The 233,466-nt window shown below is 36.4% G+C and overlaps 4 protein-coding genes across 8 annotated transcripts; 2 read left to right on the top strand and 2 right to left on the bottom strand.

The window, feature by feature from the left end:
- Nucleotides 1–717: 717 nt before the first annotated feature.
- LOC131944363 (uncharacterized) lies at nt 718–6,278 on the bottom strand. The gene is made up of 7 exons (XM_059304925.1): nt 6,173–6,278; nt 4,690–4,975; nt 2,935–3,063; nt 2,358–2,531; nt 1,554–2,206; nt 1,355–1,472; nt 718–975 (listed from the first exon to the last, which is right to left on the bottom strand). The coding sequence occupies exons 2-7, from the start codon at nt 4,969–4,971 to the stop codon at nt 718–720; spliced, it is 1,614 nt and encodes a 537-aa protein (XP_059160908.1). The 5' UTR covers nt 4,972–4,975; nt 6,173–6,278.
- Nucleotides 6,279–9,891: 3,613 nt separating this feature from the next.
- Nucleotides 9,892–19,352, top strand: LOC131944475 (uncharacterized). 2 transcript variants are annotated; one of them, XM_059305119.1, is made up of 8 exons: nt 9,892–10,018; nt 11,760–11,988; nt 12,511–12,624; nt 13,740–13,968; nt 15,089–15,197; nt 16,058–16,169; nt 16,981–17,204; nt 18,076–19,352. In XM_059305119.1, the coding sequence occupies exons 1-8, from the start codon at nt 9,917–9,919 to the stop codon at nt 18,514–18,516; spliced, it is 1,560 nt and encodes a 519-aa protein (XP_059161102.1). In that variant the 5' UTR covers nt 9,892–9,916; the 3' UTR covers nt 18,517–19,352. The 2 variants fall into 2 exon arrangements, with proteins under 2 accessions (XP_059161102.1, XP_059161112.1); XM_059305129.1 differs by lacking the exon at nt 9,892–10,018 and having other exon boundaries at nt 11,887–11,988; nt 12,515–12,624.
- A 7,357-nt stretch (nt 19,353–26,709) lies between these two features.
- Nucleotides 26,710–194,850, top strand: LOC131944404 (uncharacterized). 3 transcript variants are annotated; one of them, XM_059304993.1, is made up of 27 exons: nt 26,710–26,827; nt 33,511–34,198; nt 156,296–156,367; nt 165,630–165,701; nt 166,615–166,686; nt 169,222–169,365; nt 171,628–171,699; nt 172,474–172,545; nt 172,864–172,932; nt 173,192–173,335; nt 173,891–174,031; nt 174,481–174,546; nt 175,196–175,339; nt 175,565–175,636; nt 176,962–177,145; nt 178,742–178,847; nt 179,360–179,413; nt 182,849–183,001; nt 183,841–184,068; nt 184,689–184,868; nt 185,636–185,761; nt 186,266–186,418; nt 186,694–186,776; nt 187,289–187,429; nt 187,923–188,069; nt 188,792–189,007; nt 190,271–194,850. In XM_059304993.1, the coding sequence occupies exons 2-27, from the start codon at nt 33,678–33,680 to the stop codon at nt 191,867–191,869; spliced, it is 5,031 nt and encodes a 1,676-aa protein (XP_059160976.1). In that variant the 5' UTR covers nt 26,710–26,827; nt 33,511–33,677; the 3' UTR covers nt 191,870–194,850. The 3 variants fall into 3 exon arrangements, with proteins under 3 accessions (XP_059160976.1, XP_059160992.1, XP_059160983.1); XM_059305009.1 differs by lacking the exon at nt 179,360–179,413; XM_059305000.1 differs by lacking the exons at nt 178,742–178,847; nt 179,360–179,413 and adding an exon at nt 178,127–178,241.
- Nucleotides 194,851–195,537: 687 nt separating this feature from the next.
- LOC131944378 (E3 ubiquitin-protein ligase TRIM33) lies at nt 195,538–210,039 on the bottom strand. 2 transcript variants are annotated; one of them, XM_059304956.1, is made up of 18 exons: nt 208,970–210,039; nt 206,774–207,024; nt 204,636–204,797; nt 203,847–204,029; nt 203,180–203,392; nt 202,533–202,760; nt 202,244–202,427; nt 201,990–202,072; nt 201,641–201,722; nt 201,389–201,527; nt 201,089–201,206; nt 200,945–200,962; nt 200,584–200,755; nt 200,023–200,236; nt 199,677–199,776; nt 199,415–199,489; nt 199,056–199,211; nt 195,538–198,923 (listed from the first exon to the last, which is right to left on the bottom strand). In XM_059304956.1, the coding sequence occupies exons 1-18, from the start codon at nt 209,544–209,546 to the stop codon at nt 198,714–198,716; spliced, it is 3,165 nt and encodes a 1,054-aa protein (XP_059160939.1). In that variant the 5' UTR covers nt 209,547–210,039; the 3' UTR covers nt 195,538–198,713. The 2 variants fall into 2 exon arrangements, with proteins under 2 accessions (XP_059160939.1, XP_059160931.1); XM_059304948.1 differs by having other exon boundaries at nt 200,945–200,965; nt 208,970–210,038.
- Nucleotides 210,040–233,466: the final 23,427 nt, after the last annotated feature.

Here is a 233,466-nt window from a genome sequence, read left to right as displayed (position 1 = left end):
TGCAACCTGCCAAACGAAACTAATTTTAAAAACCTAAAATCTAACCCAAAATTAGAATTTCCCAAAACTATAATCCCAAAACTAGAGGGTCGACAACTCTTCTTAACCATTTAAAAACCTAGTACAAAGAGCATGCATCACAACATGATGCTAAAAATATACCTCAATCTTCTCACGTGACTCTGGTGGTCTGCACATTTATTGTAAGGTTAAAACCTCATGTTAACCTGAGGAGACTTGTTTCAGGAAGGATTTGTAATACAACTACATTTGAAAAAATTGGATACAATTTTAAAAATTTGATATCCAAAAAAAAAAAATATTTACCTTTCATTAATTATCTAAACCGTAAAACTAACATTTTAATTAAATATTTGTAATTTTATACTTAAATCCCACTTCCTTATGTTTTTTTCTCTAGTTTTTGTAAATTTAAATCAAATTGCAAAATATAAAATATTTTGCATTTTTAAAGCAATATTCACATTGTATAGTTAAAAAAAAAAAACAACATGGAGCACAATCAACAATGTAAAGGAATAAAATATGGAATGTAAAGCAGTATAAAAATATATAAAATCTCTTGTAAAATGAAAGTTAAAAAACCTTTAGATAAATCTTAAGTAATTTCAGTATCACAGAAGAAAAAAAATACCAATACAGCTTACACAGAACCACGCAAGTTCTGTAGACTCCAACCCTGCAGTGTGTGCAGTTTCAAGTGAAACAAAGCCACCGGAGTCCCAAGTTGACAATGCGAGGCACTCCATCCACCATGGCTCTGTCGAACTCCATCGAGTGGAGCCGAGTATGCTTGGCCCCGTTCAAGCATTCGGTGTAGTCTGTGTCGTCGCCTCGCAAGTCTCCATAGGGCCCCAGGATGTCTCCTTTTAGTGTGAAGAAGACGATTCGGTGAACGGCAGAGTCAGAATCTGCGACGCTTGCACAGACTATGCAGTCATCACCAAGATCTACCTTTTAGAAGACATTAAATAGTATTAAATGTTGAATTAAAAAAAAAAAACTCGAGACAATTTGTATTTTAATACAAGGGACATAATTTTACATGAAAAATGACAGATAAAATTTTATACTCTGTGGCCAAAGTAAATTATACTACGCAACTGTTCTTTTATTAGTTATTTAATTAAAAAGTTGTACTAACTGCCATTCATCGATTAGACGACTGTTCTTGTTATACTACAGCGTAAAGAATCTTAACTCGCTAACGTTTACACAGCCTTAACTTACCTCCCGTTGACAAAAATGCTCCCTTACGTGTGTAGGCTAAGCCGGCTAAGCCCCCCCCCCCCACCCTTCTGTAATTATGAACAGTGAGATCCTAAATTCTCACCTTAATGGTGCCATCTGCTGTGTCTATTCCCTTGTTTACCTCCAACTCAACAGTTCCTTTATGAATGTCTTTGTAATAAGTCTTCAGTCCTCCAATAAATGACTTGTCCTTGTGCTGCCTAAAAAAATAATTACAAACCTCAATTTCTTAAAATCGTTAATTTTTTCATGATTTTATTTAACAGACAAATTCAACTTACTGGATTTTTATCTCAAAGCCACAGAGTTCCAGATCCTCATTGGCAGGATGCCGGCCAACAATGGACGGGTACCTGGCCGGTCCGTAGCACCGGACCGTCTCGTGGATCCTCCAGCGGGCCAGCACCCGTCTCCTGCTCCACGCGAACGGACACTTGGCAGTCAGGTCCGTCAGCTCGGCATCCTCCTTGGCCAGGTAAATCTTCCCAGCAAGGGTCATCCTCCTCTTGATCGCCTCCACCCGACGCACTTCCGGATAGGCTGAGAAAATGTTCCAGCAGTTGTCCACGCCAATGTCCAGCATGCGGACTGAGTCCAGCATCATCTCCACGACGTACGAGTGCTCCCTGTTTCTGGAATCTGACAGGTACTGAAGCACTGCCTCAAACACCGTCACTTCCCGGTCTCTGGTTGTCATGGGAACCCACGTATCCGGTTCCAGAACAACCAGGTCGTCAGAACCCAGCAGGTGGGAAAGCCTGCGAGGACTCAGGCAGCAGAAGGCGGCATTACTGTAGACCTCTCTCAAATGGTTGCAGAGGTAGCCCTCCGCGTATTTTTTCAGTACTGTGAAGCCGTAGTCGTTGGCAAACTCCAGAATTTGAAACAGGTTTTGATTTGTCAAATAGTAGCTGATGAAATTCTCGCAAAATTTCTGGGATGAAAAAAAAAGTTAAAAATTGATGTACATTTAATTATTAATGAGTTAATTTTCTATCACTCATTTATCATTGATTTTTTTAGCAGCAAAAATATTAAAGTTTTAAAACTAAGACATCTGTATAATTGAAATTACAACCTCTCACCTTGACCTGGATGAAGTTCAAGTACTCCGCCCCCACCCTCAGAGACAGGACATTGTCCGCGTTGAGAGTGAGCAGTCTTCTGGCCTCCAGGTTGATCAGCATGTGCATCAGGTCAGTGCTCAGGTGCACTGGTTGGAACCCTGGGATGCGAGCACCCAGGTATTTTTTATTCAACTGCCACGGTGGAATAGAACGATTTTTAAATGAAAGTCTTTGATTCTAAGAGATTGGTTCTAGTTCGCTAAACAATGCCCCACCCCACCCAAATAACCCCATCGCAGTGCGAATTCACAACAACCCCTCCACAATGCCCCTAAAAGAACCCCACCCACAATAACCCCTCTACTAACAGAGGCCCTATACACAATGCCTTACCCCTCAACAGAACCCCTCCACAACGCCACCCAACAGAACCCCAGCAACAAAAGTTAATTGCATCTAAGCCTATGTTAGAAGACTAGTACTATTGGCACGCTATCTTCCATAAGACAACACGGTTTTAAGAGTAATATTAAACAATTGGGTAAAATTAACACAAAACTATGTATAAACAGAACTGCCATACGGATATACACACATTCTGAAGCGTAGGCAAGTTGACTGGCAACTTGGCAAAGTCTACAGTGAACTTCCCTTCTGGGGCCATGTAGAAAGTCACAAACATGTTTCGTTTCCTAAAGCCTGACTCGTAGAGCTCGTCAGTCACCTATGGGAGGAATTCATGATCAGCTTAATATGAAAACCGATGGTCGGAAATCATTGAAGATTTGATGATCAGCTTAATATGAAAACCGATGGTCGGAAATCACTGAAGATTTGATGATCAGCTTAATATGAAAACCGATGGTCGGAAATAATTGAAGATTTTATCAGCTGAATATAAAAACCAAAGGTCGGAAATCATTGAAGATTTGATGATCAGCTTAATATGAAAACCGATGGTCGGAAATCATTGAAGATTTGATGATCAGCTTAATATGAAAACCGATGGTCGGAAATCATTGAAGATTTGATGATCAGCTTAATATGAAAACCGATGGTCGGAAATAATTGAAGATTTGATGATCAGCTTAATATGAAAACCGATGGTCGGAAATAATTGAAGATTTGATGATCAGCTTAATATGAAAACCGACGGTCGGAAATAATTGAGGATTTGATGATCAACTTAATATGAAAACCGATGGTCGGAAATCATTGAAGATTTGATGATCAGCTTAATATGAAAACCGATGGTCGGAAATCATTGAAGATTTAATGATCAGCTTAATATGAAAACCGAAAGTCGGAAATAATTTAAGATTTGATGATCAGCTTAATATGAAAACCGATGGTCGGAAATAATTGATGATTTGATGATTAGCTTAATATGAAAACCGATGGTCTGAAATAATTGAAGATTTGATGATCAGCTTAATATATTAACAGATGGTCGGAAAAAATTTGAGATTTGTCATTAAACCGAAGGTCTGGTCTGTTATATGAATCTCGAAGGTCTGATATTTATGCATTTTAAGATTCTTACGAGTTTTGAGAGTAACTGAATTATTTGTTTATATACATTCATGAATCTACATGGTGAGCAGTGATGTGAGCCTATAGGGCTGGTAAGTAGGTCGCCAACCAGTTCTATGGCTCATGCAGGTTTTATTGAGCCGTAGAACTGGTTGGTGACCTACTTACCAGCCCTATTGACCTACACGCATGTGGTCACGTCAATATTAATTTAAGCCTTTCGCCGAATTTAATGCAGTAGTTACTCCCCCTCAACTCAATTCCAAAACCACAATTAGTCCTGATTTCTAGTCTACAAAAGGAATTAAACTCCTAAAATTTGAAATATTACCCAGGGAGAGATATAGCCTACTTTAGAACTAACTTGATGTGAACATGATTCACATTGATAACCAAAACTGAAACATGGCGGCTATTGGTTTCTAGGCCTCCCATCAAATTTTTGAAACCAGAGTAGGCCCACCTAACAATTATAAGCAGTTTACGAATAGAATAAAATTAAGTACCGGTAAGCCTAGGTTAGTATAACTACGTTAAGGACACCTTGTTACGGATTCGAATAAATAAATTGTTCGCTTCTTTAAAAAAATCCATTTTACGTAGTCAAATTTGTCTTTAAACTAGCCTATATCTTGTCTACTTTTACCATTGCTTACGATTTTAACTCATCGCGGAAGTAACTTCTTTATTAATCTTTTAACAGATTTAATAAAAATATTCACATTCGGTTTGATAAATGCTATCTCTGCAAGTACGAAAACGAGACGTGTGTGACCTACTTACAAGCCCTATATCCGGACACAAACCTTGACCTTACCTGCACATTCATCTCTCTCCTGATTTCCTTCAACAGAACCTTATGAGCCAACGCCAGATGCACGTCTTTGATGGAAGCATCGACCTGTGTGTACTTGTTCCTCCAGAAATCCACAAACCGATGACTGAACGAGTCCACTGGCACCGGATCTTCCATGACCGCAGATTTCTCCTCGTTGAAACACATCTCCTCGAGTACCACGGTGCTCTTGAAAGACGTGATGATGGGCGCCACCTTCATGTTCGCCTCGGAGTAGTTGTAGGGCAGTCCACCAGAATCCATGAGACTGAAAGGGGTTAAAGTTATGTTAGATTTCCGTACCACCGGAATCCATGAGACTGAAATGGGTTAAAGTTTTAGGTTAGATTTCCGTACCACCGGAATCCATGAGACTGAAATGGGTTAAAGTTTTAGGTTAGATTTCCGTACTACCGGAATTCATGAGACTAAAATGGGTTTAAGTTATTTTAGATTTCCGTACCACCAGAGTAGATGAGTGAAACTAGTCAAAGGTTGGTGTCAAATTTTTGTACCACCAGAATTAATGAGAGTGAGAAATTTGTTAAAGTTTAGTTTGGATCAGAGTACCATAAGACTGGACTATTTTTGCATGGTGGACTTTATAAATGTGCAGTTATTACTATATAATATGGAACTAAGAGCAGTGCCACGTAAAACAATGCAGTAATCTGGAAGAATATGCTATGTTGCTATGTAGGTACTAATATCAGAGAGTGTCAAGTCTAGCTCTACCGTGCTACTCTGATACAACACTACATACATTAGTTAAAATTCGGACAAGTTTGGGTTTCTTTCTTTTTCTTCTTCTTCGTTCTTAATTATTAGTGTTGAAGGGGATCGAGAATTATCTGCCAGTGCGTTTGAACTCGAGACTTTGTTCAAATTTATTAACCATGAGCTTTTTGCCGACTCGACCACGCCTCCAACACAATTAAGCGTTACGTGTCAACTGGTTATGCGCCATTGAGGCCATTGACTCCGATTTCAGCCTGCTTTTCTTTTTGGATTTGCTTCCATAGCCTTTGTCCAACCAAGAACAAACTACAAGGCAGCAGTTGTTTAATTTTGGAGTTGTCTCTCCTAGAAGAGTGGCTGTCCCCAGCTAACGAGCCTCATCTGCCCGTGGGTTCGAACTCGAGACTTTTCGGTTTAGCAACCATGAGCTTTACCGACTCGACCACGCCGACCCCGAAAGTTTGGGTTAAAGGTTGAGGTAGACAAGGTACCCGCAGTTACTCAGTTTAAAAGAATAAAGTAGCTTCTTAGATTCCATTAAAAGAAACAAGCTACAAACATTACATTACAAGAATAAAACAGCTTCTCAGATTACATTTAAAGAAAACAAGCTACACATATTAAATTTAAAGGATAACATACGTAGGTTAAAATAAAGTAGCTACTCAGTTCAAATAAACTTAATAAAGTAGTAACTCGCAGATTAAATTAAATAAAAAATACTCACAGATTAAAAGTATACAGCTGCTAATCCAGCCTACTAATGCTGGCGCAATTTTTGTGTGTGTTGGTCTTGACCCGGGTGGGTCAACCCGGGTCTTTTATACCTGCTGTCATTTCTGGATCACATGTTGTGATTGTTGGATCACATGATGTGATTGTTGGATCTTTTTTTTCCCCTCAGCATGTACTGTGAGCTGTGTTAAGGGTACTCTGTGGGGGAGGACGGGGGGGGGGGGGGGGAGGACTATTCCCTCCCCTCCCATTCTGATACTTATAGAAGATAAAAAAAATAAAGTCAACATTTTAAAAACTTAATTGTTACAGTTCATCCTATTATTCCCCCACCCTCCTCTCCATTTAAAAAAAACGTCCGAACAAATAAATTTTGTTTATAAAAATACAGTGAAATATGTTCAACTTAACCACGAAGGCTTGTTTGCCCACACAACCCCGCCCCATACCCACACAGAAAATACGGCCCTGAACACATTTTTTATCCCTCAGCGTCGTGAAGGCCATTCCATTCAACCTTGAAAAATGGTTTCTTAAAACAATTTCATGTTTCCAGCTATAAACATTGCTTTTTTTTTAAAACCAATAGATGAAAACATCTCAACATGCTCAATTCACCTTGCCTTAGTAAAAAAAATGTAAAAAATAAATAAATAAGTTCACTGACAGTTTTTAAAAAGAGTTTCGCTAAAAAGAATGAAGGTAAAAAATAATATCTGAGACTGGAGGGCAGAAGTTTTCTATTACAATTCACGAGCCGGCCCGCGGCATAACATACGCCGCTATTTAGTTGTTTCTAATTTTCAATAATTCATAATTTGTGAATTCGACAGTACCAACGCTGACACTGAAAATATTTCTTTAAAACACTATAAGTAGCTCGTTAAGGACCATAACCCCCCCCCCCTTCCTCCCCCCCCCTCCCCCCCTACGTTTAAAATCGTTGGCTCTGCTTGTAAACATTTAGAGTGAACACAGCTCACTAAAACCATGTAGGGGTGGGGAGGTAGGGAGAGCGTTTGCAGCTTGTTTTCTAACGGCTCGAAGAGGAGAATTATATATATAGATTATTAATGTGCCTAGAACTAATTTTCTCAGTGTGTGTGTGTGTGTGGGGGGGGGGGGGGGGTTGGGTGGTCTCCAAAGAGAGACACATACACAAAATATAAAATATAGAGCGGGGGTAGGAGGATAATTGAACCACCATATTTAACTTTGAAACGAACCATCTATATGAGCTGACCCACGCCGCAAGCATACGCTGCTATTTAGTTGTTTTATTTGCTACTTTTCAGTCATTCATCATTTGTGAATTCGACAATACCCTCTCTTCCCCCCCCCCCATCCCCCCTTTCTCCCCCAGTATAGCTCGCTTCTTCGCAACAGTTAGGATTTTAAAATTTAAATCGCCAATTTTTATAAGTATCTATATTAAACACAAATAAACTAATATGTTAGCGATATAACGCTACATGGTCTTTGATAAGAAAACAATGCTGCACATGTAGGCATTGTCCTGAAACACTATAGCACTATTTCTTGAATAGACAAAGTAGAGTATGTGACAATTAGAGCACCTTCATGGCAATATCCTCACACACAATAATATACCCCATATATATATATATATATATATATATATATATATATATATATATATATATATATATATATATATATATATATATATATATATATATATATATATATATATATGTGTGTGTGTGTGTGTGTGTGTATGCGCCCTTTACACAAAGCATGGTAATTTATTTTAATCTATGAGCAAATAAAGAATCAAAATCAACATTTGGACTTGCACTCGCTTCGAGTGCACTTTTTAATGAAAAGAAAAATGTAATGTGCATATAGCATCGGGAATTCCCGATACACACCAAAGCGCACTAGTTGTGTTCACGTGCGTTTAGTGCGAGACATACAGGCGGGAAGAGCAGACTAGCCGTACTCATACATTTTTGCGGTAACATTTTTAAATATGTTTCATAAGAATTTTAAAAAAAAATGTCTTTGTTACTTTAGCTTATTAATAGTTTAGATATTTTTCCAGAAATCTGTATTTTTCCTTTTTAAGTAAGTAAGTCAAGTTCCCTTTAAAACCTGACGGTGTTTTGGGCAAGTGAAGTAGAGTTCACTTGTTTCTGTGACTCGGCATATGAAAGAATAGTGTGGTCAGCACTATTTCCAGCCGACTTTACTTTCCCTAACGTGAGTCAGGTACCCATCAGAGCTGGGTGGACTCAGGGACGGCAATAAGAACACTAATTCAATGTAACGGACATGTTTCTCTTCTCACACGGCATGATTAGGACTGTGTGGTTGAGGGGCAGAGCGCTCGACTGCTAGCCCGTACATCTCAGTTCGGATCTCGGTCTGGACTCGAGTCTGTAGACCATCCCTGAGTTCACTCAGGGCAAATGGGTACCTGGCTCTCGTCAGGGAAAGTTAAGATGGCACGGCATAGTTCTGACCACACTTTCCCTTCCCAAGTGGAAGTCAAGAAACACATACACTCTACTTCATCTGTGATATGGTTCTTTAGGTCTGAATAGGGGACTTAACTTTTTTAAAGGCACGCCATGGAGTCGGTACCAAACACACGAGTGTGTGGGTGTCTGGTGGAGCAGGGAAGTGCGATCTAATGGAAGGTGCCACCGCCCCAGTCGAGTTCCCCCCTCCAGGGGATGGGGAGGGATTGGACGTGCCCGATAAACAAGGGGACGCCGCCTGCGTGACCAAGCCCAGGGCCATATTCCGACGACGCCGGAAAAGTGGAGTCTTACCCAAGTAATTTGGTTTGAAAAATATTTTGTCTGATTTTAGTTGTTATCTGCTTTTATTTAGGCCGCAGTTTCTGTATTTTTTGTTTGTTTGTTTGTAGGTTTTTGAAAAATCTTGTAACTCAATTTTAACCTTTTTCTAATACACCCTTTTCCACAAACATTAATTTCCAATGTCAATATATATATATATATATATATATATATATATATATATATATATATATATATATATATATATATATATATATATATATATATATATAGTCTATTTACTCTACTTAATTATTAGGTTAGTCATAAATTACAAAATTCAATAATAAAAGGGGAGATAACAAAATTAAATACTAGCGGGCGCTAAATCAACCGACAACAGTGAACTATTTGTCACGGGTGGTTGATTTCTTGCCCGAGAATCGACCGATAATTGTCTTTAAAGGATTTTAAGCTACTGATAGGGTTTTAAAGCGAGTATTTTTACCCGTAGTCTACGTGGTGACTATTTAATTTAAAAAGTGAGAAGAAAAAACAAAACAAAAAGAAAATAAAAAACATAGGCCTAATAAAAGATTTTTAATAGCACTGAACATGAGAAAAGAAAACAAGCTTGACTTTTAAAATAGAAGCTTTGGTCACTAAAATATGTAGGAGATCTCTTGAGCGATCAAAGCTCTGATTGGTACCTGACTTATGTTGGGAAAAGTAAAGGCGGCTGGGCATAGTGCTGACCACACCTTACCTTCATAGGCCGAGGTAAAAAAACATATGAGCTTTTACTTTATATACCCAAATGGATCGCTAGGTCTAAAAAGGATTCTTTACTTTTTTTTTTTATTTGACCACCAAGCAATGAAATCACTGTTTCCTGTAATCGGAAATGTAAATTCTCCACCCCCTCCCCCACCCTCAGGCGTATAGTGGCGGCCCACAACCTTCTGTACATGCCACCCTGGAGACACTACCTTTTGGAGGCGAGCCGGGAATTTCAAACTGCCAACCTGTGGCTCAACCATTTTGAAAATATCGACTTTGCTGTTTTCGAGGTATCGTTTTGAACAATAATTAACACTAACTTTCTAGTTAACTCTAATCCTGCTCATGTGTAAAGTAACCTGAATTGTTTTGAACAAAATTGAAATATTGTCAAGAATAGGCTACTGTTCTAGTAAACAAATTATTGATGAACTCAATTTAATAAAACTGAATAGTGTCGCTAATATCGATACTAACCTTAAACTTAAGGCTATATAAAAATTAGCCTGACCTCTAGCCCAGGTCAAAAATTACGCCCACGAAGCGAGTTTTTCCAAATATTTTTTAACGATAAAGAGACATGAAAGAAATGAATCTGAATATTTTTTTTGTTTGATAACATATTCATTTTACAAAAAAATTTGAAACTCTGGACATCAGGACTTCTAAGGAGTCACAAACTAGTTTTAAAAAATGTAACATTTCTTCTGGAAGCCACTCAAGTGGGTTAAATCCCCTTTCTCTTAGAAAAAAAAAGAGAGTAGCTTCCCTTAGTTCAATACAATGTATCCGTCGTCTAGCGACCCGGGAACAGAATAACAGAGAGGTCAACTAAACCTTGTTCAGTGATTTATTTTTACAAAAGACTGCGTTAAAATGAGTAATAAATATTTATATTGCAAAATAAATTTCAAAATCTCGAAATGCGAATTCATTTTCTACGGTAATACGGGCTCAATGCTGAATAACCAGTACCCACAATTTAAATAGTCTACGAGCTTTTATTTATTTTATTCCTGGGTAAAAGGAATTCCAATTGATGATAAATATATTAGTTGTTTCTCAGTTGAACTCTTAGCGTTATTTTCCCTCGATAATTTTATTGAGTTCAAAATACATTTGTCTTTTTTCACCCACTAGTGAGAAAACCTATTTTAATTTCTGAACGTTTTTCGAAAGCTTTAACATTTTTCATTATGTTAAATCAGAACCCAAACATTGTATGTGTATAGATGGTTTTAAAATGTGAGAGATACTCATATGCGTTTCTAGAGCTGGCCTAAAAAATAATTGGGAAAATGTTTTGGGAAAGTTTAATAAGACGCCTATATATATATATATATATATATATATATATATATATATATATATATATATATATATATATATATATATATATATATATATATATATATATATACATATATATATATATTACCCCCACCCCACTCCCCTAATACGAATGAAGATATTCTGAAAAATTAGTGGTTTAATATTTTGAATGTTTCTTATTTTATATTCTCATCTGCATTAAAGAGACGGTTTCAAAAACGTATTATCTAAAAAAATGTTATTAGGTTCATATAACTTGCTAGCTACTTTTTGTTTGATATACATATTATTTTTTGCAACAGAAAACTTTACAATTTTAGGTTCTTAAACATTTAGCTTATTTTTTGTTAAATTGACAGGTTCGTGCCCAAGACACATGGGGCTGATGAAGTAGAGTTCATCTGTTTTAATGACCTCGGCATATGGTGGGATAGTGTGGTCAGCACTATGGCCAACCGCTTTTGATTCCCAAACGTGAGTCAGGTACCCATTAGAGCTGGGTGAACTCAGGGACGTCCTACACTCTCGAGCCCGAGATCCTAACTCGAGACTTTCGGGCAAGCAGTCTATCGCTCTACCGCTCGGCAACACCGTCCCTCCCCCCTTTTTTTGTTCTTTAAATAACGAGAATAAACATTTTTAAAAATTCTAGTCACGTGACATATTTTTAGAAACTTTTAAAATTTCTCCTCGACGAAGTTCGGCAAGCGAACCACCTATCTCCAGTCTCGTTTCTGCATCCTGACCATGACCTTGCTGTCCACGAGCTACATCTACTCGACCCTGTTCTCCCACCTGGCCGGCTGCACCCCCTTCTCCTCCTTCTGCTACATGCACGTCTGGCTCTACCTGCTGCTCATCTGCTTCCAGTTCTACGAGATTGTTGTTCTCATCTGTGTGTACTACGCCATTCCCACATGCATGCTTGGTGAGTGTTTGGTGTGTTAGAGGTTAGATGTGTTAGAGGCTTGGTGAGTTAGAGGTTTGGTGTGTTAGAGGCTTGGTGAGTTAGAGGTTTGGTGTGTTAGAGGCTTGGTGAGAAAGAGGCTTGGTGAGGTCAAGACTTGGTGTGTTAGAGATTTGGTGTGTTAGAGGCTTGGTGAGTTAGAGGCTTAATGTGTTCAAGATCTGGTGTGTTCAAGGTGTGTTGTATTGTTGGTGAGTCCAAGCTTTGGTGTGTTAGAGGCTTGATGTGTTAGAGGCTTGGTGTGTCAGACGTTTCGTGTGTCGAAGGCTTGGTGTAAGTGTGTGTGTGTGTGTGTGTGTCTATGTGGGTGTGGAAAAAAGGTGCATATTTATTAAAATCAACTTTGGGTGATTATATATGAATCTAAAAGTACTTGATTAGGTATAGCTTTAGAATTGTGTGTGTGTATATGTATATATACAGTACTTTAATCCATTAATCCCCAGCAAGGCTTCACATAAAACTTAATCCATTAATCCCCAGCAAGGCTTCACATAACCCCATGGTACTTTAAAATCACCTGGTTCAGCTACAATGTTCTGTCGGCCAACATCATGTCATGCAACGTCATGTACAGCGTCATTCTAACTGACATCGGTATGTACACAGTTCATTTTGACATCGGTATGTACACAGCTCATTCTAACTGATATAGGTATGTACACAGTTCATTCTCACTGACATTGGTATGTACATAGTTTATTCTAACTGACATCGGTATGTACACAGTTCATTCTAACTGACATCGGTATGTACACATTTCATTCTAACTGATATTGGTATGTACACAGTTCATTTGACATTGGTATGTTCACATTTCATTCTAACTGACATCGGTATGTACACAGTTCATTCTAGCTGACATCGGTATGTATACAGTTCATTCTGACATCGGTATGTTCACAGTTCATTCTGACATCGGTATGTATACAGTACATTATGACATTGACCTCTATCCACCTGTCGTGTTCACCATTGACCTCTATCTACCTGTCGTGTTCACCATTGACCTCTATCTACCTGTCGTGTTCACCTTTCACCTCTATCTACCTGTCGCCTTCACTTTTCACCTATGTTCACCTGTCGTGTTCACCATTGACCTCTATCTACCTGTCGTGTTCACCATTGACCTCTATCTACCTGTCGTGTTCACCTTTGACCTCTATCTACCTGTCGTGTTTACCTTTCACCTCTATCTACCTGTCGCCTTCACTTTTCACCTATGTTCACCTGTCGTGTTCACCATTGACCTCTATCTACCTGTCGTGTTCACCATTGACCTCTATCTACCTGTCGTGTTCACCATTGACCTCTATCTACCTGTCGTGTTCACCTTTCACCTCTATCTACCTGTCGCCTTCACTTTTCACCTATGTTCACCTGTCGTGTTCACCATTGACCTCTATCTACCTGTCGTGTTCACCATTGACCTCTATCTACCTGTCGTGTTCACCTTTGACCTCTATCTACCAGTCGTGTTTACATTTCACCTCTATCTACCTGTCGTGTTCACCTTTGACCTCTATCTACCTGTCGTGTTCACCTTTTACCTCTATCCACCTGTCGTGTTCACCATTGACCTCTATCTACCTGTCGTGTTCACCATTGACCTCTATCTACCTGTCGTATTCACCTTTCACCTCTATCTACCTATCACCTTCACCTTTCACCTCTATCCACCTGTCGCGTTCACCTTTGACCTTGCTCCATAGCCAGGTACATCGGCTACTTTAACATGATGTGCCAGATCCTCCTGACGGTGATGAGCGGTGCCAATACCTGCATGACGGCCATACCCAGCCGGCTCTACCACATGTACCAGCCCGTGGGGTTCACCTGCCTTTACCTGCTGTTTACCCTGGTGTACCCCATGTTTGGGCTGACCAACAGCGAGGGGCAGCACATGGTCTACAGGAGCTTAAACTGGGCAGAGCATCCGGGGTAGGTGGGAGCTTAAGGGGGACAGGAGATATGGGTAGGTGGGAGTTTAAGGGAGACAGGAGATATGGGTAGGCGGGAGCTTAAGGGAGACAGGAGATATGGGTAGGTGGGAGCTTAAGGGGGACAGGAGATATGGGTAGGTGGGAGCTTAATGGGCGGGAGATATGGGTAGGTGGGAGCTTAATGGGCGGGAGAAATGGGTAGTTGGGAGCTAACGGAGGACAGAAGATATGGGTAAGTGGGAGCTTAATGGGCGGGAGAAAAGGGTAGGTGGGAGCTTAAGGGGGACAGGAGATATGGGTAGGTGGGAGCTTAATGGGCGGGAGATATGGGTAGGTGGGAGCTTAATGGGCGGGAGAAATGGGTAGTTGGGAGCTAACGGAGGACAGAAGATATGGGTAAGTGGGAGCTTAGGGGGACAGTAAGTGGGAGCTTAGGGGGGGACAGGAGGTATGGGTAGGTGGGAGCTTAAAGGGGACAGGAGATATGGGTATGTGGGAGCCTAAGGGGAACAGGAGATATGGGTAGGTGGGAGCTTAGGGGGGGGAATTGGCAGAGCTTAAGGGTGATAGGAGATATGGGTAGGTGGGAGCTTAAGGGGGACAGGAGATATGGGTAGGTGGGAGCTAAATGGGGACAGAAGATATGGGTAGGTGGGAGCTTAAGGGGAACAGGAGATATGGGGTGGGAGCTTAATGGGGACAGGAGATTTGGCTAAGTGGGAACTTAAGGGGGGCAGGAGATATGGGTAGGTGGGAGCTTAAGGGGGGCAGTAGGCAGGAGCTTAGGGGGACAGGAGATATGGGTAGGTGGGAGCTTATACTGGGCAAAATATTTTGGTAAATGGGAGTTTAAACTAGGTTGATTGGTAAGTGAGAGCTTAAACGTGGACAGAAGATTTGGTTAGGTAGGAGCTTAAACCTTACTGAAGAAATTAGTAGATGAGAGATTAAACTGACTGAAACACATGCGTAATTATCAGCTTACCGTACACAATTAATTAACCTCATTTGAAATGAAACACTAAAGAAGCTTGTAATTACAAATAAATGATACTAAATGAAATGAAGTATTTTTGTTCGTGCATTTAACCTTTAATGTTTGACCTTGACATTGACAGGTACGCCATCTTGGTGTCCACCCTTTGGATAACTCTGACGATGGCCTCTCACATCATCTGTGTGCTGACCTGCTGGTCCAGGAGGGTTGTCTTCCGGGGACACAGAAAGGTAGCCTCTGGGTAGCTTCTGGGTAGTCTCTAGATAGCTTCTAGGTAGACTCTAGGTAGCCTCTGGGTAGCTTCTGGGTAGCTTCTGGGTAGCATCTAGGTAGGCTCTATGTAGTCTCTGAGTAGCTTCTGGCTAGTCTCTAGGTAGCCTTTGGGTAGTCTCTTGGTAGTCTCTAGATAGCCTCTTGGTAGCTTCTGGCTAGTCTCTAGGTAGCCTCTGACCATTCTAAACCCTCGGTGGACTCTGGGTAGCTTTGTGGTTGCCTCTAGTTAACCTCTAGGTAATTTCTGTGTTGTATGTAAGCATTCTATAGATATAGTGTAGTAGCATGTAGGTAGCCTGTAGGAAGCCCCTAGCTAGTTGATGACCTGTAGGTGACCCCTATGTAGCCTGCATGTAGCGTCTAGGTAGTCTGTAGCTAGTCTAGCCTATTAGCCTGTAGTTAGTCTCTCATTAGCATGTAGGTATTCGCATAGTTAAGTAGCCTGTATGTAGCCTATAGACAGACTACTTTGTCAGGAAACAACTCCATTTTCCATCATCCCTCGGCTGAGCTGGATTAAACAATATAATACTTCATAAGATTTAATCAACTAAGTTAGTTTTCAGCTGTGTATATAAACATTTAAAAAAATCGATGCTAATTTTCATTTAATAAATCCCTTTCGGGTAGGAGATGGGAGGATCATACAACTACTTTTACTTTTACCGCCTACAGCCACGGTCGTGTCACAGCTAGGTTCTGCCTGCTCTCATTTAATATTTAGCTCGTTTCAAAACTTCTCTAGGGCTAGTCGCCCCCTCATTCCCCACACCTCACCTAGTTACGCCCTATTTTATTGTTGGCATTACTTCAACAGCAGACACGGCCCGAGTATGGGATGGATGTCACTGAGTACAGCCCCCTGGAAGAAATAGAGATCCATTGTCCGCAGCATTGGAAGACTTCTAAGAGACCTTGCTGTTACAAAGGTAACTGGGTGGATTAAAATCATGACGTGACCGGCTGACTTAAGACTGAAAATATTTTGGAGATTTATGACTTAGAACTGAAAATATACTGACATAAAATGGTAGCCCAAGACTAAAAATGTAAAAGCTATTGCCAATAAAGGAAAATTAAGTATAGTACTGAATTAATGGGGAAGATATCTGGAAATAAGAAGTTGATGCTAGAAAAAAAAATTACAGATCCTATAGTCTTGAGAATGGTTCTCGGATCATTATCATCATCTTCGTCATCATCAGCTTCACTGCCTCTCACCCCTGATGGTGTATCAGCCACCATCCAAAGAGTCATCTGACCTGTGCCATTTTCTCAACCTGACTCCATGTGTAGCCCATCTTTGGGGTGACTTCCTCAAAGTCTCGTTGTTGGGTGTTCATCCCCTTCCAAGGTTGTTCCCCCTCAATGCCTGCCTTGTGCCTAAACCAACCACATCTTCTTTCTCTGTTCTGTACCATCTAAAGCCAAAATTGACCAGTTGCTACAGTGGATGGGAGGGGAATTACTGGGCACTGTCCTAGTCACACACTCCTTTCATACGTTACATAAACTCTTCTCCATCTGTCCTATTCACCACCAGTTCACGAGAACGCTCATTATCAACTTTACTACCACTAATAAAAAAAAAGTAAAAAAAAAAAAAAAAAAAAAAAAACAAACCCAAAAACAACCAAAAACCAAAAATCAATAAGCAAACAACAAAAAACAAAGAAACAAAACAAAAACAAAAAAACGCAAGTTCGGAAGAGGACTTAAATCAACAAATTTCTCCCTCAGGTTGCCTACACGAAGAAGGACCGCACCTGTACCCGTTCCACAACATCGGCTATGACCACCACATCTCCTACAGTCTAGCCAAGGGCCGGAGACCCAGGCTGTACGCAGTGGACCGATACGACCCGGCCAACCTGCCGTCCAGCTTCAACCAACGACTGGCACTGCTCAAGAACGTCCATCCGAGGACGGTCTTAACCAACGCCCATTTTGAAATCCCCGAGGAGGTTTGATAAACACGTTTACTAAGGCTTACATTGTTTTGTAATCATCTATATATATAATTCTCCTCTTCGAGCCGTTAGAAAACAAGCTGCAAACGCTCTCCCTACCTCCCCACCCCTACATGGTTTTAGTGAGCTGTGTTCACTCTAAATGTTTACAAGCAGAGCCAACGATTTTAAACGTAGGGGGAGGAGGGGGGGAGGAAGGGGGGGGGGTTATGGTCCTTAACGAGCTACTTATAGTGTTTTAAAGAAATATTTTCAGTGTCAGCGTTGGTACTGTCGAATTCACAAATTATGAATTATTGAAAATTAGAAACAACTAAATAGCGGCGTATGTTATGCCGCGGGCCGGCTCGTGTTAGATAAATTGGGCGTTATTCGATTCTTGAAAATTTAGCTTGAAATACTAAAGTATGGATCTTGAAGTTGTAGTGTAATGTGAAGCGAAAATTGTGATTGGATAGATAGGGGTTGTATTGGTGTTTGGGTTGTTGGTTCTCTCTTTAGTTTAATTCACATCCAACCCACTATGTAAGGGCACTGCGTAAACCTTCTGATTTGACACCTCGTACGCTCTGTAAAGGCATTGATTAAACGTTCTTTATTCCTACTTTTAATGCCAAAGCAGGTTAACTTTTGTTACAAAATATTTCTAACTTACAGTAAAGCCGGATCATTTTCTTATTGAGTTATTGACTAAAAGTTCCTTTTTCTAACCTGACGGTCCATGGAGCAAGTGAAGTAGAGTTCACCTTTTTCTGTGACCTCAGCAAATGAAGGGATTATGTCTTTAGCACTATGCCCAGCCGGCTTTACGTCAGTTATGTACCCGTCAATTATCACCAACATAACCAAATTCTCTATCTTCCAGGAAACAGACCTCCAAGACATATGCATCTCTTCATTAAGCGAAACCAACCTGCACGGCCAGACCAGCTGTCGCCCCAAAACCTTCTATCCCGGCATACAACAGCTCAAGTCCTGCTCTGTCCTCTCCTCCCCCAGCCGCTTCACACACGCCCAGTTCATCAAGAGCAAGTCCAAAGTCTTCACCAGGGTCTTCTCCAAACACGAAGCCAACCACCCGCAGTACATCCACCAGCCGTCGTCAAAGGGCGGAGCGTTTAGCGGCGATCACGTGACCCTCGAGAGGCTGAGATGCCTGGAGGAGAGGAGTATGATAGAGTATGAGGATGAGGTGGATAACTCCTCGGATGAGGAGAGTTTAGATGAGGATGTGGAGAGCGAGGACAATGATGATGAGCATGACGATGGCGATCAGACACCCAGTGAGAGTTATTTTATGATCTGAGTCAGGGAAGAGCTTGTGATCTTGTGATCTGAATTAGGGAAGATCTTGTGATCTTGTGATTGAATCCGGGAAGATCTTGTGATCTTAAGCAGGGAAGATCTTGTGATCTTGTGATCTTAAGCAGGGACAATATTGTAAGCTTGTGATCTTAAGCAGGGAAGATATTGTGCTCTTAGGCGGAGATCTTGTGATCTTAAGCGAGGAAAATCTTGTGATCTTAAGCGAGGAAGATCGGGTGATTTTAAGCAGGGTAGAACTTGTTGTCTGAATCGGGATAGATTTTATGTAGATTTTATGTAGACTTTACACATCTTTCTATGAACGCATGATGTGAAACAGGATATAGCTTGTGGAGACTTAACATCGTTTTATATGAATGCAAGAGACAAAATATATTTATGTGAACATTTTCAAAGTACTTGATGAACTTAAATTCATAACGAATTTATTTATATTTTAAATATCAACTTAACCAATAAAGTACATTGTTATATTTTTTACATGGACTTAAGGAATAAATTATATTTATGAAGAATATATGGATAATTATATTATAAACATTTTAGGTATGTCTAATTTTTGCTAATTTAACGGATTTGTTATTCTAGTATGGAAGGAAATGATAGAATCATTCAGTGGCGTCGTTAGGCCGGGTATCACCCGGGGCGGTCCGCACCCCGCTCCCGCCTCACGACGCCCCTGGAATAATTAAATTAGTAAAAAAAAACGCTAAATAATGTTCCAAGGATAAAAGATGTTCCTATAATTTGTCTAGGGTGAAACTGATATTCTTATTGTTGGCAGTATTAATACATAAAGCTTACACATCTGTGATCAACGGATTATCTACGTATTCCTTTACTTCTTTAGTTTGTCTGATTATCTAATTAAAGATTCGACCTTATTGATTATCAATCAAATACTCCCCAATATCACCATCATGTCCCAACAACCTGAAAAAACAATCAAGTTAGAGTAAGGTAGAGAAAAAACAACTCAAATTAAGTTTAAAACAAGTTAATTAAAAAGTCTAGTGACAATTTTAGCGCAATTTCCTTATGTTATCTAAAAATAGCTCTGTCGTAGCGTAAATCAAGAGCAGGGTTAGTAAAACCATTGGTTAGTTATTAAAACGTTTTTTATTAAATAAACCTAACTACTAACTAAACTAAGCACCTTGAAATCAAGAGCAGGGTTATTAAAACCATTGGTTAGTTGAACTTGATTATCAACATGATAATCATTAAGATGATAGATCTCTACTTCCGGCATGTATATACAACCACACCACACGCGTCATCACGTTCAATAGATGCGTCATCGCGTTCCATGGCTGCGCCATCACGTTCAGTAGGCGCGCAAGTTAATTAAAAAAGTCTAGTGACATTTATGCGCAATTTCCTTATGTTATCTAAAAATAGCTCTGACGTATAATGTTGGGGTGCGTTCAAGCTAGAAGAGCGATCGGTTTGTAGGTGTTTATGTAATTTTAAAATTTGTGACCGAACGAGAGGATATTTTTGAAAAGTTTCTTCGGCAATATTGTTCTAAATTATGGCAGGAATCGATTGGTACATGTTTCAAGTCGCTAAGTGGTCTGGTTGCCGAGATATGGGCCAAAAACTGCATTTTTTCGAGGTTTTTTGGCTTTTACGGGAAATACATGAAAGAAACCCGGAATTTTTATAGCCTATGCTCATTCTCGTAACTTGCTTAACATAATTGCTTTTGGAACTAGTCATCGATATTGCTTCGTTGAGGAGGAGATACGACTTAAAGCCCGGACACACATTCATCCATCCATCCATTCCCAGAAATGACGAGTTAATAAACGCAATTCTCCAGAATGGAAATTGCGCTAAAAATATGTTTATACGTGAAAAAGTTATTCAAACATTTGTTAAGTTTTAAAAAAAAACCCAATCAAAATGATTACGTTTCCTCAGCACAAACGCAAAAGGATGATGATAAAAACAATTTACTTATTTTAAAAATCAAAATTTTAAAATCTAAATTCTAAAATGATTTAAATTGTAGTAAAAAATTGATGATGATAAAAATGATTAAATTATTTAAAATCCAGTTAAAAAAAAAAAGATAAATCTATATAAACTCTGGTAAAAATATGATGATTAAAATGATTTAGTTATTTAAACTCCAGTTTAAAAAAATGATAACGCTATATTAACTGGTCAAAAAATTTGATGATGAAAATTATTTAGCTATTTAGACTTAAATTTTTTTTAAAAATCTAAAAGATAAAGTTATTTAAACTCTACTTACGTTATAAAAAATTCAAATTTAGTTCAACACTTAAATGCCACTTTCATAAAAAAAAACACATAAAAAGAAAGCAAATAACCCACGGGTAACAATAGGAAAACAAGAGCCCAATCAAACATCCTCAGCCTGATGATAAACAACATTTCGTTTCGGACAAACTTCTCCGTCAGTCAACAGGAAATGTCTTTTATTTTAATAAAGAAAGTTGACGTCACGACGTCTGCTGCTAAAGAAAAACTCCACTCCCCAGGGGCCGTTATCTCCTGGCCCGTTCAGTCCCACAATTCCAAGCAGACGGCGAATCGTCACGGCTATGGGTTTGATCAATTTTTTACGGAGTTGAAATAACTTGATTTTTAATATAATAAAAAAAAAATCCTAACGCGGCTTTGCAAATTTAAACGTTTATCCCCTCCGGATTTTATTTCCGGGTCGAGTTTTGCAGCAATAAAGCAAGGGAAATAAGCGAGTAGATTCTTGTGAAATAAATAGATGACATCTTGCGGTGTGTGAGAAATCGTTCCATTTATTGCTTAAGCTTAGCAAAAAAAATAAATAAATAAAAAAAATAAAAAATAAATGATAGATCTGAATTGAGATTCCTCCCCCCAACCCCCACCCCCAAAGCCTCTGTGGTAGATGGGAAAAGTTGCAATTTTCCCAGACATGAAACGGTCTCAGGTAATTTGTTCTAAGATTGCCTGGCGAGTTTGCCGGTGCTTGCAGCAATCAAGATCCGTGTTTTACGTTAGATTAGACGAGGGCCGCGGGCTGAGGTCAGCCGAGTCCTCTGTCAATGGCGGTTGTTGATCTCAGATGCTGGGCAACCTTGTGGCCTTGACCCCAGATGCTGGACCTCGTTGTGGACCAGGTCACAAGATGGCGGCGTCATGGCGTCAGATGTAGAGTCTGTCTTGGGGGTGTCTCAGGGTGGTGTTTCAGTGGTTCTGGTTTGGTGGTGTTGTGAAATGTTTGGCCTGAAATGATGTTGTTGCTGTAATTTTTTTTGTTGGTGTCGTGAAATTTTTAGCCTGAATTGATGATGTTTCAGTAGTTCTTGTTAGGTTGTGTCGTGAAATGTTTGGCCTGACTGTTTCCGTGGTTCTTGTTTGGTTGTGTTGTGAAATGTTTAGCCCTACTTGATGGTGTTTCAGTGGTTCTTGTTAGGTGGTGTCGTGAAATGTTTAGCCCTACTTGATGGTGTTTCAGTGATTCTTGTTTGGTGGTGTTGTGAAATGTTTAGCCCTACTTGATGGTGTTTCGGTCGTTCTTGTTAGGTGGTGTCGTGAAATGTTTAGCCCTACTTGATGGTGTTTCAGTGGTTCTTGTTTGGTGGTGTTGTGAAATGTTTCGCCTTACTTGATGGTGTTTCCGTAGTTCTTGTTTTGATGGTGTCGTGAAATGTTTCGCCTTACTTGATGGTGTTTCCGTAGTTCTTGTTTGGTAGTGTCGTGAAATGTTAAGCCCTACTTGATGGTGTTTCCGTGGTTCTTGTTTGGTGGTGTTGTGAAATGTTTCGCCTTACTTGATGGTGTTTCCGTAGTTCTTGTTTGGTGGTGTGAAATGTACAGCCTGTCTTTAAGGTGTCCTAGTGTTTTTTTTTTAACGGTGTTGAATTTATAGCCAATCTTTGAAGTGTTTATTTCAGTGTTTTTATTGCGAATATAGCAAATTTTGTAGCATTCGGCGGAATCAGTCATCACTCGTGTGTCCTATCTAGCCCCATTGTGTGTGTCCTATATAGCCCCATTGTGTGTGTCCTATTTAGCCCCATTGTGTGTGTCCTATCTAGCCCCATATGTGTCCTATCTAGCCCCATTGTGTGTGTCCTATATAGCCCCATTGTGTGTGTCCTATTTAGCCCCATTGTGTGTGTCTTATCTAGCCCCATTATGTGTCCTATTTGCCCCATTGTGTGTCCTATCTAGCCCCATTATGTGTCCTATACTAGCCCCATTATGTGTCCTATCTAGCCCCATTGTGTGTGTCCTATCTAGTCCCATTGTGTGTGTCCTATCTAGCCCCATTGTGTGTCCTATCTAGTCCCATTGTGTGTGTCCTATCTAGTCCCATTGTGTGTCCTATCTAGCCCCATGTGTGTCCTATCTAGCCCCATTATGTGTCCTATCTAGTCCCATTGTGTGTGTCCTATCTAACCCCATTGTGTGTGTCCTATCTAGCCCCATTATGTGTCCTATCTAGCCCCATTGTGTGTCCTATCTAACCCCATTGTGTGTCCTATCTAGCCCCATTATGTGTCCTATCTAGCCCCATTGTGTGTCCTATCTAGTCCCATTGTGTGTGTCCTATCTAGTCCCATTGTGTGTGTCCTATGTGTCCCATTGTGTGTGTCCTATCTAACCCCATTATGTGTTCTATTTGCCCCATTGTGTGTGTCCTATCCAGCCCATCTCTCGTGTGTCATATCCCTTCCACCCCTCGTGTGTCCTATCTAGCCCCTTCTCCCCCTTGTCTCCCACCCAATCCCATCTTATGTGTCCTATCCAGCCTCACCTCGTATATCCTATCCAAATTATTCCCACTGTCCCTCGACTAAATGCCATAAACACACTAGTTTAATCCACATACTCCCACCATTCTTTATACCAAATTTTTCCAAATGACCTGAGCAATTTTTTAACCCACCTGCCGTGGTCAACCAAAGAGCCTTTTAATTATTCCATCATTTTCTTATCTAAGAAAAAACAACTTCAACTTTTTTTTTAGCCTACAATTCCCCCCACACTCCCATTATTTGAACGCGCATAAAACAATTTGTCGTCCATTATCATTCACCAAGATTTTTTTTTATTTCGCGCACGCACGTGAGAAACTATTCCACTTGAGGATTTTATTTTTGGCTCATTACGATTGTCTGGGCAATTCAAGGATAAAAATATAACAAGGGAGACAAGTTAAAGGGAGGTAAAAAAATGCCTGATTAATGTCATAAAATATTTTTAAATAGTTTTTAAAAAGAAAAAAAAAGAAAAGAGCATTATTAATCGGTTAGATTTTTTTTTGCTTTACTAGATTAAATATGAATTAGAAAATTAAATAAAAACTTTATACCAGACAGACAATATTAAAATTTGTTCTAAGTGTAAGCTGAAACCTCGCATTAAAAATTAATCCAAAATTATAAAACACTATTATAGTTTAATTCAATCATAATATTCAACCAGGGGTCGGTGTTAGAAAGAATCGACGTCTGCCATAGAAATGCTGTTTTTTTTTCGATTAGACCACAGAAAGCCAATTTGTTTCCTCCACAACCAAAGAGCTCAACTTGTCATATTTAAGTTCCCTGAGCCCCTTTCTTTACCCGCTCTTAGTCGAGGCTCCAGTGTATACTGCGCTGATGTAGGAGCTATGCTATAGTAAAAGTTTCTCTTTAGAGCTAGATGAAGTATGTTTCTTGACATCGGCATATGAAGGGATAGTGTAGTCAGCACTATGCCCAGCCGCCTTTACTTTTCCTATCATCAGTCAGGTATTTATCAGAACTGGGTAGACTCATAGACGTTCTACATCCACACGGCTAAACTGAGATGCGAGCTCAAGACCTTTGGAGTAGCATCCAAACGCTCTACCATTCGACCACGCAGTCCCACACCTATGCTAGACAGATATGTACAAATGTGTTGCTTCAGATGGTTGGGTAGAATAACGCATGACTCCTAAATTTATGGATCCAAGTTCAATTCTTGATTAAGTGTTGAAGTGAAATAGCTACTAGCTACAAGTATGAGTCTGTTTTTAGGTGCTACTTATTAAAAAACACAACACCATAACGAGGAGTAATATTTTATACGAGCCGACCCGCGGCGTATCATACGCCGCTATTTAGTTATTTTCTACTTTTCAGTAATTCATAATTTGTGAATTCGACAGTACCAATGCTGCCACTGAATATATTTGCTTTAAAACACTATCAGTAGCTCGTTAAGGACGATACCCCCCCCCCTCCTTTCGCCAACCCCCTACCCCCCGTGAAAGCAGCCTCCTCTTAGTTACCTCCCCCAAGTTTAAAATCGTTTCAAAATAAATTATCTGCCCCTAATAGCCGTCACTAAACCCGGCTCTACGATTGTAAACATTTAGCGTGAACCATAGCTCACCAGACCATGTAGGGGTGGGGTGGTAGGGAGCGCGTTTACAGCTTGGTGTTTTCTAGGGTCTCCAAGAAGAGAATTATATATATATATATATATATATATATATATATATATATATATATATATATATATATATATATATATATATATATATATATATATATATATATAGATATAGATAGATAGATAGTGTATGTGCAGAGGTGGTTGTCCTCAGCTCAGGGGTGGGGGCTTTGGGGGTGGGGATTCAGTGCTTTGTTTAGAGAGCGTGGGGAGGGGTTAAATGATTATAAACTGGCACGCAACATAATTTTTATAAATAAAAATTATCATTAGCTTGTTGATAGTTGGTGTTTTGATTTTGAGGAAGAAGTGGGATTTTAAGAGTTTGTAGTGGTGGTGGTGGGGGGGGGGGGGGAAAGACGACATTGTTTTAAATCACATGGAGTCGTTTATGATCGACACCCAATGTGAAAAACAAAGATTAAAAAAACAAGAAGAAAACACCCAGGCATTAGGGCAAAAATAACATAATAAGCCCCACTCAAAAGCCCACACTGCAAGTCCACACGATAAACTATCAGCCCCCCCCCCCCCCCGCCCCCCCCCCACCAAAAAAAAACAACACAAAATCCCACACAACAGGCTCTACAAAATAAACACCACAAAACAAACCCACACAAAACAAGCCCCACATAGGAAGCCCGCACAACTACCCCACACCACAAACTTTATTGATCCTAGCGAGACATACGGTCTACTAGCGTGTTGAGCAGGAGTCAGGGTAATCGCTAAATCACGCGGGTCTAGCTAACAAGCACAACGTCACCGTCGCTCAGCGGAAACGGTCTGTAGCGACTCAGCTTTTTGTGGTACTCGGCACGAGTTGAGATGTAAGGGATGCTTGCAATAGGGTCACTATACACAAGCTGTGTTGTTTTTCGTATAAAGACACAACAATCCACATACGACTTTACATACAAACAGTTGTAATCATACAAACAAGAAAGTAAATACCAGTATTATATAACATATGTATGTATATATGGGTATATATACACATATGTAAGTATATGTAAATAAAGAAATGATAAAGAATATATATATATATATATATATATATATATATATATATATATATATATATATATATATATATATATCATTACAGATAAAACATTTCAACTATAAACTTTAGATTTGTACCAATATTGACTAACACTGACTTCACCCTTAGACAATGAAAGTTTTCAAATTTTGACTACGAAAATGAATTACTATTGACTAAAGGTGTGTTAATACTGACTGACTAAAAAGGTAACATAACTGACTAAAGCCATATTAATTCTGTTAAGGTTAAGCTATAGTTTACCAGGTAAAGTCGCGCCAACACGCTTTCCGCTCATTATAACTTGGCAACAAAAGCTCCCCAACAGAAAAACATGGCAGTGTTTAGTAAATACCAACAAGTCAAACCCAGATAAGGCGATGAGAATTAAATTGTTTGTGTTTGAATTTTGTCGAGGGCCCTAGAAAACAAAAGAGCCCTCTATGGAGTGCCCCTGTAATCTCGATTAGCCAGAAAATGGGGGCAGATAGGGGCACCGAAGAGGCGAAGAAATTTATGTCAAAACGCCATGCGCGATCGCGGAGCAAGTGCGCACACAGCCTGATAGGAGGAAAGTTGTGATTAGTTCGAGGGTATTTCGTCCCAACCAATGAGAGTGGTCGAGACGTTGGGAGTTATTGATGGAGGAATAAATCGAGCGGTTCCTTCCCTTGTTGAGGTCTAGCTGTGCTTGGATACCGCAAACAGGATAAGCAGTGTTTCATCTTCATTTGTTGGCAGTATAAAGTAAATCCTGTGAATTACTTTATTTAATTAAGAAACATGTTGCGAATTCGATAAAGTAAGTAATTTATATATGTGATTAGTTTTTATGTTTATTCCACTTTAAGTATATTATTATAATATCATATTTTCTCGTTTGTGCCCAAGACACATGGGACATATAGAGGCATATAAAGTCCATATATTTCAATTGGCTTAGCATACATAGGGATAGTGTGGTCAGCACTATGACCAGCTCCTTGTCTCCTTAACGTGAGTCAGGTACTCATAAGAGATGGGTGGACCCGGAGACGTTGTATAGACTCGAGCCTGGGATCCGAACTCGAGACTTTCCAGTTAGCAGTCGTAAGCTCTATCCACCGACCACGCCGTACCTCTACTATTATATCCTCTCAGTTTTGTAACCTGTGTATGTGTCTATCGACGTGACTGTCTCGTGACTGTCTCGTGTAGTATCTCAATCTCCCTCCTAATCGCCTGTTTTCTCCATTAGTGGGTAGATTTGTCTTCATTAAATACGTCTATCTGTTAGTCTCTCTCACTCTCTCTCTCCGCCTCCCATCTCGCTTATCTCTGTAGACTCCATCTTTCCTTTTCCTATATATATATATATATATATATATATATATATATATATATATATATATATATATATATATATATATATATATATATATATATTTATACATAGGCCTATATGTTATATATATATATATATATATATATATATATATATATATATATATATATATATATATATAAAATTGTATATATATGTATATAAATATATATATTTACATAAATATAAATATAAATATAAATATAAATATAAATATAAATATAAATATAAATATATATATATATATATATATATATATATATATATATCCAGCACAGAACTCATGGATTTCGAACTGCATATATACTTAACATTAAATAAGCACTACCATAAATGTAAATTTAACAATAGTTTTATATTTATTTCGTCCGAAAATATTGAGATCGTTTTGTTCCATCCTGTGCCACATGTCGTGTTAAAAATGCCCAAACGACACACAATTTTTAAATCCATCGCAGGAAGACCTTCACGAGAGAGCGAGAGAGAAATTGTAAAAGGGACGTTTAAATACAAGAGAAATTCGTAATGGAAATCGGACGGTTAGAATTATTTTCAATGGAGGGGGGAGGAATGGTGACTAATTGTCCTCCATTTCAAAAAATTTTCTTTCTGCTTCTTTCACGATTTAATTTAGAAATTTAAATTTTAAATTTCGAATTGCATACTCAGCTAGTGTTTAGAAAGGAAAAAAAAAAGTCTTGGAATTAAACATTTGTAATCGAATTTGTTGTATAGGTAGGCCTATTCCTAAAGGTGAGATGGCTTATAATATTTAGGCTACTTTGTATTGGTGAAAGTGGTTTATAATCTTTACTTTTGCATTGGTGAAAGTTGGTTATAATTTTTACTTTTGTTAGTGAAAGTGGCTTATAATCTTTACTTTTGCATTGGTAAAAGTCTACCGTTTTGGTTGTGACAGTGGGTTATAATCTTTACTCTTCGAACATACTTATGATTCAGCTAACACAGAAACTAATGCCAGTGGGTTTTAAACCAGAAGAGAAGATTTTTACATTAAAAGAAAAACATAGCATATAGAACGAAAATTGAAACATGCAAACAGCAACCTGCGGGGCTTAAAAATCTGGTTATACACTTTTAATGAACCGTCCTTATAGCAATTTGATATCAGACAAAAATTATGTTTTAATTATGTATGTAGAGATGTCAAATGCCACAGCATAAATGTGTATGTATCTTGTGGATATCTGCTATTTTTATCCGCCCCTGACTTTATCTATAAAATGTCTCTTTAGTCCACAAAGGTGACGGAGATTTAGGCTTGACGAGTGGTTCTCATATTATGGGACTGTGGCACTTGAAATGGGTACGTTTAAACAATGGTAGATGTAAAAATAGACGAGGGGTTCTCACATTATGGGACTGTGGCACTTGAAATGGGTACGTTTAAACAATGGTAGATGTAACGACACTTTGTTTCTTAGAGCGGGGTTCTCACGTTATGGGACGGTGGCACGTGAAATGGGTACGTTTAAACAATGTTAGATTAAAGACACTTATTTTCTTAGAGCGGTTCTCACAATATAGGACTGTGATACAAGAAATGGTTACGTTTAAACAATGGTAGATGTAAAGATAGACAAGTGGTTCTCACATTATGTGACGGTGAGTGACATATGAAGTGGGTACGTTTAAACGAAGTTGTATGTCGAGGACGCACGTCCTCAACCGCCCACATTCAGGACCCGCCCATATTCTTTTTAGCGCATGTCTAGACATGCGTCTAAAAATAGATTGGCTGGTCACCGTAAACTGGCCAGGTAATCATTAAATGCTTTCAAACATCAGAGACACCAAGGCTATTGTGTTTTATCACTTTACAGATGGGCCTTTATTTATTGCCGTCGTCAAAGGAACTGTTTGTAGCTTTTGTGTTGGGGACGTTTGACAAAGCTCACTGATAAAAGAAAGCAAAATGTCAAGTAGATGCTAGATGAAAGGTAGAAATTAAATGTCAGGAGAAGCTATGTCCTATAAAAATGATAGAAGTTAATTAAAAAAAAACTATAATCAGCAATTAAAATGTTTTTTTTTTACATCCAGTAAGTTATAGTAATGAGTACTGTTATGCGAGGATTAGGGTCTTGGACAGGGTCACTTACCGCTTGGTAACTACCCCCTTTGCAATTACCTATAGATGAATTACCACTTGTAAAGTACACTATTTAATATACCCCCCCCCCCCCCACTGCTCCAACCTCCAAAATCTGCATTAGGAGATTAATCTGAACTGATGGACCCTAAACTTAATAGGGTTATAGTAAAAGTTACCGTTATTGAACTCTTGTTTTACTCTGTATACTTGGAGTAAATTGGGTATATGTTAAAGTACTATGTAGCTAGGAAGTAAAAGAGACAGAGAAAAGAAAACATTGCTTATTGCAAAAAATGCATCAATACTTTAGCCATGAACTAGTAATTATCTTTTAACATCTTAAAAAAAAAAATGGCACAACGCCGGTAGAAATAATTACCTTTATTGCCTAACGATGCTGACTTGGTATGCAGGAACATTCATTTTGAATTATTGCTCATGTCACTGTGTTGTTTGTCGGTTGGCGGTTACATTAAAAACAACAACCTTTCCATCAGACTATGTACGAGAGAAATTAAACTTTTGACTGAATCAGAAAGTGGAGTGTTTTTTTTTAAATTCGATTTACAGTAAAAATATTTGTAAAAAGTAGCTTCTTTAAAAAAAAATATTCATTAACAAGTGTGAATAATTGAAGTGACATTTGAGATGAGTTTTTCGTCTTTTGAGATTTTGTTTTTAATTTTTTTTTCGCTCATCTTAATCAGTTGTAAGGACCAGAAGTTGAATCTGAGGTGGGGTTAAGGTTAAGGGTCTTGATGGTGTGTTGAGTTATCTGCTCCGGTGTTCCAGGCAGGGGCGTAGCTAGGGTAAATGATTTTGTGTTGTGGGAGGTATGGGGGGGTCCGTTGACTAAATTAGAGCGCATCTGAGATTTGTTGCAAGAATTTTTTACGAGAAATTGTTTCGATAATTTGTTGCGAGAGTTTGTTGGGAGAATTTGTTGCAAAATTTGTTGAGAGGATTTGTTGTGAGAATTTGTTGCGAGAATTTGTTGCATGGATTTGTTGCAAGGATTTGTTGCTTTTCTTGTATTTTAAACTAATTGTTCTACTTTCTGTTTAAATTGTGGAACTTAACACCAGAACTTATCGCCGTGCACATGTTCCTGTGCCTAAACTATAACCATCGAACAAAACTCCACAAACTGCGTCATTTCGTTTTTAAATAATTTCGCGCATCAAAGCCTTATTACAGACACCTAAATCGACCAGAACAGTAAATAAATAATCCGGACAACATTCTAAGCTGTACAGCCTCCAAAATGCCGTGTTCACTTAATTATGTAAACTCTACTTCATCTTCTCCATAGCCTCCGGTGGCGGGTACTCTCAGACACACACACACACACAAACATATACACACATATTCAAACACATACATACAGGCAAAAACACAGACATACTCAGACCTATAGAGAAACATACAAACATATAGACACACAAAAACCACAGATACAAAGACAGACATACACAGAGACACACCCAGATGGGAACAGGGCATTTCCCCCCCCCCCTCTCAATTACCCCCCGGATATTTCCCCCCCCCCCCCCGACATTACCCCCCCCCAGAGTAATTACCCCCCCCCTGTCAATTACCCCCTGTCAATTACCCCCCGCCCAGTAGGACATTACCCCCCCCCCGGACAGGGTTAGGGCTAGGTTTAGGTTTAGGGTTAGAGTTAGAGAGGGTTAGGGTTAGGGTTAGGTTTAGGGTTAGGGTTAGGGTTAGGGTTAGGGTTAGAGTTAGAGTTAGGGTTAGGGTTAGGTTTTAAGTTTTAGGTCTAGGGCTAGGGCTAGGGTTAGGGTTAGGGTTAGGGTTAGGATTAGGATTAGGATTAGGATTAGGATCAGGGCTAGGGTTAGGGCTAGGGTTAGGGCTAGGGTTAGGGTTAGGGTTAGGGTTATGTTTTAGGGCTAGGGTTAGGGTTATTGCTAGGGTTAGGGTTAGGGTTATGTTTTAGGGCTAGGGTTAGGGTTATTGCTAGGGTTAGGGTTAGGGTTAGGGTAAGGGTTAGAGCTAGTGTTAGGGTTAGGGTTGTGTCTAGCTTTGGTTTTGGTTTTGTGTGAAGTTTCAGGCTAAGGTGGATGCTTAGGTTTTGGTCTTTTTTTCTTAAGGTTTGGATTAAAGTAGTATATAGGTATAAAATTCTAGTTAGGATTTTAACTTGAGAGGTGGGGGGGGGGGGTAATTCCCCGGGGGGTAATTGACAGGGGGGTAATTGACAGGGGGGTAATTTCTCCGGGGGGTAAATACGGGGGGGGGGAAATGTCCGGGGGGGAAATATCCAGGGGGGTAATGTCCTGTAGCCCACCCAGATATACAGAGACAAATACAGAAACCCCGACAGACACACACACATACAAACAATTTGAATAATGTAATCTAATACATTGGTTTCAAAGCAATTTACTTTTCAATCAACTATATTTTCCTACACTAAATAATATTGTTGTTATATTTTGTTTTAAATCAAAGTTTGCATCACATTTTGATATGTTTAGTTTTAAATCAAAATGTGCATAACATTTTGTTATATTTTTATTCTAAATAAAAAATTTACATTAACGTTTTTTTTTCTAAATGCATTATCCGTGTTCACATCTGCAGTTCGGGTCCTAAATTAGCATGAAGTGCGATGTGTTTATCTAACCGATATCTCTTGCTCCCAGTAATGGCACAATAAATCTATATCTGCTCCGTCAGCAGACGGCAATAAAGAGATCCTCTTCTACGGTTTAATAATTGGACAAAAATCTCAGCACTTTTCTAATAATATCGCCCAAAATTTGTCCAAGACTGCTCTTAGAAGGTGGAGGAACACACCCCCCCCACCCCCACCCCCCGGATCGTTCATGTTTAACGTGTTGTGTGTCATGAGCCTATTTTTGTTATTGTTGAATTGCGTGAAACTTGTCAAAATGTGAGATTAACAAGTTCCGGATATGTGAGTGACGCACGCAATCGTTCTCATGTTATCACAGGGGAGGCTAGTCGGTTGATGACATAAGGGAGACAAGAGTTAGCGATCTTTGCCGCTAGGGTCTCGTATAGCTCCACACGTCTCATGTAAGTTGTCGTGGGGTGGTGGTGAAACTGTTGTTAGGATATGCCGAGGTAAAGTATACAGATATACTTGTTGTCTATGAGACCTATACTCAGTGGCGTAGCGAGGTCGGGTGTCACCCGGTGCGGCACTTAATGGTGTCACCCCCCCCCCCCCCCCCAGAGGCGTAACGACCCCTCCCGGGGACAAACTTTCAATTTTCGATTTGTACCTCCCCCTCAAACTTTCGATTTGCATCTCTTAAAAAACTATTTAACACTCGAATTAATCACTTAATTAAGTGGAATTATCATTTTTCTCTATATATTTTGCTATTTTTTTCCTTGGTGTCACCCCCCTAAATGGTGTCACCCGGTGCAGTCTGCACCCCACCCCCCCCTCGCTACGCCTCTGCTGATGTAAAATATACAGATGTACTTGTCGTCTGTAAGACCTATACCCACTATCTCACCCTTTGAACGGTTCTAGAACTAATAATGATAGGATCGTTGTTTCACATTTCAGATATCTTAGTTCCCAATTAATGGATCTGCATGAAAGGGCTACAACCCACTTTTTTTTTAAAAAAAGGGGAAATATGTAGGCTTATTAAACGTTAACACAGTTTTGTTTTGCTTATTTGTAACTTCGAATGATTTTTCTAAAAATTAAAAAATACCCCCTCCCTACCCCTGAAAAACCAGCAACCTCAAACTGAAAGGCTCGATTCGCCAATGACCTGCATTATCATTTTTCAATGAATCTAAAAAAGGATTTAAAAATTAATCTCTCATGTCCGTTCACAATCCGCCTCCCACTCTTTAACATCACGTTTCCATTGTAAAAAAAGCTTATAACCTTATCAATAACACGGTACGGTAATTCAATAACAAGATGCGTATCGTGTTTTAGTGTTTTTAAATGTTCAGGATTTAAAGTATGTTTTAAATTTTTTTTCAGGTTGCGTGAATCGTCTAGAATACTACAACATTTTAGACTTAGTAAAAAAAACCTGAAGGGTATAGCTAGGCATGGTGGCGCGAAGCTTTGCGTAGGAATTGAGTATTGTGTTTTGTAGAAGACTTCAGAAGAATGGTATTGATTTAAAATATTTAACATCATCTTGTATGACAATGACGAAGACAGAAATGTATCACGTCTATCGCATCTGGTTGGGATTAGCGTGCCTCGGCGGATTAACGTCTCTGAATAGCGTTGATCCAGACGATGTTGGGACTTCCGGTGCCAACGGCGAAAACCCCGGAAGTGACGTTCATCAAAATGGAATAACGGTTACGGAGAACGAGGACAGGTTAAACATGGGTACGAATCCCTGGGATGCAGACGGGAGCCCCTGGGTAAGCGAGGATGACCTCCCTTGGAGTGGGATAGGGCGACACGGGATCCCAAGCTCAGATTTGTTCAGTATTTACGAGCCCATCTCCAACAAGTTCGGCGGGGACGCCGGTTTAGACTTGATGGAGGGCGCCATTGGGAGCTTCAACGCCCTCTTCAGCGCGGGAGATCAGGACCGGAACCCGGTGGTCGTCTGCCACGAGAAATGCCTGTGTCACGACACGGAAGTGGATTGTTCCGCTCAGAACCTGACGTCAGTGCCCAAGGGAATTAGCCCAGACACGAAAAAACTGTGAGTACACCACTTTCATTTATAACCGTGGGGATGTTATGGGAAAACATAAACATACACACGTTGTAAAAACAGCAACATACACACGTTGTAAAAACAGCAACATACACAGCTTGTAAACAATAAAAAAAAACACTATACACGGTTCCAAACAGAATTTTTTAAACAAAATACTCTAATTAAAAAAAATGAATAAATTATATATATATATATATATATATATATATATATATATATATATATATATATATATATATATATATATGTATATATATATATATATATATGTATATATATATATGTATATATATATGTATATATATATATATATATATATATATATATATATATATATATATATATACTTAGATATATATATAGGTATACATACACACACACACACATATATATATATATACATATACTTAGATATATATATAGGTATACATACACACACACACACATATATATATATATACATATATATATATATATATATATATATATATAGATACAAATATACATAGATACATATATACATATATGAATATGAATTAGATACAAATATTATTTACTTTTTAATCATGGACATACATATAAGTGCACAATTCTATATATTTTGAAAACAATATTTTTTAGAAATATATCTATTTCAAAATATATCTATTTCAAAATCTGTACTAGATTTTACCCGTGTGGAATGTATCCCAGTGTATTATTGTGTATATCTATTTCCGAAAGCAAACATGGTTTATACCAGGACAGCACCTTTAACTTTGCTGAAACAGCAAGCGTCGCGCATTAATTATTAACTCCAAATTTCACAACACTTTTCTGCCATAGTTATTTTTAGCTGACGCGCTGTTTGTAGATCCCGGTAATACCGTGTTGTGTTTCTGTTGGGAGAGGACACCAAGACTAGATGAGTTGTGAATGATGTTATAAGAACACTAGATGATAGTTGTGATAACATCAGTAGATGATTGTTGTGATAATAAAAATAGATGATTGTTATGATAATAAAAATAGATGATTGTTATGGTAACAAAAATAGACGAGTGTTAGGATAATAAATATAGATGATTGTAGTGATGTTAAAAAATAGATGATTGTTTTTTTTGTTTGTAACACGAAATAGGAGAAAGTTGTATGGGGGGGGGGGGGGGAATCGAGCTAAAACTGCTCAGATTTCGGTTTCATATTTTACCCGCTAATCATTTTCAAACACAAACTGTTCTTACAAACAAACACAATGTAAAAATAAATTTGCTAACAAACACGAACTTATGACAAACACAAACCATTGTTATCAACCAACATGCCCCAATAACAAAAAAATATTTATTTTTATAAACTAACTTGATCCATTCTTACCAAAAAACAACCACAAACCATCTTTACAAGAAAACACTTATATAACAAACTAACCCACCACCCAAACAAAAAACACATTAGTCCCCCCCCCCATGTCTAACAACCAATTGATAACTTAATGACTTTGTTGACTAGACTTTTATCAAACAAGCGCATTTTTCCTTCAACTTTTAAACAACGCAAATTTTTTTGGAGTAAAGAAAACAACGCCAATCCTTAAGAAGACATTGTGTATAGAGAGTTATGACGTCAGAATAGCCTTGATAAAGCTTGATAAAACACAATTTTATATTTATTTAGTAAATAAAATAAATTAACATCTTCAGAACACATTGTGTATAGAGAGTTATGACGTCAGAATAGCCTTGATAAAGCTTGATAAAACACAATTTTATATTTATTTAGTAAATAAAATAAATTAACATCTTCAGAACACATTGTGTATAGAGAGTTATGACGTCAGAATAGCCTTGATAAAGCTTGATAAAACACAATTTTATATTTATTTAGTAAATAAAATAAATTAACATCTTCAGAACACATTGTGTATAGAGAGTTATGACGTCAGAATAGCCTTGATAAAGCTTGATAAAACACAATTTTATATTTATTTAGTAAATAAAATAAATTAACATCTTCAGAACACATTGTGTATAGAGAGTTATGACGTCAGAATAGCCTTGATAAAGCTTGATAAAACACAATTTTATATTTATTTAGTAAATAAAATAAATTAACCTCTTCAGAACACATTGTGTAGGCCTATAGAGAGTTATGACGTCACATTAGCCTAGATATTAAGATAACGCTTGATAAAACATAACATGTCGGTGCAATGAGGTTAATCCTGTAGACAGAATTAACCACCCGTGGTTTGTAAGAGATTAGTTCAATGGAAACTCCTTAGAAGGGAAATAACAATCTTGTTTTCCAATTTTAAAGAAGCGTATTTAATTTATTTAGCGATTAACTTTTTAAAATCCAACTTTTCATTACATTGTAGGCAGAATGTACAGCTAAAATATTTCTGTGCTCCTATGAACAAGAACTTTGTATAGACCTTGTTTGTTATACACTGGAGACATTTTACGCTGGTAGAAGACGTTTTGCCGCATTTGAATAGAATAAAAATGAGATTTGTAAACGTCATGGAACGAAATTTAGAAGAGGAAAGGTTGAGTAATTTGAAAAATCGGGAACGTAAACATTTCTATTTGATTTTGTTATTTCAGTTTTTAATGAAATGCCTCGCTGGGTTTATAAAACAAGCTTTCAACTCCTCCCTTTTAGAAATGTGACATATGACATCGAAATAAAAGAAATAAACCGGGAGTGATCTCCCCTAAACTTTCTCGAATATTATTATATAACACTACGTGGGATGGCAACTCGGAATATAGACATGATTTTTAATTACTTAAACTTTAAAAAAAGGAATAGAATCTCGTAGAAAAAAAGAATTGCGCTCCAAGCGAACGCCAAAATAAAATATGCATAATAGAGCGGAATATTATTAGTACTTTATAGATTTACATGCGTGTTTTGAGAAATCGGAAATAGCGTAAATCACTACTTCCAGTCAACGGAAATTACTCAAAAATTGATAGAAGGTAGAGAATTAGATCTTTTACTTACATGTGAAATTTCATTTATCTATCTGAAATAGTACTTAAGTTATAGGCTTTTGAAACATTCAAAGTAGAAAAAGTACCACTTCCGTTTATCGAAAATCGCTCAAAAGTTGATACGGAACTACCATTTTGATAAAATACTTATATATGACATTTCATCAACCTAGCTGTATAAGTACTCAAGTTATCGTGTTTACAAACACACACAGACACACACACAGACACACACACACATACACACAGACATAAGGACAAGATTGCCCAAATATGTTTTTCCGACCCAGGGAGGTGTAAAACGTCAAGATTTGTAAAAATCTCGATTTTGATTTGTTTTCGCACGATTACAAGACTTTCTCTATACTTTGTATATACGAGAAAGTAAAAATTTAATGGGATAAAAGGTAAAACAGCTGACTCCCAACCCTTCCATTGATCTTTGGCCACTTTAAACTTCCTCCTGTTCTGACCCAAACACTTAGTTGGCCATCATACTTAGCTATTTGGTTGGCCAACAGTTTGTTGAACTTTCACCCCCCCCTGACCTAACCACCACTGGTATACCCTACCTGACCCATCTACCTCACTCTCCGCCAATCCTAAGATGAGAAACGTGTTGGTCGGGAGATAGAGCCACTGTGTGTTCACCTATGAGTCGATCCAGCCATGACGGCTAGAGTCTTTAGGACCTCTCCAACCCACCGTCTCCAACGTGAACCTGACTTAAGTCATATCAAGTCAGCTTAGTATTAAACTGCGACACAACGACTTTTATTTTAATCACAAAAACTTTTAGATTCCTAAACATTTGCCTAATCCCAAGTCAACTGAACAATAAACTGCAACACAACTACTTTTATTTTAACAACAGAAAAATGTCAACTTCAATTCCCATTCACTTTCCTTATCCCGCCCTTAGAAATGTGCCCATCGACGCCGAGGTTTGAAGCAAATAATGTCTATACTGACTCAATACTCTCTTGAAATTTCGGAAACCTAAAAACCTCGACTACACAGTTAATTCTTTAGGCACGGAATCCTGGTACTTCTCGGGCAAACACTGGACAGTCTTCTCTGACGGAAATGATAAAACGTCCAAATCTCCCGGCCAAAACAGGGTTAACAACTACACACGCCGTAGCGAGCAAGGGGTTAATTTTCTGCCGGAGCGTTTTCGTGAACTAAACGAGCTCTTTTATTCTCTAACCAACTCACAGGTCTAAAAATATCCATTGACATTCACGCTGTCGGGGTTTACTTTTTTTTTAAAGTAAAAAAAAAATTCAGTCGCACCAAGATAAATCTATAAGTAATCCAATTCGTAGCTTGCCTGACGAAAAGCCCCCTCCCCCCCCCCCCAATGTCCAGTCATCGGACACGCAGTATCCAGTGGATGAACAGGTCCTTTCATACTCACGCTCGGACACCTAAAGCCAACATGGCGTCCACTGGAGTTGCTCCATAGCAACGCGCAAGTGTAAACAAAACCCGCTTCACTCCCTTGGATATCAAGGGATTTAATTCTTATTAAAGGGGGATAATTTCTTCTGTTTTTCATTATTTTTTCCGCTATAGTTTTATTAAGAGTAACATTTCTAAAGAGTTATCTGTTAATTGAAGTATTACATTTCTAACTATCCCATTCAAGGTGGTGTTTGATTTAAAATATTTTCCAAAAATAAAAAAAATGAAACTAGGTTAGCAAAAAATAGAACTTCCAACATTTTAAAAGGATAATTTCTCGACTTGCTCTCTGCGTACTGAAATCTTATTATTTTGCTGTCAAACTGAAGGCCGTTTCTTCGGCAAATGCTGTCGTCGGTTTGAAAGAAAATTAAAACAAATATCCCAAACATGACATTTGTGGATTATGTCAGTCTAAAAGAATCACAGGATTTGAGACACTTTTTCATGCCTGTCTCCTCTTAGATTGATAGGAGAAACTACAAATTACTCGACATGGCATAAATCAAGTCGAACTTTGCGCTTTCTTTTCAGTCATTTGTGTGTGTGTGTGTGCGTGTGTGTGTGTCTGTGTGTGATATTTTTAGACTCAATGGCTGCTTCATGTGCCAGGTAACGTAATTCATCTAAAAAATTATTGGTGAGTGTTTGCCTACAGGGTAGGTAAAGCAGAGTCCTAGTATGACGGCAGACTCACCCATCCAACTTGCTGTATGGTAGTGAGGTGGTAGGACTAACTACTACGATACCATTTTTCTGTTTACTTCCTGGTAAAAACGACAGACTCGCGAAGGCGATAGCATCCACTTTTTTACTCATTAAACTACGCTAATCTCGCGAGAAATGCCTCTATAGTAAACACCTAGGGCCACGCCAGGGCCGCACCAGGGCCGCGTAAGGGCCGCACAGCTTCATAAAGCTCCCCGCTGATGACAGCCCAGGGCGGCAGTCGCTCCCCCCCCCCCCCAAGAAAGAAATGAACGACTTATTATGTCGTCAGCTTGTTCATTTTATCGTCGCCAGAGTCGTTATCGATTGGTCCCCCGGAGTAACATGCGCACAAGGACACTTGCGCAACGTAATACAATTTCCGGTTGTCGTATAGGCAAACATACGTCCTCAACGGTCGTCATATAGGCAAACACGTCATCAACGGTCGTTGTATAGGCAAAAACACGTCATCAACGGTCGTCGTATAGGCAAACATACGTCCGCAACGGTCGTCGTATAGGCAAACATACGTCCTCAACGGTCGTCGTATAGGCAAACATACGTCATCAACGGTCGTCGTCGTATTGGCAATCATACGTCATCAATTATCGTTGTATAGGCAAACATACGTCATCGAAGGTCGTCGTATAGGCAAACATACGTCATCAACGGTCGTCGTCGTATTGGCAAACATACGTCCTCAACGGTCGTTGTATAGGCAAACATACGTCATCGAAGGTCGTTGTTTAGGCAACGAAAACAGCATAGTGTGTGTGGGGGGTGGGGTGGGTGAGGTCAGAATTACTGTTTTATACGACTGTGTGTGCTGTCAGCATATCGCAACAATGCTACCGCATACTTTCAGTGCATTTTGTTTGAACACCATAGTGAGATAAACACAGTAACTTTGTATATGAAGTTAACTTATTATGCCGTCATGGGCTTATTATGACATTTTTTTTTTTTTTTAATCAAACTTAGCCGTTGGTGCTAATTAGGCGTGGCGCCATTACTCACGTGGCCCTGAGTAAAACAAACCACCCATCCCTGTTTATTTATATCCTTGGACCCCCCGGGGGTAATAACCACGAGATCATTAAAATATAACAATGCTTTGGTGTCTTGTATTTTTAAGCTACATCTAGTACTATAGCACTGATTGTCTATGAGACTTTAAGATCACTAAAAGTGCGGCTACACTATAAAAGAATAATGAATGCTCTTTAAATCTTCAGTCTGTGCGGTATATCAAAAAACTGTTTAAAGTTTGTATTGTTAAACCTGAACATATTCAGTTGGATTCATGTTCATATCTTTAACTTGTTATTAGGCCAAACATTTCTTATATAATCATTCTTGTTCTTCTATGTAGTTCGATTTCATAATATGTATGTATATATGTAAGTATATCGATCACTCAGTCGCTGAAAGCACAAGTATCGATTTTAAAAATAAAAAACGATTCCATTTGTATACTTTGAATACTTAGATCCGTGAAATGGACCCGATACATAGTTATTCAGTCGTCTTTCGAAAATAAAATTAATACAAATTCTATACGAACGGACCAATTATTGGCTCTCTCGATGTGAATCCAGCCCTACTTAATGATGACAAAGTTCAATATTGTGAATACGTTTTGTCTCAGGAACTAGATTCAGCAAATAAACCCCTCCTCATGTTTTATTTATTAGAGACCCACACACAAACACACACTTACACACTTACACACACACACACGCACACACACACATATATATATATATATATATATATATATATATATATATATAATATACATATGAATATAACTCTATATAATTATTTATATTTATAAACGTGTGCGTGCGTGCTTAAGGATAGTGCTGTTTCTACATTTGTTTACATTTTTGTTTACATATTTGTTTATATATTTGTTTACATTTTTGTTTACATTTTTGTTTACATATTTGTTTACATTTTTGTTTACATTTTTGTTTACATATTTGTTTAAATTTTTGTTTACATATTTGTTTATATATTTGTTTACATTTTTGTTTACATATTTGTTTACATATTTGTTTACATATTTGTTTATATATTTGTTTACATATTTGTTTACATATTTGTTTACATATTTGTTTACATTTTTGTTTACATATTTGTTTACATTTTTGTTTACATCTAGGGATTTATCAATTAATTAGAACATAATCTGTGTAATTAAATGTAATATAAAAATCGGATTGATTCCACCGACTACTTAACAAAATGCCATGATCACAGGTGAACTTGTGAGGAGTTAAAGAAAGCCACAGCCACTTGTTGTTTCAATGGTGTTCTAAAGTTTCAAATTTTTTTTTCTAACTGAAGTTTTTAGAGATAGAAGGAAATAAGACACTGGTATCAACATAGCCTTTGTATTTAATAACTACAGAAAATGTAGAAAGAGTCCACATTTTTTCATTTTTGAAAATGAAATTTTAGTACATATTTTGAAACTAAAACGATATAATAATGATATTATTCAGATTGAATTGAAACTGAAACCATATTTAATGTAAACTCATTAAATATAAAACATGTGCAATTGATATTTCCTTCCATTTTTGTAAATGCCAATCACCTTCTCTAGTAGATTCAAATTTAACAACAATTTATTTTTTGTAATATTACCGACATTTTGAGCGCTGGAAATTGTTGGCTAGGTGACAGAGATTAAAAAAAAACTACACGGATTTAAAATTGAATCGAGATTATGATAAGAAATGTAAGCCGGATGTAGCGAAAGTTATTGCTAGCTCAATTACTGGTTCAATGAAATATATATATATATATATATATATATAAATATATATATATATATGTATATATATATGTATTTATATATATATATATATATATATATATATATATATATATATATATATATATATATAAATATACATATATATACACACACATATATATATATATATATATATATATATATAAATATATATATATATATGTATATATATATGTATTATATATATATATATATATATATATATATATATATATATATATATATATATATATATATATATATATATATATATATATATATATATATATATATATATATATATATATATATACATATAAATATACATATATATACACATGTATATACACATATATATAAACATATATATACAAATATATTAATATTATATATATATATATATATATATATATATATATATATATATATATATATATATATATATATATATAAGTTTTTATTTATAGTTCAATTATTAACATATTTTTATAAATTTACATCTTAAAATACTGACTTGTACTCTACTGAAATCAGCTGTCATGTATAAATAAAAAAAAAAAAACTTTAAAAAAGAAATTTGGTGTCGCAATAGATGTAATTAGACCTTAACATAATGAAGAAAGAGGGGCGGGTGGCGAATATACATCAAAAACTAAATATGTAATCCCACATTCCCCCTCTCTCTGCTAATTCCCCCCCCCCCCCTCCCCCATTTCGCCTCTTCACCACTAGATCTATAAAAAAGAACCTTAACATTTTTTTTCCTGCATGAGAAATCAATACGTATGCCGTTATTTTCTCCCATCAATGCCAGCATATTCCACCCCTCCCCTCCCCCCCCCCCACGAAGACGTTTACCATCTTTTTATTTGAACTCACTACCAGCAGACCCGATCGTAAAATGAAACCAGACGCTGCGATAAATAAAACATGCAAATATTTTGCACCTCGGCTATCTCTTGTACACCGCGCACATTTTTCACCTTTTATTATTCTAGGCTATTTTTAGATCGCTTTAAATAAAATAAAATAAAAATTGAAATCGAAGTGGAGAGGAATCGAACCGATCCCTCATGATGGTTTAATTTCCTTTCATTGCTGTAGCGGGCGGATTCGATTACCTGACAATATTTGAACCGAGGGGAGATGGATTAGTGAAATGTAGATCCGATTACGCCAGGGGCCTGGATGTTTGTGGAGGGGTGTAGATGGGTGACGGCGTAGAGAAACACGGCCAAATTGGCTCCATGTCACGTGATAATCCTGGATTTAAAGAAAATTAGATTCTTGTTTTTTTTTAAATTTATTTAGATAAAAGCAAACTTGAACACGTTTGAGCTCTGTTTGGAAGATTCCGAGTAAAGTTTTTGAATGTGGTCAGTAAATTTAACGACACGGTCATAAAGCTTCCCCATTTTGTTTTAGTTGGTTAAAACTGGGTCGATGGCTGTGGACAGCAACCCATGTAGGAGAGATATCTCTAAAACCTAACAACTGCAGCCTTGTACGTAGTTTACTCTAGGTTTGGCAAAGGTTATGGTAGCAACCCCCCCCCCAAAAAAAAAAAAATCCGTCTGAAATCATGTAATCAGTCTTCTTCTTCTTCGTTCTTAATTTTTAGTGTTGGAAGAGATCGAGCCTTATCTGCTTTAAGGTTTGAACTCGAGACTTTTTCGAATTTATCAGCCATGAGCTTTTTGCCGACTCGACCACGCCTCCATCACAATTAAGGATACGTGTCAACTGGTTATGCGCCATTGAGGCCATTGACTCCGATTTTAGCCTGCTTTTCTTTTTGGATTTGCTTCCATAGCCGTTGTCCAACCTAGAACAAACTACAAGGCAGCAGTTGTTTGATTTTGGAGTTGTCTCTCCTAGAAGAGTGGCTGTCCCCAGCTAACGAGCCTCATCTGCCCGAGGGTTCGAACTCGGGACTTTTCGGTTTAGCAACCATGAACTTTAGCGACTCGACCACGGCGACAAATCAGAATCGATGGCTTTTGTTGTAGGAAATACCGTCCAACATTAATTACAATTAAGAACTGAAGAAGATGATGAGGTCAAAGCTATCACTCTCACCTTAGATAAAAGTTACACCCACACTTTGTCACACTTCTCACAGTATCTCTTGCTTACAGTTGTCACAAAATGTCACAACCACGTACGTGTCAGAACAAATCTTCTCTTATCGTGTCACACTTCGTTACAGATGTCACACTTTACTTACATGTCGCCACAAAATGTCACTTCGTCGTCTCAAATGTCATCCTCTCTCAAACGGCAGCCCTCACAAATGTCATCCCCTCCCCCATTTGCGCTTCAACATCTACGTCGATATTCGTTAGCTTAAACAATTATTTAAAAAATAGCGTAACCAGTTAAGGAGTAAATAATCCTCTGTTATTACGGGGACACAACCACACTACTCTAGCAAATCACCGTAGACCATAGCAACCTAAAAAAAAAAAACTAGTCCTTTTTATAAAAAGCTCATAAATATTCTTTCATCTACCCATAATATCTTCACATAAACTTCGTACTTTAACATAAAATAATTTCCGAGAGACTCCGTCTTCGCCTCATCAAAACTGTGTGATCCCGATCCCCCCCCCCCCCTTCCCCACCCCACCCGACTTAATTGAACGGTTCTAGAATATAAATGAGGTCATCACTTCAATAGTGAGCAGTCCTCTCCCTTATAGGACCATGGTACTCCCTAAATGAAACAACAATATATTTTTTCACATCGATATTCAACAGTTAAATATCGAGCCATGCTTAACGCTAAAAATTTCAGACACGTTTTCTAAATTTTGTCGATATATTTTTTTTTCCTTGTGAAGTATCTGTTTTTTTTATCTCCACCATAATGGAAGAGACACTGTAAAGTGTGTCGGACAGACACTCTAGTGTATGTCGAGCAGACACTCCAAAGTGAGCCGAGACTTAAAGAGTAGCTGCCATTTTGCTCGAGGGCATCTTTCTTCTATCGTGAGAAAATTTTTTGGCTGAACAATCGAAGTCCTTCCTTGTGTGAAAGACGAACCGATCGGTCGAAATCGATCTTAGTAGATGTTAAAACAGTTGGGTTTATGTATACAAATGTATTAATATATATATATATATATATATATATATATATATATATATATATATATATATATATATATATATACAAATGAATATATATGTTTTATCTTATATAATGGGCCTTAATATATACCATACATAAATTTTATAAATACATATTTATATTTTTCGTATATATAAAGGCCTATAATATATAAAAAAATAATACATAGATCTTAAAGTATTTCTTAAACTATGCTACGCATAACCTTCGAAGAAGAAATGCCAGTCTTTGAGTTTAATTTTAAGACAAGGGAATACGTTTTAAACTCAAGATTCTCGCGAGATCACGTGGTACATATCCATGCGGCGCGTGATTCAGAGAGAGGCTCTCAGGATTACCTGCTCATATATCAGGCACTAAGGGGGATTGGAAATGGATCGGACTTAAAAATCTGGCCAACCGTGAGACTAATCCAGACAGCCAGGGCCTGGTGTTTGTAGGATTTTATTTCAGGAGCTTGGGTGGCATTTGCGAGGGGTCGTGCAAGATCATTGCACGAGGGTGAGGGAGATCATTGCACGAGGGTGAGGGAGGTTATTGCACGAGGGTGAGGGAGGTTATTGCACGAGGGTGAGGGAGGTTATTGCACGAGGGTGAGGGAGGTTATTGCACGAGGGTGAGGGAGATCATTGCAATGAACTTGGCTTGCAGCAGATCCTTGCGCTTGAATATATACATGTAGTCACTGTCTCTCACACACAAACACGCACACATTCGAACACACAAACTCTCACATACTTTTCTTTCTCTATATCTTTTTGCACACTCACACTCTCACACACAATGTATAAATACACCCCTCTACACACACACACACATACACACACATGTATTTATATATATATATATATATATATATATATATATATATATATATATATATATATATATATATATATATATATATATATATATATATATATATATATATATATATATATATATATATAAATATATATATATATATATAAATATATATATATATATATATATATATATATATATATATATATATATATATATATATATATATATATATATATATATATAAATATATATATATATATATATATATATATATATATATATATATATATATATATATATATATATATATATTCAGAAGTACATAGCTACATCATCTTTTCACGGTTCCTTCAAAAAGACATTTTTACCAACACCTGTTTCGTGCGTTGTGATTTGACGATTCCCATATTTACTGCTCATTTATCGAACTGGCTAAAGGAGTGTATTGAAAGTCACGTGACTACATGGACCCAACACAAGACACTGGTCACGTGGTGTTTGAATACCTCAGGGGTCACAACTCCACAGGTCCTAAATAACCAGCCGAAAAAAAAAATCGAAAAAAAAAAAGTTTTTTTCCCCCTCGCCTTAACATCCCGCCGTTTCATTTCCGGTTCTACTTTTTAAAAATAGTTTTGTTTTCATTTACTGACAATGTCACTGATTTCAGAAAGTCAAGGAATTTTTTTTTATTTTGTCCTAAATATTGAGCATTCGTCTTTTTTTCAAAACTCAAAATATTACTTTCAAATTTTTGTTTCATAAAGGTAATATAATAAAGGAATCAAACCCTTGTGTTAAAGATATACATTTCTTTTATTTGTTTTTTTAAATGTTATTGCATCTGCTATTTTTATATTTTTGTTATTTGTACATAACTGTTATTTGTATAAAACTGTACTTTGTGTGTGACTAATTTGTATATTAGTGCTATTTGTATGTTTCTCTTATTTATGTATAACTGTTATTTATATATTTCTTTTTTTTTTCAAATATGTATTTCCGTTATTCACCTACACACAGTCTTTATTGACTGACCCTTAGAATATCCTTACCTATCAACCTAACCCAGACCAAACTTGTTGCTTAATTTTATTTTACTAAACCTAAACTTATTATTTGAACATAATCGATACTTCATGAATTCTAATAATCGATACACTTAAATATATCGATATGAGCGATACTAATTTTCTGTTCCGTGGAAAGACTTACTGGTACCACGAAAAGGATAGAAGAAATAATTTATCTGTAGCTATTTTGTTATATAATCTGTTACAATCGAGCAGAACATTGTTGGCAAATATTGGCAATAGTGGTAGTGCGTTTGCTTGCTAACCACGTGAACCCAAGTTTAAATATGTAAGAGTATGTAGGTGAATTTAAAAATTGTTTTATTATCTGTTACAAATGAACAGCAGATTGCTTGTAATAGTGGAAGTGAGTGCCTATGACCTTTTGTACACGAATTCAAATATGTCTGAGCATATAGATGATGTTTAAAATTACACTTCATTTTATTCACACGTTGCAGATAAGAAAACGGATTAAAAAATAACTTTTGCTTTTTTTATCTTGGCCATCAACATTTAGAAAAAAGGCATTTGTAATATGTATTTTAAAAAATGGTTACTATCCCAACATTCCTGAGTTCGAACCCTTGGGTAGATGAGTCTCGATAGCTGGGAACAGCGACTAATTTAGGAGAGACAACTCCGAAATCAAACAGGAATTGGGCCTTTTAGGCGATTGGATTACCCACTCTGATCTCCCTTGGACATATTCTACAGCCGCTCTGGGTACCAAGCGTAATGCTTAGCATTCCTTTGGACTACAGTGACAAAGGTCAAGGATGGGATCACGCCAAAGGTCAAGGGTAAGGTCACGGTGATGGGAAACCACTTGATCTGAGAATTTTAATTTTCTCGGTACATCCATTGTTTCTATGTGCACAATAAGCCATATAAAAAAACCCTTTACCATTTAATTCTAAAGTCGAAACTTTCATTATTTTCAACGTAATTAGTTTTCCTTGATCACTTTTTAAAACTGGATCATAATGTTTAGACTAGCAAACTACTGGTTAAAAGTTATCGGGCATTAGATAATTGCTACTTAAAACTTGTTTTAGTATTAAATTTCAAGGACTGAAATGAAAATTTTTATATTTAGTCATCTGTATGTTATTTTTCTTGGAATTCGCTGAAATATAATACCTTTAAATGATTGAACGAAGATAAGCAACGTTGATCTAGTGTTGTCTAGATAAATTGGATCTTGTGTTGTTGTCGTTCGGTCGATGTGCTACATAATGTTGTGATATGGTGGGTGGGCCATATAATGATGTCGGTGGGCCAGCCACAAAATGTTGTCGTATGGTCGGTGGGCCACATAATGCCATCGTATGTTCGGTGGGCCACATAATACTTTCGTATGGTCGGTGGGCCACAAAATGTTGTCATATGGTCGGTGGGCCACATAATACTTTCGTATGGTCGGTGGGCCATATAATGATATGCTATAGTCGGTGGGCCACATAATGCTGTCGTATGGTCAGTGGGCCACATAATACTTTCGTATGGTCAGTGAGCCACATAATACTTTCGTATGGTCAGTGAGCCACATAATACTTTCGTATGGTCGGTGGGCCACATAATGCTGTCGTATGGTCGGTGGGCCACATAATGCTGTCGTATGGTCAGTGGGCCACATAATGCTGTCGTATTACTACCTGGCTTTAAATAAAGCGGCCATCTGTCTTAAGTTGGCCAGTTAAAGCCGCCCAGACGAAAACCTGATGGCCGTCTTGATGTGCAGATGGCCATCTCTGCTTCCCAGGCCACCAGTCATTGGTCATTGTTTTCAGGGCCATCGGTCGTAAATCTCATTCACCTATTCGCACAAGACTTTTAAATTTGTATTACTAGTAATTGCCCTGCTGAGTTAGTTAGGGACTGATCGTTAGCGTGTCGAAGACTTCCTTATTGTGATTTAATTAGTTGGCCTTGATGTCGCTGGCTGCTGAATATGCTTATGCTAATCACCTCTGGAACCGGATATGGTATACTGGAATTTTTGGAAGAACTCGAGTTACCCACAATAGGTTGTTTCATCATTTTAAGGCATGCGCGGAGGGGGGGGGGGGGGGCGTGAAAGGTCAAACTGAATAATTCATTTTGGGGGTTGAAAGGTCAAAGTGAATAATTCATTCTAAATATTACAGTAAATTTTAAACATAATTTCGCTTTATCCTGCATAATTTCTAAACTGCCGATCGATAAGTTCAGTGACAAAATATTGAAAGAATAAATCTATTATATTATCCCAATATAAAATGGGAGATAATTTAAGGGAGGTAAAACCATTGTTAGACAGTTTAGCTCTGTTTATTAACTCTGACAGTAATAATAGAACGTGGTTTGTGTGAAGGGAAATTTTGAGAAAATAATCTGAAATCAATCGTGTTCTTTCAACAAAAATTAGGCGTAAGTAGTTTTGAAGCATCACAAAAATGAAATAATTTTTTAAATTTTTTTTTTTTTTTAAATTCTAAAGCGTATCTATGCGTTCATTCGTCCTTCAATTGTCAAATATGTTACAGTGAAATTCGGCGTATTTTCAGAACTAAAATTTTAGATGAAATATAAAGTTAGATAATAAAACAAGTCGAGATTTCTTTTTAAAACTCCGATATATTCGATGTCAGTGTATTTTTCCCCAGACTGTTTAAGCACCAGAGGATTAAAAATAGAACAATCTCACAGTAGTGCGATCAGTCTCTTTTGTCTAGTTAAGTTAGGTAGAAAACACTAATTCAACATTTAAAAAAAAGTAACCCAGACGTATATACAATTTAACGTAAACAAAAAGGTCAAATAACAACTTAAGATTATTAAACTTTAATGGGAGGTCTTGAAATTACCACAAATATTAGATACATATTTTATAAAATGTATAGGCTGATGCAGATTTAAATGTCAACAAGATAAATAAATATATTGTTATTAAATACACAAAAACAAGATGTACAATCTCTTTAAGTACTATTAAAGACTGGTTTTTAACTAGTTAATTGCTTCTGGGCAATTACCATCAACTAGGTTCAAACGAAAGAAATGTCTTTAAAATCGCTTGGTATTTACTTACAGATTTTAAAAAATTTAAAAGTATTTTAAAGATTGGAAAGAACAGTTTGATTTTTATAATTGAAATTGCGCAACTTCAGATTGTAGAATATGGGGATACAATACATTTATTGAAAATTTTCCCAATGAATGTAAATCCTATGGAGAAGTATTGCAAAATGTAGCTATGTAATATACTTAAATATACATTACTTTATAGGCAACCACATACATACATACAAACACACGCACATCCGTATATATATATATATATATATATATATATATATATATATATATATATATATATATATATATATATATATATATATATATATACGTGTCAAAGAAAATAGATAGCACGTCTGCCCAACAAGAAGTGAACCAATATATTTTGGTCAGAAACCAATTACTAGATGGCAGCGTAGGTGTATGACGGCCAGACCAAACTAAATACATTTTCTCCTAATGCTCCCATTTCCCATTAGTCCGCGGCCGCCCCGGAGACATGGGAGCAAGGTTGTTCTATTTGTTTTACGACAACATGGGCACAATGGGCTGAAACACATTTGTTAAGTGTTTCAGCCGGATTGGTTAGAAGTTAGAAGCATCACAAATTGATTGGTCAGAATGTTTAAACGCTTCAATTTTATTGGTCAGAATTTTGTTATGATAGAACTTGATTGGTCAGGATATTTTTTAAAAAGTTAACTAAATCATGCTTTATATTACTTCTTTGTGTAATATACACTTTGATGGGCAGAGACTATAAAAAAAGAATGTAATTCATCTCTGTCACAATTTATCGACCCCCCCCCCCACACACACAAGAACTCACATACCCCTCCCTCCGCCCCCCTCCCAATCTAACGACTTATCTATCTCTTCATCAACTTGTGTCCCATTATTCACGAGCGCGCTATCTTTATCGCTGGGAATTCCCGAAACTTAATTTCATCTAATGTAAAAACAAGAGCCAATAAAGAAGATGGCGCATTTATTCTGTACAGCAATAGAGCTATTTTCTCATGTCGAGAGAGTACAATTATTTAAGGGACGCTAAGATCAAAGCAGTAATGTTTTACCTCTGAGTGCAAGAGCTATGATATAGTTAGGATGGGTGACTTTGGGGTGATATTAATTTTGTAAGTGCTGCCAATATTTCGAACTAGGACATTCTATTTGGTATATTCAATAAGATACAAAAGTGTACGGGCACAATTTAATTTGGCGGAGAGTTATAAAAAGTAGGGTAGAGGTGGTACATCGAGTTTTATCGTGTTAGATCTAAAAATTTTAAACTTAATTAAAATGTAGACTTTGTGGGTTGGGGATGAAACACATTGACCAGCGGGCCGAAGGGAATTCAGACATGATTATAAAGTTCTATGTCGGACGGAATGCGTTTGTGTTTAAGTCAACAGTACACTGTGTTTGCTGTCACGACAATGGTGTATCGGCAATATATTTTTGTCATATTTTTCTCATCACACTCATGTTTTTGTCATTTTTTTCTCGACTCACTTCTTTTCTTGTCATTTTTTCTCGTTCAGTTTCTGTGTTTGTCATTTTTTTCTCAACTCAATTGTGTTTTTGTCAATTTTTCTTGTTTCGATTCTGTTCTTGTCAATTCTTCTAATCCCGATTCTTGTTTTTTTTGTATCTCGCCCCTACCCTTCTTTTCTTCTCATTTTTTCCCAGCCCACTTTTGTTTTTGACACTCGGGGTCAATTTAACGATACTTCATATTTTCTGATCAAACGTGTAATGTACTTCACATGTACTCCACATTTTTATTTACTGATGTTATTTTTCGACCAAACAATAACGTTGCTACAACATTAGCTGAAGAAAAATAACAATATTATGCCGCGTAATTCAGGGGCTAGACAATCCAATTCTGTTACAAAACCCGTATTATCGTTCTTTTTTATTCCTTGCCGCCTGTAATCGATATTTTAGAAAATAAAATTCTTGTTAACTTTACATTAATCCACGCAACCCCCCCTCCCACCAACCCTCCAGCTTTATTATCATGTTATTCTATTAATGCAATGTCCAGAAATTTAATACTTTTAATCCCTTTTTACATCACAAAAGCGTAGACGTCACACGGACGATGCTAATTGTGTTGAATAATCTTATTACCACCACCTGATATCTTTCCTTCTGGTTTAGAAGCCCACACAACGTTATAACAATAATTATCCTAGACAGAACCGCCATAGAAAGCAGATCTTAAATAAAGAGCGAGTCTTTCATAGAAGCGCATCTTTTTCGTTAGAATAAAAAGTTTAAAAAAAAAACACCCGCACGAAATCCTTAATATAAACCCATTTCAATCAACAACACATGTTTGTGTCGTTGCGATAATCCCTTCTTTTAGTTTTATATAATTTAATGCATTTTTTTTCTATCATACAGATGTCATGGAATCTAAGACCTTGTATATACTAAATAAAAAATTATGAAAGCATTAATAAAAATACTTTCGTACATCGACTTGTCTTGAAATACATTTCTTAATTGTAAATTTTCTTTAGGGTTAGATCTAACATTACTGTATTGGTAACCTCATTAATGTTCCGAGTTTATTAAAGCGCTGACCACATTTTTGTTTGCGCTTTAATGTTTGCGTTTTTTTCTGGTTGCGCATTTTTCTGGTTGTGTATTTTTCTTTTTTACGCTTTATTCTGTGTGCGCTTTTTTTTTTCTGTTTGCGCTTTTTTTTCCGTTGCGCATCTTTCTGGGATTCACCCCACATATGCCTTGAACTTAACAAAGCCTTACCCCACATATGCCCTGACCTTATCAAAGCCTTACCCCACATATGTCCTGACCTTATCAAAGCCTTACCCCACATATGCCCTGACCTTATCAAAGCCCTACTCCACATATGCCCTGACCTTATCAAAGCCCTACCCCACATATGCCCTGACCTTATCAAAGCCTTACCCCACATATGCCCTGACCTTATCAAAGCCCTACCCCACATATGCCCTGACCTTATCAAAGCCCTACCCCACATATGCCCTGACCTTATCAAAGCCCTATTATGTCCTGAACTTATCAAAGCCATATCCCCATATTCGGATCTTAACAATGTCCTAACCTCAAGTCCTCTTTTCACAAATATCAATTTCCCATCCATTTCCCATCACTACCAATACTCTGGTCTCCAGCCTGAAAGCAATAAAATAAAACATTCCATTAATAACCAACACATCCCCCACATTACGCAATTTTCCCCAGCTTTTCACCAAGAAGACGAACTCCGCATTAAAAAAAGGGAAATAACTCTAAAAACCTTAATGTGATAATTGTCTCCCCTTTCACGAGTACCACCCGGCTCCATTACCGGAGAGCACCTTCAGGATGCTGGACATGAGTGTCGCTCTCTAGGGGTCAGAGGTCGTGTGTTCTTTCTGTGAGGCGGCATCGGGTGCAGTAATGGATTTTCAGAGCGTCGAGAAGTCGGCGAAATGGGAATATAATTCTGTGATAAAAAAATATGAATAAATCGAATTAACTGCGTGGCTGAGGACATTTTAAAATTAAACACTGGTGATGACTGAGTCTATTATCACGGTCTAGACACACAAAAAAGTAACTTTTTGTTGTAAAACTACGTGAGATGATGTTCGTAATTATATCGTGTCTGTTTTTGACGGATTTCTTTGAATTCATAGAAATCAAATTAAATAAATTGCATTTTTTTGTTCCCTTTCTATTTTTTCAAGCAAATTTTTTTTTTTTTTGGTTCTTGTTGAATGTAAGGTGGCCGTTACGGTTGACTAGTCTGATGAGGGGAAAGTTTTATGTAATCCTTAGTATTTTATTTATTTGATTAAGCAGAGATTACATAAAAAAATTATTAAAGCCTTTATTCGTTTTTACAAAAGAATCAATATCACTCACATAAACAAATACCACTTTATAGCAGCTATCCACGCATCCACCCACCCGCCAATCTATTTTTTATACGAAAAAACAAACTAAACAACATCCACCCAACAACCCACCCACCAACCAACACCCCCCATCCACACACCAACTCACACATCCACCTAACACCATCCACCTAATAACCACCCAACAACCCACCTATCCACCAACCAACTACCCCCCCCCCCTATTCACACACCAACCCATTCATCCACACACCAACCCACCCAACCCAACCACGTGATTTTAATCAACTCTAGAATGATGGAAAACAATTAACGATTTTTTAAAACATAGAAACAAATATAATGCACTATTTTATTATGATGCTAAAGCTACCGTATCTCCCACCAAAATTTAAAGCTCCCTACTACTGAACTGTCTCACACTGTCCCTAACAATGACTTCCCTTTTCCCCCGAGTACCTACCCCTAATGCTCAATGATGCAAATAAGCTACAGACCCGTGTCTATCGTCTCGGCCACATTTAACATAAAAATGCCTGATCTGTCGGTCAATAGCTGACTAGACTATGACATTTAAATCATGACACTCGCGATATGCGATCACGGGCGGTCATATCACTGACTAGGCTATATTCTACCAGTGGTTTACATTACAACCTGGCTCGACGGTCATATTCGCTGGTTTTTAATCACAGCTATAAATAGATAAGACACACAAAAAAAAAACCTGGTGCGTTAAGGTTCTACAGCAATGGTTCTTAACCTTTTTGTTTGTACCGTACCCCACCGTTTCATATGCAAATTCCCTGACATAATGTGATCGTGAATCATATGAGTCGAGTGTGTGTCTTGACCTTCACGAAATCCCTGAGGCTGATTCGCCGAACCACTGGGGTTCGATCGAACCCAAGTTGAGAACCACTGGGGTTCGATCGAACCCAGGTTGAGAACCGCTGGTCTCCAGTAATAAAGCTGACGCAAGGTTTCGGGTTTAACAAGTTAAAAAAATTAAAAGATAACTAATTGAATACATAAAAAAATACAGAGTCAGACTGTTCTTACTTTATTTATCGTTGAAATGTGTTTAGATGAAACACACCATTTTTTTTTAAACCCACCGAAGTAGCATGTTAAAAAAAAGATATATTATTATCTCTTACCGTTACTACACACAATTTCAATTTTAACAAGTGCTAAATTAAAAAAAAAAACGGCTCCCGGACAACAACCCCTTGGACATAGACCCCAAACATAACCCCCCCTCGACGTAAAAACCCCTGAACAATCCCCCCCCCCCCATTGAGATTTATATTCTGTAGCGAAAGTATCTTCTTAAACAGTGCCTGAAATTTATGAGATTAATTTCTTGATGACGCTATAATGAGGCTAAAAATTACCTCTTTAATTTCAAAACGAAACTTAATGATGATGGATGCATATTAAATAAACAAATGAAATATGTTTAAATTGGTATTTAAAAATACTTAGTTATTTAATTTTTTTGATCAAATTTCGCGGTTTTACTTAAAAATAAGCAATCATAGCTGAACAGACGTTAAAATCTTGGCCTATTAATTAGCAAGTTTAAAAAAAAATTGATACGAATTACATTTTAAAATTCTCCGCGTAATGTTTTTAACTTAATAATTTAATTATTTTATATTAAAACATTTTAATGAGCAACAGCCGTTTTATTTTTATTTGAGCAAATTGTGAAATTAAAGATTGATGCATGTTTTGTCTCATTAACGTCTGTCGTTCTTTTATAGTTCACATACCAGACACGATATTAATTAAATAATCATTAATAACGTTGTCAAAACAGGAATTGATGGGACAAGGGTTTCTTTCATAAATCTCTCCGGAAGGAGGAAGTGGGGGGGGGGGGGGTACTTGAAATGTTCGAATCTCTGGAAGAGGGTATTTGCGAATTTTAAGAGAGGGGGGATATATATTTTCAATACATTTTTTCTTAACAATTTCACACCCTTACCTTTTCCGGTAATAATGTCTGGGGGTAGTAAAAAAAAACAACAACACGGAAGCTGTGGGTTTTAAAACTAATGGGAAAAATATTTAGTTTTTACTTTCTCGTATAGAGAAAGTATTGTAATCGTGCAAAAAAAAAAAATCGAGATTTTTACAAATCTCGACGTTTTACACCTCACTGATACGGAAAAACATAATTTTGCAATCTTGTCCGTATGTCTGTGTGTCTGTCTGTGTGTCTGTGTGTAAACACGATAACTTGAGTACCGTTACAGCTAGGTTGATGAAATTTCATATATAAGTATTTTTAAAAATCGTAGATCCTGATCAACTTTTGAGCGATTTCCAATAACCGGAAGTGGTACTTTTTCTACTTTGAATTTTTTAAAAGCTTATAACTTGCGTACTATTTTAGATGAAATTTCACACGTAAGTAAACGATCTAATTCTCTACCTTCTGTCAAATTTTGAGTAATTTCCGTTGACCGGAAGTACTATTTTACGCTATTTCCGATTTCTCAAAAAAACGCATGAAATTTATAAAGTACTAATAATATCCCGCACTTTTAATGCACAATTTATTAGGCGTTCACTTGGTGTGGGACGGACTGGTCTAGCGGTAGAGAGCTGGACTGCTAACCCGTTAGTCTCGAGTTCGAAACCGGGTTCAAGTCAGTAGACCGTCCCTGAGTCCACCCAACTCTGATGGGTACCTAACTCCTGTTAGGGAAAGTAAAGGCGGCTGGGCATAGTGCTGACCACACTATCTCTTCATATGCCGAGGTCACAGAAACAAGTGAACTCTACTTCACTTGCCCCATAGACCGTCAGTTTTGAAAAAGAAACTTTTCACTTAGTGTGCAATTTTTTTTTACGAGATTCTATTCTATTATAAAAAGTTTAAGTAATTAAAAATGGATTACAAATATTGTCTATGTCCCGAGTTGCCATCCCTCGTAATTTTATATTAGAATATTCAAGAAAGTTTAGGGGAGATCACTCCCGGTTTATTTGTTTTGTTTTGATCGGCCCGTGTTAAACCAGCCCGTCTTTATATGGGGAAACCCCGATTGGACAGAGCTGATATCATCCGACTTGTGTTTCCGTGAAGGGAAAGAGAGACAATACAAATCTCTTCATCATCCCCCCCCCCCCACAATTCTCAGCAAACTTCCTGTCATGGCGTGACTTGTTTACCTACCGTCTGACAATGGCAATAGAAAGGTGGGTAAGTCATGAGATTAGGGTGGGGATTGGGAGATCACACACTGTGAGTGTACACACGGAGTAAAATCACCCCAGGCGGGAGATGGCTCTAAGTTTTGATCCCCGACCTTGGGGGTGGGTTAAAAACAAAAATAAGTTTTTTTCTGAATAAATTAAACAACAGTTGTTTTCGTCTCACGAGATTTTAAGTGGGACGAAGTGGTCGAATGGTAGACCGTTCGGCTGCCAGCCTGAGGTCTCAAGTTCGGATCCGGGTCTATATGATCCAGATCTGATGGGTACCTGACTCCGTTAGGGAAACTGCTGACCACACATGCCCAGGTCAAGAAACATAAGAACCCTACTGAATCTACCTGTAGATCTTTAGGTCTGAAAGAGGAACTTTACTTTTTGTTTGAATGTACTTTTTAACACGTCAAAAATTATGATTGCATCGCTAACGCAAAACGGATAAACTCGATATATTATCTATTTATAAAATTATCTTCATGGAGGGACCATGCCGGACACCACGTATACGAACGCCGCACTGGCCCCTCCCTCGCTCTCCGGGCATGCTCAACAGACCAAATCGCTACCACCCCCATCCCATCAGTGTGGTGAGCTGTTTACAATTGTAGAGCCGGGTCGAATTAGTGACGGCTATTAGGGACAGATAATTTAGTATTTAAAGGGATATTTATTGTAAGCAGGGGAAGCAACCACCGCGGCCAGCCATACTATGACGCAACTCTGAATAAATGTGTACTATAATGGCAGTCCAGCTCAGAAATAAATAAAAAATATTTTGTTATTTGCAAGAAATGATTACTGCGTATTTGTTTTTTAATGTTTAAATTTTCATTATTTTTGACGCTCTGGCATTTTTAAATTAAACACTTTATATAAACACAACTTTAAAAAGTTATTAATAGATTTTTTTTTTTTTGATGTCGCTGGAGGCTTACGTCTGTGATGTCGAAAAAAAACTAGTTTTTAAAATTTTTTCAACTGATTTAAACTCCTAAAATTAAACTTTCCCAAATCTTTAGACAGTCTTGGATCGCCCTGAATTACAAGAACAATGTGCACAGGGTATAGCTGAATCTCTGGATGCCCCAAACCGCTCCATCATCAGAAATGTGAAAGTTGAATCTGAAAGAGAGGCTAGAAGATCGCGATAGGACACAGATAACATGTGGTTAGATGATGCATTGCGGCTTATGTTCACAGTTTTTATTTTTAGAATGTCTCAAGAATAAAACATTCTTATTTGCACCAAAAAAATATTAAAATTGAAATTCTGTAATGAGTCCTCATAAGCCAATGATAAAAACTGTAATACTAAAGCGAACACGGCAAGATAAACCGACGCTGAAAACAACTTACCTGGGGAAAAAAATTTCTTTTAAATTCGAACAGCGAACTAATTTTTTCCAAAGCCTGCACTACCCGAGTCGGACTTTTTGAAATATGACATAAACACAATCTGTCTCGCGTAATGTTTAATTATTTCATTTTTCCCACCCAATCCTTCATTAGTAGAAAAAATCTTTTATACAACTATCTGCTTTAAATGAGCTCGCTGTGTAAAACTATGCTATACCGCCAGACCTATAGAGTAGCCATGACGACGGTACGTCACATGACCTTTGCTTCCTTGTTCACTGGCCACTCACACAAACACAAACATTTAGTCATAACATTGCACTGTATAGACTCCAGACTCCAACACCACAATACCTTAACACCTCCAACACCACAATACCACAACACTACATGACACCAGCAGCACAAAACTCCAACACCACAAGACCCCAACACCACAAGACCCCAACATCACAAAACACCAACATCACAAGACTTTGACAACTCCAACACCACAGAACTACGAGACCTCAACACCACAAGACCCTAACACCACAAGAGCCCAACACCTTAAAAGACCCCTAACATCACAAGAGCCTAACACCACAAGACCCCAACACCACAAGACCCCAACATCACAAAACACCAACATCACAAGACTTTGACAACTCCAACACCACAGAACTACGAGACCTCAACACCACAAGACCCTAACACCACAAGAGCCCAACACCTTAAAAGACCCCTAACATCACAAGAGCCTAACACCACAAGACCCCACCACCATAAGACCCCAACATCACAAAAGCCCAACACCACAATACCTAAACACCACGAGAACCCACACACCGCAATAACCCCAACACCACTAACTTCACAAAACCCTTACATCACAAAACCCCAACATCACAAAACCCCAACATCACAAAACCCCAACATCACAAAACCCCAACATCACAAAACCCCAACATCACAAAACCCCAACATCACAAAACCCCAACATCACAAAACCCCAACATCACAAAACCCCAACATCACAAGAACCTAACACCTAACACGTATTTTAATCCAACCTACTTAAACACCAATAAAAAACCTATGCCATTTAGATAAGTCCGGGTCGCTTTCTATTTCCCATCGCCTGTAATTGGACATTTCATATCGCTCAATTTATCATGTCGCCGTCCGTCGATCTCTTGTGCATTCCGTTATAAATAAGTAATATCCCCCACCCCCACCCCCTTCCCGGGACTTGGGGAAATTATTATTGATTGGGTGAAGTTTTGGAGATTTGATTGAGGCTGAATCGAGTGTCGTTTTCCTTTTAAGCGCAGTCCAGTGTCGAGTAAGTAGACACCAGGATCGATTCCAATAGGGGGTGGGGGTGGGGATGGGGGTGGGGATGGAGGTGGGGGTGGGGGTGGATGTGTTGTTATCCGTGGATTGTTGCTGAACCAATAAAAAAAAGCCTCCTATCAAGATATTTGAGAGGTCCAACTAACTTCCGGTCAGACTTGGCTTGGAATCGCAAACGGCACCGACTGGAGATCGTTTGGTCAAACTTAACCTGATTGGTTAAATCTAGCCACGTTATGGTAGTGAGAAATTCGATGAAAATCTGTTAGAGATACCATGATATTTATCCCGTTAACTTCACATTAAAAAAAAACGATAGAAATCTCCGTTGAAGGGGGAATACAGAAAGTTTTTTTTTTAAAAAGAACTTTTTTTTTTCTAGTATGTTTTTATTTTCTTTTTTTCTTGGTCGGTCATGTGTCGATCCCATGAAGAACTTCCTTGTCTAAGATGCTAAGATTGCAGTTAAAATTGACGCTGGTTAGCGTTCTTTGATCAGTAGCTTTTGATCAGTATATATATATATATATATATATATATATATATATATATATATATATATATATATATATATATATATATATATATATATATATATATATATATATATATATAATATATATATTTGTATTTATATATACATAACATATTATCTTGTATAAATATGTATATATTATCCAAGAAATATTGTGCATTTATATATAAACACATATACATACATATATATATATATATGTGTATGTATATATATATATATATATATATATATATATATATATATATATATATATATATATATATATATATATATATATATATATATATGTATAATACAAGCATATTATATATAGATCTATATAATGTATAAAATGTAGTTGCTGAGCAAGTAAGGCCAAAGTATAAACTTTAATCTAAAGTTATGTCATATTGTGCTTAAAAAAATACTATGCTTACAAAAATTCACAAACATTAAAATGCCCTGCATAGCTTGTTGACATTTCGGTACTTAGATAAACCGATTGAAGCACGCTCTCTCCCATATCTCATTTCCCACTTAAAAACCTGTTAGCCTGCGGTCAGAGAGATAACTCTCCAGTAGAGAAAACACAATTAAAGTACACACACATTTACGTAAACAAAGTGATCTCCCCTCATCAGTGACGTTTTTTATGTAGGCTGGGGTGCTTTAGGTTGGATCAATTCATCATCCTCTTTTCCCGTTGTGCCCAAGGCACATAGAGCAGGTGAAGTAGAGTTCATCTGTTTCATGACCTCGGCGTATGAAAGGATGGAATTGTCAGCACTATGCCTAACCGTCTTTGTTTCTCTAAAGTGCTTCAGGTACCCATCCGAGCAGGGTGAATTCAGAAACTTACTAGAGACTTGAGTCCGGAATTCGAACTCGAGCCTTTCGGGTAAGCAGTCGTGAGCTCTACCATCCCACCTCATCGTCCCATTTGGACTTCTTAAGGTATTAATCGTTGAAAGTAGGCTCGTAGAGTCTCGGATCTGATTGTCTAGTGGGCAGGTGAAGCAGAGTTCACCTAAATTACCAAGTTTCCGACGTGTGGTATTACGAGTTAAAATGTGGTTGAGCGATAGAGCACTTCAATGCTAACCCTTTTGTTTTCCACTGGACTGTTAGACACCTTGGAACGGCGTAGCCTAGCGCTAGAGAGCTAGACTGTAAGCCCGCGAGTTCGAATCCGGGTTCAAGTCAGTAGAATGTCCTTGAGTCCATCCAGCTCTGATGGGTACCTAACTCACGTTAAGGAAACAAAAGCGGCTGGGCAAAGTACTGACCACATTATCCCCTTGTATGCCGCGGTCAATGAAGCAGATGAACTCTGCTTCATCTGCCCCATGTGTCTTGGCACAAACGGGAAAAGATAATGATGATTAGACACTAGCTAATCGTAAACAGCAAAATTATTAACAATTAATCATAACCAATAGGCAGATGTAACATTAGAAAACCAAAACATAGATCAAGTGGACAGCTTTATATATCCCGGAAATGTGGTTACTATGTCGGAAGGCACAGACATAGACATCAAACGAAAAATAAACCTATCAAGACAGGCATTTGCCAATCTTAGAACTGTCTGGAAATCGTCAAACATCTCTAAAAACTAGAATAAGAATCTTCAACTCCAAGGTTATTAAAGTAGTCCAGATTTATCGATCGGAGTCATGAAAAACATCACAGGCAACAACAAAAAGAAAACAGACTATAAATAGGTGTTCTAAGAAGTTTATTAAAAATGAAATGGCAGGATATGATAGAAAACGTGAAACTATGGGAGAAATATGGACAAGAGATAATTGAAAGGCAAATCATGGAGAGGAAATAGCGGTGTATTGGGCACACGTTTAGGAAGTACCCTGGCAATAGAGCCAGACAGGCCTTGAATTGGACCTGTGAACCCCCAAGGCAAGAGACGCAGGGGTCGACCCAGGAAGACGGTGACGTAGCATGCCGGAGGAGGCTGAAAGAAAGGAATTGGGAACAGCTGGAAAGAGTGGCAGGGGCCCCATGCCACGCATGGAACGAAAATGAAAAGCGATGTTCTGATAGGTACCTGACTCAAAGCAAGGAATATCGGGCTGCTGGTTATAGTGACGCTGACCACATTATCTCTTCGTGAGCAGAGGTCAAAGAAACAGATGAACTCTACTTCATCTATTTTGTAATCCATCACTTTTAAGGGATAACTCTAAAACTGTTTTACTGAAAGATTTACTAAAGTCCTGAATTTTGTAAAGATTTTTAAACTCTCGTCTGTTATATTTTCAAGCATTTTCAACTAAACATTATATCTCATCCTTTCATTCCCCCCCTTATCATTATTTTTGCTAGATAAAAATTTCCTAAGGTCGAATTATGGTCTGACTTTTTGAAGCAGCCGGAAGATTTGTCAACAGTCCAGTGTAGTGTATAAACCCAAGCGCCAAAGCCTTCTTATTCAGCCCTTCAAGCCACAAAAGAAAACCCACGTCTGGTGGAGCAGACGACACGTGATCGTGACGTAGCCGGCAACCGGAATTTCACGGTCTAATCAGCCGATGTCCTCGACGTCGAGTCGACGAGTCGTCTTGGAGTGCACTCGACGCGGGCAGAGTTTTTGACTCTCGCGATGTTTCGGGGTCCGGTTGATAAAGCCTGGACGGATGAAAGAAAAGACCGGTTTGCCTCAAGTGCTGGTTTAAAAACTTGAAGGTAAAAAAAAACACACACAAAGAAAAATAATAGTTAATTGTAAAAACAAACAAGAAATGGTTTAAAATATGGAACAAAAAACACGATGATTAGCTGTAAAGAAGTAACATACAAACAAAAGTGTTTTTAAATATAAAAAAGTTTTAAATACCAATCAAAAGTTTTAATAAAGTAAGAAGATGCTGAACACTAAAAATATATCAAAAGCTACATAATTCAAATTTCAATTTATTATATTTATTAAACAAAATGGTGTTAAATTTCCACACAAAAAAATGAAAAATAAAAAATTACAGACTATTTTGTCAGTTCAATTAATATAAATAAATGTTTTCTCCGAAAAAAAATAATCACAGACACATAATTAAAATATGTCACTAATCCTTACATTGTAATGAAAGTTTTAGTAAAATGTTAATGTCGAGTCATACAATATGAAAATCCATCTTAATCTTCGCATACCTCCGCAACTCTTCCGATACAAATATTCTTGCAAACGTTACATGGATAGCATTACTTTTACGTGAACTATTTCAACTGATAACAGCGATGCTTCGAGTTGTTGTAATTGTGATAATTAAACAGTCTATGGGCTCCGGTTACAACTGTAGTTGGATCAAAGTTTCCCCAGTCTAATTGAGGTAACTGAATGTTTTAATTAGCAGTTATACTGGTTTTTCGTTTCGTTATTAGCTTGAATAGTTAATTAGGCTTGTCTACCAGACAAGATCAAAGTGTACGGTTTTTAGTGCAAACTAGACCACCCGTCATCCTTCGGCTAACTATGGGTTTAGAGGGTAATTCATAAATGATGTCACTCTTTTTTGTCACAGAAAAAGCAAGACTACTAAATCTAAACGTCACATCTAATCCTACAAGTTTTTCGATTGAAAACATCGATTTCATCGAGTTTATTGTATATTAATCAATTTCTATTACAATTTACGTCATAGATTTATACTGTACATGTATAAAACCAGCACGTCGCTCTAACCTCACGTTTAACAGTACCGGCATAAAAGAGATAAATTATGTTCGATGAGTTTTTAATTATATCTCTCAAACGACCCTGCCAATACATTCTGTTCAAGCCTGCACTTTGTAACATGATTTGAGTTCAACTTTAATGGAATTAGCTGTTTATTTTCCAGAATAGTCATTTGTTATCTTGTCTACGATAGAAAAGGTTGCTTGATATTCATCAGACGCTGACAGGAATCGCAAAGGAAGAACGTTTTGAAAAAATAAACGGTAAAAATGCATTAAAAATGACCTCTGTTTCATAAACGATTCGCGGCATGCAGACGCTTCTCAAATTATTCGACTAAATGGACTACATACATTTTTGTGACACTTAATTTTTAAAATTTTCCGATAAGGAAGACAATTTTAAACCTACAGTTTTACGGTGGTAAAAAAACTGCTTTCTATTTGTACACGTTATCTTTTTAAAAAAACACGGGAGTGATTTCCCTTAAACTTTCTCGAATATTGTTATATAACACTACGGGGGATGACAATATTTTGTATCCATTTTTAATTACTTGAACTTTTAAAAAATAGAATAGAATCTCGTCGAAAAAAAGAATTGCACACCAAGTGAAGGCCAAACAATCTATGTATAATAGTGTGGAATATTTTAGTACTTTAAAAATTCACATGCGTTTTTTTTAGAAATAGCGTGAATTACTACTTCCAGTCAACGGAAATTACTCAAATTTTGACAGATGACAGAGAATTTTTTCTTTTATTTACATGTATACATGTAAAATTTCATTTATCTATATGAAACAGAATTCAAGTTATAGGCTTTTGAAAAAATTTAAAGTAGAAAAAGTTCCAATTCCGGTTATCGGAAATTGCTGAAAAGTTGAAACACATCTACAAATTTAATATAATACTTACATATGAAATTTTATCAACCTAGCTGTAACGGTAATCAAGTTATCGTGTTTACACACACACACATATGCATACATACACACAGACATACTGACAAGATTGCAAAACTATGTTTTTTCGACTCAGGGATGTGTAGAACGTCGAGATTTGCAAAAATCTCGTTTTCTTTTGTACAATTACAATACTTTCTTTATACTTCGTATACGTGAAAGTAAAAAACAACTAAACGTGCAAACAATTTTTTTTGTTAGGTTAACTTATATCTGAAACTCTATTTTTTTTTTCTTTCTTTTTCTCTTTCGTATAACTCATTCAAGTCCTAACCGTTTCTCAACCCTTCTTCTATTCGCACCAATGTCATTTTGGATTGTAAAGTGAGCGATTATTTGCGGACGTGCAAGGAGATCAGTCTCGCTCAACAGAATTTTAAAAGACATTGGCCTCAAAATATCACATTACATAACATATTCAAAATTGTCACTGGATGCTGCCTCGCTTTGACACATCTTCAAAGTTATTAGCTTTCGCTGACATTTAGTGCTGAAAAATAATTTACAGACATGCCAAGAGGGAAAAATCATTTTCTAAATAAGAAATTTAAAAAACTGGTTTTCCAATATTCATCCTAGTTGATGTGAAATTTGTGAACGCACTTTTCCAAAACCAAGATTTTGTCATTTTATTTTGAACTTTTTTTTCTATTTTTGTAAATGACCCTACCTATTGAAAAAAACTGGTAAAAAATTTGTGAAATTATTTGTGGATTATTAATTCGTTTATATTTATATAAATATTCATATTTATTTATTTATGTATATAGTTTTATACATATAATTATTCGTTTACACTTGCATATATATATATATATATATATATATATATATATATATATATATATATATATATATATATATATATATATATATATATTTATTTATATATATGCGGATATAAACCCATGTATTACATTAGAGTTTACTGACAACAGCTAAGTGATGCAATGCTCATTTGCTTTTAGCGTCTGTCAGTTACTTGATCCCGTGTCTGTCAGTTATATAATCTCATGACTGTCACTTACTTAATCCCATGACTGTCAGTTACTTTATCCCACGACTGTCCGTTACTTAATCTCATGACTGTCAGTTACCTAATCCCATAACTGTCAGTTACTGAATCACATGACTGTCAGTTACTTAATCTCATGACGGTCAGTTACTTCATGCAGTTTCTGTCAGCTACTTAATCCCATGACTGTCAGTTACCTAATCCCCTGTACGGCAACTGTCATACAAACACATTTTAAATAAACCGGGAGTGATCTCCCCTAAACTTTCTCAAATATTCTAATATAACGCTACGTGGGATGGCAACTCGGTATATAGACATGATTCTTGTTTACTTAAACTTTTAAAAATAGAATAAAATCTAGTAGAAAAAAAGAATTCCCCACCAAGCGAACGCCAAAACAAAATGTGCATAATAGTGCGCAACATCATTAGTACTTTATAAATTTACATGCGTTTTTTGAGAAATCGCAAATAGCGTAAATTAGTACTTCAGGTCATCAGAAATTACTCAAAATTTGACAGAAGGTAGAAATTTAGATCTTTTACTCACAAGTGAAATTTCATTTATCTATCTGAAATAGTCATCAAGCTATAGGCTTTTGAAAAATTCAAAGTAGAAAAAGTACCACTTCCGTTTATCAGTAATCGCTCAAAAGTTGATCAGGATCTACGATTTTGATAAAATACTCACAGAGAGAGAGAGAGAGAGAGAGAGAGAGAGACACACACAGACACACATACATACGGACAAGATTGCAAAATTATGTTTTTCCGTATCAGTGAGGTGTAAAACGTCGAGATTTGTAAAAATCTCGATTTTTTTTGCACGATTACAAGACTTTCTCTATACTTCTAATATACGAGAAAGTAAAAAGAAACAAACAAGTATGCCTACTTATTATGAACGTCCAGTAATTAAAAATAGAATAATAGATTTACCTCCAAAAAATAAAATAAAAAAATAATCGTATTGAAATCTGCCACTAATCTTTTCATTGTAAAGACTGTTTAAGTGAAATGATTTTGTCTAGACGTCCACCGTATATAAATCCAAATTAATCTAAGCGTAATTTTCCATAATTTTAAGACACGCAATTCCTATCTCGTAAAAAATTAAATGTATTGTTTTAAATATAACACCAACTATCTCAACCTCTCCAGTAATTGTCAGGGTCGCTAAAATTGTGATAATTATCGCGTCTCTGTTCTCAGGGTTCCGCCGTCCCACCTTTCTAATTGGTATAAGAACGTATTACAAGCGCTACTCTACCAGGTGCAAAGCTAGCGAACTTACCGGATTCTTTTTGAATGGTTAATAACAGATGACAACAACTAAAGAGTATCAGACACAAAAAACTCAACGTGGACTCGTAAATAACTTCTGGGGGAAACGATGAACTCTTGTGACTAACAACAACTTTAATCCATCAATAACTTTTTAAAATGAGTACAGGTATAAAATGTGACTCTAGTTTTATACAAAATATTATAAATATACAGAATGAGCAAAAACCCCACTTACGAAGTGAAGAAAAAACACTAGGTAACAAATATCACAGATATGGCACTAGGAAATCAACACAGCTTATAGGAAATTAACTTAAAGCACTGAATGATAATAAATACACAAGTAATAGGGGCAAAATGCTGCTTTAAACTATAGACAACAATATGACATCACACATGGCAATCTCTCCCGGAATGTCTGGTAAACTGCTGCGGAGAGTTGTTGGTGTTTATAGTCCGCTTTCAATCGGAGAGATTGTTTGGCCTGTGCGAGCAATTCTTTTACTATTTGAAGGGTGTCTTCGTTTAACTTTCTTAGGTCTGCCAGCTCGGTGGCCATTTTTATTTATGAACATCTTGTACAATGCATACACTACTTTTTTGTAATACAAAATAAAGTACATTATTATAATATAAGCCGAATGTTAAAACAATGAAGATTGTACAAAACAATGTATATCGTACAGGAACAGGGGCGGAACTACAGTGCCGCCAATGCGGGGGGGGGGGGGGGGGCAGGCCATTTAGGGGCCCAAATGCAACCAGAATCAACTTTTTTATAGTTAAAAAAATAATTTTTTTTTGCAAAAAAAACAACAACAATACAAACAGATCTACTACAGTAGTGATGATCTACAGTAGCTAACACACGCTGTTTCATAAAGAAAAAACTTATAAGCTACATGAGTTGTGAAAGAAAGGCAAACGTTCAAACCATTTCCATGACTTATTTCCCTTTTTAAATAGTCAAATATGTGTGCTCTTAATTAAGACACTTTTTTTTGCACTAAACAAATTAAAAAGCAATTACTTCTCTTAATTAATTTTTTTTTAAAAAACACAATAAAGAATGACATAGTATAAAAGGAAATGTATTAAAAACTAATAATATAAATAAAAAATTACTAAAAAATAAACATAAGGCGAGAAACCATTACACATATAGGGCCTATATATATATATATATATATATATATATATATATATATATATATATATATATATATATATATATATATATATATATATTATATATTATATATTATATATATATATATATATATATATATTTGGGGCCCAACACATTTTTTTGCGGGGTGGCCTTTTTTTTTCTAGTTCCGCCACTGTACAGGAATGCACTATCTAGATAGCACATCGTAACAAAATAGTATTCCATTTATGTTGGATGTCTAATAAGGCGACACATTATGAAAATTCTGTAAGTAAAAGACAGCGAGAAAGTTCCTATCCAGGGCTGTGACTACTACCTAGTGGCCTATATTATAGATAAATAGTCCGTCTAACTGTTCTGTAGGATGTCTACCGTCAGAGTATCGACATACAGCATACGTGATGAATTTTAGTTCGAAGAATGTTTTCATCCGTTCCGCTCTTAGCGACAATGCCAACACGTCATTTTTGGAGCCTGTTATTTGGTCAACAAGTTCATGTTCAACTGTAACATGAATTTGTTATTTATTCGCCGTTAACATTTTCATAAACAATTTTATGTTTGTGACACAAAAATGTTGATGAAATTTTTCTGTCAAGCGCGATTTTTAAAGTTTCGGAGTCGGTGATTTAAAAAAATTATATTAAATTTGAAAGACGAACGCTATAAATAGCACAGAAATGACATGTCTTGTCAACAAAACATCACATCCAGCGGTGATTCTCAAACCTTTCAATCCCTACACAAACCATTATGCTTTTGGTGCTTGTCCCTCTTTTTAAACATAGCAAAGACATTTTTTATAAAACTATCGGCTCTACTTTCTTTCATGCATCTCAATTTTCCACAAGAATAAAATTAAAATACCACATGCAGAACGTCAAAGAATACCAGCATTTTAAATTATTTTTATTGTTGATTAAAATCCTTACGCCAAGTAATTTCAATTTAAAACTTAACTTTAGCGTATTACTCATTTAAGTTTTATTAAGTTTTTACAACGCAACAGCGGGCGACATAACCAATTTGTAAATATGAGCGATTCTTTTCTGACGAGCTGGGGAGAGTAACAGAACACCCTAGCTGTCGCAGCTCATGACAAATACATGACATTTTTAAATGCCACCAAACGTCTCATCACCGTGACAAATCTGCTAACAAATGTTTTTTTTATGTCAAGCGTTTAAGCCTAGTTCAACACAAACGATTGCTGAAAATCATTTTTAAACAACGAATTATGGAGGAAATGTGCATTTTTTAAACTTGGGGGAGATAAATCTTTGCATTAAACAGTTTCCATGAATACGTTTTTCAAGACTTTGGAGATGGTTCTTTTTTATTTTTTTACTTTTGGACACGAGGTCTGTTGGCATTAACGTGAGTCTTAGTCATGCAAATTATATTTAATAGCTTAACCTCCTTAGTCAATATTTGTAAAATTGACTAGTTTTTAAAAATAAAATATAAAATTAATATTAAAAGCACACTTTAATGATAATTTGAAAAAAATACATTAACTTAAAAACACAGTAAAATTACATCAATGAAATGATCAGCTGACGATAGGTTCTAAAAATACAAGAACAGACTCATTTATTACTATTTGTTGCTTTTCATCGCCGTTATCAATATAAGCAAACAAATAATCTTAAATAAAAATTACAATTTAATACATGGTTGACTTTTTCACTTATTTGTAAAGCCATATCGACCGAACAGTAGTTCTTTACAATACGATGCTTCACTGAAATTAAAATGGAAATTTCGTGTTTTACTTTCTCTCCTATACCCATCGTTCGGAAAAGATACAGGAACAGACCCACTGACAGAGAAAACGTTGTAACTATTATTTAGATGTAACTAATTTTTTTTTAAAGTGGATGTAGACAAATGTTTGTCTAGGATGCTAGGAATATATTGACAAGATACAAGAAGTAATAATTCAATGGCAAAAGATTCATTTGTTTCACGTCTTAAAGAACCCCGCCATGATTTTAAACGTTAAGAGCAAGGTGTTGTTTTTGTTCAATTTTCAGAGCCGTCGTCTTTAGCTGTGGTAAACTTTGACGAGCTAGAGGTGGATTTATAATGTCATCAGAATTATCAACAACATGCACGCACGCACGTACTCACACACGCACGCACGCAATCACGCCAACACGCACGCACGCACAAATCTAAACATGCACGCACGCACACACGCACGCACGCACACACAAGAAAAAGCCGCGTTTGATTGACAACTTTGACATTTTAAACGTTAATCCCCACCTTTTAATCCAGTGTCCTACAACTGTGAGAAAAGCAACGTAGAGATGTGGACATTTTGAGGAGGACATTTTTTCTCTCCATACAATCAATCTTTTCGTCACACTTTTTACACTAGGATTTACTTTCAAACTTTTACCTGTCTGAAATTCCAATATTATTTCTGCTCTATATAACAACTGTCTAATCAGACACGTAAAATTATGGTCTAATATTGTACGAATAGTAGAGAAAAATATTTTTTAATACTATTTTTTGTTTTTAATTAAAAAGGACATTTTACTTATGTTATATTGACTGCTTTACCTCAGTTTTTACAAGCTTATATTTGACATACTTTATTTCCTTACCTCCGGTTTTTTTTTAACAATAATGATGGAAGCCTATTTGTCAAACTCGCCTCTGTCCATTGTAATGTTGCTCGGGTTTTTCTACAACACTACCACGTGTCAACATGGTATCTGCCATATGGCCTGTTGACTCCGATTTCAGCCTGCTTTTCCTTTTGATGCTTTCATCCAAAAACAAACTGGAATGCTCGCCGTGTACGAGTCTGCTGCTTTGTAGTTTAATTTGGAGTTTCCTCTCTTGAACACAGCTATCGAGCCTAATCTGCCAAGGGTTCGAACTCGTTCCTTTTCATATATATATATATATATATATATATATATATATATATATATATATATATATATATATATATATATATATATATATATATATATATATATTGTGACGTGGCCTAGATGTTCATAACTAAAGCGTGTAGGCACGGAGAGATTGGGTGTGAGAGTCGCCTCCCCTGACAAGTGTGTGAACTGTAGTGTGTAGCCAGTGTGTGGTATCGTCAACTTAGGGTAGCATGTAGTCAGTGTTTTTCGTTTGAATGTTCACTGTTTCTCTGTAGAAGTTACAAGATTATATTTGACTGTTATAAATGAACTGTGGATTCTGTTTTTAATTTGTGTTGTGCCTGGTTCCAACAATAAAATCGTCAACTGAGCATAACAAGTGGGGGCTCGTCCGCGATTTGAACATAACAAGATTCGAGTTTTTACCCCTGGACAAAAAGGAAAATATCGAGTATCAACAGCAGCGTGACAACCGACTAGAAACTTTCTAGTATTAACGGCAGCGTTACAGCCGACTAGATAACATCTAGTATTAACGGCAGCGTTACAGCCGACTGGAAAGTGTCTAGTATCAACAGCAGCGTCACAACCGACTAGAAACTCTCTAGTATTAACGGCAGCGTTACAGCCGACTAGAAAACATCTAGTATTAACGGCATCGTTACAGCCGACTGGAAAGTGTCTAGTATCAACAGCAGCGTCACAACCGACTAGAAACTCTCTAGTATTAACGGCAGCGTTACAGCCGACTAGAAAACATCTAGTATTAACGGCAGCAGTCACAGCCGACCAGATAAGACTTAGTATCAACAGCCAAAAACTTTTGAACAGTGCTGCAGACATCATGGCCATAAACAATGAAATTAAAAATACAGTGATAAAGCTAGGAGAGAAGTTGAGGGAACTTGCTAGCTACAAAGTGGACTACATTAGCATAGCAAGTAAGATATCAAATTTTAGAGCTACAATATTATCATCTCAGTCCTTGATCACATCAGAAGCAAATCATTGCGTCGCCACCAACATGAAAGCTCTAGCTACTGTCCCACTTGCAGAAGACCAAGTCAACCAGACACGCCATCTAGGCAACAAGTCAGCAGAGTGGAGAACTAGGTCAAGGGCAGCTGAGCAGAAGGTAACTTTAATCCAGAATCAAGTTAATAGTCTTTTCAAAGATACTAATGAGACTTTAATCATAGTTAAAGACTGTGATGTCAAGATAGCAGGATCGAAACAAAAATGTTTTGACTCCATAGCCAGAGCTGAGCAGAAGAGCCAGAGCCAACGTCAGAGCCAGAGCCAGAGCCAGTGCCAGAGCAAGTGCCAGAGCCAGTGCCAGAGCCAGTGCCAGAGCCAAAACCAGAGCCAGAGCCAGAGCCCGTGCCAGAGCCAGTGCCAGAGCCAAAACCAGAGCCAGAGCCAAAACCAGAGCCAGAGCCGAAACCAGAGCCAGAGCCAAAGCCAAAGCCAAAGCCAGAGCCAAAGCCGGAGCCAAAACCAGAGCCAGAGCCAGAGCCAAAGCCAGAGCCAAAACCAGAGCCAGAGCCGAAACCAGAGCCAGAGCCAAAGCCAGAGCCAAAACCAAAGCCAAAGCCAGAGAGAAAACCAGAGTCAAAGCCAGAGCAAAAGAGAGATCCAGATCGACATCCAGAGCCAGAATACTGTACCAAAATTAGAGTGGTGTACGAACTTATATGAATAGCTTCTAGTTTTCATTCTTGTCATCATTGACTAGATTTATTTCAACATATCTCACTTCATAAAACGTAAGGAAAGTAACATTGTTCTGATGTCTTGTGATTCAATTCAAATGCTTTATTGACGACAAATGTTTTTTAAAGACCTTGTTGACATAGACTAGACGTATAAAGCTATAAGTAGTTAATACATGCTTACGTATTACCCGCCATGATTTATTTATAGGGAGATTTAAAGTATGTAAAAGGTCAGATAAATATTGTATTAAAATTGTTACTGTACAGGTTAAGTAGTTGTGCAGGATAGACCTTAGAATTGCTGTTTAATTTAAGGAAAAATAAGAAACCTCTTTTTTTAGGGGGGAGGTGTGACGTGGCCTAGATGTTCATAACGAAAGCGTGTAGGCACGGAGAGATTGGGTGTGAGAGTCGCCTCCCCTGACAAGTATCGTCAACTTAGGGTAGCATGTAGTCAGTGTTTTTCGTTTGAATGTTCACTGTTTCTCTGTAGAAGTTACAAGATTATATTTGACTGTTATAAATGAACTGTGGATTCTGTTTTTAATTTGTGTTGTGCCTGGTTCCAACAATGAAATCGTCAACTGAGCATAACAATATATATATATATATATATATATATATATATATATATATATATATATATATATATATATATATATATATATATATATATATATATTGTAACGTTTACCTATCTATCAGCCAGATAGATGGTGAACGTCCCCGGATTCTTTTTTCGGGGTTATATGCAAATGACTTACAGCCTAAATGAATGAACAGTAACTCAATAACACACTAGGGCTCGAATTCGACGTCTAGGGAAAACTAGTGATACTATTGAAGTTAAAACTCATCCAATCTGCATACAACCTTTAATAAGCGAACACAGTTGTGGCAGAACACAAGGTTAAACTAGATAAAATATTTAATTTATAAAATATCAAAACCCAACTTACAAAGCGCAAGAAAAAACACTATCACAGATTTCAACACTGTATAAAAAATAGCCACGTGTCACACAACACTGCTATAGCTTCATGAATCACTTGGCGACAAGTAATATTATACTAGAATACTAAAACAACTTAAGAAAGCATAACACACTCAGGACTTAAGTTCTCTCACGTTCAAATGGTCAGAATCTATTGCCGGACAAAATGGACGGCCTGGTCTTAATAGACCGTTTGATCAAAGTAGACTGCCACGTGTTGCGAGTGTGCGGTGCAGTTAAAGACTTATGCAACAGGGGAGGTTATCCTCAACTCATGTAGCCATTGGTTGGGATGGTCATCTGATCAGAATCAATCAATCAGATCTTAATGGAAAATTTCTGGGTCCTAGACACCCTTAATAAGACAGTGGAAAAACCCCGGTAGTTGCATCATCACTCCATATAAGGTATTATACAATGTCAAAATAAAAATGGAACCTGACTCGACCTAAGTAGGTCACATCCACTCCCTTTTTGGAAGTGACAGATAGGTTCCACAAAAACATACATAAGGAACCAATCTGGCAATGAAAATACAAAAAAAATGTTTTACAAATGTAGGCATGGAAATCTTAATACCAGATGAAAATATCCCTGAACATAAAAGGGAAGTAACTCAAACTTTTACAATTGGTGAAAGGGGAGTAACCCTTCAAAAAGTAATTATACATCAAAATCCCTCAAAAAAGGGTATTACAATATTTCCATGTGGATATTAAAAGTAGTAAACCCGCCAGGGTAAGACCTTTATTTCAATGACTAGCTACAATATCAACTGAGTCATATGAGACATATTATTATAAAAGATTACATATAATCAAAAACCACCTTTAATTAAGGTTCACCTGAAAATAAACAAAATTTGTAACAGGTTGACGTTTTGAAAAATTCAAACTCATACCACTCACCCTCATGTGAGTGTCACCCAAACACAACACTTGTGTATGGTCTTAATGAACCATAAAACATGTCACATGATCAATGTGTGCAATAAGATTTTACATCCTTGACAAACAATCAGCCACAACATTATCACTACCCTTAATGTGTGAAATTTCCAGATTAAAATTTTGGAAATATAAACACCATCTCAATATTCTTTGATTTGTCTGTCCTAACTTAGAGGTAAATTTCAGGGGATCATGGTCAGAAAACACTCTGACTGGATTGGTTGAAGAAGTGACATAGACTTCAAAATGTTGTAATGGCAAAACCAAAGCTAAAGCTTCTTTTTCAATAGTAGAGTAATTCTTTTGGTTCTCATTTAACTTCCTGGAAAAAAAGGCAATGGGATGGTCAATTCCCATGTTGTCTTCTTGAAATAGGACTGAACCAATGGCTAAGTTGCTAGCATCAATGGCAAGTTTAAAGGGCTTGCTGAAATCTGGTGCAGCCATAACAGGAGCATTAGATAAAAATGACTTAATGGTTAAAAAAGCTTCTTGACATTTATTTGACCATTCAAACTCAACACCCTTTTTCAATAATGCAGTAAGAGGTTCAGCAATAGCTGAAAAGTTTTGACAGAACCGCCTATAGTAACCAGCCATCCCAAGGAACTTTTTGATTTCTTTACAATTTTTGGGAGGAGGTAACCTTACAATAGCATCTACTTTAGCTTCAATGGGCCGAACTTGGTTCGTTCCCACTTGATAACCCAAATAGGTAATTGAAGCTTTACAGAAATCACTTTTATGCAAGTTTACAGTAAAATTCACTTCAGACAATTTTCTAAAAGGTTAGTCAACTGAACAATATGTTCTTCAAAAGTATTGGAAAATACAACTATATCATCTATGTAGGCCTCACATTGGTCTATGTCAGCAATGACAGAGTTAATGACCCTCTGGAAAGTTTGACCAGCATTTCGCATACCAAAGGGCATACGTTTGTATCTATAAAAACCATTAGGGGTTACAAAAGCAGATATTTCTTTTGCACGGTCAGATAAGGGGATTTGCCAGTATCCTGAAAGTAAATCAATTTTGGAAATTATCTTAGCTTGACCAACTTTATCAATAACGTCTTCTATCCGAGGTAATGGATAGGAATCAGCTTTGGTGAGCGCATTTACCTTCCTAAAGTCGGTCACAAACCTGAAAGATCCACCGTCTTTCGGGACTAGGAGACATGGGGAACTCCAGTTGCTGAAACTGGGCTCAATGATATCATTCTTGAGCATATAATCAATTTCATCTTTTATCAAAGCAGCTTTTTCCGGATTATTTCTATAGGGGTGTTGTTTAATGGGTTTTGCGTCACCTACGTCTACATCATGAGGTGGAACCTTCGCTTCTTTGGGGACATCCCCAAAAATAGAGGGAAATGTCTCGAATAACTGAGACAATCTATGGCTTTCCTCTGTGGACAAATGCATAAGGTGGTCATTCAAATTATCTAAAAAGGAAGAATTTACCAATTTTGGGGGTTTCAATTTATCATGTATCACATCATCAGAAACATTTGAACATACAGGTAAAGTAATTTTAGCTGTGGAATGAAAATTGTTACAATTATCATAATACTTTTTCAGTGAGTTAACATGATACACTGTCTGTTTCTTTCTTCTGTCGGGCGTATTGACAACATAGTTCAAATCACTTAATTTTGAATGCACAGTAAAGGGTCCACAATATCTCAAAGATAACGCATTGTTCAGATTAGGCACTAGCACAAGAACTTTGTCGCCTGGATTGAATGTTCGTTTACGAGAACTCTTATCATACAGTCCTTTCATTCTCACTTGGGCCTTTCTTAAGTTCTTGTGAGCCATTTCGCACACGGCTTTCAGTCAAACGTGAAAATCGTCAAAGTTTTCCACTGGATGATCACTGGTACCTGTCCAACGCTCGTGGATCAGCTTCAGGGGGCCACGGACAGAATGTCCAAACACAAGTTGAAAAGGAGAGTAGCCTAAAGAGTCCTGGACACAGTCCCTCGCGGCGAAAATAATCCAAGGAACAGTCTCATCCCATTGGGTGTTACTTTTAGCGAATGTTCTTAGCATGGTTTTGAGGGTTTGGTGGAACCTCTCAAGTACGCCTTGAGACTGAGGGTGGTAGGCTGAGCTGGTGATGTGGGTAACGCCTAGCTTGGCTAGTGCTTCCTGAAAATGGTGACTGGTGAAGTTGCTGCCTTGATCTGTTTGAACAATTCTAGGTAATCCAAAGGTAGTGAAGAACCGGGTCATGGCTCTGACTACAGTCTTTGCCTTAATGTTCCGTAAGGGAATCGCCTCGGGAAAACGGGTACTTGAACACATAAGGGTAAGTAGGTACTCGTTGCCCGCCTTGGTTTTAGGCAAGGGACCTACACAGTCCATGACGATTTTAGAAAAGGGTTCTTCTAATACAGGAATTGGACTCAAAGGGGCCTTAGGAATTTTCTGGTTTGGCTTTCCGGCCAACTGACAGTTCGTGCAACTTTTACAGTAACTCGACACATCATTTCTCATTTTGGGCCAAAAGAACAGTTCTTTGATCTTCGCCGTCGTTTTAGTGACTCCTGGGTGCGCTGACATTGGATGGTCATGTGCCAGCTTAAGTATTTCATGCCGATAAGGTGGAGGGACCCACAGCTGGTTTTTACCCAACCATGGTTCGGCTGGTGAGGCATTCACTGGTATAGCGCGACGAAAGAAGAGGCCGTTCTCGGAGAAATATTCCCCATCGTCAGATGATAGAGATTTTTTGACCAATGCCTTGAGTTCCGCGTCGACTTGTTGAGCTTTAATGATGTCTTCCTGAGATATCCTCAGGGGTAAACCCAAGCTTGTGTTTTCTGGAAGCATAGACTCCAGTTTGGGAGTCGAATTTCTTGACGATGATGGTAGGTGTGGTTCAGACGTTGTGTCAGCCAATTGTTTGGTCTGGCTTCTTGTCACCACACATGCAGGATACAGTTCATTATCATTATCTGGAACTGTTGAGAAAGGGTTTGGAACCGTACAGGGGTATACTTTGCTTCCCGCAAGGTCATTCCCTAAAAGTAGGTGTACTCCTGGGACAGGAATACTATCTATCACACCTAAAATGACTTCACCTTCGACGAGATGATGTTTCAGGACAAACTTGTGTAGAGGGACGACAGTAGATTTTGTCCCCACTCCCTGGATAATGGAAATATTTCCGGTGTTCGTCTCTGGTGTAATGTCCATTGAACTTTTCAAAAGAAGTGATTGTGACGCTCCTGTGTCTCTTAGGACGGTGATATTCCGCTGAGACAACGGATCACCTGGTTTGCTAATGATAGCTTCGGCAATGAAAGATGAAAAGTCAACTTTTCTCGATCCCTCGAGATCGGTAGACTCGGAAGAAACTGGATGGTGGCGTGAACAGTCAAAATGTGACTGCACATAATGTGTGGAGACTTGACTACCTTCTTGCGGACACTTAGGGTTAGAGTCCTTTAGAATTCTAGAGTTCATAGTTGAACTGGCTGCTTGAGGGGATAGAGCATAGTGCGCAGAAGTACGCACCACCTCTCTGTTATATTGACGACGTTTGTAACAGTCCTTGACAAGATGACCAGGTCTTTTGCAGAACTGGCATACTGCTCGACGATTGAGAGTTGATCTTGGTTTCTCTCTGGACTGGGATGCCTTCACGTGTTGGCCAACAGGAGGATTGCTGCCAAAAAGGGGAAGCACGGTGTTGAGGCGGTTTCCTGACACTGGTGGTTTCTTATGCACCAACATATATGTGTCAGCCGACTCAGCAGCCTTCTGGATGTCAGTTATCTTGTTATCCAGTATGTGAAGTCGTATGTCTTCAGGCAGGGAAGTTAGGAATTCTTCCCTTAGGATAAGTGACCTGAGTTTCTCAAACTCAGAAACTTCCTCAGAGTGTAGCCACCTTGAGAATATTTTCTCCTTTTCAAAGAGAAATTCCACATATGATTGAGTGGGTAACTTGCGGAGTGCTCGGAATTTCATCCGATAGGCCTCGGGCGTCAGTTCGTAGGCCTTCAAAATGGCAGTCTTGACCAAACTATAGTTATTTTGAACGTCGTGAGAGAGTGCCTGGTATGTTTTTGCAGCTTTCCCAGTAAGGACCGAGCTCAATAAAGCAGTAATGGAAGTTTCGGGCCATTCACATGTCTTCGCTAAACTCTCAAATGAGTTAAAGAAAACGACCAAATCTGTTTCATCAAATTTAGGCACTAATTTCCCAAATTTGGCAATCACTTGCCCCACCGACAACTTTTTTGGATCTACCAGAGAAGTGACCTCACTAACTTTACCAAATTCTGATTCCAACCTCCTCCTATCTAAAGCAATTTTAACCTCTAACTCCTGTTCTTTTAATGCCTTCTCTAAAGCAACTTTCTCCTCACGGAGTAACACACCAGCCAACAAACTTTCATCAAATACTCCTTCATTAATAAAATGAACAACAATTTTATCTCTCAACACCTCTGACTTCTGCGTAACAGAATAATCCAATTTCAATTCCTTAACAACACTAATCAAAACTTTTCTACTCAACTTTTCGACATCCTCAACAGTGGGATTAGCCAAAAAGGATTCCATTTCACTAACTTTCAAAAACACAACAAGCCTAGATTCACTAACTTAACACGGAGCGTTGGGCCGTGTACTTGACCTCTTATCGTGACACGTCTGGCTATTGACCTAGATACCTCTAGCCTTGCGCGCGTTTCAATAACACGGCTTCACTGGATAGAAACACAACTAAATCAAACTAAACTTAGTGTTTAACTGATATAACCAACAACTGGAACGACAGATTAAATCCCGGACGGGCCCCCACTTTGTAACGTTTACCTATCTATCAGCCAGATAGATGGTGAACGTCCCCGGATTCTTTTTTCGGGGTTATATGCAAATGACTTACAGCCTAAATGAATGAACACTAACTCAATAACACACTAGGGCTCGAATTCGACGTCTAGGGAAAACTAGTGATACTATTGAAGTTAAAACTCATCCAATCTGCATACAACCTTTAATAAGCGAACACAGTTGTGGCAGAACACAAGTTTAAACTAGATAAAATATTTAATTTATAAAATATCAAAACCCAACTTACAAAGCGCAAGAAAAAACACTATCACAGATTTCAACACTGTATAAAAAATAGCCACGGGTCACACAACACTGCTATAGCTTCATGAATCACTTGGCGACAAGTAATATTATACTAGAATACTAAAACAACTTAAGAAAGCATAACACACTCAGGACTTAAGTTCTCTCACGTTCAAATGGTCAGAATCTATTGCCGGACAAAATGGACGGCCTGGTCTTAATAGACCGTTTGATCAAAGTAGACTGCCACGTGTTGCGAGTGTGCGGTGCAGTTAAAGACTTATGCAACAGGGGAGGTTATCCTCAACTCATGTAGCCATTGGTTGGGATGGTCATCTGATCAGAATCAATCAATCAGATCTTAATGGAAAATTTCTGGGTCCTAGACACCCTTAATAAGACAGTGGAAAAACCCCGGTAGTTGCACCATCACTCCATATAAGGTATTATACAATGTCAAAATAAAAATGGAACCTGACTCGACCTAAGTAGGTCACAATATATATATATATATATATATATATATATATATATATATATATATATATATATATATATATATATATATATACCTACGCCTACACATACACCATGTATTGATTGAGGTGTGACTTAGAAGTTGTTACCAGGGTGTAATTTGCGTAACTGCATGAAAGTTGTTGAAATGCCGTTATATTTCTTTATGTTAATTTATATTAATTTCGGTGAATCTTTCATTAAGAAGTGCCCCTTACCATTAGCGTCATACCCGACCTAGTGATGCTACTTGAGCAAACTTCCATCTGAAAAAAGACATTTGCATTAGAAAATCAAAATATGGAATATAATTAAAATCCAAAAATAGCTAACCTACATACTGGTAAATTGGGCTTTGTCTCGAAATAGCCCAGATACTGGTCACGTGTACATTATTGACGTCACATGATTGTGATATTTGAAAAAAAAATTTTTTTATTGACAATGAAATGTTTGTTTCAAGAAATTCGGTTAGGTTACGTGGTAGAACAAAAAGGTTTCCTGTTAAAGAAAACAGGAAGTTAGGTTCACAATAACGTGCTCGTTGTTTTTTTTTCCAGCGAGAATAAACAGCGCTGAGTCTGAAATTTGAGCTGGGAAACGAATGTGAAAATCGAAACTGTTAACCTTAGATTACTAATTAGAAAACAAAATATTATCATGAGAAATAAAGGTCCATCTACTTTATTAATTAATTTTTTTTAAGGTTTTGTTTTACACATTTTACGTGATTTACTTATATATCACTGCTATACACGTTTTCCCATTTAAATGCGAAATGTCCTTACAGGCATGAATCGGTGCCAGAGATCGGATGTGTTTACCCGATCTCAGTAACCGAACTCGAAACCTAAAAATGGACAAATGTGTGCTCTAACACTCGACCACGCCGTCATATATATAACACAAACTGTTATTTTAGTTTTCATTCTTTTTCTTTTTCTTCTTCGTTTTTAAGTGCAATATTTCCTCCAACACGATTACGTATTACGTTGCAACTTATTAAGCATCACATGGCCCGTGGATTTATCCTGTTTTTTTTCTACATTTGCTTTCACAGCCTTTGTCCACCCAAAAAAAAACAGTCTGTAAGCTGTTTGATTTTGGAGTTCTCTCAACTGAGTTCTGTCCCAAGCTAGCGATTCTCTTCTGCTCGGGGACGTAACTCGGGACTTTGAAAGCGTACGTTCTCCTTCCCAACTACGCCCTCTCCGCATTTCATTCATTTCCGTAGTTGTTTTTTTTTTTGGGTCTACTACGAATTCCCGAAAGACACTAGCCCGAATGCCGTTTGCCCGAATGCGACAAATGCCCGAATGGACACTTGCCCGAATGGAACAAATACCCGAATGGACACTTGCCCGAATGCGACAAATGCCCGAATGGACACTTGCCCGAATGCGACAAATGCCCGAATTGACACTTGTTCGAATGCGACAAATGCCCGAATGGACACTTGCCCGAATGCGACAAATGCCCGAATGGACACTTGCCCGAATGCGACAAATGCCCGAATGGACACTTGCCCGAATGCGACAAATGCCCGAAAGCCATTTGCTCGAAGGCCGTTTGCCCAAAAAATGTTAATATTAGAAAATAAATAATAGTACCAAATAGACATTCTTAATCAATTCAAGTTTGAAATATTGATAATAAACACAATTCTAAGCATTAAAACAACGTTTTTCGGGCAAACGGCATTCGGGCAAGTGTCTTTCGGGAAAACGTCCGGCTCCCGTTTTTTTTTTTACCCTGTGGTCTTGTAGTTTGAGAAAGCTCAAAGTAATTAAAAAACTCTAATGAAGCAACAACTCGTGACCGTTTTTAATTCAAATGTCGTTCTGTAATGAGCGAGATATACGACATAATCAAAACTAATTCGCTTATTTTCTCCCTTAATTACTAGTTCTGGCATCTCTCCACTTTACATACGCTGGAAGCGGCTGCGTAATTGAAAGATAAATAGTAAAATATACCTCTGTGGGAAATGTATAAAAATTTACTTTGGAAGTGAGCTAATGAAATTAATTAAAGTGAACACAACATGGCAGTCAAGAGTGGTCTAAATGATCCAATAAACAAAGATTAATTGCTTCATTTGGAACTTCTACTTGTCTCCGAAAAGTTGATTTTAGAAAAAAAAGATAGAGGGTGATTGCTATGTTATGGACACCAGAGTTATAAAACTAGCATGAAAGTTAACATCTAGGGAAGTAGAATTAATTTAAAATTTGAACGACGTAATAATCCAGTATCAAAGAAGTAGAAATAATTTAAAATTTGAAAGACGTAGTGTTGTTATTGAAAGGGGATAATTAAAAATAACAAAAAGCAATCTGTTGGTTTAAAATAACGACTAACATTTAAAGTGAAACAATGTTGATTCATCTAAATATCGAGAACTAAATGTTGATTTAAAAAGTCATGGAAAATTTGTTTATTTAAAAAGTCGAGACAAGGTGTTGATTTGAAATGTTTCAGATGTCTTTTAAGACGTATTTACATTCGATTTTCAGTTGCCACTTATTAAATTTAAACATACAAATTAGCCAATACTTTCAGACGTATCGACGCTTGTGGATCCAGGAAAGTAATTTTCTCTCTTATAATTGATCGGTTCAATTCATGTTTTCTAGGCAGGGAAGCAGGATGGTTGCTCGAAAGACGTTTGCCCGAATGGACAAATACCCCAATTAGCATTTAACCGATTGTGACAAATGCCCGAAAACTACATGTTGTTGTCCGAAAAAAAAAGATTGTTATATATTATCATGTAGAAGTTTTTCCATATTATAGAAAAAATATTTCTAATATTTTTAAGATTTTGCCGTTTTCTTTGATTGATAAATTTCTGTAAAAAAGGAAAAAATATATATATATAAAACTTAACATTACTTCACCTAAAATTAAACATGAGTCAAATAAAAAAAAACTATTATATTACAAGAGTTTATGGATACGTCATTGCAGTAAAAAAAGCATTTTGATGTTTTTACAAAATGAAAACATTTGCTGTCATTAAAAAAATATTGTAATCTGAAGTTATAGGCTTGATTTTATATTAAACAACTTTTTAGAAATATCTCGAAGGTAGTCCGTTGTATATTAATTGGTGAGATCATTTCCAGTTGTTTCTTTTCGTTATTTATGTGCAATCGTAGCCTTTGTGCGTTTTGATTGTGTTTGCATTCAATGCGCCTTGTTTTTACAGTTTGTTTAAGCAAGAAGTGAAATTAAGTAATTGTCCTTTATTCAAAATCTGTGATAACATGGTATTTATTTTAGTATCATATATAGAAAAATATTTTTTATTACACATATATTATTACAATTTATTTTAAACGCAAAAATTAGGTATAGTTTTTTTTTAAAAATAATCTATAAAATATGTTTTCAATATATTAACATCGGAGTAAATGGTCCTAGATTGTAAACTACGCCTCTGTTGTAAAATTACGATATGAAATTAATGACACACTTTCAAATAAATGTCTAATTAAAACCACAAAAACAAATTAAATGTATATTTTAGATAGAAGGTTTAGCTTAATTATGTTTAATTATGTTTTAATCATATGCCATGTATATAAACGAAAAACAAATTTAACATGTCTATTTAAAAGGATATTAATTGCTAGTCATTACAGACATGAAAACCCCTGGAAACTGCGCACGAAATATTAGCTTCAATCGTCATCCCTGCCCGTCCCCCCTGCTGGGGTATGGGCCGCCTCCGAAAGATCTGCAGAGTCCTTTGTCCTGCTGGGGTATTGGTCGCCAACCAAAGATCTCCAGATTCCTCTGTCCTGCGCTATCTTCTCTACTTGACTCGAGACACAGCTAATCTTCGATGTGTCGCATCACCATGTGGTTTTTGGTCGTCCTCATCTGCGCTTTTCTTGCGGGTTCCACCTGCATGCCTGCCTGGTGATATTAATTAACATCTGCTCAGTGTCTGCCCTATCCAACTGTAATGGACAAGAAATCAATTGATAATATCGTAAGGTGGCAGATTCAAGATGAGCATCCCGAAAGTTGTCTCCGAGGTTTACTGATGGTGTCGGGCTATCGATTCTTGGGTATACTACAGCGGCAACCTTTTATCTAGATCTGGACGTTATCAATGGTGGTCTTTACCATCCTTCAATACTGTGCTCCACACAGCGCCACTGATTTAACATTGGAGTTAAACAGGCGCACCTTGGTGGCCATGGGCAGCTCTCTGGGAGCCTGTGTGTTCTTTTGATGTCAGAAGGCGGCTCTTAATTTGCCGATTCTTGCTTTGACATTAGAATAGAAATTAAGTTAAAAATACGCCAGCATTACATAGGTCAAACATGGACATACATTACAAAACACTGGAAATGATATATCAAAAACTGGACCTAAAATACCTAAAAGTGGAGATTCAAACCATAATCTTTATATATATATATATATATATATATATATATATATATATATATATATATATATATATATATATATATATATATATATATATATTGAGATTAGCAAATCTACAATTCGCGTAACAATGTAAAAGCATAAAGAGTAAAAACAGTATAAAAAATAAAAGGTGTGCGAGCTATTTACCCTCAAGGTTCAGGTGAAAATAACACTTACGCTAAAAGGCTCTTGCATTACTTTCAGAGTTTCTTCCAGGCATCTCTTTGCGAAAATTTTTCACCGCCCCCCCCCCCCCCGAACGAAATGAAATTTATATAGTTTATATAGAAAATATATACTTTTAACAGTGTCCGCACCCCCGAAGAAAGTCTACCGCCCCCCCCCCCCCAAAAAAAATTTCAAGTGCACCCCGGGAGAAAAAAAAGTCTGGAAGAAACACTGATTACTTTAATGCTTGCCTTACTACTTTAAACGAAATGTTAACAAATTCTATATTTTTTTATGTTTTAATTATCTTAACTAATGAAGAAAGGAAATTCCTTTCTCTCGTATCATTAGTTACTTTGTCGTTCCATTTCACTTTAACTTTCGTATTAATTGAAACATTTGCTTTAAATGTTAATTATTAACGTTTTAATGATAAAAAAATGTTTGAAATACAACGTATTGGGTGAAATGCAGAATAGGTTGGCTCGAACTTGGTTTTGAGATTGAGATTTTTTTAAAGGAGGGGAGTGAGAAAATTAGGAGCGTTTTTAAGAAATCGGAAATAACGTAAAGTACGGTCACCGGAAATTACTCCAAATCTGACAGAAAACTAAGAATTAAATCTTTTACTTATATATAAAATTCCATCTATCTTTCAGAAACAGTACTCAAGTTATAGGCTTTTGAAAAACCGAAAGTAGAATAAATTCCACTTCCGGTTACCGGAAATTGCTGAAAAGTTGATACAAAACTACAAATTTGATATAATACTTATATTTAAAATGTCTTTAGCTGTAACGATACTCAAGTTATCGTGTTCACAGAAGCATGGACAGAATTGCAATGCCCAGTTTTCCCAACTCGATTACGCGTAAAACGCCGAAATTTTGATAAAACTAGATTTGAAATTTTTGCCCGATAAATACTGAGGTGTAAAACGGTGAAAACTGTCAAAATGTCATGTGATTTTGTGCTCGATTTCAATACCTATTCTATACTCTGTATACGAGAAAGTAAAAAAAACCGTTAAAACTGTTCATCTTATTCTTTGTGTTTAATTAAACTCTGCTTTTTTTCGCATAACTTATTCCCAACCGTTCACAAAACCTAGCCCTAACCCGACACAGTTACTTAACCTAGTGTTTGACACAGCCACTTAACTCCGTGTCTGACAGTTACTTTACCTAGTGTCTGACAACTGCCATAGAAACACATCTAAAAACATGTTCATTTATTCGCCAAAGTACATTTTATTTTTTCCCTAATCATAGAATGTCATATATCTTTTCGTCTCAGTTTTTCAATGAGCTTGACATAAAGTTCCCTTTTATCTAATAACAACGCGGTTGTTTGATTTTGGCGTTTTCTCTCCTAGCTAATTTGCTGTCCCCAGATATCGAGCCTCATCTGCCAGGCTGCTCGAACTCTGGACTTTTCGCTTAAGCAACCATAAGCTATACTGACCCGAATACGTCGACCCACAATTAGTGCACACATTAATCCACCTATCAATTCAAGTGGAAAAAGCATTGTTTTCATAATAAATTACTACAAGTGGTATCACCGTTACCTCGGTTTTTGATGGACTCACTAGTTCACAAGTTTACGTCATGGTGTCATACGCCCCCCTCAACTACCTTTATCAGGATCGTCAATTTGGTTTGTCACTCCCCCCCCCCCCTTTTTTTGCGATGTCTCTGTCTAGGCCGGAAACTGGATGTCGCTAAATACACAAAACAGTTTCCGGTATTCATGCCATTAGTTTACCGTAATCTGTTATTTTAACGTTTATACAGCAACATAAATATAAATACGTTTGTAGACTCAACATAACACTGTCATTGGAAAATTATATTTGTTGTTTTAGCCATGTTTTCTTTTTTCTTGATTTGTGTCAAATTGGTTTATTTATTTGTCGAGAGTCTAACTTTTAAATAAACACTAGACTACCCGTTATCTAGCTAGATAACTGTGTGTTTCGGGGGTCATCCATAAATGACATCACGTCTGTCAGCACTTATCATCCCAAAATAACCAGACCCCACATTCAAAAAGACGTTTTTTATATTTTAAAAACTCTACTAAACTCTACTTCACCTGCCCAGTGTCCCGCCAAGCCTCAGACATGTTTGAGTTTTAAAAAAAAAAACGATTCCGGCCGAGCATGGCTCTGACCACACTATCACTTCATATGCTGAGAACATAGAAACAGGTCAACTCTACTTCACCTGCCCAGTGCCCCGCGAGGTTCTGATAGTCAACCTTTCATTCACATGTAGGCTTTAAGAAAAAAATAATTGAAAACATTGTTGTAAAAAGAAAAAAAATCTTTTTACTATTACTAAATTCATTGTTCTAAACTTTTATAATTAATGTGGTTAATCTACCTAAGAATATATCAATAAATTAATAAACGGCTTTAAATTAGTTTGTAATTAACAGTGTGTTTAAGAAGGAACAATATTTACCACCCAAAATTCTAGTTTACAGCTCTACACATAATGCAGATTCTCCCCAATAATAAATCAGAAAAACAAACAAACAAAAAAATGAGTTATCAAACGTCACTATTCAGTCAAAGTTAAGCCATTGTTCTAAAACTTTAATATTATTGTGGTTAATCTACCTATGAATAAATCAATAAATTAATTAACGTCTTTAAATAAATTTGTGATTAACAGTCTGTCTGAAAAAAAAAAAAATTCTCTACCTACATACTATTTTACAGCTCTCCACATAGAGTAGAACCATTTACAATTGTCAATCAGACAAATAAATATTCATGTAAACAAACTTGAGTTTTAGTAGTATACTAGACTACCCGTCATCCCTTGGATAACTGTGGGTTTCGGGGGGTCATCCATAAAAAAATATCACGTCTGTCACTTACCGTCACAAAAAACCAGACCCCAAATTCAAAAAGATGTTTTTTATCTTTTAAAAACACAGAAAACACCGATTTTGGACTATCCCTTCATATACTGACGTCACAGGTGACCTACTCAACACTACTTCACCTGCCCAGTGTCCCGCCAAGTCTCAGACAACATGTTTTTATCGTTTAAAAAAACTATTCCAGCCGAGCATGTTTCTGACCACACTATCCCTTCATATGCTTAGGACAAAGAAACAGATGAACTTCACCTGCCCTGTATCCCGCCAAGTTCAGATAGGCAACTTTATCATTCACATCTAAAAAATAATAAAAAATTGAAAAAAAAAATATTTAACATTGACGTGCCACCCGCATGAAAGCCGATTACACTAACAACTTAGCTATATAACTCGTGACGTCACTGATGTTTTTTTATACTATAGTTTAATACTTGGAGTCTCCTTATGCAACTTGATATACGCGCATAGATCTAGATCTAAGTCTAGTAGTAGTAACTTTCAAATTAAATTTTATCTTAAATTAGCCAAACAAAGATTTATACAAATTAATGAAGGTTTGAAATTATCTAGATCTAGATAGAATTATCTAGATCTAGATTCTACGACTCGTTTAGCATGTTTATATAACGTGAAAACCCGCCATTTTGCTCGTGGTAAACATAGCCTAAAAATAGTCGGAAGTCATGCGTCCGGTCCGGACGCCATTGTTGTTAGCAACCGACCACGCCTCCAATAAAGCGAGTAATTCTACTATATCTAGCTCTAGAACCTAGATAGATAAATCCGATGTATTCTCGAATCAGATGTTCATTAAAGCTAAACAAAGATTTATATAAAATAAGGCCTGAAATAGATTCTAGATGTAGAATTTGCATTAAGTCTAGATCTAGAATTTACGTAAAGTCTAGTGACCTAGATCTAGATCTAGATCTAAAATCTAGATTTCATAACAACATGTTTTTCCTTCTGTAGATCTAGAGAAATTTATCGTAAAACTAAATGAAAAAGACAGTTGAAAATTGATTTTAAGTATTGGAACGTAATTAAGGGGGAAGGCTCCGGTAAAAAAAACTTTTTTAATACTCGTTAGAAAACAGTTATTTCTATACAGCTTATTAAGATACATCCGCAAATGCATTTCCACTAAAAAAAATTGGTGAAAAAATCTTGGTAACTATGACAACGGCGGCCATCTTGAAAAATTAACCCCTTCGTAGGTTTTCCACCATTCATAAAATATTACATTTTAAGCCCAATAAACAATCAATTCATAATCTTCTTCCATATTTTGGGGTAATCAGCTAAAAATGTTAAGTGCATATCTTCAAACTAATTTTTTATGAATTTTCAAAATTTGTGTCCGTTCAAAACACTAGTTTTAATGCCCCAAAATTCCCCAAAGTTAAGTGTTTTGAACGGACACAAATTTTGAAAATTCATAAAAAATTAGTTTGAAGATATGCACTTAAAATTTTTAGCTGATTACCCCAAAATATGGAAGAAGATTATGAATTAATTGTTTATTGGGCTTAAAATGTAATATTTTATGAATGGTGGAAAACCTACGAAGGGGTTAATTTTTCAAGATGGCCGCCGTTGTCATAGTTGCCAAGATTTTTTCACCAATTTTTTTTAGTGGAAATGCATATGCGGATGTATCTTAATAAAGCTGTATAGAAATAACTGTTTTCTAACGAGTATTAAAAAAGTTTTTTTTTACCGGAGCCTTCCCCCTTAATACAGAAAACGGACGTATTGTTAAAGTTATAGCCGACAGAAAATTAGCTTTAGAACGCGTTAAACTTTGGAATGGGAACACAATCTTCTTCGATAGACGCCGCCATTTTATTGTACTAAAAAGTAAACAAAAAATGTGACGTCACTCTTCCGTCGAATCTAGTCGTTTTTCTAATCTTTTAAAATAAATGTGGTTAATCTACCTATGAATAAATCAATAAATTAATTAACGTCTTTAAATGAATTTGTGATTAACAGTCTGTCTGAAAACAAAAATTATTCTCTACCTACATACTATTTTACAGCTCTCCACATAGAGTAGAACCATTTACAATAGTCAATCAGACAAATAAATATTCATGTAAACAAACTTGAGTTTTAGTAGTATATAGATAGATAGATAGATAGATAGTGATTCGCGTCAGTGGCTTCGCTAGGTCGGGTGTCACCCGGTGCGGCAAGTAATGGTGTCACCCCCCCCCCCCCCGAATGAATTATATATACATATACAATATATATATATAAATATATATATATATATATATATATATATATATATATATATATATATATATATATATATGCCTATACATATATATATATATATATATATATATATATATATATATATATATATATATATATATATATATATATATATATATATATATATATATATATATATATATATATATATATATATATATATATATATATATATATATATATATATATATATATATATATATATATATATATATATATATATATATATATATATATATATATATATATATATATATATATATATATATATATATATATATATATATATATATATATATATATATATATATATATATATATATATATATATATATATATATATATATATATAGGTGACTAAGGAAATGTACATAGCGACCCAAGCCCTAATTGCTTATCTGTGATAAAATAATCGAGAAAATTAAAAAAAAATTATATATATATATATATATATATATGCCATATACACTTGTTTACTCATGTGTATATGAATTTAAATATATGTTTTTGAAGCTACGCATTTTGTGGGCTGAACTTCGAAACTGAAATGAGTAACATAGCGACCAAATACTTTTTTTTACAACGTTTGTATCCGCTTGAAGCTCTTTATTGGTATAAGTATACTAAAATTTGTCGCGCGGCGTCTTATATTAATCCACCTAGCAAAAGCATTGAGGTGCCTAATTCTAACAGTTATTAATTCAAAAATTATTGCTTTTGTAGAAAATTATTAGTCGATTGACATATCAGTTATTACAATTCTCAACAAGAGCTTTTTCGTTAGGCAAATACTACAACGTTTACTTGGTGTCACCCCCCCCCCCCCCTCCCCACCCGGTGAAAGCTTTAAACTGTGCACAGATAATACTAACGATGTTCATCTATAGTAGTTATTAATACGGGTGGATGTGGCATTGTTTTCTCTATCGTTAGCAGGTTTACGTCATGGTGTCACCTCCCCCCCCCCCCCCAACCCGCTCTTGTCCGGATTTGCTAACTTGGCTCTTAGAAGACTATTTAACTCTAATTAATCATTCATTTAACTTAAACGATCATTGTTTTTCTCTATATATTTTGCTATTTTTGCCTTGGTGTCACCCCCCTAAATGGTGTCACCCGGTGCGGTTCACGCCCCCCCCCCCCCCATCCCACACACACCTCGCGTCGCCTCTGATTCACGTACAATTAATTTAAGATGAAAATGGCTGCAAAAAAATTAGGAAGACAGCTGATTTAATTTGAATATCATTTTTATTTGGTTGTCGATTGGTAAATAACCAGACAATCACTGCAACCTAAGAAAACGTTTGTGAAAAGCACACATCTCCAGCTAAAGTTTTGAAGTGTAAAACGTGTTGTTGAACACCTCTTCTGTTCTTCTGTTTCTGCCTTCTTATATTCTACTTTACTGGAACTCATGGTGATAAATTCATCAGGAATATCCTACCTAAACGGAAAATTCCATTTTTGAACTGTCTTAAAGCAAAAAATTGAAATGCACCTTATGATAATTAGATTGCATTTAAGGTTAGCTGAACGACGCATGCGTCCATACATTAGAAAAATTTCTGTTTTAAAACAAAACGCGTTTCTTCTTTTTAAGACCTATTAGATGATCATAATGAAGGAATTTCCCTCGTTTATTTAAACCTCAAGACCACTCCTTACTCGTCTTTTTGTACCCACGGTGATGACCATTTTACCGTAACTCGTTTATTGAATGTCCAAAGAGAAGTTCTGAACATAAAAATAGAAGTGTAATAATGAAACCATTTTCATTCTTTATTAAAAGAGTCGGTTGTCGGGCCAAGTGATTAAAGGTGGGAAATAAACTGATTAGTTTTGATTAGCCTATGTCAAACCTCACGGTCATTAAGGTTAGAATGACCTATGGATTAAAAAACTGTCGCGACTTCATGTATTTTGTTTACTTTTGTAATTATCTAGATGGTTTTAAATCTTAATTATCCAGACGGTTGTCAATATAATTATCTAGATGGTTGCCAATCTTAATTAATTACCTGGAAGGTTACCAATTTTAATTGCCTGGATGGTTGTCAATGTAAACACTGGAATGATTGTCAATGTAAACACCTTAATGGTTGTCAATGTAAACAAGATAATGGTTGTCAATGTAAACAAGATAATGGTTGTCAATGTAAACAAGATAATGGTTGTCAATGTAAACAAGATAATGGTTGTCAATGTAAACAAGATAATGGTTGTCAATGTAAACAAGATAATGGTTGTCAATATAAACAAGATAATGGTTGTCAATGTAAACAAGATAATGGTTGTCAATGTAAACAAGATAATGGTTGTCAATGTAAACAAGATAATGGTTGTCAATGTAAACAAGATAATGGTTGTCAATGTAAAACAAGATAATGGTTGTCAATGTAAACAAGATTATGGTTGTCAATATAAACAAGATAATGGTTGTCAATGTAAACACCTTAATGGTTGTCAATATAAACAAGATAATGGTTGTCAATGTAAACACCTTAATGGTTGTCAATATAAACAAGATAATGGTTGTCAATGTAAACACCTTAATGGTTGTCAATATAAACAAGATAATGGTTGTCAATGTAAACACTGGAATGGTTGTCAATGTAAACAAGATAATGGTTGTCAATGTAAACAAGATAATGGTTGTCAATGTAAACAAGATAATGGTTGTCAATGTAAACAAGATAATGGTTGTCAATGTAAACAAGATAATGGTTGTCAATGTAAACAAGATAATGGTTGTCAATGTAAACAAGATAATGGTTGTCAATATAAACAAGATAATGGTTGTCAATGTAAACAAGATAATGGTTGTCAATGTAAACAAGATAATGGTTGTCAATGTAAACAAGATAATGGTTGTCAATGTAAACAAGATAATGGTTGTCAATGTAAAACAAGATAATGGTTGTCAATGTAAACAAGATTATGGTTGTCAATGTAAACAAGATAATGGTTGTCAATGTAAACAAGATAATGGTTGTCAATGTAAACAAGATAATGGTTGTCAATGTAAAACAAGATAATGGTTGTCAATATAAACAAGATAATGGTTGTCAATGTAAACACCTTAATGGTTGTCAATATAAACAAGATAATGGTTGTCAATGTAAACACCTTAATGGTTGTCAATATAAACAAGATAATGGTTGTCAATGTAAACACTGGAATGGTTGTCAATGTAAACAAGATAATGGTTGTCAATGTAAACACCTTAATGGTTGTCAATGTAAACAAGATAATGGTTGTCAATATAAACAAGATAATGGTTGTCAATGTAAACAAGATAATGGTTGTCAGTTTACCAAAGCCTCGTGGTACAAAGACTGGCAAAAGAAATGAAATGCAAAATAAAATAAAGAAAATGTAGGGCCTGTAATAATGATTGGGTGGTCGAGTGTTAGAGCACACGTTGCCCGCACGAAAGTTTGGAGTTCTCACTTTCGAGTTTGACGAGATCGAGAAACATTACCCCCCCCCCCCCCCCCCCCCACATTTGCTATACGTCAGATCTAAAAGAATACTTCAAATTTTTAATGTATAAAAATGTGTAGAGAGACAATGCAATAGACTTGAAAAATTTTTGTTGCCAGAAAGCATATTTGTCAACCAAAATTGAATATTTTATACAGAGTTTCTTCCAGGCATCTCTCCGGAGGGGCGAAGCCCCCCCCGAAATTTTTTTACCGCCCCCCCCCCCTCCGAACGAAATGAAATTTATATAATTTATATAGAAAATATATACTTTTAACAATGTCCGCCCCCCCCGAAGAAAGTCTACCGCCCCCCCCCCCCCCCGAAAATTTCAAGTGCCCCCCCCCCCCCCCCGGAGAAAAAAGTCTGGAAGAAACACTGATTTTATAACATTTGGGTAATAAGTATCAAAAGCACTTCCGGTTATATTAAGGCTAGAAATCTTCAAAGAAATAATTACTAGTAATATAATTGTAATTTGGCAAACACTTTTATTTTTAATTTGGATTAGTAGAGTCAGTGTGTTGTGGAGATTTGGAATGTTATATTATTTAATATAAATACAATACTACGCTATACACCATAGAACACTATTATGTATTTTTATCATAGAAAACAATTGTTCTGACTTTTATTGTTTTACTCTCCCTGGCCATTCCAGTTGACTTCAAGGAGAGGTTGAGGGCAGTTTTTGAAAATACTTGAATTGATAAAATAATTCTAAACGGCTTTTCAATGGCTTATATTCGATACAAATATATAAAACTGAGTGTAATCGATGGTTCCCAAAACGGCTTTAATTTTTCCAAATGTAACTATAATTTTATCGTTTGCCATATTTTAAAAAGATTTTTTTTCAAAAATTGTGTATGATTACATTGACTTTTCATGCCTATTTAAACACCCTCAATGTGGAATACTAAAATACAAAAAACAAGAAAACCATTGAATGACAACTTTTTTTTGTTATAATAATACCTTTTTATATTAATTAGCGATTCTTTGATAGCTCATGAACAACTGTCTCAATTTTCAGATTCCTTTTCATTCCTTTTGCTTCATCGTCATTCGCTCATACAAGATTCCTTTTGTTTATACATTTCATCGTGAGAAATATTCACTCAACACAGGGCGATAACTCTTGGCAATGAGGTCAAGATGGCCGCGCAGTTTTTTGTTAACGTAAACTCTGATTTTAATTCATTATAAAACAAATATAAAAAAACATTATTTAATTTAACTCTTTTGAAATTTCATTAAAATAATAATATTAATAGTAAATTTCTTTGATGGTTGATGGTGAAATTACAAACACAGGAGAGATTTAAGAAAAATAAATGTTATTAAACTAACTAAGGGTATGTTTTCATCTTTAACTATAACTAGAATACCCGTCATCCGTTGGATAACTGTGGGTTTCGGGGGTCATCCATCAAAAAACATCACGTCTGTCACTCAGAGGCATAGCGACCCTTCCCGGCGCCCGGGGACAAACTTTTCGATTTGAACCCCCCCCCCCCCCCGCAAGATTTCGATTTGCAACCCCCCCCCCCCCTCAAACTTTTGATGTGCACCCCCCCCCCCCCCCACTCAAACTTTCGATTTGCACCCACCTCAACCTTTCAATTTATTTTTCCAAACCATTTTGGCGCCCCAACATATGTCCCCCCCCCCGCCCCCCCCTTCCCCCCTCCACCTCCCCCCGCCTCCCCGCCTCCCCTCCCCCTCCCGCCCCCCCTCCTCGCTACGCTACAGACCCCACATTCAAAAATATGTTGTTTATCTTTTAAAAACACCGAAAACACCGATTTCGGACTATCCCTTCATATACTGACGTCACATGTGACCTACTCAACTCTACTTCACCTGCCCAGTGTCCCGCCAAGTCTCAGACAACATGTTTTTATCGTTTAAAAAACGATTCCAGCCGAGCATGTCTCTGACCACACTATCCTTTCATATGCTTAGGACAAAGAAACAGATGAACTCTACTTCACCTGCCCTGTATCCTGCCAAGTTTAGATAGGCAACTTTATCATTCACATCTAAAAAAAAATTGAAAAAAAAATATCATTGATATATTGGTCTAGAACCTGTGCCACCCGCATGAGAGCCGACTACGCTACCAACTTAGCTATTTACTCGTGACGTCACAAATGAATTTTTATACTATACTTTTGAGTCTCCGCGCATAGATCTAGATCTAAGTCTAGTAGTAGAATCTAGTAACTTTCAAATTAAATTTTATCTTAAATTAGCCAAACAAAGATTTATATAAAATAATTAAGGCCTGAAATAGATTCTAGATGTATTAAGGCCCGAAATAGATTCTAGATGTAGAATTTACATTAAGTCTAGATCTAGAATTTACATTGAGTCTAGTGACCTAGATCTAGGCTAGATCTAGATCTAGGCTAGATTCATAACTTTCCTTCGACAGCTGATCTTTAGATCTAGAGAAATTTATTGTAAAACTAAATGAAAAAAGACAGTTTAAAATTGATACAAGTGTTGGAACGTAATAAATACAGCAAACGGACGTATTGTTAAAGTTATGACCGACAGAAAATTAGATTAAGAACGCGTTAAACTTTTGAATGGGAACACAATTTTCTTCGATAGACGCCGCCATTTTATTGTACTAAAGAGTAAACAAAAACCTGTGACGTCACTATTCCCACAAAGTTTAGTCAATGTTTTAACATTTTTTTAAAAAATGGGTTACTCTACGTATGAATAAATCAATAAATTAATTAACGTCTTTAAATAAATTTGTGATTAACAGTCTGTCTGCATTAAAAAATTATTCTCTACCTACATACTATTTTACAGCTCTCCAGATAGAGTCGAACATATCACAATTTTCGATCGGACAAACAAACAAAAAAATAAATATTCAAACATGTAAACAAACTTGACTTTTAGTAGTATTAGATGTTACTGTAACCCCCAAGTAAGAAATAAGTTACTAAAAATTTCCTTTCCTCTCCCCACCCAGACTTCTGACACTTTCATTTGACCTTCACCCCTTTTACTGTCATCCTTTGCAATTTTTTTTATAATCAAATACATGACATCATGTAAATATACATTATGTACATTTGCAAAACCTTTCGTTTTCATATGGTGTTCAAAATTATGTTAAAAATTTGATGCTGATGTACTTGTTTTAATTGCAAATAAAAGTATTAAAAAAAAAATTGTAAATCTGTATCAGTCCTTACAAGCCGATGATGAAAACCGCAACACTAAAACGAACATGCAAGACAAACTGACACTGTAAATTACATTTCTGAGGCGGAAAAAGAAATCACTTGTATGTAAATTTTGTTACTGTATATAGACTGGGAACTCACTAAACTAAAACAATGTATTGAAAAAAAAAATAAAGCATTAATTTTAATTAAGAAAATCTCAAGCCAAACATCACTCGATCAGCTCTCGAGTAAATTAACGTTAGAACAGTCTTATGTTTCTCAGGTTTAAAAGGGCACAATCTGAACGGTAGAAAGAGATCCACACCTCACCCCCCCCCCCCCCACACACACACAGTAGCGTACGCAGGGGGGAGCAGGGGGAGCGGCCGCTCCCCCTCTGGCCATTTTCAGCAAAGTGGCGCCTTTTTGGAAACTTTTTAAACTCAAAGTTTTAAACAATGATATTTGTTAAAAAAATATTTTTGATCGGCACATCTATGTAAATCACAAGATTTATTTTCATGCAGCAATTAAGCATTATTGTACTAGTCTAGTAGTGTCTACGTTTACAACACGTATTAACAGCTGCATCAGTTTGCCATTCTAAAAATAACCATTAAGATGCATTGCAATGTTTAAAAAACCTCTACGGGTAGTACCACTTGGCAAGAGGGTGTTAAGTTTATGGCAACCAACTGTATAATGTATTTGCTTACGAATAATTGAATTAGAAAATGTTATACATAAAACTTCACACATAATTACTTTATATATACAGTTTGAATCATGTGATTAATTTTTAAAAAATTACAATACAGAAAAAAATACAACTGATGTGGCACCTCTATTTAAATTTACTTATGAGCAAATTGCGTAGTGGTGGGGAAATTTTGACAAGGTCAACAACGTCATCACGATGAAGTAGTAGTATTCTTACAGTTTGGGCAACAGTGATTACGATTACAAATTATATGAAACAGTTACAACCCCCCTCCCCCTTGGACCCCTCTGTAAAAAAATATTGTCATAATACCACTGCTACTTATTTAAATCTGTAATATATATTTGTGTAATATATATGTATGTTTAGAACAGTCATCTAAAAACTGACGCTATGTTCACTCTGAGTTGGTTATCTCCCCCCCCCACACCTCACCACCACAATTGTGTAGAGCTACATTAATGTCACACCTAAGAATACACTGGGTTGGATAATTGACCTAAAGTGACCGGACAGTGGTGAATGAAGTTGAACCCCCCCACCCCCCCCCCCCCCCCCACCCACCCCGAACTGATCTGTTAAGTACGTGTAGAAAAACGCGTAATGATGTACCAAAGTACCATGCCGCCAGAAAATTAGCTTTTTAAACGTAAAACTATGTGAATATTGTTTTTGCAATTACCAGTAAAAAGGTGTGTGATCAATACAGTGATCTAACCCATACCTATCACTATGTTAAAAAGAAGATCTTTAAAGAACACAAAGAAGCAGTAGTTAATTAAAAATATATGATCTGAACTAAAAGACCGATTATAGTTAATTGTAGGCTGTTATTCCAAATGTTTTTCTATTATATTGAAAAGCGTGGTTTTATACCAACTCTGATTTTTACAAGCTTTTATTTAACTCACTTCCTCGTCAGTCGTCAGTCTGTCTAGACGGAAACGCAGGAGTGAAAATTCGGACAGTTCTACTTGACCGATACGATTCACAGTTGGCACGTGGGTCAAGACACGAAGACAATGCAATCTGAATCTAAATTTGACTTAATTGGATGCCTAATTAATTTTTTATGAATTAATTAAAATTTGGACCGAATTAGTAGGCATGTCTAGCCAACCACACCACACGCGTCATCACCTTCAATAGCTGCGCCATCACGTAATGGCTGCGTTCAAAAACCATTGCGCGCCTACTGAACGTGATGTTCAGTAGGCGCGCAATGGTTTTTAGTCATGTAACTCTATTGTAAATAAAACATGTAAAGTACTGGAAAAAAAATTCATAAAAAACGTTTTAATAACAAGCTTTTATGTAATGATGCACTAAAAAGTAGAAAATAAATTATAGACTACTATTTAAATAACTATAAAGAAAAGCGTGGGTGTCTTCCTTAACATTAGTAAAGGTATCCAATAGATACTAAAGTGACCCACGCTTTTCTTTATAGTAATTTAAATAGTAGTCTATAATTTATTTTCTACTTTTTAGTGCATCATTACATAAAAGCTTGTTATTAAAACGTTTTTTATGAATTTTTTTTTTTAAAAACTTTCATAATGCTGTAATACTTTAGCATTTATAATGACGATATAGATCTATTTAATTCTGACTATAGACAAAACATTTTGTAAACACGAATAGTGTTAAGCAATTTCATTATATTCTAAAGTAATTATTTATTTGTTTTAACATTTATAATTAAATGTGTAGATATATACATATTAATATTAAGAGAGTGATTCTTTCCCCTATTTCACTTGTCTTAAATAATTTCCCAGGAATTATTATGTAAGAAATTGTTTTTTACAAGAATGACAAAACAGATTGTGTTACGTTCATTGTTGTTGGTTGTAGTGTGTGTATATATTATTTTGTTGTTTAGATTGATACAATTTTTGTTTTGTCGGCCTACATTGTGTGTTGTTTCTTATTTCTTCAGAGTGCTACTTTCAATTTATCTTACATCATAGCGAAGTAATGACATACAGCTAGTAATTATATATATATATATATATATATATATATATATATATATATATATATATATAATACACGTGTATAGTACGTGTTAAAATTTCGGCGCCTTTTTTTGCTCTTTTCGCTCCCCCTACAACGAAAACCTGGATACGCCTCTGCACACACACTTCCCCCGACCCAACCGGACTGGCGGATAAATTAAGGGCAGCGTACCCTCATCGCCAGGGGTAAATCTTGTGTCATGAAATGATAGATCAGTATGAGTATTACGAAGACCCTTCTCCCACGGTCGTTTCTATTTCTGTCCATGGGTGGCTACGATGTGAACTTTTGACTTCGCAGCTAAGGACGGAGCACAGTGAACTAGGCAGTCAAGAGAAACCGAGTTTGCTCCCCTTATTTTAGTCTAGTTCTTGTGCCATTTTATTTTCTCCATTTAATTACTATATATACAATTGATGTTCATGCCTTTGAAGCTGTGTAAAATCATCAAATAAATTATTATTACGTTTTGTATCAGATATATGTATAAGTAAACTAATCTTAAATGAATGATAGTAGGCTACAAGTAAGAAAGAAATATTACTATTGTAAATCTGTATCAGTCCTCACAAGCTGATGATGAAAATTGTAATACTAAAGCGAACAAGGCAAACTGACGCTGTAAATTACGTCTGAGACGGAAAAAACTATAAAAAAACCCCAACTAAAACGCTAATTATAGTTGTGGCTTCAGCGCTAAATGTGACTATTATGATAACTAAAGGTATGACTAAAACGCTAACTAAAGGTGTGCCCTTAACCTTAACGCTAATTAAGGCGTGACCACAACATCAACGAATAATGCGCTGGTCAGATTTATTTCACTAGGAACTCAATTTTGATTTTTTTTTTTTAACACGTTTTTCTTAACTCAGCTTCGCGTTTGTGGATTTGTTTGTTTGTTGTTAAAATTGACATCGAAAATTAGCCCACTTCTGATTGCTCTACAGATCTGAAATTTGGCATACAGGCTACTTTCGCCTAACAATTTCAGATGCAATCATAAAAACTAGCAATTAGAGACCGTAATTAGCTTAATTTAATTACGCCCCAAGGACCATAAAATTGAGGACATGATTTCTAAAGATACCGACAAGACTGGAGGCTTATAGACACAGTTACTTCGGCCCCAATCGATGTGAGCGCGCTGACCGTGATCGTATAGTGGTTAGTACTTCGCGTTGTGGCCGCGACAACCCAGGTTCGAATCCTGGTCGCTCAAGATTGTTTTAGTCCGTGTATTTATAAACACTTAGTCTAGTCATACTTAATCAAGTCATTAGATAAAGTAGAAAATAAACTATATAAAAAACTTTTTTAAAAACCACGTTTTTCATGTGTAGCAACGGACTAAAAAGGAGAAAATAAAATACTTAAAAAAAACTTTTTAAAAAACCACGTTTTTCTTGTGGACTAAAAAGTAGAAAATAAATTTTTCTTTTGTGCTTCCTCGAGCTGTGCAGGTTCTTGTGATGACTGACAAAAAACGTGGGTCGGGCAGATGGGTCGGGAAATTTGATGGTGAACGTACCCACGTTTTTTGTCAGTCATCACAAGAACCTGCACAGCTCGAGGAAGCACAAAAGAAAAATTTATTTTCTACTTTTTAGTCCACAAGAAAAACGTGGTTTTTTAAAAAGTTTTTTTTAAGTATTTTATTTAATTTCAAAGGAGTAGAATCAGATTGAAAATATTAAGAATGGAATGTTTGTTAAAAATTCAAAACTAAACGTTGAAGGTGATTTTCTTGTAATATTATATTTTCAGACTTCCCCTTTTAACATTTAAAGCAAAGATATTAACCTAATATCCGTGCCTACCGCAGTTATCGTCCTTGAATAAAGTTAAATAGAGCGAATAGGTCAATGTACGGATCTTACAGTGCTTAAGAATATCCTCAAGTTATTTTTAAAAATCTTATTATCGTTTGTTTGTTTCTTGTCGATTTTAACCAGTAGATTACCTTTGGGTGTTTACACAAAAATAACATCCAAATATGTAGTCCTGCCTAAGCTGCCTTATAAAGCATCCCCCCCCCCAATCCCCCCTCCCCCCACCCATAAAAATCGCGGCAAACATTTTAATAGATGTTTGTTTTACAGCGCAGACACATACGTTGAAAATTAAATAATTCCAGCCTTGGATTTTAATTATCTTTTAATCATAATGCTTTTATGTAAATAAAAAAAACAAAATTAATTTGTTTATTTAAAAAGCCATTAATTAATTTTTATTACGTACAAAACATAAACTTGACAAGACATTATTTAAAAATGTATAATTGTCCTGTTTCTGTTTTTTTAAATGACCAAAGACTTGAGATAAAATATTTGAAACTATTTGTTCAGTCGAAAACACACTCTGGACTCCTATCAAAAGAATTAGTTTTGAGTGTGATTTGCCGAGTTTTCTAGCTACAAGTGTGATGTTGTCTGATTCATTGTCGTTGTCAATTAGCCAGATGTACCTGCTCAAGTGTAACTTGACACATTTTCTTGTTAAAGTGTCATTTGCCAAGTTGTCTAGGTTGTCTTGTTATATTTGTCATTTGGCGTTTGTCCTGTTTTTGTACATATAATTTGCGACAATGTCTAATATAAACTAAACATCAACATAAATAGCTCTACATTTTATAGTTCCGCACTTTTTTGCCTTTACATAAGATGCTCTTATAACTTCACCTTTAACTTTAATGTAGTTTTTTTCGTTTCGGAAATTTAAAAACAATTATTTAGCAAAGTAATAAAACATATCAAACGATATCAACCGGCTGTTAACAATTAGTTTTAAAAAATGTAGACGTGAAAGGAAAAAAATATAACTTTCTCTTTAATAAAAGATTTATAATTTTGTTGAGTACATAGTAATTTTTTTTTGGTTCTATGATAGCAGAAACAGGTGAACTCTACTTCACTTACGTCATGTTCGAAAAGGGAGCTTGACTTTTACTATATGGTACTGTTCGTCCTGTGGTCATACTAGTAGTAGTCTATGTAAAACTCTAAGAACCAAAAAAGTAAAAAATATTTTGTGTGTGTCTGTGTGTGACCGTCTGTGAACACGATAACTTGTGTACTGTTACAGCTAGGTTGATAAAATTTCATATGTAAGTATTATATTAAATGTGTAGTTATGTTTTAACTTTTCAGCGATTTACGGTAACCGGAAGTGAAATTTATCCTTCTTTTGTATTTTCAAAAGCCTATAACTTAAGTGTTGTTTCTGAAAGATAGACGAAATTTCACATATTGGTAAAAGATCTAATTCTCTATTTTCTTTCAAATTTTGAGTAATTTCCGCTGACCGGAAGTAGTGTTTTTCGCTATTTCCGATTTCTCAAAAAAAAAAACGGATTTGAATGTTCCGAACTCTTATACAAGCATTGTTTGCTGTTCACTTGGTGCGCAATTTTTTTCCACGAGATTCTATTCTATTTTAAAAACTGTAAGTATTTTAAAAAAATAATTATTAAGCATGTCTATATCCCGAGTTGCCATCCCCGTAGTGCTATATAAGAATATTTTTTCCACCAACCATCCCAATCCTCCGTGGTATATTCGTGGCATCACACTTCCTCTTTCGTCAAAAATTGTATTCCAACGCCTGTTAAGTAGTGCCACTAACTGTCCAACAAGTAAACTAATGAGTCATTAACACACACCAGTTTTAATCTAATGCCTTTTGACATTAATTAACCAAGATATTTCACATGGATAAATCTAATCTGTTTTTTTTAATCCTGTTAGTTTTCATCAAGGATATCCACTTTTTCCACAAACTTGATTAGTTTCATTATTTTTGGAAGAAAAAACGGAAACTGAAAATAAAATCGTTTTTTTTAACGAATGTCAAGAACTTCACCAGCCTATTCATTAAATTAATTAATTAAAGTCATCTATTGAAAAGGAAATGGCATGCGAGATTTGAAAGTGTACAGCGTAGGCCTAACAGTGCAATAATTAAAGTCTTTTAGTGGGGCTAAATAAAGAACATAAAAAAAATAAATGTAGAGTTCAGGTGGGTGGGGAAGGGGAATAGCCTATTTATTTAACTGATATATGTTCGAAGAAAGATCACATTCGAATTGAACAATTCAAATAGAGATCAAGCATCGAGTACATTGGTTTAGAGGTCAAGGTCATATAGCAATGGGGGAGGGGGGGGTATAGACACAATTTCCGGGGGAAAATAGACCGTATTACAAGTGTATGCCTGATGTTTATTTTAATATATAATTAGATCTGACGCGGTATTCAACAATGTGGTATTGAGATAGCCACTGGTCATGGCAGGGAGGTAGACACCAGCTAGAGTTGAGTCACTAGTTAGAATTGAGTCACTAGCTAGAATTGAGTCACTAGCTAGAGTTGAGTCACTAGCTAGAATTGAGTCACTAGCTAGAATTGAGTCACTAGCTAGAATTGAGTCACTAGCTAGAATTGAGTCACTAGCTAGAATTGAGTCACTAGCTAGAATTGAGTCTAGAATTGAGTCACTAGCTAGAATTGAGTCACTAGCTAGAATTGAGTCACTAGCTAGAATTGAGTCACTAGCTAGAATTGAGTCACTAGCTAGAGTTGAGTCACTAGCTAGAGTTGAGTCACTAGCTAGAATTGAGTCACTAGCTAGAATTGAGTCACTAGCTAGAATTGAGTCACTAGCTAGAATTCATTTACTAGCTAGAATTGAGTCACTAGCTAGAATTGAGTTACTAGCTAGAATTGAGTCACTGGCTAGAATTGAGTAACTAGCTAGAGTTGAGTCACTAGCTAGAATCATTGTATATAGAGTCACTAGCTAGAACTGAAAACAAAATGCAATAAAAGCAGTTAATGTAATTGATTGATCAAAACCTCTCTAGCTCTCCCTATGACGGATAATGAAAGAAAGACATTTTGATAATTAAATATCCGAAACCAACAAACAAAACGGTATAGTCCGAGTTTATCGACCGCATGTCCCAACTTCTAAATAAAAACATTTTTTTTTTAAATTTACATTAACTTTAAGAGAATATTATTTCGATGAATATTTATTTTCAATTAGTAATTACATGCGTGTCCTGAAAGACAAATGGATCAGTGAAGAAAAGGGTCAGTTAACAAATGAATCGGCTAACAAATGGATCGGTTAACAAATGGGTCTGTTCACAAACGGATAAGTTAACAAATGGATCAGTTAACAAATAGAGCGGTAACAAATGGATCAGTTAACAAATGATAAGTGTAGCTGCAACATCATCACTTATCTGTCACCTTCCACGTGATCAGGGTGTCAAGTGATCAGGGTGTCACGTGATCAGGGTGTCACGTGATCAGGGTGTCACGTGATCAGGGTGTCACGTGATCAGGATGTATACTATGTCGTACAAGCGAACCAAACACATCAAACATTTGATCTCATTAGCCAGCCGGATGAGGTCAGACTTGCACAACCCACCTGACTTGTAGACTACTCACCAGGTCGGTACTCGTGCTCTTTACCACACGTGTCAAGAGGTGTAGAGTCATTTCAGTCTTGGGTCTCTCAATCAAAGTTGAAGTACATCTCTTCTTCTGCGTTTTTAATCGTTATGTTGTACAGGTTTCCTTTGACACAATTAAGTATTACTTGCCAACTTGTTCCATCATCTTTGTCCAACAAAGAACAAACTGCAAGGCAGCAGTTGTTTGATTTTGGAGTTTCCTCTGCTAGAAGAGTTCCTGTCCCCAGCTATCGAGCCTCATCTACACGGGGATTCGGATGGGTGGTTACTTATTCCCATTTATGAAAACAGCAAAGCTTAAAGTAAGGCATCCGTTCCTACACACAATATTTTTTCATTAATTGAACTCAAGCTAGGTCTACATTTGATTTTCCGTTGTCTAAACTAACGCTTCTAATTCGTTTTATGTTCACTGTTTTAAAACACCACCTTATTAGGTTTACATTTGTACCTCTCGCTCCATACACACACACACACGCACGCACACACACACACGCACACACGCACGCACACGCGCATACACGCACACACATATGCGCGCGCGCACAAAAACACTTAACACGCCCTACACCCCCACACAAACCACATTTGAACGCTAATGAAAAAGACCCTCTAATTGAAATAAAGGAATACAGTCGCTGTTGGAGCGCCAGGTTGTCGGGCGACCATTGACCTATGACATCCCCCACCCTCAACGTCCCCCGCCCCACGTACTTTTAAATTTCAGCATAAGCTACTGAAAACGGACGATCTAATGTTACGGAAGAATCGCGCAATTGATTTGAGTAACTAATTAACTAAAGGTTATGTCAAAAGTGGGAGAAAATGAAAGCCGTGCTTGTCTAGAATAATTTTCATTTGCACGATTGCATAGTAAGCTCTAATTGGTAACTGTCACAGAAAATATTCCGAAGACTAATTAATGCGGTAAGATGATGCTTGTTTGGGCTGCTGTCGTGTTCTTTGATTAATGTGATTAGGATTCAACCAAAACATTGCTTGTTTTAACGGTTTCTGTTAATAAACAATGCAGAGGAAAAGGAAGTTTGACTAGGGATGCCGTGCGAGTGAAATGGCACTTGAAAATTGGACGCTGATCATATTTCTGTTGTTTTAATATTTTTAGCAATCAATCTATGAGAGTTTCAGGTCAGCCTTCTGCAATACGCAAGGAATAAAACTCGTGACTTCCGGGTAGCAGTCGTGCTCTCGGAAGCTCGATGGCAGTTGCGGAGAAAATAGTTTAGACATTATAAACACCCCTATTAGCGTCACATTACTTATATAGACACAGTTATTTAAGTTAACTCTAGTACTTTATTCTTATATACACAAGCTCAGACTTCACGTCCTGTCTCTACCTTTCGTTAACTGACTAACGTGTACACATCAACTACATAGCTGATGACACAGTGAATACTCAAGGGACGTAACCATGATATACATAATTCAAGGGACGTAACAATCACTAACAAGACATAATGTAACAAACTGCTTCTGTTAGTTAAAAACAGCTCCTGCTACTAAAAAAAAGAAACATGCTGCTATTAGTGAAAAACAGCTTCAGATAAAAACAGCTTCTGTTGATGAAAAACAGCTCCTATTAGCGCACAAGTATTTAAATATTAAAATGCCAAATTATTTCTGCTTCTAGGCTTATTACTTTCTCGTATATACGAAGTATAGAGAAAGTATTGTAATCGTGCAAAAAAAAAATCGAGATTTTTACAAATCTCGACGTTTTATATCTCACTGATACGGAAAAACATAATTTTGCAATCTTGTCCGTATGTCTGTGTGTCTGTCTGTGTGTCTGTCTGTGTGTCTGTCTGTCCGTGTGTAAACACGATAACTTGAGTACCGTTACAGCTAGGTTGATGAAATTTCATATATAAGTATGTTATCAAAATCGTAGATCCGTATCAACTTTTGAGCGATTTCTGATAACCGGAAGTGGTACTTTTCCTACTTTGAAATTTTCAAAAGCCTATAACTTGAGTACTATTTCAGATAGATAAACAAAATTTCACATGTAAGTAAAAGATCTAATTCTCTACCTTCTGTTAAATTTTGAGTCATTTCCGTTGAACGGAAGTAGTAATTTACGCTACTTCCGATTTCTCAAAAAACGAATGTAAATTTTTAAAGTACTAATAATATTGCGCACTATTATGCGCTTTTTTATTTAGCGTTCACTTGGAGTGCAATTCTTTTTTCTACGAGATTTTATTCTATTTTTAAATCTTTAAGTATTTAAAATGGATTAAAAATCATGTCTTTAGCCCGAGTTCCCATCCCCTGTTATTTTATATAAAAATATTCGAGAAAGTTTAGGGGAGATCACTCCCGGTTTTTTTTATTGTATCCAAAAACCAGTTGATTAACCACTAAAATTCAAACAAGAAATACGAATTTCAAAAATGTTTTAGCTCTAATAATATCCATTAATGGCTTTAAAAAAATATGTATTAATGAAACCGAATGAATTAAAGACATAAAAACAAATTTTAAAGTAAAAATCGAGTTGTATTTAAATGGCTGATGTCTAATTTTAGAATTTTTTTTTTTTATATTTGATGCCTATTTGTAAATTTCATTAATATTACGTTAAATAACATTTTTATCATGTTTTCAAAAATAAATAGCTTTTTTATTTTTTTAAACTCGAGCTCTCGGGAACACAGGAGGTAATTTTTGTTTTAAATGAGTTTGAAAATACGGTCGAAATTGAACAAAATTTTTACCGAATTCTTTTATATGATTGTATTGTTGAATTTTCTTTCATAGCTACTTTCTATTTATTTTTAAAGAAAACTTTCTTTCCTTTAGGTTTTCGAAAATAAATTGTAAACAAGAAAACAAACAATCCTAGCGTACAATGCAAATATGATGTATTTATTTTAATGTTTTAAACTATGTATAGAAGCACCTAAATTTCCAAAATATCTGATGAAATCTGAGTACGTATTTAAGTATTATATAATCTAATATCTCTGAAACGTGGAAGGGTAAAGGTAAGAATGATGTATAATAGAACGATAGACTGCTAACTCGAAGGTATCGAGTTCGAATCCGTGTTCAAGTCAGTATAACGTCCCTGAGTCCATCCAGCTCTGATGGGTAGACTACAAAGCTTACGTTAAAGGCGGCTAGGCGTAATGCTGACCACACTATCCCTTCATATGCCGAGGTCACAGAAACAGGTGAACTCTTCTTCCCACGCCCCATCGACCGTCAAGTACGAAAAGGGAACTTTAGCTTTCGATACAGAAAGTGACGGTTCACTTCTTCGTACTTAACTGTAATATTGAAGGGATTTTTTTTACGTGTCAACATGCTATGCATGATTTTAGCCTGCTTCTATTTCTGGATTCGCTTCCATAGATTTTTATCCACCTCAGAACAATCTGCAACGTAGCAGTTGTTTTATTCTAGATTTTTCTCTCCTAGACGGGTGGCTGTCCCCGGCTATCAAGCCTCATCCACCCGAGGGTTCGAACTCGGGACTTTTGGAATGCAGAGGAAGTAGAGTTGATGTATTTCTGTGAACACATTACAAAACTGCCACTCAATATAGAGCTGGGTGAACTCGAACCTACAAGGTTAACTCAGGACTTAACCTAACTCATCGCGTCACAACGTATCGAATATTTGACACACTTTGACAGTTTGTTCTCCACAATGAAGATCGATTTTTTTTACTGCTAACGCTCTACTCGAAAGGATGTTACCCAGACAATCTAGATTACCCGGATTAATCATTCAAAAAAAAAAGAAAACGGTTGGGTTGAATTAAAGTTTTAAAAAAACCTGATTAGTCGGATGAGATCTGGATTCCGTACAGCGCGGAAAAAAACCGCCGTCCGCCATCCCGACGGTCGGAGATTAGTCCGAAAATCGGAGCCGTACGTGCCGGCCATTCGGAAAAAATCCTCCCATTAACTGCGGTCCTTACGCATGGAACCCGCGTACTATTCCCGTCACTCATAGCGGCGCGCGACGCATAATTTATTTCCGGTGACGTCGGTGTTTTTATATCAAGAAAGAAGCTCTTTATTGTGGCGATTTGTATTGAAGGAGATCCGACACCCATTGATACCGGAAGAGATTTATAGAATCTCCTTGCTTTAAATGCACGGCTGGCTTGGTAAGGAATTGGAAAAAAAAACTCTGTCATCTTTGATATATAAACGTTAATGAAGAAAAATGAACGCCGGTGTTTTATTCATGAAATTGATGAAAAATGAATCTTGCTTACCACAGCAAAAGCGTGGTTTCCAACAATATGTCTAGCAAGTTGTTTATTAGCTTCGTCAAATAATTCTGCGGATGAATATTTGTGTTGAGTTAATTTATCAGAAAGGAAGAGGGAGTATGGTCAATAAACCCATGGAATTAACCCCCTCCCCCAATATGATTTCATTTAGCATTGACCCCTGTGCATTAACCTTCCTGGATATATACCCCCGACATTAACTCCTTGGATATTAACCCCCTGGACATTAACCGCTTGGGCATTAATCCCCCTGGTCATTTACCCCCTAGGCATTAACCCCACCACTTGATATTAACTCTCTAAGCATTGACCCCATGGGCATTAACCCCCCCCCCCCCCAGCCCGGTCATTTACCCCCCCACTCCCCCGGCGTTTACCCCCACCCCCCCCCCCCCCCACCCCCTCAGTGGCGTAGCTAGAATTTTTGGGCCCCTATGCAAAAAGTGTTGGTGGGCTCCTCAGAGGCGTAGCGACCCTTCCCGACGACCGGGGACAAACTTTCGATTTGCAACCCCCCCCCCCCCTCAGACTTTCGATTTGCACCCCCCCCCCCTCAAACTTTCGAAAAAGGGCCCCTATGCCTTGCTTACGCTAGCTTTACTGTAGCGACGCCTCTTGAGCTAACTCAGCTTCGCTTGGTACCTGGCGTAAGATGGGGATGTAAACGCTATCGGCCGTTACTACTTCCGTAAAACTTTTCCATGGTCATATAAAGAGAGCCACTCTACTTCATTTATTAAGTACCTGTATTGTTCTTAACTTTAAAAAAAACCTACACTATGCCAGATAATTCTATGTTAGAAAATATTCATCTTAAAAAATTACATTAGGCCAGCTAATTCTATTTTATAAATTATCCATTTTCAAAGATGCAAATATTTTCTATTTATAAACCGGCAATTGACGCCTATTGATTGGTTATTGATCTTTCAATATATTATTCCGTTATGACACTCCATTATAGGGTAGACTCAGCCCAGCGCAGATCCCGTGGGAAATGTAAATAAAACGCATAAATATTTCTTTATTTCACCAGAATTTATGACGTTATTTAGCTATTTGTATATATTAAACTTTATCGGGGTTCGTTCATCACTTTTATTTTTTGGAGGGTTTTCTTTTTCTTTTTTTTTAAATTAAATTAATTTTTTTTTTGCTATTCCAACCCTTCTCCTAACCCTAGCATTAACATTTGCCTTAACCTTAATCCTGACCCCATCTCTGACCCCTGTGTTTAGATGTCGATTGTACTTCCGGGACCCCGAAAAAAATTCCGTGACTTTGTAGGTATCCGTCCCCACACTTGGATGATAAAATACGCTATGAAAATTTGAAATCGGGAATAAACCGCCCTTTTTTTTATTTCCCGGATGGGTTAGGACCCAGGCAATCGACCACAGCTAGCCCTGATCCTAACCCTAATTTAATCATGAACCTAACGTCAGTATTGGTTGGTTTGATGTTACTTCTTCTTCTTCTTCTTAATTTTAGTGTATGTATTCTCTCCAACACAATTAAGGATACATATTACATGTCAACTTGTTATACGCCATACAGGACGTTGACTCCCATTTCGGCTTTCTTTTTTTTTTTTTTTTGGATTTGCTTTAATAGTCTTTGTCCAACCAAGAACAAACTACAAAGCAGCAGTTGTTTGATTTTGGAGTTGTCTCTCCTAGAAGAGTGGCTCGAGAGTTTCGGACAGTGGCGTAGGCAGGGGGGGTTATGGGGGGGGGGCATAAACCCCCCATAGACCCCTCGGTATATATATATAAAGTATGAGAGGGGGGGGTGCAAATCGAAAATTTGAGAGGGGGGTGCAAATCGAAAGTTTGAGGGGGGGGGGTGCAAATCGAAAGTCTGAAGGGGGGTGCAAATCGAAAGCTTGTCCCCGGGTAAACATTGGACCCCCCCCCCCCCCCCCCCCCGCCTTGAGACGATCCTGGCTACGCCACTGGTTTCGGAATTAACAACCATAAGCTCTCCAGTCCGATCAAGCGATTATTAATATTTAGCGTGATCACTACAAAGAAAAAAAGAAAATCCCTTAAAAAGAAACAAGCTTTTTTTATTGCTTAGCTGTCGTTTTTCTTATCATTTTGCTAGAACGTTTGATTATTTTAATACATGTTAACAACTCGGTTTTTAAATATACTATTCTATTTTCTATATTGTACTTTTAATCAGAATCGGCTAGGAAGAGTAAAAATAAATATAACCCTGTTCAGTAACACACACACACACATTCACACACACACACAATCGATATCTTAGTTCCTGTTTCGTTTGGGGCTATGCTGAAATGGGTGGGATGGGAGAGGGGTCAGAATTATGAGAGGGGAACTTTTCCTTATTTGTGAGAATTGAGACGTTAAACCGATTTATGATGACCGTTACTGCTAAGTTCGGTGTGAGTTCACTGGCATAGGATGGCGCTCTCATCTAATACAACGAATTGTATGTCATTAAATGTCTCGGGTGGTACATAATGGTTATTTCCCCTGATTTACACCGATGTTTTGACAAGAGATATTTATGTTTGTTATACCTCCTCTTTATAGTTCGAATGTTTGTATAATGTTGTAAAAAGAGAATAAAATGGCTATTGTCTGGAATTTACGGACATGTTCAAGCCATTACTTGTGCAAAGTTAGATATTATATAACAATGTAAGTTTAAGGGTCAATGCATCATTTCTCTTAATATGTTTTTTTTTTTTTTAATAAGTAGCATCATTTTCTAAACAAATCTAACTCTAAAGAATATCAAAACACCGTCAATATGGGGTTAACTCTAAACATTATCAAAAAGATAATAAAAAACCGTTAAAATACGATTAATCTCTAAGAATGATTAACCAACCGCAATATAAAGTTAACTTTAATGATGATCAAAAACGTGCATCATAGGGTTAAACTCTAAAGATTATTAAACACAGTTAACAAAGGGTTTAACTTTAAATATTATCAAAAAGATTATCAAATACCGTCAACATAGTGTTAAACTCTAAGGATTATTAAACACCGTCACCAATGTGTTAATCCTAAAGATGATCACACACTGGAAACATAGGGTTAACTCTAAAACTGAACAAACACCGGTAACATAGGGTTAACTCTAAAACTGAACAAACACCGGTAACATAGGGTTAACGCTCAAGCTGATCACACACGGGCACCATAGGGTTAACTCTGAAACATCAAGCTCTCGTCACGTCGAAGAGAAAACAAATCTCCAGTGTATTCTCCATTACTCTACCCTAGCAGCGTGTCGATCAATGCTTACTCAGTAGGGGTAAGTCTAGTGCTGCGTCTAGAGATTAAACCCAGAGATAGGTCATATATAGGCTATAGAAAGGATATATAGAGGCATGCAAATATATATATATATATATATATATATATATATATATATATATATATATATATATATATATATATAGTATGTATAGATTTAAATAAATATATGTATTGAGGGAGAGTGAGAGAGAAAGATATAGACAAAGATATATATATATGTATATATATATATATATATATATATATATATATATATATATATATATATATATATATATATATATATATATATATATATATATATATATATATATAATAGTTATATATTTCTTTATTTCTAAACTGTATGTTTACTTTAATTTTTTTTAAAAACATTGTTTGGTGCTGACATCCCACCCATTCCTCGACCAATAAAAATTGTTGTTACTTATTTATCATACGGATTAAGCATCAATTAATACCTAGGATTAAATTACTGGTATTTTGAAGTTCGTGTCAGACTAGTTCATGGTCTGTGGCTAAATTTACGAACGGGAAATCCCGAAGCTAGAAGGAAAAAAAATATCCGGTTAGTGCCGTGTGGGATTAAAAAAAAACAGGAAAAAATAAATAAAATGTGTGAGTAGTTCATTAGAGGAAATCGACTTGGTATTTTGTTTCGTGTATGGTGGGGTTGGGGATGTGTGGGGGGGATGTATGTGGAGATGTATATGTGTGGGATGAGTTCAGTGTGGGTTATGATGTGTATATTGTATGTAATGTATTGGTGTTGTCTGGATTGTGTTGGTTGTGTGTGTGTGTGTGTGGTTTGGTGTGTGGGACTGTGAGTATGGAGAAGTGTTGTCTCTGGATTATGTATGGGTGGTGTGTGTAGATGGTATATGTGTATGGTTTGTGTAAGTCTATGTGTGGGTGACTGTGTTAGAAGTAGAAGTAAGTGGCTTTGTGGGTGATGGTGTACGAATCTTCGTGACGACATCGTGTTTATGAAATGTGTGTAATATGTGTGGGGGGATTGTGTGTTAGGCTGTGGGGGATTGTATGTGGGATGGGGGGATTGTGTGTGGGATGTGGGGGGGGAGTGTGTGTGGTATGTGGGAGGATTGTGTGTGGGATGTGGGGGGATTGTGTGTGGGATGTGGAAGGATTGTGTGTGGGATGTGGGGGGGATTGTGTGTGGGATGTGGGGGGTTGTGTGTGGGATGGGGGGATTGTGTGTGGGATGTGGGGGGATTGTGTGTGGGATGTGGGAGGATTGTGTGTGGGATGTGGGGGATTGTGTGTGGGATGTGGGGGGGGGGTTGTGTGTGGGATGTGGGGGATTGTGTGTGGGATGGGGGGTTGTGTGTGGGATGGGGGGTTGTGTGTGGGATGTGGGGGGAGTGTGTGTGGGATGTGGGGGATTGTGTGTGGGATGTGTGTGCGATGTGTGTGTGGGGTGATTATGTGTGTGGGATGTGTGTGGGGTGATTGTGTGTGGGATGTGTGTAGGGGAATGTGTGTGGCGGGGAAGGGTTTGGGTGTTGACGAGAAAATTGTTCCTGTCGCACGAAGATCGGCAGACGACGAACAAGATGGCGGCGGGGAAAATAAAATTTCATTTTAATCACAAGACGGTGGCAATCATTTTTTTTCTTCTACCCTTAAGGGCAGTTAAAGGGGAGAGAGACGATTTTTAGATAAGGGTGGGGAAGGGCGTGGGGGGAGGGGCACGTGTAAACATTGGCCCGGTCAATCTTAAACTTCTGTAGGAGAAGATGAGTTGGTGATTGAATTAGTCATGGGTGAGGGTGGGGAAGGGGGAGTGAGGTGGATGAAGAATGGATTAATGCCCCTCGCTTGTTTACAGCAGCGCCCGTTCGGATATTTGTTCCTTGGGTTAAGGTAGATTTTGTTGGGCATGAATTTAAATCATTGAAGTAAGCATGAGTTGTTATTCACGAATGACGTCAGTGTGGGGTCGGGTGTGTGGGGGGATAGGGGGGGGGGACTTGGGCTGGAGGATATATCGGTGCCATCACTATAGAGTCCTTGCAAACACGTGACCTAAATCACGTGATACCTACGCCCGCCGCCACAGTGGTGTACATCAGACGTAAACACAATCAGCTGTTCGCCAGCGCTGGACGTGTTCACCAGCGCTGGACGCGTTCACTGTATGTAAAGAATCGCGCCGCGGAAAAGGAAAAATATGTTAAAAAACTTGAACTCTTAGGAATTGAAGATCCTTATACAGTTATTGACAGTTTCGTGGATAATATAAATATGTGGCCGAAATTTCTAAATAAAAATACTGTTAGTAATACCGTTTGCGTTTAGAGTTTAAGTAGACGAAGCTGATCAAATGCAGTAATATATTATAGGTTATCTACTGTAGCAAACGTGAGACCACTTAACTCCTACAAAACCCACACTACAAAGGCTAATATAATCCATGGGTAATAACCAATCTGGGTAGCATGTTATACAATTTAAGACCCTTATAATCCAGCAGGGAAGTAATCACATTAATACTGACATTCAACCCTCATGATGGCTGCCCCCACCTGTATCAAGCCCACAATAAAACCTAAGAGGAGTCTACCCTGCCCTCCCCTGAAAATGTCTCACCTCCGTGATACCCAGCCCCACAGAGATAGTATTTCTTATATAATTTTGACCCTCAGGGCCCAGCAGGGAGAACAAAGGGGAAAGTCCCACTGCTCTCCCCTCAACACTTCTCACCTCGGTGTCATGTTATGTCATTTATAGCACACATGGCTTATCAGGGGAAAGCATTAAGGCATTAAGAATCTTTACTCTGGACAGCTACACACTAGTATACTAGCTACACACTAGGTGCCTACTGTAAACTACTAGACTGTAGGCCCTATGTAGACCTGCAATTGTATAAATTGTAGACTGGGTCCATTGTTATTATTCTAAACCATCTCACTTATAATGTTTCTAGCTTGATTTGTTTCTTTTATAAACAGTGGATTTTAAAAAAAAAATTAGCCTAATCATTAACCAAATAATAATAATGTGGTTATTTGTTGTTGGCTGGTATGATCTAGATTGTACTACTAGGCTACAAAAACTTAGTAGACCAATTACTAGATATGAATTTGAATTTAATTAAACTCAGACCAGTATCAGATACATATTGCTGTAAAAAGACAACAAAGTAGGTAGGCCTTAGTAATTTATTAAAGCCTTCTACTACAATAATATCAACTACATACTTGTATAAAGTTTTTACAATTTAATTTAAGTAGCAGATTCTAGATCTAAGTCTAGTCATACAATCTATTTCAATTTCAGAAAATTTCGTTTGCTAAAAAAATGATTAAATAATAGAGCGAGATTTTAGATCTTAGAGACAATTAAATGCTTTATTAGGCCTATTATGACTACTTTTGATTCATTATGGGCGTATTTTGAATCGAATGTAGATCTAAAGTCATTAAATTTAAGTAAAGAAGTAGATTCTAGATTCTATGTCTACCCAGCGGAGCCAGGTATTAGGCCTACTATTAGATCTTATTATTCTTATTATTACTTTTGACTTTGTCTTTTACTATTAGTATTTGTGAAGGTCGAGCATATTTGTTTTATTAATAGTTATCTTTTATAATTAAAATGAAGTTTATTATTTTACTGTCCTTACCTGAAACAAAGTATCGAGAACTGCATTTGATCAGATTCGGCTACTTTAACTCTAGACGCAAACAGTATTACTAACAGTATTTTTATTTAGAAATTTTGTCCACATATTTATTTATACGAAACTGTCAATAACAGTATAAGGATCTTCAATTCCTAAGAGTTCAAGTTTTTTAACGTATTTTTCCTTTTCCGCGGGTGCGGTTCTTTACATACAGTGAACGCGTCTAGCGCTGGTGAACACGTCCAGCGCTGGCGAACAGCTGATTGTGTTTACGTCTGGTGTACACCACTGTGGCGGCGGGCGTAGGTATCACGAACGGACGTGACGTCATATGAAAGGACTCTATAAGTCAAGAGACGTCTCCCCCCTCCCCCTCCTTACGATCCCCTAGAAACGTAAGCTGTCAATTAAAATGAAAGAAAATACTATTAATGATCGCAATTAAAACAATCATCTTTACTAATTAGGCCTTACAGAAAAATGTAAACACTTCTGAACAACCAAGATTTTCCTTTACCAAGCCAGAAATTAAAAGTTTAAATCGCTTACAAAAAAAATGATAAACCGTACCGCGATGATTGAAATTAAATCACTTTTGCTCATGAAATACATCCAGTCTCCTAACCTAAACTCATGGCTTACACGTGCATAGGAACCCCTAGCTTTAACCCTAACTGATGTATTGTCACTTACAAAACTAGCGATAACCAGCCCTCGTCTTCCAAATCAAATAGGCCTACCATTGTCTAGATATTTTTGATATTTAATTTAAAAAAAAACAGGTTGCTGTACCTTCTAATTGGAATTATTTCTAGCCTTGCTGTTGTTTTATAGAGATGTTAATTATTCTATTAAAGCATAAATACAACTAACAGTAGCTTTAGAAATAAAACAGAGGAAATGAGGTTGTCTTGGTGACGTACATTTGCGGGCTAAAGTTCGAGCGGCCGCTCCCCCTCAGGCCATTTTTAGCAAAGTGGCGCCTTTTTGGAAACTTTTTAAACTCAAAGTTTTAAACATTGATGTTTGTTAAAAAATTATCTTTGGTCGGCACATTTGAAACGTAAATGTCTGTGAATATTGTTTTTTCAATTACCAGTAAAAGGTGTGTGAGCAATACAGTGATCTAACCCATACCTTCTCATTATGTTAAAAAATTATCTTTAAAGAACACAAAAAGTCAGTTGCTAATTAAAAAGTGCATAGTCTGAAATGTAAGACCGATATATTAGTTATATGTAGGCTATCATTCCGAACGATTAATTGGTATATTGAAAAGCTGGTTTTTAAACCAACTCTGTTTTGAAAAAACTTTCATTATGCTGTAATACTTTAGCATTTATAATGACAACATATTTAATTCTGATAGTAGACAAAATATTTTTTGTAAAAACTATAGTGTTAAGCTACTTTATTAGATTCTAAAGTAATTATTGATTTGTTTTGATATTTATAATAAAATTTGTAGACATATACATATTTATATTAAGATATTGATTATTTCCCCTTTTCGCTAGTCTTAATAGATGTCCCAGGAATTATTATGTAATTTTTTTTACAAGAATTACGAAACAGATTATGCCGCGTTCATTTTTGGTTGTAGTGTGTTTAATAATGCTAACGGTAAAATAATGATTAGCATAATGAAGGATGTTTGTGTTGTTCTTGTTGCTAAATGTGGCATATTGGTAGCCAAAAACAACTGCAATAAATAAGTTAATTGAAGAAATATTACTAGTTAGTTTTTTAACCTTGAGACGTCCACTGAATGTTTTTTCAAGATGGCCACCGTTGCTATGGCAACTATAAATGCATGCAAACGTTTTCCTACACATAAATAAACAAGGCTTACTAATTATGAAGGTGGGGGTTTTTTTTCGAAGCCTACCTCCTTGAACAAAGATCAAATAAGAATACTCTTTTTTTTTTGTTTCAAGGGAGACAATAAAATTCAGGAAGTTATTTTTAGTTTTCAACTAACGAAGGCTTTTCTTCTTCGTTCTTAATTACAATGTTTGACGAGATTATCTCCAACACAATTAAGTAGTACATGTCAACCTGTAATGTACCATAAAGACTGTTCACTCTAAAGATTTTGTAGTTACTTCATTTCTAGCTTGGCTGAGAGGAAATGAACCGATTTAAACCTGTGTGAGATTTGAAAATGCTCACACATTTAAAGACGTCTCTTTATATTTCAAAAACTTGAAGAATTTTACACTTCCTAAAGTGTCAAGAGATTTGGTCTGGTTTGAACTTGACACATTTAAAAAAGTGTTTCTCAGAATGTGACTCATTTTCAAAATTCTAAAAAAACCCGATTACGTCCCCTCTCACATTTTTTTTAAATTAAAAAATAATATTGTCCCAGAGAAGTAATATCCGGTTCTGCTAGGCGCGTGCGACATACGTCACGCCAAACCGGAAGTAGACGCGGGGTAAACAATGGCCGTAGGTGTCAGAGCACCGTGGTCTATTAATGGACAAATACGGGGATGGCGTGGATACAAAAGGGAGACGACTGAAGTAATTGGTCAAACAATAGAAAGACAACAGAAGGAGATGATACCACGTCCTAAATTATATCTGGGTGGGGGTCGTGAGATGATAGTAAACGGCTACAAATGACATTTTAAAAAAACACGGTTTTTAGATGATAAAAAATATGAGTTTGCGTATATATATATATATATATATATATATATATATATATATATATATATATATATATATATATATATATATATATATATATATATATATATATATCATTGAGATTTTTATTTTAAAAAACTTCTGCAATTTTCCAAATGTATGAAATTTCTTATTAAAATTCCTTTAAAAATGTAAATATAATTAGGTAAATAATTGCCTCAAGGTATAATTAAAATAGTAGATCAAACAATCGTTGCGTTATAAGAGCGCGTATGTTTTTAGCGATCAATATGTTTTTGTCGAACTAGGTCAAGGTCAAATATTGGACGTCTGGACATGCAAACTTTTTCAGCGCGCAATTATTTCCCCTTGTGGCCAGATTTAGAGATTTTTTCCCCTCACCCTTATGTCTACTTGAACGTGGCACCAGATGATTGGGGGTGGGGGTGTGCTGGTGAGGGAGGTAGTGATAGGGGGGTGGGGGTTGTGATGCTGAAACATAATTAAAAACTAGGGTTGGCTGTGTTCGAAATATTGTTTTTTTTAGTCTTGAAAAATCTTTTGAATTCGGAGAAAACATGGAAAGAATTCGCCTTAAAAAAAACGTAAGGCGGATATATTTTTAAAACCTGAAACGAATTAATAATGAGCAAAAATTTTGCTTGATTTCACTTACGTAGTTTGCTTCAAAAAAATGTATCAGCTTTTGATTTTAACATGGTAAGTGAAAAAAAATCGGGAATTCCCGACTTGGTGATTTAAAAAAAAATAAGTGTAGCGATATAATATGTTTGAAATTGCACTCGCGTTGAAATGGTGGACACTTGAAATGTTGGTTTAGGGCTAGAAAAGATACAATGGACATATTTTTTCAGTTTTGAGTAAGGGATAGACACACATTGACTAGACAAGAAACAGGACTGGACTTGTATTTAATTAGCGCTGGACAGTTTAGACTAGACAAGAGATATGACTGGACATGTATTTAATTAGCGCTGGAGAGTTTAGACTAGACAAGACACACAAAAGCCACACTTAACTAGACTAACGAGGGGCAAGACACATGATAAATCTTGACTTACTATAACGGACTTAAAACAAAACACATAAACCCATACGAATATTGAGTCAACTAGTTTACAATGATGTAGAGGTGTCTTTGTGTATGTCGATATATATATATATATATATGTATACATATATATATATATATATATATATATATATATATATATATATATATATATATATATATATATATATACATATATATATATATATATATATATATATATATATATATATATATATATATATATATATATATATATACATATATGTATATATATATATTTATATATATTTATATATATATCAGTGGCGTAGCGAGGTCGGGTGTCACCCGGTGCGGCACTTAATGGTGTCACCCCCCCCCAGAGGCATAGAGACCCTTCCCAGGGACAAACTTTCAAATTTTTGATTTGCACCCCCCCCCCCTCAAACTTTCGATTTGCACCCTCCCCCTCGAGTTTTTCTCTATATATTTTGCTATTTTTTCCTTGGTGTCACCCCCCTAAATGATATATATATATATATATATATATATATATATATATATATATATATATATATATATATATATATATATATATATATAAGAATGGAAATATGTTTTTTAAGTGTTGGCACAAAATTGCAGCCGATTAAGATCAAGTTATCTCCCATGCATGTCCTAATCTTCAATCGGGATATTCGCTCTTGTTTTGTTTTTCGTCGGATTTATTTCCCATCTTCCCATGGAATAGATCAATATGAAATTACATCTGGCCGTAAAGGGTTGGCTGAACATTGACATAGTTATCTATCCCTAATCCCTACCCCTCTCTCTCTTCTCTCCCCCCCCCCCCTCCCCGGATGCCAACTCTAAATTCCACAATCCCCATTTTAGCCTAACATCTACCAGACTCCTCTGTACTGAGAGCCAGACTTGTGATTTCCCTCCTCTCTGGACATGGAAGTTACGCCTACAGACTACAGCTCAGATGTGTTTCTCTTGATGTTAGCTCATTCTAATTATAGACACACATGATCGCATTAGCGCAGAGAACGCGCAACGCGAGGTACGAAAGTCACACCAGCAGGGTGCGACTCTCTCCTCTCCCCCATACCACAGGCTACTCCGATCCCGTGGCGTCGCTAGGTCGGGTGTCACCCGGTGCGGCACCTCATTGTGTCACCCCCTCCCCTTAATTTTGCACTTTGTGTAATTCCCCCCCCCCCCCCGGTAAAAGCTTTAAAGTGTTCACATTCAATACTAATAATGTTTTTCTATAGTGGGTTTTTAATACATCTGGGTGTAACATTGTTTTCTCTATAGTTTACATGTTTGCATCGTGTCACCCCCCCCCCCCCCCCCACCTCCTTTGTTGGGATCGTAATTATGTTCTTAAATACTTTTTAACTCTTATTCACCATTCATTGAACTGGCAAAAACAAAAAAAAAGAACAATTATGCTATAAATCTTGCATTTTTTTTGTCTTGGTGTCACCCCCTAAATGGTGTTCACCCGGTGCGGTCCGCGCCCCCCGCCCCCGCCTCGCGACGCCTCTTCTCCGATCCATTTTTAAGTTGTTTTTTTTTTTTTTTTTTTGCACACCTCAGATAATTAGCTGACAAAAATGACACTTGTCGGCCATTTTCACGAGCTGAGTGGATCCACTGGCCAGAACAATTTCGGAAAATTTGGGTGAAAAAAACAGTGATATCTGCGTTAATAGGACCGAATAAAAATTTGTTATTCTCTGAACCTAAACACATTTTAAGTTCTGCACTTTAGACTTGTTTTCTGAAACGAAATTCTTTAAATGTTAAAATAGTTTATAAAGTAAACAAATATTTATTTGAACAAACTCTTTACTGTATGTGATACGTGACAACTTTTTCATAATCGGAATCAATTAAAGTTTTTGGAAAGCTGACACCACTGGTTTCTGTGATTTTTCCCGAGGAAAATATCACGTATTAAAAACTTTCATTGCAGATCTAAGAACCTCTTTAACTATCTATTCCCGCCAATTGTCCCCCACTTGAGCAAACGAGAATGGCTGTGGCAACATTCCAGAGTTCTTACGAGGACGAAACGTCAGGTGCTGTCTTTAAAGTGCGGGAAAATCTCGCGGGAAGTAGCCAGATTTTTAAAAAAACTGAAGATTAAAAAAAACGAATGCTGTTAATTTTTAATTTAATTCGGAATTTTAAAACGGATAAGACGTGTTTTAAAAAATGATTTTCTTGCTCATAAAATACATTTTAGCCAAAGATTAATTTGCAAAGTGCGTAGTTTATCGTAAGCTATTATATTCTAAAGGGATTACTCCCGGTTGTAATCTGGTTAAGTTAAAGTGTAAACACAAATTTTGACAGGGAACAGAATATGTTTTAGATATATTATATAACGACCTAGCGCATCACTTCAAATGACCTAACACCGTTTACATCACTTACGCATATATATATATATATATATATATATATATATATATATATATATATATATATATATATATATATATATAATATATATATATATATATATATATATATATCTATATATATATATATATATATATATATATATATATATATATATATATATATATATATATATATATATATATATATATATATATATATATATATATATATATATATATATATATATATATATATATATATATATATATATATATATATATATATATATATATATATATATATATATATATATATATATATATATATGTAAAAAGAATAATATTCAAGCTCCAAGTTGTAATTGAAAACGGATTAAAAATCGAATCTGTTCTAATAGCTTCACCAAATAAGTATAAGAGTTCATATTCTAAATTTGTTTAATCAATTTAATGCCGAGTACTCTATAGAGCTGGTGTAGCTCATCCACACACTTCGGATTTAAGTTTTTAGATTATTATCGTGTAATTGCCTATCTTGTCGGATAAGCAGGATGAACTCACTCATAAAAACTATGTCGGTTGCGTAATATGTCTCAATATCCAGCAGACAAGAAAAAAAATTCAACGCAAAATCCAGAGGAAAAAAAGTAATGTGTTTTGAATAGGCTTAGAAACCATGAATGAAAAAAAATTAATTAGCCTTCTGTAATTAATAATCTATTCTTTTTATTTGCTTTGAATAAATACATATTTTTGTAATGAGAAAGAAGTTTATTTAATGTCTATGCACTCACTGCGATAGCATGTCAATAAAAATGTATGTTTGTTTACAAACGCTTGGTTGAATTATAGAAGCATCTCTTCTCTAAATCATGTTATGGATGAAAATATAATACGTTAGAAATCAAATAAATCTCAATGATTTAAATATTGGTTTTAAAAAACCTAGCAACATTGAACTAATGTTGATCATCATATTTATATTTGTGGTTTATAAAAGACTGCAAGGCGAGGTTGACGCTAATTAAATAAGATTTTTTTTTGGGCACGAATTTTAAATTACATACACGTCAATATTTTGATTTTTTTTACCAAAATATTTTATTTATCCTTTTTTTTTTAACTTTTTACTTGATTTTTTTTAAAGTAACATATCAATTTTATTCAGAAATGTATTTATTTTATTCAATATATCATCAACTTTATACATCGTCAAATTTATTCTGGAACTAACATGAAAGAATAAGAGAATAAGAGAAGAAAGGAAAGCAATTTTCCTGTCGGTTTTGGTATCAGAGGATTCATCTCTGGATTTGACAAGTTGATGAGGACATTCTTTGATGTCAAGGGAGGGATGGTGGTGACTTTGATGACAGAGGAGGGGTGGTGCTGACTGATGCTGGATCAGGGAAGGTGGTTGGTTGATGTATAATGAGAATCATGGTGCTGACTTTGGTATGGTTGATGTATAATGAGAATCATGGTGCTGACTTTGGTATGGTTGATGTATAATGAGAATCATGGTGCTGACTTTGTCGTGGTTGGTGGATAATGAGAATCATGGTGCTGACTTTGGTATGGTTGGTGTACGATGATAATCATGGTGCTGACTTTGGTATGGTTGGTGTATAATGAGAATCATGGTTGTGACTTTGGTTGGTTGGTGTATAATGAGAATCATGGTGGTGACTTTGGTTGGTGGTTGGTGTATAATGAGAATCATGGTGGTGACTTTGATGCTGGATCAGGAATGAAGTTTGGTACAATGTACTTTAGTAGAATAAAAGACAACTTAAGTTGGGAGACACTAGAGTAAGATGGGAGACAACTTAAGTTGGGAGATCACTAGAGTAAGATGGGAGACAACTTAAGTTGGGAGACACTAGAGTAAGATGGGAGACAACTTAAGTTGGGAGACACTAGAGTAAGATGGGAGACAACTTAAGTTGGGAGACACTAGAGTAAGATGGGAGGCAGCTTAAGTTGGGAGACACTAGAGTAAAATGGGAGACAACTTAAGTTGGGAGACACTAGAGTAAGATGGGAGACAACTTAAGTTGGGAGACACTAGAGTAAGATGGGAGACAACTTAAGTTGGGAGACACTAGAGTAAGATGGGAGACAACTTAAGTTGGGAGACACTAGAGTAAGATGGGAGACAACTTAAGTTGGGAGACACTAGAGTAAGATGGGAGACAACTTAAGTTGGGAGACACTAGAGTAAGATGGAAGACAACTTAAGTTGGGAGACACTAGAGTAAGATGGGAGACAACTTAAGTTGGGAGACACTAGAGTAAGATGGGAGACAACTTAAGTTGGGAGACACTAGAGTAAGATGGGAGACAACTTAAGTTGGGAGACACTAGAGTAAGATGGGAGACAACTTAAGTTGGGAGACACTAGAGTAAGATGGGAGACAACTTAAGTTGGGAGATCACTAGAGTAAAATGGGAGACAACTTAAGTTGGGAGATCACTAGAGTAAAATGGGAGACAACTTAAGTTGGGAGATCACTAGAGTAAAATGGGAGACAACTTAAGTTGGGAGACACTAGAGTAAGATGGGAGACAACTTAAGTTGGGAGACACTAGAGTAAGATGGGAGACAACTTAAGTTGGGAGATCACTAGAGTAAGATGGGAGGCAACTAGAGTAAAAGACAATAAAAAATGGAATCTAGATTCCTGGGGCATAGTCTCAAGTTCTATATCCGGCCTTGACACCGTGCCCGTGCCGGAACCGAACTGGTTCTTTCATTATAAATATAAGAGAATGAGAGAGTCTGTGTGTATGAGAGAGATGTGTGTGTGTGTGAGAGAGAGAATGTGTGTGTATTATAAAAACAGATGCTACTAGGGTAGACGGAGGACGGGATCGTGGACGTCACTGACATGCGCATCTCAACAACGAATTTTTTTTTGTCCGTTCGTTATCACAACAACAAAAAATCCATTCCCAGAACATGGCTTTATAAGCAGTGTTTCTTCCAGTCTTTTTTCTCCGGGGGGGGGGGGGGGGGGGGGGCGCACTTGAAATCTTCGGGGGGGGGGGGGAGTAAACTTTCTTCGGGGGGGGGGGGCGGACACTGTTAAAAGAATATATTTTCTATATAAATTATATAAATTTCATTTCGTTCGGGGGGGGGGGGAAGAAACTGTGTTTATAAGATCTATCTTGTCCGCTTCCCTCCCGTTTAACTTTGATGACTGTGTAAAAGATAATGTACCCTTAGAGTTTTAGTTGAAATGCTATTCATTTTTCTTGCTCTCTGGCGGATTGAGTTTAAAATTCAATTCGGTTTTGTTTATTGAACAATTACCAACAGAGAGATGTAGCAGAAATCAAACCAAAAACACGATTCAGGTGAAATTCTTCAAAGGAAATGGTGATGAATCGGCCACATTCTTAAGGGACAACCAAAATCTGACTTAGAATCCCAAGAACTAAAAAAACAAAAAGAACATCAATCCTGGATTAGCCATACTTTCAGTAAGCCGGCAACTACCTCATTAGTACCCCCCCCCCCCCCAGGAAAAAAAATGTAAACACACACACACGCAAACTACGGTGCGGCGTGGTCGCATGGGCGAGCGTTCGACTGCTATCTCGAAAGTCTCGAGTTCGGATCCCGAGCTCGAGTCCTAAGGGCATCCTTGAGACCACCCCGCTCTCATACGTAGACTCATAGAGTAAAGGCGGCTGGGAATAGTTGCTAACCACACTAAGCTGAGGTCACAGAAACATGTGAAATCTACTACACCTAACCCATAAACCATAAGGTTCGAAAAAGTACTCCCCTTTTTTACACAGAGAAACTGGACCGGCCCAGCACATAGGACGCTAATGACCATCTCACCTGGAACTCGCAGGGATGAACAAACAGAAGTAGAGAAAAAAATACATCAGCCACGCAACCTGGAGTTGACAACCAGCTCATCTGCAACCCCTCGGGGTGAACAAAAGTAGAACAAAAAAAAAACATGAAGACGATATTGAAGAATAACATAGGGAAGACGGGTCGCAAATCAGTATCGAGTTGCGTGGCATGTCAGTAATAGCCTAATTTCTATTCGAAAGTCATCAGCTAATTACTGTATTTATTTTAAGTTTTTTAAAGACAGTATTTTCCCTGACATACACATTTGAGTGGAGGAATATTTCATAGAGCGTACTTTAGCATTGTATGACTTAAATTAAATTAGCCGAACTTAATTATTAATGGGGTCGGCGTGGCCGGTCGTTAAAGCTCATGGTTGATTTACCGAAAAGTCCCGAGTTCGAACCCCTGCACAGGAAGCACGAAAGCTGGGGACATCAAACCGTCTAGGAGAGACATCTCCAAACCAAACAACTGCTGCCTTGTAGTTTGTTCTTGGTTGGACAAAAACTATGGAAGCAAACAGAGAGCGAGAGTATCCGTCTAAAATCGGAGTCAACGGCCTGTTTGACCCATTATAAGTTGACACGTAAAACTTAATTGTGTTGGAGGGAATCCCGTCCAATATTACAATTAAGAACGAAGACGAATATTTTAAAATGTATTTCTTCTTTATTAACTACCTCTAAGTCTAAGTTTCTAAACCGAAAAGTCTCGAGTTCAAACCCTTGGGTAGATGAGGCTCGTTAGCTATGGACAGCCACTCTTCTAGGAGAGACAACTCCAAAATCAAACTACTGCTGCCTTGTAGTTTGTTCTTGGTTGGACAAAGGCTATGGAAGCAAATCCAACAAGAAAAGCAGACTAAAATCGGAGTCAACGGCCTCAATGGCGCATAACCAGTTGACATTTATACTTAATTATGTTGGAGGGGATCCCTTCCAACACTAAAATTTAGAAAAAAAGAAGAAGAAAAACTACCTCTAACAGAAAACAATAAAGTACTAGTGTCGTAATACTAACACTATAACATTTTCGCCTTTGTGTTAAATCTCGTGCAACTCCCCAGTATCGCGAGACTACTAGATCACGTGATGTAAAAAAAATAGTCCCACGCCGTACGAGAGGCGACTCCATCTGTATTCATCATGCAATTTTCTCTCCTCCGTCCCTTCGCTCTCAGATACGTCACTTCCGTAATTAGAATAACGACCGCCACTGCGCACGCGCAAACATTATCCCCTTCCGGGCGAAGAAGGAAGATGTCCGCTCACATCTACGCCATTGTCACATCACCTGTTTTATTTCTTTTTCGTTTCCGGTGCTTGCTCCGGTCCGTGCGTTTTATTTGCCGGGGCGGAATGGGTGAGTATCCGGTTTTATTTTCTATGGTAGTGGTCTGTGGTAGTGTTTGTTTTTACTTTTTTAGTCAAAGCAAGTTGTAATAAATCTGGTTTATTTCTTGCCTGGGATGCTTCAGTAACACAGAGAACACCGTTTTTTTTCAGGGCGCTCAAGTGATGGGTTAGGGCGCTCAAATGATGGGTTAGGGCGCTGATATGATGGTTTTATCAGGGCGCTGAAGTGATGGTTTCGTTAGGGCGCTGAAGTGATGGTTTCGTTAGGGCGCTGAAGTGATGGTTTCGTTAGGGCGCTCAAGTGATGGGTTAGTTAGGGCGCTCAAGTGATTGTTTAGTATCGTATTAAAAACTAAAGTTTTGATGTTCGCTTCACAAGCTTCAATTCCTTTTTACATAATATCTAACCCGTGCAAACACTTCATTATAACAATAAACATGAGCTGTCATCACCTCCTACCCAGACATTGATTATATAAAGTCGACGCTCCCTAAAATAACACAGCACGGACCAGCGATCGCTTATATCAATAAAATGAGTTGATTTTAACGTTAAAATCACAAACAGCAGCTTAATTTTGTATACGATATGATGGTTAGGTTATATTAGGGCGCTCAAGTGATGGCTTAAGTATTGCGATGACATGATGTTTAGTTACGGCGTTGATGTGATGGTTTAATAAGGGCGCTGAAGTGCTGGTTTAGTTAGGGCGCTAAAGTGACGATTTTGTTTATCATACCTATTTGAACTTTTAAAACTCACTCAAATAATATTCTCAATACAAAGAGATGAGCCAAAGAACATCCTACGCGCATGACGTATGAAAACGACATGCCACATTGGCAAAAAAAAATATTCCCAAAGAAAATAACCTGCCACGCACATTGTAAAGAGAAAAAAAAATTCTTTCAGCCTTCTTGTACGCTGGCGTACAATGGTTTATTTAACCTCCAGTGGGATTTTCGTTCTATGCCGTCACGTGGTCTTTAGAATCTATTTTTATCTCAATGAGGCTGTGTGATTTTATACCTTAATTACGGGAATGTGGATATTCACCGCGAGATAGCAGACAAAGAACGTGCTGTGATTAGTGTTTGCAGGTCCGAACTACGATACATCCGGGTCTTTTTGTGGTATATCACATGTTTAGAGGTGATGTGGTTGATGGGAGATTTGCATGCAGACTGTCTGTCTTCTCCTTGGAGCGGGATTATGGATTTGGATTTCTATTAAGCTCGGAGGGAAGAGAGAGGAGTATTAAAAAAAAAAAGAAACCTCACAAAAATAGACTAGTTCTTAATCTGTTCTGAAAAAAAGCATACTAAGAAAAAGAAAAAAAAAATACCATGTAGCATTGAAAAGATTATTTCAGATTTTAACAGCTTTTAAAAATGTATTAGTACAAATACAATATGAACTGAAAGGAACGACGTGTACGGGTGGGATAACATACGACTGCTAACACAAAGGGTTGGGGTTCGTATCCCGGGCTAGTCCGTATGACGTCCCAGAGTTCACCCAGCTCTAATGGGTACCTGGCTCATGGGGAGATTAAACGCGGCTTGGTCACATTATCCCATCATATGCCGATGTTATTAAAACAGGTGAACTCTACTTCACCTTCCCAATAGGTGGTCAGGTTCGCAATGGTACTTTACTTTTTACATTAATCATCAACTTAAACATTGTAGATTATTAGGAGTGGTAAAGCCTACTGTAAAATGATGCATGCTGTGTATATCTGTAACATCTTTATTATCCAAAGATAGCATCATCATTTACAGAGCTGTATGAAAGTGCCTTCTAGCACCAATTTACAAAGACAGTTTTTTTTTTGTAAATGTAATACTTTATCACACTTTAACAAATATGATACGTGTTGTTTAACAATCAAAGGCTTCACATAACAGGCGATTAATCAGAAAAAAAAAACGATTAATCTTAGAGTAAATTTGAGCAAAATGTTAAATCATCGAGGCATGTTTCATACATGTGTCCATAAATCCACAATAGTAGAATATTCTTTTGAAAATTAGAGCTGTTGGTTGTAAATAATAAAATAATACGGCCGATGCTAGCCGGAAAAAGATACGCATGCAAAATGGAGAGAAACTACGACTTGCCATCGCGGCGATGTTTTCGATGGTACTGCGCATGCGTGTGTTTACAACCGAGGAACCCTAACACCAACCCTAATCCTATCCCTAACCCTATCCCTAATCCTATCCCTAACCCTAACCCTAGCCCTAATCATATCCCTAACCCTAATTCTATCTTTTGCCGACGAAGTGGAGACGTTGGGGAGAAAAATCTTTTTCCGAGTAGTCACTTCGAAATAATATTCCTTCATAAGGCTAAAGCTAACCACGTATCACCAACCCTAAATCAAGTCGTACCATAACCCTAAACCTTAATGCTGGCATTAACACTAAACTAGGTATTTCAACACCGCTTACACCCCTATTTTTGGAAGAGTCCACTATCGACTTATAGCGATACCCCGAATCATCAAATAAAAAACAACCTATCACAGACATTATGACCCGCTTGACTTCGTCTCGCCAAGCAGACGACACGAGGCCCAAAAGTTAACGTATGATTAATGACGTAATACGCAAGGCGCGAGGAGTGACGTCATGATTAATGGCACGAGAATTATTACAGTGCTCGCCCCTGTAAGATAGTCAACAAGGGAGGTCATCAATCGACTTTATCGATTATCTCCCCTCTGATTAGCCAAATGGGAGAGTTCCTATTGCTTTGGGTTATTATGTTTTTAAAGTGATGTATGTAATAACCCAGGGACGGGAGGGGGGTTAAGAGGGGTTGGGGGGGGGGGGGGTGGGTCTAAACAGATCTAGGAAGTATGATTTCTGAATTAATGGGAAACTGGAATGACGGAAGGCTATGAAGTACAGACGTACTTTTAGATTATCATTTCCAAAAATTATAGAGGCGACCCCCCCCCCACCATTTCTCCCAAGCGATTTAACCTTACCAATGCCAAAAGTAAATTGGATTTTATAATATTATGATTGTAATCTGTAAAACATAATGTTTAAAGCATTGTACGGTGTTTGAAGAATTTTAAATTTTTTTTTACGATTGAGTTTAAAATAAAGATGTTTTCAAGTTGTTATAATTTTCTCCAAATCTTCATCTATCATGGGGAAAAAAATCCAGTAAATATCTTTGTAAATTTAAAGCTCAAGTATAAAAGATAGATATAATAACAAATAAAGGGCAGGTCTGTGTGGTGATAAGGATTTAAGTATTTCTTTTTTAATTAAAATCTCAAGTATAAAATTACAGAGTAAGAAAAGGCTATGTTCGCTTGGATCAAACAAGGGGAGACCACATCTCATTTTCTAAATGAGTAGAAGGCATTTTTTTTAGACAAACATTTTAATACGCTAATACGGGGATTACTCGTAAAAAGAAACAAAAATACTTGCCCAAAGGACAAATAATATGTATCAATAGATATGTTTGTCCATTTTTTTCCGTCATACAAAAAGCTATGTAAGCGTATGAAAAAAAGCTCCTTTTTTAGTCTTGAGGAAACATTCTCAAATATTTATCCATGTCTTAATAGGGTAAGCGGTACAATTCTTGGATCTGAAAAGTTCCTTTCAGTGACGTTTACAGTTGTTGTTTTTTTTTTAAATGTTAATACCATCTTTAAAAAACTACTAAAATAAGCGAAGACAAAAAAAGCTTCATGCTTTTTTTTACTACTGTTTAGTTAACATTTAGCTTTAAAAAAAAACATTTTCTACTTCCGGTTTTTTGTGACCTACTTACTTATTCATCTGTAATCCTTTAAGCCCAGCAGCGCCACAGTTACAAGACATCGACGCGCATGCGCAGCGTCAATGGTGATTTGATCCTATGATGATAAAAATTAAAAAATCTATGAGATTCTAAAGGTTAATCCCCTAAACGTACATAGAATAAACCTAATCTTGAGATATTAGGTATCTAGAGTAAAACTTTGATTAATAATTTAAAATGTTTATTTAAAAAAAAAACTGCTGACATTTGTTTTAATTTTGTTTTCGGTTTTGAAACTGTCATCAAGATCACGTGATCAGTATCCGTTAGTATTAAACGTTAAAATAGAAGTTAACAAAGGTCGGTGATTGAGTGTTTTAATCAAGAAGAGCTCTTTACATGATTCATTTGATTAAGGTTCGCCAAACTTTTAATTCCCGATGTCGTGCGCTTCTATAAGTGATAGATACACATTTTTAAAAAAAGGAATGCTAGTTTTGCTGGGTGGATTAAAAAAAACATTTCTGTTCTATTTACAAAACATTTTGTTTTTGTTTAAAAAGTAGTTCTATTGTTCTGAGATCAAGAGAACTATTACGTCAACATTCAGATATCTCTCTCTCACCCCCCCCCCCCCCACCCCCCACTAACCCCGAAGAGATGCCTGAAAGAAAGTCTGATCAAGGCTGAATTCAGCTTAATCAAACTAAACCCTTAGCTGCCGAATGTTAGAAGCCAAAGAATACTGTCTTTATTTTTACTGTGACTTTGTCCTTATCGTCGGTCATTAAACACTACCCCTCCCCTACCCCCCCCCCCCCGGACATTACCTACAGATCGTCTTACTATATTTACCGGGAGCTGGACATTATCACAGATCACCTGGGTCTGTTAACGCTTGTTACCATCACCTGTATACCTCACCTCACCCTGCTGTTTACTAAGAGGAACATCGCCAGTAATAAAAAAAAACACTCCCCCAACCTTCGGTCATTTTCAACCCCACCCCACACCAACTGGAAACTGTACATTATCCGGTCATTACTCCCCCCCCCCCACAGGCGGTCATTTACAACCTCACCGCATCACAACTAGGAGCTGAACATTATCCGGTCTTCCCCCCCCCCCCTTCCTGGTCATTATTCCCTGGGCATTTATTACACCACCCCACCCTTCGCATTCAACACCACCCCTTCAAAGTTTAATGTGAACTGAACATTATCCACATCTCATGTCAGTGTCCCACAGGTTGTTAACCAACCGCCCCTCTCCCATCCCGGCATTACAAATTGACATTCCCCTCCCTCTTACTTTGTCTCTTAATTTCACCTGTAAATGACCACACTAATTAACGAAAATCAATTTGTCACTTAATATAATAATTATTTTTTAAATTGAAAGCAGCTCCGTGGATCTTAGAACATAAATCACAAATACACACACACACACACACACATATATATATATATATATATATATATATATATATATATATATATATATATATATATATGTGCGTGTGTGTGTGTGTTTTTAAGTGTTGACAACTAATTGACAAGTATATTCACATAATAATTATTATTAAATTAATTAACTTATAAAATCATTCCTTTAATTCAGTGGCGTAGCCAGGATCATCTCAAGGGGGGGGGGGGGGGGGTTCCAATTTTTACCCGGGGACAAACTTTCGATTTGCACCCCCCCTCAAACTTTCGATTTGCACCCCCCCCCCTCAAACTTTCGATTTGCACCCCCCCCCCCCCTCTCAAACTTTCAATTTGCACCCCCCCCATCAAACTTTCGATTTGCACCCCCCCTCAAACTTTCGATTTGCACCCCCCCTCATACTTTTTATATATACCGAGGGGTCTATGGGGGGGTTATGACCCCCCCTAACCCCCCCCCCCCCCCTGCCTACGCCACTGCTTTAATTGACAAATGACAGTGATTATTGTTGCAATTTTTAGTAACTCTAAATACTCTAATGTTATTGTAGGCAGTTCTAAAAGGGGAGGCAACGTATGATTTGTTACAAGGACAGAGTTAGGGAAGGACGGGAAAGGGAGGGAAGACGCGGCATTGAGCAAGAAAGAAAACTTCTATCTTGTGCATTAAAATGATTAAATAAGCCCACTTATGTTTTTAAATTTGTTTACATTTTTTCGTTGAAATTTAGAACATACTTTTTTAAAAAAATATACAATAAGCACACATGAACATTAATACTTCTATTCCTTTGTAGGATTAGCATTAGGATTAAACGGCAAAATCGGAAAGAATTTTTGTTTTAAAATTTCGTTGCAATTTCGAGTAAGCTGAATCATGGTTTTAATTAAGTTCAGAAAATTTTTAATTAAGCCCTTTGGGGTGTTTATTCAGAAAATATCAGGACGTATTCGATTCTCTTTTTTCTCTCTAGTATCTATTCTAACACTGACAATAACCCTGTCCCCATCTTCCCCAACTTATCTATAATCCTGCATCTCTCCCGCACCATATATCTAACCCTATCTCTCTGGTCGTAGTATCATCGATACCTGCTGAAACAAATAACTCGATACGATACCGTATTCGCTTGGCGCGCTATTATAAGAATAATTCTTGTTTTTGATGTCCTAAATTCGGTCAGTGGGTCAATTGGCAAGGTCGACGTCTATCATCTAAGAATCAGCTGTTCACACGGCCATTTTTCGCTGTAGAACATGGAAGTCGTATATGTAGCATGCTATGTTCATACTCAGCAAAGGAACTGGGTGACAGGTGTTGAATTATTTATTCAATATTTAGGTTGATTGGTTATCGTGTTAACTAGATGACAATACTTTTAAAAAAAAACGGAAACTGAAGGTGTACGGATATGTGATAATTTTGTCAAGTCTAACGAAATTTTTCGTTGAAGGAAAAGTACCAGGCGAACGTCAAAGAGACACACACACAAAAATAATATGAAAACTATGATAAAATGGACGGGTTTAACAGTGGGAGAGGCACTGTCAGTGGCGTAGGCAGGGGGGGGGGGGTAGGGGAGGTCATAACCCCCCCCCCATAGACCCCTCGGTATATATATATAAAGTATGAGGGGGTGCAAATCGAAAGTTTTAGGGGGGGGTGCAAATTGAAAGTTTGTCCCCGGGTAAAAATTGGAAACGGTGCCCCCCCCCCCCCCCCCCGCTTGAGACGATCCTGGCTACGCCACTGGGCACTGTAGATGGCAGAGGAGAAAGAATAATTGAGAAGGATGATAAAAATAATCACAATAGTGGTGCCTCAGCGATAGACAGAAAAAAAAGAAGTATTTAACCCCTAATTAATTTTTTAGCTTTTTTTTTCTATTCAACACTAACATTGATTTCTATCACATTGATTGATAGCCATTTATTATTTCAAGTATGTCTGCGGATTCCCTACGGAGAATTTATCCTACATTTCAGCAATGAACTCAATGAACTTTGTTAAGTGTCAATATTTAAAATAAACTGCGACTTACAATGACTTACTTAGAGTGAACCTAAAGCGACGTCAAGGGAATAAACTCCGTCAAAGAGACGCAACTCTTCCAGGGAATAAAGTCTGTCAAAGAGACGCAACTCTTCCAGGAGGTATAAAATTGAAATCCTACGCGGATTAAAATAACAAAGACAATTTTTTTTTACCATGGTATTTTGATCTTTTTTTTTTTTGGACTTGGCTCTTTTATAATAGTTAAGTGAAGAACATGCGACTAGTGTGTTATACTTATTTAAAATATTAATTCAAGACTTTAATATACACACTCGTTGAGGCGAAACCTTTTTCTTTGTGAATATTAGGGGGTGGGGTAAAACGAATAGCTAGCATAGAACCTTATTCACAAAGCATATTTAAATATTGGAATATTTTTAAGTTTAAAAGTCTGCTGTTTTTCACGTGTTCAATTCTATTAGTTCCCTTTATGATGAATAGGGACAGTGTGGCGGAGTGGTAGAGGGCTGCACTGCTAGCACGAAGGAGACGAGTTCGGATCTCGGTGCGGACTCGTCCACCCAACTCTTACCGGTGCCTTACGTTTGGGAAAATAAATGCGCTTGGGCACAGGTAAGATCAAATTATCCCTTCGTAGGCTCAGGTCAAGAAAAAACTACTTTATCTGCCCTATAGATCGTTATGTCGTTAAGACTTCTACGATGATATGAGTTTTTTCTTACTAAAAGCGTGAGCCAATACTAGCTGTTCATCTACAAAACAAGTGCGGTGCTTTGAGACTTGACTTGACTGCCCCGACATACTGAAAACACATTGGCATGTTGGTAAACAAAAACGGTCAGTATCAGCATAGCTACGGTCGGATTGTAGAGCTTTGGACTGCTAACCCGAAAGTCTCGAGTTTGGATCCCAGGCAATTATGGAGGCTGGGCATTGTACTAACTATTCTTCTGCATGCCGAGGTTAGTGAAACAGATTAAATCTACTTTATCTGCCCAATGTGCATTGAGCACGAACGGGATATAAAATTCAACAAATTCTTATGTTGTTTTTGCTTTTTGAGAAATCGGAAATAGCTTTTAAGTGATATTCCGATCACCGGAAATGATTCAAAATTTAAAGGAATGAGTTTTTATACCAATGTGTGAAATTTCGTCTACCTACCTGAAACAGCAATGATGATTTACATCGTAGGAGAATTTCCTCGTTACTAATGATAGTTTTTACTCAATAGTTTATGTAAATTAGCGCCAGTACAACAATAATCCAATGCGACCTTGAACTATGTTCCAGATAAAAGCAAATGGCAATGTTTTTCTTCTTAACAAACCGCCCTATTAACTTGTGAAGCCAACAATGTGTGTGTATCAATTGTTTATTTCAAACGTTTTTCTCCGGGGGAGGGTGAGCACTTTAAACTTTTGGTTTGGGGTGGCGCACTTTAATTTTCCTGAAGCGGACACTTATTAAAGCGTATATATATATATATATATATATATATATATATATATATATATATATATATATATATATATATATATACATATATATATATATATATATATATATACACTACATAGCATCCATGTTTTGGTACGACGCAGGTGCTTTGGAGAGGGGGGAAGTGATAACCCCCCCCCCCCCCCCCCCAAAAAATGGATACCTAAAGGGAACTCTGTTCGTAGCTATACTTTCCTCCCACCCCTGTTCATCAGCCATAATATGAATGAACCAATTTTTTTTCAACCCTTTCCTTTCTTACTGCATTTTTCATTTTTTTAAACCAGGCAATGTAAATAAACCACGTCTAGACGAACGAAGGTCGCACTCATCATAAGTTCATGAAAAAATATTTAATGATGTTGGAAAATAAATCTTTTTCATGTTTTGACCTTTAGGCTTGCGACAAAAAACAATGTATCAAAATAACGGGCGGACGATTAAATATACAATGATAAATCAGATGAGATCGTCTCACGGGTGTCAGAATATGCATATCTTTTTTATATTTTAACATTTTCTTTCATTTGAAGCTTTTAATATCAAAATATCCAGACACATTTGAATTTAACAAAAAGATTATAATTTTTTTTTACTCAATACGTTTTTCAATATATATTCTGATCGTTGAATTGCAACATACACAATTTCAAAACCCAGAGAATGAAATATAATTCTCATTTTATGCTATCTACTATTAATTATAAAAAGTAATTTGGTTTTAAATTGAAAAACAATGGTTATAATGTAGTCAATTATGTATTCATTTATTTTCTAATGCAGTTATCCCTTTTATAAGCTTTTTATTTAGTTCGCAACGTCTATCTGTTTGTTTGTTTGTTTGTGGGTTTGTGACAAATCTTGTAACTTCATTTTGATACACTTCTAATGCGACGATTTCGTTCAAACTTGCTGTCGTCTATATGGTCACGGGCGGCTGCTTTCACGGGGCAGATAATCATCTTTTAGATATCGCGAGCTACTAATGGTGTTTTAAAGCAAATATTTTTAGTCGTGTCTACTTCATAAATTACGAATGACTAAAAGGTATTAAATAAAACAAATATAATTTTTTTTTTTTAAATTCAACGAAAATAAGAAAAAATAGCTAAAATGCTTTATTTAATAAAAGCTTATTTTCTGTGCATTTAAAAGCTTCTTGCTATAAAAGTTCCTTTTCTATCCTAAATTTTATTACCACACTTTAAAATTTAAAAAATAAATAAATATAAAAGTTCTTTTTAAATATTTGTTTTATTTATTTTAATGTTCTATAGGTATACCGTATAAAGTATTGGCGTGATTACAAAATTTTATAAATTGTTTTTTTTTTAAACCTCACAGACTGAGGTTTCCAGTCCCATTACTAACCTTCAGAAGAAAAAAAATAATTACCACATTTTGATAATTAATTAACATGAGCGTATTACTCTTTAATTGGATTCCAACATCACGTGCGTTCCAAAATGAGTAAAACAATACTAGAGACATGATATCTGTGTTGGCAGCACTAGTGTCCTTGATATGCATGTAGGAAACTAATTAATCTCGTCTAGACGAAAGTAATTAAGTTTACCCAAATGTTCTGGTAAACAGACAAGCAACTTGGGTGTTAAATTCAGTTTTTTTTACTTTCTCGTATAGCAAGTATAGAGGAAGTATTGTAATCGTGCAAAAAATTCGAAATCCAGATTTCGAATGGTCTCGATGATTTACATTAGTCGGTAAAACATTTTCAACCCAACCCCACGGTCATTTAAATGTGTCTCTTAATATCACATATAAATGACCACAACACTAATTAATGATAAACAATTAGTAACTTTGTAAATTAATTAATTATTTTTAATGCAGCATCGTCGAGCTTAGAATATAAGCCACACAAGGAGGCCATATTGGAAGTTTCTAGAGGCTAATGAGACGCTTCCCATAGGGAATGTTTTGTAATCTCTCGCTCCAAAGATATATATATATATATATATATATATATATATATATATATATATATATATATATATATATATATATATATATATAGCTTGTGATTGCTTACTCCAGTTTCCAGTTGGGCACCCGGGCAGAAGAGGCTTGTTAAACTGGAGCCAGCCAGCAACTCATCTAGGACAGAAAACTCCACCATTAAACAACTGCTGCCTTGTAGTTTGTTCTTGCAAATAAACTCTGGAAGATATCTAGGGAAAAAAAACCAGACTGAAATCGGAATCGACGACCTATATGGCGCATGACATGTTAACCTGAATACTTAACTATGCTGGAGGAAATTCTGTCCAATATTACATTTAAGAAAGAAATGGAAAGTAAAGTTTGAGGCAGAATTCTTTGGGAATCTTTAAAACAAAACAAAAAACTAAATCTTGTGAATATCTTGTGACAGTTATCTGTCACTTTTAGGTGATTGAACGCGACAGCACCGGAGTAGAGAGTGTTAAATATGCATGACGTCTTTCTTTGACTGGTTCTTGTGTCTGGACATCTGACCTACGGGGGAATTGTGCCAGTGTGACGTCATATGGTGAGTCTAAGATGGCGGGTACATCTGATCGACGGGAAAGTAATGTGTGAGTCTTATAGGGGATGAACCTACGTTCATGAACATGTTAAATTGAGAATCTTTGAGTGGCATAACTATGAACACACTTTAAATGAGCCTTTCGAAAAAAAAAAAGAAAAAAATTGAAATATATGACAAAAATTTATTTCTATGATTAATTTCTTAATATAATTAGATTTAATGAGAAAAAAATAGGCAATATATATTACACAAAATGTGACATTATTTAATGAATTTTCTAGAATAAGCTATTTTAGAACAGCATTACTGAACTGACAGCAATTTAAATAGAATGTCTGATTAAAATATATTAATACACTTCTGTGGCACTACTTTCTTGGAATTTAAAGTTCCTAAAATTGCACAACCCTCGCATTTGTTGCCAATACCACTCGATTTAAAGCTTATGAAAAAAGTGAATTTTTAATTATTATATTATAATCAATTAATATTAATTAATATTCTTAATCAGTAACACATGCAGAGGAAAATTTGAGCTAAAAACAAGTTTTTGAGTAAATTGTTTGAAAATATTTAATTTGCTCATGTTGTCACGATGTCGTGCTATGTAATGTACGCTTTTTGACAAACGGTTCAATAAACCAAGTATAAAAACCTTTATAGTAACAAGCTTTTAAATGCATTAAATGTAATATAATAAACAAATTCTTTTAGCAAATGCGTAGGTATTTAATGGTTAGTAAAGACTTTAAAAAATAATCTTTGAAGGGATACAACTCTGAAAGGCGAATTTTTAAAAAATCTTTGAAGCGACGTAACGGTGAACAATATTTAATGCATAGTTGTATGGTCAGGGTGTTAGTAATTCTTCCCCGGCGGGTGGGTCTTCTAGCTTATTCCAGCCCCTCCCCGTCAAATAAACTGACCTATGGTGTTATGTTTGGTAAGTAGCTACAAACAGGTTTGTTTTCTTACATATGGCCAGTTTTTGAAATCTCTTTAGCGTTATCTAGAACTTTTTTTCTGGTAGATAGATTCATAGAGAAGTATACAACGAAAATATCCACCAATATTTTTATTTCGGCCTGTTGTCAAAGGAGTCTTTCTTGAGTCTATACGAGGGTCAGAGCCATTGCCTCACATAAGCTTTCACTTTAGGGATGTTTCATCATGTCTCTTCCAACCCCACACAGTTTGTACCCTGCGTCATCTTAGATAAGTCAAACAAGCTACACTCTCAGAGACTAGAACAGGGTGTGGTGCTGTTAAAGTGTTATAGAATTTGATGTCCATCCATAATGCCGTATGGTCTATACGTCAGGTGTCGCGCGTGCAAGCACTCATATATATAAAAAAACATATATATATATATATATATAACACACACACATGTATATATATATATACATAACATATATATATATATATATATATATATATATATATATATATATATATATATATATATATATATATATATATATATATACATACATATATATATATACATAACATATATATATATACATATATATAACATACATATTTGCACATATATATATATATCATTTGTAATTGGGTATCTCCTTTTAATACAAGGACTCAAGTATTGTGGGATGACGTGATTAACTTAATTTAATTGATAAATTAAATTAACAATAAATGTGTCACCATCATTCCCTTGTCTGATTGCGTCCCCTTGTAACTGCAATTTAATCGAATAAAACATTAATCGTCAGCAGTAAATGTGGTTATATTAATGTGTGTCTTTTATTCCCCCCCCCTCCCCTCACACTCAAACTTTGTGACGTCTTGTCTAGAATGCCATGCAACGTATGTGGTCTATATATTTTGTCTCGAGTAGGCGTTGATTCTGAAATTCCCAATGTTTGTTTATATTTTGTTTAATAATTAAAAGCCTTCGGGCTGTCTTGAGTGTAAATAGAGTTTAATTTTTATTATTAAAAAAAAACAGTGTGTCACATCAGCTAAGTGCTGCTCAGGAAAAAAAAACTTGTTTTTTTTAATCCCACGTTAAAGGAATTTATTTTTGCTAAACTGGAGTATAATGTTGGCCTTGGCCTGTGTATAATGTTGGCCTTGTGCCTGGAGTATAATGTTGGCCTTGGCCTGTGTATAATGTTGGCCTTGGGCCTGGTGTATAATGTTGGCCTTGGGCCTTATGTATAATGTTGGCCTTGTGCCTGATGTATAATGTTGGCCTTGTGCCTGGTGTATAATGTTGGCCTTGTGCCTGATGTATAATGTTGGCCTTGGGCCTGGTGTATAATGTTGGCCTTGTGCCTGATGTATAATGTTGGCCTTGTGCCTGATGTATAATGTTGGCCTTGGGCCTGGTGTATAATGTTGGCCTTGTGCCTGGAGTATAATGTTGGCCTTGGCCTGTGTTTAATGTTGGCCTTGGGCCTGGTGTATAATGTTGGCCTTGGGCCTTATGTATAATGTTGGCCTTGTGCCTGATGTATAATGTTGGCCTTGTGCCTGGTGTATAATGTTGGCCTTGTGCCTGATGTATAATGTTGGCCTTGGGCCTGGTGTATAATGTTGGCCTTGTGCCTGATGTATAATGTTGGCCTTGTGCCTGGTGTATAATGTTGGCCTTGGGCCTGGTGTATAATGTTGGCCTTGTGCCTGATGTATAATGTTGGCCTTGGGCCTGGTGTATAATGTTGGCCTTGGGCCTGATGTAAAATGTTGGCCTTGTGCCTGGTGTATAATGTTGGCCTTGTGCCTGATGTATAATGTTGGCCTTGGGCCTAGTATATAATGTTGGCCTTGTGCCTGATGTATAATGTTGGCCTTGGGCCTGATGTATAATGTTGGCCTTGTGCCTGATGTATAATGTTGGCCTTGGGCCTGATGTATAATGTTGGCCTTGGGCCTGATGTATAATGTTGGCCTTGTGCCTGATGTATAATGTTGGCCTTGGGCCTGATGTATAATGTTGGCCTTGGGCCTGATGTATAATGTTGGCCTTGGGTGTTTTGTAAAATCTACTACTTTGGGTGAGGGAGTCGTTTATAAATGATGGCACACATCTTGTTTGACCATTAATTTGGGTCGGGGGGGGGGGGGGGAGAGGTACTATGACGTCACACTTTTTGAAAAAAGTATTTAATCCATTGTATATCATTTTTTGTCATTAATAAAAGTTATCACGGTAGAAAATGTTCGAATTGAGTTCGTTACATTTGCAGTAAATGTAATAAATGAAAACTTCTAAAAAATCAATCTAGCTAGCAGACTATTAACCGTAACTATTATTTTTTAACTATTTATATGTCCTGCTCGATTTACACTAGGATTAATTTTTAAATGGAAATCTTTCACATCAAGAATATATCATTTAGGGGGCGAGGAGCTTTAACCTTGAAGTCAATGTGGGATGATTCGATTTTTTAACGATCAGTGACGATGGGTGACCTAACTTATGGACGACGCTTACTTTTTTTAATACTGTCAAAATAAAGAAAGAAGAAAACCACAAAGAAGAAAAATTTTGAGTGAAAAGGATAAGTTTCTAATTACGATAACTCTTGTAATTTTACCCTGGATTGTCTGCTCTTGAGTCAACGCAGCACGGTTGAGTTACGGTCCTTGTACTACGATACCTGGACGAGACGACGTAATTACAGTAATGAGGCGATATTGATGACCGAGGAACCGATACATAAACAAGCATAGTCCTATGCCAGCATAGAGATAAGCATGACAGCGGGTTGGAAGGTAGGAAAAATAGGTCGGGTTGGTTTTTTTCGGGGCTGAGGTTGGTTGTCCTTAAATGACGTCACGCACTCATCAAGGTACCTTCCGTGACACCTCTACAACTTTCCTAACACCTTAACACCTTTCCACATACCCTTCGTAACACCTTCCCTAACACCTTTCCTAACACTTAGACACACAAACTAATACCGTCACACATACCTTTCGTAACACCTTTCCTAACACCTAGACAAACACCCTAACACCTTTCCATATACCTTAACGATTTCCCTCACAATCTACCACCCTCAAAACACCTTCCTTAAAACACACCCCAACACATTCCAACACACCCTAACACCCTGCCTCACAACTTAACCCTCTCCATCACCTTGTCTTAACACCCTGACACCTTCTCACACAACCTAACACCCTCTCTTAACCTCCCTTATACCCACTCCCCAAACACTAATCTTATAATTTTCACACGAACATTTCCCCTAACGCAATCCGTCTTCCTTAAAAAAATCTACTTCCGAATTCTTTTCTTCTAACTGAATATATAAAATTACATACACAGAAAGATTGATAAGGCACACAGAAAAAAAAATTGATTTCTAAATGGCAGGTGTTAACTTTTTGAATTGTAATTGATCTCTGTCATCAATAGCAGCGAAATATAATCCAGACGAATCGCTCGTTGAGGGACTCTCGTTTTTTTTTTATTGATGACAAATAATACTTGTTTAAAGTAATAGAAATTAAAAAAAAAATGATATTCAAGATTGGGAAATTCAGAAACGTAAATAACCAAAATATTTTACACAACTGCCCCAAATATATATATATATATATATATATATATATATATATATATATATATATATATATATATATATATATATATATATATATATATATATATATATATATATATATATATATATGTGTGTGTGTGTGGATATACATATATATGTAATATACATACATATGTAATATACATATATATGTAATATACATATATATGTAATATACATATATATGTAATATACATATATATGTAATATACATATATATGTAATATACATATATATGTAATATACATATATATGTAATATACATATATATGTAATATATATATGTAATGTATATATATATATATATATATATATATATATATATATATATATATATATATATATTCCAGAAATGTTTTTTTTTTAATAACTGAATGTTTGAATTTTTAATTTGATTTACATGGCTCAGAGATGACATGAAAAGGACCATTGTTTATCCGTTTTGATTCTTTCTTCAGAAACTCACACTCTTTCTCTCTCCAGCTCCTGGTCCCCAAGGGTCAGAATAATTGAGTTATTTGCCCTTTCATTACCTTACCCGTTAACTTAGCCTCGCACTGGAAAAAAAAAATTACTCCACTTTCAAAGGGAGGCGATCAATACCAGTAACTCAACGCGTATTCACTGTATGACAGCGGCAGATGCACGGAGTAGCCTCCCTTTAATATGTTGCCTAAGGACAATTTTGTAATGCATTTAACACAAAGACAAAAAAAATGGCATATAGTTTTGTTTGTTTTTTAAATTGAAAGAAACATTTTATTAATTTAATCCAAGAAACTTAACATATTCATTTATCTGACCCCGTAAGGAAAGAAATTGCCTCATTGATATATCTTTTCATATTTTGGATTGTATTCCCGTGTATCATCTGTGAATGTTTATTTGATCTGTGTTCACTAACAAGACCTAAGTGGTCTGTGTGGTATTGTTATCTGACTCGCATAGCACCGATTTAATTAGAATTGCATTAATTTATGCAAGACACACACACAAATGTAACTATTGACTAACACTAGATTTTCTATTCACACAACGGGAATCCCCAATAGTGTTGGGTAAGGTTGATGTACACTACAGACACTTAAATGGGCTGCTCTGTTCCACCCTGCAATATCTGATATAAAACTATATATATATATATATATATATATATATATATATATATATATATATATATATATATATATAACATCTATATAAAAGTCTGTATATTATTTTAAGTTTTTTATTGACAGTCCCCCTACTTAATTATTTCCATTGATTTCTTCATGTGAAATGTATAGCTTTAAATCGGCACATTCCCTCTTATGGACATATTCCTGTCATAATCTGGACATGTTATGGCCATAATATGGAAATCGTCTGGTCGACTGGTCATGTAAATGGACGTCTATCCATAATTTGGCCATCTTCTAGTCCAACTCTGTACGATATCTGGCCATCATGTGATCATATTCACGTCAGTATAATTCCGTAGAATTGCTAACACAAGCAGGCTACTGACAGCTATGATATATTCTTTAAAGTACACATCTCCTCGGAACGCCTACACGATTGTCCCCGTTACAGCTAACCACGTCATAAAAAAACGTTTTTTAAAATCTTTGGTCTCCCCAGCAATTGATTTTTTTTTTCTCTTTTAGAACTGAGCGTGCATAATTTATAGGTCGCTCAGAATTTTGTTTTCGTTACTTTGGTTACTGTCAGGGGACGCAACTCCGTCGGTTTTGGTCGACTCAAAATTAAAGTGAAAAAGATTTTGAGTTCAAGTTTTAATTTTGTTAGAGCAGTCACCATGACATTACTTTACAAATTAAATACCTGGTTTCATTTTAATATAAAACTTGTATACTCGTTATTTACTAATACGCCGTTCATTTTTACTTTCTCGTATATACGAAGTATAGAGAAAGTCTTGTAATCGTGCAAAAAAAAATCGAGATTTTTACAAATCTCGATGTTTTACACCTCACTGATACGGAGAAACATAATTTTGCAATCTTGTCCGTATGTCTGTGTGTCTGTCTGTGTGTCTGTCTGTCTGTGTGTCCGTGTGTAAACACGATAACTTGAGTACCGTTACAGCTAGGTTGATGAAATTTCATATATAAGTATTTTATCAAAATCGTAGATCCGTATCAACTTTTGAGCGATTTCCGATAACCGGAAGTGGTACTTTTCCTACTTTGAATTTTTCAAAAGCCTATAACTTGAGTACTATTTCAGATAGATCAATGAAATTTCACATGTAAGTAAAAGATCTAATTCTCTACCTTCTGTTAAATTTTGAGTAATTTCCATTGACCGGAAGTAGTAATTTACGCTGCTTCCGATTTCTCAAAAAACAAATGTAAATTTTTAAAGTACTAATAATATTGCGCACTATTATGCACTTTTTTATTTGGCGTTCCACACTTGGTGTGCAATTAATTTGTCTACGAGAAATGTATACAATACGATTTTCTCGGCCTAAACTTTATATCATACTGATTAAAGCCGCATGATGTAAGAACTTTTCGTCTACATGTGTATTCTTTAAAACAAAATTATCGGATTTGTCCCAAAAGTTTATATTTCTTTAGGGCCTAGCCCAAAACATTTTTGCTATATATGAATATACGAGAAAGTTTAGGGGAGATCACCCCCGGTTTATTTTTAAAGTGTCGCAAAGTTATTTATTATTTATGTTGTAGGCACGTATATTTGTGGAATCTGCATCTTTTGTTTTTAAAACATTTCAGCTAGTCTAGGGAGATTTTGTAGAGTTAAAATTAAATACTTTTTTAAAGTGCAGCTTTAAAATAGAACTCATTAGATTAAGAACATTTTCATTTTTGCTAGTGGTAGATTATCGGTCTGTAAAAGTATTTTAGAGTCGCTTTCGCAATAATGATTCATTATGGATAGATGCGGTGGAAATTCGGTCCTTAATTACCTATTAACTTTGCAGCCAGACTTAAAGGTCACCTCAAGTTGTGTTTACTTGAAGATCAACTTACAGTCTGTGGTTTAAGATCACTTGAATATCAACAGAATGTTGAAAGCATTGTAATGATTGGAGGATTAACAGAAAGTTGATATAATTGTAATGACTGGGAGATCAACAGAAAATTGATAGCATAGACCAGGGGTCTCCAAACTTTTCAGTCCGAGGGCCGCATTAACAATCAAACTTCAGTTCGGGGGCCAGTTTCTTCCAGGCATGTCTTTGATTTTTCTGGGCGAAGTTCCTCAGCCATCACCAACAAACGATTTTTCCTTGGACAAAAAGATCTCCGCGGGCCGGATGAGAGGACTTCGCGGGCCACATCCGGCCCGCGGGCCGTAGTTTGCATAGACAAACAGAAAGTTGATAGTATTGTGATCATTGGAACATCAACGGAAAGTTGATAGCAGTGTGCTCCTTTCAACTTATACTGTTTCTTCACGTAGATTCTTTGTTTCACAATTCTGAAATCAGTAAGGTTAGAACGGTTGACGTAAAAAAAAAAATTCGCTTTAAAAACCAATATACATGGTGTTTATTTTGCATCATAGCTGTCTCCCTTTTTTCCAAATCCTATTAAAAATTTTCTCTTATTTATTTTTTTTTTTTGCGCCCGGGGGGGGGGGGGGGGGTAGGGGGCGATGGCTTATAAAAATGACGTATTTTCTTTTAGTTTTTTTCCCCACCATCCTGCTTAAGGCTTCTGGTTGATGAATTGTGCCTGAATCTCTAGCAAACCATTTTTTTTTCTTGCCCCCGTCCTTGGTGTCGACAGGTCAATACACAGTTGTCGCCCCGTCCATTTAACGTAAGCAGCTCATGTCAATAGAGGGATGCGGTTTTTAGTGTTGGGGTTTGTGTGCGGAGGAGGTGGTTGGGTTGGATGAAAGCTGTCTAGAGGAGGGAAGGACTGAACCTTCAATGCGAAGACACTCTATGTAACCGTAATGTAAAGATTACTTTAAAAAATAAATAAAACAAACAGCTCAATAATGTGAAATATTAGAATAACATTCAATATTTTCCAATTATATATATATATATATATATATATAAAGATAGATAAATATATATATATATATATATATATATATATATATATATATATATATATATATATATATATATATATATATATATATAGGCCTACATATATACATTTGTGTAGACTATGTATATACAATTTACATAAATGACATATATAATAAGTACTAATGTTTATAATTCAATTATCATTACTTGTCTTAAGTACAATAATTTTAAATAGTAAAGCTATCGATTATAATACAGCTTATTTCGTCTATTAGATGTGTGCTTTAAAAGTAAATTCTTCTTGTGGTACGACCCTCACAAATTTACACTTGAATAGAACTGGCTGGGGTAAGAAATGGAATGTATCGGCGCAATAAATTGTGCCTTTTATTATATTCAATGTATCTGAAGTATAACCTTGAACTTTGCCTATATTAAACAAAACACCACGGAAGCCGCATTAAATACTCAACAAATGTTTATGACAAGACAAACAGACAGATAAAAACAACCGATCCAGCCGGTGTCAGATCAGTGCATTCATAAGTTGACATTTTATTCACTAGCGCTACAGTGGTGGGGGGGGGCACACAAATCTTAAATCTATGCTTGGGTTCGACAAGCTCACGGCCCGCGGGCCAAAGGTGGCAAGCGAGCCAATATTTTACAATTAGGTTGGATTTACGCGTTGCTTTGTTTGGAATGTATGTCGCGTTTTTTTTTTTTTTTTGTTTTTTTTTTTTTTTATATTCTGTGGGGGAAAAAGCGGAAGTTTCTTTTTTAAAAACATAGATATCATTTAAAGATGAACTCAGTTCACCGACATCTAACAATAGCTTTCACAAACACCGCATCCCGTCTGTGATTGTAATGAAACTCAGATACAGTGCACACGTAGGCCTATACCCAGTTTGATTCGTGCTATAATGCCATTACGATGGAGAACTTGGCAGCAACATTTGTTTGTTGCCCGCAATGAGGGTGTCCGCCAAAGTAGCGTAGCGAGGGGGGGGGGGGGGGGCGGGGGGGACATAAGTCCCCGGGCGCCGACCTTAGGGGGCGCCAAAATGGGTTGGAAAAGTAAATAGAAAGGTTGAGGGGGTGCAAATCGAAAGTTTGAGGGGGGGTGCAAATGGAAATCTCGAGGGAAGTGGAAATTGAAAAGTTTGTCCCCGGGCGCCGGGAAGGGTCGCTACGCCTCTGGTCCGCCAATTAAAATATGTTCAACATTTACATGCTTAGCCTTTAGAAACGCTAGATCTTCTTTTTACCCACGAAGGTTTTCTTTTCTATGCCTCATTTTTCACTGTTTCACTAATCATCTTCCCCTCCATCTAACATTACAAATCACTCTTTCCAACACACTCTCATTCATTTCTCTTCCTCCCATCCTCTATCCCTCTTTCTTCTTCCCCCTCTCTCTCTCTCACAGACACTCTCCATCCATCTCTTTCTTTCTTCATCTCTCTCCATTTCCCTACCTATTTTTATCTCTCCATCTTTTCGTTTCTCTCCCCCCATCCTCCTGTAACGTTTACCTATCTATCAGCCAGATAGAAGGTGAACGTCCCCGGATTCTTTTTTCGGGGTTATATGCAAATGCCTTACAGCCTAAATGGATGAACACTAACACAATGACACACTAGGGCTCGAATTCGATGTCTAGGGAAAACTAGTGATACTATTGAAATTAACACTCATCCAATCTGCATACAACCTTTAATAAGCGAACACAGTTGTGGCAGAACACAAGGTTAAACTAGATAAAATATTTAATGTATAAAATATCAAAACCCAACTTACAAAATGTAAGAAAAAACACTATCACAGATTTCTACACTGTCTAAAAATAGCCACAGGCCACACAACACTGCTATAGCTTCAAGAATTACTTGGCGACAAGTAATATTATACTAGAAGACTAAATCAACTTAAGAAAGCATAGCACACACAGGACTTAAGTTCTCTCACGTTCAAATGGTCAGAATCTATTGCCGGACAATATGGACGGCAATGGTCTTAATAGACCGTTTGATCAAGGTAGACGGCCTGATCAAGGTAAACTGCCACGTGTGGCGAGCGTGCGGTGCAGTTAAAGACTTCTGCCACAGGGGAGGTCATCCTCAACTCATGTAGCCATTGGTTGGGAGGGTCATATGATCAGAATCATTCAATCAGATCTTAATGGAAAATTTCTACGTCTTAGACACCCTTGGTAAGACAGTGGAAAAACCCCAGGAGTTACACCATCACTCCCAATAAGGTATTATTCAATGTCAAAATAAAAATGGAACCTGACTCGACCTAAGTAGGTCACATCCCCTCCCTTTTTGGAAGTGACAGATAGGTTCCACAAAAGCATACATAAGGAACCAATCTGGCAATGAAATAAAAAAAAATGTTTTACAAATGTAGTCAATCAAAATCTTAATACCAGATGACAATATCCCTAAACATAAAAGGGAAGTAACTCAAACTTTTACAATTGGTGAAAGGGGAGTAACCCTTCAAAAAGTAATTATACATCAAAATCCCTCAAAAAAGGGTATTACAATATTTCCATGAGGATATTAAAAGTGGTAAACCCGCCAGGGTAAGACCTGTATTTCAATGACTAGCTACAATATCAACTGAGTCATATGAGACATATTATTATAAAAGATTACATATAATCAAAAACCACCTTTAATTAAGGTTCACCTGAAAATAAACAAAATATTCAACAGTATTGGAAGTTTGAAAAAATTCAAAACTCATACCACTCATTTCCATGTTAAAACACAACACTTGTGTATGGTCTTAATGAACCACAAAACATGTCCCATGATCAATGTGTACAATAAGATTTTACATCCTTGACAAACAATCAGCCACAACATTATCACTACCCTTAATGTGTGAAACTTCCAGATTAAAATTTTGGAAATATAAGCACCATCTCAATATTCTTTGATTTGTCTGTCCTAACTTAGAGGTAAATTTCAGGGGATCATGGTCAGAAAACACTCTGACTGGATTGATTGAAGAAGAGACATAGACTTCAAAATGTTGTAATGACAAAACCAAAGCTAAAGCTTCTTTTTCAATAGTAGAGTAATTCTTTTGGTTCTCATTTAACTTCCTGGAAAAAAAGGCAATGGGATGGTCAATTCCCATGTTGTCTTCTTGAAATAGGACTGAGCCAACGGCTAAGTTGCTAGCATCAATGGCAAGTTTAAAGGGCTTGCTGAACTCTGGGGCAGCCATAACAGGAGCATTAGATAGAAATGACTTAATGGCCAAAAAAGCTTCTTGACATTTATCTGACCATTCAAACTCAACACCCTTTTTCAATAATGCAGTAAGAGGTTCAGCAATAGCTGAAAAGTTTTGACAGAACCGCCTATAGTAACCAGCCATCCCAAGGAACTTTTTGATTTCTTTACAATTTTTGGGAGGTGGTAACCTTACAATAGCATCTACTTTAGCTTCAATGGGCCGAACTTGGTTCGTTCCCACTTGATAACCCAAATAGGTAATTGAAGCTTTACAAAACTTGCATAAAAGGTGATTTCTGTAAAGGTTTACAGTAGAATTAACTTCAGACAATTTATGGCTTTCCTCTGTGGACAAATGCATAAGGTGGACATTCAAATTATCTAAAAAGGAAGAATTTACCAATTTTGGGGGTTTCAATTTATCATGTATCACATCATCAGAAACATTTGAACATACAGGTAAAGTAATTTTAGCTGTGGAATGAACATTGTTACAATTATCATAATACTTTTTCAGTGAGTTAACATGATACACTGTCTGTTTCTTTCTTCTGTCGGGCGTATTGACAACATAGTTCAAATCACTTAATTTTGAATGCACAGTAAAGGGTCCACAATATCTCAAGGATAACGCATTGTTCAGATTAGGCATTAGCACAAGAACTTTGTCGCCTGGATTGAATGTTCGTTTACAAGAACTCTTATCATACAGTCCTTTCATTCTCACTTGGGCCTTTCTTAAGTTCTTGTGAGCCATTTCGCACACGGCTTTCAGTCGAACGTGAAAATCGTCAAAGTTTTCCACAGGATGATCACCGGTACCTGTCCAACGTTCGTGTATCAGCTTCAGGGGACCACGGACAGAATGTCCAAACACAAGTTGAAAAGGCGAGTAGCCTAAAGAGTCCTGGACACAGTCCCTCGCGGCGAAAATAATCCAAGGAACAGTCTCATCCCATTGGGTGTTACTATTAGCGAATGTTCTTAGCATGGTTTTGAGGGTTTGGTGGAACCTCTCAAGTACGCCTTGAGACTGAGGGTGGTAGGCTGAGCTGGTGATGTGGGTAACGCCTAGCTTGGCTAGTGCTTCCTGAAAATGGTGACTGGTGAAGTTGCTGCCTTGATCTGTTTGCACGATTCTAGGTAATCCAAAGGTAGTGAAGAACCGGGTCATGGCTCTGACTACAGTCTTAGCCTTAATGTTCCGTAAGGGAATCGCCTCGGGAAAACGGGTACTTGAACACATAAAGGTAAGTAGGTACTCGTTGCCCGCCTTGGTTTTAGGCAAGGGACCTACACAGTCCATGACGATTTTAGAAAAAGGTTCTTCTAATACAGGAATCGGACTCAAAGGGGCCTTAGGAATTGTCTGGTTTGGCTTTCCGGCCAACTGACAGTTCGTGCAACTTCTGCAGTAACGCGACACATCTTTTCTCATTTTGGGCCAAAAGAACAGCTCTTTGATCTTCGCCGTCGTTTTAGTGACTCCTGGGTGCGCTGACATTGGATGGTCATGTGCTAGTTTAAGTATTTCATGCCGATAAGGTGGAGGGACCCACAGCTGGTTTTTACCCAACCATGGTTCGGCTGGTGAGGCATTCACTGGTATAGCGCGACGAAAGAAGAGGCCGTTCTCGGAGAAATATTCTCCATCGTCAGATGATAGAGATTTTTCGACCGTTGCTTTGAGTTCCGCGTCGACTTGTTGAGCTTTAATGATGTCTTCCTGAGATATCCTCAGGGGTAAGCCCAGACTTGTGTTCTCTGGAAGCATAGACTCCAGTTTGGGAGTCGAATTTCTTGACGATGATGGTAGGTGTGGTTCAGACGTTATGTCAGCCAATTGTTTGGTCTGGCTTCTTGTCACCGCACATGCAGGATACAGTTCATAATCATTATCTGGAACTGTTGACAAAGGGTCTGAAACCGTACAGGGGTATACTTTGCTTCCCGCAAGGTCATTCCCTAGAAGTAGGTGTACTCCTGGGACAGGAATACTATCTATCACACCTAAAATGACTTCACCTTCGACGAGATGATGTTTCAGGGCAAACTTGTGTAGAGGGACGACAGTAGATTTTGTCCCCACTCCCTGGATAATGGAAATCCTTCCGTTGTTCGTCTCTGGTGTAATGTCCATTGAACTTTTCAAAAGAAGTGAATGTGACGCTCCTGTGTCTCTTAGGACGGTGATATTCCGCTGAGACAACGGATCACCTGGTTTGCTAATGATGGCTTCGGCAATAAAAGATGAAAAGTTAACTTTTCTCGATCCCTCGAGATCGGTAGACTCGGAAGAAACTGGATGGTGGCGAGAACAGTCAAAATGTGACTGCACATAATGCGTGGAAATTTGACTGCCTTCTTGCGGACACTTAGGGTTAGCGTCCCTTGGAATTCTAGAGTTCATATTTGAACCGGCAGCTTGAGGGGATAGAGCATAGTGCGCAGAAGTACGCACCACCTCTCTGTTATATTGACGACGTTTGTAACAGTCCTTGACAAGATGACCAGGTCTTTTGCAGAACTGGCATACTGCTCGACGATTGAGAGTTGATCTTGGATTCTCTCTGGACTGTAATGCCTTCACGTGTTGGCCAACAGGAGGATTGCTGCCAAAAAGGGGAAGCACGGGGTTGAGGCGGTTTCCTGACACTGGTGGTTTCTTATGCACCAACATATATGTGTCAGCCGACTCAGCAGCCTTCTGGACGTCAATTATCTTGTTATCCAGTATGTGTAGTCGTATCTCTTCAGGCAGGGACGTTAGGAATTCTTCCCTTAGGATAAGTGACCTGAGTTTCTCAAACTCAGAAACTTCCTCAGAGTGTAGCCACCTTGAGAATATTTTCTCCTTTTCAAAGAGAAATTCCACATATGATTGAGTGGGTAACTTGCGGAGTGTTCGGAATTTTGTCCGATAGGCCTCGGGCGTCAGTGCGTAGACCTTCAAAATGGCAGTCTTGACCAAACTATAGTTATTTTGAACGTCGTGAGAGAGTGCCTGGTATGTTTTTGCAGCTTTCCCAGTAAGGACCGAGCTCAATAAAGCAGTAATGGAAGTTTCGGGCCATTCACATGTCTTCGCTAAACTCTCAAATGAGTTAAAGAAAACGACCAAATCTGTTTCATCAAATTTAGGAACTAATTTCCCAAATTTGGCAATCACTTGCCCCACCGACAACTTTTTTGGATCTACCAGAGAAGTGACATCACTAACTTGACCAAACTCTAATTCCAACCTCCTCTTATCTAAAGCAATTTTAGCCTCTAACTCCTGTTTCTCTAAAGCAACTTTCTCCTTCTCTAAAGCACTTTTAGTTTCAAACTCCTTTTCTTTTAAAGCCTTCTCTAAAGCAACTTTCTCCTTCTCTAAAGCAATTCTAGCTTCTAATTCTACCTTCTCTAGAGTTTTCTCCTCGCGGAGTAACACATCCGCCAACAAACTTTCATCAAATACACCTTCATTAATAAAATGAACAACAATTTTATCTCTCAACACTTCTGACTTCTGCGTAACAGAATAATCCAATTTCAATTCCTTAACAACACTAACCAAAACTTTTCTACTCAACTTTTCTACATCTTCAACAGTGGGATTAGCCAAAAAAGATTCCATTTCACTAACTTTCAAAATCACAACAAACCTAGATGCACTAACTTAACACGGTGCGTTGGGCCGTGTACTTGACCTCTTCAATCTAGGACGTGGCACGTCTGACAATTGACCTAGATAATTCTATGCTTGCGCGCGTTGTAAGAACACGGCGCTACACTGGATAAGAAAAACAACTAAATCAAACTAAACTTAGTGCTTACTGATATAACCAACAACTGGAACGACAGATTAAATCTCGGCGAGCCCCCACTTTGTAACGTTTACCTATCTATCAGCCAGATAGAAGGTGAACGTCCCCGGATTCTTTTTTCGGGGTTATATGCAAATGCCTTACAGCCTAAATGGATGAACACTAACACAATGACACACTAGGGCTCGAATTCGATGTCTAGGGAAAACTAGTGATACTATTGAAATTAACACTCATCCAATCTGCATACAACCTTTAATAAGCGAACACAGTTGTGGCAGAACACAAGGTTAAACTAGATAAAATATTTAATGTATAAAATATCAAAACCCAACTTACAAAATGTAAGAAAAAACACTATCACAGATTTCTACACTGTCTAAAAATAGCCACAGGCCACACAACACTGCTATAGCTTCAAGAATTACTTGGCGACAAGTAATATTATACTAGAAGACTAAATCAACTTAAGAAAGCATAGCACACACAGGACTTAAGTTCTCTCACGTTCAAATGGTCAGAATCTATTGCCGGACAATATGGACGGCAATGGTCTTAATAGACCGTTTGATCAAGGTAGACGGCCTGATCAAGGTAAACTGCCACGTGTGGCGAGCGTGCGGTGCAGTTAAAGACTTCTGCCACAGGGGAGGTCATCCTCAACTCATGTAGCCATTGGTTGGGAGGGTCATATGATCAGAATCATTCAATCAGATCTTAATGGAAAATTTCTACGTCTTAGACACCCTTGGTAAGACAGTGGAAAAACCCCAGGAGTTACACCATCACTCCCTATAAGGTATTATACAATGTCAAAATAAAAATGGAACCTGACTCGACCTAAGTAGGTCACACTCCCTTCATCTCTCTCCCTCCCCCTCTCTCTCTTCATCTTCCCCCTCCCTCTCTCTCTTCATCTCCCCCCTCCCTCTCTCTCTTCATCTCTCTCCATCTCTCTCCATACCCTATTCAATTCCCAGTCTCTCTCTTCATCTCTTTTCATCCATCTCTTCCCCCTCCCTCTATCCCTACATCTCCTCTCCCACCAACTCATTCTCCCTCAGTTCTCCCCCCCTCTCCCTCCTCCTGTCTTTATTACCCTATGCACCACGCACCTCCATACAAACGTGAGTACTTACAAATATATTTCTTTTCTCTCCCACAGAGACCTGAGCAAGACAAAAATTCGCAGCTTGAATGTCTCAGACCTGGCGCACATGCCGAACCTTCTGGAGCTGTGAGTACACATTTTGTTTCATCACACTGACACCACTTCACGTGCACGCATTTTAAAATCATTCTTTACACACACACACAAAATTGTCTTTGTTTCGTTTAGTATTTTATCATATTTACTGCGATAACATAAACATTTCAAATGCTCGCGTAGTTTTTTTAAAATAAATTCCCACGGATTGAAAAATGTGAAGAATTTGGGTCGATTTTGTAACAAATGCTATTGATGCTTCTTCCAAAAATCTTTATCTTTTCTGTTATCTTTAACTTAGTTTTAATTGATACCTACACTTTGCCAAGTTGCTGATGCAGAAATAAAGAGAAACATAAAATAGCATGCATTATAATATAGCTAAGTTTAATATGAATTTTAACTGCGTTATATATATATATATATATATATATATATATATATATATATATATATATATATATATATATATATATATATATATATATATATATATATATATATATATATATATATATATATATATATATATATATATATATATGCTTATTCCGAAGGTCAATTAGGCCTTATTGCTGTATCTTTTATTAAGGGTAAGGTTTCGTTGGCTACATAAATATATGGGTTAAGCCAAGTAACGAAATAAGTAAGCGGCTTTCTTTTAGCGACCCCCCCCCCCCCCCGTTGAATGTTTATTTGGCACTCTCCCCGTGGGGATGTATTTTCTTTCAGCATTGTCCAGTCTGGGCCACCGGATCCGCCCCTGAGGATTATGTAAACAAACACTAGGCCAACGTCGTTATCTCATCATAGTCTTTGCTCAGACGTACACTAGCTTTTTAGCCTGCACTGGTGGTGATAGTAATCTGGGGGGGGGGGATGCTTTTGTGAGGAAGATGTTATGGTGTCATCTATCGTCATAGTACATTCAAGTAGCGGCCTCCAGACCGGGGAATGTATGCGAGTGCTAGAAAATGCCATGAAAAATTAAACAACAGTGTACAATATATTTAAAAAAAACACATGCAGTATGCAATATATAACTTTAAAAAATGTAGATATAAGTAATCACTGTGTTTGTCATAAAAATAAACTTTTATCCCCGGATACCCAATATTTTTTTTAAAAAAGCCCACTATAATACGGACTTATCGCCAATTAGCAGAGGCTCGAACTAAATAGAATGTGTATGGAAATTATATACTTTTACAACAACTTTGCACCAACCAATAACTTTACATTTGCTAATGTCTTTACATACAGAAACAACTTAACATTCACCAACGTTTTAACATCCACCAAAATCTTTACATCCATCTAAAATTTGCATCCACCCAGTGGCGTAGCGAGGTCGGGTATCACCCGGTGCGGCACTTAATGGTGTCACCCCCCAGAGGCGTAGCGACCCTTCCCGGGGACAAATTTTCGATTTACACCCCACCCCCCTCAAGTTTTCGATTTGCACCCTCCCCCCTCAAGTTTTCGATTTGCACCCTCCTCAAACTTTCGATTTGCACCCCCCTCAAGTTTTCAATTTGCACCCCCCCCCCCCTCAAACTTTCGATTTGCACCCCCCCCCCCCTCAAGTTTTTCTCTATATATTTTGCTATTTTTTGCCTTGGTGTCACCCCCCTAAATGGTGTCACCCGGTGCGGTCCGCACCCCCCCGCCCCCCCCCCCCCCTCGCTACGCCTCTGCATCCACCAACTACTTTACATTCACCAACATTACATCCACTAGCTTTACACCTACCAACTTTACACCTACCAACTTTACACCTACCAACTTTACACCTACCAACTTTACACCTACCAACTTTACACCTACCAACTTTACATCCACCAACTTTACATCCTCAACAATTTATGTCCACCAAACTCACTTATTTACACATAAATGTCCTTATCATTTCTACCTTAAATTCCATTCTCCTATAGAATCTATTTCTCTCTCTCTCTCTCTCTCTCTCTCTCTCTCTCTCTCTCTCTAATGCCTACAGACCACTTCATAATACACTTCAAAATCCACTTCACCATACACCCGCTGAATTGTAAGGGGAGGGGGATTTTAATCTTCTTCCAATTATTAACATCTTCTTTCTTACAAATTTCTGAATTTCAAAAACAAAGTTAAATTCTTTAAATTCAACCAAATGTCTATATTCAAAAACCACCCAACTTAATTCTAAAACATTCAAAGAACCTCCATTCTAAATTGAGGTTTTATTATAAAAATGTCCCTATTCTAGAGTGCTGTCCCTTATTGTGTACTTTTACCGTCAGATCTTGTTCAACCGGAAGCTTCAATTACCCAGAAGCCTCACGAGAGAAACCGCCATTTCCTATTCATAAACTCCGGTTAGAAAACAATATTAAGATTCCACAAGATTAACCCCAGCCGAGACCAATGAAAGACTTCTATTGGGGGGGGGGGGAATCGACAGTGAATGTCAATCGATTGGCATTAGAAAAAAAATCAAAGCGTTCGTGGTTAGATCGGCATTATTGATTTATGTTTGTTTTTATTGATTGTTTGGTGAGAATATTGAGCTTCTTAGATCAATGTCATACGTTCAGGCTTTGATAGATTATTTTGGTGTGTGACTAGTATGGAAACATTGACAGATCCTGTGTTGGTTTGTTTATTAAGAAGAGTTTTGCGAATAGTGTGGTCGAGCGGGAAAGCATGTTATTGCTAACTGCTAAAGTCTCGAGTTCGGACCTCGGGCAGATGAGGCCCGTTAGCTAGGGACAGCAACCCAACTAGGTGAGGAAACTCCAAAATGAAACAACTGCTGCATTGCAAATTGTTCTTCGCTGGAGAAATGGAAGCATACTGAAAGACGACAGGCCATATGACGCACAACAAGTTGAAACGTAACACTTAATTGTGTTAGAGGAAATCCCTGCTAAAATACAAATAAGAACAAATAAGATACATGACTTTCCAACATCTTATACTGATGCTTGTGTTTTGTCGATTTACTTATGTCTTTCATTTGTCAAATTACTGGTCCCTCTTTCAAGGTAGCAATTAGTCAAGTTTCCAATTTGTCAAGTTACAAATGTGTCTAGTGACCAATTTCTCAAGTAATCAATTTGTCAAGTTACCAATGTGTCAAGTAACCTATCTGTCAAGTTTCCAATTTGTTAATCTACCGATTTGTCAAGTTTCCAATTTGTCAAGTTTCCAATTTGTCAAGTTTCCAATTTGTCAATCTACCAATTTGTCAAGTTACCAATTTATCAAGTTTCCAATTTGTCAATCTACCAATTTGTCAGGTTACCAATTTATCAAGTTTCCAATTTGTCAAGTTTCCAATTTGTCAATCTACCAATTTGTCAAGTTACAAATGTGTCTAGTGACCAATTTCTCAAGTAATCAATTTGTCAAGTTACCAATGTGTCAAGTAACCTATCTGTCAAGTTTCCAATTTGTTAATCTACCGATTTGTCAAGTTTCCAATTTGTCAAGTTTCCAATTTGTCAAGTTTCCAATTTGTCAATCTACCAATTTGTCAAGTTACCAATTTATCAAGTTTCCAATTTGTCAATCTACCAATTTGTCAGGTTACCAATTTATCAAGTTTCCAATTTGTCAATCTACCAATTTATCAAGTTACCAATTTGTCTAGTTACCAATTTGTCAAGTTTCCAATGTGTCCAATTTTTTTGATTGACAATTCGCCATGTTTTATTTCCCAATTTACTTTTCCATAGTGGACGTACATTGACGTCTTTCTATAAGACATTGTCTGGTCTTTTGACGTCATGATAAATCTAAGAAATGGGCTTAACCACTACCCTACTCCACCCCACACTCACTCCACCGGTGCTAGACTTACTTACCTCATAGACTTACTGTAATCAGACAGTTATGGAACTCGCGTGGTTGAGAGAGAGAGGAAGGGGTGGGGGAGAAGACTCGTTTCACCTACAATTTCACCCGCCTCTGCAGCATACAGTACATCGTGGGCGATGTGTGTGAGTCAGCACTTAGAATAATCAACTCAAGTTTAGTTGTTTTATGTAAATCTAAAGATAGTAATGCCAGGAATACCAAGCACTAATGTAGTCATTGACGTCAAAAAGGTTTTTTTAATATAGTTGTAAAAAAAATGTAAAACATTTTGGGAAATAATATGGTCTGGATACGAATCATTGTATGGTATGTGCCCCACCCCCGGGCTGAGGCACAGACTAGGTCCTGTCATCATCGTTAGATAACATTTGCCCAACCTAGTTGGTGTTGAGAGAAAATGAAATCCATTAGGTCTTACAGTGTGAATGTAGTGGTGATTTTAAATAGAAATCAATATAATTAATTAAGTAATGTACTGCTATGAACTGAGCTACACATATTGATTCTAATTAGTTTTCAAAGATTCTTCATCATTCGAATGCAAAGAAATAAAAAAGGCCTCACATATTCATTCTAATTAGTTTTTAAAGATTTCCTCATCATTTGAATGCAAAGAAATAAAAAAAAGGCCTACTATTTTTTAAAAGCTTTAAAATCAACTTACTAATTTTAAAATTCATAATTACTAAAAAGTAGAAAATAAAACTAAAATTTGAAAATTTGTAAAAATTTTAACATGCGCTGAAAAGTAAAATAAAACAAATTTGCTTTCTTTAAGAATTTCTTTAAAGAATGCATTAGTCACTAAAGTTTTTAACATATTTTACAATGCTAGGCATCTACGATTTTTTTTTAATCGGGCGGCTTCAGTTTCAAACAATGAACGATTCACTAATTTTTTTGTGAACTGACGATTAAGTCAGAGGCGTAGCCACCAAATCCTGTGCCCTGGGCGTCCTATTACTTTTGCACCCCTCCCACAGTTGGAAAGGATGGGTTCGCCTTTTACCAGTCACTTTCCCTTAACAGTTTTTATTTTGATGTAACACAATTGATTTAACTTAGTTAAATTAATCTGGGAAGCCAAGTACTAGTTTTTTTCTTTACTTTGATAGTAATGTAGCTCAGAATGAGCTTTTAATTATTTTTTCCACCCTATTTAGTGCCCCACTATGGCTGGCGCCTGGGGTGCCACCCCCACCTGCACCCCTTAGCTACGCCTCTGACGTGAGTTCATGTTCTGCTCTCGTGGTTTGATGTAGTTCTGGAACTTTAGGTGAAACATACTTGGCTCTTACAATTGTACAAACAATCTTCATGATGATTTCTATTTTATCGTCCAGTTTAATATTTGAAGCTTGGGAAAATGAGTCAACATCTTCCCTAGTCAGAACTAGCCTTGGCTTATGTAAAAGCGAGGAAGGTAACTTTTCTTTCGAATTTTTCATTACAGTTAGAATATGTACAGGCGCGTTATCTTCCAATTGTGATGCTACGGCAGATTCCGCGAAATGGTTAAATAAAGCTGAGTAGCTCTCGTCTGCTTGTGTGTCACGTGATGAGTAAACATCCGCTTCCGGTTGTGATTTAGTTTCACTTTCAACACACGTAGCTGGTACATTAACGTGGTTGTCAATAACAAATATCGTCACGGTGGAGGTAACAATAGCTTTTTGTAAAGGACCCATAACTTGCTCACCGGGCTGGCCTATCTCGTGACAACGATCAGCTGCAATGCCGAAATTGAGTTCTATTATCTCTTTCAAAACACGCGACACCTCATCTGACCAACTGCCCCGAATGGGTATGTAATCTTCAGCGATATCTTCAACTATCACAACCTTCCATGTGTTAAAATCCTTAACTTTTAGACATGAATCAATATTAGACAGCAAGCTGGCTGGCCTTCGACTTTTTTCTTCTAAAATCTTGTCTGCGTATTCCTCTTTCACTATGTTCAACCAAATAGGATCCACACCATCATTAGATATCTTTAAGCATCTCCTAGCTTGGTGCAACATTGCACTTTTTATAACGTCGCTAGTTCGCCATGTAAGTTCGCTTTTCTCACCAAAACGAATTTTCACCATATCTAAAAAATGAGCCGCCTCGTCGTATTTATCCTTCGACAACATGTTCTTAACATAAATTTCTATGCATTCTTTGTTACAATTCTCCGTCTCCAAGAAAGAAATCATCTTACCCAGTTCGGGTAAGTTTCTGTAGTCTTTTACTAAATCACACAACTGGAAAAGTTTTCTCTGACTGGCCGGGCTGGCTTCAAAGTCGTATCTGATACTCAGACTGCTGAACGAGTTCCACAAGTTAGTTGTACAGTTTTTAAATTCAGGGATTGTGGTAGCGATATGTGTGGCTATGCGTACCGCCTCCATTAAGTATTCCTCACTCTCCTCCATTTGAATGTTTTTCCCTTCTTCCGTCGTTGCCTTCTCAGCTGCAACAGCACATATTTTTCCATACAAATCATAAACATACACACGGCTAAACTGTTGCACCATCTCGAGGTTCCTGATTTTGAAAAATTCTATCAACTCTTTACACGTGTGTTTTGCTTTGGTGTAGTTTTGTCTTCTTGCGATCAGTAACACCAGATCGTAATGTGCTTTAATGTTCAATTTATGACTCATCTGAACCGCCATACGCAGATTCTCTTCTGCAAGTTTGGCAAACTCATTGTCTGCGTTTAAAGGTAAATATTTTTCTCTCGCAACTTTCAACAGCCGCTGCAAGCGTTTTTCAGCAGGGTTAAGCGAATCTGTTTCTACTTTTTGAAGTGGGATAATTTGTTCGTTGTGATTAACGAACTCAAATCGTATCGCCTTTTGTACGTAAGTGAGACCCAGATGATGATACGCTCTACTGGATGGTCTAATTTCGATAGCTCTATTCAAACACTCGAGCGCATTATCTAAAGTTTTCGGGTCTGATTTCAATATTGTTCCAACCATCTTTAAAACCCTCTCGTTGGAACTTGTTATTCTTAAAGCCATAAAACAAAGCTCCTTCCATGCCATATCACCCAGCAGGTCGCGCCAAATTTCTGTACTCACCTGTCGAGTACCTCTAAACCTGTCTTGAAATCTCAGGTAAGCCAGCTCGGCAATGGCTGCGGCGCGTATAGTCGAATCAGAGGCTGACGTGCCCAGAGAGTGAAGACGTGTCGCGGCTTCTACGGCAAAGTTTTGTCCTTGAGGGTATTCTTCATACTGCCAAGATACCCTAGTCAAGCAGATTCGTCTGTAAACCAAAGCTAGTTGGAACTGAATCTTTTCGTCAAGAGTAGTCTCAGAAGAAACAAATGTCAACAGCTTTATACAACTGAGAAGATTTTTCCCACCACCGAATTTCCGGTACGCATAAGCTTGTTCAATTAGAGCATCAATTTTCATATTCTTATACCCCGGCAACTTTTTACACTCTTTTAGTTTTTCCCTTACTCTACACGATTCATCTACCTCGTCCATATGGAAGTATAAAAAAGCTGAATTAGCCAATGCGGTAAGATTCTCTGGAAACTATTCCAAAATCTTCTTGTTCTGTATATGAGCGTCGTCAACTTTATGAACTTCAAATAAAATTCGAGTCTGGAGATTTTTTTTCCAGATCTCGTTTTCGAATTCTTCGTCATCGATTTCATTTTCTAGATCCATCTTCAGGTAGGCAAATGTGTTGGGTTTAATTATGGGCGTGTCTGTTTCGCATTTCTTCCCAGCCTCTGTTTCGCATTTCTTCCCAGCCTCTGTTTCGCATTTCTTCCCAACCTCTGTTTCGCATACCTTGCCAGTCTTCCCAGCTTCTGTTTCGCATGCCTTGCAAGCCTGGGCTACATCACTAACATCTACACTACCCAGGTTAAAAGAGCATGGGAATTCTTGCATTCGTTGTTTGAAACTATTCAAAGATCTGCCCAGATTCACCTGACTTTTGATTTCCATGTTACCTGCAACTCCCTGCGAACGATGAATAGGATTGATTAGGAACAATATGTACGGAACTATTTCCGGATGATCGGAAATTGTATTCAATTGGGATCTCAAAGCCAGGCAATAGACATGTGCATTAAATATCAGTGCGAAATAAAGCATCGCTAAAAATCCGATAAACCTAACAACTGTGTATACTAATGGATGGTTTAGTAAATGTAATATGCATTAGTAAATTAGGAGGGTCAATCATTGACTTCAAAACAAGTAGCTGAAGATACACATGTATGAATCTATATATAGAGAGACTTAAAGAGAGACAAAGACATGGACATAGACACAAAGACAAAGACACCAAGCATGCACATGCGCATGCGCATAAACGGGTACAGGCACCGGCATAGAAAACAATACCCACATTCACGCATACACCAACAACTATAAATATACCCATACTAATATATATGCACCTATAAATGTACATACAATTACACACCCATACACCAACACACCTACACACGGACATGGACATCAACACAGGCACACACAAACACATACACACACACACACACACACATATATATATATATATATATATATATATATATATATATATATATATATATATATATATATGTGTGTGTGTGTGTGTATATATATGTGTGTGTGTATGAGTGCGTCTGTGTGTGTGTTATGTACCGTGGAAAACGTTAGAGAAAGAGAAATGTTATTTTAACATTAGGGTTAAAAATAAGTCTTACTTGACAGCCTAGGCTGCGTCTGTGTTATTAGTCTTGTGCTATTTGTACGAAGTTAAAAAGAACAATGTTGTTGTCATATTAGTTTTAAAACCAAGCCATTGATTATGTCACTGAAAATAATATCACCTTCTTGACTTTTTCACCCTATAAAATGAATGTAGAAATAAAGTAGGCTGTAGTTTCCTCAATAGTTTCTCGTTTCAACATGCTAAAGGTTTCGGTTTCAAAATTAGTAATAGGGAATTATAAACGTGAGCTAACGGGAAATTCACTTTGCGACCTGTAGTAAATTACATAAGCTTTTCCATACAGATAGTCTATTGCGGCTATTTCGTTCAAATTTTCTACATGCATTCGTCTCTAATGACAATGCAAAAATATATCATTTCAAGTTTATTATTATAAACGTTTTTTTTGTTCCAAATCTATTTAAAAGCTATCGCGTCTCATGCAAACAACCACAAAAATAATGCATTATTCATCCACGTATGTTTAAAAAAAAATAATTTCAGTTATTTTATTGTTGTAGTAAGACCAGTGGCGTAGCCAGGATCTTCTCAAGGGGGGGGGGGTCATACTTATACTTTTTATATATACCGAGGGGTCTATGGAGGGGGGGGTTATGACCCCCCTGCCCACGCCACCGAGTAAGACTGTTAAATCTATACATTCAAGCAAAATTAACAATTAATCTGTTGATTGGCGAATTGTTTTTTTCTTTCACAGACGTGTGGTGGGCAACAATTTGACATCCCTGCCAAAGAACTTGTTCAAAAATAATCCGTTTTTGAAGCACTTGTAAGTATGCTTACCTATATATATATATATATATATATATATATATATATATATATATATATATATATATATATATATATATATATATATATATATATATATATATATATAGTGGCATTCGGGCATTTGTCGCATTCGGGCAAGTGTCCATTCGGGCATTTGTCGCATTCGGGCAAGTGTCCATTCGGGCATTTGTCGCACTCGGGCAAGTGTCCATTCGGGAATTTGTCGCATTCGGGCAAGTGTCCATTCGGGCATTTGTCGCATTCGGGCAAGTGTCCATTCGGGAATTCGGCCTTCGGGCAAACGGCATTCGGGCAAGTGTCTTTCGGGAATTTGTCGTAGACCAGGGGTCGGCAACCTGCGGCTCGCGAGCCGCATGCGGCTCTTTTGATATCAAGATGCGGCTCTCCAGCTCCTTGCACTAATACTAATAATCTTAATAAAAAATAAAATATTTGAAATTTAAAAAAATGTTTGTGGCTCTTTAAAACCTGGGAAATTTTGAAAATTGTAACTTTTGGCTCTTCGGCTTCAAAAGGTTGCCGACCCCTGTCGTAGACCCATATATATATGTATATATATAGGCCTATATATAAGCATATGGTTGGTAGACGTATAAATTTTAGAAAGATTTATTAATTTCATATAACTGAAGGTGTGCATCTATATATATATATATATATATATATATATATATATATATATATATATATATATATATATATATATATATATATATATATATATATACATATATGTATATATATATATATATATATATATATATATATATATATATATATATATATATATATATATATATATATATATATATATATATATATATATATATATATATATATGTATATATATATGTATATATATATGCTTGTTTCCCTTTACATTCCAGAAATTTCCAGGGAAATCAGTTCAAGAAGGTGCCACCAAGAACTTTCAGTAACTTGAAATACCTGCAACATCTGTAAGTTGGAATAGTGTTATCTTCACTTTGTTGTGTTTTCGTGGCTAATGTTGGTCATATTGCTGTTGTTGATATCGTGTTACCTGAGTACCAGCTTCAACAATTTCACCTGTATTCTCCACGTCTACATTCTCATGTGTATTCCCCAGTTACCTGTACTCCCAAGTTACCTGTATTCCCCACTCCTTCATTCCCACCTGTACTCCAAAGTTACCTGTATTCCCAACTTACCTGTATTCCCCACTCCTACATTCTCACCTGTATTCCCCACTCCTCCATTCCCACCTGTACTGTCCATTTACCTGTTTTCCCCACTCCAACATTCTCACATGTATTCCCCTCCTCCATTCTTACCTGTACTCCCCAATTACCTGTATTCACCACTCCTCCATTCTCACATGTATTCCCCACTCCTCCATTCCCACCTGTACTGTACATTTACCTGTATTCACCACTCCTCCATTCTCACCTGTATTCCCCTCCTCCATTCTCAGATGTACTCCCCAATTACCTGCATTCCCCAGTCCTCCATTCCCCCTGTATTCCCCAGATACCTGTATTACCCAGTTACCTGTATTCTCTACTCATCCATTCTCACCTGTACTCCCCAGTTACCTGTATTCCCCACTCCTCCATTCTCACCTGTACTCCCCAGTTACCTGTATTCCCCACTCCTACATTCTCCCTGTATTATCCAGTTACCTGTATTCCCCACTCCTCCATTCTTACCTGTATTCCCCACTCCTATATTCCCCCTGTACTCCCCAGTCACCTGTATTCCCCACTCCTGTACTCCCCAATTACCTGTATTCCCCACTCCTGTACTCCCCAGTTACCCGTATTCCCCCCTCCTCCATTCTCACCTGTACTCCCCAGTTACCTGTATTCCCCACTCCTATATTCCCCCTGTACTCCCCAGTTACCTTATTCCACACTCTTGTACTCCCCAGTTACCTGTATTCTCCACTCCTGTACTCCCCAGTTACCTGTATTCCCCACTCCTCCATTCTCACCTGTACTCCCCAGTTACCTGTATTCCCGACTCCTATATTCCCCTTGTACTTCCCAGTTACTGTATTCCTCACTCCTATATTCCCCCTGTACTTCCCAGTTACCTGTATTCTCCACTCCTCCATTCTCACCTGTACTCCCCAGTTACCTGTATTCCCGACTCCTATATTCCCCCTGTACTTCCCAGTTACCTGTATTCCCCACTCCTATATTCCCCCTGTACTTCCCAGTTACCTGTATTCCCCACTCCTATATTCCCCCTGTACTTCCCAGTTACCTGTATTCCCGACTCCTATATTCCCCCTGTACTTCCCAGTTACCTGTATTCCCCACTCCTATATTCCCCCTGTACTTCCCAGTTACCTGTATTCCCGACTCCTATATTCCCCCTGTACTTCCCAGTTACCTGTATTCCCCACTCCTATATTCCCCCTGTACTTCCCAGTTACCTGTATTCCCCACTCCTCCATTCTCACCTGTACTCCCCAGTTACCTATATTCCCGACTCCTATATTCCCCCTGTACTTCCCAGTTACCTGTATTCCCCACTCCTATATTCCCCCTGTACTTCCCAGTTACCTGTATTCCCCACTCCTATATTCCCCCTGTACTTCCCAGTTACCTGTATTCCCCACTCCTATATTCCCCCTGTACTTCCCAGTTACCTGTATTCCCCACTCCTATATTCCCCCTGTACTTCCCAGTTACCTGTATTCCCCACTCCTATATTCCCCCTGTACTTCCCAGTTACCTGTATTCCCCACTCCTATATTCCCCCTGTACTTCCCAGTTACCTGTATTCCCCACTCCTCCATTGTCACCTGTATTCCCCAGTTACCTGTATTCCCCACTCCTATATTCCCCCTGTTTTCCCCAGTTACCTGTATTCCCCACTCCTATATTCCCCCTGTATTCCCCAGTTACCTGTATTCCCCACTCTTATATTCCCCCTGTACTTCCCAGTTACCTGTATTCCCCACTCCTGTACTCCCCAGTTACCTGTATTCCCCACTCCTGTACTCCCCAGTTACCTGTATTCCCCACTCCTCCATTGTCATCTGTATTCCCCAGTTACCTGTATTCCCCACTCCTATATTCCCCCTGTACTCCCCAGTTACCTGCATTCCCCACTCCTATATTCCCCCTGTACTTCCCAGTTACCTGTATTCCCCACTCCTATATTCCCCCTGTACTTCCCAGTTACCTGTATTCCCCACTCCTATATTCCCCCTGTACTTCCCAGTTACCTGTATTCCCCACTCCTATATTCCCCCTGTACTTCCCAGTTACCTGCATTCCCCACTCCTCTATTCCCCCTGTACTTCCCAGTTACCTGTATTCCCCACTCCTATATTCCCCCTGTACTTCCCAGTTACCTGTATTCCCCACTCCTCCATTGTCACCTGTATTCCCCAGTTACCTGTATTCCCCACTCCTGTACTCCCCAGTTACCTGTATTCCCCACTCCTCCATTGTCACCTGTACTCCCCAGTTACCTGTATTCCCCACTCCTGTACTCCCCAGTTACCTGGACTCTAACGAGATCACCACGGTGCCAGTGACGGCCTTCCAGAACCTGACCAGGCTGAAGGTGCTGTGTCTGAACGCCAACAAGCTGGACAGGGTGCCGGTGGAAGCTCTAGCGAACCTTCGAGAACTGGAGGTCTTGTAAGTGTGATCACGTGACTCCCGTGGGAAGGTGGGAGACTGGGGGAGGAATCGTGTGTTAGATGGGTGAACAGGATAGTGACAATTGAAAAAAAATAAGTTACAGGCATCTTACAATGCCGGACATGTTTGTCAGATAACCTTTGATGATGTGAATCATTTGACCCTCGACCTGTTGACGTAAACATCAAATGAACATCGACGATACAGCTTGTACTATAAGTTATAGTTTGTTGACTCAAGTTTTGCCGACTACCGATCGGTGTGTTTCTTCCTGACTATTTTCTCCGGGGAGGGGGGAGGGCACTTAACATTTTCAACGAGGCGTGAGGGGGGGGGGGGGGGCGGAAACATTTTCCGAAGGGGGAGGGAGTGCGCACATTCTATATGAACTCAATCTTCCGAGGGGGGAGGTAGACGTTCCTCTTGAGGCTCCACCCCCCCCCCCCCCCCCCACTCTCCGAAGAGATGCCTGAAAGATTTGTTGAATTCTGGTTAAGCACTTGACTTTTGTGTGTTTTTCTTACTAGCTTCACTTTCATAACGTGACAGTTGATTTAAAAAATGTCCTGGTTAGTTGTATCGTGTGCAGATGACCTTTGCGCTTTGCCCTCGTAAACTTTGGGCCTGTCTAAGGACCAATTGACCCCCGGCCAGTAAACTTTAAGTCTATGTGACGGAATAATCTTCCTAGTTCTTGCGGTCAAGTGAATGGGGTCAATAAAACAAAAAAACATCACTAGATATACACTCGAGTTTAAAACACGGGGGGGGGGGGTTGAATGAAGAAAAAAACTTAATCGGCGAAGTATAGTATCGGCTTTAATCTCCCTAGGGAGGGAAAAGGAAGATTTATTATTTTTGCCAAGATTTAGGGAAATAACAGCATGCTTCTAGTTTTCTAGATAATTCCATTAGTTTTCCCGCACTTTTCCCAATGTTCCAAATGTAGTGTCGCCTTTTGCCACCCCCAATTATGACGCCCCGTGGTAAAATTCATAATTAAATTTTAAACATTCGTCACTCGTAGAAAAGGACCCTGCGTTTCTTTATTTTTTTTTATTTTCCTGTTGTTGTTTGAGTTCTGGAAGCTTCTTCGCCTCCCCCCCCCTCCCCACTCTTTCTTTCAGGCATCTCTTGCACCCCCACCCTCGGATTTATCCACTACCCACCACATTCCCCAGGCGAAATTATGAAATATATTTTAAGTATAACTAATGTTATACTTGCCCCCCCCCCCCAACCTTGAAATTTTAAACGCCCCCCCCCCCCCCCACACACACACACACCGACTGAGCAAAATGTCAGATAGAAACCTTGCCTCCGTGCCCACTCAAACTCAGTTCACCACCCCTCCCCCTTCCCCAAACAAAAATTCCTATTTCCATTTCTTAAACGCCGCCCCCCCCCCCCCCAACTTAATCCAAGTCCCCGATGACCTCGACCTCCATTTGATTTTATTACCGCGCCACGTCTGCCGCGTCTAGGGCGTGACGTTGTCGGCCGGTCAGCAAACCGGAAGTGACGTCTTAAGGTACCGAAAACTTCCTGGCAATGAAATAACGATGGTGGTAATTGGTCTTTTCGACCTCTGGTGCGTTGTATTCATTTGTAAGCTGTGGGTGAGGCGGGGGGGGATTTGTTCGTGAGGGGGTGGAGACTACCATCATATAAACCTTAACACTACGTGACGTCACCGGCTGCCTACTCTTGAAATATAAAGTGTTTTGTCACGCCACGTTTTGGCTGTTAGCGTATTCAGTGTCTTCTTTTTAAACAGTTTACGGCTATAAGAGTCTGGGGGATTCCAGTGTGTGTGTGTGTGCGTGTGTGTGTGTGCGCGTGTGCGTGTGTATAACTATGTGTTTCTGTCTATGTGTCTATCTAGGACTCCATATAGAAAGCTAAATAACGACAGACAATACGAGGAAGAAGGTTAGAAAATAAAAGCTTTTAGGCCTAAATAAAATGAAAACATTTGACTTGGGACAAAAATAATACACATCATTATATTATTGATCCGTTTAAAAATATAATTCATCAGGTCCTGTTGAGACAAAGTATAAAAATGTTATATATATACATATTATATATATATATATATATATATATATATATATATATATATATATATATATATATATATATACCTATGCCATTGTTTTTACAGCTTTTAAGAGTTTAAGAATAAGGTCAATTTTGGTTGACCCACTTTTTAAAATCTGGAATATTAAAACTTTCTTTCCATTTTTACTTTTAAAGGACGTTAACCCTCAACTACATTCGAAACATCTCCGACTACTCGTTTCGAAACAACACAAAGTTGATCGAGTTGTAAGTAATTTATTTTAAGTAGAATCTACTTTATTTATTTATGTCTAGATTTAGTTTAATTATTTTTGTTAGTTATTTGACCTAGAAATCTAGGCCTACTTTTTAAAATTTGTAGATATTAATGATATTATTATTACTTTACATTTATTTGTGATTAATTAATAATTTCAATAATTTCATTAATGAGGACAAAACTATTAATAATTATAAAATCTCGAATACTACCACTAGAAAACTACTAACTAGCTAACTACTGCTAGAAATAGAATATAATCTAATTGATAGGTGTGGTTCCAAATATCTTTTTTTATTTACTAATTAATTAGCATTGAATAATTACTAATTAAATAATGATTACAATTATGAATTACATTAATAATTAAAATGTGTGTGGTTAAGAATTTTTATTAGCCTATATTAACATCAATGTATAGGCCCACAATATATATATATATATATATATATATATATATATATATATATATATATATATATATATATATATATATATATATATATATATATATATATATATATATATATATATATATATATATATATATATATATATATATATATATATATAGATCTATATATATATATATATATATATATATATATATATATATATATATATATATATATATATATATATATATATATAAAGACAATATGAGTTGTTGTTTTTATTTGTATATAGATCTAGAATCTATATCTATTAATTATTGTTTAGAGTTTAGAGTTTTTTGTTCAATTTTATTATTCTAATCTCAGGCAGCTGTCTAACAATCAGATCAGTTTCATTGGAGATTTTGCTTTTGTTGGACTCTCAGAGCTGAAATATTTGTGAGTTTGATTTATTATTTTTGTGACTCCTCATTTTTATGGTGTGCTCAAAGGAAAATTGGATTTTGTGGATAATTAACACCTGAAATATTAAAATATTAATTATTTATGGGTAAACTTTTTTTTATCATATTCTTGGAACAGCAATGTTTGAGATAGACGTTTTCTTTTTAACTTAAACATAATTAATAAAAATGATATCTGCAAATAAGGTACTTCTTTAAACTGTAAACTTAATACTCTTTTTACATCATATTTGACATTGAGTATTTTTAATTAAAAGTTTGATATGAGCCATATTAATATACTTTTTTTCAGATATATTTTTGTAAACAATATTCAGAAAATTCCATCTTCACTGATACACCTGGGGTCCTTGCAGGAAATGTGAGTGTCATTTTTTACTGCTTTTGTTAACGTTAATGTATATGATTTAATTATTCAAGCAAACATTTGATAGCCTGAAATTGTTTTAATTATTTCATTAGGAACAGAGTGGATCTTATGACCAGGGGGTTAAATAGTCATAGGAATGAGCACAATTATGTTCTGAGAAAAACCTGAATGCAGGTGTAATACAGAATCATACAATATAATTTATCATTTAAATATAATTTTAATTCATAACATTCTTCCTTCTTTTTAGAAATTTAGAACACAACAACATCAGCTACATACCAGATAAAAGTTTTCTTCTTAAGCCAAACCTGAATACTTTGACTTTGGCCCACAATCCTATTCGAACAGTTTATGAAACAGCTTTTACCAATCTACCCGCCTTACGACAGTTGTGAGTAGGTTTATACATTCTTATATTGACTTTATAATTCATTTTAATATGTAAATGAATTTAAGTAAAGTTTATTTACTTGAAAATCAATAAAAAAATTAATTTTTAACTACAACTTACTGCAACAATGTTCACCTCTAGCAATACTAAACTGGTCAGAGGTCTCTTCCAGGTTAAGACTTTCTAAACCTGTATTCCCTTTAAGTATTAAGCTCTCTCTATTAAAGAAACGATAACAGCTAAATATTCTTGTGATCAATGAATTCTTATTTTTGTTTTAATTCAATAATGTTTTTACTAAAAAAAAAGTTACCTCCCTTTATTTAAATACCAGTTTTTTAAAATTACATTCTCTGCTTTTATTAACACTCCAACAACTTGACATTAAATGCTGTGATATTCAATCATATTATTAGAAACTTTTACAATTTAAGGATATGATGAGATTAAGTTATATATGGCATATAAATCAATCATATATTTTAGAGACTTTTTGATGCTCAGGATATGGTCCAATTCTATAATATAAATCTTTTTATCCCAACACATTTTTAGGAGACTTTCAGAAGTTAAAGATATGGTCAGATTCCCAAACCTGACTGGGACCCACAACCTGAAAGAGTTAATCTTAGACAGAGCAAACCTGGTTGCTATACCTGATGAAATATGTACTACACAAAAAAATCTCATATGTTTGTAAGCTCTGATTGTGTATATATTTATGTTTTTGTTTTGTTTTTTTGTTTATGTACAGATAAGTTTTCAATTTCAGTATTTATTTTTTGAATTGGCAAAGAAATTTTTTAAGTTTTGATTTTTTATTAACATTTCATAATTATATTTTAGTGTTTTGTCTTAATAAAAGTTTTTAAGTGAAAATATTTTTTAACAAAAGAGTCTTAACCTTTTAGTAAAGTGCCTTTTAAAGAGTGTTTTTTTGTTGTGAGATTTATTTAAAGTTTAAAATTGTTTATGCACTGAACAAAGCAACCGAACTTTATGTGCACTTTTGTAAAATTTAACAATCATTTTTTGTAGTTTGATTTATGTCTGTTTTTAATTAAACACAGGTTTAAAAAAAGGTTTTGTTTTGTCAAAGGAAGAAATTAGCAATTTTAATGTTTTTCATACTTGTTTCTTTATAGTGATGTCCATTCTAACGCAATTCAGACATTTCCCAACATGTCTGAGTGCAGCTCTCTAGCCACGCTGTAAGTTTGACAAGTATTTACTTTTATTTTTTGTTGACTAAATTTGCTCTATTTTATGCTGTTGTTATATTTTACAATTAGCTAAAGGGAGTTACAAAATGAAATTAATTCCCAACTTCAAAATTTATTTCTATTATAAAAAAAAATTTCATTCTACTTCATAAAATTCATGTTTCCACACAAATTGAGGTCATGATTATTTTTAAAATCAAAATAACTGCTAGTAGCATATGAAGAGTTTATGTTCAAAATGCAATATATCCAAAATTTTGGTTTTGAGAAAATCGCACTTTTCTCCTACACAAAGCCATTGTACAATATGCTAAAACTGTTTTTCAAAAATAGAAATAAAATAAAAATTTTGCGCTGTGAAGATTAAAATTAAGTTTTCCTAATAGTAACTGAGTAGCTTTACAATATGGGCTCGTTATCTCATTTTTTTCAAAAATGGCGCTTATCGCATTTTGAAAATAAACTCTTCATATAAATAAAGATATTTCAATTTAACAAATCCTTTTTAATGGTTTAGAGGGAAAAGGCAACTTGCTTCTTCAATAATAAAATTATTTATCAGAAACATAAGATTAAAAATAGGAAAGAAATTATAAGAAAAGTGTATTATGCTGTTGTACTATGGACTTTATTACAGAAACATGGGCAACAATCGACTTGTCTCCTTAGCTGGACAGCCATTCAAAGGTCTTGAGAATTTGATTGATCTGACGCTTGAAATAAATGACATTGAATTCATCCCAGAGGATGCTTTTGTTGGTTTGGTTAAGCTGGATTACTTGTGAGTAAATTTTTAAAAATTCATTTTGATTTGGAAAAAATAACTTTAATATTGTTAATGGCTTTTGGTTTCTTTTAAATTATTATAGATTAGTTTTTTATGGTTTTTTTTACTTACAATTATAGTTAAATTCATTTTATTTTTTATGATTAATAAATAAAAATACACAATTTAAATAATTACGTTTTTAAATATTATTTCAACTGGCATAACTTTTTTATTCAGAAACCTGGCAAACAATCGAATAAGTGCTATACACCCTAAAGCATTCCTGCCATTTACCAAGTTGAGAATATTGTAAGTTTATCACAATACTTGTCAAGTGTGTGATAGCTTTATACTTTACATTTATTTATATACCCATAATTATTTCTTTATGCATTAAAATTTCTTATAATTTTCTGATGCTACGGTGCATGGAGTAATACAAACTATTTCCCTTTTTGACAAATATAATTTTCATAATGCGTACAAATATATGATGTTAAAGAACCTGTAAACAGTAAATACAATTGGCTGCCAATTTTATGGTAAAATTAAAGTGAGTATTATAAGCCATTTGTAAAAAAAAAAAAACAGGCAAAGCAAAATTGCTACTTGGTACATGCCCTTACCCTTATCCTCCATAACTGAGATACTAGCAGAAAAAATCCTGATGGAAACTATTGTCTGGCCTGTAAATTATATACTAACCATTTATTCAAATCTCAAACTTTTTTCCAATTCAAACATGACACTAACCCAGACCTTCATTTTATCCCTATCAGCAATACTGGTAGAAAAAAAAAAATGTCATGAGAATGCAGTGGTGTAGCCAGGATCGTCTAAAGGGGGGGGGTCCAATTTTTTACCCGGGGACAAACTTTCGATTTGCACCCCACCCCTCAAACTTTTGTTTTGCACCCCACCCCTCAAACTTTTGTTTTGCACCCCCCCCCCCCAAGCTTTCAATTTGCACCCCCACCCCTCAAACGTTCATTTTGCCCCCCCCCCCCTTCAAACTTTCGATTTGCACTCCCCCCCCCCCCCTCAAACTTATGATTTGCACCCCCCCCCCCCGTCATACTTTATATATATACCGAGGGGTCTATGGGGGGGGGGAAGGAGTTATGACCCCCACTAAACCCCCCCCCCCCCTCCTGCCTACGCCACTGTGAGAATGTGTTGTCCTCCCAGGAATTTTTATCAGAATCATTTATTCTAACCCTCAAAAATAATTTTCCAATACCTAACCCTACTTCCACCTAGAGACAAAGGGGATGGTGCTGTCAAATGATAGAGAGTTTGACTGGTACCTGAAAGTCTTGAATTCTGATCTCAGGCTTGAGCCCATTGCTCTGCTGACCACCCTATCCCTCCGGGGTCACTGAAACAGGTGAACTCTACTTCAACTGCCCTTTGGAAAGGGTACTTTTTTTTTACCCAGAGACCAACCCAAATCATAATTTTATAACTGTCAGCAATACTGACTGGAAAAAAATTCTAGGATCTGTTTTCTGCATTGTCTACCAGTTTTTTTTTGTTTTTTTTTTTTGTTTTTTTTTTTTTTTGTTTTTTTTTTTTACATAGAAAAAACTATTCCTTAATGATTCTAAAAACCTTTTCCATCCAACCCACACCAGAAACCTGGCCAACAACCACCTCCACTACCTGCCCACTGAAGGCCTCACCCAGCTGGAGAACCTCAAGGTGTTCAACAACCGCGACCTGACAGAATTTCCAGCCAAAGAAAAGTTCCCCAATGTGAACATGTTCTCGCTGGCGTATGCTTACCACTGCTGCGACTTCATCGACTCACAGCCTGAGGTGAGTAGTTTGTAGACATCAGGCGCTTCATTACTCATCAATAACTTGTATACAGTTAGGTTGTTTAAGTTCTTAATTAACTAGAACTTTGGGTATTAGATCTACACCAGGGAATATTTTTATGCTATTATTTATTTTTTATCTATAAAGGATTTTATAACCATAACAAAGTTGGTTTAAAAAATATTTTACACTAACTGCTGAATTATAAAATATTTTCCATTGTTGTTGCTACTAGAAATATTTATTTTAAATCGGTCAAGATAATATATTGGTTTATCTATTTTCGTAAAAAAAAAATATCTAAGATATAAAAATATAATTTAATTTGTCTTGTTGCTCAATGCAAGGTAGATAACCATGATAATAAATATTTTTTAAAAGATTGAATATTATTTCCCTTTTGTTCCTGCAAACTCAGTCCTATTAAAAAATTAATGCTTTTAACCCCTTGCTTTTAAATTAAGCTTCAGCTTGAACATTATAAATTGTGCAATTTTTTCACAATATAGCAAAAACAATAATCAAATTGGCTTTTTTTTTTAAATTGTTATAATTAATATACTGTTGATACCCAAGTCAAAAGTTTAGATAAACAAATCTTTTTATTTCGCTAATTACCTTTTCTGCTAGATCACAGATATTAATTTTAAAATATATATGAGTTGTTAAGTTAAATTCTAATGCAATATTTTTTTATACCCATTGTAGTTATTTTAATAACGTTAGCCATTGATAAAACGTGTACAATTATTTAATCAGTGTAAGGTTATTTTTAGTCTAATAATGCATCATATATGTAATTTCCCCTTTATAAAAAGAATTAAAATCTTTCACACAGTTTAAGATTATTTCATTACCTTTTTATAAATAAATTACTTTTTAAATAATTCATGCTTGATTTAAATTACTATTTTCCAACGCAAACCCATTTTTTAAATGCTTTATTCCGAACCCTTTGCTTTCCTACCTGACTTGCAGCAAATTTATTTGGATATGGTAAGAGAGCAAGTATTTTGGATGGGGTCTGGACAGAACCAGCAAAAAATTTTGCAAACACTAGAAAACCACTCTCGCTTATGGGAATCTATGTATGGTAAGAACGCCAGCACAAGATTCATGTTTCCTCACAAATATCCTATCTTTTCAAAATGCTGGTACATTTTGCTAAATTAAAATTTTTAAAAATGTAATAATTTATTTATTTTTAAAAATTTACTATGAAATAAAAATTTTATTTAAAAAACTAAAAGCATTTTTAACAAAATATGTTAGGAGTTAAAAAATTATGTATGGCATTTTGAAAGTTTATTCTTTTTAAATGTTTAAATTACACTGTATTTTTGTTTCTGTAATTATTTTTGTTTCCAGCTCTTTATTTATACTTAATTTGCATGGCATTTTGAAAATATATTTTTCAATATTTTCATTGTATTTATATTTATATTGCTAATTTTTTACTTGTTTCAGTAATAATTGTTTTTGCATTTTTATTTCTTCATTGTATTTTCCACCGCCTGGTCTTAAATGTTTTTGCATCCCGTCGTTTTGAAAATGGCTTCACCTTGCTGCTGTGTAACAAACTGCAAAATGTAGGCCAGTAAGCACAGTCACAATGAAGTTATCAACGTTGTTGATTTAGATAAAAATGCATCTGATCAGTTGGATAATATGCATGATGACCAAGCTAGAGAGTTTTTAAGTAAGTTTGAAAACGATTTTTGTAACTTTAATTTATGGTCCATTAAAGTTAAACTTCTGTTTGATTAGATAAAGCTGGTGTAACCTCCCCTAAACTTACTGGTATATAATCTAATATAACAATATGGGTTGGGATAACACTTCCAGAGTAATCCGGCTATAGAAATACAGAAGCTTGTGACATAACCATTCCTTATGCCAAAACACATGAAGGCAAGTCTTGGAATAAGCTGCTTTAAAAAAGTATTTTATAAAATTATCAAATTCTTCTAGATTGGAAATATCCTACAGTCCCCATAAATCGCTCATAATTTTGAAAGAAACCGGTGCTTAAGATCTTATTCCTATTTATGAAATTTCATCCACCTTACTGAAATGATATTCAAGTTATGCTAATAAAAAAAAATAAGTAATCAAGAAAAAGATTTATTTCTACAAAAGTATAACCATTTTAGACAATACCACATGTTCATAATCACCCTCTTTGTAACCATATGTTTGTCATATTTGTAGAGTATGTTGAAATTCATGGTGAAATTTCTTCTAAACTTATGGAAGAATATTTTGGTGAGACCTGCACAAACATAAAAACTAATTTCCCCCACCCCCACACATCTACAGCACACAGTGGTTCTACTTTACCACTGTATTCACTCTCTTCCCCCACCCCCACCACCTCACATCTACAGCACACAGTGGCCTTACTACTGTATTCACTCTCTTCCCCCACCCCCACCACCTCACCTCACATCTACGGCACTCAGTGGTTCTAATTTACCACTGTATTCACTCTCTTCCCACACCCTCACCTTACATCTACGGCACTCAGTGGTTCTACTTTACCACTGTATTCACTCTCTTCCTCCCAAAATCCCATTTCTTTTACACAATCAAAAACACGCCCACCCTATTAACTAACAATCCCAGCCCCCTTCCTGTATTTACTAGGATCAGAGTATTGTATTTATATGGTCCATTAGAACCTTGTAATACTATGTAATAGGGTGACCCGTCAAAAGAGCGCACGACAAAAGAGCGCCGACATAAGAGCGCCGACATAAGAGCGCAGCCAATTAAAAAAAACACATGTTGTATGCTAAACGAATATGACATTGTTAACACTTGTTTTAATTAAACAATCGGCGGTACGATAAAACGACGTGTTTATTTATATATTATGGTTATGAATGCAGTTTGAAAATATTTCTAACCCAAGTAACATGGAGAAGATCGAAACACAGAAATGGAAGGTTATTATATTGGTCGAAGGCTACAGATGTCGAATGACAGTGAAGATGCTGCTTGCCTTTAGTTTTGTTCCTGTAAATGATGTCTGTATTACATTCGAGCATTTGGTAGAAGCTAGCCCTGCAGAAATTATGCCACTGGTAGATTATTGGGAGGCAAAGGAAAAACCGTCGAGGTGACCCGCGCTTCGCTCTTGCTATTTGGAATGTCTATAATCGTGTCGCTGAAAATCTACCCCGTACAAACAACTAAGTCGGGGCATGACATCGCGCATTCCAACAAACGGTAGATTGCAATAATCCTTCCATTTTTAAATTGATCAACCAGTTTCGTCTGGAACAAGATCACATCGAAATCTAACTGGAACGTCATCTGGCTGGAGTTAATCAACCAGAAGCTTCAAATAACAAATATGTTCTGCTGAACCGAAGATTGCAGGCAATTGCTTCAACCTATGCTATGCTAATGATTCAATGAAGGACTACCTACGAGGTATAGCCCACAACTTAGCAATATAAATGCAATTATAAAGAAACGTTTTATTAATTTGAACTTACTTTCATTTTGTTACATTTCATTTCAGTTTATATTCTCACTTTAGGCCTAACATTTAAAATCTTTGTCGGTGTTATTAGATTGCGTTTTGAATAATTGACGTCACTATGATTATATCTGATTTTTTAGTTAAAGAAACTAAACAATTAGTTTTTTAATGAAACAATAAAGAGTTAACATCAAACAATGCCTTCTAATCTGAGTTAATTTTCTTGTTTTTATTTATTAAATATGGTTTTTCGATCTTTAGTTTGCGCTCTTATGTTGGCGCTCTTTTGTCGGGAAATTAGTGCGCTCTTATGTCGGCGCTCTTATGTCGGCGCTCTTATGTCGGCGCTCTTTTGTCGGCAAATTAGTGCGCTCTTATGTCGGCGCTCTTATGTCGGCGCTCTTTTGTCTGCGCTCTTATGTCGGCGCTCTTTTGACGGGGTGCCTGTAATAGTATGTATTTTACACTAACGCACACCATTATCTTTTTTTAAAGCACTGCCTACCTAGCTGCACTGAAATGTATATTCTATTGTTTTGTTTTCTTCTATTTTTTTACTCACTTTAATTATATCTTAATATAAACATGTTCATGATACTTTAAGAAGTATTTCTTACACTTTAAAAAAAAATGTTATAAACTATATACAAAAAAATTTAGATCTTCTGTGAAACCTTACATCAATAATGACATTAAGATGATGCTTTTTTTAGTATTGTGAAACTATTTCTCTTCTTTTATTTCTTCTGTTAATGTTTTAGTGTATATTCTGCACATTTTGAACATGATTTAGATAAGGTTTGCACAGCTTGTTTCCTTATTTTCAGTTCGCCTAAATTTTTAAACTGCAGCAGTAAAATTGTGTTTCCCCAGTACTTTTCTGGCATTAGTTTTAATTCAGATATGTATTACTCCATAGACAGTTTCTTGTACTTCTCATTTTAATAAAACTATTATAAGAAAAATTATAATCAAATAAGTTATTTGAGATATGTGGTTATTTTTCTCCCACCATCTGACATTGAATTATAAAAGGGTGGTTTTTTAATGTTGATTTAAAATCATTTTGTAATTTGGGGTTGAGCTGACTTGTATTTTACAACTAACCAGATCAATTTCACACTCCATTGTTGAATGCCATATAGCAAAGTAGCCTGGACTATGGTTAACCACCATGTAGCAATCATTTATTTATTTCTTATCACTAAAAAAATAAAACTTGTAAATTTTATTTCATTTGATATTAAATACAATATTTTTCTTTCTTATAGTTACCCTTTCTCTGTAGTTGAAATATAGTAATGTAATAAATAGTTGTTAAATAACAATGTTCATTATTTTAAGTATTAAATACTTTAAATGTATTATTACAACATTTTCTTTAGTTCTAAAAATATAATTACCTGCTGCAGTTTAAAAACTTGGATTCCTAACTAGTTTATTTCACAACTATTTTGTCAACAGCCTTTTTTGTTTTTCTGTTTCTTCTTTATGCATGAACTGTTTTTAGTGTTTAAATATCTTATTACTGAGAGTAACATAAATAAATAATTTCATTTCTGTAAGTTTTCATTAGCTATGTTTTATTACAATGCAATGGATTAAAATGCGTAAAGAAAAATTATTTTTATTCGTCACTTTTCAACAAACACCATGTCAGTAATTTGCAATATAACTAATTTAAAAAATGTGTGGATAAAACCTTGATTTAACAGAAAAAAACTATTGATATTAAAAACATCCTTATGACCAAAACTATGTGATTTAGAAGGAAATATGATATTCGAAGAAAATAAAGCCTAAGAATTTTAGAAGCCTGAAATAAGATTTTAGCATACTTGTTGCACAATTCCGACATGTAGTGCAAACTGACACAACAAAAATTGAATGTGATGACTTTGCTTGGTTTATTACTAGATCATAAGGGAGGCTTTAGTTAAAACAATACCTAATTAGAGTAAATTTTAACTAACATTCAGTTAGATCTCTTACTTTATACTTCTTTATAGAATAAACATTTTAACTGTGGAATAAATATTGTAAATAATATTATTAATTTAAATTATTGATTAGCAAAGGGTTAAAATACAAAAATTTCTCTTAATTGTATAAACATCTTAACAGAAATTTTTTTAAAAATTTTTTTGTTAAAAGTAAAATAGACAAAATGCTAATTCAATTTAATGAATTGTGTGAATTTTGTTTTTCAGACAACTTGACTAAAGCACACAACAATAAGTATCAGCAACTTTTAACAAATGACTTTGATATTACTGATTTCCCGCTCAGTGGATCTGACGATAAAAATGTAATTGACAACTATGTTATCAGTAAAGCTGCAATCTCTTGTAAGCCTATGCCAGGTAAGGAAATTTTAAACTTTTTAATATAATGTTTGATCATTAATCACATAACTATTATCCCTTTTACACTATTTGTAGCCAGAAGTAAGGTTATATTTTATATACATAGTTATATTTTTTAGTTATTTTTAAAAAGACCTGTTTTAAAAGAAAGAAAAAAGATAATAATTTTATAAAAATGTAATTACCTGTTAGTGTTGTTAGCTGTAAACAATTTGTGGATGATTCATGTGTTTTTCTTTTTGCACAGCCAAATTTCTGCATTTTCTCTTCTAGGCATTCATCCTTTGCGTTACATTTTATTCTTTTATGACATGCACTTGATCATTGTTATTGTGCAGATTCAAAATTTTGACTTATTAAGTTGAAAATTTATATTCATTTGGCTAAAATAACCTCAACATTCATTTGCAATTAGAATTAGTAAAATTTATTACCAATGTGTCTTTTTATTGTTTTTTTAATACTACTAATATTACACTATTTTAAACCTTTGGTATTAAATTTTTAATTATCATAATATTAATATTATTACTAATTGATTATTCATTATTATTTCCATATTAAATTATTTATTACTCATAATATCATTTTTACCTATTGTTATTTAATCGCATTTACTACTGATATTACTGATAGAAGCGATTTAATATCTTCTCATTTGTTAACATATTTATTTATCTATTCCCAATTAGCATTTTAGAACTAGCATGCAATTTTAAAATGTTTCTTTGTTAAAAGTTGGTATTTATTTAATTTATTCCCAATTTGTATTTCAAAATTAATTGATCTTGTGGTTTTAACTAACTGTTGCTTGATACTTTTTTTTTCTCCCCCAGGACCCTTCATGCCCTGTGATGACCTGTTTGGGTGGTGGTCTCTCAGATGTGGTGTCTGGTTTGTCTTCATGTTGGCACTGCTGGGCAATGGTGTGGTGTTCTTTGTGTCTGTCACCAGCAGATCCAAGATGGACGTCCCCAGGTTCCTGATTTGTAATTTAGCCATGGCTGACTTTTTCATGGGTGTTTATCTGGGGATTCTTGCCATTATTGATGCTTCAACTCTAGGTAAGAGGAGACTACTCTCATTCAGTTTCAGAATATGATAATAGTTTATCTGTACACATTATACAAAACATGTTTCAATCAATAGCCAAGAGCTAAGGGTTAGGGGAAAATGAGTTATCATTTGCAAAAGGGCTCACTGTACGATGCACATATATCTTGATTTTCTTTATGAGCTCCTGCTAATTTCTTCTTGATTAAGCTGCATATTTGGTTTGTAATTTGTTCTTATGTTTTGTCTTGTGTCTTGTATCTACATTGTTGGATAATTTTTATATTGACTTCTCCTCTTCTTCATCATGTGAGCCCAGTGGGCATAGAAAAAAAAAAATTAAAAATTTTGGTAAACATATAATGCTGCAGCAAATGAGAAAAAATGCAGAAGACAAAACTATGTACTAATTAAATATATTATTAACTTTTATTAGAATTTGGAAGGGGGGGTATTTTGTAGAATTATTTATGTGGTTGTTTGATTTTTATGACAATTTGAGGGGTGGGGGTCAAAATTGAAGTAAAGACGTAAATCAATTGGTATTTATTTCCACCCTATATATAAATTACAAGATGTAAGTTTCACCCTATAATTTCCTTACAAAAATAACATTAAAAATCTCCTACAGGTCAGTTTAAAAAGTACGGCATCCAGTGGCAGATGAGTGCAGGGTGTCTGGTGGCGGGGGTGCTGGGTGTTTTGTCCAGTGAGCTCAGTGTCTTCACACTGACCGTCATCACGCTGGAGAGGTTCTACGCCATCACCCACGCCATGCAGCTCAACAAAAGGCTTTCACTGAAGCATGCTGGTAGGTTTGGTGCCAAGTCATTCTCAAATTTTAATGGCAGTCTCTTATTTAAAATCATCCAATCTTGTGTGTCATTTAATCTATCAAGTTTTAATGGCAAGCTCATCTTTCAAATCTTCCAAATCTGAATGGTTAACTAATCCTTATGGTAATCAAAGATAGATGGTCAGCTAATCCTTATGGTAATCAAAGATAGATGGTCAGCTAATCCTTATGGTAATCAAAGATAGATGGTCAGCTAATCCTTATGGTAATCAAAGATAGATGGTCAGCTAATCCTTATGGTAATTAAAGATAGATGGTCAGCTAATCCTTATGGTAATCAAGAATTGATGGTCAGCTGATGTTACATTTATGTTTTATCATGTTCTTTTAGTCATCATCAAATTTTGATTGTCATTTAATCTTGACACTCATTAAATTACATTATATTATGGAATCAGCTAATCTCGGCTGGTTTATGTTGACAGTTGTTAGATCTTGTAATGGGAATTTCATAAGAACAAACTTATCTCTAAGATTGTGTAAACTCTGCCAGAAGCAACCCAGTTTTACTGGCCAAATTATAGAAAATTAATATAATGTTGTCAATTAAAAACATTGTGACATTTAAAAATTATGGTGTATAAATGCATTTAAAAAATGTAAAATACTGCAATTACCTGTTGTTTTGTGTGTGACCATAACTTCAGATATTAACCATCACAAAACTACAACTAACATTAATGAAACAAATTGGTCATTTAATTATTTGTTTTGTATTATAGGCTGCATCATGCTGGGAGGGTGGATATGGAGCTTTGGGCTGGCACTTTTGCCTCTGTTTGGAATCAGTGACTACAGGAAGTTTGCCGTCTGCTTGCCCTTTGAAATAGAAGATGTCATCTCCAAAAGTGAGAGCAAAATAATTTTTTTTATATTTTGTTTTGGGTGATTTCTCTACAATATTTATAATATAATGCATTTGGTAGTTTGTCAATTATTTCATCATTCACTCATCAGCCATCTAAAAGGTCTGTGTTGAAGAGATTAAGTTTGGCAAGAAACTCATGTTGGATGCTCATGGAAATACACCTGTTAATTAGTTAATTAACCCTTTACAAAATCTTAACTGATGTCCATTAGATCAATGCAATAATCAATTTTCACTGGCTCAGTTTATACTCTTGATAATGTTTATAGAATGCTAACAAACAGTAAACTACTAGTAGGTTTTTTTAATTGAAAGTTATAATTTTAATTATGATTTGCTTTTAAAAATGTTTTTGTTCCTTTAGTTTTCATACATTTTGGTAAATTGAGTTATTTATTATTTTAATGACTTATGCATTGTTAGAATTTAGTAGCAGTTTTAATATAGTTTAATTGAAAACTAATTCCCTTTTTTGTGTGTCTAGGTTATGTCTGCTTCATAATGGTGTTCAATGGCATCTCGTTTTTCATCATCCTGAGCTGTTACCTTATCATGTACATCAGCATCAGGGATTCTCAAGCCTGGAACTCAAATGACACTAGGGTGGCTAAAAGAATGGCTTTACTTGTCTTTACAGGTACACAAACTTCACTAAAAGGGATGTCTGGTTTTAGGGTCTAAAGTCTGAAAATTGAAACAAAGAGTTGATCTATGTTAGCTGATTGCTTGGTCATGGTTTATTTTGAATTTCTGAAATGTCTAATTGTTAGTTGTAGTCCATAATTTTTAAGAATTTTTAGGAATGTTGGAAAATTTTAATTTTTAAGGCAGTATTTTGTAAGAAAGTCTACGGGAAAAATTTTGTTTAAACATTTAAACATCATATTTCCACATAAACTTGTAATGTTTCAGATTTTCTGTGCTGGGCGCCAATTGCTTTCCTCTCTCTGGCAGCAGCTTTTGGCAAAAACTTAATTCACTTGAACGAGGCTAAGGTAACTAGGAGTTTCTAATGGTTCATTTTTAATTAATTATATAAAAAAGCTAAAAATTTAAAAATATTTCTAAAACCTATAATTATTTTTTGTAATTTAATGTTAGCCAAATAAATATATTATTTATTATATTATTTATATTTAATAATAAAGGCCAGTTTAAAATATATATTTAATGGAATTTTATTTACAATACATTTGATCACATTCACAATCAAATTTTAATTATTTTTTTAAATGGATTAAAATTAAAATAAGCTTGTATTCTCATTTAAATAATTGGACTTTGATTTACATATTTATTTTATTCAAGTTATCAGATGGAATTTAAATTTAAATAAGAGACCTACTCTTTAAAAAATCATTTTGAGTTTCGCAGGCAATAAATGCAGCTGTTTAGTTTGTATTTTGTATTGATCAAAATGTTGTGAGGTGTGCTATGTATTTTTTACCATTGTAGTTGTAGCAATAAATGATATCAACTCCTAAAATGGTCACTGATGTGCTTATAGGTGCTGACCATCTTCATCCTGCCCCTGAACAGCTGTGCCAACCCATTTCTCTACGCCTTCTTCACCAAGCAGTTTAAAAAAGATTGTGTTTTGCTGTGTCGACGACTTGAAGATTCCTCAATAGCCAGGCATTTCTCACAGGTATCTACTAGAATATTAAAGGCTGTCTAAAATGGGGGATGAGAACATGTTACTATAAGAAGACGATACAGGCAATAATTGTCACAACAAGTAGTCGCACATCATAAAAAAAAACGAGACCTTTCCTATGGAAACCCCCTATGGTAAAAATAAAACAATGCCTATAATGTTACAAGAAAAGTTATAAACTATGACAGGTATTTTGAATTGACTTAAAACATCTTATCTAAGAAATATTACATATAGCTGTAATACCACTTGCTTACAGCATTAACAGTTGTAAGTACTTTGACTATTTCATTGCCATAAGGTTATGTTTATGTTATCTAAAGAAAATTCCACATGATACACTTGTTAGTCCACTACTGCTTGGGGTACCTTTCTACATAATGTTCCACATAATACACTGTTTGGGGGAGCTTTGTAATTTAGGTTCTACAATGTACACTTTGAGAACCTCTGTTTGAGCTGAGTTTTTTCCTGACCTGTGCAGGCCAGTCAGCGCCATGTATCGTTGTCATGGAAACACCAGCGCAGACCTTCAGCTCTACACAGCCTGATGGGGGAGGGCAAGTCCAATAACAGCCAGAATATCTCCTCTGGGGGGAACAGCTATGGACTGGTCAACTACAACTCAGAGGTAAGTCAGCTTTGTATTATATAGTTTCATTTCCTTTCTTAGATGGGATATGAAAGTAGCACTTGTTTGATTATTTTCTTTTTTTAATGCAGTATAAAAATATCACTAGTTTGATTGTTTTGTTGCCTCTTAGATTCTCTAGGAAATAGCACTAGTTTGATTGTTTTATTGCCTCTTAGATTCTCTAAGAAAAAAACTAGTTTGCATTCTATTCTTTTTTAGATTCAATATGAAAATAGCACTAGTTTAATTGTTTTTTTAACTCCTTATATCCAAACAGAAAAAAGAAATATAGTTTTATTACATTCTTTTCTTTCTTGGATTCAGAAATAATAGCACTAATTTGATTGATTTCTTTCATTTCTTAGATTAAATAAGAAAATAGCACTAGTTTGTTTTATTAACTTTCTTAGATTAAATAAGAAAATAGCACTTTTTTTCCTTTCATTTCTTAGATTAAATAAGAAAATAGCACTAGTTTGTTTTATTAACTTTCTTAGATTAAATAAGAAAATAGCACTTTTTTTCCTTTCATTTCTTAGATTAAATAAGAAAATAGCACTAGTTTGTTTTATTAACTTTCTTAGATTAAATAAGAAATTAGCACTGTTTTTTTTCCTTTCATTTCTTAGATTAAATAAGAAAATAGCACTAGTTTGTTTTATTAACTTTCTTAGATTAAATAAGAAAAAAGCACAAGTTTTTATTCTTTCATTTCTTAGATAAGTTCTGGCAACAACAAAGACATCAGGAAAGAATCCATGAAATGTGAGAAATATGTCAGCACCTACCCAGGTAGAAACTGCCAGTCACGAGCAGTCATCAGTCACAACGGTTACGCTTACAAGTACAGGCCGTGTTCAGGTGTGGAGGACGACTACTACGTGAAGAATGGGGATGTAAGCAGGTGTAAGGAGAGTATGATAGATGAGGCTCAGGTAAGTGCTTGGTGTTTAAATCATCGGGATATGTTAGATGTAAGGTGTGGAAAAATCATGGAGGAAAAATCTAAAGTTGTAACATATTGACTTAAATTATGGGGGGGGGGGGAGTGGTGGTGGGTCTAAGAGAAGGATGACTCTGGTGGTGAAGGCATAAGTGGAGGAGAGAGGGCTATTTTGGTGGCGGGTGGTTAAATGTCTGGTGCTTTGGGGACATTTTTTTCTCTGCCTTTTTTAAAAACTTAATATTTTTGTATAACTCAATCCAACTTTTTGTGTGTATGCATATATACATACACACACACACCACACTTTCTTTTTTATTCAAAATGTATTTGTCAGATAAATATATTCACATGTGAAGGCATTAGTCTTACATTGCCACAAGTGAAGACATTTGTCTTACATTGTCACAAGTGAAGACATTTGTCTTACATTGCCACAAGTGAAGACATTTGTCTTACATTGTCACAAGTGAAGACATTTGTCTTACATTGCCACAAGTGAAGACATTTGTCTTACATTGTCACAAGTGAAGACATTTGTCTTACATTGCCACAAGTGAAGACATTTGTGTTACATTGTCACAAGTGAAGACATATGTCTTACATTGCCACAAGTGAAGACATTTGTCTTACATTGCCACAAGTGAAGACATTTGTCTTACATTGCCACAAATGACGACATTTATCTCACATTGCCACAAGTGAAGACATTTGTCTTACATTGCCACAAATGAAGACATTTGTCTCACATTGCCACAAGTGAAGACATTTGTCTTACATTGCCACAAGTGAAGACATTTGTCTTACATTGCCACAAGTGAAGACATTTGTCTTACATTGCCACAAGTGAAGACATTTGTCTCACATTGCCACAAGTGAAGACATTTGTCTTACATTGTCACAAGTGAAGACATTTGTCTTACATTGCCACAAGTGAAGACATTTGTCTTACATTGCCACAAGTGAAGACATTTGTCTTACATTGTCACAAGTGAAGACATTTGTCTTACATTGCCACAAATGAAGACATTTGTCTTACATTGCCACAAGCGAAGACATTTGTCTTACATTGTCACAAGTGAAGACATTTGTCTTACATTGCCACAAGTGAAGCCATTTGTCTTACATTGCCACAAATGAAGACATTTGTCTTACATTGCCACAAGTGAAGCCATTTGTCTTACATTGCCACAAATGAAGACATTTATCTCACATTGCCACAAATGAAGACATTTGTCTTACATTGTCCTTCCAGATTATACTGCACCAAGATTTCTACTCACACAGTGGATCTGACACAATGCCTAGGACGTCGGAAACATTTGTTGAGCCTGAACTAGACAACGAGGAATCTGGGTCAAAACAGCACGCAGCCGCTGTATCCATCTGCAGCGGGAACAGCCGCTCACCTTGCTGTGTGAGACACGGTGGTCAGGATATGGGGGATTCAGTTGTCCAGCATACTAAAGAAACAAACGGTGAAATAGTGATCGCATCAAGTCCAGTTAGTAAGAAGGAGAATAGAAGAAACAAACCTCACAAAAAAAGCAAGTTGGTGAAAACAAATGAGACGAGTACTGACAATAAATCACACGTGAGTGTTATCAATGAGGAGAATATTTTTACAAGCAAGCTAAACGAGAACACAGCAGAATCTGTGTCTAGCGAGGATGTTCAAGTATTCTTTGATGAATATTTAGAAAAAAAAGCTGTGGAACAACCGAAAATACCCATCACGAGAATTACTATCAACGGGAAGGAAATTGAAGATCTTGATGATGAAATTCAATATTTCCACAAGGAAGGCGCAGGACTTCGGAAAAATGGTATCAATACAGAACTTAATAATCAGGTGGATAATTCAAGAGTTAGAAGACTGACGAAACAAAACAATGTAGAATCAAGCACGGCTAAGGTTTCTAATGTTTCAAAAACTATAGTGAAAGCTAGTGTGCACTCTCCCCGTGAAGCTGACACACATGAAGAATCACAAACGGTTCTTAATAATATCGACAGTAAAGTAATGATTGAAAAGGAAAACAATTCCAACTCAGATCTTCAAGGGAATCCCCAGTCTAATAAAACATGCACATCAGGGCATAGAAGGAGAAGCAAGCACTCAAGGAAACATCACTGCCGTCACCATCATAAAGACACGCAGCCCAAGATTATCATCTCCCTTCCTAATGGTTGCAGCGTGGTGGAGGGCGGTGATGACTCGACCCACCGCTGCTCAAGGAAGCAGAACAAAAGCTCGTGTAAATCCCAGAGGGGGAAATCTCTTGATAAAAAATTCTTCCACAGCTACGCAGCCGTGGACAAGAGCGTCCAGCTGCGGCTGTTCCAGGAGTCGATAGCCTCCCACAGCTACATCAGCAAGAGCAACTCTGTCGTGGAGCTGACCCAGTTCCAGCTGGACGATGCTGCCTCTCCACATCCACCCGTCATCAAGCGCCACAGCCTCTCTCCCAAACACGAGGGGTTCCTGCTCCTCAGGAACAAAACCGGAGACTACGCTCTACAAAATTTGTACCACCAGTACCACAGCGTTTACCCAGACTTTCAGTCTTACACCAGGCTTGACCGAGACCAGGATGGGCATTGTCCAGATCTCCCGCCACGGCTCAGTTTTGAGAAATATTTTAATACCACGCCCTCTGTAGTACCAGGGAGTTCCATCCACGCCGCTCCATGCGACAGACCCCACGCACAAGCCACGCCCAGCTATAGCAGCTTCCAGGAGCCTGGGAACAATACGGATCAAGGTCAAGATGGCCATGACCCAAATCAGGATTCTCTATCTTCTGCTAAGACGTCTGAAGATAAGGAAAGCGGATTCCATTCTGAAGTTTAAAATGGATTCTGTTTTCCTCATGATCCAGCCATCCAGGAAAATGGATCTGTGCTTAGTGCACCAAAAAACAATGAAAACCTGGTAATTGTTTCTGGGATTTTCTGAAAGCCTTATAAATAAAAAATTTAAAAAAGTGTGTATAAATCTTCAGTAGAGCAACTGTATTCTGAGACGGAATGTGAACACTTGCCTGATTTGTGATGTAATTAATGTAATCAATTTGGTACATTAATTATTATGTTTTAAAGCAAGACTTAGCTTTGTTTAAATCATCTCTTTGTGTTGCTTTAACATTCAATCAAGTACCAAAGTGGAAAAAAACTAACTAAAATGAATTTTATTTTATATTAAGTGACATTGGTGTGTCTATTGTGGGAGGAATATGGTGCTTCATTATTTTTAATATGGGTATGTGGAGAGTCAGGTCATCTTTTTAAAAATTAAATGTGTAAGTTCCAGGCTCTGAATTGAGTAGCATCATGGCTTGATAAGGATTTTCCCAGTTTTCTCTTCAAATACTCCATCAGTAATGAGGTACAATAGCAAACGAAACAAACTAATTGCCATCTGAAGAAGAGATTCTCCAGAGAAAATGGAGACATATTATCCACACACTCACCTGGAATTCACAAGGCAAAAGGAAAGGAAGCAGACTAAGGAAGATCTGAAAGACACCAAAAAGATTGGACTTCCCCTGGGGACAGTAGGAGAGACAAGCCCAGGACAGAGGCGCCTGGAGAGTTCTGGTCAGCTGCCTATGTGCCATGAGGTGTGACACTTTAGCCTAACCAAACCTAACCATTTACTTTAGGCTACCTCCCTGCTAAAAATATTTAGTTGGCTCAGGCTCCAACTTGACTGATATTTTTTTTTACCATAGAACAAATCTGCCAGTTTCTAATCACTTTCCCATGTTAATTTGTAAAATTTTATAACATTTTACTTTGAATTTATGTTATATCATGTTAACTAATTTTTTTCTCTAAAAATTGTATCAATAGCTTTCAAAAATATGTGCCTAAATTATTGTTGTTTATTTAATAAGTTTATTTTCTTGAGATTCTTGGTTGCTCACAAAAACCAACCAATATTTCTTTTCACATATTACCATTCCAATAACATTTTTTTTTGTATGATGCAGTTTTAAGACTAAGAACATATTTTAAGATGTTTATCAATTTCATTAACACTTATGCTTCAGTGTGGTATGTGGTAATTTGTTTGAAATTTCAGTCCAAATTTATTTTTACTGTCTTGTCTCTGGTCCTCCAAAGTTAGAACAGCCAATCAAAGCTGAAAGAGCATTTACCAAATATGCGGGCATAGTTAACAAAAAGAATCAATTTTTTTTTACATCACTTAACTGTTGATGGCGTTTTAAAAAAAAAAATATTGTAAATGTCAAGTTATTGATTTTAAAAATTAAATTTAATAATTCTGCAACTTTTTTGAGCAATGATTAGGAACTCTAATTTAAGCAACAGAGAGCTAACATCACTTGCCTTGTTTCCCTTTCAAACCTGATGGTCTACGGGGCAAGTGAAGTAGAGTTCACTTGTTTCTGTGACCTCGGAATATGAAGAGATAGTGTGGTCAGCACTATGCCCAGCCGCCTTTACTTTCCCTAACGTGAGTTAGGTACCCATCAGAGTTGGGTGGACTCAGGGACGGTCTACTGACTTGAATCCGTATTTGAACTCGAGACTTACGGGTTAGCAGTCCAGATCTCCACCGCTAGACCACTCCGTCCCATGCTAACATCACTAAAGTGTGAAAAAATTTTTAACAAGATGAGGACAACTTAATAAAAAAAACTATAGGTTAAGAGGCTGATCAACTAGGAGGACCACACAATGTTTATGCTTTTTTCATACATCAATTGTTCAATGGAAAAGTATCAGTATTACTTGTTGCTTACAATTTGTTAAACACCATTCCACCTTTGTAATTTCTTGTAGTTTAAAAAAAAAAGATTTGTTAAGGAGTAATTTTTAACAATTTATTTGTAATTATTTGTTGATTCAGTTCTGTTTTCCACTGTTGAGTGTATGCACAGGCAGAATTTATGCACTTTTAAATATTTATTTCTATAATCTGGGTTACCTCCCTTGAAGACAGTTTTAATTGTGTCCCTTTTTACACAAAATATTGTTTTCATCTTCCAAACTATTTTAAACCATGTAACTGTCACCTGACTTTTTTGCACCCAATTCCTCAATGTTCAAAATTTAGTTTGTTTCCCATTGACAAAAATTTAAATGTAATTATTTTGCTCTAGTGGAGTGAATGCAAGCCACACTGGAACCTGTAACTGCTATTGATTTTATAATCAAATAATTCTAGCCAAAATTTCTGCAACAATGGACTTAATCTAATTGGCATTTTTGTTAAAAATTGTTTATTAATATTTAATTAACTGCTAAAAATGGCATACCAGGATATCAAGAAAAAAAATTTTTTTTTTTAGTTTTCAGTATAGCATTTATAATTTGTTTTAGCTTTTCAAAAATATCAAATCTTTATAAAGTCGTTTAATACAGCTGTTAATTAGTACAGTTCAATATTCAAAGTTCTAGCTGTATAAAACTTTTCCACATACTTTAATATATCATAGTCATCTATAATCCCCACTGTACCCAAGACACATGGGGCCGATTAAGTAGAGTTCAATTTATACTACCATGGCATATGGACTTTGTTTCCCTAATGTGAGTCAGATACCCATCAGAGCTGGGTGGACATTTTACAGACTGAATCTGAACACGAGACTTTCAGGTAAGCTGTCATAAGCTAATTCTATCAGGACTGATTGAAATCATTTTTTAATTTAAGTAAACAAAATATTTGTTTATACATGTGACTGACAATTGAAGTTTTTCTTTAACTTAATTCACTATGAGCTAAGGAATGTCATGCTTTTTATAGTTTTAAATTTGTCTCATTTTTCAAAACAGCACATCATTTTTATACCTATAAGTAATAAACAGAATTATTAATAAATGTTTTTGTTTTGTTATCTTCAAATAAATTTTTACTTTAATCAATTTTACCCTTTATGAAGAACAAGGAAAGTCCCACTAAAATGTTAAATTTAAATCTTTAGATCATAGAATCATGTCCAGCATGTGTGCAATTGCTAGTTAATCTAATATTTGGAAAAAAAAACATGTTTGATGCTAATATTTATTTTTTAAATTATCAGTTATTCACATTATTTTGATTTAAACTGCAGAAGTTAAATATTTGTACAAGCTTAAAACACACTTGTAATACAAGTCTACATCAGGTACTAAAGGTTCTATTCTATTAATTGATAAAATCAGCATAGATTTGCTAACAAGTATGGAATGTCAGACTGTTTAAAAGTATTTATTTTAGGCTCTATAAACCTTGGGTGATAGTAGATAAGATCACAAGTTTAAACTAACCTACATACATGAAATATAACCAAAGAAATTAAGAATTGACATTTCTTAAACTATGCCCTAAGTAAGGATTGATTCAGACACCTTCATGTGTTTAAGCAAAGATCAACCCAAACCACTAATTCAAAGTAACTAAATCAAGCAGTACTTGCAATTTTGTAATGGATAAATAATTTTTTAAGAGGGTATTTTTGAATACATCGTAAACTACCCAACAAATACAAATAATTTTAAAGAACAAAGTAAAAAATGTAATCATTTATTCGTGTTTTCCATAAATAGTGGAATATTTCTTGTATTATATGGTCAACAAGTTCTGATCTCCCAAACCCACATAACTTGTTGCCAGACAGTTGTACATGTAACATCATCAAGTTCTAAGGACATTTCATTGCATGTGAAAACATTGGAGAAATAAATAAAAACAGTAACCAAACACACAATTTCACAAACATTTTAATTACAAATTATCACTAGTGGTAAATGAATGCTAGGTGTGGCAGCACTATTTTTATAAATGCATCTCTGAAGGATGTAGTAAAATTAAGAGTCATATCTAAAATGTAGCAATCTACAAGTGAATTACAAAAATAGTTATTGCGGTTGACTTGATACACTAGTGCAAAAAATTCTTATAAAAAGATAAGTAAGAGTGCCAAATTATACCATTCATGTTTTTTATGTATTTTAACATAAGATCAGTATTTTCTAAATGATGAAACAAATACATTTAAATAACACATTTTTCAAGTTCTTTAAAACTAAATTAGATGTTATGTATTAAACTGGTGGGTTAATTTTATTTTGCAACAAATTAACAAAACAATAAATCCACCTAAAAAATCCTTGCTAACAAGATATGCCTAATGATTGACCATGGAATAGACAAAAATATTCATCTGGTTCAAATTTTAAAAATAAGAGCCAGGTTCCTAGGAACTTCAAATAACTTTGACAACATGATATATAGCAACGCCTATTGAGTGTATTAGAGCAAACAATATCTGAATATGAGTGTGTAGGTAATTTGAGTAATTGTTTAGTTTTTGTGGAAGAAATAGTTTCAACAGCATTAAAGAAATGATCACTAGGTTGTGTTCTGACATTCTACACTGATCCTCTCACATACATACACCAACAGCACCAAGTGAAATGGGGTAGATACAACCCAATTGCAGAATAAATAAATTCGAGGCATTACGTCAATACTGGCATAAAATGTCAGGTTTATATAACTGTACAGTACCAAGCAAACATCAATTGCTCTGGGCTGGCTACTGTTGTGTTGTAGTCAACTTTAAGAGTTTGATATGAATTAATCAATTTAAAATCCAAGTGTATACAATTTTTTCATCATACTCTCAATTTATGGTATGCAGGGTTATGTCAAATCAATAACTATGAGAAAACTATTTCATAACAAACATGAACACATAGTCAGCTCCTTCATTAACTCCAGGTAAATATCATGGAACAGCTGTCACTTAATCAGTATAATAAGCCAGCTCCATTCGTTTTTTTTTTATATTTTTGTTTTCTATAACAAGTGGTTTAAAATTTCTTATATAAAGTAAGACATTAAAAATTTTCTATTGAATTATCAAATATAAAAATTTTTAAAAAACTAAGCATGCAATTGAAAAATAACATTCTGTACAAGTGACAAAAAAATTCAACGCTTTGTGTGTATTTACATTATCTACAGCTCAATTCTGATAACTTTATCAGAAACAAAAAGAAAAATATTGAAAAATAAAAAGATTTTAACCTTCTCTATTGTTTTGTTTTTCATTCTTAGTTTTAAATCTAAATTAATTAACCTTTTATTTAAGAAATTACTATCTTGAAAAAATTAATCATGTTTAAAATGAGAAACACTTTTGGCATTTGTCTCATAATAATAATAAAATGGCACCCAGTTAATATTCTAATACTTTTAAAAATGTCCATATTAGTATAATACAGACTTGAAGTGAAAATAGTTGTCAGGGAAAAAATTAAGTCCTGGTAAACTTGTTTTATTGCTTACTTGCCAGGGAAAAAACTGGGATTAACTAAGCCTAAAACTTTTGGAATAATATAAAAAATATCTTTCACAGTGCTCACCTGATCAAGATAAGTACAACAATTGCTAATACTCGTTTGAAAACAGAAAGGTCTGTGGTAACTATTATAAAAGCGGGCAAAAGTGTACGCTAGCTTACTTCTATTTGATTTAGGAATTCGTATATCAAATACTTTCTAAATCATAGTCATAACTTCAATCCTATAATATGCAAGCAGTGTTAAGTAGAGCTATTAAAAAGACCTCCATTTAACACTTAAATCGCCTAAAAATATTTTGGAACCTGATTAATATTAAAAAGTGCCTAAAATCGTACATACATGGTTCCATTTAGACAAAATTCCCTATGGACCTTAAGTAAACAGATAATCCTGAGAAATTCCAGGCTAGCCTGCAGGTTAAAACATTTTTACACAAGCTGCAGTTAAATCAAATTATACAAGCATTTTAATGCTGTATCAAGTATATACATACACCCTAAACCAACCCAAGGGTTTTAAAATGTATTACAAATCATACAAGTGGTTCAGTTAAAATCTTATTTAAGCATTTCTAAGGTCAGGTGCATTACACATTTCTCTCCAGGTGAATTAGCCCTGGACCATGAAGGTGAGGAATGGTAAGAGAGAACCTACTAAATGTGCATTATAAATCTACTCATTCATTGTACACTGGAACCATGTATTCATATTCACATATACAAGTTTATAGTAATGCAGGTGCATTAAATGAAGCTCAATTTAATTATAGGAACTACAAAGTCATCTAAGTCTGCCGTACCACATTTTCCCTTGTTTAAATTTGACCAGTATAACAGTTAAGAAAAATACGCCTAATAACCTAATACCACTCCTTTCGAATGATTTTCAGACTAAATATTGCAAACAGTGAAAAGGCTCAACAAACTAATGCCCGACACAAAACTTACAGAAGTTGATTCATGGACAGTCCAGTCTCAAAGCTGCTGAGAAGTTGCAAAAATATACACTCCCACCTAGCTTGCTTGGATACTTGTATAAACAATGCCTTTAGTTTTTATGTCGTGCAATTGACAATTTCTTTAGGGTGCACTTTAAGGCAAAGTCTGCCATCAAAAAATCCTTCTAGGAGTATAATCCAAAACTTTAATAGTTGTACTCTAGAAATTCACGGAATCAAAACGTAATTTCCAATGTGAAAAATCAAGCCACATGTTCCAAAGAAATATATCCAAATCCAGAGGAATCACAAGTTTAACCAGTATGAATGGCTTCTTTAAATGCTTCACTACACAACATTCACAATTTTAAATAATGGCTTCAAAGCCAGTATAAACAACTGAATGCTTTAATCCCCCTGAAACACCTTCCAATGGTCACTCGTCCACTCTAGGTCGTTTAGCCGCTGAAACTCCATCAGGTTCACTTTCACCAGAAACTTCTGGGTCTATCTTCTGTTGCAGAGCACTGAAGCAGGGGGAAGGGTTCTCCTTCACAAAGCTGAGATACTGTGGCATCAGGCGTTCAACAATTGACTCAAACAATGACCTCACAATCTTTCCTGCCTTCCCAACCTCAGAACCTGCCTGTAACAAAATAAAACGACAAAATATATTTTTAAAAGCCAGTCTAGAAAGGTTAAAAAAATTATGGCCACAAAATCTAAGTTACTACTAACAAAATTTAATAACATACTAGAAAGATAATTTTAACCGTACCTTGTTGTAGATAGCACAGTTGACAAACACCTGACGAAGGTCATACAGAAATCCTTTGATACTATGGTAATGATTATGGTGTCTGCGTTGAAGTTTGCACTTTATCTGAGTGAAGTCCATGGGCTGGGTTATTATTTTGTAATAATTTGGGACTTGCTGAAAAAAATAATTTGAAATGAAATACTATATATGAACAAGAAACATAAGATTATATCCTATTTGTACAACATTAAAGTGTTAGTAGAAATATATTGTCTTAAGCAAAGATCTTTAATGATTCTGATTTCCCATGATTTGTTGCAGCTGAACAGAAAAGACCACAAAATAAAAATCATACTAAAAAACTTAATTTTACTTACCACTCTGTTCACAGGCTCCTGAAATGGTACACTGGAAGGGTGACAGAATAACTCTAAAAGGATCCGTTCACATACCTGAAACAATCACATTAAATATTAATGAAGGTTTTAACTCTGTCTTTAGAAAATCACTTGTGGCAACAGTATGTTATTGAACCTGATAGTAAAAATTCACTAAGTCTAGATCACTGACTAGAACAAGGCTGTTTTAAATAAATAGCTTCTTGAATTTGGTAGACATTTTTTTTAAACATTTGCTAACCTTGACATCATTTTCTGTGAGTCCTCCAGGTGCTTTACGTTTGCCATCATCAGCACTAACAGGGTTATCTCCCTCACATATAGTGCAAACAAATGAGCCACTGCAAAAGATTCGAACTAGTTATAGTTCAGCATCTCAAATTTTAAGCCAAAAAAAAAAAATCAAATACAAGTGTCTAAAAATAGTACTAACCATATAATAGCTACAAATGCCATGTTAAAAAAACAATGGCTAAGTAGGGTTAGAAAGAATTTTTATTTATCAGTCCTAACAGACTATCCTGATAAACTCCTTTCTTAAAAAGGTTTCAAATATAAATATTCAGTTTTATAACAGCACAACAAACCTTGGAACAGCTGACAGTTCTGGGATGTGACACTGCAGATGGAAGACCCTAGGACACTTGTCACAGCACAAGACATCCCCACCATTATGGCAGCAAGCACAGTAGTCATCGTTGGGGTCACCCTGAGCATCAGCCTGAGAGAGAGAAAATCCTGGCATACTGTTGCCACCTTGCCAGTTGTCCCTTAGCTCCTGGTCTGTAGGAGAATGTGGTCCTGATAAAAGGACCAAACGAGATTTATGAATACATTTGTTTTATAACACCCCAGGCAAAGATTTTAATAGTTATACTTACTAAATAGAAAATAAATATTTTACATACCATTTGGATAAATGAAAGCTACTCTTATTAATTTTCATTCACATTCAATTAAATGCTTTTACTTTTATTTATCAGGTACAACTACAATTTTAAAGTACATTCTTTCATTAATTATAATTTTGATATAGATTACAACTGTCTTTTCTTTAATATTTTGTAAAATATTTGTACTTTTCATATTTAACAATAATTTTTTTTTAATACAGTCATACAAATAAAATATGAAAGGAGACTAACTACCATCATGCATTCCATCAATGCCACTGTCGTGATGAGAGGGCCCAGGTGATGTACGAGGAGTGTTGTGACCACTGTCCAAACTTCTAGACTTGGGCCCACTTATCTGCTCTAAATTGTCGCTCATATCCATAGGAACAGCTCTGATTACTTCATCTAAGTTGCGTTGCATTTCCTAAATAAACGAGTTAGTTATTAATCTGTTTTATAACTATTATAAGATGTAGTGAACAGAAAATTATATGGTTTCCTAAATAGACTAGTAGTTGATCAATTTTTTTCTATTATAAGAACAGAAAACTGTAATGCAGTTTAAAAAAGGTTATCAATTAAAATAAATCAAAAGTTCTAATAATATACTTACAAGAACTGTTTCAGACTGCTTCTGAAAAAATACAAACAAAACAATGTAATTCAACAGTTTTAATCATAACCAAAGGCTTATAAAACTTAACAGTGAAAAGTACGGAATCTAAGAACAACTAAGCTGGTGGAAGTGGAGACCTACCATAGGACTAGTTTGAAAGGCTGGTGATCTTTCAGTCTTCATGCTGGACGACATAATCACACAATCTGGTGAGTGGTCACGTTTCTCTTTCTTAACATCAATCATGGCTGTACCCCCACTGTAAAAGAAATAAAATTTTAATAACCACATGTCCAAGTTTCATAGATACATTTCATAACAGTAATTTAAAAATGCTATCCCCACTCTCAAATTATTTGGTGTAATTATGCCGAAATAAGTAGAAACCAATCCATCTCTAAATAAAATGCACAAAATTTTATTTGAAAAAAACAAACAGACCTATCAGGTCTAACTGTTCCATCGTACATCCCAGCACTGGCAGGTCTAGCTGGGTCAGGAGTGCTGTGAGCTGATCGTGGAGTTCCACTGGCTTCCCCACCCATACGATACTGGGGTGGACTGTGCATACTTTGATTTCCTTCAATTAAAGAATTAAGACCAAATGATAAATACACAAAATTTTGCAAGGTAAAATTTTTAACAGGAACGACACATTTGGCTCATCTCAATCAAGTGACAATATCCACTTACTGTGGTCCATCTGGCCAGGGAAAGCAGGCTGTGTTGCTGGTCTGTGATGTAGTCTCATTGGGGTAAATGCTGGTCTGGTAGTCTGGAATTTTATTCAATTAGTCAGCAAACCTAGCTTAGTGCAAGCTAGTCTTATTTTTAAAATCGTGTTGTTTATCAATATTGTTTTAAGATACTAATTCTACTATAGTTAATTACTGGTACCTAGTTTAGGAAACCACTGTTTATTTGCTAACTTTTGAACATATTGTGAACACAAAAAATTTTATGTTTATTTTCACGGATATGCAAATGCATGAGCAAAAAAAAAAAAAAAAAGATGCACAAGATAGATAAGGTGTAAAATTACCTGTTGCTGCTGCTGGTGTGGTGTGAGTAGTTGTCCTGCAACAAAGTGACCAGGGAAAGTAGATCCTGATATAGCAGGTGGTGCTAAAGATAATTAAGAAATAATTCTGTCAAACATGCTAGGAGATCATAAAAAATATTTCACCAAAACTATGACAAGACTAAAAAAACTGATGCAATATAACCATGATAAAACTAAAATAAAATGTTAAAAAACTGACGTGACAGTTATCAAGAGTATAAAAAAATTCTCACTCTGCCAAGAATGTCCCATGCTACTCCCCTGGGGGCGTCTGTTTGATGGCAGTGTAAGCTGAGGTGGCAATGACCCCGCCCCTCCAAGTGCTGACATGGTCATGTTGGGCGGAGCTGAGTTTTTAGTTGACACTGTCTGGATAAACTTTGACCAATCTGACTGTACCCTCTGACCAGGAATGGGCTGGATAACAATATTTAGAATGAGTGCTGGTGCAATAGATTATATCAAAACTTTATAACACAAAACTTTAAACCAGACAAAATTCAAAATGAAAGTAGATTCTACCTGATTGGCCATATGCTGTAAATGTGGACTAGTTGCTGTCATGGAACCAGAACGAGACTCCTGATAAGCACTGCTTGGGCCTTGACGAGCTGCCTGGCCGTTTTTGTCAGGTGGGTATCTAACACCATTGACAAAGATAGCCCCTATTTTGTTGAGATTGCCAAGGAGCCAATTTACATCATGTTTATACTGAATTAACAAAGTTCCTTTCAATGACTGAGGATCAACCTGTTAAGAAATTAAAATGTTTTCAATACTAGTAAAATGAGCATTAGGGCTTTGAAATAAATGGTTATGAAAATACACTAGAAATGTAACATTAAGCTATGTCAGATGAGTATAAAATAATCCACAGAAGAACAAATAAGACATGAAACCAATAAGGCTTTCTAAAATTGAGGTAACGCCTCTTTATTCTCAAAAATTCAAAGACTATTTCCTGAAAGTATTATCATTATCAAAATTTTGTGTGTATCAGTAGCATTTTCATGCCTACAAGTTTAGAAATGAAGTAACTACCTAGAGAGGGGGATAATGTGCAGACAGAAGAGAGGGGACTAAAAATTGTGATAATCAAGTTGATTTTTTTCCATAGGTTGGCATGATCTACAAATGACCACATGAGAAAACCGCTTCAAAAATCTTACCTGAGTATGGTAAACCTTCCTGCATTTAGTCTCAACATTGCCTTTAGAGTACAAAAGGGACATGCTAGAACCTTCATTTAATATGTCCTCCATAAACTGGATGCAGTGGTCAAACTTGCCCACCAAGTCAGAGACATCATCAATTTCTTTATTTAGACGCTTAGTGGCAGCATCAGTAAATGATGCCAAATTGGATAAAACTCCCCACACAGCCTGAGTTGAACGAAATAAAACAAAATAATTAAAATAGATAAAAGAAAAACTGATAAACAAAGCTCCCAACATGGCTATTAAAGTGGGACATTTGTGGTCTAATGGTGAAGCATTTGGCTGTTAGCCACAAAGGACAAGACTTGGGACATCAGTTCAGAATTGTGATTCTAGTCCACTCAGCTCTGATGGGTAAATGACTTGCATTGTGGAAAGAAAAGGTGGGCATAGTGCTAACCATACCATCCTTTCATATACCTAGGTCAAGAAACATGAACTCTATCTGCTTAATAATGGATAGCTAGATCAAAAGAGGAATCTTTACTTTTACGACTATTACAACATCTTGAGATTTGTAGAAAATGAACTTCAAAATTTCAAATCCTTAAAAAGGAAAAATTGCAGGGATAAATATTTATACAAGTTCAGAACTACATCTACAGCTTTTAGCCATTACCTGTCTGATTCCCTTGACTAGAATGTCTGCCTGTTTGAGTATCTCTTGCTGCAGATTGTCTTTCTGCTCCTTGCAGTTGTGCAGCTTCTGTTCTATCTCCTCCCGACTAGTTGCCAACTTGGCCCTCTTCTCTCCCATTAGTGCCAGGCTACCTTTCAATCTTGCCTTGTACTGTTCTGCAGCCTGAGACAGTACATTGAGTCAATGAGATACTAGAAAAACTTATCTAAGGGAACAAATTTACATGGTATAATTAAAGGCATACTAATGTTCAGCTGACTATAAACCTAAGATCCATGTTTTTTTGAAAGGGTACTAATGTTTTTTTTACTTATTTCATGGATAAGTTTTATGTATTTTATTTTTTATACTTGGAATAAATACATAATGTATAATAATACTGATCATGCAAATTAACAGATCCATTAGCAGAATATTTATCTGCAGCAATTTAAAACTTCATTAACAGTCTAGAGAAAAAAAGTACCACATGATAAGTTTATGGTGCCTTAAAAGTTAAAGCCACTACATAAACAGTTCAAGTTTTACTAAACACTATAGTTTCAGCACTATTGTCTACACACAGAAGCCCTAGATATGTCAAGTACACTAAAACAAGTAGTGACAAAACATACCCAAACACATGTCATGCTCTAGTAGGCACACATTCTTCAAAAAATCATTTGTCTTTATACAGTGAATGGATATGACAACCAGATAGCAAATGATAAACTGACAGGTACACATATAAAATATAATTATAAACAAAGTCTAGTTTCATGGACTTACCTGGTCAAGAAACTGGTATTTGTGTTCCTTATGGTCCATCAACTGACAATCCCTGCAGGTCAGCTTTTCACACTTCTCACAGAAGAACTTGAGCTGCTCTTGTTTGTGTTGTTTGCATGTCATGAGTTGTTCCCATGGTGATTTACTGGTCACTACCTTCACCTTAAATCATAAACATACAGATTTTATATGTATTCTGGGACATTGTTAAATATAAAAGCAAGACAATTAACAGATAAATGGAAAAAGATGTGGACAGTATCTAGAGTTTGTTCCCAAATACAAGCCCATGAAAATGGATGAGCTCATTTAATTGTCCAGAAAAAAGTGCACAGAATTATCTGCAAAATATCTTCACAAGGATAGGTCACAGAAATGGTTAAGCTTACTTAAAACATACATTAAATGTGAACATGAATGTAAACACAGCAATAGATTTAAGACTGTGTAATAAAAAGGAAACATGTTTAAGTATTCAGAATAAGAATATTCAGGTACAAATAAGTGAAATACACAGCAAGCCACTAAGTGTTGTATAAACCTTTTCAATATATTGACAAGATAATTATATTATACGGTTCACTGGGGGAGGGGGGGATGTCCTGTGAACTCACAAAAGTTTATTTCAAGTACACCATGCAGACAAATTTTCCTTACTATAAAGAACATTTACAAAATTGCTTAATCACTATAAACTTGTTATCCTTAGTTAAAAATTACTGTCGTAAGTGCTATGCACCAGCCTGCCTCCACTTACCAATTACAAATTTTTGACATGTAAATTATACCCTGCCGAACCTAATCTCTCACTCAAAGATTTCTCAATCAACCACAATAATAACACCATAATTTATTTAAATCAATAAATTGACTTTGTTGTTTGGCTTTGAAATGTATAATAATTAAAAGGGTGAAAAAAAAATATATTGATAACTAGAAAATGTATAATTAAATGGAGAAAAAAAGAATCAATAACTAACAATCTTTTCCCCTGCTGTTGATTGTAAAATGAGCAATGTCCTCAATTATCCATGGAAGTTAATCAAATTACTGAAATGTCAATAAACAATTTAAACATGCTTGTAGAGTGACAGGTGTGTGACAGACTATCCAAACAAAGAAATCCAATCAATAGAAATCAACACAGATGCTTCCATTATGTGTAACAATATCAGAACTAAATAGGTAAAATTGTATACAACCACAAGATATTAACAAAGAAAACTCTTGTAGATACACTTGTGAACTTCATGTAAATGTGAAGCAATGAGTCACCAAAGAGAGATTGTCACTGCTACAAAGGTCAAAGCAAGAAATTCTCTGAGATAACCTTTGCATATTGATTGGACCCTGAAGGGGTACTAGGCAGTCATTGAAGACTCCCCACTGGTAACCTTGTTATTAACTACAGCAGAAGGTTAAAGGAAAAATCTGAAATCAGGTGCAAAATCACCTGACTGTTCTATGAACTAAATAATATGTATACTTTATGTATTCAAATCCTCTATGAATGATACATTAGAAAAAGCAACATTTTTAGAAAATAATCTCCCTATAATAATGTTCTACTTAGTGGAAAATGTGTTGAACAGGTGTAGGAAATAGATTGTGGGATAATATAGAACATATATTAAATTGTTTCTTATTACCAATGCACGACATTCCTGCACAAATTTAAATCTTATGTTAGGGGTACAATTTTCAAACTATATAAATTTGCCACTTTCCTTAAAATCATAAATAGTAGCTGAAACCAGCCAACAGCTCAAAGCGCAACTGGAGTCACATTTTCAAAATAAAGATGGTGATGAATTGTCAACAGCTGAATGGAAAAATATTTTTGAACATTCCGATATTACATGGGTACCCGACTCGTGTACAGTCCTGAGCATATTGCTGACCACACTAATCCTTTGTATGACGAGGTCACTAAACAGATGAACTAATTCATCTACCCCATTTGTCTTAGCAATAGGAAAAGATATCAAAACAAGTACTGAGCCCATCCAGCTCTGATGGGTACCTAACTCATGCTCAGGACCATGGTATCCTTTCATATGCATCGTCAGGTTTGAAAAGGTAGCTTTATTTAATTCCTTTTGGGATATTGATTAAAAAAAAACATGAACCCGCCTTACCTCATCCTTAGGAGAGATTGAATGGTCCTTAGTAATCCTGACACGCTTGTGAGCATCAACACAGCTATCACACAGCCATTCCTCACACTGCATGCAGTAGGATCCTGCTTCTTCCCCCTCATCACACGCCGTGCACATGTGCTTGATATTGGTCTGGGGAGAGGACGCCTGGTCAGGGTCTAGAGCTGCAAACATGTTGTCCATTAGACTTGTGCCTGGCTGGTCAATTGGATCCCGACATATAGGGCACTCTGAAATTAAAAAAACATGATCAGTATGGCTAAATGTAACTTAAATGATTTGACTAGTTTTTATTTGAAAAATACTATTTAAATAAAAATTATCACAGTCTGAAAGTTTTCCAGTGTTATTTGAGTGCTTTTCCAATTGTACAGGTCCTTTCTAATATGCAAGTGAAAACGAATCTTTATGTTAGTATATATTATTGTCAAAGTTATTTTAACAAACATCTGGTTAATCTAAAATCTATGCAGTACTCAGTGGATCAACAAAACTTCAAAATGGATCATTATAAAATTAGAATAAGCCCCCTTATTCAACTGAACCTCTCATGCAAGGTTGCCTTTTGAACAGCTGCAAATGGGATTTCCCAAACATAACCTAGTTGTCTTTCTTATTTTGCCAATGGATTGAGTGGAGTGAGGGGCCTGAACAATGATTCTAATTTCTATGTGAATATATTGATATGCTTTGCAATAGTTAGGACATATACAATCATCAAGCAAATCAATGTTATGGAATCTTTAGTTATTACTGTGATTTTTAATTATTGCAATTAAATAGTGATATTCACTATCCAAGAAAAAATGTAAACAAGGTACTATGGCACTTATTAAGATCTAGGCCTATTTACTGACTGGTTAGAGGTGACTGCTGCACTTTTCTTATACCTGTTATTAAGTAATCTAATTTAAGATGCTATTAGGCTATTAGCATTAGGTTATGCCCAAGGTAGCAACAGAACAGTAGGTACAAATCCTGATCATGTCTTGTCACCTTGTAAAATGTGAGTACAAAAAATAAAAATATTTTTAAAAATGTAAATTGGTGAAGTAGGGTCTACAAGAGATGTTTTTGTTTATTAATAGAACTGATTAATTTTAGAATCTAAAATAAACGGTTTAGGGCCTGATGATAATCTAAATTGATAAAACACAATCCACGCATTCTTTTTGGTGGTCAATAAAGGTTGTGTTGACAGTGAATAAACTACTAACTTGCTTAAAGGCGTCAGAATCTAAGTAAGACCTAAAGAATACTAAAGATGAATCTGTAACAAGAGATAACTAAAGTAGATCTAGATCTATTTGATTTTTTAGATTAGATTATTAGTTATTACACCTGGACTTAGGGTGTAGCTAGGGCTTACTAGATCTACATAGTAGCCTACATATTGTAGTATTGGTAGTTGTCTAGTACTAGATTCTAGATCTAGAGTCTAGATCTAATAGGCACAATTCTTACTTAAAATTTTAAAAAAAACTTAGACCCTAAGTTATTTGAATCAAAATGTTTGAACTGAAGTTTAACCATCATAGCTCTAGCTAGAATCTAAATCTAGAATCTAGTATTTATAGATCTGAAGATCTAGAGGTAATCTATCGTTTTAGGTACGTAAAATCGCCCGCGACAAGTAATGTGAAAAACAGGTGACTCACTTACATTTTAATAATTATTTCACATTTTGAGGAGGATTTATGTTTTAAAAATACAAAAATGTTTCCTTGTTTCATTTATGTACCTGTTTTTAAACAATTGAATTAAAACTTTTCAGTAATAAATGAACACTAATGATGTTTCCAACAGATGCTACCATGCTCATTTACTATAGCAGCCATCTTGTTAATGTTTTATTTTTATAGATTTATAGCGCGAGATTCAGGCGGAAGTCACTCTATTTTACAAATGGCTGCTGTTTATATACTATTATATAGAAATCTAGCAAATCTTGCTTGCAGACACTGCTGTTTAAAGTTAATTTCTGGCCTATATTGATATATTTAGCCATTGATTTAGGTTTATTATTCATTTAGGCCTATCTGTAATATTTGACACAAACATATCACAATATACTTCTATTACAGCCTTGATAATGAGGTAACGTTTTCGTACATTAATAGCTGCGGGCGATTTTACGTACCCAAACGATAGATTACCGATCTAGATCTAGATTACCTGTAACTGGTTTAGGTTTAATATCCACAATCTCGTGCTCTTCTTTATTTTTAGTTGAAAGCGACTTATCCACATCACTAGATGTATTCGTTTCCGATGGACCTGCCTCAATATTTTCTCCATTGATGTGACTTTCAGAATTCACAGCATCATTGTCTACACTTGAAAGCACTGCATCCACTTTATCAGATGTGGTGGCAGTAGTTGGCGCGGGTTTGGGGGATTCACTCGGTGCATCTGTCGCACTGCTTTGGGCGCTTTCAGCTAAATTTTCAAGTTCTTCGTTTGTTTTGTTTATGTTATTATCAGGTTCAGCTTCGTCTTTATTTTTAATAGTATCCTCTACATCATTTGTAGTTATACTTGATACAGGTTGTTCTTTGTTTTCCTCGTCCGGCTTTTCAGTTGCAACTACAGTCTCTACATGTTGGCTATTGCGGCGAACAGGGGTTCGACCATACAAACAGTCCAAACACATTGAATGAAGACATGGTAAAAGTTTCAACGGTTTCTCGGGAGATGTAAACTTAGATCCACACTTCACACAACGATTAATCATATTATTTAAATCCCACATTGTGAAACTACACACGATGTAATTACAACTACGTGAAATTTCGAAAAAGAAAATGTATTAGCGATTCACCATTCCGCCATGCTAATACACTAAATTTATATTTCCGTCCTACTTTCGATCTTACAAACACATATCTGCTCTCCGATTGGTTAGTTATATTTGCACTCCATAATTTTTGCCGGTGCCAGGTATGTTATAATCCTCGAGTTTGCAAGGGGAAAATAAAATGCATATAGCTAGCTTTAATACACTTGACACAAGCAAAAGCGAAAAGTCACAATATACGAATCAGCAGACGAACTCATTGGTGGGTTATGCAGCCCGCACTGAGCGAAAAAAAGATGAGAGCTCGCGCAGCGAGAACCCAGTCGACGAATAATAAAAACCTTGATTGATCTCACTGAATACTTGAAGCTGTCAAGTTGGTGAGAACCGGTCTAGGGCAGCTGAAACTGGTTCGAAGCGGTATTGGTGAAGTTTTCCACTAGCTGAAACTACCTTGACCGCTGCAAAGAAACTTTAGGTGCGGCTTTCGGAATGATTGGCACAAATCCAATTATTTTCTAGGCCTACGTGCGGATGTGACGTTATGTATGGGATCCATTAACTACTACGGTGTGGGGGTGGGTGTATATCCGTTGGCTCATTTCCAACTATTACTAATGGTCTATTTACCACCGCGCATTACTGGTTTATTCTAGTTTAGGTCACGGCAAGCAGAGATAAGGTCACGATTAGATTATACTAGCGATAGCAATTTCGTTGCGTGGTTTAGATATTTTCTCATGAAGTCTACTTGACATTTACAAAGAGCACTCATCCTGCTTCCAAATTGAGTAAAATTGACATTTGTCTTAAAGTATTTATCTGCTCCATTTTACCAATTGATGTAGAAATCTAGTGCCTATATGATTTTTTTTAACGATTGAACTTAAGGATGCCATTAAATGCTAAAAATTGGGAGGCAATTTACTGAATGTGGAATTTTAAATAAAGATATTGATTCATATTTAAAATTGACTAGATCTATATATTTTTAAAATGTGGGCTATACTCCTTTCAATTTTTTTTTTCATCACGATTCACGCGTAAATAACGTAATTTTAAAAGGAAGACTTACTCTTTTGCAATAAACATTAAGGTTTGTTTCGAAAAAGAAACCTAGATTATTTGGTACATTTATTTTTCCTTTGATTATTTTTACATTAGTGAAGAGCAAGCACATAAGCTCACCTCTTCTTCTTCGTTTATGCAGTCTGTAAAAGTAGAAGTGTTTATTCAAAAGCTTCAGTCACATTTTAAGTGTGTTGTACAGGTGATGTTTTAATTCTAAACAATCATTTGAATAGAAATGTAATAATAAATCTGCATTATGCGCAGTGTTTCTTCCAGACTTTTTTCTCAGGGGGTGGGGGGACGACACTGTTAAAAGTATATATTTTTCTATATAACTTCCATTTCGTTCGGGGCGGCAGTAGACTTTCTTCGCCCCCCCCCCCCCAGAAGAGATGCATGGAAGAAACTCTGATTATGTGTGGGCATACCCTTATCATTGATATGTGGTGATGTTATAAAGAGATGTTTATGTTGCTTTTTTGTTTTCTAAAAACAAAAAAAAAAACATTTGAAAATTTGTGAACTTCATTAATGAAGCGTGATAAGAAAAAACGAATTTCCTTATAGATTATTCAGTCTACATGCGTATTGATATATCAATAATTATTTTGCCATCTAGAATGGGATAACAATCAGAGTTTCTTCCAGGCATCTCTTCGGGGGGGGGGGGCTTTGCCCCCCCCCCCCCCCGAAAATTTTTTACCGCCCCCCCCCCCCCCCGAACGAAATGAAATTTATATAATTTATATAGAAAATATATACTTTTAACAGTGTCCGCCCCCCCCCCCCGAAGAAAGTTTACCGCCCCCCCCCCCCCGAAGATTTCAAGTGCCCCCCCCCCCCCGGAGAAAAAAGTCTGGAAGAAACACTGATAACAATGTTTCCCTAGTGATGTAATTATATGTACACTTATCCTTAACAAAATACGTATTCTATTTATTGCTGATGTAAGAATAATGGATTAACGATTAGCATCAACGTAGTTTGATTCGTCAGTGCTGGCATAATTGAGCATCAATTTTCTCTGTAAATGTTATACGTAGACCGCGGGCATAATGCCACGTCACGCGGTGAGTATATGTGACCGGAGTATAGACAATGGCGTGGCATTATGCGGCCATTATCGTGACACGTCTCGCTCCAGACGAATCTAGGAGTGACGTTGATCGTACTCGCGTTGTCTTTTTTTCTCCCCTCCCTCATCCTCAAGACAGATAACTAGCACGTCCCCGAGTGTCAGAAATGATTGGTGCAATTCATCAAACATGATGTATGAAAACGCATTGGCTCTTTACGCTGAGAGATTTACATGCTCGTTGTTTTTTGTTTTTTTTTTGTCAAGAGAAGGACCTTTCTGATCTTAGTATGGCTTTAGGCATGTGGTCATTCCAACTAGTTTTAGTACTTTTACCAACGTTAATTGCAGCTCTAACACTACTCCTGCATACGCTGCTGAACAGCCATATTTTGACATGAAGTCTCATTACTATTAGTAGGCCCTATATCTTTTTCTTTTTTAAATGTAGTGATTTATTTGGTATTCCATACATGTCATATTGAAATTTTTTTTAAAGCTTTGAAAGGGTATCACAATTATTGGTCCGTTTACACTGTCGCCCTATAGACCAACATAAATGTCAAAGTCTATCAGTACTATTGGTCCAAGTTTACACTGGCGCCCTATAGATTTTATATATACCAACATGACATTGAAAGCATCGCTTTTATTGGCCCTATAGACCAACATTGCTTTTTATCGTGTGTTTTTTTTTAATATGATCCCCGTCTGCGTAATGCTTGAAATCTCTATGTAGTTGAAAAATACATATCCTTGCAGGCTGTGTGTATATATTCATATTACATTCACCATTAGCATAGAGCTATTGATTATGGATATCACTCTTTAATCGTAAAATGCTGAATATTTTTAATGAAACTGTATGATATTAACCACATTGACTACTCTTGGGATATTTATACGCATATTAATAAAACGTATAGCATGTTAGGTTTGCAAGTCTATTTATAGAACATTACCACTTTAGTAAAGACCAATAGACGTAATTTTAAGAAATTTACTATTGAGAAAAGGCATTGGTAGAAGCATGATACAACCTTTAAAAATTAACATCACTATATCAATTAAAGTACAAATTAAATACTGATTTTATTTATTTTATTTTATTTTTTCATTTTTTTTTTTTTACATCCAGAGCTATGTTCAAACTTTGCTGTGCAAGTTCTCGTGAGCAATATGGCCAAATGACACATATTTGCGCATAGGACCCTTATGCTCACATTTTGGACTTGGCATATGTTTGCTTTAGCACTTGGCACATCTTTCAATATCTGTAGGCTTTGTCATATCCGCTTACATGAACTGTATACTCGATCATATCTAGCAAGATGGGAATATCTGTAGGCTTTGTCATATCTGCTTACTCGAACATATACCAGTGGCGGAACTAGAAAAAAGGGGCCACCCCGCAAAATATTTTTTGAGGCCCCAACTATATATATATATATATATATATATATATATATATATATATATATATATATATATATATATATATATATATATATATATATATATATATATTCTGTGACCTCGGCATATGAAGAGATAGTGTGGTCAGCACTATGCCCAGCCGCCTTTACTTTCCCTAACGTGAGTTAGGTACCCATCAGAGTTGGGTGGACTCAGGGACGGTCTACTGACTTGAACCCGGATTCGAACTCGAGATTAACGGGTTAGCAGCCCAGCTCTCTACCGCTAGTCCACTCCGTCCCGTATATATATATATATATATATATATATATTGTTACGTACCCCCTTCTCTAATCCTTTCGAACTAGTCAGGGGATCGTAAACAAGAAGAAGAAAAATAAAAATAAATAAAAGCCAACTTCAGTAATCTCTATTTATTCGCCACAAAATACAACATCTAACATTAACCCGCCACCACATGGAACACAAGAAGAAAAATACACAACTATCTAAAACAACTATAGTCCTTAATTCGACTGCCCTACTTGTCCCTAACTGTCAAGCCTAGCCTAAGTCTAATGCATGTCGTGGCTTTCCACTAGCTCACAGAGACGACCCCATGTCTGTCTCCCCTAAACCTAGCTATCCGAGACGTCCGTCCGTCTCCGTGTGTGTGTCCCGAGTGTCTGTCCAGAGTGTCCCCCTAGTCTGCTGTCTACCCTCCTAAAGTACTCGTCCCCCGTTCTACACCGTGGGAACGATTTTAATTAAGGCCTGACCCTAGGTCATATCCGTCCATGACGGTCCCCTCGGCCCTATCCGACCTCGAAGGTTTTCCCAGCCGTAAATCACGAGTTCTTGGCCACGTCGTTAATAGCTAGGACCCCAAGACACCAGGTAAGCCCCGCCCACATGCGTGGAATCGGATCCGTGGTGGCCATCAAGACCCCCAGTCTCTCACGGCCTATGCTGGCCAGTGCATTAACATGCCTAAGCATTTCATTTTAATTACCTGGCCCTCCTCGATGGGACCAAACCCAGGTAAGGATCACTTGGGGTCGTAACACCACCCCCCTTCAAGAAATTAATTCGCCACTTGGTGAATTAATTGAACATCTTACAATTCCTCAAAAGTCCCAGAAAAACCCTAAATAGGACTACATCAATTTAACATCATCGTAATTAAAAAGATAAGAAAAGTGGATGATTTAGTCACAATAACAAGTTTGACTAAATACACCAAACACAATGTCATCAAACATAGACATCAAAGTAAATAAAACCGCAAATCTGCAACACATATGTCACTGTCGCACATAATCTCAATGTTGAAACCAACAGTCTTCGTTTTACTGATAGTTACGTCATCAGTCAACAAAACCTGTCAATACAATTAAAAACTGTCACGAATTCAACATCATGTAAAACATCAATAACACATTTTTTTTTTCAAACAAGACATGTAAAAGGTACATTCTTTAAGCCTGAAAACAGTTCATTTTGATTAGGACACTTGCGTCCTGGGAAAACATGAAACAGTCTATCTTGGGAACAGTTCTAATAGGTTTGAAACACAAATTAGTTTTCCGTCTTTCGGGTCATCATGAGTCCGTAAACATAAAACTTAAGCCGAACTTTATACCGGCGCGGCACAATTTTAGAAACAGAAGTATTGTCCGTCCACACCAATAACGACTCGCACATAAGGCGTGGCTTCACAGGACAGCTTGCACTAATGCCATGTTTTGACTCGATGTTAATCCTGAACATCGAGGCACACAAAGAGGGAACGACTACACGCCCCGTCTCCGTGAAAGCAATGGGGTGTGCGCTCGCTTGTACGCACCCTCGGTTGAGAGAAGTAGCGTGACCCGCTGAGGTCACCGTCTCCGGGTTGTTGGTTTTGACCGGGTCGGTCAGAGAACAATAAATCACCTCCGTGATAAGGGGAGGGAAGCCTGAGTTAGGCTCAACTCCTAAACAAGAGGTAACAACTACGCTTGTCACCGACGTTGACAAAAGATTCGTCGTCTCCTCAAACTCGGGATGTAGAACACCATCCGCGTGACCTCCAGGTGAGGTCATGGCCTCCAGGTTGCTGGACTTGGTCGGGGAGAAATCAAACACTGCTGGGATCATGGGAGGACAGCCCGTGTTAGGCTCACCTCCAAGACAATGGGTAACAATTTCGTCTGTTACCGCGGCTGGCAGAAGATTCGTTGACTCGTCTAACTGAAGGTGTAGGTCACCATTCACATAACCTCCGGATAAGGTCATGACGCCATCAAGATGACAAGTAGTAAGGTCTTGATCAGATGCAGTTACTGGTTCAGGTTCAGACGAGGACAGCCTGTTCTCATGGGTATTCACTCTCTCGGTGGTTACCGTGATTTCAGCGGTGGTTGTAACCACTGGTTCTGATATTGACTGCCCCTTTTCATGACTGGTCAACATCAGAGTGGTTGCCGTTATATCATCGGTGGTTGTATCCACTGGGTCAGATATTGACAGCCCCTTTTCATGACTGGTCAACATTAGAGAGGTCGCCGTGATTTTATCTAAACCAATACCTTGCTGACTGTCCTCAGTACTTGTCGGCACACAACTCTCGACTCGTAGGCTATCAGCACGTTTTGACGTTTGTGCTGGTTCTGCTAGGTTAGAGTCGACTTCAGGGACTGAGCCAAAGCTAGTGGCAGCCTTAGTCTGAGACTGACAAAACTCGCTACCAACTCTATCAGACAACGAACTATCTTCATTTCTATACCGATCCTCGGAAACTACTACACTAGCCTGAGAGAAAACAGAGACAGATTCTGGAAAGTCAAACAACCCACTAAGCTGTGCCTCCTCCCATAGCCTAAGTAAATCCCGTTCCCTCCTAATCTCTAATAGTTTAACTTCATGTCCGAACAGTTTCTCTAAACTTTTAATGTTAATTTCCTTCCAAGATTCTGACATGAATATATCCCTCCTGATCTCTAACAACTTATCCTCTTTCTCTCTCGCGATCTCTAACAACTTAGCTTGAAACTTTCTCTCAATTTCTTCTACTCTAATACGTCCTATCTCATAATATTCTATAGAGTCTAGGCACTCCTCCTCTAATCTACCTGTATTTACCAACTCAACACAAATATGATCTCGTAGAACTCTATCTCTATCCGAGACATCAACCTCTAGTCCTAGCTCCTCAACTAGACGCAATAACTCTACGCGACAAAACCTGTCTAAAACTTCTAGAGTTGGACACTCAATAAAACTCATTACGTCCATGATTCACACTTACGGAACTTATCCAGCTAAATGGTGGCGGTTAACTAAGAAAATGTGGCTCACAACAAACAACTTTAACTTAAACATTAAAAGTAGGGCTATCACCTTTGACACTTAAAATAGGTAGACAGCAGCTATACTGGGCCAACCAAACTAAGATATCCAGCTACACTGGATCACAAACGATTTACTCACGTATACTGGGAATTGACCCTCCAGCTATACTGAGCAAACCAAATAAAAATTACGAATTTATTCACGTACCTGGGAATTGACCCTCCAGCTGTACTGAATAAACCCGAACACTCCAGTTCCACTGGACCAAACAAAAATATTCGAGTATACTGGGCATTAATCCCTCCAGCTATACTGAATCAACAAAAAAAATTCCAGCTCTACTGGACCAACATAAAAATCAAGCAAAATAAACTCAGTGTCAATACAAAGGTGATAAGCTCGCTACTTACTCAATGTTTGGAAAACTCTCCTGATTCCGTGAACAACTTTACTCTCACTACTCCTAAAACTTAAAACTAAAACACAAGCTCGTGAGCCCCCAACTGAAAATGGCATCAAAAGAAACTATTCAACTCGTTGTCTGTCCTATCCCGGACTCTAGCCGCCAATTGTTACGTACCCCCTTCTCTAATCCTTTCGAACTAGTCAGGGGATCGTAAACAAGAAGAAGAAAAATAAAAATAAATAAAAGCCAACTTCAGTAATCTCTATTTATTCGCCACAAAATACAACATCTAACATTAACCCGCCACCACATGGAACACAAGAAGAAAAATACACAACTATCTAAAACAACTATAGTCCTTAATTCGACTGCCCTACTTGTCCCTAACTGTCAAGCCTAGCCTAAGTCTAATGCATGTCGTGGCTTTCCACTAGCTCACAGAGACGACCCCATGTCTGTCTCCCCTAAACCTAGCTATCCGAGACGTCCGTCCGTCTCCGTGTGTGTGTCCCGAGTGTCTGTCCAGAGTGTCCCCCTAGTCTGCTGTCTACCCTCCTAAAGTACTCGTCCCCCGTTCTACACCGTGGGAACGATTTTAATTAAGGCCTGACCCTAGGTCATATCCGTCCATGACGGTCCCCTCGGCCCTATCCGACCTCGAAGGTTTTCCCAGCCGTAAATCACGAGTTCTTGGCCACGTCGTTAATAGCTAGGACCCCAAGACACCAGGTAAGCCCCGCCCACATGCGTGGAATCGGATCCGTGGTGGCCATCAAGACCCCCAGTCTCTCACGGCCTATGCTGGCCAGTGCATTAACATGCCTAAGCATTTCATTTTAATTACCTGGCCCTCCTCGATGGGACCAAACCCAGGTAAGGATCACTTGGGGTCGTAACAATATATATATATATATATATATATATATATATATATATATATATATATATATATATATATATATATATATATATATATATATATATATATATATATATATATATATATATAAACACAAAATACGAACGTATTATACTCATTTCGGGTCTAATCTAGTTTTTAAAAAACACATTGTTTTAAAAAATACATAATACTTTTATGTTCAATTCTAACAAATTACAACAACATGTCATGTGTTAAGTGCATTAGTCTGTTTTGCAAATCTGTGTGTCACTTGTGATGTCGGCTGTATAGCTTCCCATTCTCCAGCCGGTCAAAAGTATATGAAACATGAAAGCTTTGTTTGTGTAATGGTTTCTCGTGTTATGTTTATTTTTAGGTGTTTTTTTTAAATTTATATATTAATTTTTTAAAAAATTCCTTTTTATACTATTTCATTCTTTAGTATGTATTTTATAAAAAAATTATAATTAAGAGAAGTAATTGCTTTTCAATTTGCGTAGTACAAAACCATTAAAAGGAGTTTATGGGCACTTCTATTTGACTATTTAAAAAAGGGAAATAAGTCATGGAAGTGGTTTGAATGTTTGTTTATCTTGCACACTAAAGCTTATGTAGATTTTTTTTCTTTTACGCAACAGCGTGTGTTAGCTACTGTAGAACATCACTACAGTAGTAGTTTTTTTTTTTTTACAAAACCATAATTAAGGTGCACGAAAACGTAATTTTGGAATACAAAGTCATTGCTTTTTGGTTGGATTTTGGGCCCCTAAACGGCCTGCCCCCCCCCCCCCCCCCCGCATTGCGGGGTCTGGCGGTATGGTAGTTCCGCCCCTGACATATACATGTACGTGTGCATGTGTACTCAAATGGGAATATCTATAAACCTTGCCTTATCTTCCTACGCTGATTACTTTATTCCATTTCACACTGACTTACACCTACTCACGCGGGTTTATTTTCTTGCACGTGCGTATCTGCAGACGATAACAAAGTATAACATGTAGTCACTAGGTTGCCCCGTACTCGGGGGAATAGGGGGGGATATTAGCCCTGGATACTTGGGCCAGTAGTTCACCATTGGGTCATCCATTTATGACGTCCACAATTTGTTTTGGACTTTGGACCCCCCCCCCCCCCACAAAAATCCACTTTTTTTCCTTATACAAGTCCATATGCGTCCACAAAAGTCAGTTTTTTTCGAACCCCCCCCCCCCCGCGTGTGGACGTCATAAATGGATAACCCCCATCAGTCCAGTAGGTTTCAGTTGTGCCGGTACAGAATCCGCTGACCCTCGCTAGCTGGCTCGTGTGTGCTGAACTGGCCAGGTCAGTGGGATGGTACAACACTTGAGGTTGTATGGAGAGGGTCAGATGGGAGATAAGAAGGTGGAAGGAAACCAAACGGGGGGGGGGGGGGGGGGGGGGGGGGGACGACGACAAAATGTGGGGAAAAGAGAAGGGGGAGTAAACTTTACATACACTCAATATATATATATATATATATATATATATATATATATATATATATATATATATATATATATATATATATATATATATATATATATATATATATATATATATATATATATATATATATATATATATATATATATATATATTTATATATATATATATATATAGGCATAAATATATGCATATATATATATATATTATATATTTACATATTATATAAATATAAATATTGCCAACATATGCAAACATACATATATATATATATATATATATATATATATATATATATATATATATATATATATATATATATATATATATATATATATATATATATGAGAATCCTCTGTCTGGTTGTGCATAACTAGATAAAAGAATAATGTATTAACTACATTCAGCAATAAATAAAATAGACGAACTTAGACAACATAAGTAATAAATTTTAAAATTTATGGTAAAAACCCATATAATTAGTTTATGACATTAAATATTTAATTAGAGATGTTAATTATGTGCTGTCTTTTCGTGTCGTGGCATAACGCAGGCAATGAAAATGACGTGGACATATTTCAGTGGTTGCTTTCTACAAGATTGATCCAGAAAATACATTACGTGTCACCATGGTGTAATTTTTAAACGAATGCAAAATTAGAGCCGAAATAATTACTTTTTTAAAGCTATAAAATATTTTTTAATAACATTGAAGGCTTTTTAAATTTTATGTTTATTTTTATGTTTGCGCCGAAGAAAATTTTGACATTATTTTAAATCTTAATTATTACTAAAACTAATATAACTTGTATTTGTAATACTGTTGTGTTTTTTTTTAATTGTGAGCTGTTAATAATTTTAAAAGACATTTAATTTATTTAAGAGAATTTTTTCTTGTTTGGCATATTCTGCAATTTTTAACAACATGTACTCTATTTCGTAGCAAATGTTAGGATTCGTCCTTTTTTCCATTTATAATTAAATTATATTTCTAACGACCGCCTACAAATTCAATTAAGTTCTATAATGTGTTCTTTTTAATTTAATTTTTTTCTTCAAAATATGACATTAAACCATGCCAGTCAATTCCAGTGTTAATAAATCGATATCAAGACTTTGTTCGAAGCCTAATATATACGTAATATGAACCTTATTAACCCATAATAATTTTAAAAGTTTGTTAGTAATCCGAACCGCATTATCCCTATGACTTTTTTTTTTACAAAAAGATCTCCCCAATCCGATTAAAATTCTGAAAATAATGCTTTGCTCTAAGTGGTGCAGAAAGTATCTTCAAAGTTCGGAATACAGAAGATTCAAAGGTTAATAAGAAGGATACAGGAATTATAATAATTAAATTCAAGGATTTGGATAATACGATCAAAGTTTTAAGAAGGATTAAGATAATATTAAGGAAGATAGGGTTTTTTTTTCACAGTGTCGATTTTCCGTCTGCTTTTCTATTGGGTAGCTAAACTCGAAACACTCTAACCCTGTAAGTTTTTAAGAATGTGTCTCCAAAAATTAGAAATGAAGATTAAGTAATTTTAAAGGAGGGTTGCTAAAAATTTTTTTTTTACTTTTTTTTCCCTGCGTTTTTCCACGTATATGCAAAATTGACCAATCTTTGCGATTTTGCACACGTTTTGCAAAAAAGCAAGATCTTTTAGGTTAGTGCAGTCAGATATTACAAATTACTCGTCAAATAAAAACTCGACATAGACAAACCTCAAAACAATACAATAATTAAACATACATCCCAAGCATTCACACAAAGAGTCACACGCAGCTAAAACACCTTCTTGTTATACACGACATAGACACACCTCAAAACATTACAATAGTTAAACATACATCCCAAGCATTCACACAAAGAGTCACACGCAGCTAAAACACCTTCTTGTTATACACTGTGACTCATTGTCACGCCACGCAATTAGAGATAGCCTAATGTAGTTTTATCTGTTGGGATTTAATTAAGGCCGTTTGAAAAAAAAATTGTAGCCTCGAGCTAAGAGCAATGACTCTGTAGACATACATACGTACATACATATACATATATATTGTATATATACATATATAATTATATACAAATACACACACACACATATGTATGTATGTATGTATATATATATATATATATATATATATATATATATATATATATATATATATATATATATATATATATATATATATATATGGTTGCAGCGTTTCTTTCAGACATTTCTCTCCAAGGGGGTGAGGCACGTGAAACTCCCGGGGATTGGGGGGGGGGGCGTGCTTAAATCCATGCGAGGTGGGGGACTCACATCACACTGGCTAAAGAAGTAGGTTTTGTATTATTTAAATACAAAATATACATTATTTTTTCATGAGAAGGGGGGGGGGGAGAGGGAGCTTGTACAACAACACCCCGCCCTAAAGAGATGGCTGAAAGAAACTCTCGATACGTGCAAACTGCTCCACCTACGCGGGACATCAACTAGGCCTAAGACTTAGTGTGAGCACAGTTGGATAGCGAGATGACTGGGCCCTAACAGTTCTATTTTTAAGCCTACCCACAGCTGGGTAGGGCTAAGCTTATAGTGACGCTAAAAAAACCACAAGATTGTTAGGCATTTGCTTTGTTGTTTTTTTTAACAAACCAAACATCCTGACATTTTCCTGTAAACAGTCATTCACGTGACATTTGTTGTTCGTCTTCTTGTTTACAAGCAGTAAAAAAATCGAACCATAATAAAACATTTCTTTCTAATTAATCTTAAATGTGTCTCTTAATTATGAATTGTTTATTTAAAAAGACGTTTTCTAAAGCATAAGGTGAAAATGAGTCTCAACGAGTAATACTGCGCATGGCATACAGATGCGGACGTGGCTGAACGCCACCTAGAGAGGTTTAGCCTAGGCCTCCCGCTAAAACCGGATGACGCAGTAAGTGGCATATAGTTTCCGCGCAACCAAGCCACGTTGCGAGCTGGCTGCAATTTCGAGCTACGGGGCTTACACGCTAATGCGTTTTTCCGCACGGGGGCCCACGTCAATTTCTGGGCGCGCCAGCTTTTAGGCCTAGGCTAAGGCCTAATTTCGTCGTCTATCATCTGCCGGCTGACCTCACTGCCTCGGCTGACGCCTACACGGTGTGTTCGACACGCGGGGAAAACGGAGAATAAAAAAACTGGGTCAGCCCAACCGCCGGAACGTACTTGTAGTGCTAGGCATTTTATTTTTTTAAGCTTTTGTATTCAAACAAAGAAAAGGTTCTCGCGCGGGGGTGTTAGTTATGGAGATAGGGAGTTTGCCTTATGTTAGGTTTTTTTTTAATTAAATTACTGAGTTTATTACTACAAATGACTTATTTTTTTAAAATGACTATCTTTTTTATATTATATTTTGCACACATTTTCTGCCATTTGCAGTTTTTTTTGTTGTTTTTTTTTGTATGTGTATAAATTAAGTTAGTTGTGACGTCTTGCTAATTCGATGCCAGAACACGAGGTAACATGATCAGACAGGCCCCGAGCGTTGGGTCGTGTTGTAACACGGGCGTGTGATCCCCCGCCCCCTTTTTCTCACAGTATCGATTGAAACAGTGACCTTCGGTTCTCCCTATTTGGCATGTTGTCAGTTCTTTGCGTGTAATCCTTCTGCCCCCTACTTCTCCCATCTGTCGAAAATGACATGACCTTTCTCTGACAGCCTCAAGGCCACAGGCCCCGGTTCAGCCTGGCGGCCTGCCAGATGTTCACCTCTCCACGTCGCTACACGCTCACCACGCATTTCAAGCGTGAATCCGGGACGAGGGGGGGGGGGGAGAAACTATGGGGTGGGGTTGTGGTAACACATCGCCGTATCCTAGCAACCGAACGAAAGGTGACGAGGGCACGGGTTTCATTGTCTAGTCACCTTCACCCGCCGGGACGGTACATGGCGGTCCAAGGGAGGTAAATAATTCAGCTTCCCCCACACCAACAAAGATGGCGGTTCGCGTAGAGTAAATCGAGATTTGGGAAGGATTTAGTTCAAAATTTGGCTAGTGGCCTCTGAGATTATAATTTAAACACGTTTTATTTTCACTCAAAGACATCACTATTTAATAAATAAATAAATAAATAAATAAATAAATAAATAAATAAATAAATAAATAAATAAATAAATAAATAAATAAATAAATAAATAAATAAATAAATAAATAAATAAATAAATAAATAAATAAATAAATAAATAAATAAATAAATAAATAAATAAATAAATAAATAAATAAATAAATAAATAAATAAATAAATAAATAAATAAATAAATAAATAAATAAATAAATAAATAAATAAATAAATAAATAAATAAATAAATAAATAAATAAATAAATAAATAAATAAATAAATAAATAAATAAATAAATAAATAAATAAATAAATATATATATAGGCCCCTATATATATATATATATATATATATATATATATATATATATATATATATATATATATATATATATATATATATATATATATATATATATATATATATATATAATTTCTTTCTATATATATATATATATATATATATATATATATATATATATATATATATATATATATATATATATATATATATATATATATATATATATATATATACATATATACATATATACATATATATAAATATATACATATATATATATATATATATATATATATATATATATATATATATATATATATATATATATATATATATATGTATATAAAATCTTTTGAGTATTAATACATTAAGTATGCCCTCCGACTACAAAGCACTATGATAATAGGCAATTGCATTACCAGATAAGGTAGACATTAATATTGGCGCCCTCCTAATGCCTTAATCTTACACCCAGATAAATGGGCGCCGGCCCAGGTGCTTCTTTTTTTTAGATTAGATATTTTATTGGGAAGGCAGTTTCAGTTTTTGTAAATATGATTTGTCTTTAAAACTAGAACACAGTATTAAACACGTGTGTATGCAAGTTAGTAGGATACAAGAATTGTTAATTACACCGTTAATTGTGTTAATATAGATCTATTTTTTCTTAACGCACTAATTAAAAGTGTTGATTGTTCCGTTGGCCTACACTCATTACTGTACTGCGCATTCAATATTTTAATCTCAGAAGCTGTGAAAAGGGACTGCTCTTTTACAGATTCTGAAGTAGACATGTAATGCTTGTTTCTTGAAGATTTAATGCTGAGAACATTGTGAGAACATTACAAATGCTTGATTTTCCCGACACAAGTAGATCTATTTATTAACCAACTTAATTACTCGTGCTACGAGGTTGGAAGCTTGCAAACGAACTTTAACCCAGTGTTACCAAAACGATTTATTTCAAACTTGGCGCCTAGGTCAAGTTCCGATAACAAAGCAATGTGGCGTGAGCTTCGACAAAATTAAAATTATAATTAATTTTAAACAGTTGGACTTAATACATTTTAATCTATTTTGCTAATAGCAATGGAGCCTGTTATCAAGCCTTAGATTTAGTATAGCCAAAATCTTAACTGTAGCCGGAATTTTAACGCGAACCGGAACTCTGTCCGGAAAAGGATCTTTACCAGGAACGTGAATTTTAGCAGAACCGGAGCCGGAAATTTAACCGGAACCGAAACTTTCTATTTCGTTCATCCGCTACCGACCCAGCACTAAATAGAAGTTTCAACCCGTCACATATAGTATTTTCACCCAGTATGTTTTTACTTCCGGCTACAAACATTTGTTCTCGCATTGACTTAATACTCCCGTCCGTATTTCGTTAACAAAACCAGCTACCTTTTCTTCTTCTGCGTTCTTAATTTTAGAGTTTGAAGAGATTCCCTTCAACACAATTAAGTACTACGGGTCATCTTGGTATTCACGATATAGGCCGTGGACACCGATTTCAGCCTACTTTTTTTTTGGATTGCTTACATAGCCTTTGTCCAACCAGGAACAAACTACATGGCAGAAGTTGTTTGATTTTGGAGTTGTCTCTCCTAGAAGAGTGGCTGGCAACAGCCAACGAGCCTCATCCAGAGTTTCTTCCAGGCATCTCTTCGAAATTTTTGGACCGCCCCCCACCCCCCCCCCCCCGAACGAAATGAAATTTATATAGAAAATATATACTTTTAACAGTGTCCGCCCCCCGAAGAAAGTCTACCCCCCCCCCCCCCCGAAAATTTCAAGTGCCCCGGAGAAAAAAGTCTGGAAGAAACACTGGCCTCATCTGCCCGTGGGTTCAAACTTAGTCCTCCTCAGTTCAGCAACCATGAGCTTAACCGACCCGACCACGCCGACCTCCCCATCTACCATTTGAACACGAAAATCGTACACAAAAAATGTTCATCTTGTCTCACTTTATTGTGATATGGAATAATGATGCCAGCAACAATCTCTTAGACCAGGCAGACGGTGTTTTAAAGATTAGAGTTGAAGCCTGTATGGAACCGGGGGCAGCTTGGCTTTAGCATCTCCAGTAATCGTAGTAATAATTTGCTTTGGTGTTGCTTCAGTTTCTTCTGCCGACCTTGCACTGCGTGTACACTCTTCTAGTTAAGATGGATCTGATCAATGTGAGTGTTCATTACAACGTCCTACAAGTTGTTTACCATGAGTCTTTATCTTAGCTTACATTTAACATTGTTCTGTCTTTTTGCACACTCAAATAACTCAGCGCCTTTTGCAACATCGTTTTGCTAAGCATGAATGTTTAGTAAAAATTGCTAGAACAACACATTGCCATCCTCTTTTTCATGAATAAGAAAAAAACAAAGAAAAAAAAAACATAGGCCTCGAGGTAATAAAAACTGTTCAAATTTCCTTTATTCAATTGTACGAACTCCGTTTCAGATTTGACATATTGCCTACATGTAGAATATCGTATTTATGTATGCGAAGTTAAACCAAGGGCCACCTTCAAAACTCACATCTTTTGTATTGGTAAACATTGTTTTGCTTTGATCCAGCGTTTGATCTTTATGGATCCCATATTTGGTTGTCGTATATCTAAGGTCTTTACGGCGCTTGCTCTATGATCAAATACAAATTATGGTAACTCCTTGAGGAACGATTTGTATTATTCTAGATTAAATTAAAATATATTTAATAGATTGAATATAAAGTAGAATTTTTTAATGAAAACTTTAAAAAGAAAATATATTTCTTCATAATTGTTGTTCTAATTAGTTTTACCTTATACAAACATTAATATACAGGAAAGGGGGGGGGATTCGTCTAGGTCTAGTGTTTGATGTCCAGGGGGTAATTTCCATTGAATTGTTGTCGGGGGTAGGGGGCTTTGTTCGTGGGTTGTCGGGGGTTGATGTCTAGGAGCCAGGGCAATGTTATACATCAACGACCAAACAAATATTCCGCCTCATAATCATCTACTGACAACCTTTTTATCCGGCTAATAGGCTTTGGGGGTGTCTAATGAAGATATAACACGCTATGCCCTCTGAAACCACGTGACTAATGCATCATCATCATTTCCATAATATTAAAAAGTAGAAAGACCTCGGCATATGAAAGGATAGCTTTGTTTCGAGATTTAGAGAGCTCGGCATATGAAGGGATAGCTTTGTTTCGAGATTCAGAGAGTTCGGCATATGAAGGGATAGCTTTGTTTCGAGATTCAGAGAGTTCGGCATATGAAGGGATAGCTTTGTTTTCCGCCTTTAGGTGGACTCAAGGATGTTCCACTTGTTTGAAACGGAGACTCTTGGGTTAGCAGTCTAGCTTTCTACCACTAGGTCACGCCGTTCCACTAATTAATTAGTCTAATTTAAACTATGAGCATTTGTTTTAGTACAGTATTTTGACGCGATTCAGTGTTCGCGATGTCCTAGGAGATATACTAGGGGTGGCCTGCAGTATGTTATGTAACGCTATGTGGCTGGGGGGGGGCTTCAGAAATATTATAATTTTGTATGTGATTAATGCATGTTATTAAATATTAGTGGCGTCACTAGAAATGTATAAAAAATGTAACACATTGCCAACATATTTTTACCGAATACGAAAAAAACACAACAACAACAAAGACATAGACCTTGTAAGGGAGATAAACAAATGTTCTTCTATCTGGCCTCGTTATATAAACCCACAAAGAATATGTATGTTTGAAAAAAGGATAAGTATATCTACCCGAAATGTCAAACGTAATATGTGACACCGCGCTGGGTCATCCTGTGGGGTTATAAAATGTCACATTTAGATGTCAGCGATGTGGTGACATACAGGGGCCAGGTTCTATGGGTGGGGGCGGGGGGGGGGGGGGTGTAGGCAGGGGCCAGGTTCTATGGATGGGTGGGGGGGGGGCTGTAGGCAGGGGCCAGGTTCTATGGGTGGGGGCAGTCAGGGTCCAGGTTCTATGGATGGGTGGGGGGGGGGGGGCTGTAGGCAGGGGCCAGGTTCTATGGGTGGGGCAGTCAGGGTCCAGGTTCTATGGATGGGGGGGGGGGGGCTGTAGGCAGGGTCCAGATTCTATGGATGGGTGGGGTGGGGGGCTGTAGGCAGGGTCAAGATTCTATGGGTGGGACAGGGAGGGTCCATGTTCTTTGGATGGGTGAGGGGGTGTAGTCAGGGTCCAGATTCTATGGATGGATGGGGGGGGGGGGGGCTATATATGCAGGATCCATATTCTATGGATGGGTAGGGACTGTAGGTAGGGTCCAGATTGGGTAGGTAGGGGGGCGTAGGCAGGGTCCAGATTCTATGGATGGATGGGGGGGGGGCTATATATGCAGGATCCAGATTCTATGGATGGGTAGGGACTGTAGGTAGGGTCCAGATTGGGTAGGTAGGGGGGCGTAGGCAGGGTCCAGATTCTATGGATGGATGGGGGGGGGGGGCTATATATGCAGGATCCAGATTCTATGGATAGGGTCCAGATTCTACGAGTGGGGCATTTTATGGGTGGATTAAAAATTGGATTCCCTTAGTTTAAGAGTTCTTCAACGAAACAAAAATAAATAAGTAATACAAAAATCGGAGTCCATTTTAAGAATCCCTCGCAATATTTCTTCAACAATAAAATATAAAATTGAAGACCCCTCCCCCGGAAAATTTTGGTAGCTTAATACGCCCATGGTTCAACCTGTTTGACCTACAAGGTTAAACTTTTATATTTTACTACAACGGACAGTGTTGGATTTTCACGGAATTTAAAAGGTCCAATACTCGTGGTATAAGCAGCTTAGTTTTCGGGTCATGGTGTAAATGCGAGCCATGTATGTACAGCCCATTTAAAGTTGCTGGTTTGATTATGAAGAAAAAAATTAAAAATTTCTTAAAGGTCGTTCAATAAATAGTTCGTTAATAGTTTTACGTTTAACGAAATTCTCGAAATCGGCCAACATATTTTACTTCTGGTGAACCATTGGCCAACATTTTATACTCAACGTAAACGATTGGCCAACATTTTATACTTAATGTAAACCACTGGCCAACACTTTATACCTAATGTAAAAATTGGCCAACATTTTATACTTAATGTAAACCACTGTCCAACATTTTATACTTAATGTAAACGATTGGCCAACATTTTATACTTAATGTAAACCACTGGCCAACATTTTATACTCAACGTAAACGATTGGCCAACATTTTATACTTAATGTAAACCACTGGCCAACACTTTATACCTAATGTAAAAATTGGCCAACATTTTATACTTAATGTAAACCACTGTCCAACATTTTATACTTAATGTAAACGATTGGCCAACATTTTATACTTAATGTAAACCACTGGCCAACATTTTATACTTAATGTAAACGATTGGCCAACAGTTTATACTTAATGTAAATCACTGGCCAACATTTTATACTAATGTAAACGATTGGCCAACATTTTATACTTAATGTAAACCACTGGCCAACATTTTATACTTAATGTAAACGATTGGCCAACATTTTATACTTAATGTAAATCACTAGCCAACATTTTATACTTAATGTAAACGATTGGCCAACATTTTATACTTAATGTAAACAATTGTCCAACATTTTATACTTAATGTAAACAATTGTCCAACATTTTATACTTAATGTAAACGATTGGCCAACATGTTATACTCAGTGTAAACAATTGGCCAACATTTTATATTTCATGTAAACCGTTTGCTCACATGAAAACTGAACCACTCCTAATTAAAACAGCAGCCAGACATCATTAATGTTTTAATACATCATATATTTACACGATTTAATGTGTACTACACAGCGGTGTGTTAGACATCTTTTACTTTTTTCCTTATGTTAGTAGTATAGGCCCACCTCATCTGCCCCTTTCATTACTAACACGCCGCACAGGATTAACGCCCTTTGATTGATTTACTATGAACATTAAACCCTTACTTTAAAGTTCGGGGTATTCATATCGCTTTTATGTATATTTTTAAAAAAACCTCACTTAAGTAGAGTAATCTTTTAGATCTGTTAGTACATAATGCAGATGTAGTAGAGTTTATTTGCTTCTTTAAAAATTCTTTAAAATCCACACCGAAAATTTAATACCATCACATGATTTAAATAAAATTAAAAATAAATAAAACGAATACCAAAGTGACATTTTTTAAGAGTAGTTTCCCCTTTTTGACCTGACATAGATTCACCGTCTTTGATTTACATTGAATGGAAGCGACGCCAAATGAATGTGAATTGCACTCGGCACCACGCCTTTAATGTTCTACTGCGTAGTTTGATATACCCCGTCACTAAACCATACATACATTAAATTTTCAACATTTATCTTTATAACTAAAGAAAAAAATTCAGTAATACTTGTCCCATAGTGCCATGTGTGGGACAGATGGCCTAGTGGTAGAGAGCTAGACTGCTAACCCGAAAGTCAGTAGAACGTCCCTGAGTCCACCCAGCTCTGATGAGTATCTAACCTACGTTAGGGAAACAAAAGGCGGCATAGTGCTGACTACACTATCCCTTCATATGCCGAGGTATCCGAAGGGGATGAACTCTACTTCACCTGCCTGTGTGTGTTGGGCAAGAACGGGAAAAAATTATATTTCCATAAAATGAGTCTAATTGTTTTAAAACTTTGGACTTATTTCTTTAAAGCTTGCAAAAGTAATCTTTTTAAGAGCTAAGGAACATATTTTAAACATTTGCAAAGCTAATCATTTGAAAAACGTAGGCTTATATTTGAACCTTTATTGGTAATTAGATTCTATTTGAAAAGCTGAAGCCTAAATGTTAAAGCCACGTAAAGGTAATTTATTAAAAAAGCTTAGACCTATACTTGAAACCTTTACAATAGTGAGATCTTTTGTTTGTTTGTTTTTTTCCTCAAGTTTCTTTACAGTCCTTCACTTGTTTGATTTTCAGATCATTGTTATCACGTCCATTGTGCTTGACGTTGCCCTATTAGTCACGTCGACCTTATCTCTCAAAGTCGCCCAAAAGTCTATTGTTCTATCGACCTTTCTCGGTGTGTCGTGACTCGCTGGGGGTGTGTGTGTCTCCCCTCGCCTTTGCTTTCGTCTCTTTGACCTTGCAAGTGTGTCGCCGACTCGTGACCAAACAACCTTTACTGGCAGACGACGACCTTTGGTGTTTACTGACAGTCGCGGTACACCGCAGGAATATCAGCACCGCGACCTGCACGGGCTGGAAATAGATGACCTTCACGTTGTCAACAGAAATCAATCGCGAATATTTCACATAGTTTTTTTTTTTTTACTCAAACATGTCTAAATTTTTACTGTTAAGGGAAAATGTATATAGATAAAGTAATTTTCTACTTTTTAGTTATTAAAAATATTTTAAAATAGAAAATTTGAACTTTTAAACCCGTATCCTTCCCCCCTCCCCCCCCCCCCCCCCCCCATCTGTCACACGGCGTCAAGCTGACGCCTCAAACTCCCACTCATGATGTTAAAGAACAAAGGTAATTCTCGCATTAATGAGTCACACTGACCTGGCGGTCAAAAAGGCAGGTGAAGTTGAGTTAACCTGTTTCTCCGACCTCAACATATAAAAAGATCGTGTGCACAAATGATTTGACTCCCTTAAAACTCAGGTATCCCACCACAAAGAACATACGGATTTCCTCAGGAATTAAGACCGAGAATTGAACACGAGACTTTCTGGATAGTAATCGATCTCTGTACCCCAATCAATACTTTAGTGAACTGCTTGTTACTGTTCGAGCATAATTCAATTTATTAGACAATCAAATTCAAATCTTGATTTAGGGCTATTCATCCGTTTCTTCTCAATAGTATACGACACATCCAAAACGCTTGACAATTTTTAAAATCTCAAACACACGTTTGAACCATGAGTCTAAAAACATGTGTCAAATAATGTCTTATTGTTAAGTAAATACAGATGTAAGCTATATAGTTTCTACAAAATAAACAGTTTAACTAATGTAGCGTTCTTCATCCTCACCAATTTTGTCGGTCGGATATATTTTGTCTCCGAACTCTCTAATATATTTATTACCAAAATCGAAAGTAGATGTCTTCCATGGAACAAAAAAAAAAGAAAGGGAAAATAAGAACATCCTATGAAAACATATTTAATAACTTACACATTATTTTTCGGTTTTCTTTTACCCAAATACTTATCTATCAATTCCTGTGTCTCTATAGACGTCATTGATCTGCTTTACCACTTTCATCCACTTAGACTTGTCCGCTATCTTCTCCTGTCTGCTTCCTTCTTCTTCCTTGTCTGAAGTTTAAGCAGACAAAAGGCAGTCTTCTAGTGCTAAAAGAGCTCTTCCTCCAGCCTCCGCGCTATAGCGCATTTCCCCGCAACAGTCTCTATTTTTAGATCTTACAGGTCAAATTAGTTGCATGCCGACTAGCATCTGGCGTGGAGGATTCTGGGCGGCACAAATTTTGTACTGCGTAGTCTCATACATTCTAACAATCCTCTTTATGCACGAGACCATCAAACATATATTATACGATGTATGACGCATGGTAATAAAGCTTATGTGAACAAAAATTACACTGGTGTCAGTACAATTACGTTACTCCTCCCTCTAATTACCTAATTGCTAATGAGTATTGATGGAAAATATTAAATCGAAATGCTGAAAGCAAACCTCGTAATTAATTATTGTAAAATATTAAGCCATTCAATTAAGATAACCTTCTTTATTTTTGTAAAAAACCCCACTAATTATCTAATTATTATATTAACTAAGCCACCCAGTGGCTCATTAGAATAATTAATGAAAAAAATATAGTTGGCCGGCTTTAAAGTAGGCCTAGAGTTTTAACACTTAATTGGAAGTGAGGAGCTGGGGGGGGGGATAACTGACTGACCCTGAAGCATTTTTGTAATAGGTCAAATCATATGGGTTGACTTAGTACACAAATGTGGTCAATTTAATATGTGATCTCAACAATTAAATTATGGCAGAAAATAAAAAGTGATCTTAATGTATAATAATTAAGTTGACCATACTTATACATGCACACTAAGACACAGGGTAAAAAACAACTTGAGCATTAATTTATCGCGTTTGTTTAATGTTATACCATTTGCGTATCACACAATCAGTGTTTCTTCCAGACTTTTTTCTCCGGGGGGGGGGGGGGGGGAGAGGGGGGAACTTGAAATTTTCGGGGGGGGGGGGTCAAAATTTTCCGGGGGGGGGGGGGGCGGACACTAGTAAAAGTGTATGTTTACTATATAAAATCCATCTCGTTCGGGGGGGTAGACTTTCTTCGGGGGGGGGGGGGGGGAACTGAGTCCCCCGTCGTCCCCCCCCCCCGAACAGATGCCTCGAAGAAACTCTGCACACAATGCATTGAAACTGTCCGAAAAATTGAACTAAAAAGTTACAACACAATAATTGTCTACAGCCTGAGGAGTGCAGTGTTTCTTTCAGACATTTGACTGAAAACTTTTGACTTGAAACTTTTATTTTTAAAGTATATAAAGTATGTATTTTTTTTTTTTGGGGACAGGTGAAGTACGCTATATGGGTTGGGTGGAGGTGGGGGGGGGGGGAGGGGTGGGGACCTTGACCTTCTGCAGTCCCGAGTCCAGACCAAGATTCCATCTTGAGACTTCCGGGATAGCAGCCGAGTGCTCTACAATTCGACCACGCCGTCCCATGGCATATAAGGCGACATCTAATTTTTTAAAATGATTTTTATGGTTTCAAAAGTCATCTTATGAGCAGGAAAATAATATGTATGTTATATGACA

The sequence above is a fragment of the Physella acuta genome, unplaced genomic scaffold, assembly GCF_028476545.2.
Source record: "Physella acuta isolate Inbredline_101_S28 unplaced genomic scaffold, ASM2847654v3 ptg000046l, whole genome shotgun sequence".
In the NCBI taxonomy this organism is placed as follows: domain Eukaryota; kingdom Metazoa; phylum Mollusca; class Gastropoda; family Physidae; genus Physella; species Physella acuta.
Note: the sequence above shows the minus strand (reverse complement) of the source record. Positions and strands in the feature narration are given on the sequence as shown.

Excerpts from the sequence above, each read along its gene's own strand:
- LOC131944363 (XM_059304925.1), bottom strand. The coding sequence starts at position 4,971 with ATGGATTCTGGTGGACTGCCCTACAACTACTCCGAGGCGAACATGAAG. Across the intron at positions 3,064-4,689 it reads GGAGAGAGATGAATGTGCAG|GTGACTGACGAGCTCTACGA; the intron begins GTAAGGTCAAGG and ends TTCCTCCCATAG. Across the intron at positions 976-1,354 it reads CAGCAGATGGCACCATTAAG|GTAGATCTTGGTGATGACTG; the intron begins GTGAGAATTTAG and ends GTCTTCTAAAAG.
- LOC131944475 (XM_059305119.1), top strand. The coding sequence starts at position 9,917 with ATGCCACCCTGGAGACACTACCTTTTGGAGGCGAGCCGGGAATTTCAA. Across the intron at positions 10,019-11,759 it reads TCGACTTTGCTGTTTTCGAG|TTCGGCAAGCGAACCACCTA; the intron begins GTATCGTTTTGA and ends TCCTCGACGAAG. Across the intron at positions 17,205-18,075 it reads ATTTTGAAATCCCCGAGGAG|GAAACAGACCTCCAAGACAT; the intron begins GTTTGATAAACA and ends TCTATCTTCCAG.
- LOC131944404 (XM_059304993.1), top strand. The coding sequence starts at position 33,678 with ATGACAATGACGAAGACAGAAATGTATCACGTCTATCGCATCTGGTTG. Across the intron at positions 165,702-166,614 it reads AATCCGTTTTTGAAGCACTT|AAATTTCCAGGGAAATCAGT; the intron begins GTAAGTATGCTT and ends TTTACATTCCAG. Across the intron at positions 185,762-186,265 it reads AGAAGATGTCATCTCCAAAA|GTTATGTCTGCTTCATAATG; the intron begins GTGAGAGCAAAA and ends TTGTGTGTCTAG.
- LOC131944378 (XM_059304948.1), bottom strand. The coding sequence starts at position 209,546 with ATGTGGGATTTAAATAATATGATTAATCGTTGTGTGAAGTGTGGATCT. Across the intron at positions 202,428-202,532 it reads TACAGCATATGGCCAATCAG|CCCATTCCTGGTCAGAGGGT; the intron begins GTAGAATCTACT and ends ATTGTTATCCAG. Across the intron at positions 200,966-201,088 it reads CCTTTCAAACTAGTCCTATG|AAGCAGTCTGAAACAGTTCT; the intron begins GTAGGTCTCCAC and ends GTATTTTTTCAG.